At 41.4% G+C, this 288358-nt stretch overlaps 2 protein-coding genes, 1 long non-coding RNA gene and 1 other non-coding gene across 4 annotated transcripts in view; 1 reads left to right on the forward strand and 3 right to left on the reverse strand.

Annotated features, from left to right (window-relative positions):
• Positions 1 to 7788: 7788 nt before the first annotated feature.
• On the reverse strand, positions 7789 to 144098 carry Mkln1 (muskelin 1). The gene is given in 19 exon segments (XM_028866160.2): positions 7789 to 11350; positions 18982 to 19036; positions 24842 to 24944; positions 32331 to 32470; positions 34288 to 34402; positions 35400 to 35547; positions 47193 to 47322; positions 50684 to 50905; positions 57782 to 57994; positions 66434 to 66546; positions 75562 to 75627; positions 77615 to 77692; positions 95027 to 95219; positions 96498 to 96590; positions 96592 to 96608; positions 98785 to 98873; positions 100530 to 100672; positions 111180 to 111249; positions 143955 to 144098. Coding segments are annotated over 19 exon segments (2208 nt in total). The 5' UTR covers positions 144053 to 144098; the 3' UTR covers positions 7789 to 11228.
• Positions 75461 to 75546, forward strand: LOC114691122. Its single transcript, XR_003734175.1, has one exon. It is a non-coding gene; the product is annotated as a small nucleolar RNA SNORD45 (small nucleolar RNA).
• A 22048-nt stretch (positions 144099 to 166146) lies between the features above and the next one.
• Positions 166147 to 181174, reverse strand: LOC119087601. The gene is made up of 4 exons (XR_005091069.1): positions 177884 to 181174; positions 172546 to 172580; positions 170073 to 170173; positions 166147 to 168139 (listed from the first exon to the last, which is right to left on the reverse strand). It is a non-coding gene; the product is annotated as an uncharacterized LOC119087601 (long non-coding RNA).
• A 16390-nt stretch (positions 181175 to 197564) lies between these two features.
• Positions 197565 to 288358, reverse strand: part of LOC114691054 — a 121525-nt gene continuing 30731 nt past the window's right edge. Inside the window, exons 3-8 of the mRNA XM_028866162.2 lie at positions 253748 to 253858; positions 232608 to 232664; positions 210878 to 210948; positions 202276 to 202364; positions 201530 to 201693; positions 197565 to 199689 (exon numbers count right to left, since the gene is read on the reverse strand). Of these exons, the coding sequence (XP_028721995.2) occupies positions 199507 to 199689; positions 201530 to 201693; positions 202276 to 202364; positions 210878 to 210948; positions 232608 to 232664; positions 253748 to 253858 (675 nt within the window). The 3' untranslated portion in view covers positions 197565 to 199506. The remainder of the gene's footprint in view (positions 199690 to 201529; positions 201694 to 202275; positions 202365 to 210877; positions 210949 to 232607; positions 232665 to 253747; positions 253859 to 288358) is intronic.

The raw sequence follows: 288358 nt of genomic DNA on the forward strand, positions 1-288358 counted from the left end.
ACGTGGTAAACTGCAGACTTACCCTTTTTGGCCCAGGCCCCGATTCCATATTTTCTCTCTTCAGAGCGGTTTTCTTTTTCCATACCACCATCATGCTTGGGTTCTAACAACAGACTTCATTTCTACATTGTATCCACAGTTACTGTGGATTTTTCTTGTGAGCTGGTAGGCAAGGGACACCCAGAGGGGTGGGTCAGAGTTAGGTCCAGGGTATTTTGAGGTTAACCTCCTGAGTATGCCAGGGACACAGAAAAGATCCAAATGCCAGGAACTCCTGCAGGACCATGGCCCTGCTCAGGCACACAGTGCTAACGGTGACTCACAGTTATCAGAGCCCACAAACGAGCTCTGAGGCTCCACTCTTCCTGAGTAGGTCACTGCCCTGGCTCCCAGCCCTGCCCGTCTAGCGGTGCTCAGTTGTCCAACTCTCCCGTTCTATAAGCTCCCTCCCAAACCACCTCTCTTCTGTACCCAAAAGGAAAAAAGAAAGATGGGCCTGGCTGCTTTAATGAGCACTTGGGACAAATACTGACTGCGCGTTTTTCAAACACCCTGGCACATTCTCCTAAAACAGGAGCCTCAAAAATATGATCTGCTGCCAATACTTACTTGCAGAGTTGAGAATGGTCAACAATGTGTACCAGTGGATGTAGAGTTGAAAACAGCATTGCAAACTCCCATTCCGTTCCTGAGCTCAAGGGGCAGCTGTCCCATACATGCTGCATACACTGCCAAACAGCCTCATCTCTTGGGTTTTGTCAGCCATCAAAACTTTCCAGCATAGTGGACAGGTCACCTTTGCCTGGCTTTTCTCTCCCCCGCTGGGTGACTCTGGCAAAGGTGTACTTGACTGCTTTTGTTTTTCCTAGCTAAGTCACGATGTCCCTGTGGACGGCAAAGGCGTGCAGAGCAGAGGGATGTGTACGGTCAGCTGCCACATCACCTCCACTCCTCTATAACCGGAAAACGGCAGAGGAGGGCAGAGCATCACAAAGCCAGAGGAAGAGCAGATGCAGACTGGCACAGGCTCCAACAGAGCCGTCGCCCTTCCCAACTGACCCTGCAGAATGTTGCCCTTGCTCAGTGACAGTACCCCACCCGCTCCCCAGCCCGCCCCGCCCCATTTCCATGACCTCTGGTTGTCACTTGGGAGAAATGACTCTTGTAGACACACTTCCTCCTGTGGGCCTGCGCTCACTGGACACAGGCAGCTGGCGTCTTCAAGGGGCTTTGTTTACTGCTGTCTTCCTACAGGAGATAGTGACCCATGTGTCAGTGTTCCTCATTTTGATCCCTTGAATTCTCAGGATTAACTAAGGAAAGGGCAAGTTCTTACCTTATCACTGGCCCTCATGTCTTCCTGTTTTGAGAACACAAAGAAACATTACTTTGGAGCCATATTAAAGTACACCCTAGAAATGAAAGCTCCGCAGGAAGAGGTTGATTTTCAAGTTACATTTAAGCCCCACTTTGAATACATACCTGATAATGCAGGCTCATAAAGCCTGGAGCATTTGAACCCTAACAGAAGCTAGTTTATTTCTGAATCTATCTTTTAGGTCTGGTCCTTAAAAAATTCTCCTTGACAGCAGAGACAGGGACCTAGACTTTTCCAAACTCAGAACCTACCACTAGGTTCTCTCCCTTGGCTATTTTTCCTCCAATTAATTTTGTTTTGGTCTAGTTTCCCATGTACTTTTAAACTAGTACAACTAAAACCCAGGAAACAAGTTTAAACTTACAAAAAGACAAACTGCTGTTTGCCTACAGCAGATTCATTTCTTCCCATGAAACCATTTGCCAGTGTTTTTCAGCAACAGGAACTTTCCCAGGAACTGCGAGCATGACCACCTTAGCTGAACACTGCCTAGGATGAAAGCATCTGAGGCCTCACTGTCTGTATCTGAAAGCCGAATCAAACACTCCAGGCAAAAACAGGCTCTCATGGAGCTCAGGCTGGCCGCGAAATCGTATGGAGCGGGGATGACCTTGAATTCACTATCCTCCTATCTACTGGGATTACAGACACAGGCAACCCCACTTGTAGTTCACGAGTAGGGATCAAATCTAACCCCTCACGCATGCTAAGCAAACACTCCACTATCCCCAGGGCCCATTAATGTAAGTTCCTAATTTTCAAAGTAATTCTGGCAAACACAAAACATCAAATGGTGTTCATATATAACTTTTTATTAGGAAAATGAACAAAATACATTCTTTCTTCATATGTACATTACATACAACATAATTCTACAACTGTAGTTGTTCAGTAGAGACCACTCATTTATTTACTCACAAAGTAATGATAACATGTACCAAATCTGGAGTCAGAAAATTACTTTTACCAAAAAGAAGTCCTAGAAAGTCCACAAGGATTGGATAAAAGATGAACCAGAGAGGTTCACGTAGCCTGGGGACAGGGGCGATTGCAGAACTCAATAGAGCCAACACACCCTAAGTACTGACGCTGGAAGAGATGAGATCAGACCCAAGAGCACTGTTTACATGTTCCAGTTCACACATGCTGACCTTCCAGGTAGCCTGTAACATTGTTTCTGTTTCTACAATTCCTGCACTGCCAAAGGAGGGGGAAGAAGGCAGAGTCCAACAGGGTGCTTTTCTCCTCCACATCAGGCGTTAAGAGTCTAATCCAAAAACCGAGGTGCCAAACTTGTCAAACTTCTAGCTCCTGGCCGGTGTTTACACATTGTTTTCTAGGCATTTGTTTAGCAAGATAAGGAGCTCTTATTCCATGTAAATGAACTCCTCATCGTCTGCTTATATTGTATTTCTTTGGCTCTGCTTTCAGCTTTTTGAGTGTGGTTTAATTTTGGACATAAGAAGCATTCATCACCAACAGATCTACTCACGATGGGACTATGTTCCATGTGCCTGTGACGGTGCCTAAATGCCAGACAAATGCAGTCTTAGGGATAAAATTTCCAGTAACCACACAAGAAACACTCCATACCTGCTAAGGAGTTCTCTTTCCCCAAAGTTCATCACTAGAGATACACAGAAACTTTTTTTTTCTCCTTTTCAAACTTTATGGCTAGATAATGATTGAGGAACATAAGCACGGATAAGTCATATGTACACTGGCAAGCTGGTCCTACCTGTACACCTGCAGCAGAAAACAGAAAGGCTAGTAACATCTGCTTAAAGGCCTTTCTTGGCTTCGGCCATTTTGATAAAGAAAAGTAAGAAAAACAAGATTAAAAAAAAAAAGTTAGCCATGCCTAGTGGCCCACATTTTTAATCACAGCACTTAGGAAGCAGAGGCAGGTGGATCTCTGAGAGTTCCAGCACAGCCAGAACTATATAGCAAACAAAACCCTGTCTCAAAATAACAAAGGAAAAAAAGAAGTGGTCTTGGGTCTTGTCAGTCAGTAAATGAGAGCAGAGCCTTCCTTCCTAACTTTTACTTAGTTATTTCCCATTTGTCTGTAATAGGCATAGTTTTATGATTACAAATCAATATATGTTATTAAAACTCACAAAGGTCACTTAACACTTCCTAGCTTTCAGGTCAGCTGATTCCAGCGTGTCCAGGCCAGATGCTCTCCCCAGGAAGGGCTAGGTGCAGCCTCCCTCAGGTGGGCCTGGGGACATGAGGGTGTACCACCTGCTGGCAAGCTTCTCTCTCTCTCTCTCTCCTCCGGTTTTCAGAGACAGGGTTTCTCTGTGTAACAGCTCTGGCTGTCCTGGAACTTGCTCTGTAGCCAGGCTGGCTTCGAACTCACAGAGACCCACCTGCCTCTGCCTCCTAAGGACCTCAAAAAGCATGTGCCACCACTGCCCAGCTGCTGTGATCTTTCTTTATCTAATTTCCACCCAAACTTTGGCTCGGAAGCTCTTTATCAGATGGCATCTTAATTCTGGTCACTACATACTTCTGACTCACAAAAGCAAAACAGTTGGCTTTAAAAAACGTTAACGCGTGTCTTGTGTGGATTACAAGTATGTCTTCTTCGGAGATGGAATACTGCATGATCTCGGGACTAAGACGGGAAGATTCCTCCCTGAGCTCCCTCATCCTCTTCCAAGGCTGCAGACTCAGCTGTGCGTAACTTTAGAGCGGTAAGAAGAAGAAAATGTCTTCACTTCAAAAAGAAAAAGGAAACGTACACACTCCAGACAAAATCTGCTCACAGAAAAAAAAAAAAGCCACATTATTTTGCAACTTCTGCATTGAGCAGAAGGCTAGACACAAAGGATAGCCAATGCTGTACAACCTAACTGATTTCGAAAGACACTGCACACATTTTAGAAGGCAGATCGGCTTAAAGACCACAAACATCGCGTTTGTGCCCAGGCTAAAGGTTAGGAAAGGGAGCAACACTGTTCAGGAGGGATCTCTGGAAGCTTAGCAAACACATGGTCTTTTTCTTTCATGAGCAATGGAAACATTTCTCTATCTGGGGCATCAGCTTCCTGAGTGCCCTCTGCTTCTGAGTCGTCCTCTCTGTGTGCTTGTTGCCTGTGTTTCTTCTCCCCAATTAAAAAAAAAAAAAAAAAAAAAAAAAAAAAACAAAAACTCTCCCCATAGAAACTTATTCATACATAGTCTCGTATTTTGGATTTGGACATCTACCATTAAGTGGGCTGGGCTGATAATTACTTTTCTGTGTTCTCACAGGCATGACTGGCATTTATATGTGAAATCAGGCCAAGACCTGCAAAGGTACACGTGCTGTATAACTTCAGAAGTGGGCATGCTAAAAAATGAAAATGACACACACCTCTGTTCTCAGTAGCTACTGCATGCCAAGAACGTAAATACAGCAACTGCACTGTAATACTCTGCAAAATCACTTGCCAAATGCAGGCCGGCATGGCCTGAAGGGTTTCTGGTCTTGGGTTGCAACTGAATCTGAAGCTTTGCCAGCTGTTAAGGAAACCGGACCATATTCTAGGTTCTTTTTCCAATTTAATCCACCATTTTACAGATATGTAGAATACCTAAAAGCATAAAGTTATCAGAAACCCGCAACACTAAGGACAAATATATACAACCACCAGTATTGGATAAGAGTAATTCATTTTAAGACCAAAAAAAAAACCCTGTCAGTCCAATTCTGTATGGATCTGAAGTACACAATGACACTTTCTTCCTATTTTAGGGGCTTAGTAAACGAACACCAACCTACTAACACGAGCTGAGCTTAGGACTTTCTTGAGACTTGCTAACAACGGGGAGAAACACAGTTCCCAAGCCAGTCTGAGCAACCCTCACCCATACCCACGGGCTTGCTGCAGACGGAACACGCATGATTTCTTCGCTGCCAACTAACCTGGCATCCACTAAACAGTGGATGAAACTGAAGAATGAGGATGTCTTCAGGCTCGTTTTCTGTGTGGCAGCCAGCTCAAGTATGGAAACTCTTTGCTGGGCTTGAGGCTAGCATGCAAGATGGTCCAGGGCTGTGTTGCACCAAGAGCTCAGAAATGGTGACTCAAAAGGTCCTTTGGGAGCCTTCAACTGCACATTGAAACATTTCACTTCTATTTTTTTTCCCCCGTGGGCTTATCAAGGAACTAGCTATATGTAGAAAACTACTTACTTGGTTTTAAATTTTAAAGATTACTCTGGGCTGTTTTAAGGTCTGTATTTGCAAGAAGAGTAAAAAAGTTAGTTACCTAGGAAATGCTACTTTCCCAAGCCTATTCAGAAGAATGCAAGCTTTGACCCCCTTTGGTAACTTTTTTCCTAGCACTGAATCCACAGACTTATTCTAGCTTAATAATGAAGAGCTTTCTGCCTTGCTTAGCTTTGGGAACCTTCAAACTCCTGTTTTTTCTTTTTCTAGTACACTTTCATTCTCCTCTGGGGCTTTCTTCCAGAGGTCAACCCATCTTGGGACAATGCACATATACATGTAACAGTGCATGTGTACATATAACAGCCCACCGGGGCAGCAGAGAAAAGGGAGACACACGATTTCACAGTCCTCAGAACTGGTTCCCTTCCCTCCCGACTTGACGGAGACCCCGCACCGCATCCTTTCCCGTTGCTGATCCCACGGCTGTTGGACAGCATCCACACAGACCTGTTTCCAAGCAAGCCTGCCCGTGTTTGGGACAAGACGGCACAGCTGCAGATCTGACTTACAAACAGCTGGAATGCAGGAGAGAAATTAGAACCATCCTTTGTTTTCTGTGTGTGAACTGGACTCCAATTCAAGATCAGTGGCTTTAGAAAAAGAGAGAAACAGGAATTTTCCAGGAAGGTATTTCTCTCGGACTACTGGAAAGTCTAGCTCACCATACTGTCTAAGGACTCCCTAGCTTAGAGACTACAGATGTTACTGTCGGACAATTTTGTCACTAGCTTCATGACTGAGAAAGCAAGTGAGTCCCTTGGAATTGAATGTAAGTTCATACTTTTACAATTTTTAAAAATTTCATTTACTTATTCATTTATTTTGTATGCATGTGCATGTGTGGAGGTAAGAGTCAACTGTGGGAAACAGTTCTCTACGTCCATCATGTGTGTCCTGGAGAACACCTCTTTACGTTCTAAGCCATCTTACCTACCCTAAATTCATGGTCTTTATCGGAAAAGATATTTGCATCACTATATTATGTTTATTTAAGAAAATAAGGAATATCAATGATTTAGTGGTAATAAAAGCCATTTATAATATTCAAACTGTATCAGGAATTAGCCCCACCCCCAAACCTTGGAGCCGGGTCTCATTATGCAGCTCCAGCTGGCCTGGAACTCACTATGTAGATAGACTGGCCTGGAACTCACAAAGATATCTTTTTGCTTCTGTCTCCCAAATGCTGGGATTAAAGGTATGTACCACAACACTAAAAGCCAACGATTAGCACAAATTTCAACTTCAACAGAAAATCAATGCTACTGATGGAGACAGAAGCAGAAAAACGTTGGGTAAAAATACAACGTAAAGAAAGGGTGACAGCAGATGTCGAGTGTGGTGGCACACTGGTCTCCATGGACTAGCTCTCTCTCAGAACCTGTATTCTGCCAACAGTTCTATGACAACTGTCCCTAGTGCCAGGAGAAGCAGCCAGACCACGTTTCTCAGTGGAAGTTGCCATTGAAACGATCATTATCCCCAAATGAAAATGGCACACGCATTTTATAGCAATATCTAAATGTTATTACTTCTTTACCAATATACATTTTTAATCTCATTATTCTCTTATCATAAACAGAAGCATGTATGATTTACAATAATTTGACTTTTTTTTTTTAAAGCAATACAATAGTTCTAAACAGTGCCATAGAAAAAAATCCGAGAAGTAATGAATAAAGTTAAATTAGCCAAGGAAAATAAATGAAAACACAATTCACAGTAATTGGTGAGTAAAATGAATTTACGGTTAAAAAGTCATCTAAAAATAAAATCTGAGATAGTGTTTATTAAGAAAACAAGAGCATTGGTGATGAAATCAATAGACTGCAATAACTCCACCCCACAAATAAGCAAACTATTCATGTCAGTCATTTGTACTGGTCAGCTCCATGTAATTTCAACAAATGTGGAAACTCTGACCTTCAACTGACACACCTATATAGAGAAGATTTTATATAATATATACCTGACATATACTAGAAGCTTTGGATAGCCAAGCCATTTTAACATTAAGACAAATTACAGAGACTAAACCCACAGTCAAAAACCACATATAAAAATTAGTATTATTTGCCTAATACAGAAAACAAAAATTGCATTAAAGAGCCCAACGACTTAATTTGTAAATATTGTCATATACAGACCTCTATGACATATCTCCAGCAACTAGAGATTTTTTTTTCTTGTAGAGCCTGCACATCCTAAACCACAGACTAGCTAAAACTTGGTGAAAATTCAAGCAAGAATTTCTGCAAAGGGATGAGACTGTAGATGAGCAAGGTTTTTTAAAAAGCGAGTGTTAGGAAGGGCATTTTTAAAGAGCTTTGTGACTTTGTCTACAGTGCACACTATCAAACCAGAATTCCCAACGGTCATAAAAGAGTCAGCTAAGGATTTCACACTTGTTTCACTCAGGAAATAAATGACTCACAATTATCCAACAAGACAAAATAATTAATTACTTTATATATATAATTACCATGAAATTTAATTTAACTCTGAGATTAGTAATCAGGAACACTCTTTTAAGTGCTTTTTGACTTATTAAACAACAATCTCGATCTCTCACTAAATGGTGAAGTTCCTCAGCTAGCTTTTATCTGTATGGATTTCAAGCCTACTCTGTCCTGTGAAGCTGTTACTGTGGACTTCTGTGAAACACTTTTAAGGCAGATGTGGAGAGCCAGCGGAGTGACAAGCGGCCAGCACTCACACACAGAGCACACACTGCACTCAATACAGCTTTATAAACAAACACAGCACTGACTTGAAACCTACACACTTTTCTACAACAAGCCAATGACTTCATTCCCAATGCTTTCTCTTTTTACTCTCTGGACACAGAATGGGCAGTTTTAGTAGAAATGGAAACCGTTATCAAAAAAGGTGACTTTGATAAAGGTTAACACTGTATGTCAGCTTTAACGACACAGAGGTGGGAATCCAATTCTAAATGACTCTCTGTGTGTAAAAAACACGACATAACTGAATCCAACAAGCTGGTGGCCAAGTTAGCTCTCCTACTATTTCATAAATAAAACGCAAACGCACTGTCAAGTGACTTGCAGTTCAAATTCTTACGGAATACAAGGGTGGAAGTAGCATCAGGTATCTACAGCTAATTTCTGATTGAAAGCCACATATTCTGCTGGAAAAAAGGAGATGGAGGTGAGGCTGAAACTGGGGATTAAGTCAAGGGAACAGTTTCCCACTAACACATCTAAAGCTACGTGTTTTAATTTGGGACTAAGCTAGAACATGAAACTTTAAGTAGTAAAGCACATGTATTTGGTTACTTAAATACTAACTTTATTGTATAAATTATAATATTCTGCTGTTGCTCCTTAGTAAATAAATATCTGTACAATTTCTCAACCTGGATTCTGATATGCAATGTTGTGAGCAACATGTCAGTCTGGTCCCAGACCCAGAAAGGCCCACACTTCCTGAAGCTGTCACTGCCAGTGCCCCCTTAACCCAAGGCACAGATTCTAACCTCATCTAGCCAGCCCTGTAGTTATCTCCTCAGTCGGTGAGAGATCTCAGGCAACACTCAGTGCTTTCTTAGGACTCAACCACTTAAACAAGGTCATGAAAATTAAAAACTCAAACTAAATAAAAGTGAGGAGAGATGGAAATAAAGCAGGCATGATAGAAACAGAAAAAAGCAGTTATGAGGAAAAAAAGAATCACCGAGGTCAAGAAATGAATTTCATCCAAATAATAGAGTCTGAGGAACTGATGGGAAAAACTCGGGGGGGGGGTGGGGATTGGGGGAGAACATGCATACGAAAAGGTGGCAGGTATCAGAATTCCATTTGGTTGTATTGTCAAGATGCTCAGCTACAGCTCTTATATTTTGGCAACTTCCAGTTCAGGTTCCTTTGTCAACTACTGATTTGTATCTGTCTTTGAAAAATGAGATCCATCAGGCTACACTATTAGTGATACAGTTTATGCTCTTGGCTGTTACTCAGGAGAATCACTTGAAGAAATTATAAGTCTTTGACTATCACTCAAATGTACAGTTAACTGATTATTCTGTATTTATACAATTTGATACCTCATAAACTATACATCATATTTTTCACAAGATAAGGTATTGACTTACATGTTTAATAAATTACTACTGATTGCTTTGGGATGCTTGTAAAGCTAAAAAGCCATGATTCAATCCTACGACCGGCAAAAATACATTCCTGTTCATCTCAATTGGCAAAAATATACTCCCATTCATCCTCAAAAGTAAAACCATGAAGTAAAGACAGAGGAAAAAGACATATCAAAGTCTCATTCCTATACAGACACTTTTTGAAAGTACAGGTCAATTTCATAGTCACTCACTCTTAACAGCTGGCATGTGGATATTAGAGGTTCTGCTTTCAACACGGTGGGTTACCAGCTGCAGATGGCACACTTTCAGCGATGTGAACACTAACTAGCCAGATGCAGGTTTCTCATGCAACATTCCACAACACCTAATAGGAAGGTATGCTCCTCTGTTCCTGCATACACAAGAATGGAACAATTTGTTGTACTTTTCTGTCTAGTGAAAAACCTAGTATTTTTTTTTCCTTTTGTCTATTTAAAAAAGCCTGGTCCACATGCTTGCTGAAACGCCTGTCAGTTGTATACCAAAGGACAACCACAAACCATTACTCTTCAAAACAGCAGGGAAACATATCAGAAAAAAAAAAAAAAAAAAAATGAAAGCACAGCTCTGGAACCCACTTCCCCAGATAAAACTGCAACAAAAAGAGAACTCTGAGCAGAATGTGAGCACTGGTTCTGTATAACTCTACCAGTTATACAAATCCCTACAAAGCTACCAGTGAAAAAGCCATCAGGACAGGGCCTCTCCCGCTGCTCATCTGGGGAACTCTTAAATAAGTTTCGGGATGACAGCCTTGGTTTCAGGTTTTGGTGATTCGAAGCCAATGGCTACTGTCATAGCCACTACAAAAGATCAATTCAGAAATGCCAACTCTGATCGGGAGTCTGGGTCAATCTTGAGTTTTGCTTTTTGGTTTTATGGCAAAAAGTATAAACTGAAGCCCTCTAACCTCTCTATTGTTTAATATAATACAAGAAAAGTCAACAGTTCCACACAGCAGCTTCACATGCAGCAACTGTCCCACAGGAACACACGTGTTAAGAATGACGCAGGAAGCCAGTGCACACTTACAACAGTTGTGATGTGAGGAAAGTAAGAGGGAAAGAGAGGAGACCGGGGACAACGGCCAACAACCCACAGCAACCCCACCCCTGCGCACTGAGTCCACCAAGAGTGCTGCTCTCCTAACTAAAATCAACCTGGAAAACTGGAACACAGAAAAGTGTCATTTCATTAACACTTGTTAATTCTTAAAAGCTAAAGAAAGATATGCATAATTAAATGGGAAGTATATCAATTTCACTTTATTAGCCTACTGCAGGAATATGAGGCAAAGGGGACTGAGGTCAGGTACGAAGGAGAGGGTTAAAACTTGTGATAATAAGGATCCTTCAAAACTCTGATGCAGTCCTCAATTACTGCGACGTCACCTCTGCCCAGACAAACACGGAACTCCGACTCCAGTCTCCACTTCTGAGCCTAGCAATTCCTCAACTTGACTCCTCAGTTTACAGTGTGATGAGGTCTACCAGATTGCCTTTAGGAGGAGTCATGCTGTCGGGAAAGAAATTTACTAGGGTGTCAAAGAGCTGAGTTCTTTGAGCATAGGTGTGATCCACATCTGAAAAGCCTGGTGAAGAAAAGAAAACAAATTTATATATTATTTCAAAAATTCAAAACAAAACAGAAAAGTTAATGTGACCAGCATCATGCACAATGGGAAAAATTAAAATCAAGACAGGCTTCAAGACTAGCTAAACTATACCATCGTGATCCTGGTTCTACCAGCTCACAACATGCACAACAGTGGTTCTCAACCTTCCAAATGCTATGACCCTTTAATAGTTTCTCATGGTGTGGTGACCCCCAATCATAAAATTACCTTGTTGCTACTTCATAACTATAATTTTGCTACTGTTATGAAATGTGATGTAAACATCTGTGTTTTCTGATGGTTGTAGGCAAACTCTGTGAAAGGGTTATGACCCACAGGTTGAAAACCACTGCCCTGGGGGTAGATGCAGCAGTTCCGACTAGGCATTATCAGCCTCCTTGGTGTCCAGCACCCATTTCCTCACAGATGTACATCTGTGAAATCCTGTTGACTTCACAGACATCTGTACAGATTAAATGCAACTACAACACCTAGCAGAAAGATTGTTACTTCAGTAATTAATACTGATTTCTCATCTCTCCTTTGCTAAATTATTACTCTACTACTAATTAAGGAAATTCCACTCCTCTATCTCTTCAGTGCTCTGTCCCAGTAATGTTTTTGGTAATAAAATATAACAAAAATCACAATGAAGAGATCTTCAGGAAAGCAGGCTAAAAACAGCAAGGTGTTTAGAGGTGGAAGTACTGCCAGAGGACTGAGTGAAAATACAGACAACCAAGAGAAAGAAATCCAAGTACTACAGCACATAAGGTACCTTAAATGCCATTATTATGGTGCTGTGTAACAGGTTTCATATTTAATGAGAGTAACTAAGCACTTTTATGCAAATAAATACCACAGAGTAATAGATGTTTTTAAAAGAGAGTTTATTAATATAAAGGATTCTTCTCTCCATTTATATCTAGCAACATTTAATTTTTAAGGTCACACCAACCAATGCCCCATTTGGGTAAGTTTGTATACTGATCTCAGTTGCTCCAGACTTCTAACATACAAATTAAATGCTTATATGATAAATGATTTTCCTATTACTGAATGGCTAGCTGGGACCATCAGAAAAAGGACCATGGCTGTGATAGTTCAGAGAAAACACAAATTGGACTGATTCCACTCAACAGTTTTAGATCCAAATTGTTTTAATCTTGTAAAGAATAGAAATAGAACATAACATTGTCAAGGTTACCAGCATCCTGGAAGGAAATAAACAATGCCTTGAGAATAGTTCATTCCTTTTTATTTTAAAAAATTATTATTATTGGTATTTTTAAGTTTGCAGGGGGAAATGTTTCTTCCTTTGAGCTTAGCTTAACAAAGCTTACTATCATATCATAGACATGAATAGAAGGAAATACTGCAAAATACTAACAAAGCTTATTGTGAAGGTGAGATTATAACCCTTCTCTTTCTTATGCTTCTCTGAATTTTTCCAATTGCTTTACTTTCAAACCCTGCAAACACACAGAGGTTTCGAAAGTCCAATGACTAATCATCCAGGACCTTCACTTTGATGAGTCTGCCTGACATGTCCTTATTATGACATGATGATGTCTTGCCTGATGTGTCCTTATTGTGGACACAGACATGCCCAACTCATCATCTTTTTGTGGAAGCACCTGTGGGTTTTGTACACCCTCACTCTGGAATTACTGAACCCATTTCAACTAAGAACAGAACACCCACTCATATGACCCACCATCCCCTTCCTCTTCCATCCCTGCCCCACTCTACACATACCCATCTCCTGTGGGGTTAAGGAATGAGGCTAGGACCTTGCACATGGTAAGTGTTTTGCCACTGAGCTACATCTTAATGCTCACTCTATATTAAATTTGGGAAACTTAAATAAATGTTTTAATAATCTTTTTATTATTCATTTATCCCTAAGCAAAAATCTGACCTGAGATCACACTCTATTTGGCTTTGAAGTCTCTTTGATCTGAATCAAATCTGCACTTTTTCATCTTCTAATGGCACAGATTAGTTTTGAAGTACATAGGAAAGTTGTATAGTGTGTGTTAAATTTGGGTTTGTCTTGACGGCTCTATGACAGACACTGGTTTACGCAGTCCTTGGTAGAATACGAAAGAAGTGATACTGTGTCCTTCTCAGTGCATCATCTCAGAAAGCACATGCTTATCAGTTTGGACCGCTATCAATGGTATTAACTTTGGTCATAAGGTTAACTCAGCCTATGCCCAATTTCTCTGCTAAAGTTTTATTCCTATTTCTGAAATTAATAACTGCTAATGGGGAAATTGTTCGACATTGCATAAATACCTTGTTTCTCAAAACACCAAAAACCAGTGATCAGTAGTCACTGGTGGTTCTTACTGAAAGAGCAATTATAAACAATTGTGATTTTTCTAATTGTGATCCCTTCTATAGTTGCTAACTGGAATTCTGTTATAAAGATCTTTCTCTCCTTTTTGCTTTTTTTCAAGACAAGGTTTTACTATGTATCCCTGGATGTCTTGGAACTCACTTTGTAGACCAGGCTGGCCTTGAACTCACAGAGATCCACTTGCCTTCTGCTTCCCAAGTGCTGGGATTAAAAGTGTACGCCACTATGCCCAACTATAAAGATCTTCTTTTATCTTTCTTTTTAAATTTATTTGTTGGAATCAGTATGTACTCCTGAACTTTTCTCTTATTTTCAATGTTAAACTCATCTTTTGTCACCATTCACTTTGATATTCACATCATCTCAGATTTAACCAGTGAGAAATATACCCACCAATTTTTGAGCATTTCTTTACTTTCCCATACAATAAGATTTCAAACTCATTCTTATACAGCTCTGAAGTCAATCATTTTTTCCAAAAAGGCATAATTCTTTGTAGTAGCAAATTATTTAAGAAATCCAAAATCAGTTACACTAACTGTCAACATATCATTTCTAGGCCTGGACATATAAACTCCCCCCTTAGAATCAGTTAAGAGAGTTAGCAGTTTAATAAGGTCTCACAGACAGTGGGTGAGGAGACTCTAAAGGCTATCTACTTAGTCTTACTGCATTTAACTGAGTGTGTAGGACAATACGTTATGCTCATCTAGTCCTCAAAAGTATCTTCACTTTGATCACTAATAAGGAAATCAAAACTTACACTACCATCGGACTACAGAGGGTCCTTAGAATTCTTTCGTAAGGACCTAGCAGATATAGCACAGTTTCATAAAAACATTTCAAAGCCACACAATTAAATAAAATATGCTGGATAGTATGTTTTTACACTATGTAACAAAAGCAGCATATTCAAAACCATATGCTTATATATGCATATTAATATAAAATCTTGATTAAAGAGTCTATATTTACAAAGTCACCTCATCACTGAAATGTATTTGTAATCCCACAATCAAGACTTGGGGCACTATTGTGATTATTTATAGACAAGTGCAGAATGGCAGAATATTTGAGTTGCCAGAAGCACATCTCCAGTAAAGTCTGCCTTCTTGTTCTAGGTCTCCTATCATATAGCTGTTATTTCATGTTCTGTTTGGAGCCACATTTTTCAAATTCTGTGCTGTTTGATGGTGACCCCACCATTTAAAGTGGCCTGGAGCTGCAATCTAGTGTTTCTGAGAGTAAGAAGCTGTGACATGGCTTTCAGAGACAACAGGCTAAACAAGCTTCATTCAGGTAGGGACTTTGGTCCTCCTGACCATGAGTTCAATGTGAATGAATAAATAATGTATTAAATAAGGAGACATTAAATAGAAATACCCAAGAATCAATGTTATGCAATGATCTATTGGAGGGGCTCACAGAAACTTAATTCTCCAAGTTTCCCATAAGAGCAGTGATTCACCTTCACTAATTGTCCCTGTGATTATAAAACATAATTATCTGAATAATCAGAATCAATTATATCAACATGTCTCTTTTACAAGGCAGTGTTGGGTAAAGACACACCAGGTAGAGCAGACTGGGAAGTTGTGTGAGGAGAAACTTTGCTTCATCTGAGTAACGTTTGTTTGCCTGTTTGTTTTGATATATGTAAAAGGGGCAGGATCCAGGACACCCCCTGATCCAACACTAAGACTGGCATCACAGTGGCTGCAGAGAAAGGTGGTACTGAGAAAGGTGTCACCCCTCATGTTCCTCTCTCTTCTGCTGCGCTGTACTAACCAGGACTGAAGACAATGACTGCTCTAAAGACATGAGGATCTACCAGGAGTCAGCTTTTTTATACCCCAGGAAACAAGTTGTTCTTGACAAAATATGTCCTTTGGCAGAGAGCAGGAAAGAGACAGGAGAAAGGAATTAAGCTAAATGGTAAAATATTTGCTGACACAGTCTTAACCTATTTAATCACTGTCAAGAAATTCTTGTTTTAATGGCTAAACATTAGCCAAGACAGGTTAGTGTTGCCCACCAGTAAGTAAAACAATGGCTCTGGGCGGTGGTATCTGGACACATTAAGGCGCAAACTCTTTTACACTGATGGCAGGCTCACAATCTGTTTATCACTGTCTGCTTCAAAGGATAAAATTCTGAAAGGCATGAGCTTTCTAGCAGTGTTTGTACCTAGTTACTCCATTTATCAGGACAGGGCTGCAAGGTTTTGCACCCTAAAGACATGTCCGCTGGAATGCTAGTGCCTGCTAATCTACCCAGTGGAGTCCAGTGTACTTGGGAGTTAAGGACTGCTGGTTTTCTGTTCTTTCCTTTCTGTTTCCTATCTTACCACAACGATCTCAAGCTATTCTGGAGTTAGAAATGAAGACCAGAGTTGCCTAAATCCTTAAAGAAGCCTCAGTTACTTGTTATAGAAAAGGGAAGGCAAAAAATCCCAAGGAACATTGCCGTTACACAATTTATGTTTGTTTTTTCTCCCAAGAAGCACTCCTCTTTAGCAGACAAAAGGACAAACAATGAAGAAAGTAAACCAGTACCACCAAGGGCTCATTTGATTCCAAATAAGAGAGCAATATTTATATTATGCACACTGTTGTACAACTCTTGGGCAAATACTAACAGCACTGGCATCAAGAGGGTTAGTGTGTACTCATGTAAAATTACATTTCACAATGCCAACTTCAGAACTAGAGTTTCTCATGTTTCAAAGATTACTCTTTGAAGCCAAAGAATCATTGAGTCCAAGCCCAGTGTAGAACTTAAAAAGTATAATGCTGGCAAAAGACTGAAGCTACCTACATGAATTGTTCTAACAAAAATACCCTCGAAAATTCACCAGATAAAGCTCTGAGTCCTGGAACTTCTATTACAGACTTAGCAGACTTATTTTTATGATAGCCTAGTTTAGCTGCCCTGTGCATGCGTGCGTGTGTATGTTAACTTAATGTTTAAATCAGCATGGAAAGCACAGGTTTCTTCAGGGTGTTTTCACACATTCTTAGCTTTAGGTGATGGTCACTCCTCTCCCGCATCTTCTTGCCCATGTTCCCAGAATTTCCCCTCCAACTTTTACATCACGTGTGTTCTCTTACTCCCCACCCCTTTTCCTCCTCTCACAGCTCTTTTAGTGTTCTGGCCTCTCCCCACACCCACTCCCCCATAATAAACACACATGGAATTGGAAAGCCAGGATATGTAAAAGATAAACAGTGCTTGTCTCTCGGAGTCCGAGTCTTTTCTGTTCTTAAACTTAGCTCCTCTCTGTCCCTTCTCTTTTGCCTCGACCTCATCTTCATCTTCATTTCTCTCTAACTTGGTTCCTTCCCCTTCTGTTCCCACAACCAGTCGCAGACCTACCAGCAGCCTGACTCTTACAATACAATGCTAGGCTTCCAAGGTCCCCACAAGAGCAGTGATAGCCAGCTTCATTTGCAACACAAAAGGGGAGTGAATAAGAGAGGTGGGGTTAGATAAGGCCTGAAATAAGTCAGAAAGGGAATTTATGCACTCAAAATACCTTCTTATAAATGATTAGGTGAAACGTTATGAGTCTATCATAAACGTGCTCAAACTACAATCTTACAGGTGGTAGGTAAGAGTCTGTGAGTCACTAAAATGTAACTGCCTCTCTATTTCTATGTTGCCATATGCTGGCAGGGTGGGGTAACTCTGCTCGGAGCTAGGAAACCTGCTCATAGCTACATTGTACCTGGTATGCAAAAAAACCCTTCTGTTCTGAGTCAAATGCTCTGGAATGCCATTTGGGCTGTGAGAGAAAGGAGGGTCTGAGCTTCATTTGCACAAGAAACAAAGCTATGCACCTAAGTTCACCTGTCTCCTAGGCCTAGGATGCTTGAGAAGAATTTCGGGTAAAATAAACTGTTCTTGGGGAAGTTAAGAGCACACATGAAATTCATAGCAGGAAACAGTTCACACATTAAAAACCGAGTAACACCAAATACTCCTTGAGATTTGGGTTCCTCTGGAAGAATGCCTTGATTTTTTTCCAGGTATAGCTTTACCATATTCAGCTGCATTCTTACTACAATTCTGGAGCTGGTAACAATTACCTATTCATAGACATTTAAGGTGGTTCCATTTCCCTGCAAACAGATCAGCAATGAAAAAGGATGTGCACGTCTTTCTAGGTGGGATACAGAGTCCTCTGAGTACATGTCCAGAATGATACATCTGGGTAATATTATAGTTCTATATTTAGCTTTTGAGAAGCCTCCACACTGGTTTCCACAATTGCTGCGCCAGTTTACACCCCGCCAATACTGAATCAATACTGAAAAAGATCTCCTTTGCCAGAGTTTGTTTCCAACAATCCTGAGGACAGCCATTCTCAAGACTGCAGTGAAATGGAGTCTCCAAGTAACTCTAGTTTGCACTGTTCTGATGCTACCTATATTGAGATCTTTTAAAAACATTTATGGGCCATTTGTATCTTTTCTTTTGAGAACTGTGTGTTTAGTACATTGGCCCTATTACTGATTGGCATGATTAATTCATTCATTTAGGCTTTTGTGTATGTGTATGTCCTTTATATATTCTAGTTGCCTAAAGTACAGTTGGTAAAGATTTTCAGTTTACTATGTTGATAGTATTTTACTATGCAAAGGCTATTTCATGTAATCAATTTTCAGTTCTTGTGATCATTTCTTATGCTATTGGAGTTCTACAACTTTAGTTACTTTAATCATCCATTAATACCACTCAATTCCTAGCACCACATTTTTTCAAGTAATTTATTAATACTAAATAAGAATACTTCTTAATGAAGACTAATATCCATATCTGAGAAGTTTTAGGGGAAAAAATCTTAAAGGAACTCGAGGAGTTAATTTATCAACAATTAACAATTTTCATTTCTAAAGAAAGATAATTTATTTACTTTCAAAACATTTTATTCCCCTCCCCATTTACCAACTCCTGACACCACACCATTCCCCGAAGAACAACAACAAAGAGAAAACAGCCCACTCCTCAAGGGTTGATTCAGTTTATCTGACCGTGATTCTGCTGCTGTTGACCTGCATCAAGCGGCGTATGAACTGAACACTGCAGGCAGGAACGGGTAGATGATGCCTGAGAAGTAATCTTTTAACAACTATCAGAAACCGCATATACTTGTTTGAATGTACCTCACCTAATGTTCCACATAAGACACCAAAATCCAAACAAATGTTAGTACAACAAGATAAACTGCTGGCACACTTACCTAGAGCTGTGAAATCTGAGCCAGATTTGAACAGAGCTGAGGCTAAGAGTTGAAACTGTAAAGAAATACAAATGCAAATTAGGTTACCACACTTAAGAAAAATAGCTTTGTGACTTTTCATTTGCTATAACCTCTGTTTTTATGCATTCATTACACAGATCCAATCACCAAATGTTGGCAACAACCCCCAGCCCCCGCCAGCACCATTTAGATTAAAAGAAAACAATAACATGCTGATTTTTCCTTTTTATTTTTTGAAACAAAGTTTTCACTGTGTAGCCCAGACTAGCCTTGAACTCCTATCTCAACTTCCTTGGATGGCTTTAATTTTCAGATAATGTTTACATACTAATATTTTATAAGGCCCAATTGTCTTTTAGAAGTCTGAAGTGGGACAAATATTCTAGACTTAATCTATCTTTTTAAAAATTATTATTATTTTACTATTTTATGTGTATGGATGTTTTGGTTATATGCCAATATGTGTACTATGTGAGTGCCTGATGCCAATGGAGACCAGAAGAGAATGTTGGATGCCCTGGAACTGGAGTTACAGATGGTTGTGAGCCACCACGTGGGTGTTGGGAATTGAACCCAGGTACTCTGGAAGAGCAGTCAGTGCTCTTAACTGCTGGTAGTAATCTCCCCAGTAGTAGTCTATATATATTTGCTCATAATATCTTTGGTTACCTCTCACAGCAGAATTACAATGGATTCATACAAACATCCAGGAATTCGTATGATTTCTGAGAGTTTGTTTCTTAAATGATTAATAGAATTATGACACTGGAGTTAGAGTAATTGCTGAAACATTTTTAATTACAAACTCAACTATGTAGTAAATATGGGATTCTTTAAGATATCTTATTTTGGGTGCTGGACAGACGACTCAGGGGTTAAGAGCACTGGTTGCTCTTCCAGAGCTCCTGAGTTCAATTTCCAGCAACCACATGGTGGTTCATAACTATCTATAATAGGATCTGATACCCTCTTCTGGTATGCAGGTATACAAATAGAACACTCATAAAAAAAAATTTTTTTAAAGATCTCTCATTTCTTCTTAAGTCAATTTTGGTATATTACATCTTTTAAGGACTCTTCTGTCCATTACATTAAGCTCCTCAATGTGCTGGTAAGGCTTTTATTGTATCTTTCTGTTACTCTTTTCATATTGCTGGGGTTCTAGTGACTTTCCTTTTTCATGCTGTGCTGGTTGTAAAGAAAATGGCCCCAAAGGGAGTGGCACTATTGGGGGTGTGGCCTTGTTGGAGGAAGTGTGTCACGGTGGGGGTGGGCTTTGAGGTCTCTTTTTGTCAAGCTTCCCTCAGTGTGACAGTCAGTTGACTTCCTGTTGCCTGCAAGATGTAGGACTCTCAGCTCCAACAATGTGTCTGCCTGCATGCTGCCATGTTCCCCATCATGATGATAATGGACTGAACCTCTGAAACTGTAAACAAGCCACCCCAATTAAATGTTTTCTTTGTCAGAGTTGCTGTGGTCATGATGTCTCTTCACAACAATAAAAATCCTAAGTAAGACACATGTGATGTTGACAGTTTATGTTTTCATTTTTCTCTTCACGAATCTTGATAAGAGGTTATCCATTTTATTTACTTTTTCAAAGAACCATTATACTTTATTTATTTTTTATAGCATATTTCCTATTTCACTAATGTTCTATTTTATCTTGAGTTTTTCTTTTTCTAACTCCTAAAATAAAAAATAAACACTGATTCCTTATGGAGAAATTTAAGAGAAATCTGTTCTTTTAGCAAGTTGACAAAGTAAGTTGAACTGATATATACTATAACATAATTTTAATAGATACCAAATTGTATTACAGTCCTCTTCCCCAAGTTTCTCAAATGTTCAATTGCAACCTAAACACCACAAGCTGGTTGTCTCACAGGCATTTCAAATTGGACATATGTAAAATTAGACTCCTAATCTCAGTCAGGAGCCCCCACTGAATCCAAGAGAAAAGCAACTTTCAACTCACTTCTTTTAAACTACATTTAAGTTATCAATCATATGTCCATTCTACTTTAAGTATACTCAGTCTCTACTCTATTTTTACTTCTTACCACCTTACTGTGATCTGAACTACCACAGCTTATGGATTAGATTTCTACCACTTCTCTCATGGGTCTTCCTGGCTCTATCCTTGTTCCCTTTTGTTCTTTCCTCAGTACAGTAGTCAGAGTGGTCTAATTAAATACAGAGATCTTATCACTCCCATGCACCATATCTGGAACTGAATCCTTCATCATTCAAAGTAAAAGTTAAGGCTTATGAAGCCATTCATAGTCCGCTTTCCCAGTCTGCTTTTCCCAGTACACATATAGTCTGCTGTGTACACCTCTCCAGCCTCATTTCACACTCTCCCCATCCTTCTTTCTTCTCCACTTCAGTTAGCATGGGCCCCTTACCATCCTGCTAAACCATGCCAGAGTGCTCCCATATCCCCAAGCATCTCTGTTCCAGCTGTCAGAAAATTATCTCCACTATACTATCTCTTCAGAGAATTCCCTTATATTCTTCAAGTCTGTTTGCAAAATTGATTTCTTTTGAGGCCTATTATGATGAACCCATTTAAGACTTCAACTGCCCCAATTCTTACCCTTATAAATCATGATCTCCTTTAGGCCCAATCCCCTGCCACTGGCTTTTTGACCCAAGATGTTAGGTAGCTCAGGCTGTCCTTGGACTCACTGTGTTGCTGAGGACATCCTGGAATGCCATATCCTCCTGCCTTCACCTTCCAAGGCCTGAGGCTTCAGGTGTGGGCCCTATGCTGTTCCTTTATTTTTCTGACATTACATTAGCTTCCATACTATTAACCAAATCATAACGAATTAGGTAATTATGCTGACTTACTATGTCTATTATCTCCCTTAATAGGATGTTAGCACCTTCTAAACAGGGATCATTCCATTTACAAACTTATTTCCTATGTGAAGAATGCCTGGCTGCGTAAGGAATCAATACACAGCTATTAAATGAATGAGAGCAATATTTTGTAAACATAAAAGAATCGTATAATTAGTACAAAATGTGGTCTATCAGTTGAGAACTTGTTTTCCCCACTCCTCTATTATAATCTTTTCTGAAAATGGCAGGCTTGAGTTTGGTATTTTTTTTTTCTCAAGCTTTTCTAGAAAAAAAATACCATCACTTTTATTAGCATGTATTAATTACACATAACAGGTTTCATCATGACATTTTCATCTATGTGTAGTATTTAATGTATATATACCTAGCCTTTCTCAGTCCTCTCTCACTACCAGCCGATCCTGTCTTTCTTTTCATGATTTTCATTTTATTTTGTGGGCTTTTGTTTCTTGTTCTTTGGTGGTTGTTTCTGAACTACTATATTTTATTAGTTTGAACAAACAAACAAACAAAAAACAGGATCCTGAAGGATACTTTTTCTTTACAAAAATATAGGCTCAATTTCATTTTTTATAAATGTTATTAGAATTTCATCCCCCAATTCAGAACCAACATTTGAGAATGTGAAAAAAACAAAGAACCATGTTTTAATTTATAATGGTAGGTAACTATCACTGTCCTAATACTAGTTATAATACAATGATGAAGATTATGATAATTTCCACATCTATTCAAACATAAAATACTTTTGGTTACTGAGAAGTTAATTTAAATAATGAGAAAATGTGTAAAGCATACAAACAGAAAAAAAAAAGAAGCAACTCAGACTGTTGGATTATAAAGTAGTTTAAAAGTTAAACTACTGCCAGGCGGTGGTGGTGCACACCTTTAATCCTAGCACTCAGGAGGCAGAGGCAAGCGAAATCTCCTGAATTTGAGGCCAGCCTGGGCTACAGAGCGAGATTCAGGACAGGCACAAAGCTACAAAGAGAACCCCTGTCTCAAAAAAAAAAAAAAAAAAAAAAAAAAAAGAGTAAGAAGAAAAGGTGAGGGTACAGTTTGTGAAGTTTAGAGACAATTCTAATGGTCACAAGCACATACCATCTCACTAACTTCTAGGGCTAAGCATTTTAGCTTTTAGAAAATGCAAAGGAAACCCATATCATACAAAATGTATGATTCACAGAATATTAGAGCCAGCTACCTATACTTTAAAATGGCTACATCTGAACTTGTAATAGTTCCATGTCCTGATTTTTCCCATTAACTCTAAGAACAAACTGTTTATTTGACCTACTTACAGCTCCCACAGCTGACACTATTTACTCTGAAACATTTTGTTTTGATCTATTTTTTTTTTTTTTTTAAAAAAAAGAGGAAAATAAGTGTGTCCAGTTATGGCCATTTTATATAGAACATGGAGAAAATATAAGGAAATTGATTTAGCATTCTCAATGCATGGTACAACAAAATGTCATTAGAGTATTTTCATAACTACATGGTGTAATAAACCATGGCAGATTACTAGTTTCTCCGCAAAACTACAGTAATTTCCCACATTTCAAATGGTATTAGGAATCAGGTAAACATTCAAAGAAAAACAACTTCTTGTTCCCCAAACAGAGGGCTCTGAATTGTAGTCTGCTCATTCTATACCTAAAGAAGAACCACAACCAATACTGAATGAGAAGGACCAAACATAGTTTCATGGTAGGCCATGAGAGAGTACTCTGTTTCGGTGTGGAAAACATGCAGGTTTTATTGCCTTAAAAAGACAATGATCCAGCTGGGTGGTGGCAGTGGCGCACCAAAACTATACAGAGAAACCCTGTCTTGAAAAACCAAAAAAAAAAAAAAAAAAAAGACAATGATCCTGGTGCAGGAAAGAATCTGACAGGAAATCAAAAGCCATGAGGGGAGTCAACAAGAAGGGAGAAAAGTGCTCCATATTGAGTCCCCAAGGCAAAGCAAGGCAGCTCGGAACAAGGAACGGGTGTGGGGCAGAGCTGCGAGCCTTCAGCACCGGCTGGGAGGAGAAAGGCGTCTGACTGCAGCTCAGACACAAGTGAGGGCCAGGAGAGACTGCAGGGTCCAGTGCAGACACACTCACACACTGCACAGGCACATGTGCCGTGAGAACAGAGATCTGCAACATGTGCTTCTTCCGCATGAACAAAATCCTGAGACTCATTTCTCAAGCTTAGGAATTAGGTGAATGAGGTTAGTAGCCTATAGTCAAGTTATTCTGCTTACAAGTAACTACTAACACTGCAAGTATTCCAAACCACCACCCTCTCTCCACTTTCTCCATACAAAGAAGGGAACTTTTATTCCTCTCTTAAGAGATCCTAACATCAACAGAAGTGCATGCTGAACCACTGTATATAAACCTTGATGATCTATAAAAAACTAAAAAAAAAAAAAAAAAAAAAAAAAAAAAAAAAAAAAAAAAAAAAAAAAAAAAACTAAACTTAAATTTTCCTCCATAAATACAGTACTAATGTCTAATTTAAAGTTTTATACCTAAAAATTCTTTTTGAATGAATCAAATATGCCCGCTCAACTTCTATTTCTTGTTTCTCTTGGATGGAAGGTATTATGAGACACTATGTGACTTAGGTTAGCCTTTAGTTAGTGATCCTCTTGCCTCAACCTTCCTAATGTTGGAGTACAGGCATTCAGCACCACACCTGGCTCTGTTCACTTTTTGTTTGGTTTTGTTTTTTGAGTCAGGGTTTCTCTGTGTAGCCCTGAAACTCAATCTGTAGACCAAGCTGGCCTTGGACCCACAGAGGTCTGCCTGCCTCTGCCTCTTGGGATTAAAGGTATGTGCCACCACCAAGGGCTGCCTGTTGACTTTTTATTATCCAAGATTAGAGCATGACATTTTCTTCATTTCCTTTAAGCACTCAAACTAGAAAAACATTTAAAAGAATATTCCACTTCTGAATTTTACTCCCCTCTTTACCTCTTTTGTCTCTTCTGGGTCTGAATGATCCACAGTTATATAAAGATCATTCTGTAAATACTTCAGAGCACTAAGAGGGTCCATCTGGGCCTTTTCTTCAAACCTAGAAAATACAAAACAAGGGAAACAATTACTTTGAGTCATGAGAAATGCCTTTAAGACTTGAAGAAAGGTATATACTGCTTAGAGATGAACTATTCTGGGTATCTAGAAAACTTTGTGTGAGTATCCAGAAGAATAAGAATTCTCCCATGCACAGTACAGATGTCAGGTCCATAGAGATGCAATAGAAATGCCATGTGGCAGCCAGTTGGGCTGCTAGAAAGTCCGTGATAGCACTTCTTACCTTCCCTATGAACCGTGGTGTACAGGCTGGTGAGAAGACTCAGCATACAGGGTCCTTGCCACCTTGTTTAGTGAGCTGAGTTTAATCCTTGGAACTGACCTAAGTTGTCCTCTGTCCTCCACACACACACTGCAGTGTGTGCACACCCCTAACTATGCACATATACTCACATACCAACTTTAAAAGACCCCAATGTGTCACATCAAAACCAAGCAGATAGAGACTAAAGTTGCTTTCTGAGACTAACAGACTAGACTTAGATAGTTCTTAACAGTTTGGGAGTTGAAATGAATAAGACACTTAAAAAAATCAATTTTCTTATTAAAAAAATTATGTGAAGAAGTGTTTTGCCTGCATGTATATATGTGTACCCACATGTATGCCTGGTGCCCAGAGAAGCCAGAAGAAGGCACCAGATCCCTTGGAATTAGAATTACAGACAGCAGTACAAGTATGATACTTTTAGTAAGTACCATTAGCACAGGTTAGATTTTTTTTTAAGTGAATATTTACCTTAAATTTGTTTGTTTGTTTTGTTTTTTCCGGAGTTGAGGACTGAACCCAGGGTCTTGTGCTTGCTAGGCAAGCGCTCTACCACTGAGCTAAATCCCCAACCCCTAACCTTAAATTAAAAAAAAAATTTTTCCCTCTTTCCTTTCCTCCCTCCAACCTTTCCCATAATCCCCCACTCCATCTCAAATTGATGGCCCACTTTTTCTTTGACTATTGTTGTTACACATATATGCATAAATATATAAAATAGGGTTTGCTAATTTCATTTAGTGTTGCTTATAGATGATTTCAGGGCTGACCACTCGGTATTAGACAATCAATAGGGGTCATCCCTGAACAACACTGATTCTCCCACTCTCAGCATTCCTTAGTTACCTGGTTCTCTGCCTAGGGACAACACCCTATGAGATTCCCCTTCCCTGTGAGCAGCTCTATTGGCATTGCCACCATTCAGGTCTTGTTTAGGAAACTATGTATTGCTGAGGTATCATGGGTGTCACTCCTTGTCATTTCTAGGAGACACAATCTCACAGCAGACTTCTTGGTCCTCTGGCTCTTACAATCTTTCTACCCTCTTCCATGATATTCCCTGAGCCAACGGCAATTGTCTCAAGCTTGATCAGCAGCTTATCAAGTGACTTGGCAGAATCCTTCCCAATAGGGACACTCTTCAAAGAACTCTCTCAAGAGAACCAAAAGATGACTATATAAGGATGTGGTGGTTTGAAAGAAAATGGCCCCCAGAGGGAGTGGCACTATCAGGAGATGTGGCCTTGTTGGAGTAGGTGCTGTCTTGTTGGAGGAAATGTGTTACTGTGGAGGTGGGCTTTGAAGTCTTATAAATGCTCAAGCCAGGCCAGTGAGACAGTTCACTTCCTGTTGTCTGCGCAAGATGTAGAACTCTCAGCTACCTCTCTAGCACCATGTCTGTCTGCATGTCGCCATGTTCCACCATTATCATAATGGACTGAACCTCTGAACTGTAAGTCACCCAATTATATGTTTCCTTTATAAGAGTCGCCTTGGTCATGGTGTCTCTTCACAGCAATAGAACGGTCATTAAGACAAAGGACATATAAAAAGCAGACACAGGGGAGGGAGTAGGCTGAAGTCATAAAACAGTCAGTCTATCAGCCAGCCTGCCTACCGGCCTGCTCTGAGGCCCAGGAAAAGCAAAGTCAGAAGAAGCCAGCTGAACAGGAGGACACAATGAAGCAAACAGAACTGTTCTAGCTTCACACACAACTCTCCATTTGGCTTCATTACTAAAATGCAGAGAAGATACCTTAATGCCTGGGCTATCACTAAAATAACTGTTTCAACTGAATTATCCTAGGCATACCCCAATCCTCTGCAATGTGAAATAAACTCAAATTTAACTTTCCATTCTATTAAGTTCATTAAGAAATCAATTTCCTAGAAGTTATGTCTTCCCTCTTGTTTGTGAGTTTTGTTGTTTCCATCCTGGGCCACTGTTGTTGTTGTTGTTGCTGTTGCTGTTGCTGTTGCTGTTGCTGTTGTTGTTGTTGTTGTTGTTGTTCTTCTTCTTCTTCTTCTTCTTCTTCTTCTTCTTCTTCTTCTTCTTCTTCCTTCCTTCCTTCCTTCCTTCCTCCTCCTCTTCTTCAATATTTAAATTTCTTCTTCCTTCCTTCCCCCTCCTCCTCCTCCTCCTCTTCTTCTTCAATATTTAAATTTATTATGTATAGTGTTCTGTCTGCATGTCTGCCTGCATGCCAGAAGAGGGCACCAGATCTCATTACAGATGGTTGTGAGCCACCATGTGGCTGCTGGGAAATAAACTCAGGACCCTTGGAAGAGCAGCCAGTGCTCTTAACTGCTGAGCTATCTCTCCATTCCCTATCCTGGGCTTCTTAACATGTAAAAAGTGCTCCTGTAGTCTAGAATTGTGTTTAACCAACAGTTCTTCCCTGCTGTTAAACATGAATTTAATGCTTTAAGAAGTCTTGCTCCTTTCTACACACAAGTCGTCATCAAGTTTAGAAAATGATTATTATATGAAAAGTTAATTGTGACACTTTATTTATATCCTTGGCTCACAAGATACTTCTTTCCCTCAAAATCTATATGTTAACTAAATAGAACAAGTAACTTTCCACAAGAAAAACAAAAAGTCACGACCTAGTAGTACAGAACAGGCATCCATATAATCAAAGACTGTCCATTAGTATGCCAATTTCTATCAAAATGTATTAGCCACTTTACAGAAATAAGCTCTGTCCCATATGTAATATAGGAAACACTTAAGTTTGGCTACAGTTGGCAGAAGAAAAGCTCTCCGTGCTTTCGAACTTTTAAAGTGGGCCTCCTATTATCCGTCTGACAACTGTGGTAGACCACTGTTCCAGGGTCACCCTGGACACCTCTTTGTCTCAGAGCCACACCCAAACCACCAAAGCTTCTACCTGCAGACCTTCACTGTTCAGAAACTGTCTGTTCTCAATCTCTCCCGTGCTGCGCCTCCAGACAACACCAAACATCCTTGCTACTCTCTCAATCTGCACCTTCTCCCTCCTCTCTGCTGATGACTCAATGATGGAATGTCAGCTCAAGGCATTTCTTCAAATGTTCACAGATGCCTTCCGTGTTATATAGCAGCCTCCCAAACTGAACTTAGCCTTCCCAATGTACAAACTGACCATTCCTGAAGAATTCTATATGACCTTCTACCCGTTTTTGATCATGCTGAATGGGTACTCATCTTTGAGAATCTCACAGCTCCTATTTCCCCAGCCTTGCAGAACTTGTCCCTTTGTCTCTTCAGCCTCACCTGTCACTGTCACTTCCCTCCTTCCACGTCTACACAGTCCTCCTCAAACCATGCAAGCATGGCAACACCTTTAACCCCAGAGCCCTGCCTATTTTCTGGAACATTTCCACCTTAAATAGTGGCTATTTCTTCAAAGTCTTTGGGTGGAAACTTTATAACAAAATCACTTATTTTTACTGAAGAAAACACCCTCAGCTCCCTCACAAGTATGAACAATAGTTTTTTAGATGTTCTGTTTATCCTGTTCCTACTACCCAGCATATACTTACTGTTAGGTTCCACTTCTAAGAGTGGAACTTGAGAGCAGGAATTTTTGGATTCTTCACTGATACATTCTTGGAGGCTAGGCCTATGTCTGCCACACATAGGTGCTCAATAAGTATTTTTGCAATAAATGAACATTTTTATTAATGGTTTTAAAGACTCTATGTGGTTGGCTTTTAGCATTCCACAAGTGATTTCCAGAGAGGTCAAGATAGACAATTTAGTAAGAAGGAATAAATAAAAAATAACATATATTATTATATTGGGATGTAGCTCAGTCATAGCATGCTTGTCTGGCATGCATAGAGTCTGGTTCAATAACCAGTACTAAAAAAACGAACAAACAAATAAATGTAAAACTTTAAAAAGACAAAATCAATATGTACTCAAGGTCCCTTTTCCAATATTAGACATTAGCTATCAGAACAAATGCCAAAAGCAACCTTAAGAAGGGACTGAGTTCTCATGTTGCATATGTTTATGCCACTATTATTACTTTAAGAATCTGCATGGACAGTGGGCCTTTATACATTAAGTTCTGTCTCAAGGACTTTTGTGGCTTAAGTTCTGAGATGAATTAGCAGTTCTTTTCCCACAGGAACAAACTGCTGGTTACAAACTTTCAATTTCAGTTACTTTATTTTGTGAACTGACCTCATGCTCTTAAAAGTTTGGTAGAGGATCCTTTCATTTTTTCCTCTATCCATTCCATTTATGACACGACTACCATCTCTTCTTATAAACTGTGACCCCACCTGCCCATCAAAAGTGTTGTAGTTGTTATTTTGCAGTGTTGAGAACAAAAATTAGGGCTAGGAAGGAGGTCTACCACTGAGCTTTATCCCTGATCCAGAAATAATTTTAAAGAAGGAAGACAAATGGCTACAATTAAAAAAAAATTCTTGGGCTGGCATGATTGTTGGAAAATGAATGATCCTTGTATTTCTAGAAGAAATGAAAAGTAACTTCCTGGAGAACATTTTGACAAACTATCACTTATATCTCTTTTTGGGATAAAAATTGCAGAATTACCTAAAATATCTAGTAAGCTGATGTAATCCAAAGATTCTAATAAAAGGAGACTAGTCAATTACACATAAAACAGAATACCATGCAGTATTATATGACTGAAACTTATACTTCCTCTAGCCCCCAAGACAGGGTTTCTCTGCATAGCCATGGCTGTCCTGGAACTAGCTCTGCATACTAAGCTGGCCTTGAACTCACAGAGATCTGCCTGCCTCGGCCTCCCGAATGCTGGGATTAAAGGCGTGCGCCACCACCGCACAGCCACACTTGTACCTGTAAACATACTAACAATGTTTATGGTAATTCACATTGTTGTTATTTGTTGTAGTTTGAATGTAATTGGCTCCCATAAGCTCACAGCAAATGGTACTATTAGGAGGTATGGCCTTGTTGGAAGAAGTATGTCATGGTGAGGGCAGGTTTTGAGGTTTCCTATGTTCAGAATACTGCCTAGTGTCTCAGTTGACTTCCTGCTGCTTGCAAGATGTAGGACTCTCAGCTACCTCTTCAGTACCATGTGTGCCTGCACACCGTCATGCTCCCCACCATGAACCTCTGAAACTGTAAGTGAGCCACCCTAATTAAATGTTTTCTTTATAAGAGTTGTCGTGGTTATGGTGACTCTTCACAGCAATTGAAAACAAACAAACAAACAAACCTAACTAAGACACTCATTGACAAGATTCCTATTTTTTCAGTTAAATAAAGCCTTATGTAAACATATATGCAATATATGCAATAAAAACTTCTTCATTAAAATCTAAAGGGAAGGTGGGGAGCTAGTTCAGTGGGTCAAGTGCTTGTTAACAAGCAAGCATGGGGTCCTGAGTTTAGACCTCCAGACCCCATGCCCAAAGCCTGGAGTGGCAGTGCACACCTGCTGGGAGGTGGAGACAAGGGGGCTCTCGGGAGCCAGTTTAGATGAACGGCTAGCTCACCTCAGACAGTAAGCCACAAAAGTCCTTGAGACAGAATTTAGTATATAAAGCCCACCATCCACGCAGGTTCTTTACACAGAGTGACAGTAGCGGCATAAAAACACACAAAATGCTTTCTTATGGCTCCTTTTGGCGTCTGTTTTGATAGCTAATGTTCAATATTGCAAAAAGGACCTCAAGTACATATTTATTTTGTCTTTCAAAATCCTACTGATTTTTTTTTTGTCATGTAGACCAGGCTGGCCTTGAACTCACAGAGATCCACCTAACTTTGCTTCCTAAGTGCTGGGATTAAAAGCTTGAGTCATTTCTCTGGGCTGCATCAGAAGACTTAACTTAAAAAGTTAACTTAAAAGTTAACTTTTAAGAGTTAACTAAATTTAACTTTCCACCTACCAGGTGTTCTAGCTGAAGCAGAAAAAGAAGCACTATGGTTTCTGAATTTATATTGCCCTTTTGTAAACAAAGCAAACACTAAGTAAGATATTAAGAAGTGAATTTCAGCAACTAGCCCAAAGTGCCTCAAAGTTTAAACCTTATTATTGTCCATTCTTTGTCATCAGACCTCCTCTTCTGAGATTCTATAGGAAATAAACTTGTTATTTACAGGGATGCCTCAAAGGAGCTTCTGCATTAATTTTTCTAAAATACAACTTGTGAAAGCAGGGAAAGATAAGTAATTAAGCATATGGTTTAAAAAAAAACACAGACTTGCTTTGTACATATGCAGACATTTTAGGCAATTATATTCTACATAAAACCTAATACATAAATATATGTGATAAACATAAAAATGCATACATTAGGTATACATGTATACCTACAAACATGTAACATGCATAGCAGTTACATGGAGTTCTCTGTAGTCAGAAAGGTCAGGATCAAACCTCACTTTGCCACTTCAGCTGAGTGACCTTGTGAGTTATCGAAGCCATTTAAAAATTGCCTCAGTTTTCCACTTTGACAAAATAGTGAAAATGGCAGTTTCCACTCTACTATCTAATTATGAGACTAGGAATGAGAGACCAACATGCAGTAATTAATAAATGATGACCTTCTTTCAAAACACAAGTTAGCACCTAAGACTCCCAGTAACCCAAATGACAAGCACATTTCTACATTTTTAGTGGCTTGCTACTTGCTAAGACTAAATCATGTCTAATCAATCGCAATCTCAAAATTATTTGGCAATTGATATTTTTTTCTGCCAACACTTGCAAAATTTTACTTGCTTATTAAAAAATTAGCACCTGCCTATATGTATCCTTACTTTGTATCTTCCTTTGAAAGAAGAAAGAAAAAATGAAAAACAGACATTTACAAAATCCAGTATCTCAGAGCACTTGACTATCTTCTTTAACAGTTACAGTGAGAGACCTGCATCCAATAGCTAAGTCATACCAAGAATAGCTGACGATGCTAATTAAAGACTTACAGTTAAAAAAAAATCTTTTGGGACAGGGTCTCACTATATAGCTCTGGCTGTCTTGGAACTCACTATGTAGACCACACAGTATTTGAACTCATAAAGATCCGCCTGCCTCTGCCTCCTGAGAGGTAGTATTAAAGGTGTGAGCTACCGCACCCAGCTTAGTCAATTATATTTAATACCTGTGTTTTCTTATGAGGTACTTGCAATGCCTCAGTAAGTAATCTTTAGAAGGTCTACACAACTTCAGTGACCAGAAGTCATCTAGTCTCATCTTTGGAGAGCAAGATTTTCCTGGATTTCCACCAAATAAATAATGAACCTATAAGAAACACAACAAACCAGAATTTAAAGAACTCATACATACTCAAAAGACTACAGAGCTCATAAGGAAATGTCTTCTTTCAGGAGTACGTGATTGCTAACTCTCTTTGCCTTATTCATTTGACAATTTTTAAAATTGATTCACTCTTATCAAAGGTTTCCCATGATTTTTCTTCATTCCATTTCACTCTAAAGCTCTTTCCTAAACTACATGTGTATTAAAATCATACTATTAGAATTATAATGATAAATGGAAAATGAAACAAAAACCATGGTAGGAATAAGCTAATCCAACACATATTTTAGAGAACTACAAATAAAAGGGTTATCTAGTTAATTGTTGGTCAAAATAAATAAAAAATGCAATATTTAAAAGAATTCTGACATGAATTTTAAATAGAATCATTGAAGGCCAAGAGTATATTAAAACTTCAGTAAAAACTTTAACATCTTATTTTGATTTAACCTAAATGTCAAATAGTAAAAGACATATATAACTTTCAGAATATTATCCATTATTCAATTAATACTAAACAAGAAATGTAAAGGACTACACTAGTGATTTCACCATTAGAGCAGAATTTCAATGTTATTCTACACTTAGACTAAACATTAAGACATTTCCCTGAAGATTTGAAAACATTTATATTCATAGTATTACAAAAGATATTTCTAGCCCACCAAACAAAAATTATTCCTAGGCCATTGGATGAAAATTCTTTACTACCCCCTTAAGTTGGAAAATTCTGGGACTAAGGGCTTGTATTTATTTCTATGTTATCTTTCATCCGAAGGTTTCAAGATATCGAGCACACATTTTAAATGCTCACCTGTGGCTTAAACAGAAAAAGCTTGCTCTGCCAGTAAGTTTCAATACAATCTGAGTCCAGTTGCTAAATTATCCATGAAATTTAAGGGGAAAATACTTACAGAAACTACTCTGAACATTTAGTGATACAAAAATTATTTTCACAATGCTGGTAGACAGAGGTCATTTATATAAGAAATATATAGATGAAATGACTTCTTATACAAGTGGAAAATCTAATGCCTGGAAAGTTATATACCTGTTCCTTTTTCATTTGCAAAGTTTTCAGTTGCAAAAACTTCATGTTATACTTGGATATCCACAACATATATTCAATGACACATGTTATGTATCTGTTCTATGAAGCGACAGAGAAGTCACTAACAATTTTCAAAACAGGAAAATGTTATGGTGTATACTTGTGATCTCATCATATGGATGTAAGGCAGAAGAATCTGGAGTTTGAGACTAGCCTAGGCTACTTAGTGAGACCCTGTTCCAGAGGAGGGGGAAAAAAAAAAAAACCCAAACAACTCAAGAGACAAAAAGTGTCAAAAAATTATTATGGACCATACAAAATGATTATTCTCTTGAAGAATTTTAGGAAAAAACTGGGGCTAGTGGTACAGTCTTTTATTCTAGCTACTAGGAACGCTGAGGCAGGAGGATTACAAACTTTGCTTGGGCTACAGAGTGAGTTCAAGTACAGCCTGGGGAACTTACCCAGTGTCAAAATAAAAAGTAAAACAAGGGCTGGGGAAAGATATACAGTGCAGTGTTTGGATGCTTGCTTAGCATGTGTGAGGCTCTAAATTCTATCTTGTGTGTGTGGCGGGGGGGATTACAAAGAATAATATTGAATGCCTGCTACATTCTATTAAATGTCTGCCTCTGTATTAAAACTTTTCATTCAAATCCACTTAAAAACAATCAGAAATAAGATCTATTCAGGGATACTTTCAGACTGTAGTCCATAGAAAATGTACAGGCCAAAGTGGTTAGCATACCTTGTGTAATTCGTCATAAACGAGTTGATGGGCAAACCTTGGACATGGTTCTTCTTCCTGAAGACTTTTACTCAGATTCTCTTTTGCAGCTTGATCATTCTTATAGACACAAGACCTGGAAGACACTGCTCTTAAGACACTGTACTTCAGAGGATCAGCAGCAACCACACTGTTTATACAATCAGAGCCAATAAGCTGACTGTCAATGCCCAACTAGCAACAGAAAAAATGTACACTTGTCACATCCCAGTGCAAAATCAGTGTGTAAAGGGACACACACTTGTTAGAACTAGTTCTGACATTTCAAAATAGCTCACTTCACAACAGCCTATCTTGTGCTTGTAAATAGGAACTGTACACACAAAGTGCTAAAAGTGAAGAGGTGTTGTACTGTGTACTCACAGTAGAAGACTCAAGCACACGCTCTCTCTGAATGCAAACAAAACGTCTTCCTAAGAAAACAACAGATCCCACAGTTGCTGAGCATACTGCCATAGAAAATGGAGCTGGTTCTTGGAAGTGTTTCTGTTGTCACTGAACACCAGAGCAGGATCTTCTGCAACTGTTTCCCAAGCAGAACATGCAGCGTCTGCTCTGCCAGATGCTCTGGGACAAATCTTGGCTTGGAAATGCTGTCAAACCTACCCTTCACCAGCACTAGGATAGGGGATGTTTGTAGAACATTAGCTTCAATTTTGCCTATCTACTTGGGGATAACCTAAAGTGAAATACAACTAACTCTTTAAAGCCCCAGAATAGGAAGTATCCGAAAGTGAACAACAGAGTAAAATTCCACTCATTTAATGTCACTGTGTACACAAGTGCTGACCTTATCAACAACACTGATTTCTTTAAGTTACTGATATTTTAGGCCAAGTGGAGTGGCTTACACCTATAATCCCAAGCAGAAGCAAGGAAATCATGAGTCCAAGGCTAGCTGAGGCTATATAGTAAGTCTGTCTCAAAAGATGTAACAAAACTGAGTATTCTTTCACTATCACAAATTAATACACGCCTCCCACTATGCTCATTTTAAATAAACTATTATAAATAAATTTTAAATAAATTTCATGTAAATATCACTGGGATTGCAGCATGACAAGAGTCCTTACCAGCTATTCCTCACAATGTCATAAATCCAGAAGGAATTTCTGACATTCTCTTCCCTCTTTTCTTTGTCTTTGCTGAGTCCAGATAAGACATGTATTTCATTCAGTTCTGGATCAATAGTTGCTCTCTGTGTGAATCCTGTCATTGGTACTAAAAATGGAAGGAATATATAAAATGGCAATATTTACAATCAACAGCAGATTAGTACTAATTCATGACACATCTTCATTTTGCTCTATATGCCCACTGTATTTATTTTTTTAACACACCTCACAGCCTTTTCTATTAAACAATAGACATTGTTTACAGCCTTCCTCCTGCTCTAGAATGCGAGTGACATAAAGGCAGAGGTTGCTTTGTTCATTACTTGGTTCTAGGTGTCTAAAATAGAACATATACATAACACACACATACATACACAGAGAAAGGGAGGGGAAGGGAGGAGAAAGGAAATGGGGAGGGGGAGAGAGAAGGAGGGATGGAGAAACAGAGCATGCAAGTGAGTATGTGCACAAGAGTAAGCACTAGAATGAGCGTGGAAACACCTTTTAAAATGGAAAGGCAACTTACAGAATGAGAATGAAGATTTGCAAGTCATATCTAAAAGACTTGTGTCCAGAGTAAATAATTTAGAACTCATTCTTAACTAAAACAAGTAAAGCATTTCCAAGAATATACAGAAGCGGTCAATAGGCACAGTAAATGGTACTTAATATCTATCATTAGGCCTTAAGAAGTACAAATCAAAACCATGATACAATACTATTTTATGCAGGCAAAGTGACATACACCCCTATAATCCTAGCACTCAGAAGCTAGAGATCAAAACTAAGGTTGAGGGGAGGTAAGGGGCTGTCGTGCCCTGGACTGGCTTCTAGAGTACTTACACACTCACTACACACATTATTTCTCCTTGCAGAATCTCCTTGCTCTCATGTGATTACAAGGTCAAGAGAATGTTTGCACTCTCTTGGTTTTGCTGGGGTCATATTTGTGGTTATATTATTTATCAGCTCCCCTAATGTTCACACTATCACTTTTCTTGTAAAGTTACATGTTTAAGGGCAATGAAACAATTCCATGCATGTTTTCTTTAAGACCTAGAACATTTAACATATGCTTCTGATTGTGTTCTTCATTTGTTCTGGCTAACAGGCTACCGTGCTTAAATTCATGGTTCATATACTGTTTTTGATCACATATGTTATGAGTTTATTTATTTCTTTTGAGACAGCTACAGTCCTCTAGTGTCTATTCATGTTGGTCTGTGAGGAGGCAATGTTTTTCAGAGAATGAGAAATATATTCTTTTGGATGAGATAAAGGTGAGGAGTCGGAGGCCATACTGAACTGGGACCAGTATCAGTGAGTTTATGGGAAGCAGAGGGGAAGAGCCATAAGAGTGAAGCCTAAGCAACAAGGAAGAGCCAGCCACTTCCGTGTACTACCAGACCCTACACAAGGAGCCTGTATCTGTAAACCCTCTGGGGATGAGCAGGAGGCAGGCACTGAAAGAGAAGAGCAGAAGAAATGAACCGGCGAGTTCCAATGTCAGCACCCCTCTGCTTTCATCATCTCCAGTCCCTCCAGGAGTTCCGGCCGTGGGGGTCTCAATGAGAATGGCTCCCACAGACCCCTGTTTTTTTGGAATACTTCACTCTCAGTTGGTGGAACTGTTTGGGAAAGACCTTGATGGAAGAAGTGTGTTACTGGGGGTGAACTTTGAGGTTTCAAAAGTCCACACCATTCCCACCCAGTGTCTCTCTGTCTCTGCTTCCTGTTTGTGGATCAGGATGTAAGCTCTTAGCTACTACTCCAGTCCATGCTTAGCTGCCTGCTGCTAGGTTCCCTGCCTTAATGGTCATGGGGTCTAATCCTCTGGAAATGTGAACCCCAAATTAAGCTCTTTCTTTTATAAGTGGCCTTGGTCATGATGTGCTGCCAAAGCAACAACACAGTAACTAAGATGCCTGCACTACATAATGCTGTTCTTTGGATTCTGATGATGAGTGGGCTACTACTATGTGCTTCTATAAAGAGAGGCCAAGAATTAATAATTCAAAGTAGTTCAGAGAAAGAGACTTTGGGTCACTTATACTGAATTTTTAGACTCTACTGTCTCTCGTTTTTACTTCTCCTAGGTTGAATTTGGGTAAAGAAATTAGCAAACTGTGCTAGTTCACTACTTTGACAATAATACTTTGTACTAAAACATCCTACATTCTTTGAATCTTGCTTTATTAATTACATGCACCACTAGTAATAATAAAAGTAAAAACTGGATTGAATAAAAGCAACATTATCAAAACTTTAAAAGACCCAAAGGTAAAAAAAAGAAAAGGAGTATTTCACCGTAACAAGCCATAACTATTAATCTGGTCTTCTGTATTACTTCTTCCTAAGAAGAAAACAAGGCTATCTTTTCACTTTAATAGTTGTTAATAGGTGGCAGAGGCACACGTGGGGGATGGGGGTGGGGACCACACACAACACACGGATGGGGGAACAACAACACAGGAGATTTGTAACATGTGATTTTAAATGCTTTTCAATTCAACTGCTTTGCAAAAGCTTGACCGAATGCCAGAAACTTTCACTGGTCTTTACACACTGACTCAATGAGTCAATCAGATCAGTAATGAGATCACAAGTCAATCCTGCACACATTTTGAACACACACTTGTATGAGATCACAAGTTAATCACACACATTCTGAACACACACTTGTCTGACACAACAAGTTAATCCTGAACACATTCTGAAGACACACTTTTCTGAGACCACAAGTTAATCCTGAACACATTCTGGAAGACACACTTGTCTGAGAAAACATGCCAGTCTGCTATTTTTGGTCTATCTAAAAATTAGGATAATGCTTTAACTTCCCTACTTTTTTGTTAGCATCTTTAAAACTTAAAACAGGACCAATAAAAGAAGAAGTCAAAAATAGTGACAGTCTGAATGTTATTTATTTCTTCTTTCCTTTCTTGCTTTGACCAGAAGGGATGCCAGAATTTTTTACTTATAAGAAAACCTTAGAGAGGGGACAGAAAACTAATATTTTCACTTTATGAGGAAATTTATGTTATTAAATTAATTAATTAATTAGTTAATCTCATTTCTATTTTGCTTCATGGTCATCCAAAGTACATATTCATTACTAATTTCTTTAGCTAAGACATAGGCAAGAACAATTTCAGAACTACCAAAGAAACATGGAACAACAAAAACAGCTCTCTATGCATTCTTTTATTTGTTAGAACATTTTCAAATCGAAGACACAGAAAAACCCAGGTAAGTTTTACCAGCTCCAGGGCTGTCTTGCTGTCATCTGAATCACAGTGCTAAGTTCACACCCCTGCAGAGGTCTTGGCCTATGCCTCTTTCCTCAAAGTTGCCAGCTCTAGCTCTAAGTGTCACACACTTACAAAGGGCACTTCAGAGATGGAGAGGACTCCTTCAGCACCTCCCTACTGTCACCGGAAAGGACGTCTTTCTAAAGGCCACACAACAGTCTGCTGTGTGACTAGCTAGACCTGAGCTGCACAGTGTAAAGTGAAATGATCTGAGCAAGGGTAACGGTGACTGACTGTGACTATGACTCAGCCCTGGCCCCGGGGAACGTGCCATAAACAAGAGTATGGTCCGGATAAAAAGGAAAAGGGACGATGGTTCCTAGGGAGGCAACCACAGTGTTATTGGTTTTGAAATATTATTATTCTTTTTTATAAAGACTTAATTTTTATTTTATATGTATGAGTGTTTTGCATGATTCTATGTTTGTATGTGTGCCATGTCATATGTTCAATCCCAGTACTGCACCAACTAGGTATTGCCATGTCATATGTTCAATCCCAGTACTGCACCAACTAGGTACTGTGGTGCATACATGCAATCCCAGCACTTGGGAGGTTCAAGCAAAAAGATCAAAAGTTCACAGCCCATCTGTAGCCAGTTAGACTCCATGAGACCCTGTCTCAAAAATGAAACATGAAAAAATTATCATTCCAATTTAATAATCCATATTAGGAATAACAAGTCATTAGGTGGGAGTCTCTGTACTGAAGACTGGGTCTTGCTCATTGGCACAATGTAAGAAGGTCAAAGCCAGCACAACTTCCTTCATCTTTTTGCCTTCTTCAGTGTCGATAAGCACAATAAACACATTCCCACGGACACATTTAAAGGATGACTTTGCTTTTAAGGTTTTCATGAAAATAAACTAACAGAAGTCAGATGTTGCAGACATTACTCATACCACCCTGGTGTGATAGGAAAAAGAGTGAATTCTAATAGTTTCAGGGACAGATGAAACTTCAAGCTCAGCTAGCCCAACTCTCTTTTTCAAATGGATAATCAGGTCGAGAGAAGTTACACAATTTTGCTAATGGTGATGATCCAGATAAAGAGAGACCAAGTCTTTTGATTCAATTTACTGTATCAAATATATCAATCTGCTACAATAGCTAGAACACAACGGAATAAAGAATAGCAAGTACAGAAAGGCAGAGGAGCCAGAATTTAAAAACCAAAACAAGTAAACTGGAAGCTATTACATTAGCAGGATGAGATTCTAGGAGCTCTGTATCACCAATGCTTGATTTAGTATCTGCAGTATTGGGAAGGCTCCATGTACATTGCTGGCCTCAACTGGCCTCTAACACAGACAGTCTACAGCAATTTACAAAGCTTCTAAACATAATTCTCAATTGCTAGTAAACACAGAACTTACATGTGAGAAGTATGCTAAACTGCTTGTGTTCACAGCATTAGTGCCAAAGACAACTTAGAAATAAACCAACTTTTAGCATACTGAATTTTGATGTTAAACACAAATCTAAAAAAATCCCTTCATTCTAATCAACTGCCATGCACCAATTTAAATTATAATTTTCCTCTAAGGAAAGTACAAAATTGTTATATACAAGTTAGAAAATAAAAAAACTGAACCAAGGTAGAAAATAAAAAGATTTAAGTTTTTTTTAGATGTTGATGTTAAATCTAAGGTAATACATTTAAATAATTATAAAGAGCAATGGTTGAAGGTTTTGCAGTACTCGACACACAGAAAACATCAATAAAGAACAGCAATTTTGCTATAAGAGATATATCATCTCTAACTGGGGATCTCAATTGTTAAAAAATTTGCTCTATGATTTCAAACAATACAATGTAAAACTCACATTGTAAATGCAGTTTTAATCAAATAACACACTTGAGTGAAGCACAAACATGTAATTATAAATTAAGTCCATCTCAAATTACAGTAATTAACTGAAATACAAAAACTTAAAAAAACAGCTAATAAGCACTAGATTGGCTCAATACATTACAGAACATCTACATAATGGGTAAAATTGGTGTTTTCTAGGAACATTTGATAATGTGGGAATTTATATAGTGTTCCACTTCATTACTAAAAAAATTTTAGTGCCTTAAAAGCTAAGTAGTGCCCTAGTGAGATACAACAAAATTTAAGTGTACACTGGTTAAAGCAATACTTCTTGATATGAGGTTTTCTGAATAATCTAACTTTGTGCAGTATATTTTAAAAGGAGATTTAGGGTGTCAAAGATACCTTTAAAGATGGATGCTCTTTAAAGAAATTCTGAATAAAATATGTGTCCCTCCCCCAGAGTTTTTGCAAAGCCTCTGAAATGCAGAGTCAAGGATGCACCTGTAACAGTGTTAGCAATTCTAGCAAAGGCCAGAACCATACGTTTGAATTCCTAACCTGTCTTGAGGAGTTAGGAAAGAATTTCAAGAGACCAAAATTTATAAGGTAAGATCTGAGAGGTGATCAAAATTAGATTTGAGAGGTAAGATGGAAAAACTAGGAAACAGCATGGTAGAAAGTTTGAAGACAAGAAAACGCACGTTATCTCTAAAGGTCCTACTCGGTGCTGTGAGACATGCAGTTCAGGAGAAATGCAGGCAGAAGGAAGGCCGGGGTCGGGGAAGGAAGGGAGGGAGGGGAGAAGGGGGGAAGGAAGGAAGGGGGGAAGGGGGGAGCGAGGGGGAAGGAGGGAATGGGGGAAGGAAGGAAGGAAGAAAGGAAGGAATGAAGGCCGGGGCCGCGGAAGGAAGGAAGGGAGGGAGGGAGGGAGGGAGGGAGGGAGGAAGGAAGGCAGGCAGGCAGGAAGGCCGGGGCCGCAGAAGGAAGGAAGGAAGGAAGGAAGGAAGGAAGGAAGGAAGGAAGGAAGGAAGGAAGGAAGGAAGGAAGGAAGGAAGGAAGGAAGGAAGGCGCCGCGGAAGGAAGGAAGGAAGGAAGGCGCCGCGGAAGGAAGGAAGGAAGGAAGGCGCCGCGGAAGGAAGGAAGGGAAGGAAGGAAGGAAGGAAGGCGCGCGGAAGGAAGGAAGGAAGGAAGGAAGGAAGGAAGGAAGGAAGGAAGGAAGGAAGGAAGGAAGGAAGGCAGGCAGGCCGGGGCAGCAGAGCTAAGCTTCAGCCCATTAGCCAGGCTGTTTCCAAACAGATTCTTCTCATCAGAATTAGCTCTAATCAAAAAGTCAGATCAACTTACTTCTTTGTCTTCTCCATGCACAAAAAGAGCATATAAAGACAGAGCCCTGGTAAGTGACCAAAAACCAGCTACAAATTAAACGTTCAGCCTATGGTTTTGTCCTTCCTAAGTCCTGCAGTAGAGAATGGGTTGGAAAGAGCTGAGACACACGGGGAGAAGACGACAGAGGGCAAATGGGTGAGACAGCCCAAACTAGTACAGATGAAGTGGCAAGGGGCACAGAGACACGCTGTAAAAATGAGGTGACTTGACGGTTACTGGATGACTCAATGTTCCCTGAGGGTGGTGATGACATCTTCTGGAGAAAACTGAGATAGATACTCAACACTACCAGCCAAGCTAGAGGGTCAGATGCACAGTCTGAGGCACTAGGTCAGCTATGGGACGAAAGACTGAAACAGGACCTGAGAGCCAGCCCTGAGGCTCTCATCCCTCCAGGTATAGTCCTCTAAGAGTAGGAGGGGAAGCAGAAAGGGAATGCAGGAGAAAGGGAGAAGGAAGGAGCAGGTATAGATGGGGGCAGGCAAAAAAAAGGGAAAAGATTCATTTCAGTTTCACTCTGATAGGTCAATGGGCTCCCATGGTCTTCAGTTCCAAGCAGGACTCTATATACTGAGTTTCAGGTGGGGACATTTTCTGCCAGAAAAGTTCTCAGTAAAACACTGTATATGTATATAAAGTTCGGAGCTTTTCGAGCAATGAAACACTTAGGATTACTGTAAAGATCAGCCTCTAGGAAATATATCCTTAAACAAAACTGGTATCTTCAAAAGAAATCAAATCTAGACCCAGAAATTAAATCCTTCAATAACTTTTTATTTAAGGGGGAAAAAAATCTTTGTTTGCAAGGTTCTCCTAATTCTCTACTCTTCATCGTCTGTCTTGAAGATTCCCTCTGCAGAGATGGTTTCCCAAACTACATTATCTAAATGGCATGCTCATGCTACTCATTAGAACAGCTTCCAACTTCTTTTCTTTGTAGTGCTCAGATCCTAACTGCAGGTCATTCTTCACTAGAATATGAACTTTCTGACTTAGCTTCCTCACTGGTACCTAAAACAACCCTTGGTGAATAGAAGATAGTGGACTATTTGAATGACTGTTAAATGCTATTAAACAATCAACAAATACTATTACATTAATGAATGGATTTGTTGCTTTGTGTGGTTAATTCCCTATAAGCCAGTTAAAAAGCAAACAATGCACAGCAGACCTGTAACTCTGATTTTGGAAGAGTTAACTAGAGCAGTGACTACTGAATAAGGTAACTGGCCTTTTGTTTCTTTTAATTCAGCAATAAAACTATGATAAAGAAAAAAAATCAGCACAAAAACAGTGTAAACTTTAAAATATCAGAAACAAAATGTGATACAAACACCTGTTTAAAAGATTAGGAGAGCCGGGCGGTGGTGGTGCACGCCATTAATCCCAGCACTCGGGAGGCAGAGCCAGGCGAATCTCTGTGAGTTCGAGGCCAGCCTGGTATACAGAGCAAGCTCCAGGACAGGTAAAACTACACGGAGAAACCCTGTCTTGAAAAACCAAAAAAAAAAAAAGATTAGGAAATGCATCAAAATGTCAAAAGACTATCTCTGAATGGTTGGATTTTTTTTTTAATCATTCTGGTTTGGTTTTTGTTTTAGGTTTTCTACCAAGAGATCATTACTTTTCTAATCACAACAACAACAAAAAGAACTGCTACAACTTTGCTAGTCATGACTCTGATTAAGGATAACAAAGTTGTAAATAACTACAAAATTGTTACTAATTTCAATGCTTTAAATTACAGTCATTACATTTATTATAGTTTAAAAAAACCCTTTTTTAAAAAAGTAGCTTTCTTCCACTATTACTCTTTAACACCTTTTTCTTCTAGTTTTGAGAAGTGGTTCCATACAGAGAAAATAGATTATTTTCCCTCAAATTCTTAAATCTCAGATCTATCGCCACATAGCTGTATTATGCTCAATGTGTTATTTAACCATTCCAGAAAAATACCACCAATAAAAGATAATCTGGGAATATAGTAGGGTCTAAATGAGCAACAGCTCCTGGGACCAGGGATGAAGCTTAGTGTCTGAGCACAAAACTGAGAAATGACATCAAAAAAAAAAAAAAAAAAAAAAAAAAGTGAAGTTAGGATTGTCCATCAAACTACTATTTACTAGCCAGGCTACAACACTTGGAGAGAACATAACTGCCCCTGTTCCAGACACATATCCTCTCATACACTGAGGCAACATACTAGAGTTTTCAATGTATTGGTCCTATCAGTTACCACCCTTGGCTTTTATAGGGAGAGCTGAGTCTGTTCCAACCCACTCCAGGGGTGTCAGGGAAATCTAGAATAACTCTGTCAGAGGTAATACATGTATCTCCACACTACCCAATTCCAGTAACAGAAGTGAATGAGGAAGCAAGGTGGACGACTCATGCAGGTGAGCAATTATCAGCGCCTATGCACCTATCTGAATCATAAGCTGAGGCTGCTCTTTCAGATGTCGCCAAATGACTTTCTGTCTCAGTAAACTTTGACTACATGTACACTATCTCCCACTAAATCTTAATTTCAATTTTTTGTTAAGCTGATCGTAGTTTTGTATTCTATTGTTTTAAAAATCCCAGCACTTGGGAGGCAGAGGGCAGGCAGATCTCTGAGTTCAAGACCAGCATGGTCTACAGAGTGAGTTCCAAGACAGCTAGGGTTACACTGAGAAACCCTGTCTCAAAAAAACAAAAAATAAAAAAATTAAGAAAAAGTGTGGCTCACTTAGGACCAAAACATTCACTGTGATGATGTCTTTTTTTTTTTTTCCCTTAAATGATGTCCTTTTTCCTTTTGTGGGTTTTTTTCTTTTTCCTATTGTGTTCCTATCTAAAATCTTTTATATCACATGCTATCTGCCTGTTAGTATTTTTATTGAAAATGTTCAAATGTATCTTTAAGTCTACTTTCCATCTACTTTCACCTCTGGGCCCTGCTGCTCCTGCTCACTGGGCCACATCTTGGGAATCCCTTTTGTTTTCCTACATTGGATTTTTTCCCCTAGCTTCTGTGGTTTCTCTTTTGCTACTTCTATGGTTTTGTTAGCATATCCGGTAAAGTATCTTTCTGAAGAACAGTATATAAAAAGTCTAACGTCTTCACATGTTGAGACGACAGCCATTTCTAACCCTTCCCCTCACACCCACAACTCTTGCTCCCAGACTCTCTAGTGAAGCCTGACTTCACAGTTCTAGCCACTGAAATCCAAGCAGAATCCCACTGGCAGCTGTCAGGTTGACAAATTCTGTGATCTCTGCCCCCCGGCAAAGGAGGGATGTTTCAAGTGCTTCAAGTGACTGAGGGAGCTAACCCCATCTACAAAGACAGTGAGTGCCACAGGAGAGCCGGCCTGCAGCCCTGGAGACACCCAACAGTCTACTACGGACTTCTTGTTCTTAGATGACTCTGGAACTGTTTAAACTGCTGTCTGATGGGACAGTTCTAGAAGGCAAACATGGATTTACCTAGTAGATCCAGAAATATTGCTTCTCTCCTTTTTGCATTATTTTGGCTAAGAAAAAAATTCCAGTCTTTAGTAATTTTTCCAGGATTTTCCTGAAGCTCCTCTTCTTTATCTTGAAGCATCCAATGTCACTAAGAACTTCTAGTCGTTCTAGGTCCTGCTTCTTGAGTGCAACTCAGGTTGCTGTAGAAGCACTGAAGAAGTCCTCTTTTCTGCCAGCATTATAAAAATGCACTATAATACACAATGATCTGCCTTAGTAGCCAGAGAACTTTTTGGCTTTCTGAAGACTCAACCAATTATTTTTTATAGAGTGCCATTTATAACCTTAAGATCAATGTTCTGAGTTTGAGGAAATTTTCAAGTATTTATTTCCACTTCCTCCATTTACTTTGTTCTCTACTGTTGGGAAAACTCCAGGGATGCCAGGCTGCAGACCTGCACTGAATGGGAGGCGAGGCTCTAAGACCACCATGCTACTGGTGGTCACGAAGAAGAAAGCACAGAAAACAAGTCTCTAGCCTGCACTTCCGCAGGGGAGATGTGAGCACAGGTCCTGGAGTCAAATGGCTCCCCAGTTGCTGTTGTTTTTCTCTAGCGTTGTCTTTCTTTTGAAATCCTGATGTATTACAATTGTGTGTTTGTGAGCATGTCTGCAGGTCAGTTCTCCTTCCTCCATGAGACCCAGGGATGGAGCGCAGGCTATCTGGTTTGTACTGCAAGGACTTGACCCACTGCCCATCTCCCCAGTGCAGCTTCTCTTCTTACAGGTAAACAATTTAATTAAAAGAAGAGGCTTACTCAACACAGTGCCTATAAATGAGACCTATAATGTACGTATTTGAGGCTCTACGTGTGTTGGGGGGTGAGGGGTGTACATGTGTGTTAGTGCCTGGGTATTTTCTTCTATTGTTTTCTACCTTATTAGTGTTCTGATACAGTGTCCCACTGATTAAGCTGGACTGGCTGACCAGCAAGCTCCAATGATCTGCTTGTTTTAGTCCCCCAGCACCGGGGTTACTACAGACATACACAATCATGCCTGGCTTTTAAATGGGTGCTGGGGATCTAAACTTGGTTCTTCATGCCTGTGTAGCAGCAGCCCTAACACAAGTATTTAAAAATTTATTTTGTAAAAGTACCATTGATAAAAGGATCTTTTTTATAAATGGCAGTTAAAAATGAAAAGCAAGCTGATCTCATTTCTAACCCCAGTGCCAAACTGGGCCTTAATCAAATCTACTCTTCTGGATATAATATTCACAGGTAAAGCAATTAGTGTGTTGGTTCAATGAAAATTATCAAGATAAAACTTTTAAAATTATAAGTACAGTGTGTCAGGGCCATGTGCATGAACTTAGTAAACAGCCACCTCAGCACCAGCAGACCGACGAGCTACTTAGATAGATGATGAGCTTGAAAGCTTGCAGGTCTGACTGACTGCCTGAAGACTCCCTTAGAACAGCCTCCACCATGCTGATGTCTCCTCTATAGCTCACCACGGTGAAAACAAGTAGACAGCATCAGCAAATGCGGAATACTTTTTAAGATGCCACAGACACACGTTAACTTCAGACACTCATATTTTTGCTTAAAAGAAATAATAGTAAATCACATATTTTTAAACAGATGGAATTGGAGAGTTTTAGTCTTCTTATTCAGAATTATTTCAATTAAGTAGAAATAGTATGAAGGATGGTTATAAAGAGAAGAAAATGGGTATTAGTTTTCTATAAAAAGTAGTTACAGCATGAGAAATATTCTTACCCATTCCAGAGTCTTTCTTGGTGCCATCTGAAATTATGTCTACATGATCAGAGTCCACATCATAACTAAAGAAATCATTCAAATACGTCTTAGATCGCTGGCCACCAAATACATATAAGCAACGATTTTTCTAAAAAAAGGAGAAAAGGAAGGGAGTTGTCATTTCCAATGAAGAATTCAGAATGACTCTTCAAACTTGCCATCTCTGTAACAGTAGTTTCCTGAGATCCCACACAACAGTCCTTTGCTCGACTGAGGAGGAGAGGCAGCTCTCTCCTCACCACCAACAGGCACTGCGGAAACACTGAACGCTGCCTCCTGAGGCCACATAAAGGCCTCTGGTGGGACTATGAGAGAGCAAAAGTGAGCCTGAGTGAGCAAACAAGAATGTGTCTGGATAAGTCAAAACATAATACAGGACAGCCACCATGAGGAAGAAATTAACTCCTTCTTATGCCTGAAATAAAAACCAGAGCTATCTAAAGGTACCTTGCCTTAGCTTTATTTTATAACCATAATCCTGTTTTTATTAGAATATTAAAAAAACAGAAACAAAGATGAAAAACTCTATCTGTACATAAAGCTATGACTTTATGTATATACAGAATTCTAACCACACTCAGAAGTATTATACTGATTTTTTGTTTTTGTTTTTCGAGACAGGGTTTCTCTGTGTAGCTTTGCGCCTTTCCTGGGCCTCGAACTCACCGAGATCCACCTGGCTCTGCCTCCCAAGTGCTGGGATTAAAGGCGTGCGCCACCACCGCCCAGCATATACTGATTTTTAATTCAGTTTTTTTTTATAATACAATCTTTATAATACATTTTTATAATACATTTAGGACTTAGACCTAAGTCCTAAATTAAAAATTCACCAGAAAGCAATTTTAATTTTGGAAACACTAGTGTTTTGTTGTTAGCTTTGACAAGTGGAAAATTCTCACAGATGAAACAAGTAATGTAATACAAATGAAATGAGATTTTTAACTTTAAAAAATATACAAGTACAAAAACCAAAGTCACTAAGTAAAAGAAAATAATTTGAATTAGATTTATCAGTGAGAACGCACGATTTGCCCTTTGTTTTACCAAAAAGTAAATGTGTACATATGGGTAAAAAGGAGGCTCCTACCGGCCAAAGACAGATTAAAAACCGAACAAAAAACAATAATAAAAAAATACCAACTGAGAAAAATGACAGCAATGAACTTAAAGTCTCATGTATATAAAAAAAATTCATGAGCTCATAATTACAATGTTTTTAACTACCTCACTGGTTGGCTTTGGAAAATGATTTCATTAACATGCAAATCAACAAAAGAATCAGACATCCATTCATTCATTTAGCTTTATTTATTTGAGACATAGTCTTCCTTCATAGCTCTGGCTAACCTGGAATTCACTATGCAGGCCAGGGTGGCCTCAAACTCACAGAGATTCCCACTGCCTCTGTTCATATTAAAGGCATGTAATTAAAGGCACACCCAATGATTCACTTAGTTTTTAAGATAGGGTGTTTCGCCGGGCGTTGGTGGCGCACGCCTTTAATCCCAGCACTCGGGAGGCAGAGGCAGGCGGATCTCTGTGAGTTCGAGGCCAGCCTGGGCTACCAAGTGAGCTCCAGGAAAGGCGCAAAGCTACACAGAGAAACCCTGTCTCGAAAAAACAAAGAAAAAAAGATAGGGTGTTTCTATGTGTTCCAGGCTGGCCTTGAACTTGCTGTGCATAGCCCAGGTTGATCCCAAACTCATGGTCTGCCTGCCTTAGTTTTCAAGGTGCTAGGATCACAGGTGTGCATGATTAGGCCTGGCCCAAGAACCATATGGTTTCATTTTAGAGTAATCAAATAATTCATGACATAAAGATGATGTTTTATTGTTCTTTTTTAAAAAAAGAAATAGAATTATAGTTAATAAGTACAGAAGAAACAACATCAGAAAAATCACCATTTTGTGATCTCTAATGAAATCTAGATAATGAATACCCACTGAATATCAATAGGTAAAGGTTATAGGAAATTTCATAATTGATTGATCAAACTAATAATTCCTAAACTCACTAATATGTATGTAAAAGATGATAATATTAAGTGCCTCTTGATATCCTATGGTCAGAGTACTGGTGAAGTGCTGGAATGTTACCTCCTGGCTTCCCCTTGAAAGAACAGTGACTATAAATCAAGCCCCAGATAAAAATGACTGGATAATAGAAAATATGATAGAGAGTCACATTAAATAATGCAATGAAGATCCAATCAGTCAAGTGAGAAGGGGAAACATTGTAGATTACAAAGAATTCTGATTTTTAAAAAAGCAGAGGGAGTAGAATGTGTGTGGAGAAAAGAGGATGTACTGCTGTACACAGGAGTATCTGGGATCCTGAGCTGAACAAACCAGTTCTGAAAGGTATCATTTAGGCTATCAGAACAACATAATATAGACCAGACATTATATAATATTAATAAGTTGCTTGATTATGATGGGTATGATAATGGTAACACCATTTTAAAAGTTTGTGTCTATCACTGTACACTGTAGTAAAAGTATCAGTATAGGTCCTCATCCTGATACACAAATTGGGTGACCGAAAAGTCCCTTAGGATTTGCACATAACATATACATCTCCTCTTATGTACTTTAAATCATCTCTACATTACTTTGAATACCCAGTATACACTGTAGGACATGAGAGCAGTTGTTTAATAAAGGGTTTTTTTTTAAGTCTGTACATATTTTAGTGGAGACAAAAAACTTAAAAAACTATTTTCAACCCATGGTTGTTTGAATCTGTAGATACATAGCCCACAGATAGGAAGGGTCTGCTAAATACAGACATCCTGGCTGAAGTCCTTCTGCAAATATTCCCAATGTAATAAGATGTAGTAAGCTCTAAAAATGATGGGGAATCTAATTAAAGTAAGAGAGCTATATTAAAAACATAGATTGTTTACTGATCAAACTGACAGATATGTACACAGAAATTCACTACTATCTCCTTCTTTGTACTTTATATAAAGAATATTTTAAAAACATGCATGTTAAACAGAATACATTCTAATACTTTGTTCACAAAAGAAGGACTGCCTACTTCAAAAAGTTAAGGTAAAGTCTTTTGGTTGTTTTTGTCAGTAGACTCTTATTCTATTAAAATCAATCTGTAATTAATTGAGAGTAGCAAGAGGGAAAATAATTCAAAGTTATCCATCTAATTGCTAAGAAAAGTCTGCACATGGTTAAGTCCTAAAGAGAGCTAACTATATGACAGCTATGGAAGCAGTAAAGTCGGTCATAAAAGCACCTACCTTTACCTTCAGGTAATACTCAGGAGTTTCTAAGTTGATGAAATGACTACCTGACAGCTCACTGCTAACGTTCTATTTTCTGTCATTGCTGTATTAATCATTTATTTCTAGCGAAAAGTTTGCTTTCTTACTGATTCTTTCCTATAAAGATACACATGACAATATAACACAATCCACAGAATATTCTTACTGAGTGGAACAGCATGCAGTGTCCAATCCGAGACTGGATGTCCTCAGGGCCAGCATTACAGGAGTCCTCTCGAAGAAGTTTCCAGGTCTGACATTGGCAGTTGAAGGCAAACAAGCCACTGAACTGTGGTTCACTGGCTCTGCTGTCATCTACGCTGCCATTACATGTCAAAATTCTACCACCAAAGGTGTAGATCATGTGTTTTTCTGAGTCCATACACATCTATGAGAACAAGGCAACAGTTTTAGTTTGTTCCTGTCATATGTGCCAAAATGAAATCAGTAAGTACAGTTTCACATTCTCAAAGAAACCCCAAATTTTGCTCTTAATGATGCTAAATACATATCTTAATTATTGTACACACATACTGTAATACTGTTCAGAAATTCAGGATAGGTTTCTAAATACTTTTTCAATTTCCATTCATCCCAATTAAAATGAGTATACTGAGCTAAGGAACTTTGTTTTCTTGATGCTATGCTACATGATTTTTATCAGAGTCAATAACAAATCATGACATACTGGTTTTACTAACAGTGCATACTGATCATATAACTCTATGGATGAATTGTGATCATATGCTCCTCTCCATCCTCCTTAGAGGGAAGTATCTTACTTGTTACTTGTTTAATAAGAGAGAAGATACCCAACCCGCAAACTAGAGTGATTCAGCTAAATGAAACTCTACATTTATTTCACAAAACTCACCAAATTATATTGTAAAATAATGCAACAAGCCAGGCAGTGGTGCCACACACCTTTAAGCCCAGCACTTGGGAGGCAGAGGCAGGTGGATCTCAGAGTCCGAGGCCAGCCTCGTCTCCAGAGTGAGTTCCAGGATATCCATGGCTACACAGAGAAACCCTGTCTCAAAAAAAAAAAAAACCAAAACAAAACAAAACCCAAAAGGCATTTGCAAACATGTCTCCAGACAGACTTCCATACCATAGTATGAATAACTGTGTCTCTTTTTACATTATAAATTTAATTTTCATTGAATTAAGCTATGCAATTCAAGTCAACCTTGATTTTTACACTCCTTAAAATAAAAATAAAGCCCTCAATAAAATAACATATGAGGAAACAGCTGTCACAAGATAATAACACTCAAATTCTATCTCCAAGTCAAGTTGAAGTTCAGCTCTCAAAGCCAAGCGGCGTCTGCGATTGAAGAATGTATCATGTACAAGCAGCTCTGCTTTCAGTGAAGCACTGGACTAGTTGTTCCGAGTTTGAGTCTCTTCTCCCAAACTGCTTCCCTCATATAGTTACTTTTAAATTTACCACACAAAGATATTTTAGTAATTTTAAAGACCAATTAAAAAAATAAAGCACTGCAAAAAGGAAGGATTCTAGTAGAGAGAAAGGGAGAGGGGGGAGGGGGAGGGGGAGAAGGGGGAGAGAGAGAGAGAGAGAGAGAGAGAGAGAGAGAGAGAGAGAGAGAGAGAGAGAGAGAGAGAGAGAGAGAGAGAGAGTGTGTCCTCTTTCCTTTCAGGAGTTTTTGGTGTGGTATTCTTAACTGTCATCAGGGCTACATATACACATCTTTATTTTGCTAATTCATAAAAAACAGGAGGAGCACAGTATCAGCATGGAGATTCTTCTCCACACTTCCAGCATACAGGACATGAAACAGGAATAACTTTATTTATATACTATATACTCCTGAACTAAGATACATAGTGTTTTTTGTTTGTTTGTTTTAAGACAGGGTTTCTCTGAGTAACAATCCTGGCTGTCCTAGAATTCACTTTGTAGACCAGGCTGGCCTCGAACTCACAGAGATCCCCCACCTCTGCTTCCCAAGTGCTAGGATTAAAGGCATGCACCACCTCTGCCTGGCCTATTTATTTCTTTTATAATGAGGGTCAATTATCAACAAATTTTAATCATTCTAGGCGTCTTAACACTCTTTACCCAGTCTAAGGTTTGTTCTTCATTTTTATTTTTATTTAATTTTTTTATTCTATACTTTTAGCATTTATTTTATCTTAAATCATGTATGTGTGTGCCCATGTCCATGCATGGACATGTGCATATGTATGCAAGGTGCCCCTGCATCTCAAAAGAAGGTGTCAGATCTCCTGGAGCTGGAGTTACAGGTAGTTGTTGGACACTGGACATGGGGGCTGGGAACTGAACTTGGGTTCTCTGCAAGAGAAGCACATGCTCTTTACTGCCCAGCCAGCTCCAGGTCCTGTTTTATAGCTTTTAATCTCTTGAAAAAAACGGTTATACAAACTTACGATAAATTGTGGTATTTTCACAAAAATTTGTAAATCAAAATTTTGCAAGACCAGTGGGTGTGGTGGCACAAGCCTTTAATCTCAGCACTCAGGAGGCAGAGGCAAATTTCTGTGAGTCTGAGGCTAGCCTGGTCTACATAGTGAGTTTCAGGACATCTAGGTCTACAAAATGAGAACCTGTCTCAAAACAATAACAATCTATAGATAAACAAACAAACAAACAAAAAATCCTACCCGGATTTAATGGAAAACTCTTTTTCTACTCTGTCGGGTTACAGCATTTCTAAAACATAATAAGCAGTAGACAGCCCAATTTTCTTTGTCTACCTTTAACCCATTTTCTAATTTTTATAAATTATCACACCTAAAGATACTTCATCAGACTAGAGGATCCCCTGCTATTTAGTCCCTAACCCATAACTTAATATGTGCTCAGGGCATAAAGACTTCTGGACTTGTTACATCTCAGCCTTTTGCAGTATGAAGCTGAACAGTGATTTCTTCTGGCAGGAGGTGATCCACCTTCAGGAAAGCTCCCACCACCCGCTGTTGCTGTTCAGCACCATTTCTAATGTGCTCTCTTTCCTCCCTGCAGAAGGTGGGAAGGAGGTCAGTGAAAGGATCTGGTTGTCCTGTCAATTATTTGGTCCAGGAAAGGAGGCCAAGACACCAAGATCTTCAATTTTTTATTTTGTTTTGTTTTGTTTGAGACAAGGTTTCTCTTCATAGCCCTGGCTGTCCTGGAACTTGATTTGTAGACCAGGTTGGCTTCAAACTCACAGAGATACACCTGTCTCTGCCTCCCCAAAGCTGGGATTAAAGGCGTGGGACACCATGCCCTTCCATTCTTCAACAAGATTCTTTGCTGTTACTTCCCAGCTAACTCACATTCCATTTCTAGTAATTTCTTTTGAGGGGGGGCTTAGTTTTCAAGATAGGGTTTCTCTGTGTTGCCCTGGCTGTCCTGGAACTTGCTCTGTAGACCAGCCTGGCCTCAAACTCAGAGATCCACCTGAGTGGATGTGCTATCACCACCTGGCTCAAGCTATTCATTCATTCATTCATTCATTCATTCATTCATTTTAAGATTTATTTATTTATTTATTTATTTATTTATTTATTTATTATGTGCACAATGTTCCGCCTCCATGCATGCCTGCACAGCAGAAGAGGGCACCAGATCTCATTATAGGCGGTTGTGAGCTACCAGGTGGGTGCTGGGAACTGAACTCAGGACCTCTGGAAGAGTAGCCAATGCTCTTAACCTCTAAGCCATCGCTCCAGCCCGCTAGTAATTTCTTAAAGTGTTTATATCTAAAGGGCAATTTGGTCAGCTCTTTAACACTTGGTCCACACTATCTTTTCCTGAACACCTTTAGATACTGTTCCTTTGTCTCTTGGCATTTGCTACAATCTAAATAGGGGTAGTGTCTCCCAAAGGTCAACATGTTAATAGTTTGGCACCATGGTGGCACTAATACTGACAGATGCTATGGACTTCCAGAAGAGTGGCCTTTGGAAGGTCATTAGATCATTAAGATTGTGAATGCAAAGAAGACTGAGGCTCCAGCTTGCCCCTTCTCTTCTGTGGCCCTGTTCACGTAGGTAGTCTGGCTCTACCACATGATTCTGTCATAATGCATGCCCTTACCAAAATCCCAAAGCAATGATGCCATTTGATCTTAGACTGGAACCTCCACAACCAGGAGCCAAAACAATCTTTTTCTCTTTATAAGTTAAACGCCTCAGATATTTCATCACAGCTATAGAAAGCTAGAAAACAACACTGAAAGTGGATATACAACCAGTCTCATTTTAGTTCTAAGTGGCTTCATAATTCTGTCTAGTAACTAAAAATAGTGTGCTTTAAATTTAGGGTTACTAATATGCCTTTGAGGTAGCTGGCTGGCTCTCATTTGCCTGTCTTCTCTGTAATTCTCTGACAAATATTTCTGTTTTGTTTTATACTTACACGATCCCTATTCTTTATGCTTACAGACCAGTCTCCATTTCTGAACATGATAGTATGTTCTTCTTTGGTTTTCATGACTATGTTTACACTGTGAGGAGGAGAACTCTGTAGAGTGGGTTCTCTCATTCACCTTTACGAGGGGTCCAGGGACTGACAAGCTTGAGCCACAAGCCCTTGTACTCACTGAGCCGTTTCATCAGCCCTCATTTCTTCCCTGTATGCAGTTCCTTTCGGCTGCTCTTACCATTTGGTGCTCACACTGGCAGTTTTCAATTTATACTTTGTAGTTATCTTCAGTTTCAAGCTTCATTATGTTGTTAAACTGTTAGAATGCTGAAATATAATTCTTACCTACTTTTGTATGAAGAAAAGTATTTTTTCCCTCTATTATTTTCTTTTAAGTATTTCTCTAAAGATCTGGTGCTTGTTATTGTTTATAGTTTTTCACATTTAAGTGAGTTGGTCTTCCTTGGACCCAATATCTTTCAGAGAGTTCCTATGGAAGAGGGACAGTAGTGCTTAAGGACCCTGGTGCTACTGAACAGAGGTGTGTTTCTGTGAAGCTATGTCTTGTCTAATTCTGAGATCTCATCTGGTTTAAAGATGGTCTATCTCAAGGTGTCTTTTTAAAATTACGGTTGTCTATTTTGATTCTGTATGTACATGCTTATATGCCTGTGTGTGGGCATGCATGTGCCAGTGTGCATTTGGATGTTAGAGAATAACTTGGAAACAAGCACCTTTACCCAATAAGCCATCTCACTGACTGGTCCTCAAGATTTGAACTTCCCTAGCTCACTGGCTACTGCAAAAGAAGCCAGTGTGCCCAGCTGCCCAAGTGTTTCCTTTTTGAACACACTGCTTTCTTAAACGGGCTGGGCTTTCCGACCCTGCTACAGGTTAATGCCCTGCTTCGCCCTGCTGCTGCTCCGCCCTGGACACTCAGGAGTCTGCTGTACACTGCAGGGCTCCCTGCATCTCACGCTCTCTTCATTGCAATGTGTGGACTTCAGTACACGGACCAGGTTTTTCTGTTGTTTGTGAGTAAACTTACAAGCAACTGTGAGCTTTCTCTGGCTCCTAGTTTTTCTGTATATGTGATTTACATACTGTTTTTAAAGTCCTTTCTGTTGGAATTCTTGCTGTTATTGAAAACTAGGCAAAGCAACAACAAGTAAAGTTTGATAGCTAAGCCGAGCTAAGCTGCCATATGCTCACCAGAAATACAAGACTCTGAATTTCAATTTTTTAAATGTGAAAATTCAAAATGGAAAAATAATTTTTAAATGTGTTTTTATCTTCCCCATGTTCTTCTAAATTTTTGAACATGAAGTATTAAACCCTAAAACATCCTGGCACTACAAATATTGTTTGGAGTGTCATGAACACAAGTTAGTAAGTTCTAACTTACAGCTTTATTTGCATGAAATTCAATGTGCACTGGAGGCTTAGACAGGCGCTGCGTACTCAGCAGCACAGAGCATAACTGCTTAGCTGAATCAGGACCAAATTCTGGTTTCTTCTCCTCCACGGTTCTTTCATAGCATGAGATCAGTTGAAAACTTAGAATTATTTATTTAATAGTAGCCAACTTCCAAGGAGCGTCCTGTTTTACTAGTCAAGACAAACGAATAGCATACACAACTGTGTGCCACAGCCAGACTATCCTTCAGCTATCCTACTTTCAACCAATACAAGTCATTTTTGTAAAATTCAGTACTTTTTGGTAAAATATTAAGAATTTTTGATCAAAAGGATAAATTGTAACCTAACAATATGACCCACTGACGTTACGTTCTTAGCCAGATTCAGCCTAACTTCTTGGAATTCTTTTTGCCAGAAGAACAACACTGAGGATACCAGGAAGGAGCATGGCTGTGGAAACTCAGCCTTACAGAGCCGGTGTAAGTTCCGACCTTAACCAGAGGACCTTAACATTTTTATTTTTCACCTACAGTACGTGATGGACGTAGTTCCTATTCACCATTCTTCCACACCAGTCACACATTAACAAAAACATGAAACTAGGATAATTTCAAAGCAAAGCAAAACAATCTATAAAAAAAACAATGAATAAAGGCCTGGGACTCAGCTGCTATGTAAGACCTAAGGCCAAAGCTGGAGCAGGCCAACTCTATCACTACCTCCTATTTCCCCAGCAGCAGCCAATGCTAGCTGATACAGTAAAACAGGTCCTCTCTCCTACACTCTGAAAGCTGTGCAAACAGGTTAACTAAGTAAAACCGCCTATTGGAACAATTCAAAGCAGTTACCGTTGTCTTTGACTATGCTAGGGATAATGCAGAGAGGTACAGCCACAGTAATTAAAGTGGCTTCCACACCACTCACTGTTTACAACTGTTTTGTCCATAACACCATCACACGCTGAGTTTAAACTTAATCTAGAATGTGCCAAATTTCTACATAGCTTTGTAACAAGTTTCTGATTACAAACAAAAGAAAGCATATTTTAGTCTAACTGGAAGGAAAGCTCTAGTTTTTAAACTCATTAGCAAATGATTTTAAATTTCTTCCAGGAAAACAGAATAAAAAATATTAACAGGGTAAGTTGTAATTGTTATAGTTAATATATATTTATAAACCTCTAAATTTGTTTTTCCTTGCTTCATCCACTCTCTATACTAAAGTTTTAAATAAGTTAACAATTATGTAAATATTAAGATTAATGGCTTAATATTTCATCCTATACCAAACAATAAAAAAATGTAAGAATAACCTTACACTTCCTGAAATAATTATCTTTATTACCTACCAATAGCATCATCAGTTAGTTGACACCATATAAGCATCTAAAGTAGACCTCTAAGAGCAAAGAGTACTCAGCACTAGCTACTTTTACTCTCATGAAGTGCATCCAACCTGATGATCAAACACCAGCTTTGGTCCACCATCAGCAGCAGTGTCTTCACTCAGTAACATCCAGGTATTGGTGTCAATGTCGTAACGGTAGAAGTCACTTTTCAGAGATTTGCTGTTCCTCACAGAGGAATCCAAGTAGCGGCCCAACGTGTAGATTTGCCTCCGCTGGATGTCAATGCACATTTTATGGCACGACCTGGCACTAGGACCATTCTGGAGAGAGAAGGGTGGGAAGAAAAAAGGGTGTCAAAGAGCAAAGAGCAGAAATGCTCTCTTCTGTTCTAGTTCATCAAAACTCATGACAAGTCAACTACTATGGCTCTAATACTAGACTGATAACACATCTCTAAGCAAAAGAAAGCAGTGAGAGACATAAATTTTACCCTAGAAATGTCTGAAATCTGCCAGGAAAAAGCTATGAACTATTTTATACTCTCTGGCACTTGTTTTAACATCCACTGTGTCATATACCACATTGTGTTTTATATGCCTTGAACACAGTTCAATCCCTATCGAAAATCAAGTTTAAGGCATATTTTATCTTTAAAAGTATTGTGAACAAAAAAAAAAATTTAAAAAAAATGTGCATGTAGGATCATATGAATGTATAAGGTGTGTGTACGTCTGTGTAGGCCTGAGGTCAGCATCAGTTGCCTTGGGTTGACTGTTATTCACCAAATCACTCTAGCTTGTTTCAAGGTGACATAAAACTTGCCAGCACATTTTCTCAATTAAGATTCCCTCTTCCCAGATGTCTAGTTTTGTGTTAAGTTCACAAAACTTACTAAATTACTTGCTAAATTCTGTTTACATTATTACTGTGGATAGATGTGTTTCACTGAATCCTTACAAAAACACTATAAGGAAACCATTATCACTATTTCACAGTCTAAACTACTTGTCTAGAATCAGAAAACTAGGAAGTGATAATGATATCTAAGCCCCACTGTAACCAGATTTAAAAACATTATAAAACCCTGTTCTTTTCACTTTGATAGGCAATTGGTTTTTTCCTCAGAAGAGAGAAATGAGCAAAAATCTAACTGCTAATAAAATGATATGCTCATGACTGAGATGACGAGAAATGGGAAGCTAGGAGACTGGGTGCAATCTGAAGGAAATAAAAAACCACTATAAGTTCCTGGAGCAAGGCAAAACACCAAATAGCAGCATTATACGAGAAGTAACATAATGTAAATAGCTTGGTTAAATGTGGGAATATTACACAGGAAAACGGTTTGACATTAGTAACAGTAATTGAGAAAATAAACTGAGTGCAATTTGTGCTTTCATAGTCATACAAATAATTCTAAGATTTACATTTTAAGGGTTTCTTTGCTAAGATTTCATACATAAAGTAGAAATATTATTTAGGGGAAAGTTTCTTTCATGATTAGATAATCTCAAAAACAAATATGGAGTTATATTTCCATTAGTATGAAATTTTAATTTTTAAACGAGAAAGACCTCTTGCTTCAAAGTAGCACTAATACCATTAAAATGACAAGTAAACTATACCCCAGGAAGAACAAAAATTAAAAATGAAGATTAATAGAATTTGAAATAGAAAACAAAAGCTAGAAAATGTTAGGGTTTTTTTTTTTAATAAAAGAATTTTAAAACATCAGAAATAAACTCAGGGATATCACTAAAGAATAACAGGAATTATGAGGAAAATAGCGTTTACTAAGAGAAACAAGTACAATTTGACAATAGCTAAAAGCATAGGTAGAAATTTGACAAATGAAATATACACATAAAAAAGACAGTCCTTGAGAAAATATAACCTATCAAATGCCAGGAGACATGAGGTAAAAATGGGAAGTCTTTCCATCTAAAAAGTGAATTTATCATTCAAAATCTTCCTATAACAACAGACTCAGGTATCTGCCCTGGTAAATTTTACCAAGCATTCATACAGGAAATTACTATTAATTTTAGACAAAAAAAAAAAATTCAGAAAACATGAAGAAAAACTTCATTTTGAACTCTGTTCTATTCCACGTCTAACAGAAATACAGAAAGATTTTTTTGACATAATTCAATACATGTTTATGGTAAAAAAAAAAAAAAACCAACAGCAAATCAGGAATAGGAAGAAAATGCTTCAATCTGATAATGGATGAAGACAATATGAAGCCTAGCTTTCACTTACTAGTAACACATAAATGTTTTATAACTAAGATCTGAAGTCAAGGATGTTTATTCTCACCACCTCTACTTAACAGTGCTCTGCAAGGTCAACCTGGTGACATGGGAAAGACATTAGAAAACAGAGACAGAAGTTATGAGGAAAGAAGAGAAAGAGTAAAGGGGGTCTTTAGCCATACATAGCCACTTAACTATAGTAAGTGGGTTTAGGAAAATGGCGGCATAATACAAATGAATGAATGCCTCTCTCTGGGGTCCTTCAGGCAGTCTATGGGGTCAAAGTTCTTTTCATGAAAAGACTTAAACATTTGTCTCTTCATTCTCATTCTCTATGAACACAGGCAAAAGTTCCCCGAGACTACATTACTTTTTGTACATTAAAAGTCTGAGTGCAGAGTAGACGTGATTCAACTATCTCCACTATTGTATCTCCTATTACATCAAACATTAGAGACTTTAACAGTATAAAACAAGGTCATTTTGTGGGGAATGGCTGTCTCCAAAAGCATCTGTGCAGTTTCTGGAGTTCCAAGTCCATGCAGACTATAGTTCTCATGGACTATATTGGGAGAACAATTACAACTACTCAAAGTGTGTCTATTCAGCTGGGCACAGTGGCACATGCCTTTAATCCAAGCACTCAGGAAGCAGATGCAAGCAGACTTCTGTGAGTTCAAGGCCAGACTGGTCTATAGAGTGAGTTCCAGGACAGCCACAGCTACATTAGTGAGACCCTGTCTCAGAAAACAACAACCAAAAAAATATCCAAATAGTATATTTATTCAAAAATTATGATTAAGATAGACATTGTCTCAAAATTTAAAAAAGTATTAAAATTGAAGCAAAGTGGAAATAAATCTGTTGTAATAATACAATATATGTTAAGAAACAATCAGAACTGTGAGGCTGCCATTGATCTTGATACCTTCTCAATGTTCAGACTTTTCTGCTGAGACTGAGAGTGACATGAACAAATGTGTTTTGGGATATCATATATTAAAATATGCCAACATTTAGAAGTGAATCAGTATTTTTAAAATGACCAACACATAAGTGAAAAATCATGTACAGGTTTTATAAAATCCATTCAATGAGCAAACAGGCCAATGGATTTTAACACAGCAAATACAAAGAGCTATGTGATATGGTCTACATAACAAACTACCATTAGAAAACAAACATTTGTCTATTTGGGACATGAGATCAAAAAAGCAATATGCAGTTGTCTGGAAAGGCTGCTAAAGATTCATTCTCTTGCCTCAGGTACATCTATATATGGTCCAATTTTTTTCATTTTTTTCATGTAAAACATGTCCTAAGAGAGTAAATATATAAAGAAAATCTAGCTGTCCTTGACTAACCTAGTCATTATCAATAGCTCTAAAAATCTAAAACAATGCCAATTTTGAAAACAGTTATCTTAACAAAAATACATACAACTGTTTTTGTAAATTAATTAATTTTAAAGGTATTTCTGACATAGTGACTTTCAATAAGCATAACCCAAATAAATTAAGAAAACCAGTAAGTTGTTTGTTTGGTTGGTTTTTTTTACATACACAAAGGAATCCTACTACCTACCCTAAGATTTGAAAAATCACTAGTACAAGTAAAATCCAGTAAAAAGAGCCCTGTCTAATTTCTTATTGTTCAATAATCCTAGGAATGAAGTTAGAGCTGTTTAACAAAACAAGAGACACAAATTAAATGTGTGTGTGTGTGTGTGTGTGGTGTATGTATGTATAAAAGGCATTTCCTAGCACTCCCTTTTTGAAAAGCTACAACTTGGCTTTTCCTAAGAAGACATTTCTTGCTATAAAAATACTGAAGGTGAATCAGGTTTAGTAAAAATGCTTTTCTTTGTGCATACTTATAGTGCCAAGAAACCCAGGCTCTTGCACAAGGCAACATCCGTAGCCTTTCATAATTTCATTCTAGCTTTCTTTTATTATTAACTACTTTAAAGAACAACTCAAAACAATAAAAATGTACTTGCCTAGCTACATAAACACTTATTTTCTCCTTAAGAGCTCAGGCTATTAGCTTTTGATCTCTAAGTGTTTTACTAGACACATGTTTAAATAAATTCAAGTGATTAAATCAACTTTTGCTTCTTGATTATATATCATGCTTTTAAAATGCACACCCTGAGACATCATCAATAACAACCAATATCTATACTTACTGATACAAAAACTGTAACTGCAGAACATTAGGAACAATGGGCTATTTAAGCTAGGGCAATATTATCATTCAGTTCACAGACAGACCAACTGAAGATTTTTAGGCACTGTTTTAGTCGCTGTTCTACTGCTGTGAGGAGCCACCATGATCAAGACAACTTTTACAAAAAAAAAAAAAAACACCGCATTTAATCAGGGAGTTTGCTTACAGTTTCAGAGGTTTAGTCCATTATTATCATGGAGGGAAGCATGGCAGCATGCAAACAGGTGCTGGAAAAGTAGGTGAGAGCTATATCCTGAACCACAGGCAGAAAGAAAGAAGAGACAGAGAAAGACAAAGACTCTGGAGATGGCATGGGCTTTTAAAACCCCAAGTCCACCACCAGTGACATATTTCCTCCAACAAAGTCATGCTTCCCATCCTTCTAATCCTTCTCAAACAGCTACGCCCTGACGACTAAGCATTCAAATATATTAGCATATGGAGGCCATTTTTACTCAAATCACCACAGGCATCTATCTATATGATGGAACAAACTATAATAAACCTGAGCTCCAATACTGAAACATTTTATTATCTTCAAAGTAACAGAAAATGTTCTCATCAAAATAATCACTGTGATTTTCAACTTCATTTTTCATATTACAATGTATATATGCAGTATAAAAAAATAATCAAATGAGCTGGGCACAGTGACACATGCCTGTAATCTCGGCACAGAATATGTAAAGCCAGGAGAAGGGAAACAAGCACAGCCCTGAATTTGAGGCCAGTCTGCTTCCAACCTAGTGAGACAATGTCTCAAAAACACAAAACATCAGTGCTACTCATAAAGCCTCACATCTGGGCACCCAATCTCCTGAATTTTGTATTTATCATTCCTTTGCTTTACTCCAATACCAGCTTTTTATTTAATTTACCTTATCTGATCACTTACAAAAGAATAAACATATCTATTACTTCTTTAAAATACATAAATTCTAAATAATATACTTCATGCCTATCAGGAATTCAGACTCTAGGTGGGAAAACAAACCAGTTTCAGGTGAAGGTGGGTGCATCAAAGGAGTTTTAAACTATGCTCAGAGAGCTTCAGAAAGGCTATATTGAACAAGGGAAGTCTCAATTGAACGTTAAAGAACATAAAGACTGAAGCTAGAGATGGGAGATCTCACTGAGAACACGGGGAAAACACTGGCAAATGAGACAGGCAAAGACATTGTAAAATTGCAGAAATGGTCAATGCGGTCGGTCGTCACACACAGTCAGGGTATATGGCTGCATGAGAACTGGGACTGTCACTAAACTAAAGAAATTGGGGTAGATACATTGTTTTATTATTGTTTTGGTTTTCCCCGCCATGCTTTCTTGTATGGATACCTTTTAACATCCCACCATACATGGACTCTGAACTTAAGTTATCTGACTCCCTTTGACAAATGAGACAGAAGCAAACTTGGTGGAGTGTTCATGGCCATTTCATCCCCTGGCAGCCCTGCCTGTAATTGGACTTTCTTTTGGGCCACCAGCTCACTCACAAATAATGACACAGAGACTTATTATTAATTATGAAAGCTTAGCCTTAGTTTAGGCTTGTCCCTATAGCTCTTGTAACTTAAATTAGCCCATATTTTTGTTAGTCTACATTCTATCACATGGCATTACCTCTCTTCCATCTTGCACCTCCTGTTTCCTCTCTGTGTCTGGCTGGCAACTCCATCTTTCTTTTTCCTGGCATCTTCTCTGTTCCCAGAAGTCCCGCCTAACCTCTTCCTGCCTAGCTATTGACCATTCAGCTTTTTATTAAACCAATCACAGTGACACATCTTCACACAGTGTACAAATATCCCACAACATCTGCCCTTGCTCTAAGAACAAGTCCCAGGTAGCCTACAGATAGGCGAACAATTAAGTAAAGCACACCCATGTAGTCTCAGCTGAAGCAACCTTAAACTAGCCAACAGTTGTCTCCCAAATGAGTGCTCCTACTAACAGAAGACCCAGCCAACCTACTGCATCACAAGCAAAGAAATGCTTACTACTATACAGCATTAAAGTTCTATGAATGACTGATGTTAAAGAAAACTCAACAGGGATCAAAGCTAGATGTTTTTAAAAGATCATTCATGACGGGCAGTGGTGGTGCACGTCTTTAATCCCAGCACTCAGGAGGCAGAGCCAGGCAGATCTCTGTGAGTTCGAGGCCAGCCTGGTCTACAGAGCGAGATCCAGGAAAGGCACCAAAAAACTACACGGAGAACTCTGTCTCGAAAAAACCAAAAGATTATTCATTTACTAATTTTGTTTACTTTTTTACTTGTTTAGAGGCAGGGTCTGGGTGTGTGGCAGAGGTTAACTTGGAACTTCCTTCCCATGTACACCTAGCTGGACTCAAACTTAAGGCAACTCCTAAGATGGTCATGCATTTTTGTAATTCCAGGAAGATGAAGAAGTATCACAAAGCAAGGCCAGTCTAGGCAATTTCCTAAGTTGGGTAGAGTAGGGAGTGAAGAGGGGAAGAGAGGGAAGCAGAGACAGAGAAAAAAAAGCATGAAAAGAAATAGAGACAAAAGGACATTTGAAATGCAGTATTGACATCAATGGACCTATGGCATAAATTTGATACAATCAATGAATACGGAAGATTTTAAGATGAACCCCATGCTTACTGGAAGAATAGTTAAAGATGTAACTAACTCAATTTAAAATAGCTGAGAATAAATAAAGTGATTTTAGATATGTCTTTATTTTTGTTGAAGACAGAAATAACCATCTCAAAAAGTGATACTTCAATACTGGAAATAGAAGATCATTTTTATGTACCTGGGATTAGAAAAAGAAATCAGAATTTCAAGGTCTTATGGAAAAAAATAAGTGCTACCTAAATGATTAATCCTTGGAGCAGACTGAGTAAGAAAGAACTCAATTTTCAAAGACTGAAGGAGGGGCTGGGGATTTAGTTCAGTGGTAGAGAGCTTGCCTAGCAAGCACGAGGCCCTGGATTTGGTCCTCAGCTCTGGAAAAAAAACAAAAAAGGCAAAATAACAAAGACTGAAGGCACACCTCCAGATCATTTTAATCTGCCTCCCTAAACAAAAATCAGTGGGTTTGACTTAGGTCTTTTTCTCTTTTGCTTTCTTTTTCTTTTTCCCCAACCTACAATCTGATATAGCTTAGATGGAGAATACATCTACATGAATTTTGGGGAAAAGATGAATAATATCTGTTTTTCCCCTGCATATAACCATGTAATTATTTAATTCAAATCGATAAATCAAAGCTATTTTCATTATAGAAATGCTTCATTTATACATATATAGACACAAACACAAATATATGTATAGATACTATTTTAATTAAAATAAATATCACTTATGAAAACTGACAGGTATAGCTTAATGATGAGGATTCATTCTGAGAAATGCATTGTTAGGCAATTTTATCATGTGCCAACATTCTATACTGTCTCTATATAAACAAATATGTCTGTAATAGCCCTAAACAATATCTTATGAGCCCACCACCATGGGCATGGACTATCAATGGTTAAAAACTATTATGCAGCACATGACTGTATAGTGAAACAGTGAAGTCAAAATAGAGACAAAATGGACAAATGAGACAAAAAGCTGGAGAGATGGCTCAGCAGTTAAGAGCACTGGCTGCTCTTGCAGAGAACCTGGATTCAGTTCCCAGAACTCACATAGTGGCTCACAACCATCCATAACTCTAGTTCCTGGGGATCCAATGACCTCTTAAGACCTCTGCAGGCTCCAGACACGCATGTGATGCAAATACATGCATGCTGGCAAAACAATAACAAACAAACAAACATATATTTTAAAAAGCTAGACAGTGTAGAGCTAAAACATGCAAAGCATGCTTTTCCAGAGGAAATACAATACGACAGTTGGGGCTAGACTAGCTCAGTGATACTGCACTTTGAGGCCAGGTTCCATCCTCACCAGTGCAGGGGAGGGGAGGGGCTGGGAGATGAATGCTGAAAACGAGAGCAGAGTGCCAAGGCATGGAAAGATTTACACGGTTACATTTCTAGGTGAAGTAGCTTAAAATTCAAGACAAAACCAAAACCAAAAATATTGCTATTTAACTCTACAAAATAGCTACATAGACCACTACCTGATGGGCCAGGGGCAGAAATTCAAACGAGAGAGTTGTTGAATCCAGTTGATGTTCTTCCTTCAAAATTCTTCTGTACTACCACTGTTGTGAAACACCCGAGAAGAAAACAAGCATGCAGCAGTGTATACCACGCTCCTACTGTGATACCGATGAATGAAAAGACTAGGAACTTGCCTCTTTCTCAGTGTCTCTAGAGATACATGTCCACTGGTTCTCCTTCACACTGTATGCCCAGAAGTCAGCCAGATCTTGTGTTCCATCCCAGCCACCAAACAAATAAACAGTCTCTATGAAAATCAAAAAAGTATGGATTAAAAAAAGCCATAGGGACAAGGGTTAAGGCACCAGACTCACTCAATTGTTTCAAAGAACACTTCAGAAGGCACTTTTCACATTTCTTACAGTATTATCTTTAAACTTGTCGCTTTCAAAAATGTTAAACCTAAGTATATGCAAAGACTACTGCAGAACCATATTTTGAGAAATTTATTTAAAAATCAGATCAGTAGGCCATGCTCCCCAAGATTCCGATTCCAAAGTTCTTTAGTGGCTAAAGAGTTTGTATTTTTAAAGTCTCCCATATGAACCTGGTGCAGCCAGTTTAAGAATTGGTCTGCTGGACCACATTTTAGCCACTAAAGGCTGACAGAACTATTTAAAAAAGACAGAACTATTTAAAAAACTCAAAATTTAAAGGATTACATGAAGACATGTAGCTGTTATGGGGGGGATGCAATGAGAAAGGATAACATTAAAGGTGATGTCTTCCTATTGCCAAATAATGGTTAAAACTAGCTGAAAGTTAAGAATAAACTGATATAAAACAATGGCAGTCCCATGAATATTGGGATAATATTTTCCCAAATATGTTGTAATAATCTTCCTTTTCAAAGATTAACCTAATACTTTGAGAAGTGAATTTCTTTTCACTCTAAAATGTCTACTGCATTTATAAACTTTACCACTGTGACAAAATTATTTGCCTCAGTGAGCAGTGAATCTTTATACATATTATATCACAGATCCTTCTCTATACAATGCCTTCTTTCCTTTTGTTAAATATTTCCCTTTGTAAATATGTTATGCCTACAAGTGTGTGTTTTAAGACTATATACATGGCAGTTATTATCTAAAGTGTGACTGATCTTAAAGATAGACAATTCAAAACTACACGTGAAAATACTGTTACATTACTAAACCCCTTTCCATTCACAGCTGGGCTGTCATGTTTTCATATAACTTAAAATTTTAAGCAAATTTTCTGAGTAAAATGTTCACAAATGCTTCATTGCTGCCAGAAGAAGAACAACCCACTGGAGGAAGATTTAGTTCTTGTGCTAACTGGATACTATAGTCTGAAAAGGAAATGTCTCCCAAAGGTTATCCTGGAAGGTTTGCTCCTAGCTGGTGGTATCATTTTGGAGTTTCTACAACTCGTAGAAGGAGGCCTTAGCTGTAAGAGGTAGGTCACTAGGAGTGTGTCCTTTGAGACAATATGCTGTCCTGGCCTCTTGTCCTCTCTCCTGGTCACAATGGTGTGACTGGTTCTGCCAACCCCTTCCTACACTGGTGGATGAAAATCTTCTAAAAATGTAAGCCTAAATTGTTTTGCCACAGTGACAAGAAGCCTTGCTAATATAGAAATTTGATACTAGAGCTAAGCTGTTGCTGGTGACTAACCAAGGCCATATGGTTCTTTGGAACTGGTTTGCAGAAAGAGTTTAGAAAAGTTCAGAGAAACCAGCTAGAGGAAGCCGAGGAGGCTAGAGGTGGAGCTTAGATGGCAATTTCAGTGGCAGCTCAGATCAGAAGACCATGGTCTTCACCAGGGTTACAGAGAAAATTGGAAGCGAAAGGCAGATAGAAAGACTTGAAAAACTTGGTTTAGAAAAACTCTATACACATTTAAAACTAAGGAAGACATGGTTTCTGAACCACTTAAACCATTAAAAAGGAAGCCAGTTTCTTTTCAATGAAACAACAGGAAAAGTGACATGGGAGCATCTCAGGAATTGGCCTGATTAACACCCAATGCAAAGAGTAAACACATTAGAAGACTTTTCATTGAGAAATCAGTGCTTCTAGGGCACTCTGACCTCACACCGTATCAAGTTTATTTTCCCAAAGATTATTTAACTATGCTGAGCTACCCAGGCACTGAGTCCACTTAAGGTAGCAGTGGACTTCATGCTTTTGCAGACATATAGAATGCTAGAGTCAGAGTCCTGAGGGTTTCTATTCAGACTTCAAAGTTAGGCTGAGAAGTGAGACAATGTGTCCATCAGGGGCCTGAGAGGAAAAGGCACGAAGCTGTGGGAATGAATCCAAAGACACAAATACACACCCAGGAAGTTAAGAGATTTCAGGAACATAGACCGTATACTGAGGAATGCTGTAGGCCAACAAGAAAAGCTAGCCTTAAAGAGAGGCCTTGTGGGCTGGAACCATCAAATGGTGGGAAAGCAATCCCTTTCAGAGCTGGGCTCTCAACGTATTTCTGAAAAACATGTCTCTTTCTCGTATCATACCATCACATACCCCAGATATTGGGCAAGAGCTACAGATTTCATTTCTATGCCTCCATTCCTTCACTTTGGAATGGAGATGTCTATCGTGTTCATTTTATGTCTGAAGTATATCTAACTTATTTTAAAGAGGCTTACCTTTAAGAGCTTGCCTTGAGTCTTAGCAGAGATTTGGGATTTGAACTTCTGTCCCCTATAGGCTCATTCTTAGAGGCTCAAGGCACAGCTACTTTGGTAGGCTCTGTGAACTTTAAGAGGGGGCCATAGCTGGAAGAGGGTTCTTAAGGGCAGTATCTTCTCTTTTTCTCCAACTTCCCTCCCTCTTTCCCTCCCTCCAGCTGTGGATATATTCTGTATGCTGTGAATATGTGTTGCTCTGGTTGGCTGATAAATAAAACACTGATCGGCCAGTAGCCAGGCAGGAAGTATAGGCGGGGCGAGCAGCCAAGGAGAATTCTAGGAAGAGGAAGGCTGAGTCAGGAGTTGCCAGCCAGACACAGAGGAAGCAAGATGTCAAGGCAGAACTGAGAATAGGTACCAAGCTACTGGCTAAACACAGATTAAGAATTATGGGTTAACTTGAGTGTAAGAGCTAGTCAGTAATAAGCCTGAGCTAATGGCCAAGCACTTATAATTAACATAAGCCTCTCTGTGCTTACTTGGGATCACGAGTGGGAGAGATGTGTCCCGAACACTGGGACACAGGAAAACTTCCAGCTATACCCTCCCTTCCTTTCTCCCTTCCTTGCCACCATGATGCAACCCATTCTTTTATGCCATCCCTGCCATAATGGACTAAAAACCTCTAAAACCACAAACCAAAATACTTTCTTCCCCTAAGTTATTTTTCTGAGGTATCCAGTAACAGTGGTAAGAAATTAATAAAGAGTGGTAAGAAATTAATAAAGAGTAATCAAGCACAAGCCACTTATTCTTCCTTAGTCTTTGTTTTTTTATTTATAAAACTCTGTTTAGAGGTCCCTCAGATTTAAGTTATACAAGTTGTCAAAAATAAACATTTCTATTAAAAAGGAGGAAAAACAAACAAACAAAACTTGAGCTACCTTTCAGTTCCTAAGTACCTCAGACACAGTAACAACAGCATTACTGTACTAGACTCCAAACTAACCAAAACCTGGAATCCCTTTGGCACTGTAAAAATATGAAATAATGGCAATTATTTTAGAGTACTAAAACTCTGTCTTATTTCATAACTATAAAACAACCCATTATCACCAGTTAAATAACATTGTTTCCCAGATAGCATACAGTAATGTCCAGATACATAATTTTACAGGAAAAAGAACAAAGAATTTTCATCTGGCTTAAGATTATTTGCCAAGACCTCACTATAACAGCAGTTAACCCTGTTAATTTCTGAAGCTTGTAGAGGGAGGCCCATCTAACTAAAATAGCAATAGCAATTGACCTTTTGTTTTATAGTACTTCTGGGCACTCTCTGGATAAGGTTACCCTGGTTCATTAACTTTAATAACCCTTCCTCTTGGGCTCTGAGTTCTCAATGTTCTTTCTGAAAAGCAGGTCTCTTTGTACGCATAAACTCTCACAGCAAAGAAAACCCACATTTCCACAACAGCCTCATTGATAGCTGAGCAAAAGAAAATCTGGCATAGGGCAAGCATCCCAAAAGAATTAAACAAAGATGTCATTCCTGTCCATGGAAGCTTTGTGGAAAGCAAAAGTACAACTAAATGCATTTTGGAGAAACTTATTTTGATGTACCTGAATAAAAAAGGTGCAACAAAAAATTTTAATTCAAACCCTCATCATTTAAGTCTCACAGAGATAAACCATCTAGAAACAAATACCAAGAAGTGTCATTAAACCATAAAAGACAGAAAGACTTAAACTATGAAGTTATCTAGAGAGAACCAGGGTGAGAAGTACAGTGTAGAAAAGAAAGAGGAAAAGCTGAAATCTTAGCAGGAAAGCTGGCTTCCTGGAAACCCATGCCCCCCACAAGTCCTATTACAACATGCTGTATATCCTAGGCAACATCATCTTCCTCAAGCAGCAACCTTTTCTTTCCATTTTTCCCCCTTAAAGGAATATAGACTAACACAGCTCTGCATTTGTCCTAGCTCTTCAGCAATATCTATCTGATAAGTTTTAAGCACTGATTTGAACTCACAAACCACTGTAGGAAATGAAAAGAAAGATGAATAGTCCCTTGTCCTTGAAGAACTTACAATCTAGCCACAATTCTAAAAGGGGACATAAGTCACCACAATGCAGAACAGACCCAAGTGCCATACAAAGGCAAAAGCACACCAGGTGTTCTAAAGGGGAGAACACACGTGGCTGAGAACTTGGCAGATTTGTGGTAAGACTAGTCTCTGTCCTGGGTTAGAATGTGGCTTTGTGTTCTAGTAAGTAGAATGTGGGACAGAAAAGCAGCAAAGTAAAATAACAAAGGTACAGAGACAGAACACAACCAAAGTGTTTGAAAAGCCATAAACTCCAAAGTCAGGCATATTGTAGCCTCAATCTTGACTTTGTAACCCTAACCACTAGTTTCCTAAGCTCTAAAATGTAATATGCTTATCTTTCCTAAAGATACAGTGAAAACTAAAATTATACGTTGTATGCAAAGAAGTTAAATTGTGTGGTGAATAAGTAAATTACAGAAAATGTATATAAATAAAATCAGGACACAAAGGTTGTAGGCAGGCAGGAAGTTTAAAAAGACAGACAGTGACTAGATCACGGTCAAGGTTCAATTACTAGGGTTCAAACTTAATTCCACAGACACTGAAGGAACTATAAACAATGTTAAGCAGAGGCATTAGAATCTGAACTTGCTGTAGAACTAACTAAAAAGGAAGACATGGGGAATGAGAGAGACTGGTGGTAATAAAGTTAGTAGTAGCCTATTTTCAAAATGTCAAGCCAATTTCATTTAAGAGACCACATCAGATAATCAACAATCAATCTATCAATTATTACTCCATAAATATTACAATTCAATTATTACTCCTTGGTACAAAAGATACATTATTTGGTACCAGAACCTAATAAGCCATGGGTCTACTTATTCCCAGCAGCACAATTTACACATTGTACATGGATTAAAAAGAAGAGAGATAATTAACACAAGTAAAGAATTTGGCCTTTTATATCACTTGCACACCTTTTACATCATTTGCACACCTTTTACACGATTTGTACACACTGTGTAAACTAAAACGGGCTTTTTTACTTCAAGTGCTCAACTGTAGTTTCTACCACTCCATTCTGAGTAAATCAGACTGCCGACTGCATAAACCTCCACAAGATGGCACACTATTCATAATTAAACAAGTCTGTCATTTTGAAACTACAGACTGTATCAAATTATGTGCTAACAGAGAAAGCCAAAAAGTCAGACACAAAACAACAATCAAGAAGACAAAAGGCAGTGAGACGGCTCAGTGGGTAGGTAAATCCTGATGACCTGCGTTCACCTGACTATACAAAGTTGTCCCCGGACCTCTATAGGCATATCTTGACACTCAGGCCCAAACAGGAATCATACACACAATAAAAAAGAAGCAGAAGTATAACCACATGAAACCCAAATTCCTCTTTAGCCACTTCATTAAAAACGTTAAGGAAAACAGAAACACATTGTTGGTTTTTTGTGAACAGGTTCAGAAACTTAGAGATGAGCTTCCGAAAGACAAATCCCCCAAATCTTCTTCTGCAGCTATCAAATAACGGGTATGTGTTCCATGAGTCTTTCCCCAAAATTCAGTAATAATCACATAGGAAGAATAACTTAACACAAGACAATCGATGCTGAAACAAAATCTCCACACAACTGTTTTACCTAAACCACAGCTGAAACCCAAATTCACAATTAAAGTCTATTAAGAGGAGAGGTGTCAGGTTCAGGGATGACAATCAATAAAACTAACATACAGTACAGTAGGCCAAAGTACCACATTCGTCTGCTACCAACGTATGGTCCAGTGTGAGTCCTGTATGACGGGAGAAGTTTGGGCAACTGAACAGTAAAATTTAAGCCACTGTGCATGTTTATGGTTATTCTATCCTTGGATCTGACAGGGAAATGGCATTAAGCAAACAAACAACTATTGACTGAAAAGGGAAATGAAATTTAGGAGCCATTAGCCTTAATGTTTAAGAAAACAAGATATAGGAAACACTGGGGATCAACAAATGCTTTGACATACATTAAATAAGCCAAAATACAATTTACTTAGTTTTCCATAATTCACCATTATGCGTACTTGTGCTTGGCTTTTCATTTCTTTCTGTAGCCAACTGACTGCTCTTTGGGTTCTTTTGTTTTCTCCTTTTTATGCCATACTGGAAAGGCCCACGACAGCTGTTGTATCTGAGTAGACACTCTATTGCTGATGAAAATGCCTGGTACAGCTATGAGACGGCACCATGTTCCACTCCATCCAGCCCTGTTCAGACCTCAGTAAACACACAGAAACTCTGAGACTAGGAGAAACCTTAATGAGGAATAGACTCCAAACAGGCTGAAGAACTGCTCTGGACATTCACACACCCTACAACAACAGAGGAAAACTACACCGAGACTACTACACTACTAGCTAGGAAGGAGAGCTTACTCCCATCTCCTTTTAGAACATGCATCTCTGACCACACCAGAGGAATAATCATAGGACTAGACAGCTTCACTGTAGAATTTAACAAGACATTTACAGAACCAAGAGCAATGTTCTTCAAACCATCCCATAAAACAGGGGGGAAAAAAAGACTGTTTCTAAACTCACTCTATAAAGCCAGTATTATCTTGATAACATAAAGACATCACAAAAAGAACAGAGACGTATGTCCTAGATGAATATACATGTAAGAATCCTTAATAAAAGTCTTGCAAACATTACATTGAGAGACGATATACCATAATCATGTTGGTTTCATTCCGAGGATATAAGGATGTATCAACACATGCAAATTAATAAATATAATACAACATATAAATAACATCAAGGGACAAATATCACAGGATCATAACAGACACAGAAAAGGTATCTGAGAAAATTCAACACACCTCATAAAAAAGCCCTAAAGAAACCAGGAACAACAGCAGAATCATGCCTGAAAATAATAAAGTATGTGCATAACAAACTGAGAGCAGAAATCATGCTGGATGTGGGAAAACTGAAGGCATCTCTTCTAAAATCGCCATTCTTATTCAGTGCAGTATTTTACATTTTCACCAAGTAACGGGGGTAGGGGGTTATAAATAGAGACGCCATCATAAAGAAATTAACATCAGGAGCTAAGAGATGGCAGCTAAAGTGCTTGTCATATAAACACAGGACCTGAGTTGGATCCCAACACCCACATAAATCAGCCAGATGCAGCTATGCAGAAGCAATCCCAGCACTGGGGAGAGAGATTGACAACATTCAGTGTCAACCTCTGTCTCCACATACATATGCATAAATATGCAAAAACATATGCATGGAGCACACACATAAACACGAGGGCATACAGGCGTGTGTGTGTGTGTGTGTGTGTGTGTGTGTGTGTGTGTGTAAAATACACACATACAAGATTAAAGTCACATGACTGTAACAATCATTCCCACTACTCTTCTTAAAACTAGAATTTCTACAGTTAGACAAACAGGAATGGCAATATGGCCGTGGGCCACAGAGAACCTGCTGAAATTCTGTCCCTATTGCATAAAACAGTATGGTAGGAAAGATGTCTATACCTTTCTTTATCTTCTGAGCTTCTAAAGAAGGACCTCTGCTAACTTGAACCTCAGCCACATTGGTCTGTCATGACATTTGTCTATCACTTGAATCTTTGTTTTCCTCCTAAAAATCCCATACATTATCTTTATTTAAATCATCTTTTTTTTCCCATGTGTTCTTTCCCCATCATGCACTGTCTCTTTTTCACAGACAGCATAGTAATAAGGACCCTGAAACTTGGGCCTGTTGAACGTGGCCTTTAAGTGTCAGGACACCTCACCCTGGGGTGAAGTGCATTTTGCTGGAAATTAAAGGGGCTTTTCTAAACAATTTCCCTTAGTGTATTATTAGTAAGAAAATAATTTATGTATAAATTTGCCCCTTTAACAAACAAACATAGGCATGCTTGTTACTCTGAAACAGGAAAACTAATGCCTAAAAGGCTATGTCATATTCAAGCCTACTTATGTAGGACAGGCAAGTATTTGTGAGAAGGGGAACAGATTAGAAAACAAAATCCTATACCCTGAAAGAAAACTTTTCCGAAGATACTCTAATAGTATTCTCAAATTCTAAAAGTTGTTATAAATATATATCTAACACTTAGTTTCAAGTTAAATATTCAATTCTTATTAATACCAATTTTTGAAAATAGTCAAGATTTAGTATCATATCATATTTTTCTAATTACTTATAAAATAATATGAATCTACAAAAGAAATATTTTTATTCCTGATGTACTGAGTCAGCACAACAAAGTAACAAAATGGTGTAAATACTCTCAGAAAAGTAAAATGCTCCGTGAGCAAATCCTGGCATGGTCAGAGTAAAGTTTTATAAAGTGGAATTATGTGAAGGACATGTCTCTTAGGGTGTCGGTGGTCAGCTGTACAGCAGCCTGCTCTCTCAGTGTCGATGTTCAGATAGTATACAGTCAACGCTGTCCTCCCTTAGGAAGTAATATAAATGTAGGCCAATGATGAATTTTGGCATGAACTGCCTGAATTTACTGCTGAACTCCACGCACACTTTAGCTCTAGAATTCTGCTGGGACACTGCTAGCGTGACTCACCTGTCTGAACATCAATAACCATCTGATGGCCCCCTCTCATTCCTGGCCGGTTATCTTCTCCATCACCTGAAGAAGAAAAAGTATTTTTTATAAAGATACAATAAAACTTACATTTCTAGAGGAGTAACCTCACTTGTACGTCTATAAAAAATAGTAACAAATACTCCACATGTACTCCTTCAAAATATTATAAATAAGTGAAAGGAAGAATAAAGGAAGAAATACCTTTGTTTCAAATACTGAAAAAGTTACAGGATTCTAGAAAATGGTGTGTGTGCATGTGTGCTGAGGAACAAACCTAGGTCCCTACAAGTGATAAGCAAGTATTCAACCACTGAGTTATGCTCTCAGCCCTAAGATTACAGGGTTCCAATATCACATTTGATATAAACCAGGAAGCCTAAGGTTTTCATCATAAATCTCCCATTAGTAGAAATAAGTTAGTTTGGCAAATGAACTTCCCTGATTTTTGTATGTAAAACTTACCATCTAACTGTGCACAGGAGTTTTACAGGAGTACTATAAAGTAACTGAAATATCAGTTTTGATACAGCCACGAGTAACTTACTGATGAGGCATACTTTCTGAGAAATGCACTGTTAGGCGAGTCTGTCTTTGTGTACATGTCAGAGAGTGTATTTACAGAAATCAACATGGGACTGCCCATTGCACACCTAGCCATATGGCAAAACATGTTACTACTAAGTACTTCAGCCAGCTACAACGTCTCTATTTTTCAGAACAGCTAATCACAGAAAAAGGCTTAGTACTAACACTGGATAGGAATGTTGCGGCTCAATTAAAGCTCATGGGATCATCATTATGAAGCACATGATTATACACAGAAACGGCACAGAGCCAAACCACTGTACTCGACAAGTCTTTTTCCTTCCTCACAGCTGGATGCCCACCAGATCCTGCTGACCATCATCACTGAGGACTTGCCCTTCTCTTCTCTCCTGTCAAGTCTGTACTGCTTTTTTCAAGAATAAATTAGCAAAACACTAAAATATTAATTTCTACCGTGTGGTTTGTGTATTCAATCTATTTTCAAATACGTGTGTCTTTGAATAAGTCACCATACACAGAACTATGAAAGTGGGAGTATGTTCACACAACAGAGCTTATATAAGTTCAGGAGGAATTTTTGGCATATATTAATGAGTAATGCTATGAAAACTTTCTCACAAGTGAAGAGAAAGCCTTGAAGACATATGAAGACCACAAAAAGCAACTGAATACCTCGAGAGCCATCTTTCTTCAATGTAAACTTGTGCAGTAACAAAAATGTTTCTATCTGGCAAAAGTGAATGCACACAATAAAGTGACAAAAAAATCTGTTCATACAAAAATAATGTGTTAATGAAGAAGACTAAATTCTGAATCAGATTTTGAGTTTTAAAAACAAACAAACAAGTCCCTATTAGAAATAAATGCTCCCTAGGGTCTGTGTCTCCAAGAAAGAAGCATTAGATGTGGTCACTAAGGCACTCTGATTCAAATGAAGTGCCTTTTACTTTCAACTGTACTGTGTTTTAATAGAATTGCTATGTCAATGACAGTTGACATAGCAATTCTATTAAAGTTCATCGCCTGCCCCTCTTATTCTCAAAAGGTCCTGCTATGTTTAGTAGCGATTTTGCAGAACTTGGTTTTCCAGGAACACATACGATAGCACCACAGCGTGCCTACTATTTTACACACCTCCATGAAAGGAGTTTGTAACAGCATTCTGTGTAAAGAACAAACAACCTTGTGCAACATTCTGTCACAGTGATGAAACAAGAATTTAAAAGATAATCTAAATACAATAAACTAGGGCTGGGACTATAGCTCACGGGTAAGAGTGCTTACCTAGCATGTACAAAGCCGAGTTCAATCCCTAGCCTCAGGAAAAAAAATTATGATAATAATCCTCTCTGCTACCTAGATAAGGAACCTATGTTCTCTATCAAATACCTGCTCTTTATTGACAGAGTAGGAAGATGCTTGGGCCATCTAATGAAAACAGACTGTAAAGAAGAAACAGAACAAGCCAGACAGTGCAACTCACCTTTGGTGCTCTTAGGAATGATCTGACTCCACCGCGGCTTATACTCCTGCTGACTGATATACTGATTGAACAAGCCATCTGCAAGTATAAAAAAGAAAAGTTCTATCTCAGCTGGCTCTTCAACCTCCCAGTATGATACCCAAATACAAATAGTAAACTGCCAGGAGATGGTGGCACACGCCTTTAATCCCAGCACTCGGGAGGCAGAGCCAGGTGGATCTCTGTGGGTTGGAGGCCAGGCTAGTCTACAGAGCTAGATCCAGGAAAGGGGCAAAGCTACACTGAGAAACTCTGTCTCAACGGCCCCCAAAGTAAATTATTAGTTGACACAACAACAGAAACACTGCATTAGCAGCAGCCCATATTAAACTTAGGTTCCCACGATGACTACATGAGTCACTATAAAGTTACTACTGAGCTCATAAAGAAACATGTGACCTCAACAAAGACCCCGAAAGAAGGAAAACTCTGAGAGGAAAAAGTTAAGATGACAATTTAAGGCTGGAAACCAGAAGCAGCAGAAAATAGTTAATAAATAATGTGAATATATGTTTTATTTCACTGAAGCACGGCCATGTACACCTTAAAAATCATTTTTGGCATCAATATAAATACAAATGGGAAAAGAAAGAATAATTGAAACCAGAAAGAATAGTTGCTTTCTGGTGATTTCTCACCACTATTCTCTATTTTATTTACTACCTTTAAAATCTTTATCCCTTATAATCAATAGATTCTTGAATTCCAATGTCTTCCCCATGAAGAGCCCTTAAGAGTTCATAGATTTTGTTACCAGATTACAAAAAAACAAAACAAAAACACTCTAAATAAGGACATGACCACCAACAGCTTTGGTATAGGCACTTTATATTACAACCTCAGAGAAAGAGAAAACTCTTTAAAATGCAAATTCCTGTTTTCTTTGGGTACAAAGTGACAGATAAAAGTACTGCCAGCAGCAACAGAACTGTACTTATTGATGCTGCCAAATGTTAAAATCTGTTTTGTTTTAGTTCGTTTAAGTCTAAAAACAACCCTGAGAGGATTTGGAGCTCCTCTTCTAAGATGGGGAAGTCCATATTTAGAGAATTAAGGAACTTGATCAAACGCACACATATCTCAGGTAGTGGAGCTGGGACTCCATCCCACTTTGCTTTTCTTCTCAGTAAGCTTTTCATCTACTTCCAGAGGAGTTATTACATTAGTTACTATAATTATATGGAGACTGCACTTCCTCCACACATCTACTCTACTCCAAATGATTATCACACCCTACACCCAAGTCTGTCACTAGTTTACGAACGATGTATTGAATCAAATTCTAGATAACAAAATGGAAGAATCTTCTAGAGGACTTTAAGCAATGTTTCATTGCTTATAAACAGACATACAACCAAGAGAAGAAGAGGCTTTTATCTTCTGGACACATTTTCATATACATATGCAGTATATAACATGTACAACTACTAACTCCTATTTGTAGACCTAGGGAAAGAGTCAAGTCTACAACAATGACAGCAAAGGAAGCTAAAGAAACTAGATGACTGGGTCAAGCAGCCAGGAAAGCTAGCTTAGCCCTGAACTTCTTGTGAAGTCATGTAGTAGTGACATTCTCCTTACCAAGCTAGAGTTTTCTTTTACATGTATCCAAACAGATACCTGACAGTGTGTTCATTCTCTCATGAATTCTGTCCTTTGATCCTGATTTCTATCTGAATGAGGATTTTCCTGTCACTGGAAACAAAGACGTGTTCAAAATGTTGTAAAATGTCTCTTTTCTATAACTTGCATACTTGGAATCTAAACAACCTTCCTAATCTCTTTCTTTTCTGGGTTAATCAAGAAGCTGTTGTAAACAACCCTATATAATCATTGAATTTCTTCCTCTTTGCCTTTGTAACCTTATAAAATTAGTGGGAAAAGAAAGTTCCTTTATAAATCAGCACCCAAGCTGGATGTGGTCGTTATAAGTTAATCCTTGCACTCTGGAGGCTGAAGCAGGAGGACAGCCTTAAGAACGAGGCCAGCCGGGGCTATGTAGCAAGTTGCAGGCCTTCCTGGGCTACAGTTCAAGGTTCTGTCTCACCTCCGAGTCCTTACGCACCTAGCAGTCGGCACTTACATTTTCGGTGTTATAGAAAGGAGGAGAGTATATGCAGCACAATTTAATTTAATGAATGTGTCTAGTACATAATTCCATAATTTTGGAGTCTTTCTTTATTCAGCCCTCCTGACCAAAACCTCCAATATCATAGGATTTGGGAATTTTTTCTCCCCTTCCAGATAGTGTTGGGCTCCTGTTCACTGTAGTAATGATGATAGAAAAAGAAAACAACAACAACAAATTACCCATAAGTCTCTGAAAGGGAGACACAGAAGTTCTAAAACGCCTTTAAAAACTTAAAAGAATGTAAAATGATTCATTCAGCACTAGGTTAGCCTGTGGAGCTGGCTCAGTGGGTAGAGTACTTGCCCTAGAGCATGAGGCCGAAGCTTGAGTCACCAGAATCCATGTAAAGCCGGAGCGGTGAGGCACACCTGTAATCTCAGTGCTCCTACAGAGAGGGGGTGTGCGTGGGGACACAAGAGCCTTTGTGGCTTGTGGGCCAGTGGTCCTGGCGGGCTCACTGGTGAAGACTAAGAAGGTTCCGTTGCAAACAAGGAGGAAGGGGGAAACTGACACTGAAATATTAATTCTACTTAACAGGAGAGCCTAGGGAGGATGACGTAAATATATAGAGAAAATTGAAGGTGGAAAAAGACAAAGTAAAATGCCAAAAAAAAAAACAATAGGAACATAGTAAATTTTACTTTTCTGTTTGTTCTTTGAGACATGATCCCACTATGTAGACTTGGCTGTTCTAGAACTCACTATTTAGAGGAGGCTAGCCTAGAATTGACAGAGATCAACCTGCCTCTCTCTGCCTCCTGGGTGCTGAGATTAAAACTGTGTACCACCATGTCTTTTCCCATTTTCTGTAGTTTTTTTTTAAATTAGCATGTATTTCTTTCCCTGTCCCCCTCTCCTCCTTTCGTCCTTCCCCTCTTGGACTGAATGTCATGTGTCCCTGTCTGGTCCCAAACTCACTATTTAGCTGAGTATGACCCTGTGAAGGACTATGATATTACATGTGCCTTCCTCAGTCTATGGAGTGATGGGATAAAGCCCAGGGCTTGAGCACAGTGGGCAAGCACTTGCCAGCTGACCCACCTCTCCAGACTGGAGAAAAAATTTCAGTGAGGAATTTAAAGATGCTTATTTTAAAAAAAAAAAAATCACATCAGTTTTAGGAGGAAGTCAAACAGTTACTAATGTTTCAGTAAGTCTATTTCTGACAAAAACCTGAAACAGGAAACCAGAAGTCCAATAAAAGCAGAATATCTTAAAGAAATTAAAATATCACTCAGAAAAAAGCACACTAATAATAAATTGCTAATAAATTTCAAACTATTTAACTTATGTCCTCAGCTTCAACACATTTCCTTTGTTCTGTGACTATGACTATATTAAATAAACACACTTAATAAAGTCTTCACTGGGCACACAGTATTTTTTTTCAACAGCAGAAATGCTTTAAAAATACATAGTTAAAAATGAGACTCAGGAAGCTTTTTTATTAAAAGAAAAATGTTTAAACATCACCAATGATCAAAACAAACCCTAGAACATCATTATACCAATACTACCTATTCTCAAATTTGGTTCCTCATCCAAACAGATTACATTCAAAGAAATACTCAAGTATCTAGCTTTATAAAGCATATAGTCCTTTTGGGTCATTCAAAAACATTTTACAAAATTATTCATTTTGGCATTTTGGTGGCACTATTAAGGAATGTGCTGGCTAGTTTTATGTCAATATGAAACAAGAGTCATTTGGGAAGAGGGACTCTCAATTGAAAAAATGCCTCCCTAAGGTTGGCCTGTAGTCAAGTACGTAGTGCATTTTCTTAACCAATGACTGATGGGGGAGGCTCCAGCCCATTGTAGGTGGTGCCACCCCTGGATTGGTGGTCCTGGGTGCCATAATTTAGAAAACAGGCTGAGCAAGCCATGAATAAGTAAGCCAGTAAATAGCATTCCTCTATGTCCTTCTGCTCCAACTCCTGCCTCCAGACTCCTGCTTTGAGTCCCTGCCCAGATTTCCTCTGATGATGGACTGTTACCTGGAAGTGTAGGATGAAATAAACCCTTTCCTCCCTGTGATGGCTATTCTTGACTGTCAACTTAACTACATACAGAATTAACTGAAACCCAAATGACTAGGCACACTTGTAAGGGATTTTTTTTTTCCTTAATTAAATAATTTGAAGCGGGAAGGCTTACTTCTAACCTGGGTCTTTCAGGTGGGAAGATCAACCTTTAATCCAGATCTTTTTTGGTGTGAAGATCTACTTTAACCTGAACCACACCTTCAGCAGGCAGCCTATACAAAGGACATGGAAGAAGGAAATGCCTCTCTCTTTTCCTGCTTGCTCTCACTCTTGCTAACAAGTCCACCCTTCACTGGCATTAGAGCCAACTTCTTTGTATATACTGAATATATATATATATTTTGTTATATACTAAAGACCAGCTGAGACATCCAGCTTTGTGTACTAAACTACTACTGGATTCTTGGAACTTCTGTTCATAGGCAGCCATTATTGGATTAGCTAAACCACAGCCTGATTCATTCTATACGGTCTGTTCCTCTAGAGAACCCAGACTAACATACTGCCCAAACTGCTTTTGGTCGTGGTGTTTTATCACAGCAATTAAAACCCTAAGACAGCAGAGGATATAGAAACTGTAGGAAGTAAAGCATAGGCAGAGGAAGTAGACCACTAGAAATGTCCCTCTGAAAGTTATACCTAGTCCATTCCACTCTCTCCTTCCTGTCAAGCCATGAGGTAAGTAGCTTCTACCACATGTTTCCATTACCATGATATTCTACATCACTACATGTTTCCACTACCATGATATTCTACATCACTACAGGCCCAGAATCCACACAGTCAAGGACTGTAAACTAAAATGTCTTGAAACTGAGAGTCAAACTAAATAATTCCCTACTTTAGGTTATATTTTAGTAACAGAAATACATAAAGTAGCTAGCTTACAGAAAGCTAACTAGAACCCTGAACTAGTAAAACTTTACAGCAGTAAAGCATAGCTTATTAAAAGTATTGATACTGGTACCAGACTATGGACACCCAAATATTAGCTCTGTCACTGACTAGTTATGCAGTCATAGCAAATTAATCATTCTCCTCATTTAATAGAGAAAATGATAATACCACACATACATCAGAAAGCAGGTATGACAATTACAGAGTTCATATGAAGGAACATAAAAATACAAGGTCCATTGTAAAACTCCAAACACACGTTGTGGTGGTGGCGGCAGCAGCAATAACATCGACAGTGGTGATGATGATGTAGTGTTTGGAACTATATTTGGTAGAACACTATTAATCTTTTTTGTGCACCAAATGAGAAATATAGCATTCAATCAAATAAGAGTTAGGAGGAGAGAATACCAAGTAAAGAATAAAAGAAGCTATCTGGAAAGAACTAGTCTTGGAGAATGAGTTGGAAAAGGATAATGAAAAGAAAAGTAAACAGCACAGAGAATACAGGAAAAACAAAGGCATGAAGGCAAGAAGTGAGAGGGACTTCTGGGAAGAAGCCATGTTTTAAGAAGCAGATTGGTGGTCATATGGGAAGAGAATGTAGCTTTTGCATTATTGAGCACTGCTGAGAATAAACAGAATTCCAAGGGAAGAAGAGTAAGGAAACTTGCTACTCAGGACAATAACTTTAGCCTCTGAGTCTTAAAAAGCGCCTTAAAATTAGCCAGGAGAAACCTGCTCTATCCAGACTAGTTTGTTTTGTTTTGTTCTCTGCCTCTTGGGTGCCAAGATTAAAGGCAGGCACCACCCACCATAGCCAGCACATCTGAAGATTACTAAAACCATTCAGATGAGTAAGAACCAACACAGATGTCACCCTAAGATGCAGAAAAGGAACGAGGGATGCAGTGCAACAGGTGAATTGCTAAATAAAACCATGAATGTAAGAAAGTAAGCAAGTATTGGTGTAAGACCTTAGCACCAGATCAACATGAATGTTGAGAAGTAGACATGATAAACAGATGGAAACAGTACGACAGCCTAAAACAGAAACCATGAGTTGTCCAAGTTGAGAGAGAAAGAAGTTCCCGAAATACTGAAGAGATGAAGATCAAGCGTTCAGGAGACCCCAGTGATACTAACAACTGGAATGGGACAAAGAGTTCAAAGCAGCATGGAAATGAAACACAGATGTCAAGCTTAACAGGAAAAGTAAGAAAGTGAGACAAATGAAATGAAGAGTAAAACAAATCACACAATTTTTAACAGGCTGAAGAGTTCAGCACTGTAACTGAAGACATGCTACAAAACAAGCTAAAATGAAGGCGGACTATTTAAACAGCCCAAGAAAAACAACAGATTTCTTTCAAAGAAACAGACAGAAAAATAACAACACACTTTTCTCAACAATAACAATGGTGCCAGTTAACAGTGGAATAATAATCAAAATATGTTTGAAAGAATAATTGCTAGTTGGCTAGTTGGTAGTGGTGGTGGCACAAGCCTTTAATCCCAGTACTCAGGAGGCAGAGGCAGGGACAGGTGGATCTGATCAAGGCCAGCCTGGTCTACAGAGTGAGTTCCAGGATAGCTAGGGCTACACAGAAAAACCCTGTCTCAAAAAAAAGGAGGAGAAAAATTGCTAGCCAAAAGTTCTATATCCAACATAAAATGTCCATCTTTAGGAGACAAATGTTTCAGACGAACAAAAAAAAAAAAAAAAAGAAAAGAAAAAAACAGAAAACCACCCTCTTTATTATAAGAGTTTAAAGGCTGTGCTTTAAGGTAAAGGAAATAAAATCTTAGATGTAAGACCAAAAATGTACACAGTAATAGAGACAAGGAAATCAGTAAAGATGGGGGAAACTCATGAACTCTGTATAAAATGAAGCAATATTTACAGGGCCTCAACTATGCCATCATAATAACAATGAATATATGAGTTATGAGTAAATAAAATGGAAACTCCACTTATAATCCATGTATTAGAAGACAAAAAAGGTGATGAAAAATTTTTTAACTGTATATTTGTCATAATTTTTATCAGAAATATATTGTGGGCCGGGCAGTGGTGGCACATGCCTTTAATCCCAGCACTTGGAAGGCAGAGCCAGGAGCATCTCTGAGTTTGAGTCCAGCCTGGTCTACAGAACAAGATCCAGGACAGGAACCAAAACAACACAGAGAAACCCTGTCTCGGAAAAAAAAAAAAAAAAAAAAAAAAAAAAGAAAGAAAGGAAGGAAGAATATATTGTGGAATACATTAGAGCCAAGTACACAAAGAGAAAACTGAAAATATTGAAAAGCAAGAGATGACGAGCACAAAGAAGAAATAAAGAGCATAACAAAGCCTAGAAAGTAAAATGGTAAGCTGGGCCCGGCTGTGAGCGCCTATAACCCCATGGCGGCAAAGGACAGAGACACGAAGACCTCAGGACAGGGCTGGCCACTTGGGTAGCCTCACCGAAAAGTGAGCTTCAGGTTCAGTGAGAGACTCTATCTCAAGAGTAAGGTGAGAGGATGACAAAGGAGTACACTCATCATCATCAACCTCTGGCCTCTGTATGTGTGCACACAGACATATGCATCTGCACTCATGCATGTACACAAACCATACACACACAGATTAATACAAAAAGAAATAACATTTGCAAGAGTTACTTCTCTAACACAGGATATAGAAAAGTTCAAACTAGGGCTGGAGAGATGGCTCAGTGGTTAAAGAGCACTGGCTGCTCTTCTAAAGGTCTGAGTTCAACTCCCAGCAACCACATGGTGGTTCACAACTATGTATAATTAAATTTGGTGCCCTCTTCTGGTGTCCAAGCATACATGCAGGCAAAATACTGTACACATAGAAAATGAATCATTTTTTTAAGGTTGAAACTAAAGACTGAAAGGGGCTAAAGTGCTTGCCTAACATGTACCGAGTCCTGGCTTTAATCTCCAGAACCACATCACACTGGGCATTTTAGCAATCCTTCGTAACCTAAACACTGGGAAGATGGGGCAAAAAGACCAGAAGTTCCAAGTCATCCTCAACTACAAAGCAGCCTGGGCCACCTTTAATAACAAACGAGACCACCTTTAACAATAAATACTACTGTTTTTAAAATAACGAGAAAGATACGTCGTGCAAACACTATATCAAAGTGGGTAAACAACACATAGTAAAATTTAATTTAAAATTAAAAAATTAAGATGTGTAACTAAAAACATGGCAACAAAATATGGGAAGAAAATTAGAGCCATAAAGAGACATGCAATTCAAACTTACATGGAAGAGTGTTAAGATACATTATCCTCAGGAACTACTGATAAAGATTTGTGCAGTATGATAGCACACAGGTAGCAAGCCTGACCTGCTGGATATATATAAAATACTGCCCCCCAACAACTGCCAATATTTCTAAAAACTGAATAAAACTGGCTATATTACAAGTCTAAGTTTGAAAGGACTGGTAATCACATAGCACACAAATCTGACCACTATGCAATTCCATTAGAGGTCAGTAATAAAGACAATAATCAAAACAGGAATGTATTTGAAAGTTAAAAAATAATATTTCTATAAAATTATGACTCACCAAAGAGCCATTTCATTACATAATGAAAACAGTGAACCAGACAACAATTAAGTAGACGTAATTTTTATATCCTTACTGCATGTGAGAAAATTTTAATATCTGATGATTAGCTAGGCATGCATCTAAAGATGTTATAAAAAAGATACAAAGGCTAGGCGTGGTGGTGCACGCTTTCAATCCCAGCACTCAGGAGACCAAGCAGAAGGATCTCTGTGAGTTCAAAACCAGTCTTGTCTACATAGCAAGTTCTAGGCCAGTTAAGGCTACATATTAAGGCTACATATAATGAGACCCTGTCTCAAAATAACAAACAAAATAACAAACAAACAGAGAGAGAGAGAGAAAGAGAGAGAGAGAGAGAGAGAGAGAGAGAGAGAGAGAGAGAGAGAGAGAGCATCTCAAAGAAAGAGGTAACAGTTAACAAAGTGTAATGGCACAGGCCTTTAGCCCAGCACTCAGGAGGCAAAGGCCAATCTGGTCTACAGAGCGAGTTCCAGAACAGCCAAGGCTATTAACACAGAGAAACCCTGTCAGGGAAAAGAAAAAGAAAAGAAAGAAAAGAAGCCGGGCAGTGGTGGCGCACGCCTTTAATCCCAGCACTTGGAAGGCAGAGCCAGGTGGATCTCTGTGAGTTCAAGGCCAGCCTGGTCTACAGAGTGAGTTCCAGGAAAGGCGCAAAACTATAGAGAAACCCTGTCTCAAAAAGAAAAAACAAAAACAAAACAAAAAGAAAGTAACAAAAATTAGTTATTTCTAAATGACTGTTCTGGTGACAATGATGGATTTAGAAGAAGAACAATTTATAACTAACCAATATAAAGAACAAAGAGAAATATCCCAGGAAATCCTGCAAACATTAAGTAGTTTAAGATATTAGAGACCTTTATCTCCCTCAGTTTTAAATGTAACATGTTAATAGACAATTCCTAACAATAATGTAACTGATTACAGCTGAAGCAACAACCGTGATGAGTCCTCAACTGTTAAACAAAATGAACAGATAGACAGAGTGCTCCCACCAGGCCATGTCATGAACAGATAGACAGAGTGCTCCCAGCAGGCCATTTCATGAACAGATAGACAGAGTGCTCCCAGCAGGCCATTTCATGAACAGATAGGCAGAGTGCTCCCACCAGGCCATTTCATGAACAGATAGACAGAGTGCTCCCACCAGGCCATTTCATGAACAGATAGACAGAGTGCTCCCACCAGGCCATTTCAAGATAGATTACCTAACTCAAAGCTCTTCCACGTAAGAAAGCAAAAAACAATTCAAATCTTAACACAGAAAGAAGAGATTAACTTCTGAGTTCACTAGGTGAAATTAGAACCTAAACCTGAAAGAAATATAAAGGGAAAAAACGTTATTTGTTCTTCTTACTAATAAAAACAACTGGAAGAATTCAAGGTAAACATTAACCAGTCTAAATCTATGACAAACTCAAAGAAATACATGATGACCAAGTTTAGTATATCTGAGAAATAAAAAGTTAGCTTAAAATTAGAAAAATCAGTAACTGATTTCCTACATTTACAAGAAAAATTCATTATCAGAAATGTTAGAAAAAGCAATACAATTCAGTATTTGTTTGTTAATATAGTATTCTTAGCCATTTGGGAATCTGATGCAAGGCCCTCCAAAATACCACATGAAATAGAATATGTAAGAACGTTATGTATAATTTAATCATTAAGTTTCTGTAGACATTTTTCAGCCTGAAGGAATTTCTATATCTAGTTTGCCATCCTCTATCAAGAACAGATGTATTCAGCAAATGTTTCTCCCATGTTTTCTGAGGTGATGATAAACAGATTTGCTTCTGAGAATATGAACTACACCAGAATATACGCTACCATTATACCTTCAACCTTCTGTTAGATACCTCAGCTCCAAGACTTCACATGAAAGAGAGAGGAAAGGGGGCTGGAGAGAGAAGCCAGCCTCTTTACCCTAAGTGCAAACTGTGAAAACAAATACAGTGTAACAGATTTGTGAGCAGCAACTAGAGCAGCACTGAAAGGGAAAATTTCAACACCAAATGCTGGAAATATTTAAAAAAGAATAGTAAACCAGTGGCTTCAATACTCATGATAAGAATCTAGGAAAAAAGGGAATTCTAGCACTAGGAAGGCAGAGGCAGGTGGATTGCCAAGTTCAAAGCCAGCCTAGACAATAAAACAAGTTACAAGTCAGTCAAGGCTTCATAAAAAGACTTTGTCTCAGGGAATGAAGAAAAAAGGAAAAGAGGAAGAACAAATTAAGGAGAAGAAAAAGAAACCATAAAGAGTAAGTCATGACATAAAGACGCAAAAAGGAAAATTAAAAAAAAAACTATGAATAACTTTATACTGATAAATTTAGCAACTTAAATATTCCCCAAAATGCATAAACTGATACTCCCTCAAGAATACAGAATACAAACAGTCCTTTATCTATTAACAGTAATAGGTGTGAAATTTACAAGTCTCCACAAAATTAACGTCAGTGAGGCCCACTTTTCACCATTCATCCTTTTTAAAGTTCACCATGGTACTATTAATTCTATATAAACATTTTCAGAAAATGTTTATTAAAGAGACTCATTCTTACCTCATTCTTTCTATAAAGGCCAGAAGTACCCACACATCAGAACAAGGTATACACTTATAACAAAATTGCAGGCCAGTATCCAAATGTTCAACTATGTGTAAGAACACTCAATAAAATTTTGTAAATCAAATGTAACAAATAAGTATCAAACAGGGATTTTCACAGTATTGCAAAGTTGAATTGAAAACTGAAAATTACTATAATTTAAGATTATAGTTAATCTTAAATTAACTTAAATTTGAGCAGTTAACACAGCAAATCCTTTCACCATCTCAAAAGACACAGAAAACATATTTGATAAAAAAAGCAGTATCTACTCCTGATAAATACATAACAAACTAGATTTCCTCAATCTGGTAAGATGCCTATGAAAAAACTGTAACTAGCATTTTACTTAAGGACTACTTTACAAAGCAAAGATATCTACTGTCTCCACACTGCTTACTATTCTACGGAAAGTCTGAGCTAATACAGTAAGAAGAAAAAAAAATGAAAACTATCAGGACTGGATGAAACGTGAAAGGGGTCTTCCAAAAGTGACAGCATGACTAAACACTGTCCTGAATCTCTCAAGCAGTTACCAAGAGAAGGGAATTCAGCAAGGCTGAAGAATAGAAAACCAACATAAAAATACCGGATTTATTCATATACACTAGCAGTTAACAATTAGAAACAGAATTTTAAAAATACTATTTGTAATAGGAATATAAAACATGAAATACTATGGGACAACCAACATATATACCTAAGACTCAGCTACTAAAAACTAAAGACAGTGGAATAAATGTTAAAAGAACTGTAAGAATGGAGAGTATAAACCATGTTTAAATAAAACACTAAACATGAAGATTTCAATTCTTGCTAAGTTGACCTATGACTATACTATAAACTAAAAAAAACCATAGTAGACATTTAGACATTTTTTTAGACACTGACAAGCAGATTCTAAAATTCACAGGAGAATTCAGACCACCCAGAATAGTCAAAATAATCTTGAAACAGAACAGTGTCGGACTTAATACTACTGGATCTGAAGACTTACTATTAAGCTTGAGTAATCAAGCTGGTGTGATACTGGTGAAACATACTACATTGTCAAACAAGAAATTCCTACCTGGTACAACACACAAAAATTAACTCAAAGTCAATCGCAACCATAAATGTAAATCTTAACTAAAACTCTTGGAAGAAAACAAGAAGTTCTGATCTTGCTCAGATTTAACATCAAGAGCATGGTAATAATCAAGAGACAGAAGGATTCTTACCACAGGTAAAACTTCTGATGTTCAAATACACAGTAAGAAGATGGAAAGATAAGCCATAGACTATAGATTCTATTTTCTTTTTATTTGTCCAGGCTGTTTAATTTTATTTTTGTTTTTTAAGACACGGTCTTATGTTTCTTAGACTGACCTCCAACTGGCTCTCCATCTGTCCTGCCTCCATCCACTAAGTACAGAGATTATAGACCTGTATCACCAATCCTGTGAAAATATATTTTCTTATTTTTATTAGCATATATTAACTGCATAAAATAGTAGGTTTCATTATGACATTTTAAATCATATCAGAATTTTGTCTCCCCTATACTCAAAGAATGTTTTCAAATCCCTTATATATGTCTAATAGGGCTGGAGAGATGGCTCAGCCACTAAAGGCTAGGCTCACAACCAAAAATATCTAATAAACAACTTGTCTCCAGGTAGAAAAAGTCTTAAAATGCAGAAAAAAACACAGGAAAAAAATTCACTAAAAAATGGGCAAAAGATACAAATAAATGCTTCAGCAATGAAGACACAAAGATAAAAATAAGTCTGTGAAAATATGCTAAGCATCATTTACAGGAAGAAGCTCTCTTTGGAAGCTGCAGAGTTGGTGAGGTAAGGCTGGCTAGTAGCTTTCTCTATTTCCCTGATCTCTCTAAGGCTTTCACCCCTATATTTGGCTCTGTGTTTTTATTTATTAAGACCGTTTAGAAATTTGTCTACAATGAAAAAACAAAATGACAAGACAAAACTAAAAAAGGTACCAAGCCACATGGCTAAACATAGATAAAAATTATGTGTTAATTTAAATATAAAACCTAGTCAGTAATAAGCCTGAGCTAATGGCCAAGCAGTTATAATTAATATAAACTTCTAAAATATTATTTTATAAGCAGGCCATAGGACTGCAGGGGCCTAACAGGACCAGAAGAACCTTCCTATTATAATCATTAGTTACTACCAAAGTACAAATTAAAACCAGAAAATACATACATATGTAGTGGGTAGGTTTTCCAGCTTTGACCTGGAAGTACTACCCCTAGTGAGGCCTCTGGTAACTGCCATGCCTACCTATGACCTGCCCCTGGGGCAGGGCCAAGATGGGAGCCATTAAGATCCGAGATCCAGTTGTGCTGGGCTCTTGGTTCCTCATGATCCTGGATGATGGATGGTAGACCGAGCAGAGTTCTTCAGAGAACCCTGCTGGACTACACCTCACCTCTCCTGGATCCTGTAACCAATCCTTTACTGGCTATAAGTTACCCCAAAATAAGCCTCCTTTTTAACTACATGGAGGTGCCTTACTAATCCCCACAATAATACATATATCAGAATAGTCAATATTAAAACTATTGATAGATGTTACAACATATGGGCAAGGATCAAGGATGTGTAACAACTGACTTTTTTTTTACATTTGTTGTTTAATTTTAGAATTTCAAACATGAGTACTGTATTTACATCATTTCCACCAACCACTCTTCCCCTCCAACTCCTCCCATGCCCTCCTTACTCACTCTCAATTTCATGACCTCATCTTTATTGTCACACGACTGAAATTTTTATTCACTATTGTGTGAATATAAAACAGCAATGCTGAAGAACTGGCAGTTTAAAAAGTTGAACTATACATACAACATGACACATAGTAACTCTACTTCTAAGTATCTACCTTAAAAAGTAAAAGTGTGTTTCCACACAAAGACTTATATACAAACGTTCAGCAATGGTTACTTGCAATAGCCCACAAGTGTGAGTAATCCAGATGTCTATCAATAGATGAATGTAGAAGAAAACTAATATATCTATATCATGAACTACTTAGCAATTAGAAAATGAATATTGATAGGTGCAACAACCTAGATGAAATTCCAAACAGTTAAGCCAACTGAAAGAAGTCCAAGAATAGAATCTGGGGGGCTGGAGAGATGGCTCAGAGGTTAAGAGCACTGCTTGTTCTTCCAAACGTCCTGAGTTCAATTCCCAGCAACCACATGGTGACTCACAACCATCTGTAAAGAGATCTGATGCCCTCTTCTGGCCTGCAGGGATATGTGCAGACATACATAATAAATAAATAAATAAATCTTAAAAAAAGAATAGAATCTGTTTACATAAAGTTATAGAAATGCAAACTCATTTATAGCAACAGAAAGTAAGTAAATAGTTACCAAAGGATAGAATGAAAACAATGAACGAGGGCTAGATTATAAAACAATGTGAGAAAAATTTAGGGATTGTCAATGTTGGTTACTGTAAGTATAGTGGTGGTGGTGGTGTCAGGCATGTGGGCATACACACATATATGTCAACATATACCAAAGTATACATTCCAAGTATGTATAGCTTATAGTGTCATTGTGTTTGTGTGTGTGTGTGTGTGTGTGTGTGTGTGTGTGTGTGTGTACACCTCTAAAAAGACAAAATAACCTTGTCTGTTTTTTAAAAAGTTTAGTCTTATTCACACATGAAAGTTTTAGACAGGTGTTAGAAAAAAGGAAGAAGACATACTCCAATGAAGATCACAAGATTGTATTAATGAGAACATTAAAAACACTGGAAGAAGGCTTGGTTTGCTCCACTGTAAGGAGTTTGATAAAAGATGCTTCAGTGTCCTACTTTCCTATTCAGTGAGCAAGAACTTCTTGGCCTCATCTACATTTTCAGTGGAAGAGAAGCCAAAAAGTTCTGCACTGTTCTTTTCCTTATTTGTTCAACAAATCATCAACAGCAAAGTCAGCAGCAAAGTGAACAACCCTGAAAGGAATAGTTATTAACTAAGTGTTCCAAGGCAATAGACAGCCCTTAGCAGTAACAAGATGATGTGGTATTAAGTTTCAGTTATGATCACTTTTGCTAAACCAGGCTCCCTTTCTAGAGTCAGAAGTATAAAAAACTAGAGTCAAGAGACTTGCACGCGCTTTTAACAGCTTCTCCTAACCATGAGGCATACAACTGAAGAGAGACTTTAAAATGTAATGACCGTTAGCCTTACAGACAATGACATTACACATGGTGGGTGCTGTTGCTTTCTAACACTAACACAACAAAATTAGATGCCTTGGTGGAAAAGATGTGAAAGAAGCCAACTCAAAATCATAAAATCACCTATATACTTCCCTCATACTGAGATGAGAAAAAGATAGAATTAACTTTTAGAAATGGAGATATAGTTATGTACTTTCATTGGTAGCATTTTAATAGTTTCATATGGAATTATTATCAGTGTTCCTAAAGTATACTCAATTTCAAAACTTCACTTGTAAGTATGAATCATCAATTAAATAAATAACAACAATGTACAAGGCTTGGAGGTAATTTCACCAATGTATCTTACAATAGAGCTGGAAGCAATTGATTTTAGGATAAGTTTATAAAATAAAAAAGTATGAGTTCTGATTTCCTTAGTTAAAATACCCAATACAGTATCTGAATAATGTAAGCACCTCGCAACAATGGATAATAACAACAGGGAGAATAAAATATAAGGAAGAAAAGGAATAAAATACATTATTATTCCTTATTCTTTGTATGAAAAGATATACTGAATTCAACCCTACAAATTTGTTTGTTGAGACAGAGTCTCACATAGCTCAGGCTAGTCTGGAACTTGCTGTGTAGCTGAAGATGACTCTGAAATACTGATCCTCCTGCCTCAACTCTCCCCACTGCTGGGTTACCAGGCCTAGTTTATGCAATGCTTCTGAAGTTCCATGGCTCTGTGTATGCTAAGCAAGTATTCTACCAATGAGCCATACCTCAGCCCACCACAAGCTTCATATTCAGTATCTATAATGTTCTTTGTCACTATGAAAACCACTGTAGAAGAACAAAAAGGAGAAAAAGATAAAAGAAATTTCTCATTCACTAAGGGATAACAGAGCCCTCGTTTTTTACTTCAAATAGCTGTGAGACCTTAAATATTCAAAGTCAAAGTAACTCATTATGTTATATACACGTGTTGAAAGCCAAATTATAGGCCACTTAAGAAAGTCAGCAATTCTATAAGAAAATCAAGGATTATGTAGTAGTATTGTTCGCATTATAAAGAAAAACATTTTAATGCAAACTTCCTTGTCTGTTACATTTACTAATACTTTTAGAATATACATACAATCCCCTCCTATCCAAATCACACTATTAAAAAATGAATATTGGGCTGGGTGGTGGTGGCGCACACCTTTAATCCCAGCACTTGGGAAGCAGAGCCAAGCAGATCTCTGTGAGTTCGAGGCAAGCCTGGTCTACAGAGTGAGATCCAGGACAGGCACTAAAACTACACAGAGAAACCCTGTCTCGAAAACACTCCCTCTTAAATATATATATATATATATATATATTGGAGCTGGGTGGTAGTGACACACACTTTTAATTATAGCACTCGGGAGGCAGAGGCAGGTGGATCTTGAGTTTGAGGCCAGCCTGGTCTACAAAATGAGTTCCAGAACAGTCAGGGCTACTCAGAGAAACCCTGTCAAAAATAAGAGAGAGAGAAAATATTGGCCACTGAAAAAAATTACTTAAAGGAAAAAGTCATTGATAACAGACCATAACACCAAAAAAATTTTTTCTCACTCGAATTGTTGTTAGTTAAGTGCTTGGTTTCCCAGAATGACAATTTAATATAGGTAAATAAACTCAAATGTATTTCTACTCTTTTTTTTAAAATTCCTGTGATGTTATAAACCTATCTTACATAAAAGAATTCCCTACTCCAAGAAGCTAACAAACTTTATGTAGTGAAAACACAAGAAAAATAGAAAGGAGTCTGAGTAAGCAGCATATATTCTTTTTGAAAGTTCCCTGTAAATACTGAAATTAAATTCCTAATAATCCAAGGTTCTAAGCGTCTTACCATTCACAGCTTTTTCAATCAACTCTTCGCAAGCATCAAAGTCACCCTTCAACACCAATTTGTCGTGCATGTCTGTCAACATCGGGTGCTCCAGGGCGATCTTGGTTTTCTTCTGCAGGGACTCAAAAGCCTCTGTATAGTTGTGTTGTCTGAAGTGTTTCAGGCAAAGGCGAATGGCTTCCTGTTCGCGGTACTACTAGAACACAAGAAAAGTAGGGGGCAAAGAGAGCTGCTTAGCCGCCACTGTAGGAACAATAACAATAAAAACAATTAAATTGAGCATCTACTATTTACCAAGCACCATATTTAATCCTGTTCATTAGTTACCATTATTTTCACCTGTCAAGTAGTAAAACTGGAGCTTAATGCTACTGTACCAATTTGCCCAAGATTATAAGTATGTTACCCAAGGAGATCAAACCAGACACAATTCAAAAGCCTAAATGTCGGGGGCGGGAGGAGGGCAAAAGGCAGCATATTCTATATTAAAAACCCCTTAAGGCTATAAATTTTGCAATTCTCAGGACATTAACTAATAACATCACAATACAGGTGCTAAGAGAAAGAGAGCACGACTTTGAAAGTGAGCACTCAATTTACAAACCATTTTCTTTAACAGGGTGAATGGCAGAAATAAATACAAGCTCAGAAGAATAATTGAAAAGCAAACAAGTTAAAAATACGTGCTGGAATTATCTCAAATTTTCTAAGTATATTGCTTTACAATAAAAAGAAAATAAAATTATATAGAAACACTGAATGACAATTAAAAAAATGATTTCCCTATAAACATTACCCTGAAATAAGACAGGAAAATAAGACCCCAAAAGACTTGAAAAACAGCCAGTTTATAGTTACCTCACTTCTTAACTAATAAAGGGTTATCAAATCCCTATTGCTTATACAATATAATTATCAATATGTAACCTCATTAAATAACCAGAATGATCCGTATTCCCACTAACTTTATCCCCCGCCTTGGGCCTCAAAAATAGATTTATTATTAATTATCTATATAACATCAATTTTATTAAAGAGCGACATTTGGCTAGCCTGTTGACTTTAGGCATTTCAATCATGTTCAAATATTAACTTTCTATCAGATTGTAAAAGTAACCCAGTAAAAATTGTATTCAAAATATTCATATCACTTTATAATAAAAAGTAAAACTGTAGAGCCCTAATGCCTGAGTCCAACACCGGGCTCAAGCACTTTATCACTGTGGGAGCCTCTCTGCCCCATTTCCTTATCTATGAAATAGCAAAGATTGGCAATTCCATCTCCTAAAATGGTAATGATTCGAATGAGTTAGGAGTGCTGAGCAGCTGACCACTACACTGTTTTAAAATGTTAGCGGATTAATCCTAACCTTTACTATTATTCCCAACATTTCATATTGGTCACAATAAAGAAATTGACACATTTCTCCCTCACTAGGTATCAGAATCTAATTTTAAAGCACAGGCCTACCTTGCTGTACCAGTTCAGACAGGGCTGCACTATATCAGGATCATCAATGCCACTAAGTTCAACATACCAGATGCTAAAATTAAAGCTGGGCCCCCCAGGACAAAAGTGGAACTTTAAGGAGGAAAAGCAAAAAGAGGGAAAAAAATTAATATATTTCAAGTAAGTTTCAGCAAAGTAAAACTACTAATGTTTAAGTCGATATGGATTTACTCATCAAAATTTCTGCACACATGCCACACACCTGCACTTTCAGTCCCCAGGAGGCTATGGCAGGAGGAATAAGAGTTCCAACATAGTGAAACTCTGTCCCAAAACAGCAACAACAAAAACCATGCATCATAGAAACAAATGAGTGGTCAACTTTTAAAAGTGATATTTTTAAAAAGCAAATCTGACTGAAACCATCATGATATTTTTTAGTTAGTAAAAATTGGTATAACTTCAAAGTCATAAATAAAATCCAAAATAGATAATGTAACAGAGGTTACTGATCCTACACACAGCTGATAATAGTATTTTTAAAACTGTATCCAAGTATAGACTAAAACTTCAATTATTTATCAATATATAATCCTGAAAACAAAGCCGAAGAAAAAATACTCAATCTCAACTATGAAAGAAGTCAGTCTCAACTATGAGGACATACCCAAATAATAAGGGAAAGATGCAATAACAATAAAAAAAAAACTCTTAAGTTTTCTTTATTAAAAAAAAAATTCTTTCAAGGAGTACAAGATGATTCAATAAAAAGATATAGTGATGTAATTTTCCACCTAAACAAAGCTAAAAGGAAAAAAATGTGCTCAATTACTTTAAAGAAAATCATCTTAAGGCTTAATCATTAAACCTGAGGAAATATTAAGTACTCTTGTTCCAGTCAGAATGAGACAAAGAAGCCAATTTCTCTACTAATGGATATCACACTAGGCATTGTACTTAACCAGTACAATGGGGGATGGTTGGGGGCTGTTGAAACGGCTCGGCAGGCGGTTCAGAGCACTGGCTGCTCTTCCAGAGGACCCGAGTTTAGTTCCCAGCTCCCACACAGCAGCTCACAAACATCCTTAATTCCAGTTCCAGGGGATCCAATGCCCTCTTCTGCGCTCCTCATGCACTAGGCACATAATACATGGTGCACATACATATATGAAGGCAAAGCATATGCATAAAGTAAAAAAAAAATCTAATTAAAAAAAGAACACATTTGGTTACTTGAAGATGACATGGCTGCCTATCTGCAATTTTAAAAGACTTGACTGGCTATCCAATATTTCTTTTCAATCACTAGGTACACAGAAGAAATTGAACTACAACACAAGTGCTTAAACGGCTTTAATAAAGCAAGGCTTTGTTGTGACTTGAATAAATACAAAACTTCCTGAAACCACAGTCCTGAGGGTCTCAACTATTCCTTTTGTGTCTACTCTTGAACACTATTATTACAAAAAAAAAAAAAAAAAAAAATCTCAAAAATCAAAATGTGGGATTCTGGAATTAATTATTATTCTTCAATAATAAATATGACTTCTTTGGTTCCAATTTTAATATAATAGTGCTAAAGGTGCGAGGCAGAGATAGAAATCCAAAGGCTCAGACCTTAACATCCCTGCCCTCTAAATACTAAATCTAAAGGAACACAGAAGATTCTAAGAAGCCTAGCCTGAAGAATGTTTTGTAAGCACTTTCATAAGCTAAAACACTTGCTGATAAATACATGCCTTAAAGACAGTATTGTGAACTGTGGTTTGCATATCATTGCTGAACCATGAGATTGACAAGTTTAACCAGCATTTCATATAAAATGTGAAATATACAAGAACAAAAGCCAATGACCACATTACAGTGTCTTGAAAAACTCATCAGTGTTTGGTTTTAGCTGATAGTTCTAGAATAAATAAATGACAAACCTCCATGAATAATTAAGGCAATCAGATCACTACATCCCATAAAGTCTTGTAAGAACCCTTTCAAAAGAGAAAACACTTGGAAAAATATCCTTACTAAATAGCTGTCACTTACTAATGGATTCATAAAGCAACAGTCAGCAAACATTTCTATAAAGGGCCAACAGAAATCTTTTCAGCTTGATGGGCTATGTGATCTCTTTAAACCATCCCTCTGCCTCTGGGGCACAAAAGCAGTCAAAGCCAGTGTACAAACTAACCAGTGCAGCAACGCTCCTGTTAAAACCCTAAACACAGGGCCTAGAGACCTGGTCCATACACCAGAGTCTATGAACGAAAGACAGTAAAAAACTGTTTTTAATTCAAAACCACTAAAGCCTTACCAATTTTAATGAATCGACAAGGGAACATCTGTTCATCAATTTTATGTTTCAAGGTAAATGTCTCTTTGTTATAATCATTCTTCAAGCCACTGTTGGGGGTAGGGGAAGAAAAAAAACCTTCATATTATCAAACATGATTTCATAATTTAGTAAACACACTAAAACACTCTAATCTTATACTCAGATGTTAAGCTTTAAGCCAATGCTAATACTGTATATTCAAGACAATATAAACAAATAATTGAACATGAAAACGTAAGTCAAAATGTGCACATCCAAATCAACTGCAATACTGCTGTGTTTTTTAAAACTACACAAAAGCTAATGAAGAATGTGATATATTAACTAGAGAATATGGCTAGCTGTATGGAAATGTGTGACTATCTTTAATATATAATTTAATATGAAAAATATTCAAGTAGTAGGAAAGGAATTAAAAACAATTCAGTCTTATCTAACAAGTTCGACAAGGCCAAATATTAGAATTTGTCAAAGAATTACATTTCTTAATTATCTTTTTATCATTCATGCTGTGGGATGTCTTTCTGTATGCTGTGAATATGTGTGGCTCCCATTGGATAATAAATAAAGCTGTTTTGGCCTATGACAAGAAAGCTTACAGCCATGTGGGAAATCCAAGCAGAGATATAGAAGAAGGATGGAGTCAAGAGAGACACCAGGTGCTGCAGAAGGAGCGACAAGATGCCAGCAGACCAGCAATGTCATGGCCATGTGGCAATATATAGATTAATAGGAATGGGTTAATTTAAGATGAGAGAGTTAGTTAGCCAGAAGCTGAAGCCAAAGGCCATACAGTCTGTAATTAATATAAGACTCTGAGTGATTATTTTATATGCGGCTGTGGGGCAGCAGGACTGGACAGGACACAGGAAAACTTCTGGCTACACATTTACAAATTTCCAAAACCAATGTTGGTCTGCTGATTTAATAGCATCTCCTTTAACTAACTAAATAAACAGTAACCATATCACCTCTCATTTAACCAAGATTGATACAAGTGTTTATAGGAAAACTCCTTACCATCCAACTACCTTACTCCCTAAAATACTTCTAGGACTTAAATCAGAGCACATAACTAGTATTTACTCCAGTGTTTTCTTAACAGGATAACCATGTCACAAATACATTCTAAATCTTTTTTCTTTCCACTGGCTATATGACTTTTCATCATGCTGAGATTTAACTGTTTTAGAACTCCAATTTACTAAGCTCTTTCCAAATGGCAAACACTGTATGCTACATGCTGTCACATTTTGTTTTGTTTTCATTTACTGAACCTTCTCCTTTTCATCTCTAACAGTAAAATCTTAGAATACCATTTTGGATTAGACAATTCACATTTTCAGTTAAGGTTTATGTTTTCCAGTAGCATGGTTTTTGCCCTCCCACCACAAATGGGTGGTTTGCTCTGGAAGTGTTTGGGACTGAACCCAGATATTTTCATTAGAAAGTTATTGAGAGATCAAAATTATGAGTAGCGAAAAAAGAAACCAACATTTGATTTTTTTCATCATTTAACAATTTTAACTAGTACCTGGTAGTTTAAAAAAAAAAAAAAAAAAAAACTTAAGACACAGTGTTAACAAAGACACTAGAAATAAAACCAGAGAAGTGTTCTTTCTTTACTTTCTTGGAAAGGGCACACAGATTCACCTATGAAGAAAATAGACAAAGCCTGCAGGATGCTCCAAAGACAGCCCTTCCATCCCCACAAGCAAACCCACCTAGACAACAGCTCTGTCATATTTTCTTCATTCATTCCACCAAAGACCTTGAATTTCTTCAAATTGCAGACATGGGTTTTCTCATATTTTCCAAATGTAATATTCTGAACTATAGCAGGCCTTTCAAGCTTCAGAATCAAGTACTGAGGGAAAAAGAAAGAAGAAACAACAAAACTATACCCTCTGCTTAAAACATATGACAAACTTTAGATATTGTAAGTTTTGACAGTTAACAGACTCATAAGTTCCATCTTAGGCTGAAAGATGTTTTTATTTTGTTTTATTTTGTCTTAAAGCTAAGGAATAATTATACAACCCCCCTACAATGACTGTTACCATTTTTTACTCAACTGAGGTCACCAACTACATTCTTCTGAATGGTGAAACAGATTGAAAGAAGCCTAAGTGATGTAAATTCTAACCAGTGAATGACACTAAAGACATAACCGGACTAGAAATAACCAAAGAAGCAAGATTAAAATGCAAAAATAGCAACCGCCCACTTCCATGGAATGAAGTTGACAGATCGAAATCTTATTTTATTTATACGATATATATGTATCTTATTATACACTTAAAATTAATCAAAACTTACCAGAATTCATATCTTAGAATAAAATATTTAGATGTAATTTAGAGTAAAACTTGGATGCACTCCACAAAAGGCACACGAGTAAATCCTTAGGGTATTATCTTTGACTGGGGATTCTCAGGTGTAACATCAAGAGTGCATATCATCAAGTTTCACATCAGATACCCAGTTTCCCCAATATCAGTTGTTAAAGAGGCTGTCTTTTCTACAATGACTATTTTTAGCATTTATCAAAACCCAGGTGGCTGTAGCTGCAGGGACTTACATCCAGATGTTCTATTCTGTTCCACCGATCTGTATTTCTGACTGTGCCAGTACTGGGCTTAGTTTTGGATCTGTAACACACCTTGAAATCAGGTATGGTAATACCTCTGCTTGCTTGATTACTTTCTTTCCTTCTTTATTGGGGGTGGGGAGGACAGGATTGATTTGGGTATCTGAAGACTTTTGCGTTTCCAAATAAATTTTAAGATTGCTTTTTATATTTCCATGAAGTATGGTGTTGGCCTTTTGACTGGGATTCCATTCAATCTTGTAGACTACCTTTGTTAAGATAGCCATTTCCACAATTCTTCCAGTCCATGAGCATAGGGGTCTTTTCACCTTCTAGTGTCTTTTTCAATTTCTCTCTTGAATTCTTAAAGTTTTCCACATCTTTCCCATCCTTGATTAGATTTAGTTTAAGATCATGGTATAGACTGTGAACAGGACTGTTTCCTTCATTCTTTTTTCATCGTGTTACTGGTATAAAAGAAGACTACTCATTGTGTAAGCCTGCCACTTTGCTCAAAGTGTTTGTCAGCACTCAAGAGTTTTCTGGTCCAGTCTGTAGGATCTTATGTATAGAACCTGATCATCTTCAAAACTTTCCTATTCGTATGCCTTTTGTTTCTCCTGTCTTACCCTCTAGCTAAGAATTCCAGTACTATATTGACTAAGCAGTGAAAATGGATACCTTTATCTTGTTCTTTAATTTTAGTGGAAATGTTTTGAGTTCTGCCCCATTTAGTATAAAGTTGGCTATAGATCTGTTGTATACAGCCTTCAAACACGGAGATGTGTTCCTTCTATTCTCAGTTCCTCTGGGGTTTTTAATAAAACATTTATGCGTGTTTTGCCTGCATGCATATGTGTGCACTAAAGTGTGCCTGGTGCCAGTGAAAGCCAGAAGAGGGTGATGGACCCCCTAGAACTGGAATTACAGAAGGCTGTGAATTGTGACATGGGTGCTGGGAATTGAGCCCAGATCCTCTGTAAGTGCAGCTAATGCCCTTAACTGTTGAGCTATCTATCTATTCAGCTCTCACTTCAGGATTTTGATCATGAAAAGATGAGATGATCATGTGATTTTTGTCACTGAGTCTATTCATATAACGTATTACATACATTGATTTCTGTATGTTGAACCCTCCCAGCATCGCTGGACTAAAGTCAACCTGATCATCATGATGATCTTTGTTATGTGCACCTATACTCAGTTTGTGAGTACTTTGCTGAAAAATTTTGCAGTTATATGCATTAGGGAGACTGATCTAATTGCGTGTGTTTATATGATTTTGATATCAGAGTAATAATGCCTTTAATAAAGAGTTTGGCAGTGTTTCTTCATTTCCTACTTCATGAAAGAGTTTCATAAGAATTACTTTCAGTTCTTTGGTGGTCTGGTAAAAAGTCACCAGTGAATCCAACTGGGACTGTACTTTTTACTCAGATTTTTTTATTATTATTATTATTACTACTTTAATCTCACTGCTTGTTACAAAAGTGTTTAAATTATTTCATCATAGTTCAATTTTGGTAGGTTATATGAATCCAGAAATCCATCATTCTTTTTAGATTTTCCAATTTAGTAGAAAATACACACACATACACACACACACACACACACACACACACACACACACACACACACACACACGTTGGTTCTGAAATGGGATCTCACTATGTAGACCAGGCTGGTCTTGGACTTAGAGATCTGCCTGCCTCTGCCTCCCACTGAGTACTGGGTTAAAGGCTTATGTTATAACACCCAGTGAGCATATATTTTTAAAGTATTCCTGTCCATTCTCCAATTTTATTAATTTGGGATATCTTTTCTGGTCATTTTGTCTGAGTTTAGATCTTGTTTATCCTTTCAAAAACCAACTCACTGTTTCTGTAATTTTTTTTTTGTACCTTTTTTTGTTTTTTGTTTCTTATTAGTTTCTTCCCTGAACTTTGTTTGTTTGTTTTTTTATTTGTTTAGAGACAGGGTTTCTCTGTGTAGCTTTGGAGCCTGTCTTAGAACTCACTCTGTAGACCAGGCTGGCCTCGAACTCACAGAGATCCACCTGCCTCTGCCTCCCAAGTGCTGGGATTAAAGGTGTGTGCCATCTATGCCCGGCATTTGCCTTTTTTTAGAAGCTTAAAAAAAAGGTGTCAGGTGACCTCCTCTATCGTTTTCCACCTTATTGTTTTGAGGCAAGGTCACAATTAATGTGCACACAGGGCCATCAGTGAGTGCCGAAATCTGAACTCTGGGCTTCAAGCTTGCACAAGTGTTCTTACCTCCTGAGCCATGTGTCCATGTTCTTCCGTTGTTGTTGTTTTTCGAGACAGGGTTTCTCTGTGTAGCTTTGCACCTTTCCTGGAACTCACTCTGTAGCCCAGGCTGGCCTCAAACTCACAGAGATCCGCCTGGCTCTGCCTCCCCAGTGCTAGAATTAAAGGCGTGCACCACTACCACCTGGCTGTGTCCATGTTCTTAAGCATTTCTTTTTATCTACTGATTTTGGGGTGTACTGGCTGGTTTTGCATGTCAACTTGACACAAGCTAGATAGATTTGTTAGAGAGGAAAGAGCTTAGTTGAGGAAATGTCTTGATGAGATCCAGCTAAGACATTTTCTCAATTAGTGATCAATGGGGGAGGGCCCAGCCTATGGTAGGTGGCGTCATCCCTGGGCTGGTGGTCCTGGGTTCTATAGAAAGTGGCCTGAGCAAGCCAGGGGAAGCAAACCAGTAAGCAGCACCCCTCCATGGCCTCTGCTTCTGCCTCCAGGTTCCTGCCCTGCTTGAGTTCTTGTCCTGACTTCCTCCAATGATAAGACTATTACCTAGAAGTGTAAGCCAAATAAACCCTTCCCCCCCCCCCCCCCCCCCCCCCCCCCCCCCCCCCCCCCGCCAACTTGCTTTTTGGTCATGGTGTTTTGTAGCAGCAATAGAAACCCTGACTAAGACAGGGGAGTTAGTTTGTTTTTATTTTTCTACAACTCCAAGATGTAGCATTAAATTAGGAGGTCTTTCTGATTTCTTAATGTAGGCATTAAGAGTTTCAATCTTCTTTCTTAGGACGATTTTCATTCTATCCCATCGACTTTGGTACATTGTGTTTCATTTTCTTTTGATTTTGAAACTGTTTTTATTTCTTTTTGGTAATGTGTTGTTAGACCTCCATATGTTTGTATATGTTCTATAGTCGTTCTAACTGTTGTTTTGTAGTTTTATTCACTGTCATCAGATAGAATACAAGAACATATTTCTATTTTCCCATAATTGTTCAGATTTCTTCGATGTCCTAATAGAAACTTTTAGACAAAGTTCCATGGGCTGCTGAGAAGAATATATATTCTGCAGTTTTAGGAGAGAATGTTCTGTAGATATCTGTTAAGTCCTTTTGATCTATGATATCATAATACAGATGCTTTACTTTACTTTTTGACATGAACTCAAAATTGATAGAGTGGCTGGGCAGTGGTGGCGTACACCTTTAATCCCAGCAGTCAGGAGGCAGAGGGAGGCAGGCAGATCTCTGTGAGTTCAAGGCCAGCCTGGTCTACAAAGCCAGAGCTCACAGAGAAACTCTGTCTCGAAAAACCATAAAAAAAAGTTGATAGTGGCAAAAAAAAAAAAAAGTTGATACCTAGCAAAGTGTGATTTATGAAACTGGGTGCACCCATGTTCAGTGCATATGTCTAAATGTTTAAAACTGTAATGTTTCTTGTTGGATAGATCTCCAACAATAGAAAAGTTTGCAGGTTTTCTCATTTTTTATTAGTTCTTTGAGAATTTTGTACAATGTATTTTTTATCATAGTCACATACCTCTACTTTTCCTAGACCCATCCTCAGCTACCCAAATCGTATCTTCTTTTTAAAAACTTATGCAATAGAAAACGCTGCACATATACTCTAGGATGTGTGGCCTTTACTAGAGGATGGTCCACCTACCGGGGCCACAACCTTAAAGAAAAATGACTGCTCCTCTCCCAGCAGCTCTCAACTGCCAATAGCTCCTTAGTTACAAGTGGGACTCCATGCCCACCTCCATCTCCATGTGGTAACTGGTCTGGCCAGAGCCTAACAGGTCTTTTGAAATCTGTTATAACGGCTGTGAGCTCCTATGTGCAACTTCCCTGCTGTGCCCAGAAACTCTGTTTTCTTTTCGTTACCCACCGCCTCTGGCTCTTAAAATCTTTCTGTCCCCTCTTCCCAAATGATTCCTGAGCCTTGAGAGAAGGGGTGTTCTACAAATGTTCCATTCAGGGCTGAACATTTTTCAATCTCTTACTCTGCACCTTGACCACTGTGGGTCTCTGGGTTTATCACCATTGAGTATAAGAAGCATCTTCTCTGATGAGAGAAGTCATCAGGAGTCAATGTAACACTATGTCCATTTAGCAGAGTAATAGCAAGAGAGTCTCTCCTTGAGTCTATAACCTATCTAGCCAAAGGATAATGATGCCATACCTGTGGAGCAGGCCTTAAACCCAATCAGAAATCCTTCTTTCTAAGGATTACTCTCATGACATTTGGGCCACTACTGTACCAGCAGGCATGTCTTGCTAGGTAGATATCACTGTAGTACAGGAAGAAAGCTTTACCTCTTCAGATTAGGTTAGCTCTTTCTCACTGGTGGCCATTATGCTGGGGTTGTAACTTGGGGGTTGCAAATGGTACTGGTTTTTCATGTTACCTATTGGTTTTGCACTGGAACTTACCCATTAGGAACCTGTTGGTTGTTACTGATGATTTAAGATTACTTTTCATTTTTCAATGTACTATCTGAAGTTTGGGAAAGGACTAGGTGGCAGCATAGTTGAGGTGTCACTTTCCTCTGTTAAAATATTGTTCAAGGTATCCAATCTATGCTCAGTCCTCTTCTGAAGTAACAACCAACTACAACAGCGGACACTCCCCAGGGGTAGACTCCATTTGGCAGCTCTTACATTCCCTTCCTAGTTCTCAGAAAGCTGTCTTAAGCTGGCACTTTCTCTAGGAGTCTCCTTCCTACGTGCTCTGTATCTGAGGACTATTTTGGATCAGTACCAGGGTCTGAATCTTGTTTTGGCTCTGACTCTGACTCTGGATGCAGATCAGTGTCTAGTTCTGCTTTGGTGATATCCAGAAGTCTCTGTAAGTGGGGGCCTAACTTTTGGAATGAGTTTCTGCCATTCCTGCACTGAATGAGTATTTGGTTCAGTGTTCAGTGTTCCCTTGCCTTAGCTGGTCTTGGTTCAGCTAGGAGTATGCAAATTTAGTCATGGAGATAAGTGGTGTCAATTTATGGGTGAAGTACCTGAGGTAACCCCAGTTCCAGGAGATATCATCATACAGTCTCTGAACTCACAGGTGTGTTTCCAAGATTAATCTTAAAGTAATTACTTTGACTCAAATAAGCCAAACAAAGACACACATTATGCTGTTTATATAACATTGTGGCATGTTGGTTCATGTCTGTAATCCTAGCACTTGGGAGACTGAAGCAGTAGTATTAAGTTGAAGACCAACCTGAGCTACATAATGAGTTCCAAACCAACCTAATCTATACACCAGACCCTGTTTCAAAAAAAAGAAAGAAAAGAGGAAGGAAGGAAGGAAGGAAGGAAGGAAGGGGGGGGAGGGAGGAGGAAGGAAGGAAGGAAGGAAGAAGGAAGGAAGGAAGGAAGGAAGGAAGGAAGGAAGGAAGGAAGGAAGGGCAAGAACAGGATAAAATGAAAACTTTAAAAACTAAAAATGCAATGTACAGTGAAAGAACATAGATCAGTCTATGTCTAGAAACAGATGAGGTGGGTGGATTAAAAATGGTACAAGGGAAACTTCTGGAGGTAACAGATATGTTTATATCTTAAATATATCTTAAGTATACACTTATACTTAAGGGTGTACAATAAAGCTTACTAAAATGTACACTAAAAATACACCCAAAATACATAATAACAGTAACTATTAAAAGATGAAAAAAAAGACAATGCTAAGAAAATGAATTGGCAAGTGACAGATAAAAAGAAACCTGAAAAAGGATTCATGTACAAGATATATAAACAACCTCCAGAGCTCAATGCTCAAAGAGAAAACAATATTCTTTTTTTTTAAATGGGTAAAATAATTCATTAAAAAACTAAACAGGGCCGGGGAGGTGTGACTCAGTGTTAGAAGACTTGCCTAGCATATGTGAGGCCCTGGAGTCAATCCCTAGGACCCTCCCTGATCTCCCCCAAAAAATCCTAAATAAACAGCTAATAAGTGAATGGAGGGAAATTAACATCACCACGAATTATAAATTAAAAATACTTCATACCAACAACAATTACTAAGCTTAAATGTGTGTCAGCACACTGTATGAGTCTGTAAAGCAACAACTTTAATAATTTTACATAAAATATCCCTGACTTAGAACTACTTAGTTATATATTTAAATATTTGTTCAAAATAAATGAAAACATGAATTATCCTTTAATCTTAGGAATATTATGTAAGATTTATTCATAATTACTCAAAACTGAAAAAAACCCACATGTACATAAAAAGGAGAATAAACAAATTGTTGTACACACACATGATAAAACAGCATCATCTAATATAAAGGGACGCTAAAGCACACGACAACACAGATAACTAGTAAAAGTTTTCCAAGCAGAAAAACCACGTACTAAGGTCCATCTAAGAGCACACGCATTCGTGCTCACGCTTGCTCTGAGTCCACTCACAGACATTTCAGGACTGGTGAGACTAAGCAATGGCAAAGATCCTACTAGTGCTTCCCTCTGGGTGGATGGTGGGACAATTAGAGATTCTCTGATAAAAAGGCAGAATGGAGCTAACTAAAGTCATGGAAATATTTTATAGGTTGACAGGGTTATAAATTATATTGGCATATGCATTGCTCAAACTGGGTATGCTATACACTAAGGCCTACGCATTTTACTAGTTGCAAATTATAGCCATTAAAACTGTATTATAGTCAAGGCAGAGTGGCGCACACTCAGGACTCTGAACAACAGGTGAATTGCAAATTTCAGACCAGGCTGGGCTACTTAATTGTGAGGCCAGCCTGGACTACATGATGAAAACCTTGTCTCAAAAAACACAAAGGAAAGAAATATATACATAGAATGACATTACACAATATACACAATGGCCCTTTCACAAACTTACATCTCCTTCCTTCCTTGGCAAATGCTATTATAGTCATGTCATGGTTCATCAAACTGAAGAAGAATCTGAGTTTGTGGAAAAAGCTAAAACATTCCCCACTATACATCTCCATCCCAGCAGCAGTGTGTAATCACTATGGTTTTTTGATCAGAAGAGGTTATATAAGAGAGGGGGGAGAGGAAGGAGAGAAGGAGGGAGGACGAGAGGGAGGGTGGGGAGAGGGGGAGAGAGAGAGAAAAAGAAAGAAGAAGAAAAAAAGCTAGCTGTTTGTTAATCTACTTCAGTTACCTTCAGGCCTCCAAAGTAAATAGCAATATTCAATAATCATACATTTCCTTAAAACTACTTTGAAAGGAACATAAAACTGCAGTAGAAATGTTATGAAGTAATCTTAAAGCAATTAAGACACCTGTAACTGCATCTACATTTTAAACAGCCCCAGAGTATTCATAAGTCCTCTCAAAAAAACATATTTTCTATGGAAGCATTAACAAAAACTATAAAAATGTATTTGATTTGATTTGAAAAAAAAAAAAGTAAAATACTATCCTAAAGCATTGATAGGCTTTCATTCATGCTATACTTAATCTTTATAGATGATTCAGAATCAACTTGAAGTTTATCTTTAATGGAAAGACTGGTCAAATGGATTTGTTATTATGATTATCATTTATAGACGTTTCAGTTGCTTCTTTCACAAGTCAACTAGATTATGTCTTAAAATTTCCTGTTCCTTGCAAGTATCTTTTCATTATCTAAATATGATTGGCTGTAATTTCAGGGTCATTTAGTACTTTGAATTCCACATCTAAAGTTTTTGCAGGTTTCTACTACTTTTTACTTACAGGTACTGGATTTCTGGTTCTTGCCGAGTGCATACCACTCACTTTCCTTCAGTAGATTTGTGGAGACTACCTGAGGCCTAGGCATTAAGAGAACCAGCTCCAGAGACCCCATGTCTCCCTAAAGCACTGGCCATACATTGTCACTTGTAACCACACTCTCTAACTTCTGGAGGTTCTGGAAATTTAGTCATGCCAAATATGAACAAGACCACCACTCCACCATGAGCTCTCACAGATGGGATTTCTTCATCTTGTCCTGTGCAGTAGTTCTGCAGCTTCTCCTACTGTCCCCAGAGCCAAGGATTTCTTCTGTCTCATGCTTATCCTCAGTCTGAGTTGTGTTAGGGTCCTAGCTTTCATAAACCTTAAGCACACATGCAGTCAATAACAAGCTTTATAGCCAACAATCATGAAGAGCACAAAACTTCTCGCTATTTATCTATACACCAAAATTGTGCCTATTCTATCCAATAAATAAAACTACATTGTTCATGTCCTTTGAGATTGGCCATAAGGAATTTCAGATTTGGGACATAATTACAACTAAGACAAATTGATTACATGTTATTAATTTCAAAATTAAATTAATCTTAATAATTACAAAAGATATAGGTTACTTCTATCCTACAGACTCAATAGATGGAATGTTAACTGAATCAGGGTTTTTTTAATTCATCAAGAACAGAGAAAATATTTCACAGCTCTACTACCAATACCTAACTTGATAACTCTTGAGTACTTACTAAATAAATTTTTAATGAATGAGAAAGAAATATATTAAAAATATTAAATGCTACTACCTTTAAAATATAGTTGAATGGGAACTTCATGGTAAAATTTATTATCATAATTTCAGTAATAATGTCAAAGTAAAAAAAAATACAATCTTTGGTCTAAGAACATAATATAGTGGTACAGTGTTTCAAATGACCCAAATAGGTACAGCAACAAAACTAAGCTCCCATGAATTCTACTACATTAAGTTTACCCACCTACTTTATCACACCTTCAAGGATATAGGCACTATAAATGTACCTATTACACCCGAAGCATTATACACTGAAAGTGTATAATGAAATAATGATCCTTTTTAACGATAGCACTACTTAGCAAGGAAAAAAAGCATGGCTCATGGCCATAACACCTTCTAAGTATGCGATTTTAACACAGCAAACTCAGCCAGTGAGATGGCTGAGAAGGTCAAGGTGTTTGCAAAAGCCATGTGATAGAAGGAGAGAACGGACTCCCATTAATTCCTCCTCACATCTCCACATGCACATATGCACTCACATTCAACACACGCATACATAAATAAATAAATGAGAAATGGAAGTTTTAAAAGATTACAAGGATAATAATGTAATGAACTATGCTGACTTTTCTCAAAGGCCCCTCAGTCAAAGTTCAACTTACTAACATTTCCTTAAACATCTGCAGAATGATTTGAATGTAACATAACTTTGGCTCAGATTAAAACAAATACAAGCACTCTAGTCAGTTCTCTAACATTTTCCTCATAAGATTTTTTTTAAAAGAACAAAACAAAAACAGCTTAATTCTGTACCCTTAATAATATATAAAAATAAATCAGAATTTAAATTTTCAAAAGTGTCTCATCAAATCCCACATGGTTTAACCTATAAAATAAAAATTAACAGACCAAAAAGAAAATGTAGCTCATCATCACGAAGACAAAATCAACAAACTCTGAATGGGTTCTAGCAGATAACTGATACTAAGTGAGCAAGTGCCCTTCTAGTCTGACTTTTAAGCAGTCTCAGGTGCTGCATGTAATCTTACCTGGGGAGGATAGTTGCTCTCGGAAGACCATCTGGAAGATTGATCATTTGGTTTATCCACTAAAATGTTCCTGGAATAAAGAAAAAAAACAAAGAAGTGAGTGATGAAAATAGTAAGTGAAAATCAATGGGCAAAAACAGGAAGAATCCACCATTATAAAACTACTGAAACTAACACAGTTATACAATGTTTGCAGTTTGAAAGAGCACAGCATATAAACCATAAAAAGAAATACAGAGGGGCTAGAGAGATGGCTCGGCTTAGGTTAAGAGCACTGGCTGCTCTTCCAGAGGTCTTGAAGTCAATTCCCAGCAACTGCATGGTGGTTCACAACCATCTATAGTGGGGATCTGATGCCCTCTTCTGGCACAAAACTGATGGAGCACTCATATATGTTTTTAATTTAAAAAAAAAAAAAAAAAGGTAGTACAGAAAGAATACTGGGCCAAGAAAGAGTCAACCTAGAAGTATAAAAGAGGCTGGAAAAGAATAGAAACAAAATAAAGGCTGTAGCATGAGGCTATAACAAGAAGTATAAAATAATACCCAGAGTCCATACCACTAAAAATAACCCTAATACAACCACAAGAAAAACATCTCACAAACCCAAACTGAGAAACTGAATAAAATACATGACTAGCATTCTTCCAAACACTAAGTGAAAAATAAACAAGGATGGAGAGATGGTTCGGTGATTGAAAGAACTTGTTCTTGCAGAGGACCAGTGTTCAATTGTCAGCATCCACATGGAGGCTCACAACCATCCATGACCCCAGCTCAGGGGATCTCACATGCTCTTCTGACCTCCACAGGCACTAGACATACATGTAGTACACAGACATACATGTGAACAAAACACAACACACATAAAATAAATAAATCTTTAAAAGTTTAGAAAGCAACAAACAAATAAAAAACACCAACAAAAAAGGAAGACTGGAGACACTGTCACTTATCAGGAAGAGAAAGGAAACAAGGCAACTAAATGTAATGCTGCTTCTTGGATGAGACCCTGGATGAGTAAGAAACGCTTCTGGGGAAAGGAGTGAGATCTAAATACAATGTAAAGTTTAGTTAGTAGTAACATACCAATGTTTGTATCTTTGTTGGGACAAATTTATCATGGAAATAATAAATGTTAGCAGTAGGAGAAACTGCTTAAGGGAAATAATCTTTGCAGCTTTTCTGCAGTCTGTAATTATTCTAAAAATAAAAAGTATATTTTTAGAATATTAGCTGTATACCTAGCAGAGGAAAGCGCTTAATAAATGAGCAAATGAATTATATATTTGTACTACCACAAATAATAGATTTATTATAACAAGTGAATAACTTAAAAAAAAAAAAAAAAACCAGGGTTTTTTTTGAAACAGGGTTTCTCTGTGTAGCATTGGAGACTTTCCTGGAACTCACTCTGTAGCCGAAGCTGGCCTCGAACTCAGAGAGATTCGCCTGCCTCTGCCTCCCGAGTGCTGGGATTAAAGGCGTACGCCACCACCACCCGGCTTAAAAAAAGACTTATTTTTATCTGATATGTCTGGGTGTTTGCGTGCATGTATGTATGCACACCATGTGTGTATCTGGTGCTCACAGAGGGCAGAAAAGAACATCCAAGCCACAGAACTAGAGTTACAGATGGTTGTTAGCTACCATATGGGTGCTGAGAACTGAACCCAGGTCCACTACAAAAGAAACAAGTGTTCTTTAACCACGGATCCATTTCACCAGTCCCATGAGAACTACCTTCATATACATATTCTATGAATGTAAAAAAGAATTCAAACTAAATTAAGAGGCAATCAATTAGAACAGATACAGAAAACATAAAATACAAAAGGTAAATAAAAATCTAAATATTTAAATTACTTAAATATAAATAATCACATAAAAACAGGCAAAAACCCAAACACATAAAATCAGTATTAACCAAATACTGAGGATTCAAAGGCATGCATCTGTCCTTAAAATCTGAGGCCACATCATCAAAAACATATATTTCTGAATTAAAACATCAACTAAAGCTTTGCAAAATGATACTCTGTTTTGCAGTAGCTATGCAAATTAATAGAACTTTTCATGACACAATTCTAGCACACTCTATATCAAAAACAATTCAAACATGTTAGCTATAAAATGAAAACGACAAGAACTGCAGCCATGGTGCTATGGTATCTAAGTCTTCTGACTGCTTTCTAATGTAAACTATCTTCTTTAAAAGTATTGATTTAGAAACTGAACACAGAAAAATGGATTGGCCCAAATATATACATCTAAATAAGGATTTAAATCCACGGAGTCTGACTACACAGGGTATTTAATCACATACTACAAATTCAAAGAATTATTCCACTTCTCGGAACTTAACCTACAAAACAATCTAGAAGGTATTAATTAATCATCCACGTGCATCATAGCACAATTTAATAGCAATTTGTAAGAAGCCTAACAACCAAGATTAGGAAAATATGACATGTTTATGTTATGCAACACGGAGTAACCATTATATACACAAAAACCTAATTTTAATTAATCATTGGAGATTGTTCACTACATGGCAGTAAGTAAAGGGCAAACACTGTTTATACATCTAAGAAATCAAGAAATAACTGCAGTCACATATGGAGCTTTCACATCCTTCATTCAGGTTACCATGCATAATTTCATCCTATACAACAGCACACAGAAAACAAGTTCACCTCAAAGAAGAAGAAAACAGTAGATACCAGGGCTTATGAGAACTGTGGAGAAATGAAGGATTCAGAGAGCATGGTTAACAGGTACAGGGATGTACTTTGTTAGGAAGAATACCACCTAACGTTCAAAACAGCAGGGTAGGACAACTACTGATTACAACACTTACTATTAAAAATCACTAGAATTGCCGGGCGGTGGTGGCGCACGCCTTTAATCCCAGCACTCGGGAGGCGGAGCCAGGCGGATCTCTGTGAGTTCGAGGCCAGCCTGGGCTACCAAGTGAGTTCCAGGAAAGGCGCAAAGCTACACAGAGAAACCCTGTCTCGAAAAACCAAAAAAAAAAAAAAAAAAAAAATCACTAGAATTTTGGATGTTGCCACCAACAAGAAATGATAGACGTCTGAGGTGGCAGGCATGGCAAGTCCTATGATTTAAGCATTGCACGCTGTACACCTGTACTGAAATACATTACATCCCACAAATACGTACAGTAACGGTTGTCTGGTTCGTTTTGAAACAGAAAACTTCTCTATAGCCTAGGTTGAGCTTGAATTCCTAGGAATTCTTCAACATAAGCCTTCCAAGTCCTAGGATCACAAACCATGAGCCACTATCCCCCCAAAATACATTTTCCACACATGGAGTAAAATAAACCATACTCACAAAGACAGACATGCACGTACGTTTTCTCTCATATGTAGAACTTAGAATTGGAAAAGGGCTGAAAGTAGAAGAGGGTAATTTGGTGAGGAGGAAAGGGGGGTGACTGATCAAAGCACACTACACACATCTGAAAGCCAGTGAGCTGGAATTTGAAATAAAAAGTAGCATGGAAATCAAGGAATAAAGATGCTGAATTTCTTTTATAAACAGTTATACACCACCAATGGGTAGAGCTTCCATTACCAATGAACATTTTAAGGTAATTAATGCCATAACAAAAGAAAAACGGGGCCGGGCGTTGGTGGCGCACGCCTTTAATCCCAGCACTCGGGAGGCAGAGCCAGGCGGATCTCTGTGAGTTCGAGGCCAGTCTGGGCTACCAAGTGAGCTCCAGGAAAGGCGCAAAGCTACACAGAGAAACCCTGTCTCAAAAAACCAAAAAGAAAAAAAAAAAAAAAAAAAAGAAAAATGGGTATCTGTGGACAATGAGATCACAATCTATTGTTTTCTGAGATGGGGTTTCTCTGTGTAGCTTTGGAGCCTGTCCTGGGACTCACTCTGTAGTCCAGGCTGGCCTCGAACTCAGAGATCTGCCTGCCTTTGCCTCCTGAGTGCAGGGATTAAAGGTGTGCACCACCAATGCCCAGCTTTACAATCTGTTTTTAATAGCATAAGTTAATTGAAACAAAGGTATACAATAAAATACTTTAACTCATAATGCAAACTAAGGCCCAAACCTTGTCAATTTTTAATATTTCCAGCTATCAAAAGTAGAGCCCACAGCTTTAACCTAAATCAAATACTTGCTGCTGCAGAAGTTTAGACTCACTTCCAAATACTTGGCAATTAAGGTGGTAGCATATGCCAGAATTGTTTATTCCACAAATATACACCGAGTCCTGCCTTGGGCAAGACAGTGTACTAGGTTCCAAGTATACAGCAGTACATAAGATGGACAGCTCTTCACTTCTCATTCAGATGATAACACAATAAACAAGTAGAGATATAAAGAAGATAATCATACACTGTTACAAACTGTCGTGGAATAACACTGTGAAGATGTGTCCTCAAGCCAGGCACCTTCTAATTGGTTTACTAAAAAGCGAATGGCCAATAGCGAGGCAGGAGGTATAGGCAGGAGAGCCAGACAGAAAGAGCTCTGGGAGGACTGGCGAAGTTCCCAGCACCAGAGAGAGAACAGGCAAGAAAAGAGGTAAAACCATGCGTCACATGGCAACACACAGGTGACGGAGATGGGCTAATTTAAGTTCTAAGAGCTAGTCAGGAACAAGCCTAAGCTATTGGCTGGGCCTTCACAATTACTAATAAGTCTCTGTGTTTATTTGGGAGCAAGCTGGAGGGACAGAAACATCTGCCTACAGTAAGTGCTAAAAAAAATAAATAAATAAGAGTTCTCAAATGGGGTCTAAAACTTACACATACATATACACACACACCTATGGAAAAATACTAATTACATTAATTAAAAAGAAGCCACTTACATAAAAACAAAGAAAGGTCTATCCTTCACAAAGAAATGAAGAAGTTCAAATCCTGGCAACAGCAGACAATCTGAGAACTGGATAAAGTCAGATAATGTCCTTCACAGGCTCCAAGATATAGATAAACACAGGAAATTTCCAAGGGAACTGGACCACATTCACGTGCTGATCCTGGATTTCTAATAGTCTCTAACTCTGAGAAAGACAAAGACATACCCAGAAAAGGACCGTGCAGAGAACAGGAAAAACAAAACAACCTATGAAAGCAAAAATAACGAGAACTCAGTAGGCCGAGATCCAGGTGACACAGCCTTGAATCACCGTAACTGTAAATACTAACAGAGTCCTCTGCAGAACACAAAGACATAAGACAAAAGAAGGGAAGGGTTTGGAAGAAATGCTGTACTGTTCATGTCCAAACAGTAACAGTTGGTAAAAATACTTTGTAACTTAGAGGTAGGCCTTGAATCCCAAAGCTCAAAATGACACTTGCCCATCCCTTCCTCCGACAGTTTTTCCTTCTCTACCAGGGAAAAACGAGAATGAAATAAAAACCTACCAAAACACTGGAAGAAAAATAGTAATCTAACATATAATAAAATCTTCCAGAGCAATCAAGTAAAATGAAGATATAAAATGTTCCTGGGTATTTTGAAAAGACTTAAAGGAAACTAAGAAAACGGCAGCAAACCTGGGGCTGGCACCGTCCAGACAGGCTACTCTCAAGAGGGCCTGGGCCACAGAGCAGCTCACAACCATCGCTAAGGCCAGCCCTCTTCTGGTCTCCACAGGCACAACACAAAAGCGGTGCACCAACATACATGCAGTCAAAACACCCATATACACAAAATAAACATAGATTTAAAAAAGAAGTCAAAATTGGAACATCTCAGAAAAGTATGGCCAGATAATAGGAACAGCCAGTAAGAATCACAAATGGGGAAGAAAACTTGTCTTTTGGGTTTGTTTTTAGAAAGGAAAAAAAAAAAAAAAACAAACAAAAACCCCCAAAACTAAATTATAAAAATGTCTCCCCGAAAGTATCCCCCTCAAAAAAAGTCCAGAAATGCCAGGCGGTGGTAGTGCATGCCTTTTATTCCAGCAGTTGGAAGGCCTAGGCATGCAGATCTCTGCAAGTTCAAGGATAGCCTGGTTGACAAAGCAAGTTCCAGAACTCTTACATAGAGAAACCCTGTCTTGAAAAAAACAAACAAACAAAAGAGAAAAACAGGTCAGAAAGTAAATGGAAATAATCACATACATACAAAGCAGGCAAAGGAGTAAATAGTCCAAGTCACGCTTCAAGCGAATCTTCCTAAATTAAACTTGAATCCATAGTACAAGAACACACAGCATGCTAGGGAAACGTACCACGAAGGTGCCACACAGGCTACTGGTTGGTTGGTTTGTTTGAGAGGGCGTCTATGTAGCCCTGGCTGGCCTGGAATTCTCTATGTAGACCAGGCTAACAAGGAATCAGATACCCACCTGCCCCTAGGAATAGAGGAGTACTCGAACTGTGCCCTCCTTGGCTTTGTTGTTGTTTGTTTTAATGTCTTTAGCATGCAGGTAAAAATATCAAGACATTTATAAGAAAAATACATCACAAGGCTTTATGACAACTTTATTTTAGACCCAAATATAATAAATCAGAAAAATTTAAGACACACAAAAAATAAGCTTAGGGATTCATAGTCAAACTGTCTTTCTACTTTTAAAGATATATTTAAAACATATATTTATGTTGTTATATTTATATTTTAAATATAAAGATATATTTAACAATATATTTTTGTCCTGAAAACCCACTAAAGAACAAACTATGCATATCCCGAAACAACTTGAAAACTAAAACGAATTAGAGAACTAAACCAACTATGAGGATCTGACATAACAATACAAGTGTGCACTGCATAGATGTAGACAGGATTCCAGCCTGGTGACACAGGCCTTTATCCTAGCACTTGGGAGGCAGAGAGAGGCCAATCTCTGTGAATTCTAGGCCAGCCTGATCTACATGAGTTCCAGGACAGCCAGAACTACATTGAGAGAGACTCTGCCTCAAAACAAACAAATGTAGGCAGTATAGTTCTAACTAAAAAAAAATGGGGGGGGGGTTAGAGGTGGAAAGGAAAGGGTGGATGTTATTCTTGTTGAGTACCTCAAATATTAGCTGGAAGTTAAGTTGGTCACTTAAAATTAGATTTCAGGAGGAAAGATACTGTACAGAGGTTCTTAGTTAACTCCTTGGGATGACCTGTTACAGAAAAGCAAAAACCTGTAAGCCCAACACTTAAGAGGCCAACACAAGATTACAAACTTAGGGCTAGCCTGGGCTGCACAAGGAGATCATGACTGGGAGGAGAGGAGAGGGAAGAAGAGAGGAAAATAGGGCAGTGGAGAGGAGGAAGAGTCCTAAAAAATCTTTTTACAGTTTGAATAGACAACATATTAGAACCAGACTGAGGTAATACAGATTTTAGAATTATCAGATAAGAAACATTTTTAAATTAACTATTATTATAGTTATTTAAGAGTTCTAAAGGAATAAGTAAATACTAAACAGGTGGGTAACATTAAAGAATCTGAGCTTGAAATTCTTCTAACAGAAAAGCCCCAGACTGAAAAGGCGTGAAGGCGTCCAAAGGCGGTAAGAATGCAAAGGGCTACGGCATACACATAGCTGCAATCAAAGAGAGGAGCAGTAGAAATATTTAGGGCAATACAGTGACCGAGCAATTTCGGAAGTCAGTAACAGACATCAACCCACAAATCCATGAAGAGGAGACAAAACCAAAAGAGACGGGGGAAAAGGAAAAAAGAAAAAGACAAGAAAAAAACTGGAAAGAAAAAGAATCTACATCTGGGCTATAATTGGTTAGGTTTCTCTAATGCTGTGATACATATCATAACCAAAAACAAATGGGGGGTGAGGGGGGACACAGTGATGACAGAGTTCATCTTTAAGGAAAGTCAGATCAAGAACTCAAGCAGGAACAGAGGCAAGAACCACAGTGGAAATGCACAGACTGGCTTGTTCTCCACAGCTTGCAAAGCTACTTTGCTTTTTCATACAACCCAGGATCACTTGCCTGCAGTGAGAATCAATCATTAATCAAGAACATGTCCATAGGCCAACCTGATGGGAGCAAATTCTCAATTGGGGTTCCCTCTTCTCAGGGGAGTGAGACTAGGTTTGTGCCAAGTTGATAAAAAGTAGTACATATGCACATCATAATCAAATAGCAGAAAACCCAAAAAACAGAGAAGTCATGGGGGGGAAAGTCACAGAGTTGGGAGAACTCATCTACAGAGAAACAAAGATAAGAGCTACTACACTTCTCATCAAGAAATCTACAGGTAAGGAAAGGAACTATTTCAAGTGTTAAAGCGGGGAGGGAAAAAAGGACCAATCTTGATATGTGATTTCAAAGTAGAGTGAATGCTCAGAGTTAAAGGTTTAGTGGTGATGGTCATTGTGGACAGATGGAAGGAAGAAACGGGGTTAACCAAACTAAGGATGTATTAAATATCCTCCACTACTGTAAGCCCTTAAAAAACTGTAAAGGGATTTGGACACAGGTTCCCTGCATGGGTGGGTAATCTTTCCCCAGAAGACAGGTTATTAGATGAAAATCTTAGTGCCAGGAGTGGACTACTTCCTTATGAGTTATTCATCAAGAAGGCACCCCCTCCACCAAAACAATTCAGGCTATTGCCACTGCTCTTGATTACCCACAAGAACTAGATTTTAAATATCCTACTGCTGAAGACACAATACATTTTCATTATAGGACAAACAGAAATCAAACTGGAATTGACCTGAACACTTCCTCCCAGATGGCTAATTTTCATAATGTTGGAAGGTGCCATGCAGGCAGGTGGGAGAGTCAAATCATCAATGGTATTACCCAACAGTGAATATACCGGATGTTACAGTAAGAAGTGCCCACCAATGCAATAGTGGCATGAAGATTATGGGGGTAACCAATCATGTTTTGGTTGGAACTAAGGCCTGCTCCGTAGAAGGGAATCCATGCCTGGCACTATAAACCTGGTCAAAAGTCCATGATTCTGGAGGTCACAGGCCCTGGGAGCAGCCCATTACTGTTGTTCTACTAACTGGATATGTAGTCAAACTGCCTTCTAGATATTTGTTTATGCCCACAGATGAGTGCTACTCTCAACCCTGACGAGAGAAGCTGCTTCTACAGTTGAGGAGCAATTAATGCAAAGACTCATAACTAGGTCAAAGTGCTCAGAAAAGGTGACTGTTAAGTACTCAACCCTAACTAGGACATCTATATCAACACTGTTCTCCCAAGGTCCAGCAAGACAGTTAAGAAAAGGTAGAAAGAATGTACAAATTGAAGGATGGAGTAAAGAGCTGTGAAATGCAGTCTTCTGGGCATGACATGCCAACAGCACTCATCAACTCCCTGCAGTTATGACCAAATGCACAAGATCAAGCCAACAAGATCCGTCTGTATTCTAACAGGTAGCAATAACCAGACTCAGTGGGTACTTTAAAAAAAGGAGAGAGCATGAAGATAGGAAGGAACATATTGGGAGCATGTTGGCATGCTGAATGGTTGTGGTGGGTAAAGTCACTGTATACATGTATGAAATTGTCAAAGAAAAAATAAAAGATTTTTTTTTAATTTTGAAAAACTTACAGAGATGAGTGGTCATAAAAACAGACTCCTGACTGTATTGATCTCATTATACATTCTGAATATCAAGACTGAGTTCATTTAGAAAGGATAGAGTGTCCTTTTGTTACCAGCCTTCTATCTCTACCCTTCTGCCATGAGATGTTTCAGAGAGTCGAAGACTTTTGTACCAGGTGTTGGCTCCTGAATCTTGGATGGCTCAGCTTCTAGAACTGTAATCCAATAAATTTCTGTTTATTACAAACCACCCAACCTGTGGCACTCTGATACAGTCATATAAGAGAGGAACAAAATGTATTCTGAAAATCAGTATCTATACCACTGATAAGCAGTATAATATTATTTAAAGTTGGAGTCAGAGTAGTCATAAACATATTTTACAAACTCTAGGATAAGCACTGTGATGGTCTGAAGGAGAAATGCCCCCAGTCTCAGGCATGTCAACACCTAGTTCAGCTGCTGGCACTGTTGGGAAGGTTGAGGTGGTGCCGCCTTGCTGGAGGAAGCATGTCACTGGAGGAGGGTTTGGAGAGTACAAAGGCGTGCCTGCCTCCAGTTGTTCTCTCTGCTTCGTGATTACAGTTCAAGTGTGAGCTTTCAGCTTCCTGTTCCTGCCACCTGCTTCTGAGCTGTCCCAGCCATTGTAGGGACTAACCCTCTAGAACTGTAAGTCAAAATATGCTCTTCTATCAACACAAGCACTAAAAATATGCAAAAGGAATGTAATTAATACATAAAAGAAAGGAAAAGTCACATTGGAAGCTAATTTCAAATCAGAGACAGAAGAAAAGATGCAAGAAACACGTGTATGAATAGAAACCAGTTGCAAATATGGCAGATATGAACCTAATTGTATCAATAATCACTTTATATGTGAAAAGTTTAAATAAACCAATTAAAAGAGAATGCTGGAATGGCTGAGAAAAAAAAAAACAACTGCTCAAATACAGTATCTACGAAAAACCCACATAAATATCAAGAACATGGGTGAATATAAAGACACAGATGAAGGTGCATCATGTTTTAAACAGAAGGTGAAACAGTCATATCCATATCAGGTTTACTAAGTAGAGGGAAATCATCAGGGGTAGAGGGGCATTAATGAAAATGTGTCAATTCTTTAAGAAGACAGAACAATCCTTAATGTGACTGCACCAAACCAAAAAACAAAGTGTCAAAATACTTAAGGGGAAAAATGTCAGCATTGCAGAAAGCACTATTAAAATTGGAGAAATCGACCTCCCTCTTTCTGAGGTTGACAGATTCAGCAGGCAGAACTTCAGAACAGCACTGAACTGATAAGCACCATCCATCACCTGGATCTAACTGACACCGATAGAACACCTACCTCACCACCACCTAGCGTATTCCCCTGTGCTCACACAAGAACACTCACTAAGACAGAAAAATACACTTTAGTAACAAAAGAACAGAAACTTGTACACAGCATGCTCATAGACCCCCGTGGAATTAATTATAATCATTCATAGAAGATAGCTGGAAAATCTTAAATATTTAAGATTAAACAACACAGTTCCAAATAATACACAAATCAAAGAAGCCTCACAATAAACACAGAAATATTTTGAAATAGATAAAAAAAATTTTAAAAAATCTTGTAAGTGTTAAATACACATTAGAAAATCAGAAAAAATTTAAAATGAATCACCTAAGCTTCCACCCTAAGAAGCTAGGAGAGAAAAGAAATGTAAGCATGAATATGACAAAAAATAAAAAGTAAAACAAAAATTACAGTAAAAAATCAAACCAAAAATGAGAACTACAAAAAAGAATGAAGTCAGCCTGGCTACCTTAAAAAAAATAAAAAAGACAAACCTCTAGAAGCTTGGGGTTTTTTTGTGTTTCTGTTTTGTTTTGTTTTGTTTTGTTTGCAGGGGAGGGGGAGATTAGATTCATGTGCGCGCGCGCGCGCACAGCTGGAGTTCCAGGTAGTTGTGCATCATCAAACATGAGTGCTGGAAATGGAACACGGGTCCTCTTAGAGTAGCAAGTGCTCTCCTTGACCACTGAGCCATCTTTCCAGCTCCAGAGTTTCTATTATTTCAATTAACATATAGTATTTATACTCACTTATGAGACCACAACTTTATAAATCAAGTCTACATACACATACAATGTATAATGATCAAAGCAGAGTATTCAGCCCTTCTATCCCCTCAAATGCTATCATGCCTATGATCTTGGGAAGCCAACTCTTTCTTTCAGTCATTTTGAAATGTACAGTGAATTGCTTTGGATTAGTTCCCCATTTTTGTAACATATGAGAACTACAGCAACTGATCTAGCCTCTATTAACTGTTACACTACCATCTACTACTGTTTGATTAATGTCTTTAGCTTCTGCAGTATTTGTCTCTCTGCACCTAATTGATTTTACTTAGCATAATGCCCTCCAGCTTCAGTCATGTTGCTGCAATGGCAGGATTTCATCCTTTTTATAGTTAAACAGTATCTCTCCACCCCCAACCCCCACACATCTTTTAAAAAATCTGTGTGTACAGGTGTATATCTGTGTGTGAATGCCATTTGTGTGTGGGTGCCTTGGAGGTCAGAAGAGGGCATTAGAACCCTTGAGACTGAAGTTATAGATGACTGTGAGCCATGTGGGTGCTAGGAATAAAACTCCAGTCCTCTGCAAGAGCATCAAGTGTTCTTAACCACTGAGCCATCTCAGCCCCCATATACCTCTTTTTAAAAATCCATTCATCTACTGATGACATCTTGGCTGACTATAATTCTGGTTCCTGTGACTAGTGCTGCAATAAACAGGTATGTGGGTATCTCTTTGATGTAATGACTTTTATACACCCAGGGGTGAGGCTGCTGGACTGCAAAATTTTTTGAGAGACCTCCCTCTGTATTGTTTTCCATAACAGCTATACACTAATTATATTACTATCCACAATATACAATTCTTCTGTCTCTAAATCCCAGCCAAGTTCTTACACAAAAAACAAAAATCTATAAAAGCAAAAATCAGGCCATAGAAAAATTAAATTTTTGCTCTGAGAAAGATTGTGTTGAAAGGATAAAATGACAAGATACAGTCTGAGAGAACCTATATTTTTAAAAGGACTTACATATAGGGCATTCAAGTATTCATAATGATTAGGTTTAAAAAAAAAGAAAAGCAAACAATTCAATCAGAAAACAGGCAAGACATGAGTAACATTTCATTGGGTACATACAGGGGGCAGATAAACACATGAATAAAAACATGTGCATCACCATTAGCCATTACAAACTTCCACAATCAGTTATCATTACATATCTATCAGGACAGCTAAAATTATAAACCAATGACAGCAGCAAAGGCTATTATGAATTCAGAGAAACTGTGGATGCTGACATGGCTCAATGCATGATGACCTGAATTCAATCCCCAAGACCCATATGGTTGGAGAGAACTGACTCTCGATTGTTTCCACATACATGTGTATAGACAGACAGATACTCTCTCTCTCTCTCTCTCTCTCTCTCTCTCTCTCTCTCTCTCTCTCACACACACACACACACACACACACACACACACACACACAAAATAACAATAAATATACAAATAAAATATACAATAAAAATACAAATGCAACAAGAATAAAAAGAACTCAAAGAAACTGGAATATTTGTACACTAATGTAAGTGTGAAATCGTACAGTCATTCTAGGTGTCTATTACAGTTTCTTACAAAAGTATTTTTCGGGCTGGAGTGATGGCTCAGTGGTTAAGAGCACTGCCTGCTCTTCCAGAGGTCCTGAGTTCAATTCCCAGCAACCACATGGTGGCTCACAATCATCCATAATAAGATCTGGATCTGGTGCCCTCTTCTGGCCTGCAGGCAGACATACAGGCAGAACACGGTATACATGATAAATAAATAAATCTTTAAAAAAAAAAAGTATTTTTCATATGATTCAATAACTAGACTCTTAAACACCGATTCAAAGGAAATAAAAACTGTTGTCCAAATAAAACCAACATCCAAGTGTTTAAGGCAGCTTCACTTCTATTAATCCAAACAGGAAACAATCCAGACGTCCTTCAATGGATGAAGACCAAGCTACAGTACATTTAAATGAACAGATACACATGTAGTTGCTTGTATTTGCATGAACCAAAAACTAATAAAAGTGGCTACTCAAATTCGAAGGAATAAAAAGTGCTGAAGGGACAGAAATGAAGATGTAGTTTAAAATTTGAAACCCAAGGAGCTAGACAGATGGCTACTAGAATAAAAGTACATATTGTTCTTGGAGAGGACCCAGATTGGGTTCCCAAGCCTCCATGTGGTGTCTCAAAACTGTCCATAACTTCAGTTCCAAGGGATCCAACTCCCTCATCCCACCTCCACATGTAAGCACATGGCACACAGACATACATGCAGGCAAAATGCTCATATATGTAAAAATAAAATAGATCTAAAATGGTTACTTAATTGGAAACCATGGAAATATTTTTACATACTATAAACAAAGCAAAAAGAAACAAAATAATCCCTAAAAACTGAAAATAAACTAAAACAATTGTCTCCAAATGAAAAAAAAAGACCTCAAATAAAAGAAAATTAATATACCTGGGTGTCAAGTTAGTGATATAATCATAAGAAATTATTTTTAAAAGCATTTATTTAACTGACAATAGAAACAATGTTTTTTAATCACCTTCAGTTGAATACTCTGGAGGAGGGCTTGCAAAGAAATGTTGAACTTCACCTAACAATACTGATACCCTTCTCTGGAAATTATATTTGAAGACACACTGTGTGCATCCAATAGTGAAATGATAAAGTTGTAATTCTACTAATGCTATTAGGAAATACTACCAACATTAAAAAGTAAAAGATGGAGGCCAGAGAGCTAAGAGTGCTTTTGATTCTTTCAGAGACCCAGGTTCAGTTCTCACAAGGGCTCACAACCAGCTCTTAACACCAGTTCCAAGGGATCAATGCCTCTTCTAACCTCTGAACCAGCATGCACTTGGCACATAAAACCATACAGGCACACATACATACACAAAAAAGTATTAAATTATTTTTAAAAAAAATTTTAAGTAACAAATGTAAAATGAAAGAAATCATAATCTGGCAAATCAAATCTAAAATTAGTTTAAACTGCACATTATTTTCTCTTTAAAAATTACTTCCTGTCTATATATCCTAGAAAGGTTTAAGAAAAGACAATCTGGTAGCAACAAATTTTTCTAGTTTCCAGTAATACATTCTAAATACCATTCTCTTACTAATGTATCTAAAAGAAACACTTCCTATGTAAAAATAATAATAATAATAATAATAATAATAATGGGGTCAAGCCAAGGAACAGGAATAAGACTTGAAGAGGTTCCTATTGTTCAAAAACGTTAACAATATGGCATCAAACATAATAACTACTAAAGCTGTTTAAAATATATTAGAGGGGCTGGAGAGATGCTCAGTAGTTAAGAGCACTGGTTGCTCTTCCAGAGGACCTGGTTTTGGTTCCCCATACCCACATGGCAGCTCATAACTGTCTGTAATTCCAGTACTAGGAGATCTGGCCTCCTCAAGCATCAGGTATGCACTTGGAGCATAGACATACATGAGGCTAAATTTCCTTACACATAGAAATAAATAAAATACAGTAAATATATAAACAGCCTAGTGACCAAAGGTTTTCTTTAAAAACAAAATCAACTACATGCCCCGTGAAATACCCAACTTAATTCATTATTCTGCAATTAGTCATTAAAAAGAAAGAATTAAGCATTTATCTCACTTTCCAGTTGACTGTATTTCAGTAACTAAAAACTTTACCATTGAGGGTAATTTCTATGCATAAAAGCCAACTAGCATCTGTAGTGAGGGCCTACATTTGATGACCAGTACAAAGGAAGGAGAGGGGGGAAATTGCAAATAACAAATGTGAAAATAATATAAGAATTATATATATCCAATTTTCATGCCTTGTTAAACATTTTTATTCTGACAATGATTATCACTGAATATTAATACTATTAATGAAAGGCCAATGGGAAATCTTATTGGAAATTACCATTAGACTATGCGGCCTGAAGTACTAACAATACAAAGTACATTACATCACGTAGAGAGTAGCCTTTAAAAAAAAATAATTCAGAATATAATTTTCAGTATTGTTTAAAACTAGAGAAAGTAGTTAAATGCTACTATGAAAAGCAACTAGATATACATGAATATGGAAGTCTACTCAGGCAAATGACACAGTTTCCTCAAAAAATATCAGTTGGTAAATCTTGGGATAGCTCAAGTTGGTAGAGTACTTGCCTAGCTATCATGTACAAAGCCCTGAGTCCAATTCTTTTTTTTTTTTTAAAGATTTATTTATTTACTTTGTATACATCATTAAGATTTATTTATTTCATATACATTGTTCTGTCTGCATATATTCCTGCATGCCAGAAGAGGGCACCAGATCTCATTATAGATGGTTGTGAGCCACCACGTGGTTGCTGTGAATTGAACTCAGAACCTCTGGAAGAGCTGCCTGCTGGTGCTCTTAAGCTCTGAGCCATCTCTCCAGCCCCTGAGTCCAATTCTTAACACCAATAAACCAGACACAGTAGCAAACACCTGTGTTCCTAGCGATTCAAAGGTGAGAGCAAAAGGATCAGAGTTCCAGGTCATATAAGGAAGTTCGGGGACAGCCTTGGATACATGAAAACTCTGTCTTAAAAATAAAACATGAATTTAAAAAAATCAGTGGATTAAAGAAAAATGGCAGGAGGAAGGGAAAACTCTTCTTGATAAAAGAATTTTAAAGGTACATAGCAATACAAGTGTTTAGATTCTAATTCAAACAATGAAAAGAGAAAGCTGGACATGGAAGCAACATCAGCTGTTATTAAAGCATCACTGCTCAATCTATTAAGTCACATCAATGATATCATAAGGAGAAAACATCTCTAGAAGAGCAATTTGGAGAAGGCTGCAAATGAATTCTACATCTTGGTATTCACACTTTCTTATCATCTGTCCCTAGTGTAGGATGGCCTAGCGACTTATTTCCAACCAACAGAACAAAGCAATGGTGATGTGGTGTCATTTCTAAACCTCGGATACATAACTGTGACTTGGACCTTACTAACAGGCTCCCTCACTGGTTTTGGTGAAGAAGAACATGTCAGAGGCCTATTTGGTAGTCTCTGACCAACAGCACACAACTACAACTCAACTCAACTACAGAAACCCAGAGTAAATATTTCCCTACTCAAGCTTCAGAAAAACTGTAGCCATGGCCAGCACCTTGACTGGAGCCTTCTAAGAGACTTGGAGCAGAAGATCCTTCTAAACCATGCCCAAACTTGATAGTTAACTATTATGTAATAAATGCGTTGTTTTAAGCTGTAGTTTGTGGCAGGCTGTTACTGAGGCAAAAGAAAATTAATGCAGTGCACCCTTCTTCATGCATAGTGAAGTATTTAGGAATGAAACAACTTAATTTAAGTAACACCAAAAGAGAAATAGATAAGTGCAAATAGAGACTGAGCATTTTGGAATGTTATGACCTTGCAAATAGGAGATCACTATAGTGTCTATTTACGATCACACAAAGGAAAACTTGGTTTGGCTTATTATCACCATGGAGTTGAGCATATTTGAGCCCGTAATAATTATCTGTAAAGATTCAAAGCACCCTAGGGACACAAAAGAACATACATTCTCCACACGAGCAAACAGAGCAACCATTGGGAAAAACATGCCACTGAGAGAAAAGAAACATTCCGATGCAGAGGACAGAGGAGAAAACTCTCACTAGTCAAAAACCAAACTGAAAAATCACCTCATATGGTTTGGCATCTCAACAGCAACAACAATGCAAACAAATAAATACCAAGAAAACCCAATAAATATTCATATAAAAAGTTTTCATTTAGTAGATATCCCCAAAAGCTTAAATTACAAGGCTAAAGACATGGCTCATGAGTTAAGAGTGAATACTGCTCTTGCAGAAGACCTGAACTTGGTTCCAGCACCCATGCCAGGCAGCATATAAAGCCATACCATGCCTATAAAGCAGCTCCATAAGGATCTGACGCCTCTGGATTCTGAGAGCACTTGCATACAGATGTACACACCCACACACAGATACACAAACAAGGGCATGTGCATACACATGCACACGCCCAGACACAATTAAATCTTTTTTTAAAGATCTATTCATTTACTATGTATACAAGTGTTCCGCCTGCATGTCAGAAGAGGGAACCAGATCTCATTATAGATGGCTGTGAGCCACCATGTAGTTGCTGAGAATTGAACTCAGGACCTCTGGAAGAGCAGCTGGTGCTTTTAACCTCTAAGCCATCTCTCCTCAATTATCAGTCTTTATAGAAAGTAGCTGGCTCTCCAGAATACATTTCAACACTAAGAACTACCCCTACTTCAACCTAAAGCAAAAATGATTAAATAAGGACATGACCTAAGAAAGGCTTACTGTTTTTAGTATATACATTCTCCCGTATTAGACAAAATAACAGTATATACAGAGGTATATAAAGCCACCCTAAAGTAATCACAATCAAATTCTGACTTTATCAAATCCTCAAACTATATTTTCTGGGCAATAATTCAACTTATTGAGTTACTGGGGTGCAGGTGCCTACCTTTTAAAAATTACTCTAAAACGTTTTAAAGGAGATGTGATGGAGAGAGCAATGAACTATAATGGGAAAGCAGAAGTAAGGTGCACTGGAAAAAAGGTAGCAACTGGAGGTAGGAGAGAGTCCAGGAAAGGGTAGTGAGGAGTAATAAATGTAATCAAAGTGTAATGACACACATGTATACGGAAGCCAAAATGAAACCCATAACAGTGCATGCTAACCTAAAAAACAGTTAACTTTTTCTATCAACTCTATGCCACCTTTGCAAAAGCTCATAAACTCCTAAACCCTTCACACTGTACAAGGATAGAGAAAATCCTTGAGAAACCGACTGACTGATCTGGAATTACCAATACCAGGCCGGGCGCCCAAAGGCCTCCTCCTTCAGTGTCCTGTCCACACTCACTTCTCACTTCATGTCCCTTTAGTCTAGCACTGGCTGCCCTCCCTCTGCGAAGCACGGTAACTTAAACTGTACTAATGAGAGGCCAACCCTACTTAAACTAATCCTGTGCTCCCCCACTGAAAACACATTCCCCTGACAGTCTCTGTGACCAAGAGCAGTCTCTCACTGAAATCTCACTAGTAGAGAAGACTAAACTCTTATCACAGGGACAAGACTGAACTCTGTCCACACACCTAGGCACACTTTTCAAACACCACTTGTCCTTTATTTTAGTCCTTATTTATTAAAGATTTACAAACCACCGTCTGTTCTGTAGGCCCAGCAGACTTTCCACAGGCCACAGTATGTTCTCCAAACCCACTGAATTCCACTAAAATTCATTACTATTTTCCTAAAATGATTGACATTCCCCATTTCCTCCTTCTTTATAGAAAAAGAAGTACATATATCATGCTGGGGTAGTAAGTACTCACAATGGTTTTCCCCAAGAGATGACTTTTCCCTTTTGCATATTAATAAAATAGTAGGCTTTTTCTCCTATTAGTTTATTGCAACAAACCTTCAAAAGACAGGAGTAATTTCCTGAGGCACCTACAATGTTCATGCTTTCCTCATCAACCACGAAGAGGGTCATATGGCACATCATGTTATAGATAGAGTACATGCATTCAGAGTGCGTTACTTACCTTCAAATTATATAGAAGTGAGCGATTCAGTGAGACGACTTTGAAGTCAAGTTTATTAAAAGTGAATAACCAACATCCTTGTTCAACTTTCAGACAACTGAGCCGTCAATCTCTCCACAGTAAATAATAGTTTAAGGGTTAGAGATGAGTCTGTGGCTAAAAAGTGCTTGCTGCTCTTCCAGAGTACCCGAGTCTGGTTTCCTGCACCCATGTCTGATGACATACAACTGCCCTGTAACTCCAGCTCCAGAAGATCTGAGACCCTCTTCTGTGTTCTAACAGTGCCAGTACCAGCACACATGTTTCACACATTCACACAGAGACATAAAAAAAAAAAAAAAATCTTTAAAATAAGAATAGTTCAAGGCATATGTACTAGGATGGTCCTAACAAGCCAGAGATTTTGAGACAAACAAATCTGAGGACAGCCCAGTGATCTAAAGCATCTCCCCATAAAAAATATTTTTGTGTGCTCCTTCTCAGTAAGGCAGTACCTGGCACCTCCTCCCCAGAGGGTAACTTATGGTCAGGCACATTGTGGTAGAAAGAAACAAAAAAGGCCAGCTTAGACTGGCACTGGAGCAAGTGCAGCCAATGCCATCTTGTCCTTGTGATGTCCTGTCAGGAAAAATTCTTGTTTACCATCCCATATAGTAGTCAAGATTAAAACTATGAGCCATACAGTACATGCAGATCACCCAAACTTATACAGCAGCCCACTCATCAGTCAGGGTAAGAACTCCCTCAGCCTCCCCCTACCCTCACCAGGGGTTCCCACCTCCCTCCACCTAGATTTATAAAAAGGACTCCCAAAAAGAACTCCTGGCGTGTGGTGGTTTGAAATGGCCCCCAAAGGGAATGGCACTATTAGAGGTGTGGCCTTGTTGGAGTGGGTGTGGCCTTGTCAGAGGAAGTGTGCCACTGTGAGGGAGGGCTTTGAGGATTCCTATGCTCAGGACACCACCCAATGTCTCCGTTGACTTCCTGTTGCCTGCAAGATGTAGCACTCTCGGCTCCAGCCCCACACCTGCCTGTACACCGCCATGCTCCCTGTCATGATGATAATGGACTGAACCTCTGAAACTATAAGCAAGCCACTGCAATTAAATGTTTTCTTCAAAATAGTTACTGTGGTCATGGTGTCTCATCACAGCAATAAAAACCCTAAACTAAGACATGGCACTTGAGTCACATACTTGCTTAAGCCTGCTTCCATTCTGTGATGTGCACTCTATGCTTTTACTCTCACTTTTAATAAATTTATACTTTCATCTCTCCCTTTTTGTGTCCTGTTCAATTCTCTGTCCAAGATGCAAAGACCCTAAAATCCCCTGGTAACAATTTTATTTTCCACAGACTGCCATATTTATAGTTCAGTATTCATTTTTGCAATTTTATTATACTTGTGTCACTCCCTGTGCTATATAAGAAAGTATGGAAAATAAAAATATGAAAGCCTACCAATATCAATCCAACTGAAACTCCAAACTTAGCCTTTACTCCCTTCAACTCAGCCATCCTATTGAACAATGGTGGCTACAGCATACTCAGGTGTACTCACCTCTTTCCTTCAAACAGGCTCAAGTATTACCCAGAAATCAGTGAAGTACCCTATACTTTGTGGTAAAGATAGCCAGAAATCTGAAAATGCAACTCAAATGCTGTAATATAGCAATAAAAAATGTTTTAAATGTTTTTAATCCATCACCCAGAGTATCACAGCCTGTTGAAAATCAAGACTTCAACAAATGCTAAAGACCTAGATGTATGAATTTTCAACTATCCAAAATTCTAAGCTCTGGGAAAAATTAGAAGTTATTTTCAGCTCTTTAAAAATCTATCCCTCAGTTTATATGCAGAGAGTTCATAAACATGTTTCATCCCTTCAAAAAATGCTTATTAATATTCCTATATAAACAATATAATTTTTGTTTGTTCGTTTTGAGACAGGGTTTCTCTGTCACCTGACTGATCACTATATAGACCTGAAAGTAACTATATAGACCAGGCTGGCCTCGAACCCACATTTACTCTCTGCTTCATGAGTGCTGGGGTTGAAGGTGGGTGCCATCATGCCCAGCCTTAAATAATATAATTCTTAAAGTCAATTTTCAACCAATTTTCTAAGCACAAATCCTGTGTGTGTGTGTATGTGTGTGTGTGTGTGTGTGTGTGTGTGTGTGTGTGTGTGCGCGCGCGCGCGCATGTGTGTGTGTGTGTGTGTGTGTGTGTGTGTGTGTACATGGAAAGTATGCACAATAATAGATACAGGCAAATATATTTAAGGATGAAAGTATGGAGTAAATGTAAACATATATATTCTCAACAAAAAAAAAAAAAAGGAAGATATGATACTATCCTGCCATAAAATTAGTACAACTGAGTTAACAGCAAGATAATTCCATATGGTCATTTTCAATATAGGGCTTTCCTTTATTAAGTTATTTTAATAGTTTTAGATAAACTATTTAGATAAAATAGCTATCTAATAGCTTTCTAGGCACTTCTTCAATAGGAAAGGGGGAGGAGAACTGATAAAAAATCTGACAGTTCCTCAAATAGTTAACCCCAGAAATCCTACTCCTCGGTACACGTGCAAAAGAAATGAAAACATTAAAGTTCACACAAAAGATTCTTCACATAAACAATGTTCACGGAAGCATTCTTCCTAAGTACAAAACATATATATAGTCCAAATGCCCATCAAGTAATGAATACACAACATGTAACACATCTTTATACATTCATTCCATTTTATTTTATGTGCTTTGGTGTGAAGGTGCCAGATCCCCTGGAACTGTAGTTATAGACAGTTGTGAGCTGCCACATGGGTACTGGGAATTGAACTCAGGTCCTCTGAAAGAGCAGCCAGTGCTCTTAACCACTGAACCATCTCTCCAGCCCATCTTTACATATTCATATTACAGTCAGAAAATGGATATGGCACTGACACATGACACAGTATGTATGAACTTTAAAAACAGTACCCCGAGTAGAAGCCAATCACAGTGGAATGTGTTTCATCATCCCATCTCCATGGAGGGCCTGCAACAGACAAATCTACAGTGACAGAGAGCGCTTCAGTAACTGCTTACAGACCAAAGGGCAGCTAAGGGCTCTTGAAAGACTCCAGAGAAGTTGTAAAACGACCCCGATAATAGTCACATTTATCTCTGAATATATTAGAATTTACTGATTTGATTACGTTAAGTAGCTAAAATGTATTGTACATAAATTATATGTTAATAACAATATTATATAAAAAAGCTAAAAATACTTATAATCAAGGAACCAGAAGAAACCATATCCTAAAATTAATCAAAATGTTAGTAGTATCCTCTAAACTATTATTAGGCAAATCAAATTCTGCATTAAACTGAACTAGAAATTCAAGGTCTTATTAGAAATACTGCCTATAAAAATTTTAAATAATTTCATAATAAAGATACAGATAAGAAACATGCTATTCCAACTCCTTCCAAACATTATATCCTTGCTCATTTCATTTAAGATACTCTCAGACTTTGCTTAAAACATTTAAAATAAATTATTTTCTATTTTGAACATGTCAACATTAGATACTCAACCCCCAAACCAAAATAAAACTTAGAGATGAAAATGACTAGTTAATTCACTCATCTATTCATTAATAAACATTATGCTCAGATACAATGATGGGGGAGCATTACTTACTCCCTATGAAGCTCATGGTCCAGTTGAAGGGAACAGCTATTAAAAGTAACCATACAAGCCAGGCGGTGGTGGCGCACGCCTTTAATCCCAGCACTCGGGAGGCAGAGCCAGGTGGATCTCTGTGAGTTCGAGGCCAGCCTGAGCTACCAAGTGAGTTCCAGGAAAGGCGCAAAGATACACAGAGAAACCCTGTCTCAAAAAAAAAAAAAAAAAAAAGTAACCATACAAATAGGTAAATGGCTGAAAACTGTAATACATGATCTACCTGACAGGTACATAATGTTATCAAGTATTCAACCACAGAGGTGGGAGATTGGTGACAGAGTTATGGAGGAAGAGTAGGACAGACAGGATGTCCTAGTAAAACAGTATTTTAAGTGACATTTGAAGACTATGAATTAAGTCTTATGATTCTTCTAATGGAAACCACCTAAATCAAAATGGGAAAGGGGGAAGTGGACAATGAAAGGAAAAGGAAGGTTATCACACCTAAAGGTGCTAAAAGTAACTGCAGTTTTCTTTATGAAGTCCATTTCTTTTACAACAAACACAAGGTGTGTTAATATTAAGTAACCATCTTTGTTACTTTTCTACTGCTGTGGAGAGACACCATAACCAAGGCAACTTATAAAGTATTTAACTGAGGGCTTGCTTACAGTGTCAGAGGGTGAGTCGATGACCATCAATGGTAGGGAGCGTGGCAGCAGGCAGGCAAGCATGGCACTGGAGCAGTAGCTCAGAGTTTACATCTTATCTACAAGTTGGAGGCAGACAGAGAAAAACTGGGCCTGCCGTGGGAAGCCCACCCCCAGTGACATACCTCCTCCAACAAAGCCACACCTCCTAATCCTTCCTAAACAGCTCACCAACTGGGAGCCAAACATTCAACTATAAAAGCCTATGAGGGCCATCCCCAGTCAGACCACCACAGTTACAATCTTAATAAGATATAGTAGTCATAGTAAAGGAATGTAAGGATATTCTTAAAGTATTACATACTAACAAGTCATAAGCCAAAAGATTGACACTAAACCCAATTATCTCTCCTCTAAACATGCTTTAACATAGATTTCCACAAATGTTTAGTTAAAAACGAATATAAAATCATATATTTATTAAAAAGATTAAATTTTCAATTCTAGACTTCACAAAAAACAAGTCTCAAAAGAGATTTATAGATCAATAAAACCAAAAGTAAAACACAACTAAATAACTGTTAGTAAGAAGATGCTCAAAACAATGCTAAGATATACACAAGTCTGCAATCACAGAAAGAGGCATGCAATATAATCTTTTTTTGTTTTGTTTTGTTTGTTTGTTTGTTTGTATCAAGACAGGGTTTCTCTGTGTAGCTTTGATGCCTTTCCTGGAACTCACTCTGTAGCCCAGGCTGGCCTCGAACTCACAGAGATCCGCCTATCTCTGTCTCCCAAGTGCTAGGATTAAAGACATGCACCACCACCACCAGCACAATATAATTTGTGATAATAAATGATACTAAATCTTTTTAGTATGCAGGAGGAACGAAAAATCTGGACTAGCTCTAATTAAAATAAATATAAATCTTGGGACAGCAAGATGGCTCAGTGGATAAAGATACTTGCCACCAAGGCTAATGACCTGGTTTTAATCCCTGGAATCTACACGGTGGATGAAAAGAACCAACTCCGGATATTTGTCCTCTGACCTCCACACATGTGCTATGTTATGTGTACACAAATACACACACACACACACACACACACACACACACACACACTTACTCTCTCTCTCTCTCTCTCTCTCTCATTCTCTCTATGAATGAATGAATAAACTTAATTTTGAAAAACCTGTGTGTTGTTAAAAAGAAAGACCTCAAATATGAAACATAAAACATGCACAGTAAGAGTAAGAGGAGGGCTGGACAAGTAGCTGCCTAGCACACATTAAGTCTTGGGTTCCAATTACCAGCATCACTGAGGAAAACCTAAGTAAAGCTTATACCCAACAAACAGCAGCTCAAATCATGCAGACGGAACCACACCAAATAGATTTTAAGGGCAGGAAGCACAAAGTATTATTAGAGATAAAGGGGCACGTTATATTCAAAGGCCCAATTTGCTAGAGAGATAAAGCTATAAGTTTGTTATTTTGTCTTTTCCCCTCCAGGAGCTAAGGACTGAAGCTGTAAGTTTCTGTGCATCTAGTAACATGACTTTAAAACATACGGTTCTTGAAGAAATAAAGGAAAAATGCAGATTTATAATCATAGAATTACCCTGAGGTACACACCTCTCTGTAATGAAAAGGGAGAAGATATTTGAAAATCAGTAAAGCTGGGAATATAGCTCAATGAAAGAGTACTTGCCTACCACACACAAGGCCTGGTTCAATCACCTATGCTCTAAGAAAAAAAAGAAGAGGCAAGGCAGCAAGACAGCCAGCATTTAAAGTCGTCTGCAGCACTAGTCTAGTGACCTGAGGTCGATCTCAAGAATCCACATAAAGCTCAAGGAGGGAATGGACTCCACAGTTGTCCTGACCTCCATGCAGGTCATGGCACACACATCATGCAAACACAAAAAATAATAAAACTTAGTTCAAAAAAAACTCAATAGATTATAGAACATTTCAACAGCATAATTCACATACTTGACTTTCTAAACATACAAAGAAGATAGTCTGCAACAGAATAAAATCTTCAAGTGTATGGTGATACATTTTTAATCCCAGCACTCAGGAGCCAGAGGCAGGTAGATCTTTGAGTTCAACGCTAGCCAGCCAAAGATACTTAGTGAGACCTTGTCTCTTAAAAAAAAAAAGAAAAAGAAAAAGAAAGATAGATAAGACAGACAGAAAACAAAACAGAAGAAAACAAACAGAAGATCCCCAATGTTCAACGTTAAGCAATAAAGCCAGGCATGTGGCACACACAGGACACTGAGGCAGAAGACTTGCTGGAGACCAGCCTAGTCAATAGATACATAACCCACTAAGGGGAACAAAAAACGAAAAGACAACATTCTAGCCAAAGAAGAAATGAAGTGAAATATGGATAATGTGGATAAATGGTAAAGAACTTATACCTAAACCTAAGGGGTTGCTAATCTGTACAAAGAGAAAATCCTATAGTCTTCAACATACACATTAAAACTAAACAGCCTCATTTTCCAGTCTTCATTACCTGCCAATCCAAAATATATTATGCCAGGGTATCTCACTTAGTTGCTACTCAGCAACTTCATAGGGGCAGATTTCAGATCATTCAAATCAATTCCATATGAAGATTAAACTGACTTGCCTTTCTGTGTATTTTAAAGATGGATAAATCTTAATGGGTAACATTTATTTCATCATAACCAAAACCCTATTTAAATAAACAGCATGCTTTTTATCTGTAGTATGTGTGTGTGTGTGTGTGTGTGTGTGTGTGTGTGTGTGTGTGTAAAACAATCTATATAGACCATTATTTTTACTTGAAGGATTTTTACATTTGTAAACATAAGTTGTGGAGTTTATAAACAAATGATATTTGTAAGAGAAATATTATCCCAAAGTCCACTGATGAGAAAAACTATTTTCCCAAAGTACACCAATATTAAAAACAAAAACAAAAAACTATTACACAAAACAATACAAAAAAAGACATAAATGTGGGAAAGGGATTTGTTGGAGAGGGTAATAAGAATAAACACAATCATCATATGCATATATGAAACTGTCAAAGAACAAACTTTATAAATTTGTATTTAGCTAGTTTTAATTTTTTTTCATTATGTGTATGTATGTTTGTATATGTCTATGTGTATGTCATCTGAGAATAAGTGGCCACAGGAGCCAGAAGGTGTTATATACAGGTGGTTGTGAGCTACTATGTGGGTGTTGGGACATTGAACTTGGGTCCTCTGGAAGAGCAATGAGTGCTTTTAACCACTGAGCCATCTCTTCAGCCCCTAATCAAATTTTTAAAAGAAAATAATTCAATTTATAATACCATTAAAAAGAAAATAGCAATAAAACTGATGAAAAACTTACAAAAACTCTAATAAAACATTGAAATAAAGAAAGCACAAATAAATGGCAAAACAAAACAAAAACAAACAAAAAAACACCTATCACATTTTTTTTTAAAAAAAAGTAGAGGCTGGGGAGACAGCTCAGCTGGCAAACGGCTCCTACACAGCATGAGGGACTGCGTCCGTCCAGATCCCCTGCACATGCACGCACATGCAGAGCAGACGCAGCAGCACTGAGGGCAGGCACAGAGCTCGACCTATCCCAGCAGCTCCCAGCCAGCCCTGCCTGATAAGAAGGTGAAGACGTGGGGTGAGACGGCTCAGGAGGCAAAGGTGCTTGCCACCAAGCCTGACCATCTCCAGATCCAGAGAAAATTCAGATAACGTATCAACAGCCTATACTCAGCCTATTAGAGACCAATCATTTTATGAATTTTCTTCTCTAAAGTCCTTTATCACAGATCAGTAGTATTATAAATAAGCAATAATCAGAGATATTAACTGTTCATTCTTTGAAACATTCTATCCACATTCAAGTCTATAAAACCTCGCATTTCTAAACCATCAAGATGGCTCAGCAGCAAAAGCGCCTGCCAACAAACCTATGACCTAGATTTAACCCCAAGACCCACAAAGTAAATGGAGAGAACTAACGCCCCCAAGTTATCCTGATTGCCACAAGCGCATTGTGACACATATATGCACACACACAAAATAAATAAAAATGTGACTTAAAAAAAATGAAACCAGAAAATCTCTCACTTCCAAAGGTAATTCCTGCATGACCGAAATATAGCAGAGTCAGATGGTTATAAAGCATTGAAATACATATTATCTTCATAAGAAACATCAAGAACTCCCTGTATCAGGCCCAAAAATTTAGTGCATATATTAGAGCCATTTGCTCCTCTACCAATTTTTTATTTTTTTCATAGACAGGATCTCAGTATGTATACTAACTAGCCTGCGACTCACAGAGATCCTCCTGCATCTGCCTCCCGAGTGTTCAAGCTAAAGGCTAAGGCAAGAACGCTGGCTCAAGTTCAAGGTCAGCCTGGATGGCACAGAAAATTCTAGGCCACCCGGGGCAACAGAGTGAGATCTTGTTTCAGAAAATAAATGAAGCTGGGCGTGATGATGCCCATCTTTAGTACCAACACTTGGAAGGCAGAAGCAGGAGGACCTCTGTGGGCTGGAGGCTAACCTGGTCTACATCGTGAGTTCCAGAACAGCCAGAGCTACACAGTGAGACCCCGCCTCAACACAAAATAAAAACAAGTAAAAAAAGGTGATTCTAAATTACCAAGAATGTTAATAAATTAGCCCAGGTACCCAGAACTCAACAGTCTTCAGAGGTGAGCAAACAGTCTTGCTTAAAGTACCTTGAATCCAGCCATTCAACACCTAGGGACTCAGAACTAAGGAGTTTCCTTTTTGCCTCATCAGTGCCACGTGTGGTGGTGCATCTTGTGACCCTAGCAACAAGGAGGAGGAGGCAGGAGAATCAGGAGGTTCAAAGACAAACAGCTACACAGCAATCTCAAGGTTGGCTGGGCTAGGAGACAAACTCAGCTAGAAAGCAGGTGGAAGACTGACTGGGCTACATACGGACCTGTCTTTAAAAAATTATCAGGCAAACAATCTCACTATTCAAAGTGACCAAAGAACACAAAGCAAAAAATGGAACAAAACTAAAAAGTTTAAATGCCCAATAATAGAAAACCAATTAAATAAAAATCATTGCCTAGAATATAAATGTATTCATGCAAGTGGAAAAAATATTCAATCTCATAAGAAAGTATCTATTATATATATTATATAGACTGAGCATCCCTTACCCAAAATGACGGCGGCAAAGTATCTCTGATTTTGGAGATTTTTAGATTTTTGGACTTTAATGACTAAGAATCTCTAATACAGAAATCAAAAATCCAAATGTCCCCAAATCCATATGCTCTAAAATCCAAAATGTAAGTGCTCCAAAGTTTCAGATTTCAGAGCTAACGGGTTTTCAAATTAGAAATACTCAACCATACTTAAGTATACTAAAAAGCAAAAAGTGGACATTAAATACTAGGCTGAAAAGATAAGCAGAAATGAAAGATCTGAAGTCTCATATCTAAAGGATGGGTAGTAATCTTTACATGGAGGGATTAAGATAATTTACTTTTGTTTCTGTGGATATTTAGAAAATATTCCAACTACAAACTTTGGGCATTTTTGCAACAAGAACAAAACACCTACTTATTTTCAAATGTGAAATTTTTTAATTAGTTGAGCTGAAATAAATTCACCTATGCTAATCAAATGTTACTATTAAAATTATTTCATTTATTCAATAATAAAATAAATTTGAGAATCATTCCCCATCAATGGAATTATCAAAAATGTAAAGCCAGTTTTAAAGACTCAGGTTTCACAGCAAAATCATAACTACCAACATAAAATACCCCCTCACTGTTCTAACTTTAGAGTCAATCTATCTGCAGGCACAGAACAGTCGCATTACATACTGAAGCAGCTAAAGGAGCTTGTTAGGAAAGTCAGAGAGCCCAGGATCAGAGTCCTCCTCTGACCTGAGCAAGGTAACCTCTAAATCTCATGCTCCCTAGCTGTCAAATATGTATCACATTGATCTTGGTGTAGGACTACATCTAACTGCTTGATAGAGGATGGAAAACACTCAGTAGCTGCTTGTTATTGGCAGTCAGTGTATAGTGGGCTTAAGTAGGAGCTTCCCAAGCCTCTGGAAAGCTGCGTGGTATGGACAAGTATCTTATATACTGATCTCAGCTTCCTCTTCTGCAGAACATAGGAAACTCATTGCAGGTTTGAGCTTGAAATTAAACAAAACTATATGAAAAAAGCATCTCGGGGACAGTGAATAACTATAGCCAACATCATCACAACCTACAACAATAAACACCTAAGAGTAGGGATCATTATAAAATGTTTTTACATGTTAGCATGTTCAATTCTATCAATGATCACTTACGCATACCTCCCTTAATTCCCAAATTAGGTATAAATTTCAGGAAAAAAAAGTAAAATACAGATAAATTAATTTAAGCACACTGAAAAATAAAAGGCCAATGTTAGTTTAAAGGTGTTATCTTTAACTAGACTTACTTTAACATGTAGAAATGGTTTCTAGAAACAACTCTGCAACTGGAATTCTTCTCATGACTTCGTGGGGTGGGGGTGGGGTGGGGCAGGGCAGTTCTAGGCATATGTGGTATATGAGCACCTATGTGTACAGATAAGTGCGTGTGCCACAGAGACCGGGAGTGCATATGGTACCCTACTCTATCACTCTCCACCTGTTCCTTGAAGTCAGGGTCTCTCACCAAACCTAGAAGAAGGTTGGTACCCAGTCAGCCCCAGAGATCTTCCAGTCTCTAGCCCACCAAAAGCAATGGGGTTATAGGTTCGCCATACAACCCTGTCTATGCTAGGATTTGAACTCAGGTCCTCAAGTTTGCACAGAAAACACTCTGACCGAGTGGTCTCTCTAGACTTTTACATGTCTTTAAACAACTAAAACACAAATGCCCTTAATAGAAGAACTCTTTCCAATCTATGATGGCTCATACAAACACCTGTATGGAAGCAGTAACGAAAACGCACTGGTTAGGATAACAGACTGGAGTCAGATTCTCTGGATTCAAATTCTGGCCTCACCTAGGTGGATGACCTCTCTGGGCCTGTTTCCAAATCTGGAAAATGGAGATTTGGGGGAGCAGAGAGGGGGCAACACAGGTCTCATATAGCCCAAGCTAACCTTAACTTTACTCTGTAGCTGAGGATGACTGTAAACTTCTGATTCTCCTGCTTCTGCTTCCTAAGAGCTTGCATTGCAGGCATCTCCCACCAGGCCCAGCTTTTTGAGATTATTTAAAAGACTGTTAAGGATTAAATGAGCTAAAACACTTGAAGTATTCATAATAAAGATTGGCAAATGAAAGGTATAAGTACTCACCATTTTTTGTAATTACTACCTCCACCCCAAAATGCCTAGATTTCTGTCAATAAATATTTGCTGTTTTGTAAACAATTTCAACAAATGGCTGGCTAAACCTAAAAAAAAAAAATCACACCTGCTTGAGGCATTGCATAACGCCTTTACTACCTTACCCCATTAGAGGTGATTTCAGATAAAAAAAAAAAAGTCAATCCCTTTCTTAAACTTCCTGTCATACAAAGTTATAACAGCCATACTTGCTAGCATAAATTCAGAACCAAGAATTTTACAATTCAGGCAGACACACACCAACTTGCCTGACAAAAGTCTCAAACTCAAGCCCCTAACACTCAACTCTCTCCTTCAAAGGAAAACTTTCAGATTACTGAATTCTACAGTGCTTTAAAATAAAAACTATTCTGTATTTCTAAAATGCCATTGGGATTAAACAAGATACACTAAATGAGAGTACAAGTTATATATGTATATTACATACAATTTCCTCAATAGCCTTAAGAAACCTATAGATTTTCTACAGATTTTCTTCCAGTTCCATTTTAACTGCAACAGCAGGTTCTGTCCACTCCAAATCCGAGTCTGATTAAAGCCACTCTCCCACCAGATCAACTCTGTTTAGAAATGCTTTCTTCCTTAACGTGCCCATTCAACAGGTAATGGGATTTGGAGTATCCAAATCTCATGCCTTACACAAGTTTAAAGGAATGGCAGACAACCTAATCAGTAAGTCAAGACCAGAGAAAGAAAAAAGTCATTGGAGGTAGGAAAACACCACCAACTCTAACCTAGACACAGAAAATGTTAAACAGCTTCGGAGTCAAAGAAGAGTTGGCCAAAACAAAAAGCAAACAAAAGCTGGGATTCAGGCACCCGCTGCCCCATGTCAACTTCAACTCAAGGTTAGTGTTTATCTAGCTCACCCTCAAATTAAAAGTTGGGCTCCAACATCAGTCGGGGATGTGGCCATGTACCAGCCATCACCAGGCCACAACCGGCCAGCTGAGGCCACAGGTCAGCCTTCACTGGGCCACAGCTACAATGTCTCAGTGCCAACCCTTGACCTGGTGAATAGGAGGGCAGGCTGGCAGTCACGGGAGCCTTTTACAGGCAGCTTCACTTGCAGAGTCCCTGCCTGACTTGAGAAATTAAATCTGGACCAAGGTGAGGAATTTCAAAAATATAAATGGGAAAGAAGAACCATTGTTCAGGACACTCCCGAGACGTAGTCATTTTATTTGTATGGCCACACAGAAATCCATCAGTTCCTTGTTTTGCTCCTAAAGCCATTTCTGCTGAGATGGATGGTGGTTCCCTAGTACGAGCAAGCACTCCTCCAGACCTGCCCCCTCCTTCCCTATCTTTTTCAGAACTTCCAGCCCCCAAAGCCAGGACACCCCTTCGCCAGTCCTCCGAGTTCTTGCCAGGATGCAGATGGACTCCGTAACTTCTCACGCCGCCGGTGCCGCGCTAAGCACTTTTGCTGCGGGCTCCCGAACTCCGGGGCTGCACGGCCGAGCCGCACTGGAAGGACCCGGCCCCCGACGCCCTGGCCACCTCCGACGGCGGGGGCGGCTCGCCCGCGGCCGGACCCCGGGGCCCCACGCTCCACCTCAACTCCGGCCCGCCTCGCCGCCGCCCCGAGCTCGCTCCCGGGCCCCTCAACCCTGGCCTCGGCCCGCCAGGCCGGAGCTCTGGGCCGCCGCACCGGGCCGCTGGGCTCCGGAGGCCGCGCGTTCCCCTCGCAGGCCCCGCCTGGGCCTCTCGGCTCCGCTCCCCTCCACGGCGCGCTCGGCCCGACCGCGCTCCCGCCGGGCAGCGCCGACAGCTCGAGCGCGGGGCCCCGCACTTACTCCGGAAGGTAGGTGGAGGAGAAGGAGCTCCACTTGTGCAGCGCGTAGGGCAGAAGCCGGCACTCGGGCGCCGCAGCAACAGCCCCGCCAGCCGCCATCTTGTCAGCACCGTAGCGGCCGCCGCCGACCGCCGGCCCCGCCAGGAGGAGGGCGGGGACGGGGCCTGCTCTTAAAGGGGCCGCACCACGAACCCAGCCGCGCTGGGCGGGGACTTGGCAGGTTGGCGGCCGCTTCCTCCGGTTTCCCACGCTGTCCTTTCCTAGCTGACCCTCCGGAGAAGGCTTTCCTGCGAGGCTGGAAGAGGAGTGGCACGGAGGACTTTCCTTACAAGCGCAGGTAAAGACAAAGCCAAGAACATATTGGAAAATTGAAAAAAAAAAAATCCTAGTTATAGAACAGGAAGGGAAAATGGCATCCGCTTTGGAAAGGTAAAACCTTTTCCGACTTTGGAAACTACTGCCCTAGCCTGTGTATGCATCTTTTTAGGAAGGAGCGGTGAGGAGAATTGAAGTGCAATAATAATGTATGGCCTTTGTCTCTGGACCTGTCCTGAGGTTAAAAATGTCCTTGTCACCGAGTTCCAGGGTCAGGTGGAGGCAAGAAAAGGAAAAGCTAGTGTGTTCAGCCTCTAATGTCCTTCACTGTAAACATGTCTTGTGAGCCCTCTCCTTCTAATAATATTCTTGTGGCATCGGTTTTTTTTTTCCAGAAATGACAGTAACCCACATACCAGGGAAAATGTCCTTAGAGTTGGGAAGCTGTGCATTTCAGTTGGTAAATCTGCTTGCTTTTGATTTTAACATAGATCTAGCCCAAACGTTTGGAAAGAGAAAAATGCTAGAGAAAAGACCGTGTCCTCTTCAGAAGGAATAGTGAGTACCCTGCCGCCCTGACCTCCCCGCAACACATGCACTGTTCAGAAAACCAGAAGGGCGGCTTCTTATCATAAAAGGAACACCTGGTCTACATATGTGGCAAAGTTAGATAATGCTCCCATCTAGTACCTATTTCTCAGCGTTATAAATATTTATTTATTTATTTGCTTAACCATTGACATTATCAAAAATTGTGTCACTCCTTGCCTAAGAGGTTGGCCTCCTGAAAGCTTGGATAGTATCATTGTGTCAAGCAGAGGATGAAAAGCCTCAAGCAAAGAGCATCTCAATAAATGATCGGGTGACCAGTAGTTATACTCTCTTTGGTTATGATCATTAACCTGCCCATCAGCTCTCTCCACTTCTTTGTTAGATTCATTTCCACTGGGGAAATTTTTGCAGTGGCCTCTAATAGGAAACCATCAGAAATGTCAGCTAGGCCTCAAATAGAATGGGTCTTTAAGATTCCATGTGCTTTAAGTGTGTGAATCTGCTGGGAAAGAGTGGGATCTGGCACAAACACTCTAAACCAGAAACTTGAGTTAGAAAACCACCTGAGATTGAGGAAGTTAGCTACAGAGGGATTAGCATGGGGGAAAAGGTTGTCTCTGAAAGGGAGATGAGATGGGGATTCACTCCAGTTAGTTTGAGGACCCACAATTTGCTAATGCTTCTTCTCACCTCAATCTTAATAAGTCCTTTTTTATTTTTCCAGGCATAGAATTGTATAGTTCCTGACCAAACTTTGTGAAAAACAGGTATCAACCAAGTCTTCTTTTTGAGATTGTAATTTAATTACAACATTTTCCCTTCCCTTTCTGCCTTCAAGCCTCCCATATACCCTTCCCTGCTCTCCTTCAAATTCATGGCCTCTTTTTTTATTAATTGTTATTACATATATATATGTACTCGTATATAAATATTTATTCCCAAGAATAACCTGTTGAGTCCATATAATATTACCTGTATGTATGTTTGCAGGGCTGACTATTTCACACTGGACAACCAATTGGGTGTGCTCTTCCCTAGGGAGGGCCACCTCTCCAGCTTCCAGCTTTCCTCAGCTGCCTGTAGCTCTTCATGTAGCTTTGTGGCCCAGTGGGCTCCTCCCACCCCCACCCCAGGTTTAAAGCCAATCTTTTTGCTGGGTGGTGGATCTCTGTGAATTTGAGGCCAGCCTGTCTACAAAGCAAGATCCAGAACAAGCACCAAAAACTACACAGAGAAACCTTGTCTGAAAAACAAACAAACAAAAAACCGAACCCCCCCCAAAAAAAAAAACAAAAACAATTCTTCTTAGCTGTTAAACTTTCTTTCTTTTCTTTTTTTTTTTTTAGTGATAAATTTGCCTGTAACTGTTTTTTTGGTAGGGAGGGGAAGTTGTTGTGATTGTTGTTGTTTTCACAACACAACCTACCTACCAAGACCTGACTGGCTTCCAATCTGCAGAGGACCTCTTGCCTCTCCTTCTCTTGAGTACTGGGATTACCATGCCTCGCTCTTCTGTGACTTTCTATACCCATTTACTAGAAATGGCTTAACAAGTCTACAGACTAAAATGATGACTTATATGTGTTGGCCAAACAGAGACTGTTAACTTCATGAAGTGGGGCATGGTCTGGCTCCTCTGTTCACCATTGTCTCCCTAGCATCTGGGACAACCTGGGGCATCATAGCTTCCCTCAGTAAGTCTTTCTTGCAGAGAGAGAGACAGAGACAGAGACACTAGCAAGTGAGACTTATTTGAGAAACATACCACAGGGCCCTCTGGGGGATAAGAAGAATGGGTAACTAATGCTGTGTGTTACCATAGCACTGCTGATCTCTGAAAACCAATGATCCTCATACTCCACGATGGCACAATAGGTCCTATCTGTGAAGGACAATGGTACAGGATGACTGCTGGCTGCTGTCAAATCCCAGGCCTTCCATGTGCATCTCTACAAACAACCCCACCACCTAAAGTCATGGCCCAAAGGCAGAAGAAAGTAAAGATGAACCCCTAGAAGTTTAGCTGTTAGTAATCTTCTGCAGAGTCTGCAATTTCTTGAGTTTCCAATTTTATTTTAACATTTCTATGATAGAGTATCAATATATCTGTTTGTATTTCTATTAACATAAGGATACTTTACATTTTTCGTCATTTGTGAAATCAGTGTTGTAGGAAAGCCATGCTCTCTTAGTTCTTTATACTGTGCTTGGCCATCATACCTAAAGGACATGTATTTACAGTGTTTTGACACTCTTTTTCCCTCTACAGTAATTTGCCTCTAATTGAAACTCTCTTTTAGCACTATTTATTCATTCTTCAATAAGCACTTACTGGGCATCTCCTATGTATACACGGAGACCTCGATACACAGCTGCCACTGTGAATTGGATATGCATGGCTCCTCCCATAATGGGAGTTATCTTTTACAGGACAGAGACATACAAAAGAAACAGAAACATATTGTGATGATTTTTAAGCTAAGGAGGAGGAACCCAGGGAAATGTAGAAAATGTCAAGTAATTTTTTTTTTTCCTGAGACAGGGTTTCTCTGTGTAGCTTTGGAGCCTGTCCTGGAACTCACTCTGTAGACTAGGCTGGCCTTGAACTCCCAGAGATCTACCTGCCTCTGCCTCCTGAGTTCTGGGATTAAAGGCACACGCCACCATCATTCAGCTAAGTAATCTTAAAATAGATGATGAGGAAAGATCTTTCCAAGATATAATAATCTGAAGAACAGAGTTAGCCAGGTAAAATATGGGGTGCAGAGATATTTTGTGCCAGGAACAGACTACACCTTGGAGATAGAGAGGATGCACACCACATAAGTAGGGATTTGGAATGCTTGTCTAGTGAGGCCAGAATAGAGTGCTGAGGAGGACTTGGGGGATAAAAGAAAGCAGAAAAAGGAGAGAGCCCAAGCACATGCTGGAGGGATGACGAAAACTAAAATGATGAAAATTAGGGAGAGACTAATCCAGAATTGTTCTTAGATCATCCAGGTTCCCTAAGAAGATAATATTTGAGCTAATGTCTGTATAATGAGGAGGAGCCAACCACTATAAAAGGCAGGCATAAGCCAGGTACTGGTAGCACACTCCTTTCATCCCGGCATTTGGGAGGCAGAGGCAGGTTGATCTCTGTGTGTTCCAGGCCAGCCTGGTCCAGGACAGCAGAACTGTTATATAGAGAAACCCTGACTCAGAAAAACAAAAAACAAACAAACAAACAAAAAGTCCAGGCAAAGCATGGATCATTCATTGACTGATGCAATGCTTTATTCAAGGAGGTTCCACTGTTCAGTGATACATGAAGACCCTCTTTTTTTCAAAAGCCCATCCATCCTGTTTGATCATATCACAATTCTTCCCAAATGAGTTGATAATTGGGAATGATTTTAATAAACTATGAAGTATTTTCAAATATCAAATGTTGCCAAGTAATAGTAATAACTACCACAAGAGAGGCAAAGTAAAACAACACAGCCGAGTCTGTTTTCCTGCAAAGGAACATACAGTTAGCTGAGGCAAAGGCATTTCCTTGTTGTTAAGGAAGGGGTTTTGTAGTTATTCTTGGTAAGTGTGTTATACACTGCTGTGACAAAATACTTGAGACAGGGTAATTTATAAAGAAATTTATTTCTCACAATTTCAGAGGCTGACAGTTCAAGATCAAGAGGCCTACAGGTTCAGTGTCTACTAAAGGCCTAACTTTCTGCTTCTAAGATGGCTTATGTCTTCTGGAGGGGAGAAGTGTTTTATCAGAACATAGTGGAAGAAAACAAGGAGCCTAGCTAGTTCCCTACAACCTTTTTATGAGAGCACTGATCCCATTTTTGAAAGTGAAGCCCTCTACGCTTATTGATCTCCTAAAAGCCCCATCTCTTAATTGGGAGTTAAATTTCAACATGAATGTTGGAAGGGATATACATTCAAACCATAGCAAAGAATTAAAATATACTTGAAGTAGACTAGAATATACTCAGTGCGCTACATAGTTGATTAAAATAAGTCCAAGAATGTAGCAAGTCTTTCTCTGTACTGCCAGCTCCCAAATAATGACACAGAGACTTCTTATTAATTATGTAAGCTTGGCCTTTAGTTTAGGCTTGTCTCAACTAGCTCTCATAACTTAAATTATCCCATTTATATTAATGTTCTATCTATATTATATTAATGTTCTATGTATCTATGTTCTATCACATGGCATTACCTCTCTTCCATCTTGCACCTCCTATCTCCTCTCTGTCTGGCTGGCACTCCATCTTTCTTTTTCCTGGCATCTTCTCTGTTCCCAGAAGTCCCACCTGACCTCTTCCTGCCTAGCTATTGGCCATTCAGCTCTTTATTAAACCAATCACAGTGACACATCTTCACACAGTGTACAAATATCCCACAACACAATAATTCATCAGTTAAGGAAAACAATCTTGACATAAAGGCCCATCTTGCTTTAGCTCACCAGGGCCACTCAGAGTTCATGACCTCTAACAGATTTTGAAGATTAGAGCAGGTAAAACATGACAAGTTATTCAATTTGTTGTCTTCTAAGCAAGCTCTGATATATATGAAAAATGTTATTTTACAGTAGTATTCAACAGATGGGAACACTAATGCCCAAGTATCTTAGCTGCTATGGCACCTAAAACATTTATACAACTATTTGCAGATGTGCATCTAGAACCCCACCTTGATTTTTCCTATGCATTTCATGAGAAATGTATGTGTGTGTGTGTGTGTGTGTGTGTGTGTGTGTGTGTGTGCTATTATTCTTCAAATTCTCCATGATAGGCTTATGCTAGGTACTCAGTAAACATGTCTCTTGGTTCCTTCTGAATTTCTTCTTGACAATATTTAATTAAACTGGACAGAATTAAAAGGAATAGGGTTGTCAGCTCAGATTTGGGTCAGTATAATGGTTTAGTGCTGTCAACTTGGCAGGATCCAGAGTCACCTAGGAGACAAGCCTCCAGGTGCACTTGTGAGCTATAACCTAGGTTAAGGTGAGCTTCTGAGAATGTCTGTGAGAAATTATTTTGATTGGGTTGATTGATGTGGGCAGACTGTTCCCTGGGTGGGGGATTCTAAACTGTATACAATGAATAAAGCAGGCCGGGTGCTGGCATTCCTAGTTCTCTGCTTTCTGATTGTAGATGTAATGTGACCAGCTACCTCAAGATCATGCTGTGTTATGTACCTATGATCTGTGAGCTAAAATAAGCCCTTTCTCCCCTGAGTTGCTTTTTGTCGGGATATTTTATCATAGCAACAGGAAAAGAAACTAAGATAGAAAATTGGTACCAACCTGACCACACAGCTCTTAGGCCTTTGGAATTGGTTTATGGGAGGAATGTGGAAGAGTTTGGCACTTGGGACCAGAAAAGCCCTGGAAGGCTGGAAACCGAGCTTAAAATAGGGCCTTAAAAATACAAGAGTACTGAAAAAAATGCAGACAGTGGAGGCCAGCTCATGAACTATCAGAGGGAAACAAAGATTCTACCAGGAACTGGGCTAAGGACCATTCGTGTGATAATTTGACTAAGAACCTGGCTTCATACTGCCCATATCCTGAGAACCTGAATGAAGTTGACTTTAGAACTAACGGACTAATTTGTTTAGCAGAGGAAACTTTAAGTGAGGAAAGAATTCAGGCTAGTGATGAAGGAACAACTAATTATTAAGCAGGGCAGCACCACTGAAGAGAAGCCACCTGTACTGTGCTGGGAGAATGGGAAACATACCCCGAGAGCAAGACCCCACCCACCAGAGGCTCCATACCATGAGGGTTACACCAACATCAGCCTAGAAAGCATATGGACGTTGCTATGGCTGTGGTACAAGGGGGGCCTGGCAACAGAATTTGGCAACATCATCCATGCTACCACAGCACTGGTTTTGAAGTCATTAAAAATGAAAACTTAGACACAGTCATGGAGTCCCGATCTGTGGTATCAAAGAACCAATGAGGCCAGGAAATGTGTGGCAGAGACAGAGTCCCTACAAGGAGGCCCTGAGAGGCCGTTGCATGAAGCTGTAAAGGTGACATCCATGGGGCTGTGGTGACCGTGGGGCATCAGGGATGCTAGGACCATGGGATGTCTGCCAAGGAGAACTGACAGCGTGAGTGAAGAGAGGCTATACGTGTTACAGGCAGCAGAGCTGGAGCTGGGCCATCCAAGCCATTTGGAGCCCAGCTTATTATATTACAAGCCTCTGGTGCTATACAAAGCTGTGGGATTTGGGGTTTGCCCTTCTGGATTTTGGTCTCTCTTTGATCCAATCATTCCTATGCCCCTATTCTTCTTTTTTGGAATGGAAATGTTTACTATATGCTATTTTATGTTGAAAACATGTAACTTGTTTTTTTTATTTTATAGCAACTCACAGTTAAGAGACTTTGTAACTGTTATTGGCTATGGCAGTGGTTCTCAACCTGGGAGTCACGACCCCTTTAGGGTCACAGGGTCACATACCAGATATCCTGCATATAAGTTATTTTCATTATGATTCATAACCGTTGCAAAATTACAGTTATGAAGTAGCAATGAAGATAAGTTTGTGGTTGGGGGTCACCACAACATGAGGAGCTGCATTAAAGGGTCTCAGCATTAGGGAGGGTGAGAACCACTGAGCTATGAGGACTTTTGATGTTGAAATGCATGCACTTTGCTTTATAAGATGGTCATAAGCCTATGGGGACAAGAGTTTGGGTCCTCAGGAACAGGAATTACAGATGATTATGAGCCACTGTATAGATTCTGGGAACTGAACCTGGATTCTCTGCAACAGTAACAAGTGTTCTTAGCCAATGAGCTAGCTCTCCAGCTGCAGACCTTTTTCAACTGTAAGGGAGACCATTACCTGGGTAGGTTCTGAATTGGATGAAGTGAGCTGGGCACTAATGTTCATCTTCCTTTGCTTTCTGACTCTGGGTCTAGTGTGTCCAGCTGCCTTAATTTCTCTGCCAGGATGGACTGCACCCTTGCACTGTGAGCTGAAATAAGCCCTTTCCCCCTTGAGTTGCTTTTGTTAGGGTTTTGGGTTTTGTTGTTGTTGTTTGGTTGGTTTTTTTGTTTGTTTGTTTTATCACAACAGCAGGAAAAGAAACTAAGATATTAAGAAAGTCCCCAGAGAGCCTGGAAGCATGAACTCACCCCATTGAACATTTCTTGAATACTAGGAGCCTCCATTACTATCTCAACTCTCAGAACAGCCCAGCAGGTACACTGAGCTGCTCGGACATCAAGAATCACCAGACTTGTACGTAAAACTCCCATGTGTGTGCATTCTCACCATCACTCCAGGACTCAGGATTCAGAGAGCTAAGCAGGAGAATCTTTAATAGATTCCTAAAACCAACAACTATGATTCCAGGCTATGGTGGCACCTGCCTTTAATCCCAGCACTCCTGAGGCAGAGGCAGGTGTTCAAGGCCAGCCTGGTCCAGGACAGCCATAGCTGTTACACAGAGAATCCCTGTCTTGAACACACACACACACCCCAATAAACAAACAAACAAAAAAACCTAACAGTTATGAAATCTTTATTTTTTTTCCAGAGCGGAGGGTAGAATTCTAGACCTCAGGCATAGTATACAAGCTCTTTCTACCACAGCTGCTTTCCCTAGCCCTGAAATCATTTCTTTAAGCAAAATGCTGTCAAAAAAGAACAAAAGAAATGCAAAAAAGACGGATGTGATTTTCTTGTTGTTGAGTAAGTGGGTAATTAGTTTTGGGTTATTTGTTTGTTTCTTGAGTCAAAAATATTTCAGCCCTTTGCCCACCCAGCAGGACCTTTGGCCAAGTCACTGGTGAACCTAGACTTGGGCTTCAGGTGTGACATTCAGGTCTGTCTTCTCCCAGGAGGTGGCAGCAGCAGCAGCCGCCTCAGTGTCAGCTGCTGGGGAACTAGGGCAGAATGCCTCTGCTCTCCCATTGGCATTCCAACGTAGACATTCCTGGTTCCAGAGACCACTTTATCCCTTCCTTGGTTTGCTGAGTTTGTTTGGAGCCAGGCACTGGGAGTGTAGGAGCTGGCACAGAGTCCCCTTTATAAGTGCCTAGCTTTTTCTGTAAACATTTTGGTCTAGGCTGTGACCTTGAAGCATGTGTGAAGGAGGCTGAGAAAGTCTCCAGCCGAAAGGAAAGAGCTTCAGAAAGAAACAACCAGTAACTGAACCTCACAGCCCCACAAGCATAGATCTAGAGGGCACCACGCAAAGAATATAGATTCTTGACCTGGGCTCTCAGCCACCAGCCTACTTACTGACCTTGTCCTTGAACCTGTCAGAGCTGCAATTCTTATCAACCTTTTGTGGACTAAGATGATCTTTGAGCATCTACTGATTTTTAATTTGTAGGGGGTGGGTGTGTACAAATGTGCACGTGTCTTTGAAAGCCAGAGGTCAACCTCACAAGTCGCTCACTTTGTCTTTTTGAGACAGGTTCTCTCACTGACCTGGAGCTCACCAAGGAGGTTAGGCTAGCTGGCCAGCAATCCATAGGGTCCTACCTGTTCCCACCACTCCAGTGCTGGGATTAAAAGAGCACACAACCCCTCCAGACTATTGTACATAGCCACTGGAGATCGAATTCAGCTCCTCATGCTTGAGCAACAAGCACTTTACCCAACTAAGCTATATCCTCAGTCCTAATTTTTAAATTTCACTTTTATTATTTGGATTAAGTAGGACTGCCCTTCACCCTTGCAGAATTTAAACAAATCTTAGACACAACAAAGCACTACTTGGTTCCAAGTTAATCCCAGCTGAGCACATATCCTGGTCTGGCAGACACTGCCAGCTGCAGAGGAGGTGGGCAGAAGTCCCAGGAAATGTCTGGATGCCACACAGCTATGGATGAACTGTCAACTGCTGGAGATTGCTTTGCAAATTACCACATCCAAATGAAGCCAACAAAACGATATTTCAAAAAAGCAATTAACACTGATTCCTAGCGTATTTGGAACCAAAAGGCCTTGGGGGCTGGGGACAGGGTGAATTGGCTCAGAAACATTGTATCCCAACCTTCCTGGTTGAAATGTCCAAGGTTAAGGAGCTTTGAAGTCAGACTCGTTCTGTGCTTCCCTCCCCACTCCCCCATAGCACGGGCTTTGTGAAAACCAGGCACAACTAGTTCCTCTCATTTCCCGTTTGATCTAGTCGGCTCTAATTCCCTTGTTTTGTTACTTAAACTTCCATCTAGTCATTGAAGTAGGCATTTACCCATCCTCTCCCATGGGTACAGAGAGTACACCCGATTTATGTAAGAGTCTGTTCAGAAATGGTTGATATTAGAAAAAAAATCAGTATTAGTGGTAGTGTTGGTGATGGCAATAGTCTTGTTTGTGTAAGGCCACAGACCAAATGTCGTATTTCCTAATGATGGGTACCGATAGAGGAGAATCATCTAGAAGTAAGCCCATAGTTCCATAGAAATTGGTCTCTACGAGTCTGTCAAGACAACTCTTCCTCTTTCATACAAAAGGCACCATATTAAAATCTCTTTTAGATTAAGAGCATTGCCTCCAGAAAGCCAGTGTCAGTGTCTGTACACACACACACACACACACACACACACACACACACACACACACACGAACAGTAAACTGCAGAGTGACCATGATAGGAAACCTGGCAGTAAAAAATAATTCTAGACAGCTGCACATTAGAGAGGAGAACCCAGAGGGCAACTCAGAGAACAAGGGACACAGGGATGTCCAGAATGACACAGAATGTCCCGGACAGTGGCACACGGTGAACAAAGGGGAAGTAGTCCATGTCTCCTGGTTCAAAGTTAAAAAGTGTCCTGGGAATCCAGTTAAATCATCTCATGCCCTAGGGTGACTTGTGAGAGTTTGTTCTTTCCTTCCATCTTGTGGGTCCTGAGGATTGAACTCAAGTCATCAAGCTTGGCAGCAAGCACCTTTACCCATTAGTCCTCTTGCCTACCCTCAAATGCAAATTTTTGTAAAAGACCTTATTGTGTTGTTAATTTTTTAAAATTACTTATTTTGTGGGTCCATGTGGCATATGTGAGTGCTGGGGGCGGGGGTGCTTGGCAGTAAGTTCCTTTACCTGCTGAGCCATCTTGCTGGTCCCTGAAAATGGTGATTTATGTTCTTGTATATTTATAAATAATGCTCTAATAACCTCTTCTCCCCAGTGCCACAGCCAACTTAAAGTGACACCATATACCAAATATACAGGATAAAGATTCAGAACCTCTGACCTCCAGCTTCATTTTATCCAACTTGACTTGGGATGTACTGACTCCGAAGACATATGCTTTCTCTGTGTATCCTTTTATTATGACTATTTATATAGAGTCTTCCTGTGTAGTTTTGGGTGGCCTGGAACCTACTGTACTAACCAGGCAGGCCGGCCTTGCATTCACAGACCTGCCTGCCTCTGCCTTCAGAGTGCTGAGATTGAAGTTTGTGCCCCCAAGCCTCGCCCAACTGTTTCTTTTACCATTGCTGTGGTAAAATATTCTGAAACAAAGCAACTTGAGGAAGAAAGGGTTTATTTTCGCTCACATTCAAGGGGGCAGCAGCTGAAAGCAGCTGATCACGTGACATCTGCAGTCAGGAGAAATCAGTGAGGGCCTGCCTGCCCGTGTTCCTCTCCCTAAGTCCAGGATTCAGTTAGGGATGGTACTACTTATAGTGGAGGGTCATGCTCAGAGGCCCATCTCCCAGGCAACTCTAGACTTTTCTCAAGTTAATGACACTAACCATCACATGCTTTAAAAAGAAAAAATATATATATCAATCTAAGTCTTTGTGGGGTGGGGGGAGTTTGAGACAGGGTTTCTCTGTATAGTCCTGGCTGTCCTGGAACTCACACTGTAGACCAGGCCTAGTCTTCAGCTCAAAGAGATCCTCCTACCTCTGCCTCCCGAGTGCTGGGATTAAAGGCGTGCGCCACCACTTAATAAAAAATCTAATCGAGATCTTGGGCTTCTCCTTTCTGGCTTGTTTAATTTTTCCCTATTTGCTGATTTATGTATTTCCTTATGTTCTTTTTGATTGTGTCTCACTACGTTGCCCAGAAAGGCCTGGAACTCAAGTCCCTCCTGCCTTAGCTTTCCAAGCACTAGGACAGGCGTGTCCCACCAGGCCTGGCCTCATTTATTTATCTGTGTGTGTGTGCAAGCTGGAAAGGAGAGAGAGAGACCGAGACCGAGAGAGACAAAGGGAGCGCCTGTGTAGGCCAGGCTAGCTTCCGGCTGTCGGTCTTCAGTCTCCCTGTACCTTTCGATCTTTGCCCATTATTCTCCTCCCTGTCTCCTCTCTTCCTGTCTGCTTCTGTCTTTACCTGCCACCCATCACCGCCATTCTGTCTTAACTCTTAGCCGGTGTCTGTCCCTCATACGGTCTGGTACTTTCTGCAGCTCCTCCTCCTCTGTTCTTTTCTCTCCCCCACAGTACAGAAATCTTTGTTCTCTTTCATCATCTTTTCCCCTTGAAGCTCCTTCATTAGAAAGTATGGGGTGGGGGAGCACTGTCAGACATTTATAATTTTATTATTCAACAAGATACTTTATTTTTAAGAGCAGATAAGTACTAAAAATAGATTTTTTTTCTCCCCAAAGACTCCCAAAGGGACGGGGGAAAACCTTGCTTATAGTTAGCTTGTTCCTTAGGTAGTAACTGTACTAATTATTATTTTAGTGATTTCCTGATGGCCACAGATGACTTGGTTCACGTAGCTCATTGCCCCTTGCTTGGAGAGTCCTTCTCAGTCCTTCATAATCCCAGACAGCAGCTGACATCAATGTAAAAAGAGAAGCTAAAAACAGTTGAGTGTGTACGCCCTGAATTGCATATTCAGTTGCAAAATCATCATTATTATTGTAATTACAGAGGGGAGGCATTTCAATAATTGTTCAAAGTGTCTTCTTGAGGAAATAAGTAAATCAGGGCCAGCTGTCACAAGCCAATCTACAATAATGATCCCCGTATGTGCGTCTTCGGGATTCATAACAATCTACAATAACAAATTTGTGCATTCGTCTACTGTCCCTGAACAGCCTGAAAAATAACAAACCTGTGATCCGCTCTGATGTCTTGCTTGATAGTTCACTTGTATTTTTAAACAGCATCCTTGAATAACCTTAGAGTCATAAACTGCCAAACAAAAATTGCATCACCAATTTAATAACAAACAACGGTGGGTAGCCTGGCATCCATCCACCTGTGACATGATGGCCACAAACCGAGGTTTTGGAGCCAAGGGGAAGCCAGGTAGACAAATCTTCAGACAACTGAAACTGTTCAGAAAGAAACATCCACCAAGACAGACGTGCTTTATTGGCTTAAAAATTACAAACAGGAACTGTGAAGGCATGTTTTCAGCTTCCTTGTGAAATCAGCCCGAAGTAGTTCAGATTTTGCTCCTCCCAAGATACAGCTGTGAAATGACTAATAGAAATTAAGTGACATTGCACCGGGAACTAAATGTGCCACTTCACTGAGAACAGAAACCGTCCCCTGATAGAGGCCATCCTCACGGATTAATAATACCTATAAGAGATGGCACAGAGAAAGTGCTGAACTGGGCCACTCCATAGGCAGAAAGAAAGATTTATCGAGGGATCAAACTGCCAAGGCAGAGAGAAAAGCAAAATGGTGGGAAAACAAGCAGATTGTATATGATAGTCAGCAGAATGGGGATCTGAGCTGACACAGGCTGTCAGGAGTGACCCAGAACTAGAAACCTTTGCCTGGAATAGCTGACCTTTGGGAGAACGTTAAGGGGCAAGGTCCCTGGCACACAGAAACCTCCCTAAGAGATCTGCTCTTCTAGTGAACACATACCTTTAGGCTTGCTCACAATCCTTCAGTTTACCCAGGCAAAGTCCTCCTTTTTAGGACAATGTCACCAGCACTACCATTTTAGAGGAAGGGGACTTTGAACCTGACAATACCCCAGGTGCTTTGAAGAGGACCAGCCAAGCACAAGCATGGTACATTTACAAAGAGTGAGAGTCATCCAATTGCCTCCTCAAAATGTCCCCATATCTCGATAGCTTTGAATTGTGGTTATAGCTCTAATTTCATATTCTTGAAGAACCTCCAGAAACAGAGAAAGAAAGAGGAGAAAGAAAATTTCTTCTCACATTGCTTTTCTCTCGCTGGGCCACTTAGGCTTTCCGAATCCAAGTCTTGCTGGAGGCTGGGCCTGAGCCAGGCGAGGAGGGTGAGTGACCTCAAGCTGCTTCAGGACCTTGCCAGCTGCTCTGCTGCGGCCTTCTTAGGTGCTAAGAATCATCTTCCTCATCACAGTTGCTCAGTATATTTCCATATTTGCACTCCCAGCTAAAAGCAATTGAGCCAGCATGCAGCCTTATCTCGCTTCGGTAGCCCAAACATTTCCCACGAAAGCATCAGAAGGGGCAGTGACGGGCATTTTGAAAGTTGTTTTGAGGTATAATTTGCATATTGTTAATTGTAAAAGTAAGACAATGATGAAAATAAATGGAAATTCCAAAATGGTTTTGTATAGAAAGAAAAAAAAAAAGGCCCTTCTTGCCTTCATCACAAGTTTTAAAACACTGAGCGCTATTTCTTGGCCTATATTTTCTATATAAGGACATCAAATGCATACAGTGTTTTTATGCAGAGTAGATTATGTAAATATACAGTATCTTGTGTGCTGTATCTAATAATAAATCAGCAGAATTTCATGTCAGCACATAGAGATCTTTTAGCCACTACATGTGCCATAAAGCCAACCATTGCCTAATTAATGGACATGTAAGTTCTTTCCACTTTATACTATTATTATTAGAAATAATGCGTCCATGAATAACCTTACAGTCATGTCCTTAGGAACCTCTGTTGTGACTTTATCCATAGAATAAATTACTTCAGAGAAGTTGCTGGATCATAATATATGTACATTTAAGATGAGGAAGCAGAACTGTCTGTCAATCAGGGACAACACTTCCTTGCCCAGCATGTGCAAGGTCCTAGATTCAAACCCAGCAACACGCACGCAATTAAACACTTCCAAACTGTAACCTCCCCACATGGTCCTGATTCAGTTTCCATCAGCAGTCTACATTTACTACAACTTTGCTAAACACCAAATTTTACTGAACTTTAAACTTCTGTCACTCATAGAAACATAGGCATGTTGTCATGGTTTGCATTTTTCTAAACACTCATGAAGCTGAACATTTTTACCAAGTAATTTTGACCATTCCTACTTTTTGTTTGTTTGGTGGTGGTGGTTGTTTTGTGAGACAGGTTCTCATTATGTAGCCCTGGCTAGCCTGGAACTCAGAGAGATCTGCAGCCTGCCTCTACCTCCCCAGAGTACTGGGATTAAAGGTAAGATCCACCACATCCAACACCATTCCTATTTTTAGTATGTGAAGTATTTGTTCACATTCTTTGCCCATTTTTCTGTTCCTTTTGTTTTTTGATAACATTATAAAATTAAGATCTCCTTGCATAATGCATAAGCACTTTTTCTGTCGGATTGCCAGTAATCTCTCCTTCTGTCCAGTTGTCTTTGGCTCTGTTTACAGTGTTTCTCTGCTGCCGCTCTTGCTGTCATTATATTCATTTTCACCATATAAAAGTTTTAAACGCGTTACATAAATTCATTTATCAGCGTTTTTCCTTTCTGGCTTCTTAATTTGCATGTGTTTTTTTTTTGTTTTGTTTTGTTTGTTTTGTTTTGTTTTTTTGGTTTTTCAAGACAGGGTTTCTCTGTGTAGCTTTGCGCCTTTCCTGGGACTCACTTGGTAGCCCAGGCTGGCCTCAAACTCAGAGAGATCTGCCTGCCTCTGCCTCCCGAGTGCTGGGATTAAAGGCGTGCACCACCAAAGCCCGGCTTGCGTGTGTTTTAAATGTTAGTTGTCCTGTAGTCAGGTCTCTGTACACTTTGATTCGAATTCTACTGTGTCACATGGTACAAAGTAAATTATTCTGGGTATGCGGCATATGTCAGTAATTTCAGAATCTAGGAGGCTGAGGCAGGAGAGCTGCTGTGACTTCAAGGCTAATGTGGACCACATATCAGGACCCCGTCTCAATAAATACGGGGCTGGGGCGATGGCTCGGTGCCTACCGTAGACGCATGAGGACTTCACTTTGGGTCCCCAGGAGTGACATGAGAAAGCTGGGAATATCTGAGCACTAGGGGGATGGAGACGAGCGCCATAGATCCCTGTAGCTCACAGCCCGTCCATCTAGTCAGTGAGCACCAGGTTCAGTGAGAGACCCTGCCTCCAAAAGGTAAGTGGGAGTCATCAAAGAAGACATTAGCCTCTGGCCTCCCTGCTCACACATGCAACACACACACACACACACACACACACACACACACACACCACCAAGCAATTGGGTTTTATTAAGAAAAAACTTACAAAGCCAGTATCATTAAAAGAGACCCCATCCTCCATAGTTCCTTGGATAACTATCTGGCTAGAGAATGGTTTATGTCCCATTTAAAGGACCTCTCCATGCTCCCCCCTGTGGTGCTATTGTGTTACCCAAAATATTGTGTACCCTAATAAACTTATCTGGGGTCAGAGAACAGAACAGCCACTAGATATAGAGGCCAGAAAACGGTGGCACACAGGCCTTTAATCCTATCACTCGGGAGGCAGAGATCCATCCGGATCTCTGTGAGTTTAAAGCCACATTGGAAATAGCCAGGCATGGTGATTCTTGCCTTTAATCCCAAGAAGTGAGCCTTTAATCCCAAGAAGTGAGCCTTTAATCCCAGGAAGTGAGGGCAGAAAGCAGAAAGGTATTTAAGGCATGAAAACCAGGAAGTAGGCTGGTTAAGCTTTCAGACTTGTGAGAAGCAGTTCAGCTAAGATCCATTTGGATAAGGACTCAGAGGTTTCCAGTCTGAGGAAACAGGATCAGCTAAGGAATTGGCAAGGTGAGGTAGCTGTGGCTTGTTCTGCTTCTCTGATCTTCTAGCATTCAGCCCAATACCCAGCTCCAGGTTTGTTTTTATTAATAAGACCTGTTAAGATTCATGCTACACCCCCCTTTCTCTCTCTTTTATATGCACAGGAATGAGAGCCACCTCCTTAGGGAAGGGGATAATCAGACTATGTTGGCCCTGGGCATCCTGGATTTTGGTGCTTGTTTACCAGAGGTGCCTGGAAAACCAACATCCCCTGCCCAGTGTTAGATTTCAGAGGCAGCGTAGAGGCAGAAAGCAAGAAGGACCAGGGTCTGACCTGAGCAGAAGAGACAAGGTTATGTTTATTATCATACACAATGAGGGGCAGCCTCTCTCCCTTAGGAAATGGAGGGGTCTGCAAAGAGAACCAGCTGACTGGGACTCTTTGGAGAGGCTTGGGAATGAGGAAGTACTTGATGCAGCTGTGGGGGCTCCATGGCACTCTATCACCCAGCACCTAGACTTTGGGTGGGATATCACACAAGGAACAGGAAGCCAGTGATCTCATGGGAAGCTGAGTTTGTGCACAGTTCTCCAGGCCCCTACACTTGGCCCCAGGCCACCCCCTGCCTCAGTCTAGTTCCATACACATGGTTTGAGCTAGCTCATTGTTCAGGCAACTCCAAAGGGGAACTCAGATTCATTTAAGGCAGCCTGCTCCTTCTATTGTTATTAGGTTAGGAAGGAATCATGAAGCAGAGATGACTCCCCCAACCCCAGCTTTTTATTTGGAAGATTCTAAACTCCACAAAGTTTGAAAAAAATATAATGAATGACCCATATCTTTCATCTCTGTTCAGCTATTATTTATATTCTTTTCATCCTTGTTTTATCTCTTCCTATGAGTCAACATTGAAGCATTTGAAAATAAGTTGAATATTGAAATTTTAATATAAAATTAAATTAATAATTAAATTTAATAAAAATTAAATTATAAATATATTGATTATATATTAATATCTAATATAAAATATATAAATTTAATATATAAATAATATAAAAATAAAACTTAAAGTAATCCAGCATACATCTTCAAAGAATAAGGACATTCAAGATAACTATAATACCATTTCAGACTTGGGAAAATTAACAGTGATTTAATAATATCTTTAAGTTTATATAAAAATTTGTGCATTTTTCCCTTTTCTCAAAGATCAATCTTTGTTCCTTCTTTCTCTCTTTTCTTTCTTTCTTCTTTCCTTGTCTTGCTTGCTTTCTCTCTTTGATGAGGTCCTCTGTAGCCCAGGCTGACCGTAAACCCCCTGTGTAGCCAAGGATGACCTGATCCTCCTACTTCCACCCCTTGAGTGCATTGCAGATGTGCACTACCATCCCCAGTCTGTGTCCTGCTGGGGACGGAAGCCAGGGCTTTGAGCATGTTAGGCAAGCACTCCACCAAATGAGCTAGATCCCCCAGCCCCTGCTAAGATCTTACATTGCCTTTGATTCTTTTTCTCTAGTCCAGTGTCCCAAGATGGACAGTTAGCAATATCCACAAATATTTTTGATTATGGGGGTGCTTCTGGTCTTGCATTAATTCGTTTTCTGTTGCAATGACAAGATACAGGAGGTTGGATACTTTATAATGAAGTTTATTTGATTCATAGTTTTGGAGGCTGAAAGTCCATAGTTAATTAAGCAATCGTATCTGTTTGGTCAACTCCTAAGTAAGGGTTTCAATTTGTTTCAAAGTTGGATGTTTAGACATGATTATTCCAAAACACCCACCTCTATAGACTCTATTTCTGTCATCCACTAAGTCAGGGCTCTTGTTTTTCTCCCCGGAGAGGTCTCATGATTGTTCCCCAAGGGAAAAGACTCATTATCATTCCTAAAGTACAGCCACAGTGAATGCTGTCATCTGCTGAGAATTCTGCTTTACATATATTTAATTGTCACAGCATCTCTGCACATAAATAGCGTTGCTACATGTTATGAAGGAAAAATCGGAGGCTTAAAAGGAGATACTAGAAAAACCATAGCCTTTGGGAATGGAGGGCTTGAAATCTGTTCCTTCTATTTGATTCCGGATTTGGGGCCTCTGTTAACTTCATTTACTTATCTGTACCATGCTGAAGATGAGCAACTGGCCTCATAGGTTGAACATAGCTGCCCACCTGATCTAGAGTAGATGTTATTAGTTCTGTATATATCCTGATGATAGTTAGGACTCCTGGGTCATGATGGATAATTCATGTTGCCACAGAGTTCACGAGCAGTTAATCAGGAGTTGATCAAAGTCATTAATTCAGATAATTTGACCTACATTTCAGTTGAAGATTAACTTTAGAGATATTAGGGAACAAAGAGTTTGCTGATCAATCCCTTAAGCAATATTGTAGGAGGGTGGTTATGACCATTCAACTTCTGGGAACACATAGCACCTCACATGCCTATCAGGAAGCTCTTTGGGAATTAATCTCCAAGCAGACTCCAACTTTGTTCACCCCCAAACAGTGTGATCATTCCTTCCAAAAATAACAAAGGGATATGTTCTAAGACAGGGTAGAGAAGCAATCTCATCCTTATGAGACTATTGCAGAGTCTTCTTACACAAGCTCGGATGGCTGCCATGTCACTAAACCATATACTCTTATGGGTCATTGTTATACATGCATTCCATAGATAGATAGATAGATAGATAGATAGATAGATAGATAGATGAGGATGGATGGATGGATGATGGATGGTCTAGAGAGACAGACAGAGAGAGAAAAAAAGGGAGAGAGAGAGAGAGAGAGAGAGAGAGAGAGAGAGAGAGAGAGAAATGTATTTATGTCCACCATGTGAGGGCATCAGATCTTCTGGAGTCGGAGTTACAGGCAAGTGTGAATCGCTTATCATTTGTGCTAGGAACTGAACATAGGTCCTATGCAAGAGCATGCTCCTAACCACTAAGCTATCTTGTCAGCTCCTAATTCATTTAATTTTTAACCCAAATCTTAATAGGAGGTTCATGATTATGGTATTAAGGACCACTGTTTTATGACATGTTCTAGGCACCTGGGGTACATCAGAGATTAAAATGAATATTTTTTCACTCTATTTGGGATAGATGGATGAAAAAGCAACAAATTTGTAAATTATATGCAAAAAAGTAAGTGCTAATGACAAAACAATTTAAAGTAGGGATAGGTCACTGTAATTTTAAATTAGGACTGGCAGTCACTTAAAAGGTGATATTGGGCATGGTGTGGTGGTTCATGTCTTTAATCTCAGCATTTGGAAGCAGAAGCAGGTGGATCTCTATGAGTTCAATGTCAGCCTGATCTACATAGTGAATTCCATATTAGCCAGGGCTATACAGTGAGATCCTGTCTATAAAATTGAAGTGGGGAGTGATATTGGAATAAAATTTGGATGATGTTTTTTTTTTTTGTTTTTAATTTTTTGTTTGCTTTTAGTCATTGTAGAGCTGTCGAACTCACAGAGATCCCTGCCTCCGATGCTATAAACTGCCAAGTTGGATGATGTTTAATAATTAGCATCCATCCTCCCATCATCTTTTAAAGTTTTAGAGCTGGACAGGTATCTCAGTGCCTAAGAACACATACTGCCCTTGCAGAAGATCCATGTTGGGTCCCCACCACCCATATCAAGGTTTCACAACTGCCTGTCACTCCAGAGAACCAGACCCCCTCTTCTAGCCTCTGTGGACACTTGCATGCCCATGGTGTACAGACCTACACAGGCACACACTGATAGCCATTAAAAAAGAACCTTTAAAGTCTTACAAGGACGTTTTTCCTTATGTGGCCCCTGTATTTTCTGTGTCTTTTGAAAGCACCCAGGTGCCTTCTCACTTTGAAGGCATAAAGAGCAGATGGCTATTTCAGATATGTCCTGTCTGTAAACCAATGGGGATGGGTTAACATGCTGCTTTCTTAGGGCCCAATGTGTCCCTTGAAGGGAGCTACTAGCCTTCGTGGGACTCCATGACCACATGACCCCATGTGGCGCTTGCCCTTGAAAATAATTGAAGGACTCAAGCTAGAAACCTCATCATATGCAGAAGACACTTAGGAACTGCACAGGAGAGTTTGTCTGGGTAGGAGAATATTGGTGAAGTCACACAACCATTTAAGAGTGAGGTTAAGAGACAGCAAAGCTGTGGTTTATTTAGCATCTACTGTAGACTGAGCATAGACAAATGCTCTCCAGCATGAACTGACTGTTATGACCATCTACATGTAAAGGGGAGGAAACCAAGGCTTAGAGGGAGTGAGTAAACTGCCCACTGCACACACAGAGGGACTTAAGCACATCTCTGCCTGGCTCCAGAGCCCACGTTCCTACCTCATTAGTCAATGCTGTCTAGGATTAATCAGATATGGACTATAAAGTGCCATTGTTTCTGGAGCCCTCAAAAGACTGTCTCTCTGGAGCGGATCCAGTTCTGAGTTTCCGAAGTGCCTGTTGACATAACTGCACTTTCTACCTCGTCCTCCTCTCCCAGGGTATCAGGCATGACTCAGGGGCTTGCCAGAGTCCCTTTTTATCATCCCCCCAACTTTCCGTTGCTTATTCTGTCTCGCCATGACTGCCCGTGACTTGCTCCATTTGTAGCCCATACAGTCCTGTGACCCAGAGCTGCTTCCCCTCCCGGCCTGCCCTGCTTGCCCTGAGGTACCAGGCTCAGCGGGTACTGGTGCAGGTGTCTAGCATCTCTGTGCTCCTCAACCAAGGTTAAAGGCTGCCCTGCACAGTATCGGTTGTGGCTCCCTAAGAAGCTAACAGTGACAGAGAGGCGAGGTGGATGAACATCGAGACACTGGCACACAGGAGAGGGGAAGGCCCCAGGAAGACGGCTTCCTGTCTCCCCCTCCCGGGAGCTTACCTGACGTACGGGCTCATCCTCTACCTAGCACAGTAATATTCTGCAAAGCCAGGTTTTGTGTGGATTGCTCAAGCGCCTCTGGCAGAACACCCGTCATCTTGCTCCCTCTTTCCTCTCACACTCACTGCCCCGGGATTGCATCTCCTAAATAAAACATTGGCATTGTGTTTAGTTTGAGTTGTTTGTCTAGGAAGCTGGAACTAAATAAAATACTCAAGTTCACGTCCTTTCTCTTCGTAGGACCACTGCTTCTTGTATTCTCTTGAGTGTGTTCCCAAATGTAATAGGTGATAATAATGTCCTTCACACACACACACACACACACACACACACACACACACACACACACACACAGATAAAAACAAATCTTTAAAAATCATACTGCCATTATCAGTACAGTACACCTAGTGATATTTGCGTATTTCCCATAAAGATGCGCAGTTTGTTTGAAAAGAAAGGAAAACTATTGAAAGAGTCCTCGGTGCTAAAATAAATAAATAAATAATAAACAAACAAACAAATAATAAATAAATAAATAAATAAACAAACAAATAAATAATGAGAAGAAAAAAGAAAAAGAAATGAAAAATTCAAAGCCAGGAACTCAAACTGGCCTCGCTCTTGCATCCCTCCTTTCCTGGGTGTCTTACAGGAGCCTTCCCCTTGCCCAGGCTTGGGTCCCCATTATTCTCATTTAGACTATTAGAGTTGCTTTTTAATTTATCTTTGTTTTCACAATAACTGTGAGTAGTCCTAAGACTAATTCTATCTTGCTCCACCATGTTCAAAAACCTTTCGTAACTCTCCTTGTTGGGAAAACGATGCCCAGAGATCCTCCCAAAACCACTCTCTGGTGGCTCCGTAACAACAGCAGAAGCCTGGCACTGCAGGTCTTCTGTAAACTGTTGTCGATCAAGCCAGTTGGCCCCCTTTAAGGAACAGGGTATGAGATGCACCCGAGGGAGTCAGCTGTTGTTGTGGCAGAACCTAAACAGTACACACACGGAAGAGGATGGCCACGGTCGGGGGCAGCAGACACCATTGGGTAACAGAGGCGGAGAGGCAGAAAAAAGATAATAGAAAGTACCACGAAGCAAGGCCACCAGAGGTATGAGGCACGACAGCAAGACATTAGTAGGGTAGAGGAACAGCACTTCACTACCGGAGGGCCCACAGGGACAGCTGAGCTGTATGCCAGATCCAGTGCCCACTGGCCATTGCCTCAACTTAGCTCGTGGTACCCTGAGTTTAGCTCTGTTCTAGAAATGAAAATGTCACCTCTTGAGATTTCTATCAACCCAGATCATGGCAGGAACCTGAAGACACTGTCAACTGAGACTTTGAAAATAAGGTGGCTGGGACATTTTCACATGACAGGAGGCAGAGCGATGGGTGGTTAGGGTGTTAGGTAGGCACTCACAGGTTAGCAGTGGAAGAAGCCAGGGCTGCAGAGGAGGGGGAATGGAAGCCTGGAAGAACAGGAACTGTGGAGAACATGATTTTCCCGGAGCGTCACAAGCATCCTGCTAAAGAAAGAAGAGAGAAACCTCAGGGTCTTCCTCCTACTCTCGGATCCTTCCTAATATCTCCCGCTGGAGGGCAAGGGTTAGCCAGAGGGCAATGGAAGCCAGGTGGTATAGCATGGGAATAACAGGTTATCTAATACAGCCCAGGGCAGAGAACAGTATGGTGGCTTCCTTCCCCCTCTCCCCCATAAATGTCCGCTGCCTATCTCCAGAACCCAAGGGTACTTACTACATCCTGTGACAAAAGATAAGACTGCAATTGAGGGTCATGAGAGAAGAGGCTCATCCCACATTTCTGGGTGGGTCCTCAGTGCAGCCACACACATTCTTACAAGGGAGTAGTAGCAGGGGACTTGTACCACAGTAGACAAGGAGGCCATGTGACCACAGAAACAGCTTGGACTGGAGTGGCCAGGAGCCAAAGGAAGCCTGAGGCTATCAGTAACTGGGAGAAGCCAGGGACAGATTATCTCCCCTCCGCTCAAGCCTCAAGAGGTGCTGACCCTGCCCGAATCTTCATGTCAGACCTGGGGCCTCCAGAACTGTGAGCAAATCCAGTTCTGTTGCTGTAAGTCAACCAGTTTGTTCTAATCTGTTACAGCAGTCGCAAGAAACTGACAGAGGCCAGACGAACAACAAACAGCACAGACTCTCTTCATCTCAAATGGCACGCCGACACCCGCAATCCTGGGGGCCGGACAACGCTCTTTCACCTTTCATAGTCCATTTGGAATATCTGCTAGGACCCTTCCCGCGCGCACTTCACATCCTAGGCCCCCGAATCACGGTTGCGTGCACGTGCAAACGTCTCTTCATTCATAGGAGGAGTACGACCTTCTTCAGAGTGAGAACCCGTCTTTCATACCTTGGGAGCCCATAAAACTCCTCAGACATTTCTTTGAGCGGAGTAATTGGTAAATGAGAAAGAAGGCTTCCATTTGCCCATCCGTAAATGGAAAATAACAACCGCTAACTTGCCTCTCGGAGGTGATGATGGCTGTGTTTCCTGAAAACAATTCCTGTACCTGTAACAGAAATGATAGATCTGAAACACTATTCCTACTAGAACAATTCCTCAGGAAAAAAAAAATTACATTTCATTTGAGTGAGCCCTCTATTCCACACTGAACCAAAACTGCCAGTGGTTCACCCCAAGGAAGAAGAGGCCAGGGATTAAAAACAGAAGCAGGCTGGGGGTACAGCATGACGGTAGAGTGTGCGCCCCGTGTGTTTGAGGCCCTGGGCATTCTACCTGCCCCTGGGCACTGAAAAAAAAATCAGCAAATAAGCAAGCAAACAAAAAGAAAAACCTGAGACTGAAAGACAAGCACCAAGGAACTATGACTCATATAATAAACATTTATTAAAGAACTGTGATGCCAAAATACAGTCTATAGATGCTGAGGAAATGCAATAAGGCACAATGGCAAGGAAGCAATTATCACAAAATATGATGAATGCTTGTGTGTGTGTGTGTGTGTGTGTGTGTGTGTGTGAGAGAGAGAGAGAGAGAGAGAGAGAGAGAGAGAGAGAGAGAGAGAGAGAGAGAGAGAGTCTCACTGGTCCCAGAGCTAGACTGGCAAGTCCCAGGGATCTTTCTGTCTCTGCTTCTACAGTGCTGGGATTATAAGTGCACACCATCAGGGCAACTTTATATGTGGGTCGCTGGAGATTCAAACTCAGGTCCTCACACTCGTGCAGCAAGCCCTTCACACACACACACACACACACACACACACACACACACACACACACACACACACACACCAGCCTAATGAATGCTTTTCATAAGAGCGAAATGCAAGGGGATCAGAAAGAAGGGAATGATTAACTCTAGAGACGGGAGTCTCACTCCCGAGGAGCCCCTTTGAAGCTGGTTATTTAGGATCTCATCAGGCAGAGGCCAAGTCTGTAGCATTCCAAGACCAAAAGAAACAACTGCCTGTGCCGTTGCCAAGCAAACCACACCCTGTTCAGTCCTATTGTATCCGCAAAGGCCTATTTTTATTCATTGTCCTCATAACCACTTTTTAAAACAAAAAGAGAATGTGGGCTAAGTCCCTTCTTTGAAACCAGGTATTTTATAGGACAAAGAAAGGAGACTCTGAGGAGGGGTTGTGGAGGTTGACTTCTGGTGAGTCCAGAATTCACCCAAGGAGTAGAAATGGACACTCTTCCCTTCCCTTTTTCTGAAAACTGAACCGAGGCGGCTGCCCTAGAATGTTGCCACAGGTCCTCTGAGCTCAGAAGAAAGCAGGAGGGAATGACACCCCAACCACAGATAGCGCTTTGTGACAAGCATGCCCGGACCAGGAATGAGGGCCCTACTTCCTCCCTTTGCTGACCTTCAGATCCCTCTAGGAGAGCAGGCACCACCCAGCCTCCCTCCCAGACAAGCCCTGCTAGGCCTCTGAGACCAGAGCTTGCTGCTTCTGAGTGGGAGGAAAAAAACCTCTCGGGAAAGCAGCCAGGACAGAGGAAAGGCCGGCAGACACCTACCGAAGGGCACAGGGGTCCCCGTTCTCCCCGTGGTACACCCACGGGCAAGCAGGGAGGTGGGAAACAGCATCCAAGCCTCCCACTCTGCATCCCTCTTCCTTGTTTTTCCCAGGAAGCCTCTACCTTGCAGACCCTGCCAGAAGGCCGGCGGCATTTTCATGAAGCAGTAATAACAAGGACAGAGCGTTCTAGCCTGCCGGAGCCTGCTGGCTGGTCACTCTTTCCACTGCCTTTTGTTTTCATGCATCATTCCTCTCACTTGCCTCTCAGATTCCTCAGGGCTTTGAAAAAGCCACACAGTGACATCACCCAGCGGGCTGGCAGGCATCTCTGACATGCACCCTGCCCTAGGCATTGACGCGTATCTAGAGCTTCCAGAAAGGGACCACCTCCTATCAGCGTAGCTGGCAGAGGTAGGGCTGTAAGTGCCGCCCAGTGGACTGGTAAATCACATCCTACCGTCTTGTTCAAATGCATCTGCAGTGCCGGGCCTGGTGCTGCACAACCATCATTCTAGCTCTTGAACCGCCGAGGCAGGAGGATTGCAATCTCCACACCACCTGTCTCAAATTGAAAAAATACAACTGAAAAGGGAGAAACAAAGACAAATAGATCTGCAAGGTTTGTTGGGCACACTTTCTTTCTTAGATGATCCAAGCACAGCCAACATGGACGCGTCTAACCAAACACAGAGAAGTCTCACTATGACAGTTTCCATGTGAACCGGCTCTCGTGGTTCATGTGTTAACACTGAGTGCCAGCTGGTGGCGCTGTTCTGTGGGATTGTCGAACTGTGACTGCAGAGGTGAGTCATTCAGGGTGGGGTTTTGAAGGTTACAGCCTAGCTCCCTTTTCTATTGAGTTCACTGCTTCCTGGTCAGCCACAAGGTGAATAATCTTCAAAAAGACCAGCCAACCGCAAGGCCATGGTCTCCATAGTAGACCATGTTGCTGAAACCAGGAACCAACATAAAACTCTCCTCCCCTAAGCTGATGCCATCAGGTATGTTACTGTCACAGTGGCGTAAAAGTCACTGACACTCATGTGTCAATGTGTCAGATGGCTGTACAGATGCCTGTTCAGAGCAGACAGGACTTCAGGCCTTCAAAATCATCCGAAGCCTATTCCCAGCCATCTTCTTAAACTACCCTACTGGAACCCGAGAGTAAGGCCCAGGTAGATGCTTACTTCCTAATACTTTAAAAACATTTTGCATGTATTAATTTATTTAGTGTGTGGGGGCCACAGCACAAGTGTAGAGGTCAGAGGACAACTGGAAGAAGTCGGTCCTCTCTTCTCGCTATGTGTGTCTGGGGCATCAAACTCAGGCTGTTAGGCTTGGCAGCAAGCACCTATGCCCACTGAGCCATCTCTCCAGCATGATATTGACTTTAAAAACTTACTGGTATTGGTTCTCAATGTGGAGCAAGAGACATTCTCGTAAATCATTGATGAGAAAAAAAAAAATTGGTTCAGCTATTGTGCAGAGTAACCTCGAAAGCAATCTGGTAAAGTCAAAAGTGCATATCCATTTCCTAGCAATGTCCACCCCAATTTATACTCCAAATTCCTACATGTGTCTCAGGCGACATGAAAACCCAAAAATCAAAAAAAAAAAAAAAAAAAAAAAAAAAACAACCAAGACAAACCAACAACAAAACTATTGACCTGATGAATTTCTACTTACAGGAGACTAGAGTCTAAAGTAATTATGCAACAGGGTAATAGTCTTTCAATGCTCCATAGTATAAAATTACCGTGTTATAAAGAACAGATTAGTTCTATTAGTGTCATATACATAAATCTCAAAGTAATGATGGTGAGAAAAAGGCTGTAGGAAAATATGTATGCTACTTACATACATGCTTGACACTCCAAACTAGTATTCTGTGTAGTTTAAAGCATCTTTAAGAAACTGGTTGCTTCTAGGGAAAGTTGAAATGCAAAGGACTTTGAAAACCAGATACTTTCTTCATTTAAAAATATGAAAAGGGCACTAGGGAGGCAAAGGCAGGTAGATCTCTGAATTCAAGGCCAAACCTGGTCTACAGGACAGCCAGGGATGCAAAAAGAAACCCTGGGCCAGGCGGTGGTGGCGCACGCCTTTAATCCCAGCACTCGGGAGGCAGAGCCAGGAGCATCTCTGAGTTTGAGGCCAGCCTGGTCTACAGAGCAAGATCCAGGACAGGAACCAAAACTACACAGAGAAACCCTGTCTCGGAAAAAAAAAAAAACAAAAAACAAAAAACAAACAAACCAAAAAAAGAAACCCTGTCTAGAAAAACAAAAACAAAACAATATATATACAGATATGGATATATAGACGTGTGTGTGTGTGTGTGTGTGTGTGTGTGTGTGTGTGTGTGTGTGTAGTTATGGAGTTGTGGCACACACCTTTCATCCTAGCACTTAGAAGGCAGAGTTAAATGGATCTCTGTGAGTTAAAGGCCAGTCTGGTCTACATAGTGAGCTCCAGACCAGCCAGAGTTACATGATAATCCCTGTCTAATAAATAAAGAAATAAAATTTCAAAAAGATTCCTGGATAGTGGATATATACTCTACAAGTGATTCTGAGGATCATAGCCAGTACAACAAAAGGTTCTGATGAGGTCCTTAGAATTCTTACTTATAAGAGATGAATGTTTGGTTTTGTTTGTTTTTTGTTTGTTTTTGAGACATGGTTTCTCTGCGTAGCTTTGGAGCCTGTCCTGGAACTCCCTCTGTAGCCCAGGCTGGCCTCGAACTCACAAAGACCTGCCAGTCTCTGCCTCCCAGTGCTGGGATTAAAGGCGTGTGCCACCACCGCCTGGCTGAATGTTTGTTTTAGATATCGAATCATCTCCATCAACACAGACACTAAGGAACCCTCTTAGAAACGTGTGTGTCTATGTGACTTTCGTTAGTGGGGAAGCCATACAGGCTCACTTACCCAGGTGCCCTTGTGACCTTCTGGACTTGAGTGTCCTAAAAAGAATCAGAGGTACAGTGGGATGAGGAAAGATGCTGGACCGCATGTGGATATAATTATAACCATACCCAGAAATTCCCAACGTTGGCAGAAAATCAGATAAAAATATTAATGCAGTTGTCCGTGCCCCATTATCTGAGAGCATGACACAGCAGCTCTGTGTCGGGGAGACTGGAATCTATATTTTAAAAGGCTTTCCAAGAAATTCTGATGATCAGCCAGGTTTAAGGAATGGCAGCCATCTCTGGTTTGGTTCTATCAGTGTTTTCAAAGAAACTGGGCAGGAGAAAATAAAGCAAAAAAAAAAAAAAAGAAAGGAGAAAGGGAGGCAGAGAGAAAAGAAGGAGGGCACAGCAAGTCTTGAACCCTCCCTCAAATCCTTCCTACTCAGTCTCTTCCAGGATTCTCCTGCCTTGAACTGTCTTTTCCTAGTTCTAACTTTCTGTAATCCTCATTTGGCAATTATGCACTTCCTGTTTGTTCCTAACATGGCTACTGTTGAACCCAGTAAGTTTAACCTGTGCTATAAGCACCTTAGACCATCTTTGTATTTTCTATAGTGTCTAACACAGTGCCTCAGTGAGTAAGCAGCAATGAATCATCATGAAGAGTACATCAAGTTCAGAAATATGGTAAAGATACGAAATAAATGTGCAAAATCAATTGTATTGTTATAAGCTAGCAATGACATCCGCTGCAACTCCTATCAAAAATTTCAACATCTTTTCTTTCACAGAAACTGACAAGCTGGTTATAAAAGTCATATGGAAGTATAGCTCAGAATAGGCACAATAACCTTGAAAAAGAACAGAGATGGAAGATGAGTATTTCCCAGTTTCAAAACACGTCTACATAAGATACTATAGAAACAAAATGATGATCGAATAAACAACATAATAATAATAATAATAATAATAATAATAATAATAAACCAACGGTCAATTTTAGACAAGGTGCCAAAACAACTTACTAGGGGAAATTTGTTGGGCTTTGCTTGTTTGTTTGGCTTTGGCACTGGGGCCTGAACCTCATTATGCCAGGTAACCACTGTAGCACTGAGCTGTTCCCTTGTTCCTCAGCTCTGTCTATTTAGACACAAGGTCTTAATAAATTATCCATGCTGGCTGTGAGCTCTGTATCCCGGGCTGGTCTTGACCTTGCAATTCTCCTGCCACAGCCTCACAACTAGCCAGGATTATAGGATTTGTGGTGTGGGCTCAGCTAAAACTATTTTTCCAAAAAATGGTGCTGGGACAGCTAATTATCTACATGCAAAAGAGTAAAGCGGGGCTCTCGAACTATACTCCCCCCCCACATACTATGCAGAGTACAGTATGCATGTGTGAAAATGTCACAGTGAAACTCATTATTTTGTACTCTAATTAAAAATTAATAAATTACTAATTCACACTGAATCATTGACCTAAATGTAAGAATTTAAACTATACATTTTTTCTTTCTATTTTTTTCTTTTCTTTCTTTCTCCTTTTTGTGTTTTTCTGTTTGTTTGTTTGTTTGTTTGTTTTGTTTTGTTTTGTTTTTTCGAGACAGGGTTTCTCTGCGTAGCTTTGAGCCTGTCCTGGAACTCACTTGGTAGACCAGGCTGGCCTCAAACTCACAGAGATCCGCCTGGCTCTGCCTCCCAAGTGCTGGGATTAAAGGCGTGCGCCACCACCGCCCGGCTAAAATAGACTAATGGATTTTAAAAGTAAAAAATGTTCTATTTCATGGGCCAGTGAGATAGCTCAGGGGAGCAAAAACACACAGACTTGGTGTGTAAGCCTAACAACCTCACTTCGTTATCCGCAGAACCAATGCACAGTGGACAAAGAGAACTAACCAAAGTCTCGACTAGTGTCCGAATTCCCAATATAATACGTTTTATTTTGTCCTCTGTCGCACCTTTCCATGTGGTGCGACCATGGATCTCTGATTCCCAGCTACCATAGTCATAAGGAGCAAAGCTACACAGAGATAATTTTAAAAAACTTTTGTGTCTCAAAGGACACCATCAAGAAAATAAAAGGGCGGGGCCAGGCATGGTGGCACATGCTTTAATCCCAGCACTCGGGAGGCAGAGGCAGGAGGATCTCTGTGAGTTAAAGGCCAGCCTAGTCTACAGAGTGAGTTCCAGGACAGGCTCCAAAGCTACACAGAGAAACCCTGTCTCGAAAAACCAAAAAAGAAAAGAAAAGGGCAAATTACAGAAGGAAAGATAAGCCTTGCAGGCATCTGACAAGGACCTTATATCCAGAGTACATAAAACCTATCAAAACTCTATTATAAAAAAAATAACCCAATGAGCCAGGCAGTGGTGGCAAATGCCTTTAATCCCAGCACTTGGGAGGCAGAGGCAGGCAGATCTCTGTGAGTTCAAGGCCAGCCTGGTCTGGTATATAGAGAAACCTTGCCGGGGGTGGGGTGGGGGGGAATGAAAATATCAGCAAGAAATCTGAATAAACATTTATCAGAAAAAAATAGATACAAATGACCCCCATGCATGCAGACAGATGGTTAGCACCATTAGTCATTAGTAAAACACAAGTCAAAACCCCAGACACAATCTTCACACCCACAAGAATGCCCACGGTTAGTGAGAATGTAAAGAAACTGAAACCTTCATATAATGCTACTGAGTACGTAGAATGACATGGTCACTTTGAAAACCTATGACAGTTCCCCAAAATGCTGAACTACACAGCTACTGGGCAATTCTTTCCTAGACATAACTATACCAAGAGAAATGAAAGTGTGTATGTTTGTAATATGTACAAATACTTGTGCATAAGTGTTCATAACAGCATTATGTATAATGAACAAAAAGTAAAGGCGACTCATGTTTATAAACTGAAGAACAGATAAACAAAATCTGTTATAACATGTGAAAACAGACATACATACTGGTAAGTGCTACAATATGGGGGAAACCATGAAAATACTATGCTAAATGAAAGAAACTGGTCACAAAAGAGCATACATTAGGATCCATTCATGTAATAGATTCACGATGTGCAAATCCTGAGAGGCAGACGGTGGGTTAATGGTTCCCCGAGAGTAGGATTAGGAATGAGGTCTGACATCTGTGGCTACAGGCTTCTTAAGGGGTACCAGAAATGTTCTTGAACTGGATAGTTGAGATGGACGTACCAGCTGACATACTTCTAAAACAATGAGCTATATATTTAAATAGGTAGCTTTTACAGTATGTAAAATAGTACCTCAATAGTTATAAAAGAAGTAAGAACCAGATAACCCAGATATGCATTCTAGCTCAGTTACTGTTGCTGACTATATCAAGTTCCTTTGCCTTGGGACCTTGGCATTTGCTTTTTCACTAAGTATTTGTCCTGTATTAGCTACTTTTCTAATGCTATGATAAAACACTATGACCAAGGTAACTTATAGAAGACAGTTTCCTGGGGTTTGCAGTTCCAAAGTGATACGAATCCAATGAGGGAATCATGGATGCAGGAACAGTTGAGAGCTCCTGTCTTCAACTATAAGCAGGAAGCAAGGGGCACAACCTGGGAATGGCGTGTGGCTTTGAAATCTCACACACACACCCCATACACACCCAGGGACATACTTCCTCCAGCAAGACCACACCCCCTAAACCTACCCTAGCAGTGCCGCCAGCTTAGGGGACCAAGTATTCAAATAGCTGAGCCTCTAGGGACATTCTCATTCAAACCATTACAGTCAGCTTCTCACTATTTAGGTCTCCTTCCTCCTTCTTCACCCATTGGGTGATTGTCCGCATTCCTGTTTACCATTATTGTGGTGGCTTAAATGAGATGTCCCCCATAAATCTTGGGTACTTGAATATTTGCTTCTGAGTTGGTGGCTGTTTGGGGAGGAGTAGGAAGTACGTCGCTGGGGGTAGGCTTTGAGGTTTCAAAAACTAGTGCCATTCCCAGTGTGCTCTCTGCCTCCTGCTTGCAGGCCAAGATGTGAGCTCTGAGCTAGCTCTACCTGCTGCCAAGCCTTTGTTGCACCATTATGGACTCCAATCCTTGGAAACCATAAAGACCAATTAAATGCTTTCTTTTCTAAGATGCCCTGGTCATGGTGGGTTTCTGCAGCAACAGAAAAGTGACTCTGTGGTGGTCAGTAACCCCGTCTTCTTTTCCTTGGAGCTTTAGTTGCTACCTGAAAGCATCTTGTCTTTTCGTTTACTGGTGCCTTGTTTGCCTCTCTCCCCGGAGAATAAGCTCCCTGAGCACGGGGACCTTCCCTGAGTCAGTTATCGCCGCCACTTGCACGCCGTAAGCACTCAGTAATGTTTGCTGTGTGGAGCATGCACGGAGGGTGGCTAATCACCAAGCTTCCTTAATCTCTAAATCTTCATTTTCTAGTGACAAAACAGCATAAGAATACTCGCACTCAGCCCTGGTAACAGTGCGTGCAAAGACTCAGCTTATTACGGACATTCAATAAACGTGAATAGTCACTATTGTCACGATCTCCAGCACCACCATTCACCTATGATTAAGACGGTCCACATGATAATAACAGTCACCTGAAATGAGCGATTTTCACTGGAAAATGAATGATTGGGTCCCATTCTTAGAGGGTGGACAAGCTTTGCAGTCTAGGCCCCTAAGATTTGGGTTTTCTTTAAATGAAGTCAATAAATAATAGCTATAGTTATTACATTTTCCTTTCTTTTAGGGAGCTTGGGGGTCTGGAAATTGAGTGTATGGTACAATGTACCTAAAAATATTCTCTACCATTGAGTTATATCCCAGACCAATAGCTGTAATTATTATTGGGAGTACCTCGGTTATAAAGAAAGCAATTAAGGTAAAAGAGAGAGAAGAATACTAAATAACAATGCTCCTCAAGTGAAAGAAAGAACAGGCAGATCTATTATTGATAATAATGTAATAACCCCCCCCCCACATGTTCAGTAGTTCACAAGAACTTAGTGAATGCCCATTCAGTACCAATACAATGGCCGCTTGATGTTTGACCTTCCTAGTTGGCTTCAAAGAGCCGGGGTATGAAGGCAGTGAAGCAGGACTGTGAATCAGGTGAGGGGTGCGGTGGTGTGTGGAAGCAGGTCACGCAGATGGCAAGTGACTTTACCTACCGGTCAGCACCCACACTGAGGCTTGTACCTTCGCAGTCGCTCTCATTAAAAGTCAGGCAGAGTCTCAGAAAGCCATCTTTTACTGACTTTTGTGGGAGAATGATAGGTTGGAGTGGCAAACCCATCAGGAAAATTATGGTTATGCTCCAGAAGCAAGTGACCCTGAAAACCTCCGCAGCTTACAATAACAGCTGACGAGTCACTCACGCCTCTTGTCCATCAGAAGTCTGCTGCGGTGGCGCTGCCCCCGTTGTCTTCAGTCTGAGGCCAGCACTGAGGAAGCAGATGTGATCTAAAGCATGGAGAGGGAAAAGAAAGAGGGTGAACGAAACTGCCCCACATGGATGCAGCTCGCTTCCATCTACCACCTGCATTCCTTCCATAGGCTGGGACTGCGGGGTATGTGGGTAAGAAGCTTGGACTATTTCGAAAAAGGGAATACAACCTACTAGAGTTGTCTTCAAAAATCTTAGAATTTGGTGGAGTGGGGGTGAATGCCTGAAAGGGCCTCACTTTTAAATTTCAGAATGTCCTTTTGGATAGGGAGCAAAAAAAAAAAAGTACCTTTGAGATGCAACTGAAAATTCTCCATAATAAATGACCACATATAAAAAGATGCTGAGCACTAGAGTCTAGATACAGAAAAATACACACAAAAATGCAATAAAGGCACCCTTTGAGCAGCCTGGCTTTCAAGACAACGTCTTTAGAGGACTCTTCCCTCAGACCTCGGCAGATCCTTCCTTGCCCTCTTGGGCCACAGTCCCAGAGCAATTTGATTTCATGAATTTCCCCGAGGACTGAGGCCTCCTGTCTTTCAGGCAATCGGTGCCTGCGCAGCTGGTGACTTGTTGGATGCCAGGAAAGTGCAGATTCCTGACAGCGCTGACTGTCAGTGCTGATGGCATTGTTTGCTGGGAGGTGAGTGTTTGTTTACCAGCAGCTATCATGGCTGGGGTTCCTCAAACCTAGAGCCCCTAAGTACTCCTATTTCACTGAAAAACTGTAGTTAAGGGTTGACTTATGTACCCCCAAGCTAATGCATGTGGAAGTCCTAACCCCCAGTGTCTCAGAAAACAACAGTATTTACAGAGAAGGGCTTTCAAGAGATAGTGTAGTTAAAATGAAGGCCTTAGGGTGGGGTCTCACCCAACACGAGGATATTCAGGACCAGGGCTGAGCTTGATGGTAAAGCACTTGACTTACCTGTTCAGGGACCCGGGTCAGACTCCCAGCACCCCTAAATAAACAAATCAGGAGAGACCAAGTGGAGATTCAGCAAGAAGGTAGCTGTGCACAGCCTAAGGAAAAAACTCAATCAGAAACCAAACTTGCTGACACATTGGTCTTGTACTGGCAGCTTCTAGAACCATGAAGAATTGCTGTTATTTAAACTACCCAGTCTGTGGAGTTTTGCTTTGGCAGCCCTCTGGACTACCACAGTGGTTCTTTCAAGTATCAAACAGTGATGTGTAGACAGGAAAGGCATATCATTCTTCCCCCAGTGCTGGAGGTAAACCCAGGCTTCACACATGCACAGGCTTAGGCTATTTTTGCTTTTCACAGTAAAGGTGCTGGTTGTCATCCTCTGATCCTCCCTGGTATCAGTGGTTGGTAATATGGGAAATCTTTGTGAGAGGAAGTCCTTCACAGTGGTTATCATTCACAGGCCCCTGAGAAACCCTCACCTTTGGGAATACCCTATTCACCAGCCCCAAAAAAGGTCTCTCTAGGGATTTTCATTAATTGGTAGAAATTGGTCCAGATGTGCTTAAAACCAGGGGAAAATGTCATTTTAAATGATGCTTAATTACAGAGAACTCTTAATAACATGGGGAAATGATTATATTATCATTTAAGTAAAAAAAATCAGCATGCAAAATTAAACCGTATAGACAGAATCACCTTATGTATGTAATCATATACATAGGAGGAAGGCTGACTAGAATCGCAGTCAATGCTAACATTAGCTTTCCTGTGCGGTGAGATTACAGGTCATTTCATCTTTATATTCCTCTGCCTTTCTGAATTTTTCATGTTGAGCATGTGTGAGCTTTATGATCACAAAATAGGCTTATGTTTTAAAGATTGGAAGCTGGAGCAGGTGTAATAGAACCCAGTGCCACAATGAGAGCCATCTCCAAGAGATACAGGCTCCAGATCTCCTAAGTCAGCTCCAAAGCCATCTGAAACCTGTGGGCCCCGTCCCCCTGCTTCCACGACTGGGAATTCCAACTCCTATTTGGAATAGGTCTCTGACGACAGTTCCTCCTCCCTTCAGACCTCTGAGCTCTGCTTCTGAACTTCTGGCTTTCCAGATTCAAGTTGTCTATGCTTTTCTTAACCAATGACCAACAAAACCTTGCTCCCAACCCTTTTGTACCCCAAAGCTGCCCTGGCACCTCTGGTTTTCATGAGCAGAGTGACTGCAAAGTCATAAGCAGGAAACAAAGGGCACAGGGGAGGAAAATCCTGGGAGAAATGCTTCGGGAGTTTTCTTCTCTGTGGTGTGACTCTCCTGGCTCATCAGACTGATGCCATGATGAAGAACACACAGTAAGACTATCGCAGGAAGACTATCACCTAGCTCTTCGCCAAAGCACAATCCTCTTCCTAACCCAGCTTCCAACCTCAGCTTGCACAAGCCTTTCTTGATCAAATGTTACTTGTGATGGAGCTTGTCTACCTGGCGGTGAAACACGGCATTCCTATTAGATCTCACGGTTCACCTCTATCCATCATCAAGGTTGGTGTGAGCTGGATAGCGCCTCCCTCCTGAACCTATGGGTGGATATGCTACTCTCACACCACCCGTATTTCCCCCAGCCAAGGGATAGACTGCCAGTTACTTTTTGTTGCTGTGATAAAATATCAAGACCAAAAGCAACTTAAGGAAGAGTTCCTTTGGGCTTTTGGTTCCAGAGGGAGAAAGAGCGCACTATGGTTGGGAAGGCATGGCATGGAGCAGGAAGCTGGCTCATCACGTCTTATCCACACACAGGAAAGAAGGGGAGAGAACAGGAAAAGGGGTAAGGCTCTAAACCCCAACGTCTACCCACAATGATATACTTCTTCCACCTCCTAAAAGCTCTGTAACCTCTCCGAACAGCAGCACCAACTTGGTGCCAAGTGTTCAAATATGTGAGCCTGTAGGAAACATTCTCATTCACACCACCGCAGACAGTATTAGGAGACTGGTTACGTTGTGAGAGTAGAGCCCTCATGAGTGGGGTTTGTGCCCTGAAGGAAAAAAAAAGGCTCTGTAGGAAACTTTCTTACTCTTTCATTCCATGAAAAGGTATCATGGGAAGCCAGCACTTAGTGTTCTGGAAGGTTCTGGATGGACCCTCACCAGACCCCAATGTGCTCGTACCCTGATTTGAACTTCTAGTGGTTGCAATTTTGAGAAACAAGAATGTAATTATTACACACCTGGCCTTTTATTTATTTATTTGTTTTTGTTTTTCAAGACAGGGTTTTTCCGTGTAGTTTTGGAGCCTTTCCTGGATCTCACTCTGTAAGACCAGACTGGCCTCAAACTCACAGAGATCCGCCTGGCTCTGCCTCCCAAGTACTGGGTTTAAAGACATTCGCCACTGCCACCCAGCTACACACCTGGTCTTTGACATGTCCTTATCACAACTGGAACTGACTAAGAAAGAAGTTTTGGTCTTCATCTGTTCACTCTTTGGAGTTCAGGGACAGAAATGGTATAAATGAGATCTTCTCAGTATCTCAAGAAGGAAACGACTTAGGGGCCTACTCTGTTCCCACCGAGAAGGGACTTTACATGTGCTGGTGCATTTAATGTTCTCGTGTGAGCATTCTCATCGCTGTGACACACCACCCAAGAAACCACTTGAGCAAAGAATGGCGCGTTCGCTTGCAGTTTCAAAGGGCTCAGCTCATGCTCCACTGATTCCCTTGTTTCTGGGCCTGGTGAGGCAGAACATCACAGAGGAAGCAGGTGGAGAAGAAAACCTGATCACCTCGTAACAGCCAGGAAGCAGACAGACAACAGAAGGCGGCTAGGACCTTCAAAGGCATACCCGCAGCAACTTACTTTTCCCAACAAGGCTCCACCTCCCATAGTTCCACCACTTAATAATCCATTCAGAATGGAAGCCTCAGTGGGTGAAACCATTAGATTTGGTGGGCACCCTCCTCATCTAAACCGCCTCTGGAAACTCCCTCACCGACATCCCCAGAGGCTTGCTTTTCTCATCTTTTGCGCATCTCTCAATCCAGTCAAGAGTTGCCAGTCAAGATTACCATCTCACCTCACAACCACAGGGGTTATTTTCCCCATCACAAATAAGGAAACAAATGCTCAGATAAATTAAGAAATGTGCCTAAGGTCTCATAGTGAGTAGCAAGCATCTGTCTAATTTGAAAAACTTCTCAGTGCTAAAGAGCCACTGATGCACTTCTCAGGGATCGAGACAACAACCCTATCTATGTTCCTTAATACCTCATCATGCCACACCTTCATTACCAACCAACCATGCTTTCAACTGAGCAACAAGCCAGGAAGACAAAGACAATGCCAGGGAAAGACAAGAAGACAATGGTTATAAAAGTATAGATTAGAGCCGGGCGGTGGTGGCGCACGCCTTTAATCCCAGCACTCGGGAGGCAGAGCCAGGCGGATCTCTGTGAGTTCAAGGCCAGCCTGGTCTCCAAAGCGAGTTCCAGGAAAGACGCAAAGCTACACAGAGAAACCCTGTCTCGAAAAAAAAAAAAAAAAAAAAGTATAGATTAGAAAACACTAAACATTTAAGAACTATATTTCCCCCTAACATCTCAGAGACATTTTCACCCCTTTGAGACAGAATCTTACTCTGTAGCCTAGGATGGCCTGGAACTCACAATGTAGCTCAGGCTAGACTCCAACTCATGGTGATCCTCCACCTCCTGAGTACTGGGATTCTGTGTGAGACACCACACTTGTCTGTCTGAGGCTTTGACCAATGCCGTTCCTCTGTTTCCTCAATTTGCTCCTCAGCCTGAGCTCTGGCTGTAAAACACTTCAGTGCCAGCCCGTCCTACTTACATCAGACCACGTGTCATTTTTCTCTGAGGCTGGCGTCCCTTAACTCCGGCTTGCCATTGAAAACAAGTATGTGTCCTACTGCATATGATTGAAAATAATTTAAACAAATAATGGATTAATCTAACCATACGTAAAAGCCAGGCAGTGAGCTGATGGAGAGACAATGACAGTACCATTTAGCTGGCTGACCTTTTAAACAGACGAGCGAAGACGTTTGACTCTGACCCCTAAAGGTGGTCAGCGGGCCAGCTGAACCACAGCCCTTTTCGGTGAGCCAGCAGATACCCAGCTGCCAAGGGACCAGGCAGTGTTTACAGGATCTCAAACCACTGCTACTCTCCTCTCATCTTCCCGACAAAAACTCAGAAAGTACAAGGGCACCCCGCAGGCCACTAAGCACACCCCCGATTGTCCCCCAGGGAAATCTGATGTTGAAAAATGGCACTTTTCCAAAACAGTGGTTCAGGCCAGATGAGGAATTTAGAGAAAAGATGGCCTTCCATGGAAAATACCCTGCCTCCAAATCCCTAACGTCTTCATTAGGGGACCGAACACGCAGGCGCAGCAGCTGGTCTCCACTGCTTCGGAGCAAGCGCTGTGGCACCGTGGGAGGAGCGACCGACGTGTAGGGCTGGTGACAAGGCAGTTCTCCTTCCAGCCCAGCTCTGCAAGCGGTTAGCTGGGTGATCTTGGCAAAGGTACTTCCGGGCCTGATTTATTAAAGAGGCTTGACCAGACTACGATGCTTCCTGGTTCTAAAATCTTGTTGTTGTTCGTCTTCAGATCAGGACCTTTTGTTGGATGAAAACGCAGGCAGGTTCTAGAGTGTTTCACAGAGATTCTACCATTCCAAAAGCCATGCCACTCTCCTTTTTACACTCCTCAGAGGTTTCCCTCGCACTTGATTGAAGATACATTCTCCAGGAGGGTGTTCAGAGTTCCTGGTGATCAGGACATAGCTATCTATCCTGCCATACCACCCTCGCTCCTTCCAATCACCCACCAACTTTAGGCTCTGGCACGACTGCACTGTTTCTGCTTCCTCAGAACGCCCGTGGTGTAATACTGAGCATGCGCCATGTGTCATGTCAGACACTTCCAACTGCTTGCTTACACGACTCTCTCTGCTTGGATGTCCTGTACTAATAATAGCAGAGCTCGCTGCTATAACAAGCAAGCTGTAATGTACCAGGATTAACAAAACAGAAGGCGGTTTCTGCATTCTGTAACGGTCCCTACAGGTTCCTTCCGTTTAAGGATAGCGCTATCCTTAAAGCTTCCGAGTTCTTCATTCCCAGTTCACGACAACCCTGGTGAGAACATGATGCAACACACCATTTCTGCTCACACTCTTTTAGTGAGACCTGACCTCCCGGCCTCGTCGAGTGTGGGAAATTGACCGTTTGGTTAGGCTCCTTTCCATCCTCCCTTTCCATGTCATACTTCGGAAGTGGGGAGGAGAACACATCTCAAGCCGTTCCTGCCTCGTGTCCTGAGGAAAGGCTCATTCCCCTCAAACACGGGTCCACGTGCATGCTGCTTCCTTCAGACATTTCCTTGTTTGCACAGGTGGAGGCCCTCATTTTCCTAGTCCCACCATGCTGCGGACCTTTCTCCATTATGACATTGGTCACACCATTCTGTGTGACATGCAGGACAGTCAGTTAACCAGATAGGCTGTGACTCCCTTTCATCCTTCCTTCCTCTTCCCCTCCCTCCATCCTTTCTTAAATCAGGTTCTCTAGGTAGCCCAAGCTAGTCTGGAACTCACTATGTAGCTTCAAACTTGCAATCCTCTTGCCTCTGCCACCCAAGTGCTAGCATTATGGACATGTGTGGTAATCAATCCTCACTCTCAACTTGACTAAATTTAGAATTATCCAGGAGACAAATTTCTGGACATGTCTCTGATGATGTTTCCAGAAAGGTTTAACTAAAGTGGGAGATCTGTCCTAAATGTGGGCAGCAGCACCAGCCGGTGCCAAGGAGCAGCAGAATTGGACAGGAGAACACAAACACACCATTGCCATCCTGACTGCAGATGCGATCAACCTGCTGCCTCAGCCTCTGCTACCATTCCTCCTCCGCCATGACGGACGAACCCTTGAACTGTCAGTCAGACAGACCCTTCCTTCCTAAGTCTCTTCAGTCAGGAAACCCTGGTACAGCAACCAGAAAACAGTACGGGAGGGAAATCCATACTGTGACTCTCGAAGATGGAAATCGTGTCATTTCATGTTTGTATTCTGAAAACTTAGCAAAGACCTTGATAAGTAGTTTTATATTGATTGATTGATTGAATGAATGAATGAATGGTTTAAATGACTAGAAGAAGCAATGAATAATTACTCTAAGGGAAAAAGCTAGTTTTATGGAACAGACTCACTTGAAAGAAAAAAATAATTCAATATTATTCAAGTTTAGGAAGAAAATAAGTTTTCCATATAAGCATAACAATTATAGTTAATATTTAGCATTATTATTTATTTAGAATATGTTTTTCTAATAAGCTCCATGAGACAAAGACCTTATACCTACTATTCTTTGTCCTGTCTCCAGTGCCTAACACACTGTCTACAAAAGGTAATCAATAAATATTTTGGAATGGCTAAATGCATAAAGCAATGAACGTAAGCATTCAGGAAGACTGTACTCTTAACCCCATGAGTCACACAAAGGTATAACCTGATTAGAAAAGAAAAGTCTAGTCTAACCAGCATAAAGTCACCAACACTGGAAAAGCAGCTCCTGGTGGGTGGGCACCACGCCCTGTCCGTGCCGGCTCACAGTCCACGTCATTGTACAAGAAATGAACAACATTACTTGAGAGAGCTAAAGCCACAATGTGAGCGAATGGGGAGAAATGATGTCTCTACCACGGCTGGACTATGAAATAGCCTCTGTAAACTGGTTAATGAGGGACACAGAAGAAAGGTTGCAGACGATAATGGAACCATGACAACTACAAAAAGTATGTTGATAGATTAAAAAACAAAAGCTTTTCTTTTTTGAGTCGAGGTATGGCTTCTGGAGTCCAGACCAGCCTCAAACTCACAAACTTCCTATCAGAGCCTTCCAAACACTGTTAAAATATTTTTTTGAAGAGGCGTCACAATGGCCTGAAGGTTTATGCCTCCCTTAAATTCATACATCAAAATCTAATCCTTAAAATGATTTAGAAATGGGACTCAAGGAAGTGATTAGCTCACAGGCCCAGAGCCCATAAGAATGTCCCCAAAGGGACCCTAGGATGACTGTGGAGTATAATAAATTTTGGGTTTACTCAAGCTTTGGGCAAGCTTCAGTGAAACATTTCACTATTAGGATAAGAATTTGTACTGTATCAAGCTGATAATAGAAAAAAAATGTCCCCAAAGGGACTCTCTCACCTCTTGGGCCACATGTGGGCCAAGTGAGAAGGTTTCATCATGAACCAGAAAGCAGTCTTCAGCAGATACCAAAGCTTCTGGTTTTCTTGCTTCCAAAATGGTGAGACACAAATGTCTGCTGTGTACAAACCACTCAACTTACAGTGTTTTGTGTTGGCAGCCCCAATGGACTAACACAGGTATGAAAGTAATTTTTTAAATGCTTATAACACAATTATAATTTCATAGGTCTTATGTGATAGTTTTGCTAGATAATCTACGTGGCTTCATGCAGAGCCCAAGTCAGTGTTAGCACGGGGAACCATCAGGTAAGGCAGGCAAGGAGCAAGCTCAAGAGCAGTTTACAGTCCACACCTCTACATCGTCTTCATCCAGGTATCCAGAGAATCTAGAGAGGCCTATGTAAAAACAAGCAAGTTCCTATGTGAACTGATTCATGGGGATCATGAGATAGATACCGATGCTGAAGGACAGATTTTTTTTCCCCCCTGAAATAACTAAGAGCCAAGTGGAAAAGATCTAGGCATGACTGAATCAAAAACGGTAGCACACTTACTTTGTACACTTTTGGTGACATAGGACAAGACTATATGCTTGCCTTGAAGGATCCTCTGTGGCAGAAACTGGTATGAGTTGGGCATGTAGCTCTAGCCCATCCTTCTGAACCTCTCTAGAAGTTGAGCACCACTGGCCACATTTTTGTGACTAAATGCTAACGGCTACCAGTCTCCTCACTCCTCTGTCATTATAAAGCTTTCTATGCAGTATTTTCTGAAGGATTTCTGTCCTACTGGCTGAATGGAGGGAACCTTGGGGATGACAGGTCCCAGTTTGGAAGAAGCCTGTGTACCAGAATTACTAGATGGCTTTGTGATCCCGTGTCACACACCTCCTCTTCTAAGTGCGCTCTGGACTGTGAGAAGAACGGTACAGTTGTACCAGGTCAACTCACTGAGATTTGAGGATCACTTGCTATAATTTGCCTGTCCTGACACTTGACCCTATTTCCCAACTTTCCTCTTGGTCACAGTAGGGAGAGAGAGAAGTACATTTCTGGAGTCTCAGATGATCAAGATAAATGAGGACCTCCAGGGGTTAGACAGTTGCCTCGAGCTAAGAGCACTTGCTGCTCTTGCAGAAGACTTGGGGACACCCACGTGGTAGTTTACAATCGTCTATAACTCCCATTTCAGGGGATCTTCTGGCACCCTCTGGCCTCCATGGGCAGCAGGCATGCACACGGTGCATTTACATACATGGAGTCAAAACACTCATACACATAAAAATAAATCTTTTTTTTTTTTCTAAAGGAAGGTATTCAGTACCAACCTCAGCATGAAACATCTCAGTTTCTAGCAGATTCTGGCATAAAACTGGAAGCCGTGGACATTCCAGTGGGACCATACAGACTACCTGTGATTCTCTACCTAACCCACTCACTGCCCCTCTGAACATACTTATCCCCTTAGGACCAGTGAGGAACGATCTCTAAACAGCTATCATGTGAATCCTCAACACAGCCTCTTTGATTTCGGATGTTTAGGGTTCAAATAACGCCGGATTTTAACCTGCTTGCCTCCGCCTTTGTTTTTCATTTTGTCTGAACATGGTGATTAAGAAGAACAAATAAATTGTGAAGCAACTTCGTGTCTAAGAGTCTATTTTTTAAGTGATTATAAATGTGGTTAGGCACAATCCTAAAGGACAATTAGGGGGGACCCAAACATCATGTTGAAAATGAGACCTTTGGGTGCTTGCCTGAAGATGTTATTAGGAAACATTTGTTTACTTACCAGCTTTGAAATTTAAGACTGTCTTCAAGTAGCCTCAAGGTATTAAGAACAATAAATAATAATGTGCTGATGGAAAAGATTAAAAAACAAACTTGTTAGAGTCTTTCAAATAATAAAGGATAAGTTCGGCTTCAATCAGAATACATGCTCCAAATCCATCTGGCCTGCACCACTGAACACTATGCTGAAAGCTGGCGTCCAGGAGTCATCTCTGTAATGATGCTCTACCAAACATCTAGTAGGGGCCGTGACTCGAGTTCCAGAGGATGCTAGAGAGCTCCTGGCTCCTCACTGTTAACCTGGGCCACTGTGGGGAAGGTGGTAACTCTCTCTCAAGTGAGTCTAGAGAAAGGGACGAACATTGAGACGGCTGTGACTGGGGGGTGAAAGGGGCTGGGAAGATACTTAGGAGAGTCCCTTGGGCCTGAGATGCCTGGGGACAATGCATGGTTCCTCTGGGAAAATAGGTCTGTGGCTTGGTGTTCCGAGGCTGAAAACTTAAGTGCCAATGTTCCTCTCTTGTGGCATCTTTTCCATGGACTTCATCTCCATCTTATTTTCTTCCCACTCCAAATCCCAAGTCTCTGTACATAGCCAGGTAGCTCACCGCCTGGGCTGTATCAACATCATGGAGAGAGCTGGAGGCTCATGTATATAATTCCAGCACCTGACAGGCTGATGCAGGAGGAGTGAATGCAGTGAGTTCAACGCCAGACTGGGCTGTAAACTAAAAGCTTGTCTTAACTTAGGGCTGGTGGGTGGTGGGTGGTAACAAGATGCTTAAGTGGATAAAAGCATTGTCTGCACAAGCCTCCCAACCTGAGTTGGGTCCTCAGAACCAAGGAAAAAATCAGAAGGAAAAAAATCAATCCACTTAGTTGTCCTGATTTCCTCATCGACACCACAGCATATACCCATGTCATGCACACGCACACACACTCACACACAATAATAAATAAATGTTACAATACCAAAAAACTCACAAAGGGATCAAGTTGTGGGTTAGGTGAGCTTCAGCAAATGCAGTGTGGTCAGGAGAACGGTCTTCCCCAGCATAAGGTGCAGATGAAGTTTTCCTGTGTCCCACCTGGCCCAAGGTCAGGACAAATCTCTCTCACCCGCCAGTCCTGCAGCCGCTTAGACCAAGTAAACACACAGGGGCTTATATTAATTAAAACTGCTCGGCCATTAGCTCAGGCCTACCACTGACTAGCTCTTACATTTAAACCAACCCATAATTTTTATTTATGTTTAGCCACATGGCTTGGTACCTTTTCTTAGTTCTGTCTTCACATCTTGCTTCCTCTGTGTCTGGCTGGCGACTCCTGACTCTTTCCAGAATTCTCTTCTCTTCTTGTCTCGACTATACTTCCTGCCTGGCTACTGGCCAATCAGCATTTTATTTATTAACCAATCGGAGCAACACATGCACAGCATACAGAACAATAAGGTCTTGTGTCAGCACACAGAGTATGGGCTTCCTTGTATATTTCCTAGTTAGAACCCTGCGCCTAGACATGAAATTTAAAAAGTTTTGTTTGTTTTGATATGGGGTTTTGTTATGTGCCTCACAGTGGCCTTGGACTGAGGTGTCTCGCCTCATCCTCTTCAGTGTTAGGATCACTGTTAAGTACCACTACACCTGGCTTGACAGACTCTTAAAGGAGATCAATGTGGCCATGTACACTTTATGTCGTTTCCAACTTCTGTTTTCAATGATCAAATTCACACACCCCCCACCACACATGCAAGAGGTTTAAGTATAGATTTTTATCTATAAATAAACTACATTTATGAAAAAACAAGGTTTTATTATTGTAGGCATTGAATTGATGAATAATATACATTAGTTGAAATCATCACAAAACAGAAAGTATCAGCCTCATTTTATAGATGAATAAACTGAGGTTCAGAGATGGAAGGAAAACTGTGCACATCTTCTTACTGACAACTAAATTCTAGTTGGCCTCATTTTTACATTTATAGTCTTTCTTTTATACTTACTTTGTTATTATTATTAATTATTATTTGGTGATGGTGGTTTTCTTTTGGTTTGATTGTTTGAGGCAGTCTCATGCCACCCGGGGTAGCCTTGAACTTGTAGCTAAGGATAAACTTGAGCTGCTAATCCTCCTGCTGCCACCTCTCAAGTGCTGGGACTTCCAGCGTGTGCCATTATGCCCAGTATGCAATGCTGGCGATGGGACCCAGGGCTTCTCCAGGCTTCGTGCATGCCAGGCAAGTGCTCTACCAACTGAGCTACAACCTCCACCCTATTTTGTTTTTTCCAGACAGGGTCTCACTAAATAGCTTCAATCTGGCCTTGAACTCAAGGTCGTCCCAATTGAGCTTTCCTAGTGCTGGGATCGTCGGCCTGTGGTACCAATCCCAGCCCTGTATACTCTGTCTACACTGGATGGCACAGCATTCGGAGTTTCTTTGTATGGGCTATGGTCTTTGCAGTGATCTACCTGACCTGTTCTCCCCATGACTTCCTACCTCTCCCCACTGAAGGATGACATTTTTTCATTATTCTAGTCAATCTCTTCAGGCTTTGTTGGGGGTGATATGTAACATTTCCCAGGCATTTTAAAGTACTGGATGTAGTTCAAGTGCTTCTGATATAATCCCCACAGAACTCTGAGAGTCTGGAGAACCTGGCCTAGAAACTGCAGCTGGCAGTTCCAAACGGATGGAAGTTGGCCAGCGGGGAGTTCAGCACCTAGACCCAGGCACAGCCTGTCCTCCCCTGGGAGTCCGCCACTCCTTTGATTCCACAGAGTGTCATAACCACAGGCTGATGTGAAGCAGAAGGGTCCTTCGAGAAAACAAGTTTGCTAGTGGATATGGGGAGAATCGGAGAAGCATGCCAGCCTGTGCCACCCATGGAAAGGGAGAAGGACAGTGGAGGAAGAAAAAGAAAAGGAGTGAGCAAAGGCAGTGAGCTGACTATAGACTACTGGGCCTTGGTGACGAACCCTGTGGGCTCTTTGTCTCCAAACAATTAGCAATCCTAAAAAGACATAGGATGTGTGGACATGTAGGTCTCTCAGGGGTGCTATTGTCAAGGAATTAGTCTCTCAAAGAGATTTTTTTAAAAATCACCTTTCCTATCTGGTTGGTAACTGGTTGACTCTAGAGTTGTTAAAAGTTAAACAAGAAATGGAAAGAAGGTCTATGACTTAATTCTAGCTGCAAAATCAAAAACACAAATCTAACAGCATCCTGAGGTTAAACTCTGGTTCTCTGAGCAGAGAATTCACAACAACCACCTCGATGAAAAACAACATAACCAAAACAAAAATGAGCATAAATAGACAACAGAGACCAAAAAGCCCTCTGGGGACCCAGAAATCCAGGGCAACCTTGGGCAGAGGCTAGCCGACTCAGGATTTAACTGCTCTAAAACAAAGTATTTACTTGGAGATTAAAATTAACTTATTTTTTTCAGAGAGGTTCAAATTCTTAGTTTAAAAATAACAATGAAATTCTTTAACTTAATTTTGTGAGTCTTCAGTGACTTGGCTCTTCAGTCCATAGCAGCTAAAAGTCAAGAGATAAGCACAGAAGAAGGGATCAGCTTCCCCTGTTCTAAAATCTGTGCTGCACAGCAAACACCCAAAGATCTATTTATTGCTATCCAAATATATGTTCTTCCTTAATTTTTAAACTTTGGAACATAAAGTGATTTGTCAAGACACACACACACACACACTCACTCACTGTAAAAACAATTCTCCAATATCTGAATTTTCAAAGTGTTCTGTCATTAGTTAAGAGTCAGGAAAAAAAATTGCCTATGGTGAAATTCTGGTTAATGACCAGGCTGGGAGAACCTTCTGGGACCCAAAGAACACATAGTCTCTTCCAGAGCTCATGTTTCATTCTGTGCTGATTAGCCAACTACCCATTGGGATAAACTAGAGCTTCGGCATGGCATCCACTCCATAAAGAGGCTAGTCTCTCTCTCTCCGTATATATATTTCTGTCTCTGTCTTTGTCTCCATCCTTTGAGCTCCTCCTCCTCTGCCTTCTGTGGTTGTTTGTTTATTTGTTTTTTAGACAAGTTCTCTCATAGCTGGTGCTGTTTTCTTAGACTCCTGATCCTCCTACTTCTACATCTCAAATGCTGAGAGTCCGGGTCCGTATCTCCACATCCAATTTCTCCACCTCCACTCTCTAAGATGAAGACTACACTCTACGTGCTGGGCAACATGACATGAGTATTTAAGGCAGGGGTAATTCTTTCTAAAAGTCCAATAATCAATTCTCATCTTTTAAAATTTATCTAAGAGGAGACTGTCTACTTAACCCCCGACTCCATATTAGCCTCACCAACTGTGGGACAATCAGACATTATGTCTGGCTTCAAATGATTCAATAGGAAGCATGCAGAATTATCCATAAGAACTTTACCCAAGGGTGTACCTGACTCTTACCAAGTCTTTGGATCTAACTTCCAGTTTACAAGAAACACAGAGAAGAACAAGTTCAATACTAGCATAAAGAAGCAATTGGATAATATAGAACACAGGATATTCCATGGAATAATCAGACAACAAAAAGCTGATGTCATGAGAACGCAAAGCATGTGACCATAGATCGAGGAGACAATGCTAGAGAGAAACAGTCTTAATAAACAGAATGCCTTAATGAAGTATGAGATCTTGTTTGAATTAAACAGAATCACAAGACATTGGTGGGGAGGGGAAGCGGGAATGACTCTTCACGGTCGAGTTATTATCTGGAAATCGTGGCGATGGTTGCACAATGTTGTCAATGTGCTTAATGCCACTGAATTGTATGATTAAAATAGAATGCTTTACATTATGTACAACTTACCACAGTTTTAAAACAACATTTTAGGGGACAAATTAGGAAATTCAAAATGTGGATACATAGTTAATAATGTTAAAAATTATGTGGCTCTTGTTAGGCATGATAGTGGAACTGTGTTTGCCTCACCAAAAAATGTGCTTATTTTTCAGAAGTAAATGTTTAAATATTCAGACTACCTATAAATTTTATTTAAACAATGAATAATCTTATCTTCCTTCAGTAAAGAAGAAAATGAAGACTATGTTGCAAAAGTTTGCAATCATTCAATTTCCATGATAGACATTGTGTGTTTGTGTCATGATTCTGCCTCTTTCTAACTGCACTATGATTGTGCAGGGGGGGGGGAGCAAAGGACAGAGCCCGCTCTTGACAATCCAGTTGTAGATAGTGGTAGACATCATAATGTAAGTCTGCACAAGATTAAAATTTAAAAATCAAAGAGGGAAGTTAAGGAGTAGAGAGAAAGTTCAGCCCAACGGTAGCCTGTGTAGGGAGTCGGTAAGTAGAGTTGTTCCCTTAGCTGGAATAGCTCCTTACGTATCCCCAACTTCCTTCAAGGGTTGAGCAAGCTCATCATGAAACATCAGACAGCTGCATTTCTGGGAACTAACAGAGAGGATCAGGACTGTTTCACCCAAGGCACACTGCAGATCATTTTCCTTTTAAGAATCAATATACTGCAAGCAAGTCACTAGGTCATGTCTCTTCCAGGTGGCCACGCAGCTCACTTCCATCCTTATCTTCTTTCATGGCTATCTGTGATCTCAGAACAGAAGAGAAGGAAAGGAAAAACTCACCACACATATTGCCATTAGAAGAAGTGTCTGGGAATTGTAACTGATGGCTTTCTCTATCCCACACTGATAAAATCTGCAAAGCATTTCATTTACACGAACAGCTATAACTTTGATATAAAGCACAACTCGCTTTAATAATTACACAATTTCTCTCTGGGTTAAACATCCTATTTGAAATCTTGAAATGTGCAGATTCCTCTAACACTAGCATGTCCTCATGTGTCCCTGGGTAGCTATGAAAGCAGTCCGGCATGTTTATAGATGACAACGTCATGTCACAGTGTCAAAAGGTTGGACACCGCAACAGATCAGCGATTGGCAAAGATCCTGCAGCCTTCTTACTCAAGGCATCTGGGAGGTCGTTTGACCTTTCCCTCTGCCTCCATCTTCACAGATCTGCCTGAGACCTTCCTCCTCTGCTTCTGTTTTGAGTGGTGGTTCTACTGGACACAAGTGCCCTCTTTGTCTCTTCCGGCATTTTGAATATATCTCCCACTGTCTCCTGGCATCCACTGTTTAGGTGGAGAAGTCTGTTGTTTATCTCATTTGGGTCCTTTTGTACACGATGTTTTCGCCTGTGTTTTTCTTGTTGTTGCTTGTGTCTGTTGTGGTTTGTTTGTGGTGTGGGGGATTGAACCCAGGGCCTCATGCGTGCTAGGTAAACGCTCTTTCACTGCGACACAACCTCAGCCTGTTTGTTTTGTTTTGCTTTTGTTATTGCTTTATCTTGTTGCTATCCCCATTTTTCTCATTCTCTGTCAACATTTTTACTTTTGTGTATCTAGAAGTTGTTCTTAGATAAGTAGACCGATGTATTTCAAACCATTTCAGGTGTTTGGCGCCCATTCTCTCACTGAACCCTTGCTCCTGGTGTGCATATGTTGATATATTCACTACAAGTATTTAAAAATTGTACATAACGCAGTTTCTCATTTTAACCATACAATTCAGTGGCATGAAGCACACTGACAACATTGTGCAACCATCGCCACGATTTCCAGACAATAACTTGACCACGAAGAGTCATTCCTGTTTTTCCCTTCCTGTTCAACATTCCTGGGATTCTATTAGTTAGAACAAGTTCACATACTCCGTTCAGGCATTCTGTTTCTTAAGTAATTCCCCATTTGTCTGAAGCTTTTTTTTTTTTCATATTTCTTCATTATGTCTGATCTTGAGATCAAATAATCTCTATCTTCAAATCCTCAGAATTGCTGGCTACTGTGGCACACACCTTTAATCCTAGCATGCACGAGGCAGAGACAGACGGATCTCTGTGAGTTCAAGGCCAGCCTGGTCTACACAGGGAGTTGCAGCCACAGCTGCATAGTGAGACCCAGTTTGAAAAATAATAAATAAATAAATAAAAATCTGCTGATTCTTCTAGTACGAATCTACCGCTGAGCACTTCTAGTGAACTTTTTTACTTCAGCTACTCTACTTCCAACTCTAGAATTCCCATTGTTTGAAGTCATTTCTGTCTCTCCATTTACACTGACAATTCCTAGCTAGTGAGACATGTCTTCATGCACCCCCTTTCTTCTGTAAGCATGCTTTCCTCTGTTCTTTGAACATCTGCTTTGAAGTCTGGCATCCAGGCCACCTCCTAAGCAGTTGCCACTGACTCCCGTTTACCTCCCTGTATATGAGACATATATTCTACTTTGTTTTTCTCATTGCCAATAGGGTGTTTCCAATAGTGTTTTCTAACAACGCTGACTGCTGATTCTCCCATTTGCTGTTGCTCATATGTACATGTCAAGTGGAGCAGCTAGGGTTACTCTTAGAAGGTTCAGTACAAACACATCCGGTCACCTGCACAGTCACTCCGGGATGGCGGTGCTTCCAGGAAACCTGACTGTGTGTGTCGGTCCGTCCCTTCCTCTTTCTCTGCTCCTTTCCTTCAAGTTTTCTGCCTCTGGTGACATGACCCCTTCCTGTTAGGCTCACTCCTTGCCATCTAATTGCACTATTCTTCTCCACGGTGCTCTGGGGCATAAATTGCTCCACACCGAGCCAGTCCCACGGAAGCATCTTTGCAGTGGTATTTGAGGTCAGTCCTCAAGATCTGTCCTGAGCCCAGAAGGCTCTTTTTGGTTCTTTCTTTCCCTGGTATTCTCTAGTAAACCAACCAACCTAAAGCTTATCTATTTCTCTCATGGAGCCACCGGCTTCCTCTTCACTGCTTATTACTCAAGTCTCCATTGTTCACAAGGACTGACTTCAGTGTGAATACCACACCCTCTTCCACACAGTATCTTTTCATCAGTGCTCTCTGTTCTTAGAGCTGGCCCCTTTCCTTACACAGAGTCTCTAGGGCTCCCCTCTTGGACATGGGGCACTGTCAGCTTCCCGCTTCTCTTGGACCCATGTGTCTGCTTCACAAAAAGAGCACTGAGAGGGAGCGGTGACCTCTGTGTGGAGACCCTGTCACATTCGAAACAGTGTGGGTGCGATTTATGAGTCCACCCTATCTAAGTGGAGGCTTGGACAGAAATGGAGTCGTCCCACCTTTTGGCTGCCCCTTTTTAGGGGGTGCAGTGGAATTTAGCACCTACAGCATTGACGTGGCAAGATGGGGATAGTGTAGGCCTTGACAGTCAAGAGCCCCTCCTTCCTGGGCAGGTTGGAGCTCCAGCCACAACCACCTAGGTTGGACAGGGGTGGGAGGCAGGGAGCAGCTTGGGGTTTAGATGCCATAAGTTCCCTCTCTTACTGAAATTTAGTAGATTTTCTTAAATAAATGAGCATTTGCTGCATACCCTTAGGAAGCTTTCCAGAGACTTTGAATGATTGTTTTTACAATATGAATGTTTTGTTGACAGGGGACTGTAGGGCTCCTCACAGCATCATTCCGGAAATCGCCTTCTAATAGGATCCTAATAGCTATAAACATTGTCTTGACTGCTAATAATGTTTTTCTGAGCTTCCCTCCAGGGTTCAGGCTCTGATAAATGGAGGCGAATTTGGAGATAAAGTACTGCTTGATCATTCCAGACCAAATGAAAACTTCGTGGACATGTTGGGAGAACTGCACAGAATACCACAGATAGAGACCAAAACAGACCAGAAGACCTACTCATCCCTGACTTCTCCCTGGCTTTTGGAGTGATGGTACATAAAGCAGTCGGTCTCCTCTGAGTTGAGTTCCCAGGAGTGGTTTATTAAAGTATTTCTTACTAAGTTCCCCAAAACATGGTATGAGAGTTAGATTGGATTTACAGTAGAAAAAATTTTCACCAAATCAACCCTGTTCCTTCTCTCGCCTTCGCCTTTGTTATGAGCAGGTATCCTTGAGGTGTCTGCTCCAACTTTAGGGATTACTATGCAAAGGAGCTACAGACTGAGCCTTGGCCTAGATGACTGTGGGGGTTCGTACTAACTGTCAGCTGCAGAGCTCTAGAATCACCTGGAACGTGGGCTTCTGGGCATGCTGGTGGGAGACGCTGTTGATTAGATTAATTGAGGTGGGAAGACCTGCCCACTGTGGATGGTACTGTTCCCTGGGCTGGGTCCTGGAATAAATGGAATGAGGGAATGGAACTGAGCACAAGCATTCCTCAACATCTGCTTCTAGTTATTGACAGGATACAAGCAGCTGCGTCAAGCTCCCGCCGTTTGACTTCCCCACCAGGACGGACTGTTCCCTTGAAGAGAGAGCCGGAAGAAGCCCTTCTCCCTAAGGTTGCTTTTGACAGGGCGTTTCATCACAGCAACAAGAATAGAAAATAAGACAATATTCTAAACACACTGACCTTGTGGTTGGACAAATAAGCAAAGTCACAAAGCTGGGAGGTGTTAATTAGGAAAGGAGATTAGGAAATTTCAGATTCTAAGTTCTGATTGTCTAGTAGTATCTACTGTTCTACATCGAAATAATGTCTCATCCCCTGATAAATCATCCAATCCCAAGTGGTCGGTCTTAAACACATGTATATATGAGCAACACCAAATGGACTCAGTAAGTTTTATATATGCATGTTTGTGTATTGTGCATAGCAATATATATATAGTTATATATATATGTAACAATAATAAAGAAGAATAGGCCATGAATTTGAGAGGGGTAGGGGGCATGGGAGGCATTGGAGGTGAGAGAGGTGGGGTGGAAATGATGTAGATTCAGCACTCATCTATGAAATTATCAAAAAATTTAAGGTAAAAAAACAGTTAGTACCTAAATGAACAATTACAAATATTTATTATGTAGAACATAATTAATATATACATATCGCAAAGTAGCCAAATTGAGCTGGCAAACATGAATTACTTAGTACAACTGTCAATTTTTCCATGGTGAAAAGATATACAATCTGCTCTTTTTGATCCTCAGAAATGTATGTATAGGGACAACAGTAATTGGACTCAGTGGGTTATTAAGAAAAAAAGTAAAGAATATGTAGTCAGCAAGGGCCTGCTGGGAAGTCCTAAGGGGATTTGGAGGGGGGTACTGGGATGGATATGCTCAAAACACATCGTATACCTGTATGAAATTCTCAAAGAATAAATTAAAAATATTATAAAAATAATGTCTCATCTCTCTCAAACTCGGATGTTTTTTTCTCACTTAAGTTGAAGCTGGCTCCTGAATAGTTCTTCCCATGATTATGTCCCACTAATTTGGGAAGAAGGCTTCCCTCTAACAAGATCTCTGTAAGGATCTCCTGGCCCTGACGTAACTCACGCTGGCTTCTTAGCACTGCTCTCAGCCGCTGGAACACTTACAGGCCAGGAGGAGTCAGTTCTACCAGCCCAAGAAGTTGACATCGACCTCCTTCCAGACAGAAGGTCCAAGAAGCTCATGAGGACCTTCATGCCACCATCCCCCATGTGTACAACGACAGCAACCGACCAAAACAAGCTCCACCCAGCATTCTCACCGGCAGCGGGCTAACTGCGTTAGTTGTCTCAGCACCATGACCAAACACCCGCCAAGAGCAACTGAAGGAAGGAGGGGCTTATTTTTGCTCATAGTTCCAAAGAGTACGGTCCTTGATGACGGCAAGGCACGGCAGCAGGCGCTTGAGGTGGCTGCTCACATTGCAGGCACAGTCAGGATGCAGAGGGACATGAATGTTCCTGTCCAGTTTGCTTACTCTGTAGTGTTCAGTCTGAGAGTATCCCAGCCCACGGAATAGTGTCACCCACCTTTGGGGTGGATCTTCCCCTCTCAGTAGAGCTGGTCTACATAATCTCTCACAGAGGTACCATGGTGATTTTAAATTCCACCAAGCTGACAATTAAGATTAACCATCACTCTGCCGGCAGAAACTCTGGGGCACAATCTCATTGTTCAGTATCTTGAAGTCCCCCAGAGGGTCGTTCATGTACTGGAGCCTAGGTCCCCAGTGTGGTGGTAATGAGATAGTAGAGCCTGGTGAAAAATAATCAGGATGTGGAGGCTCTGCCCATATGCAGATTGATGCTGGGTTAATGAATCCCACCTTGCCATGTGACCTCCTCGACATGCACATCCACCATTGTGAAGCCATCTACCACGAGGTCCTCAACAGACTAGGCAGATGGCAGGATCATGCTCTTGAATCCCTAGACTCCTGATAAATAAACCTTTCTCCTTTAGAGTACCTGCCTCTGGTATTTCGTTATAACAACACAAAATTAATGAAAGCAAAATCTAATGGGGAGTTGTTGCTTAACCAAAATAAAATTTTGGAAGTAGATAGTGATAATGGGTGCATAAGATTGTAAGCACACTTAAAAAAAAAAGTACTACTTGGAACCCACGGCAGGTGTATTCTAAGCACATGCTGTACCAATGACCTACATCTCCAGTCCAAGATCAGGCATGTACTTTATGTCATCAAATTGTACACTTGAAAGTGTCCAGTGGTAAACTCCATGCTATGTCTATTTTAAGACATACACATATACACACCACACATTCAGGGCCTCACTGCTGCTGGCTTTCTTTTGTTAGTTTTCATTTCGAGAGAAGGTTTCATGTAGCTGCCGCAGTCTTTGACTCACTAATCACCTGGCCTCCGTCTCCCAAGTGCTGGAAGCTGCTGGCTCTCTGTGAACAGTAGTTCTCAAAATGCTTCCCAACATCCAGCTTGGGGCTTTGCCAGCATTCGAGTTTTTCAAGAGCCAGGCTTAGGCTTCCGGCATATTTTTGCCATTCCTATGACAAATGAAAAGGAGATTAACTTCCCCCAATCGCTGCCTGTGTCTCAGACAGTTGGAAGAGCGATGTAGCTGCTTAAGAGCTCAAGGATGCAGAATGGCCTGCGATGGGTGTCTGCACACTTGGAGTTAGCCTGAATTGGTGTCTGCTTCCTTGTGCTCCCGATAAGTGGTAGCTAGCAGGATCCTGATTTGTTAGACTTAATCTAGAATTTGACAACACAACCTCAATTAGCTGCCAATAGTTTTGAACATCCTTTCCTGATCAATCATGCCTTTTTCCTGTTAGCCCGCTCCAGCCTTGTGACCCAAGGCTCTGGAATGGATCAACCCGCCTACGTCTGCACACAGCTCTGTGTCTCCATGGAAACAGCTTGTCAGGCCCTGCTTGGCTGCAGGTACCGAAGACCTCTCATTTGCAGCCTGGGTTCCACACAGACTCAGTCTTAGCAACCAGGCAGGTGTGAGGAGCCTCGTCTTTTCTAGCCGCCGGGGTCTGGGACCTCATCAGACCTCTTTTGCATTGCATCAGGAAAGCCCCCAGTTCCACTGGCATCCAGGTGGTCCTCAAGGGAATGGAAGGGTTTCTGCCCCAGCCTCCTCCCAACAGGTCTTCCTTTCTTGTTGTTGCCCCCACCTACCAAACCTAGAGTCATCAGAATGCTTGCCACCCCCACCTGGAGCAACAGCTTTGTGCCTCTCAGACCCTCCTGTCTGTATCCCTATTGCCTCTGGTGTTTCCTGGGCTGGCATTGTTTCCTGGTCTCAGGACTGCAAAATTCTCCACACTGGTCCTAATGTTACTGTGCATACAGTCTCCATCTTACAATCACTTTCCAAAAAACAAACATAGTGACATGTCATAGAAAGAGGCTTTGGAGAGTAGGAGAGGCAGGATAGAGGGAGACTGAATAATGCATGCCAGTTAGAAAGGGATGATAGCACAACAGGCCGGATACAGTTTACAGCAAGTTACTCCATACTTTATAAAGAGCGAGAAGAGAGGCGTTCGCAGGCTCTGAGCACAGGACGTGACAGATGTCCAATGAGATGGAAAGGCCGATCCTGCTGATTTGATCAATGCACATTGCATATATGGAGTGAATCATCGCACTCTACCCCATAAATATAAGCAATTATTACATGCCAATTAAAATTAGTTAAAAATAAGATATTAGAATTAAAATGTCAGAATTTGATTATACCTATCATGGATCTTTTTTTCTCCTGTGTATGTTAATTCCTATATAATTCTATGCAAAAGGGAAACTGCTTGAGTACTCCACAGACTATGGGCTGGACACTGTATTTTAGGTATTATAGAAATAAGATTGACTATGAACAGAGTCCTAACTTTATTATTAATTATAATTTAATTATAATTTATTATTAATTATAATTAACTTGTGACTTCCTTTAGGATTCTGATTATGTCTGCTGGGAAAGTCAGAGTCAGGATGAAGCCTATTTTTTTAAGTGTTCATTTCTTTTTAAAATTTATTTAAAAAAACCAAAATATTATTAATGGGAAATAAAAAGAGTAACTCATACTTTTCCTATAGACATTTGTATAAAGTTTCTTTGATTAAAAGCCAGATATAGAGCTGGGAATGAAGCTGTGTGGTACATGTGACCCTAGAGTATGGGGAAATGCACACACACACACACACACACACACACACACACACACACACACACCATCCCTCTCATGGGCTAAGAGAAAAAAAACATCTGTTAATGGCCTTCCCTCATCCTAGGACAGTTGGTGGCTCCCACTTCCCTCAGATAGACTTCAGACCCTGCCAAAGACAAGCAAGAGCACACCATTATCAACTGACCCGGCTCACCTCCCAGACACGTCCTCTCTCATCCTGACGGCAGCTGCTCATCTTCTGTGCTTCTCCCTGGCCTTTGCCCCTTGGCACTGCTTCCTGCTCCTGGCTCCGTGGTGTGTCCTCTTCTTTCATGTCCTGATTCCATTTCTGCTGCTGGGATGAACTACCTTGACCAAAAAGCAATGTGAAGGGAGAAGAGGTTCATTTTGGCTCACAGGTCCAGGTGATAGTCTATCATTGCGGGGGATTCGAGGCAGGAACTTGAAGCAGTCACCTCATTACATCCACAGTCAAGAGCAGAGAAAGAATTGAGCCATGCTTGCTTACTTGTGCTCATCCCCCTCCCTGTTTATTCTGTCTGGGACCCAAACCCAAGGAACAGCACTGTCCACCTTCAGGGTGGGTCTCCCCCTCGTGAATGCACTTAGGAAAAGCCTGTCACAGACATACCCACTGGCCAACCTGATCATGTTAGTTACTTTTCTGTTGCTGTGATTAAAACACCACGATGGGGGCTGGAGGGATGGCTCAGTGATTACAAGCGCTGGCTGCTCTTCTACACGACCTGGGTTCAAATCCCAGCACCAACATGGCATCTCACAATTGTCTGTAACTCTAATTCCAGAGGATCTGACAACCTCACCCAGACATACATGCAGGCAAAACATCAATGCACATAAAATAGAGACAAATTATTTTTTTAAAGTTAAAAACCCGCCATGATCAAGGCAAGTTAGAGAAGAATTTACTTGATCGTATGACTCCAGAGGCGTAAGAGTTCCTCATGGCAGGTGTCTTGGCGGCAGGTGGCAGACATGGCGGCAGGAATAGCTCCCATCTTAAACAGCAAGTAAGCAAGCAGAGAGAATGAACCGTAAATGACATGAGTATATTATGCTCTCAACGCCGACCTCCAGGACATAAGATCCACACCTCCTAAGCCTCCCAAACAACACCACCAACTGGGGACCAAGTATTCAAACATCTGAGCCTGTGGGGGAATATCCTCATTCAAACCACTGCATGGATCTGGGCAATCCCTCATCGAGACTCCCTCCCAGATGGTTGTGCATTGTGTCAAGTTGTTAACAGAAACCATCGCAGCACCCTTTTGTACAATCTCTCACACATTTTGGAGGACTATGCTCTCAACTTTACAGTTTTGAGTTTCTTTAAGTTTTTTTTTTTTTCTTTTGAGACAGGGTTTCTCTGTACAGCTTTGTGCCTTTCCTAGAACTCTGTAGCCCAGGCTGGCCTGGAAGTCACAGAGATCCACCTGCCTCTGCCTCCCGAGTGCTGGGATTAAAGGCGTGTGCCGCCACCACCGCCTGGAGTGAGTTTCTTTAAGTTTTAAGTGTCTCTCCCACAGTTTCCTACTTGCCTTTCTGCTGTGGAGGGCAAGATGTGTGCCCACCTCCAGCGCAGTGCCCACCAGTTACTCAGACGCCCACTGCACATGGGAGAGAATGGCAGGAGCCTCTGGAATAACAACGTCACCCCACGCTGATGGCACACGGGCCCTGTTTCAGGGTCTCCCTTGGCTCCACCAGCCTAGGCTGGCTGCACCTTAGCCACATGCCAAGGCACTGCAGCCCAGGCTGCCGGCCACCATGCTTGGGGATACTTCTGTAAATGGGTCACTGCCTCCGCTCAGCTCTGGCTGCACCACTGGTTGCCTCCTTCTTTCTAAGACACCTGGGAGGCCTGCAGCAGCCTTGGGGCTGGGCCCCTATGGCCATGTCAGCCGCTGGAGAGCCGTTCCTAAGAGCTGAGATAAGGAGGAAGCTTTCTCCTGGAGTCCCAGAAGATTCCTTTCTTGCTGGTGGTACAACTTCACCCAGGCAACGCTTTCCTAGGGGGAATCCAAGATCTGAATCACAGTGAGAGGAGAAAACAGCCAGCCAGCCGCCCAGGGATGGATAAGACCTGTCCAGTGTCTCCAGGAGACGGGACTGTTTTGTCTTGTTTGATTTTGTTCTGTAGGGGGCTTGGGGTCAGTGGGAGTGGTAAGAAACATATGTGCAGAGAGCAGTCAAAGGGAGGGGTGAAGGGATGACGACCCTTGTCCCACAGAGGACGATAGCTGGATCCAGGAAAGAAGCCAGAGGCAGGAGCCCACCCACAGGGGCACACGACGTGGCGTGAGGCGGCAGGTAGCCTTCGGCCCCCATCTACTCACTTTCTCCTAAATCATCGCAGCTTTCGTCTTCTAGAAACGAGAGGCCAACTTTCGGCCGTAGACCTGGATGAGATGCAGAAAGAACGGATTTTGTTTCAGTGTGAGCGGAAGGCTAGCTCAGACAGAGAGGGGGAGGAGCAAGCAAAGGTCCAGTTCCACTTTGTCCACTGCAGTAAGTAAGCAAAGGAGCCATTAAACGAGAAAATGTATGTGAAGGCACTTAGCACGGTGTTTGGCAAATGCACGGGATTCAATAATATCGACTTGTTCATTTTACGTTCACTCAGTGGCAGGAGCTGTAAGGCAGATTTGTGTGCAGAGAGGATAACGGGGTAGCAGTAAGGGGTGGGGACATTCTCTACCTGGGGAGTTGATCAATTTTGCCATTAGATGTTTCTTCCTTTGACTCTATCGAAACCCCCAAATCCATCAGAGGCAAAAAAAAAAATATTATCTTCCGATATTCCCTGACAGTGGTAGAGATAACATAAATGCATTAAAAACCATAGATGGGGGAGTGGTACAAAATTTCTAGGTAAGTTGAAGCAAAAACTTGTCAGTCTAAATGATGATACAAGTAGGTATAGAGAGCTTGTGCTATAAGACAGAGCCAGGCCTGACGACAAGCCTAGAGTCCCAGCTACTCAGGAGGCTGAAGCAGGATGATGGCGAGTTCAAAGTCAGCCTCGGCTATAAAGTGGGCTGAAATCCAACTCTGGCAACTTAATGAGATTGTTTCAAAGTAAAGAGTAAAATGAGTTAAGACGGCTCCATAGATAGTGCTCATTAACATAAGACTCTGAGTTTGGATCCCCAACACCCACATAAAACGCCAGGTTCAGCGATGTGTGCCTATAACTCCAACACTGGGGGGTGCTGATACAGGGGGGTCCCTGAGTTTTGCTGGCCAGCCAGTCTAACCAAAATTGGTGAGCTCCAGATTCAGTGAAGGAATTAGGTGAGGAGTGACAGAAGATACCCATCATGACCTCTGCCCTTCTCATGCACGCACACGCACCCACACCTTCATATACATGTGCGCATATGTAGACACACACAGAAAGAAAACAAAAAGTAAAAAAGAGGGCTGGATGTGGTCAGTGGTAGAGAGTTTACCTAACAGGCATGAGGTCCCAGGTTCAATCTCCGATGCTGAAAAGGGAGGTTTCGTATGTGTGAACTCTAGCAAGCCTAGCTTCCCAAGAGAGATGCGAGCACACGGAGAGGATAAGGAGACACCCAGCCATCTTGCCTCCGTGCTACGGGGGTTTCATGCTTAGAGAGTTAGGAGTGGGAGAATGGGAGATGTGTACATCTGCTGAAGGCTGAGCGAGAGACGGTGGAGGAGGCCGAAGGCTGGCACACATCATGGGCTCGTCTACACAGAGAAAGCTCTTCATGCACCGCCTCAAACTTTCCCCTGTGATTCTCAGAACAGCCAGGCCCGAGGACACCACAGAGTCCTTGCCATTGCCTGACAAACATTTGCTTAACCAGAAACAAACTAAGCGCAGAACAAAACAAAACTGGAATTTGTCAACATCAGTCACCTGAGCCTGGCACGAGGCTCGATAAAGCTATTGGATTAATACAAGCTCTGAGGGCAAACTGAGCATGGAGTGTGTTTGTTCAGGGCTTGCGCTTTCTCTTCCTGCTTAGCAGTTCCCCGCGACATGTAGTCCTCTTTAATACTTCCGTTCACTGAGACGGAACTGCATTGCAATAGAGGCTTGCTCAGTTTACCAAGAAGAAGACATTGTTTCCGAGACAGGGGCTCACTCTGTGGTCCAGGCAGGCCTAGAATTGTATAGCCAAGGATTGTATAGAAATGTATAGCCAAGGCTAGACTCAAATTACACATCATTCTCCTGCCTCAGCTTCATGAATATTGCAGCTATGAGTGTGTGTCACAATGCCTGACTAAATTAACAAGAAAATTAATGTTTGCCTACAGGCTAAGTTTCCAAACTCTAAATTTAATAAAGATATATGTATATATATATATATATATATGACTTTATTCTCTTTATTATTATAAGTCAGTAATTAAAAGGCAAAAGACCCAGTAGAAAAATCAGCAAAAGATTGACCTATCAAATAGTAAGTGGGGATCTCTGTAACAATCAAACAAACAGTTTATTTGTTTCAGGTTCTGCCTAAATGTGAATTCTAAGCTTCCTGGTAATTTGTGCTAGATGAGACCTCACAGTCAAGGCTGACAATCTATGAGGCCTGTTTCTTGTACTAATACCAAACCTAAATCTTGCGTTGTTAACACCCTCCACTGGGAGTGACGCTAGGAAAGAGATCTGGAAGAACGTCCAGTACTGTCTGGGCCTTGCGGACAAATGTCATCAGCTGAGAAGGAGGAATGTGGAGGGCTGTGTCCCTAAGCTGCAGGTTGATTCCTGGGGACAGTAAGTCTTGCCCCATTTCTTCAGAGCCCCTGGAGTCTTGTCATGCCCCATGTGATCCCTGGGCTAGTGGGACCTCCAGGGAACTTACAGATGTGCAGAAGACAGCCTTCCACCTGGCCTCTTGAACTGGAATCTGCATCGTAGCCAGCCTCTGAAGTGACTGCGCACACAGACCTCACAGCGGAGTCACAGGGCAGCCACACAGGCTTGGTTCCTCACAGGTGCTTCATAACGCCAGAGGATGGGAAGTGCAGGTGGTCTCTGAGGAGCCTTTCAAAACTAAATCATGGAATTTAATGAAAAGTGTCACACTCAGCCAAGTCGAATGTTCTCCACTTTACAAAGGGCTTTATGATTAATGAATTAATAACAGTGCCACGGTGCTGCTGTTCCTACAAGTGAATTTAGAGTTCTTATTAACATCCTTTCACTGGGCGTCTTGATAGACCCAGGAGGCATCACCAGGGATGACTCCATCTCTCATCCAGCCTTGCCTGTCTACCTCCCACAAGAGGGAAAGCATTGGGGGCTGTAAAATCGAGAGAATTGAGATGGACCGACAGACCTGAAAGAACAGGATAAAAAGAGTACACATGGCCTAAGGACACTGATTGCTCCCTTCCTGTCTGTCTCCGGAACAGTCCATTAGCTTCCTCCTGGTACCATCCGAGGGCTTGTGTCTGGAAGGAAGGGTGGAGAGAAGAAGCAAAGACTAGAGAGAAAGGAAGGGCAGCTGGGTGTGGCTGGCTCTCCCTCTGACCCAGCACTTGGGAGGCAGAGACAGGCAAATCTCTGTGAGTTTGAGACCAGCCTGGTCTCTACAGCAAGTTCCGGAGCCAGGGCTACATAATGACACCCTGTCTAAAAAAGAAAGAAGGCGAGGGAGGGGTTCCACCAAGATCCAGTGACCTTTGTGCCATCCTATAAACGGACAGAGGCGCAGATGCTAAATCTGGCCACTGACGTCCCTCTGAAGCCACGGTGTGCACACCGCCGTCTCCATCTTAATTCTCCTCCATGTCTGCCGGCGGTCTCTCTTCACTGAGCAGACCGTCTTGGTAGAAACCCACCCTCCAGCTTCAAGGCTGCCTCTGGATTTTGGGGGCTGCCAGGAAAGCTGTTAGATGCAAGGAAACAAAGGAGATCCGGGGATGGAGAGGCGTTCTGAGTTGGGCTAATGAGTGAGGTGACTCACAGGCTGACTCAGAGGCCTGGGAGAGGGAAGCAGTGGAGGGCAGACCTCACGGGAGCCCTGCAAACCAGAGCGAGGAGGCCAGGGACATGGTGGGGTTTTGTGGTTGTTATTGTTGTTTTGTTTGTTTGTTTTACAGAACTACTTGGGGCTCTAGAAGGGGGATCAGATCCTCAAACAGAGGGACCTAGGGAGCTGCTTTTCTGCTTTTCTTCCCCGGAAGCTAGGTTGTGAATCTATAGCATTCGGTGCCTGGAGAGCTGCGGAGCATCCTCCAGCTATGCTGACCTGAGCTCCGGCAAATCTCAGGGCACAAACTCGATAGGAATTAATTGTCATCAGGTCCCCAGGCAGTGAGCTGAATCAGATACCACCCTCTAGTTTTCTAATACTCTCCATTGGGGGGAGGAAAAGGCCTCTTTTGATTTTTTTAAAGTATTTTACATTTGAGAACATTGTGATCCAACCTGTGCTTATAAATACATTTAAAAAAATGTTCTAAACATATGACTAAGGCATCTTCTCTTTCGTGAATGGCTAATTGAGGTTCTGAGATGGAAGAGCCCAAGGTCGTTGTTATGAAGGTTGGTACTTGCATTGCCCTAGGGAGGTTGTACCTAAAATGATGTGGCTGCCTTCTACCCAATATATAGCTAGGTCTCCTGAAGAGCACACATTCGTGACATGCTCGGTTGTAGGGACAGACTACCTAGGTGATGAATTTTCTTCATGTGTTAAATAAGCCACGGAGGTTCAAACCCGCAGCCTCAGCCCGTTCAGTCAATGCAAACCCACTGAGCTGACTAAAAATAACTTTAGTTGATTACATATTTATATGTAATTTGATGGTTGATGTCTCAAATGTACTTCAGCGGAGCATTATGAGCAAAGGCAGGAGAAATTCTTGGCAGCTTGGCAACCTGTCACCTTTCACAAAAATGGAAAAAAAAAAAAAAAAGCTGTAGAATTCCAGCTTCCCTGGCCTCCGGCAGACAGTAGCATCGTCCGGGGTTGTTAATTTCAGCCCTGGCTAACTACTTTTTCGTCACCGACATGTTGCCTGTATTTAGTGCTGGGTGTTTTGTAACATTCTAACCCCATCTGTCTGATAATTGGGAAAGCGCTGGAGAGCATTGGATGTGCTGATAAGAAGAGGCTTATTCTGGTGAAAATAAAAGAGATCGAAATAGTGAGAAAAGTCATCAAAGCTGCATGTGGGTAAAGAGAAACGGTTTACTTATCTCCACTGGTGATAGAACCCAGGGCTCTACCACGGAGTATGGGGCTCATCCTGAAAGACAGGGAGACTGAAGACATGTGGGAAATGCTGGTGGGCCTATGTGATGACCAATAGTCTGCAAAAATGAGGAAGAGCCATCTAAGAAATGGAAAAGCATTTGAATGTCTCACCGAGAAACGAGTAACCACACTGAATACCTGAAATCTAAATATGAATTCAGGTGAGGGCTGAAATTCCATGCAAGCATTTGGAAGCCAGATGTGTTTAAAGATCCTTCTGAAACATTTGCTGAACACGAGGGTGGCTCTGTAGGGCCAAGGCCACTTAGATCCACAGCCTTGAAGTTCTCCTGTAGCCCAGACGTAAAGCTCTCAAGGAACCAACATGGCTTCCGGAACTTAAATCACTCCTGGCAGCTGACTTACTAACAATCTTTCAGAGCTCGCTGATTCATAAAGCACATACACATCCCTGCATATTTTACTAAGTCATGCTTTTCTTTTCTTTCTCTTCGCACAGTTCTTTAACATGATTTTGTGGGCATGTGCATGTGGCACCCAGAGGTCAGCCTCAGGTGCAGTTCTTCAGGAGCTGTCCACCCTGATTTTTGAGACAAGGTCTCTCACTGGGACCTGGGGCTTGACAATTAGGCTAAGATGGCTGGCCAGCAGGCCCCAGGGACCTCCAGTCTCTGCCTCCCCATCACAGGGTTTGACAAACACATGCCTCCATGGCTGCCTTTCCACACAGGAGTTAAACAGGAGAGGATCCTCAAGTCTAGATAGGAAGAGCTGTATAGACTAAGCTATCACCCCAGCTCCTCGTCTTTTTTGTTTTGTTTTATTTGGTTTTTCAAGACAGGGTTTCTCCATGTATCCCTGGATGTTCTGGACTCACTCTGTAGATCCGGTTGGCCTCGAACTTAGAGATCTGCCTGCTTCCCAAGTGCTGGAATTAAAGGCAGGCACCATTACACCACTACCACCTGGCTTCTTTGTTTTTTTTTTTTTTTTTTTTTAAGCAATAGTTTGGCATTCTATTTCCTTACTATATCATCTGACCCATCTTTTGCTGGACTCAGAAAAATAATGTCACTTGTGATAAATCACTATATACTTTTATCAGAATAATTAGCAGAAATACAGATTATGTTTAACATTTTAATGTTTCTTATTAACCTTGAGATTATGCTGAGTAATATCTCTCCCAGAAACATATCAATGCTCCATTCAAATGGCCAGTGTACTTACATCAATTAACTAAGGATGTTTTTTGCCTTTATCTCCATTTTGAGGAGAAAAAAATGCTTCTAAAAGTTTATTGGATTGTCACTACAGTCTCTTTGTATGATCCCGCCCCCACTTATACTCTTGGCCATTTTTCTGTTGAAGTATCTGTCTTTCAACTAGGGATGGGTAACAGTGCATTCTATATCAAAAGTCCTACTTTCCTAGCTTTCATGGATCTTGTTTCTTTATTTATAGTGGTCACCATTGTGTTTCATCTCTAAAGCTGAGATAATACCAGTCCAGATTAATGTACATGGCTGATGGAAAGATTTACTGAGAAAATATTTGGGGAAATACTATGACACACCAAGCATTTTTATCTCATTCTTCCAATGATGAGACTACCCCGAAATAAAAAGGATTGGCTGATACTCCAAGCATGATTTGTAGACAAGCTCATATCCTGGTCTTAAAAAATACCTTACCAAACAAGAAATTCATTTCAGTTTTAATGGTTACTAGGGATTGCTATAGTTCCCACATTGCCTGACTCCCAAGTGTCTAAATGATAAGATTGGTCCCAACACAGTGCTAGCTCAAGGTGGTAAAATCCTTGTCAGACAGGGTCTCGGGGGAGATCCTCGGATCCCTGAGGGCATGCCCTCAGAAGGGACTGTGGGAACTCCACCCCTCTTTCTATTTGCTTCCGAGACATGAGGTAGACAATTTTGCTCTGTCACTCACTCCAACCACAGGGTCTGTCTCACCCCAGGCCCAAAGACAGGGGGCCAGCTAGAACCTCTACAATGACGAGCCAAAATCAACCTTCTCTCTTTATAAGTTAATTATCTTAGGTATTTTGTTACAGTGGAGGAAAGCTAAGACGGGAATGTTATGAAAATCAACAAAGAGGTTCAATATAAAAGCACTCAGAAACTTGTAGATGACCCCACATAAAGCCAGGTCGTTGCTTCTAATGTTCTTTTGCTTTTTGTCGAAAGCTCTAATTAGCCAAGGACAGACTTGTTGTAGCAAGAAAGCCTCCACAGCCAACACGATTTTTATCTCAGCCTTATGCGTTATATGCAGCTCACCTTCCCAAGCGTCCTATTCTTGGCTCCTCTTCATTTGAAAACAAAAAGAGGTCAGTCCGTGGAACTCTCCTCTGCAACAGGATGAGATATTTTTAATTATGCATTTTTATAAATAGATAAGAAGAAAATATTTAAATGAATACACGAGCCTTCCTTCCCAGTGATGCCGCCATCCTCCCTCAGCCCTCAGCCCGGTCGCCATGGTTTCTTGCATATCTTTCCTGTGTTTTGTATATGCAAACAAATCCAAACAGACAGCACTTCCCTGTTCATACATGAAGTTGGCTTCATTTCTACCTCACTTTTTTCAACCTAATAATATATCTTGAAGGCTGAGGTTGACACTCCACGATAGAGCACGTTTGTAGCATAGGCCAGACCCTCTATTCAATCCACACCACCACAAAGCAAAGTAAAATGCATGTCCCTGAATACACCTTGAGTAGAAGATCTCCCATGGGAAGACACACTGTAAACATGAGACATGATGACCTTGCTCTTAAATATGAACATTTTAAAAATGTTGTCTCACCGCTGAAAAAATATAATTATATGAGGGAATATATGTTAACTAGCCTGATTTAGCCTTTCTACAATGTATACATATACCAAAATATGGTATATACCATAAACTCATGATTTGAAATAGTCAACCAAGGAATTAACTGAATATAATATAAAGAAAATAAACAAACAAATAGATAAAATGGAGAGCCCAGCCCCCTCCCCTGGTCTTATCTTGGCTCTGCCACCATAGTCAGAGACTCTCAGAATTGGCTACTGTAAAGGGTCTGTCACTCAGGCATCAAAGCCTGCTTCCCTTTTTGCTGGGGATATATTGTGTGCCCAGCCCCGCCCTGTGGGTGTGTTGTTGCCGCGGCTGCTGTTGCTACTGGGGACAGATCACAGATCCTTGAGCATGCAGAGCACACACTCGACTACTGAGCTACACACACCCCCAAGGTTGTATTTTAATTTTCCTCTTGGCTAGGTGCGGATACAGGACCAAATTCCGGCCGATAACTATGAGCAGAGTACAGGAGCATCACTTCTAGGTCTAGCCCAAACCCAGAACCCCAATAAGCCGTGTTCTCCCTGCTTGCCAGCAGGATGGTAACGCCTAGAGTGACTCTGCAAGCTGTACATTAGGATGGCAGGAGCACAAGACAGAAGGCCCGGTCTTTGAACTATTCCCAGAAACAGTGCTGTGGATGTTCCATAGCAAGAGAACCTTCCCATGGGTTTGAACCATGAGATCGTTTGTTTTTGTTTTTATTTTTTAGGTATACTGCTGCAGCGAGTACTGTCTTCATCACACAGAAAAGACAAAGCACCTTCTGTCTGTGTGAGTCTCTTCCAAGCATTCTAGATTCCCGGGATCCCCAGAAAGCTTCCACTGGACTACAGATTCTATTGGAGAAATTATTTTGGCCAATCCACGTAGTTAAAAGGATATTTATTTAATGGCATAACTCACAAATTAAGTAATGGGTAGGTCGCAGGGTCTGGGGAAGGTGTAATGCAGTCCAGCGGTGTTCTCCGGAGCTCTACACAGTCAATCTGCACTGGTCAGCGTCCCAGCACCGAGCGAGCGCCCAGAGCGAGCGCTGGCCCATCCAGCTCTCGGGTCCCCAGGCGCCTCCCCTCGCCCCGCCTCGTAGGCGTGACAGTTGCCAGAGTCTCAATGGGGGTTGGAACTTCCAGAACCAAGCTGGAATGGCTACCCACTACATCTCCCTTTTTGTCTAAATAAGAAGGTTCTAAACTAATACAAGACTATATACAAAGGAATGGTTATCAAATATTGTCCAGAAATAATGAGAGATAATGACCTAGATAAGATGTAACTACAACCAATGCAAATAATATCAAGCAAGAAACACATACTAAAATCCAGAGAAGTATAGAGCATAGGTAAACAGCATGTTATAAAGATCATTCAAAGGTGTCCTATCCTAAAGAACCTGAGAGATGGCGGAAATCGGAGCTAGCACTCTCCTGCCTCTTTCGATGGTCTGGGGCTAAGCTAGGGAATTGAGATAGGACTAGCTGCTCCTTTTTCGGGAATGGAACGTGTAGGTGTTCCTGGTTATATGGAACTTTGCAGGCGGGTTTAGGTACCCGCCAGCTAGGGAGGAGACGGCGGGAGCCGCCCAGGCCTTTGGAGTTTGCCCCACGTGAGCGCCAGATATTGGAGAAATTATTTTGGCCACTCCACGTAGTTAAAAGGATATTTATTTAATGGCATAACTCACAAATTAAGTAATGGGTAGGTCGCAGGGTCTGGGGAAGGTGTAATGCAGTCCAGCGGTGTTCTCCGGAGCTCTACACAGTCAATCTGCACTGGTCAGCGTCCCGGCACCGAGCGAGCGCCCAGAGCGAGCGCTGGCCCATCCAGCTCTCGGGTCCCCAGGCGCCTCCCCTCACCCCGCCTCGTAGGCGTGACAGTTGCCAGAGTCTCAATGGGGGTTGGAACTTCCAGAACCAAGCTGGAATGGCTACCCACTACAAGATTCCTTGCAAGAAGTGGCTGTTACTCATGTTCGTATCCTTGGTGCTCAGAACCCCTGACATACAGAGGGTGTTCAGCAAGCCTCCAAATCCTTACCCCATAGCTTTTTCCTTTGATCAAGCATACTTTGTCAGCTTGAAATATTAGAGAATTATTTTTTTAAATATTTTTATTTTATAATTAACTTAATCTCACATATCAGCCACAGATTCCTCTGTCCTCCCTCCTTCCACCCCCAGCCCTCCTCCCCAGTCCACCCCCCATTCCAACCTCCTCCAAGGCAAGGTCTACCTTGGGGAGTCAGCCCAGCCTGGTAGACTCAGCCAAGGCAGGTCCAGTCCCTCCTCTCTACACCAAGGCTGAGCAAAGTGTCCCAGCATAGGCCCCAGGCTCCAAAAAGCCAGCCCACGCACCAAGGACAGGTCCCAGTTCCACTGCCTGGGGGCCTCCCAAACAGTTCAAGCTAATCAACTGTCTCACTTATCCAGAGGGCCTGCTCCAGTTCCATGGGGGCTCCTCAGCCATTGGTTCACAGTTCATGCATGAGAATTATTAATATGGAACTAGATTCCTAAACTCTATCACCCTCAAACTTCTTGTTTGTTTGTTTTCGAGACAGGGTTTCTCTGTATAACAATCCTAGCTGCCTTAGAACTTGCTCTGTAGACCAGGCTGGCCTCGAACTTCAGAGATCTGCTTGCCCTCTGCCTTCTAAGTGCTGGGATTAAAGACGTGCACCACTGCTGCCCAGCCACCACCTTCTAACTCATACCACTTTCTTACCATCTTTCTCAGGTGCACAGAATTAATCCAAGCTGTCTTCAAGACAGGCCTTCAACTGCTTGACAATGCCTCCTCCTCCCACCTCTCCCACAACAAATCCTCCAGGCTCCAGGCTAAATAGTCTTACGTCCGTCAACTCTTCCAAGACTGCAGCGACTGAAACTCCACTAGACACACTGGGGGCTGTCACCGTTCCCTGTTCAGCTAGTACTCAGGATATAGCATCATACTCTTGGCATGCACCACGCAGCCCATGGCAGACCACCTGTCCCTCCTAATTAGGACTTTATACATTAATCAAAGTAGCTCGCTAATTTTAACAGTCTCAGAGACAGCTAAGTCGCCTGGAGATCCATCTGAGCCTTCCATCTACCTTGCTATCTCTTCTCTCTACCTCAGGAAGAAGTCCCTGCCACCAGCCTACACACCACGTCACTATGCGTCCCAGACAAGTCACTTCCCCTCTCTCGTATGAAAAATGAGGTGGCTGGGCCACATGATTATTGAGGTTTGCCTCCCACTCAGAAATCCTTTGTGTGTAGAACAGGAAATTACGGGAGAAGGCATGAACCTGACGCAGGATCTCTCACCTACAGAGCAATGGGAGTGTAAATCTGCCTAGAAACAAGCTTATCGAAGAACATGAAGCTGTACAGGTCGGTTTTCTCAGCCACGTTAAACTGATCACCACTGGTGTCTGGATACTGTGATCGACCCAAAGGATATACTAGAGACAATGGATCACTGGTATAAAGTCAAGGCAAACACAGCACCAGCTAACAGTGACAAAGCATAGGGGACATTAGTGGGTGGCTCCTGGAAAGGTAGAACAGGGGAATATATTGCCCACAGTTTTTAAACTCAAGGAATAATGATCACGTTGTGGGATTTTTAACTACAGAGCACCTAATCGGGTGCATCGCCAATTTCTCCTTCTCGTTTCACATACAGTATAAGCATACCCACCTCCAAAGACCCTCAGCTACTGGGCCAAAAGTGCTGTTTGCTGGGGGCATGAGATCATGTCTGTGTATCTCTTGCCCTTGGTCAAGTTCTTATAAAGCAGACATCTTTCTTGCTTTTAGCTGATTAATTTCTCTTGCTGTTTCCGCTGGACAGCCCCCCAATCCACACTTCTGAGGCTGATCCACTTCCCACCTCAGACCAACATTCTGCACATTATTATTTGACCTCTTTTGAAAACCTCCTTGCCAGTTTTCTAACCTGATCTGGGCACACTCCCCATCGGGGCCTGCATTTCCTGTGGATGATGAGTTGGTTTCCTAGGTGACAGAGGGAAGGAATAGACCTGTTAGCTTGTGGCTTCTGACTCACTCTCTGCAATGGACGTCACAGCATCCTGGCTGGATAAGTGGATGCTGATAATAAGCTTGCGCTGAAGGAAGCAGCAGGCCACTAATGGCTAAGACAACCGAGTTGTACCAGCTCGCCCTCCCACGAGGCAAGCCAACAGACCCCATAAATCTGGATGTGAAGAAACAAGCGGCAGATCCGAAGCCTCTGAGCCCAGTCCTTCATAAATGCACAGTGGATCCTGTTCTGCAGCCATCTCCGCACCATTTGCTTTTCTGGGACATGAAGGATACAGGGTTCGCTAATGATATGGCCCATGAAGTCTGAAAGGAGAGATAGCAACAGACCAAATACTCAATTCAGTTTCCTGAGATGGCAGCTGTCTTCAAAGTTTCACAGTTGTTCCCAGAGGGGATAAACAAACCCACAGTGACCCAATCAGTCATCAGAGGCCACAAGGAAAAATGACAGATTAATCTTCAGAAAAGTTAGATTTCGTGAAACTTGGAGACAAGGGCACACACACACACACACACACACACACACACACACACACACACACACACACAATTACTCTTCAACTCCCTCTTTTTTCTGTCCACTCATCCCAGCCCTGTATAAGTCAATGAAAGCTGCTGGGAACCAAAAACTCGAAGAGTTTCTTTGTTCTTCCTGTCCAAATCAGAGAAGGCTGAATGGATTCTTAAGATTCTTGAATTCCTTAAATGACCAGCCAAACTTAAGTTCCTTACAGGAGATAAAGCATCTTGTTTTTCTCAGGGGCCTTGAGGGGTACTTTAAATAGCAGCAGCAAGCCTCCGAATGAATTAGACAGCAAATGTAGGTTAGCTTTATTTAGACAGATAAAGAAGTAGAGAAAGCTGTCTGGTTCAAGGGCAGTGCATCCTGACACACGACAGCATTTCTCAGAGGAGGGGAAATCGCTCTGGGAAAGAGAGGTATTTTGGGCAAAGAGCAAAGTTCCTTTGTATCTCCAGGGACAGGGATGCTACGCTCTTCGGCCCAGAAGAGCACGATTTAAGAATGGCCAGCTAGTCATTGAAGGAAAGAGTTATAGATTTACAATGTAAAATGGAGCTGAGAATCTCTGAGCTCACCTTTTCTCTTCCCGTTCCTTGGGAACATCATCAGAAAAAGATTAGCTTCCTGGAGCATTAGCTGGGTCACGGAGCTCCTATAGCTTCTCAGAGCAAGGCTCCAGATCTATAGCAATGGTCCCCAGTATCCACAAGGGGGTTGTTACAGGATCTCTTTGGGAGAGCAAAACATGACAGTGTTCAAGTCCCTTCATTTTGTGGTGTGGTGACATTTATGCCTTCCCAAAATATAAGTTCTTAAGGAGAAAAAAAGTCAATAAATGTTTGGGGTTTTCTTCCTCCTTTTCCTCTGCACCTTTCTCCCTGGGATTATTTTCTGGAAGTGGTTGCTCCTTTGTACATGTTTTCTGAATGGAAATGGTGTATGGAGGGTCATAGATCTAGGAAAAAAAGATAACGTTCTAGTTACGCTGTTTGTGCCATGTTTCCAGTACCTTCCCTAAGTCTTCGCTGGTTTCTTCTCAGTACACGAAAGTCAAATTTGATCTTGTGTCTTAAAGTTCAGCAGCTACTCATCAGTTGTGATTTTAAAATGAAAAAGATATTAGATTTATTCATTTGAATAAATTATAATTCTGAATAATTAATAATTTTGAGCAAACCAATTTCTTCCTAATGCATAATTTTGTGATCCTAAAGTAAGACCAAATTTACACTTATGAAAAAAAAAAAAAAGCTTGAAAAAAAATTTAAGAACAAACAAAATCCAAACCAAATCTTTAGCAACTTGGGTTTTTTTTATTTATTATTTTACTTTAAGTTACATATACATGTGGGGCAAGAGCTCTGTGCTCTTGAGTATCAGTGCCCAAGGAGGCCAGAAGTGCTATGTCTCCTGGCAATGGAGCTGCAGGCAGCTGAGAGGCATCATGTGAGCGCTGGGGAGCGTCCCCTTGCAAGAGCAGAGTTTGCTAGTAACTGCTAATAAAGCAATGCATTCCTCCAGCCCAGTTGTTGTCCTTGTTTCCTGCTCTTTAGCGGACACAGGTTCTGTTCCCAGAACCTACCTATTGGCTTACAACAGTCTGTAACTCCAATTCCAGAGATCCAACACCCTCTTCTGGTTTCTGAGGGCACCAAGTACACACAGACACACACACACACACACACACACACACACACACACACACACACACACACACACACTGGCAAAGCGCTTATACATACATAAAATAAAAATAAATACATTTCACAGTTAACACTTCTGAAAACGTTACATCTCTTTATAGATTGCCAATGCAATGTCATAGTGAAAATGACATAACCCCCTTGTGAAGCCAGACCTAAGCTCTGAGTTGGGTATTCATTCATACTTTCTCCTTTATCCAGTCCATTCATTTCTTCCTTCAGTAATTATCAATGGAATACCCACCACATGCAGAGAAAGCAAGAGTCCCCTAGTGTTCCCCTCCTGTCCCACTGCCTGCTCTTCCATGCCTGACTGATTCCTCTCCACTGTCCATCCAAGCTCTTCCCCAGTTACTCTTGCTGAAAATGTGTCCAACTGTAGCCAAAGTACACACAACCTGCCTCATTCACTGCCAAAATCTCAACACACATTTAACTCTTTGTGATACTGGTAAATGGGCTAATCATCTGAAGCCATTCCAAGTCTAGGAAGGTGACAAAATGCCAACAGGTTTGACTACATTTGTAAAGCAACATTTTTCAAGACTTTTCTGATGTCCAGCTGCCAAGTATATCCAAATGCTACATCAACCTTTTATAAAATTGTCTCACCTAAAAGACAATCCTATAATCTTTTCGTGTGTGTAGTTACAAGAATCTAATCCATCTCAAACTGTGAGTTCCAACCCCTTTGTAGGGGTGAACGACAATTTCACAGGGGTCAAATATCAGATATCCTACATATCAGATAATTACATTATAATTTCTAAAGGTAGCAAAATTACAGTTATGAAGTAGCAACAAAAATAATTTCATGGTTGGGGGTCACCACCGCATGAGGAACTGTATTAAAGGGTCGCAGCATCAGGAAAGTTGAGAGCCACTGATCTAATCAAAGGGAAAATGAACTATTTACTTCTTTTTAGTAAAGAGACTAACATTTCTACTTGAATCAAAATGAAAAAATGTAGTAACACCCATGGGATCTCTCTTCTTGCTCTGTCTTCAGTCACACCACTATCATTAAAATATATTTGTTAGAATTGCTCAGTGTATGCTAAGAATTCGTCCTTTTAAATGTTTTTCAGTGACATAATTTCATAACCTGTTTTTAAAATTCTAAGTTCTGGAGAATAAAACATTACAAATTAACAAAATACGGTGTGTGTAACTCTTAAATTAATGGCAATCTCCCATCTCTGTTTTTCTGTGTTCTTCATATTTGCTTTGCCAAATATGATTTCAATAGCCTCACATCGCTGTAAAGAAGAAACTATTGTAACAGTGTGTGTCTGGGCAAAGTAAGACTCACACATTTTATTTTGTGACATTTGTGTCCCTTCAACATGACACTGGCAGTCTTCCTCCCATGATGCAACTTCCTGCTCTGGTTTTGTTTTGGCCTGGGATTGTTTCAGGCTCCCCTTGTCTGCAGTTCGCCTGTGAGGCACTCAGCTGCTGCTTCCTTCTCTGGAGCTCCACTCCTGCCTCCTGTGGTAATCCCTACACACAAACGTCTACTGCCCCATCCAAACGGACGCTCACCCAGAGGCTCTCAATCAGAACCTGTCTGTCTGTCACACACACACACACACACACACACACACACACACACACACACACGTTGACTCTTCCACCCTCCCACTGGGAGCTCACACTACTCCAGCTGTCTATGGCCCTGTGGATGAAAGCCGTGGCCCCTAAGGTCGGTTCTGTGATCAGAATGGATGTGAAGGAAGCTGGGAACCCTTAGGGATCTTGGCCCGAGGAGAAGCTGGCTGAGGCAAAGGCTTCAAGCTGTCTGTCATGGTAAGCACAGAAGAAGGGGCAGTTGGGCTCCTTTACCTGGAGAGTTCTGACTACTGACGGCCATGCACTGGTTCCTGGAGGCTCAGCGCAGGTCACCACTCTCTGGAGCTTTACCCAAGACACCACTGTCTCTGCCTTTGCCTCCTGCAATCCTGGTTTAGATATTTCCTCTTCCTTCTGACAACAAGCCATTAGACTGGAACTTTCAGAAGCATAGACATTGGCTGCTTCAGCGTTATCTTAGTAACTGCTCCATGTGAGTGTTAACCTGTACTCAAAGAGTAAGTGGAACCCATGTTCCCCTCTCATGGGAAACAGTGACTGACTTTGGTGGAAGGAGAAGGACAAGGGAATCCTCATTGGCATCCCTTCTGAGACTGGCAGAGAAGACCTGACCTCATACCAGGAGCTGAAGGCAACCAAGAGTGCTGCCTGGTGCCTCGGCATTCTCCCCCACGTGTCTTCTAGTGACCAATACATAGGGCCAACGCTGCCCACCGGAGGAGTCGGGAATGATGGCACACACCTTTAATCCCAGCACTCCGGAATCAGAGGCAGACTGTGAGTTCAAGGTCAACCTGGACTACATGGCAGGCTCCAGACCAGCCAAGGCTACACAGTGAGGTTCCGTCTCAAAAATAAGCAAACACACAAATAAATAATAAAGATAAACAAAAGAGTCTCTGAGAACCTTGCAAGAGCATTTATACAGAGGACGATCGGGCTGGCGAGTGGGAAAATGTGCCATGCATCCTTTAAATTGATGGGCAAGCTCCATATCTCAGAGGAAAATGTTTCAATATTTAAGAGGGCTGAGGATAAAGAGAAGGTAAAGATGGGAGGGAACTGTGTCCTCCTCCTCCTCCTCCCTCTCCTCCTCCTCCTCCTCTTCTTATCACATTAAAACCCCAGCATGCTTATTACAAAGGTGCACCCTGATCCTCATGGTGGGTTTATGAGTAGGATTTCTGGTAGTGAGCACAGGCACCAGGGCCTGAAAACTGGTTCCACACTGACCAAGGTCAGCTCCAGCAAGGTCCTGTCATGCTGGATGAGGATGCCTTTGATCTTCTGCTTCCAAACCTTGCCCACCTATTTCTGGTACTAGGCCACCAGGGCTCTGGAGATGGACTGTGTGACAGCATAAATCTGGGTCAGATGACCTCCACCCTTCACACAGGCCGGGATGGCCAGGCAGTCAGACTGCTCACAGCGTTTGCAGATCTGCGGGACCGGGGCCTGCTCACTTCGGCCAGGCCACTTCCCTGGGGGCGGCGCCTTATAGCTGGAGCTGTCTTTCGCAGAGGCCCCTCCCCTCGGGCAACAGGAGCGCAGGCCTGCCACTAAAAAGGGCTCAATACTTTGCTTGAAAAATCTCGGTTTAATTTGCCCCCAAACCGTAAATGGTTTTATTGCCTTCTTTTCCCACACGGAGAAAGGAGCAAGGAGCGGTTGCAAGGATCAGAATTAGGAGGCAGTCCGACCCTCGGGGAACGAAGACTTGAACCCTGACCCTTGTGTTCCTCCCAAGAGCTAGTTTCTGTTGGCCTGCTTGTTTGTCTGGGGGTTTGGATTTTTGTTTGCTTGTTACAAGCATGTGTCACCAAGCCCAACCCCAAGAGCCATTTTTAGGACACAGACAGCTCTTCAGAGGGGCTGGAAAACAAAGACGAACGTTGGGCTGGGGTGCAGCTCAGTGGCACTGTGCTTATTCAGCAGGTGTAAGGGCCTGAGTTGGGACTGCAGTCCCCCAAAGACTGAATATTCACTGGACACTTTGGGCCCACATCTGACACTGGACAGGGTGGGAGGGATGGAAAAGCGATCCTCCACTCAGAGGACCAAGTAGCATAAAGGCTGAGGAGTTGACACCCAGACGCTGCCTGCCTGATACCATCAAACAGGATTTGGGGAAGCAGATAGGCCAGGCTGCATCGCAGGGAGGGGAAGGGTCCACTCCCCTCGTGGGGAGCACCGGAAGCTCTACAGAGCACGGGGAGGCAGCCGCGCCGTGCCGGGTGCCGGTGCCGACTCGGGTACTGCCACACTGCAGAGAAGGGAATGGGTGATGCTGTAGTGTGGAAGGGTTCAAGCCAGTCCAGCGGAGTTCAGCTTGGGGCTGGGATAGCTGAAGGTGAAGGGGGGGGGGGGGAGTGGAGCCAGACCACAGCCGCTTCCGCAGAAGCGCTGGAACTAGAAATGGGACTTACTGAAGGTTTTTGAGTAGAGAAGGCAATGATCCAATTAATGCCTTGATTAAAGTACCCCGAAGTATTGCTGAATCCATCCTGACTCCAGTACACAGACTCACAAAGCAGAGAAATATAAGATGTCGGTATACTTAAGACAAAAACCATCAGGACCAACAAAACCTTGACAAAAACACAAGGACTGCTTACTTCCGAGGAAAGACAGCCAAATCCAGACATCTTCCTCAGCCAAGAATGGCCCCATTTTCCTGACTGGAGGTCATTCCCATCCACCAAAAACCCCAAGGCAGCAAAATCAACCCCTCCTCCCCTCAGAGAAAAAAAAATCCCAGCTGGGAAATGACAGTCCCTTCCCTTCCTTCCTGTTGGGCGGGCAGCCCAGGGCAGATTGCTGCCCTGTTCTCACCTCAGCGTACCAGACCCACTCGCTAGAGTGGGAACAGGATCCTGATGGCTTAATTGAGTTAAAAGGGAAAAGTGTGGGTCCTCTAAAAGCCTCTCCTGGCTTCATTGGCTTCGGAGAGGCACTCAGGGCTCAGTCCCCGGGCTAGGGAAAAGCAAAGTGAATTTCCCATAGTGCAGGATTCAGGAGCCCTGAAAGCCAGCTGCCCGAGCCGGCACAAACGGCTTGTTTACATTTTTCTCTTGGGCTGAAACCCATCTATTTAAACTTTAACCAGAGGCAATTATAAACCCAGGAAAGCCAGACATGGCAGCCTGCACAGGACGCGAGTCAGATGCCAGCAGTCTGGGCCTGAGGGAGGGAAGAGAGGAGTATTTTGAGCAAGGGGTCGAGGAAGAACCGCAGAGGTCTGAGAGTAAACGGTGTCCCTGGGTGGCTGGTCTCCAGAAGCCGCACAGAGAAGACTGGGGTAGCACAAGGGCCGGGCTGGTGACGGTGCTTTCTGAAACCTTGTCACCATCCAGGGGTCCCAAAGCCTGCTCACAGCCACAGCTCTGAGCCTGCCATCTTCCCTTTGCCCAGGCTAGGAACAGCGCCTTTCTCCTGATGCTGGAGACCGGTTCCACCTACCCAAGTCCCAAGGTGCTCTGGGTTTTTCTCTGGCTCACGGGCAGCCATTTTCTTACTGAGCTCTGGTTTGGAGAGAGGGGGTGCGGCCACTCAGGGCCTTTTTGAGTAAAGGCTCTAACCTCGTTCCTGAGGGCTCTGACCTCAGGACCTAACACACACCTTTGTTTCCTTCCTGGGTCAAGAGTGCATTAACCTAAAGAGTCAGCAGCTATTGGAGAGACCCTCCTCCCCAGAGGGCAAGCAGCTTTTCCCGGTGAAGGCCCTCTGAGAGCCCCAGGGAGCAGCCTAGTGGTCTAGGGTATATTCAACTTGGCTAGTGTCTAAAGAGAACTCATCTGCATGTTTGATCTGGGTGAATCATACCAGCCAGGGCAGAGATGCAAAGCTACAGCCTGAAAGTTGAAGTTTTACTTTGAATTCCAGGTCTCTGGTGGGCCTGGTCAATCAGGCCCCATTTTAGAAGCAAGCACTTGAGGAGCAAGGCACAGTGCCCCAACCTCTAATCCCAGCACTTGGGAGGCAGAGGCAGGCAGATCTCTAGAGTCTGAGGCCAAACTGGTTTCACATCTTGAGTTCTAGGCCAGCCAAGGGTACATAGCAAGATCCTGTCCCCAAAAAACCATAAAACCAAAACAAAATAAAAAGAATGTGAAGAGGGTTACGGGATGCCAGTTGCTATGGAGAAAATGCAACCCTTCCTCCCCCATTCGTGTGTTGGGAAATCTTACTACCAAAGTAGAGGCGTTTGCAGAAGGGCCTTTAGATGGTAATATTACCACGTTATGAGGCCAGAGCTCTCATGAAAGGGGTTAGTGCCTTTATTTTTATTTATTTATTTATTTATTTATTTATTTATTTATTTATTTATTTATTTATTTATTTTCTGAGACAGGGTTTCTCTGTGTAGCTTTGTGCCTTTCCTGGGACTCACTTGGTAGACCAGGCTGGCCTCTATCTCACAGAGATCCGCCTGGCTCTGCCTCCCGAGTGCTGGGATTAAAGGCGTGCGTCACCACCGCCAGGCTGGGTTAGTGCCTTTAATAAAATAGGCCCAGAGTGCCGCCTTCTCTCCCCATTGTCTGTCCCCAGCTGCCTGTGAACAAGAGAACTGGCCCTCACCAGATATGGAAACTGCCAGTGCCTTGATATTGAACACCAGCCTCCAGAACCATGAGAAATATGTTTTGTAGATCATAAGTCGCCCAGACTACAGTGTTTTGTTAGAGCAGCCCCAAATCACGGAGGCATCAGTCAAATTCCTCCACATCAAGGAGCCCGACTCTACTCCTAGATGCCATTCCTTTGGTTTTTAAGCTTCTTGGTTTTGCTGTCTCCGTGAAGATGCTCATGCATCATGCAGAAGACAAGTCTTAACTCAGATGTTATCAACTGCTTTCTTAGCAGGATTCACTTTCTGCTCATGCTAGCCAGTCTGACACCAGAGCCCTGTGGGAAGAAGGTCTAGGTGGGCGGAGGCCCTGGGAATTGCTAGTAGGAAGCAGACGGAGGTGAGGAGTTAAATCTTTGTGTGACAATGAGATACCAGAATGAGTACAGGGAGCAGCAGCCCAAGGTCTTCCTGACTTTCTGGAAGTCCCTTCTCGCCTCCATCTTCTTGCCAGGGAAAGCCATCTGGGGCCCAGCCAGAGGAACACAGGTAGAGTCAGAGGATTAGCTAGCACCTCATAATGTCCAAGGCCCTGGTTATGGTCTTCCAGGGTAAACAGGCCAAGGTCATGGGCTTCTTTCCAGACCCGTGTGCTACCATCACCGGAAGGTCTGTCCTGCAGCTCTGAACCATGCTCTTGACTCCAGCCAATCATCTAAAAAATTCATGACCCTGTTCCCAAGAGCCTGGGTGGCTCCTTGCAAACTCATCCTGGCTGGTGATGGACCTCAGGGGAATGTCTCTGTTTACGCGGGGGCAGGGCACCTCATACAAGGATGGTAACACCATGGCCAAAATTTTGGTTCTTCAAGTTTGTGTGTTAAAAACTGTTTTCTCGTCCTCTGACTCCTGGAAAGAAAGGTCAGATTCTATGTCTCCTGCAGGGTGGAGCCTTGTGGATATGACTGTTAATGGATGTGCCAAGAGCTGCCTGAAAGGCTGAGGGATATACTTGTTGCCCACATGAGATATTATACATTGGTGGAGACATCTCATAAAACCAGGCATGAGGGGGCCTAGAGAGATGGTTGAGCAGTTAAAAGCACTGACTGCCCTTCCAGAGGTCCTGAGTTCAATTCCCAGCAATCACATGGCAGTTCACAACCATCTGTAATGAGATCTGGGGCCCTCTTCTGGCATGCAGGCATACATGCAGACAGAGCACTGATACATTAAAATATATATTTATTTACATATACATTAAATATATATTAAATTAATATATAATAGATATTAATATATAATATAATTAATATAAATTAAATATATATTAAATAATAAGTAATATATTTAATGTGTATATATAAATAAATATATATATTTTAATGTATTGGTGCTCTGTCTGCATGAAATCGCCAAAGGAAATCTAGAGAACTATATCCAAAGCAGAAGCACCAAGAATGGTGGTTAAAAGTGTGAACTCAGGAACCAGGCTGTGTGATGTTAACTATGGAACTGACCCCCTTCCCCAGGCCTGAGTTACTAAAGAATCAAACATGTTAATAATATATAAAAATGCTTAGAGCGGTGCCCGCTACATAGGTCTGGATGGTGGGATGGCTAACCTTGTCACCATGATGCAGACTAGAATCATCTGAAGGGGGTCTCAGTGAAGGGCTGCTATGTTGGGTTGTCCGACAGGCACATCCATGGGGATGGTCTTTGAAGTTAATCGGTGTGGGAGGTACCAGCCCACTGTGGGCAGCACCAATCCCTAGGCAGGAGGTCTTGAGCTGTGTGAGAGTGCAGAAGTTGAGCTGATCACAAGCAAGCAATCGTGCGTTCATGTCTCTCTGCTTTCGACTGTGGCTGTGATATGACCAGCTGTTGTAAGTTCCCGCCAGCCTGACGTCCTTGCTGTGATGGATGATAACCTGGCACTGTGAGCAGAAACAAACCCTTTCTCCCCTGAATTGCTTTTCGTCAGGTTATTTATCACAGCAACCGAAACAAAACTAGAAAGGGATGGGGAGTGGTGAGATCTAAAAAGTAACATGACTGCGTTGCCAGGCCTTGCGGAGTGTGGTTGGTTCTATGGTGGTCAGGGTCTTCAGTTGGTTCCCACACCAGTATGAAGAGACAAAGACCTCTGATACTTTTTGCCCCCAGAGAGGTTCCATTCTGAATTCTAATGGCATTGACATGCAGGACCCAGAACAAGCAGAGGCTGACAAGAAGACCCACCCTATGCCTGCACTGGAAACAGTAATCCTTCCACTGGAATCCCAACGAGACTCAATCCCTCAATGCTGCTCCTCCTGGCCACCCTGCACCAAGCCAGGGTTCCAAAATGGAGCACAGCCATATTGAGAGAGGGGGTGGGGCTGGGGGAGCCACGATGCCAGCAGGTGATAAAAAAAAAAAAAAAAAAAAAAAAAAAAAAAAAAGGAAGGAAGGAAGGACAAACACATCAGGAGGAAAAAATAGAAAAGCCAAAGAAAGTACAAGAAAACTTTTTTGTGTCTCTCTATTTTTGGCCAAGTGGGGGGAAAAAAAAACACAAGAGAAGGAGACATTGCCTGTGAAGGGACAAAGACAAGCACGGAACCGCAGATACACGCTAATTACCTCACCCTCCTCCTGTGTGGGGCTGCAGGCAGCGCCCAGCAGCCTAATCATGATTTCATCTCGCAGCCTTCCTTCCACTTGTTTTTTTTTTTTTGTTACAAAGTCCATTGCAGTTCTATTTTGCTTTAGGAAGTAGAGACGGGATCTATCTTTAGGACGCTGAAATGCCAACTGAGCTCCGAGGAGCATAACTGAGGAGTAAAGAAGAGTTGCCCTGACCAGGACAAATATCAAATCACAAATATTTGAAATTCTTCCCCTCTGTGCCCTGAGAGAGGAGCCTTTGTTTGCTGAACTGGCTCCCAGAACCATTTGGCCCTTGTCCTGCTGCAAGGGATATTGAGTGGGGGAGGAGAAGCCAAAGGCAGGCAAAATATTAGTCAAGTACCTACTATGTATCAAGCCGTCTCTCTGTTAGATGCTAGAAAACCGACTGTGAACACCACAGACCCCTGCCTGCAGGAAGCCTACACTCTATATTTTTTAAACTGAAATCTTGTAGTCAAATATTATTCATCACTATTACATAGACGATCTCTATGAATTTTCCTTCTTGCAAAACTGAAACTCTATACACCCATTAAATCACTCCCATTTCGCTCATCCGCAAGGTTTTGGCAACTGAGGTTCACTTTCCAGCTCTATGAATTTATTTTAGGCACTCATATAAGTGAAAGTGTAGAGTAACTTCTCTTTCCTGTGATTAGCTTGTTTCACCCAGCACAGTGTTCTCAAGGTCCATCCACATCCTAATGGTCAGAGTTCCCCTTCTGTGTTAAAGCTGAATGATATCACATCCCATGTACACCTCGTTTACTTCTCCGTTCTTCTACTGGTGGACACAGGCAGCTTCCACCTCTTGGCTACGGTACATAATGCTGCTAAGAACACGGGCATACAACATCGCTTGACATTGACCTTCCTTCTCTTCTTATCTCTGTTTCCTCTTCCTCCTGATCAGCTCTTACAATGTAGCCTAGGCTGGCCTTGGACCCATAATCCTACAGCTTCAACATGAATTCATATTTCTGATTGAGGTATTGTCCTACGTCCTAGAAACACTTGTTCTCACCTCAAAGTAATGGCTGTTGTACGAGCCTGGTTTGCATTGCTTTAAGGAAATACACAGTGCGGGTACCTTTATGACGAAAGGAGACTCATTTGGCTTACAGTTCTGGGAGTCAAAGAGCCTGCATCCGGTGATAACCTTCTTGCTGCCACAGTTGCAAAGTAGCACAGAACATCACATAACAAGAGACAAGGTATGTGTGTGTTTTCTGGTCTCTCTCCTCTTAGAAAGCCAGCCCACCCTGTTCAGTCACCAGGGCTCCATGGCAGTAAGCCTGTTCTCGACCACCTACCAACAGGCTCCATCTCAAAGCACTGTGGCCATGGTCATGTCAACCCACCATGCCCAGCTAAGGGAACAGCAATTCTGAAAAAAGATTTTATTTGATTTTTTGATTGTGTGAGTGTGTGTGAGTACACACATGGGGGATATGTGCATGTGAGTGCAGTACCTAAGTCAGTCAGAAGAGAAGTGGATTTTGTTTGTTTGTTTGTTTTGTGTGAAAATGTTTCTCTGTTTAATATTACTGGCTGTCCTGGAACTCACTTTTGTAGACTAGGCTGGCCTCAAACTCACAGAGATCTGCCTGCCTCAGCTTTTGAGTTCTGGGATTAAAAGCTTGTGCCACTCCCGCTCAGCCGCGAGAGCTGGAATTTTCAGCAGTTGTGAGAAGCCTGATCTGGGTGCTGGGAAGTGAATTCAGGCCGGCTGCAAGAGCAGAGCCTGCTCTTAGCGACTGTACAGCTTTTCTAGGCCCTAAATGAATACTCTTTCAAATATTATACTACCCATAGGCCCAATTCAATCATTATTATTATTATTATTATTATTATTTCATGTGCGTGGGTGTTTAGCCTGTATGTATGTTTGTGTATCACATATGTGTCTAGTGTAGACATCAGATCCCCTGGAACTGGAGTTACAGGAGGTTGTGAGCAGCCATGTGGGTGCTGGGAATCGAATCCGGGTCCTTTGAAAGAGCAGCCAGTGCTCTAACTGCTGAGCCATCTCCCCAGTCCACCAATTTTTAATTGTCCAGAGATCTGTGTTGTTTACCCTTTTAGGTCTACTTCCTGTACAGTGTGAGCACATAGTAGGAGTTCAAAAAAATCTGTTAAACAAAATATTTTTGTACTTGTTAGTCACCACTGTTGCAGCTGTCTGCTTTACATATTTTAATAAATAAGTTTTGCAATGTTAATGACTGCTATTTTGATTATATTTACATACTAAGTTTATATAAAGAGAGTAGTACAAAAAATATCTAGACCTCAATCAAAATTCACTTTCTAGATGAACTACCACTGACAATTCCTTCCACCCACTTCATCAAAAATTAGCACCTGTCACTCTTATCCCTTTCTGTTCCTTAGGTCATGATACTGCACAGACCTGGAGGACACTCACCAGGAGTCTCCTTGGTCCATGGGACCTTGTCTGAAGGAAGCCAGGTATGGACTTGAAACGTGCTTGGCTCAGCTTAAAAGCTTTCACAGAGCATCACTTTCTTCAAGGCACAGGATGAACAAGGCCAAGCCTCAGGTCTGGGAGAACTCACAGAACCAGAGCTCTGTGGTCATTCTCCATTACAATTAGGCAAGAGGCCTCCATTGTCTCGGGTGCAGAAAATAGCATTTCCCACTGTTCTCCATTAGCCAGATGACAAACACAATAAAATTAGTGTTCAGAAAGCACCAGGACCTGAAGGACACTGGGAAAATTCTGAGAAGCTACATAGTTACTGCTCTGTTGCTGTGATAAAGTACCATGGCTATCCGCAACTTAAGGAAGAGTTTGTTTGGCTTACAGTTCCAGAGCGGTAAGAATCCATCCATCTTGGCCAGCAGGCATGGCAGCAGGAGCTGGAAGCTGCAGGACCACTCTTCAACCACAAACATGAAGGAAAGAGACAGACAGACAGACAGACAGACAGAGACAAAGACAGGGAGAGAGGGAAGGGGAAGGGAGAGAGAAAGAGAAAGGGACAGACAGGGAAGGAAGGAGAGGGAGGGCGCGCGCGCACACCGCAAACCAGAAATAGAATGAGACTGAATTCTCAAAGCCCATCCACAGTGATGTACGTCCTCCAGCAAAGCCACACCATCTCCCCAAACAGTGCCACCCACCGGAGACCCAATGTTCGAGTACACGTGCCCATGGAGGATCTTCTCATTCAAACCACCACAGCAGCACTGTCTTTGGTGATAATTACTGTGGCAAGTGCCAGCAGTGGCTGAGGCCACTTCTCTACTCCTTTTCAAAAGGCATGGTAGAAATCAGATTTGTGTACCTAAGCCTGCTCGGCTCCTAACACAAAGCAGTGGTTCTTGTGTTTGCCTTACTATAGAAAAAAATGTGTGAGGCTCAATCACTTTATAAAGAATCAAAGTTAACTTAGCTTAGGGTTGAGGTAGTTCTGAGGTTCAAGAGCCTGCATCTGATCATCACCTTGCTTGCTGTCAGACTCCCAGAGTAGCATAAGATGTCATATAGCAAGAGACAAGGTGTGTGTGTGTGTGTGTGTGTGTGTGTGTCTGTCTGTCTGTCTGTCTGTCTGCCTGCCTGCCTGTGTCCTGGTTGGTTTTTCTCCCCCTTAAAAAGCCACCAGTGTTAGTCCCAGGGTTCCACATGGATGACCTTATATAATCCCAGTCAAAGGCTCCACTTCTAAACATTGCAGTTAAATTAAATTTCTACTCTGTTAATATCTCAAAAATGAGGGTTAAATTTCAGCACATAAGCCCCCGGAGGATACATACCAACTATATCCACATCATAACCATTATTAAAATACAAAAGAAAAAATTGTTCCAATATAAAACATTTTTCTATGGGCCAGAAATGCAATGTGAAGACTGAGGCTAAAGACAGGGCCCTGAGGGGCCTGAGGGTCTGAAAGCTGGTGGAGGATATCAGAGGAGAATGGGTGGAAAGCCAGGTCCGGTGATTAACAATACGAGCTAGAGTGAGAGCCCCACCCACACAGGCTTGTTAAAGAGCCCGGAAGGTTGCCTGACGTCTGCTGGTGAGCCTCCCACTAGGGATACACAAGACAGAAAATTACAATCAACACATCCCTGTGACTGCATCTATCTGCTATCCCAGAACGGCAACGGAAATATTAATTCTCCTCATTTGGGTATTCTAACTGTCTATGAAGAAGGCCAAGCAGGGCTCAGAACACCTGCAATCCTAGCACTCAGGATGCTGGGAGGGAAGAGGCGACCTAACAAGATCCAATCTTAGTGTCACCCTCTCTCCCCAAATGCAAAAGGTTCTACAGAAACATTAAATATTAAAGATGCTCATGAATCAGAACATTCATTACCATGAGGAGTTAGGTCTCCTCAAGCCAACATTTACTTTCAATGTACACTGAAAAAAAATCCAATCTGATTGGAAACATGTCAATGATCACAAAATCCACATCAAGAATAAAAGTTCAGGGTGGGCAAGATGGCTCAGTATGGTAAGGCACTCATCACAAAACCTGACAAATTGAGTGCAATCTCTGGGAGCCACATGGGAGAGGAAGAAAAACATCCCCTGAAAATAGTCCCCTGACCTACACACACACGCACACACACACACACGATAAATATAATTTAAAAATAAAAGTTCAAACAGTAGTTGCAAATAACAGAATACACAAAATAAAGTGACTTCAGCAGTAAGAAATTCATTATTTCAGCTCACAAGAGACCCAACATTGGTTACTGCACTCCCATGATGATGTCATAAGGGCCTGGGACCTTTTTATTCAGGCAGTCTCAGTGAGCCAGCTTCCAGTGCATCTCCTGCAGTGGGAAGACGGCTGCCACAGTGTCAGCTTGGTATTTCTCTCCAATTTCATACAAAAATAGGAAGGGTAAGTCTCTTTCTTATGTACTTTTTAAAATAAGAGGACCCTTCCCAACCTCCTCCACTTTTACTTTAACATAATTCCATCTAGTTCTCATTGGAAAGATATTGAACCCATCCTATGGGATGGATTTAGACTACACAGTATGGGTTCAGGGTCCACAGATGCCTGAGAACAATGGGGATTCCCAGTTAGAAAGTCGAAAGAGATGCCATCTGTTGGACAGATAGTCTACCATGATAGCCAAGAAACTGAAGAAAAATAATAAGTCTGGACATTGTTCTACCAAATACCAAAATTTAAAATCAGAGATGGCACAAGAAGTCAGATTTGAAAAAAATGAATAGGTATGTGTTGGAATAATTGTATACGTATACACTGTTTTACCCCATAACAGCTTAACTTGATTGAAAGACTTAAATGTGAACACTAAAGTTATGTAGTCCTTGGAGAAACTATAGATTATCTTTACATACTTGGGATGGGAAAGGAATCAAATAAAGCACAAAAGTATAAAACCTGAAAGACAGTACTACTGTATCTCAGCAATTCAAAATAAAGGATGTCAATTACTCAATTACTGGGCAAGCCTCAATGAAACATTTCGCTATTAGGATAAAAATTTGTACTGTATCAAGCTGATAGCACAAAAATAAATAAATAAATAAATAAATAAATAAATAAATAAATAAATAAATATTAAAAAATAAAAGGACGTCATTACCAAAGTAAATAAGATAAACTTAGGTATTTTCCTAGATGTAAAATCATCAACATGCTAGTATTGAAAATTATAATGGTCTTAGAGAGCAATAAAAAAAACTAGAAAGAAAATTGCTGAAAGATTTGGATAGACAAATCCCAGAAGAAGGAGAAGCCTACAGACCAAACACACAAGGAAATGTTCACTCTCAATAGAAACTCCGGTAAAACAAAACTTTAAATGTCACCATTCATATCTATAAATTGGCAACAGGATCTTTAGTTCTGAATATATCTGATGTTTAAAAGACATAGATAAACAGAACTCTCGGGAAGCCAAAATCAAAACTTCCATACCAGTTAATGCTGAGACCCAGTAGCCCCAACGCTTGGGTCCACCGCCTGTCTTAGTGAATCTCAGCCGAAGTGGTTCTGCTCCTGAGGAAACACCTACCGGTGTTTGAAGACGACTCTTGTTGTCCCACACTGAAAGCAGCGGTGCTCCAGGGACCTAGGGGAAGGAAGGGAGGGATACTGATTGGTGGATTGCTCCTCAACAAATGTTAGCTGCAGCACTACTTGCTAGAGCAAACAGTAAACTAAAAAATAACCCACGAGTTCTTGAAGTAAGAGAATAGAGTGACTTGAAGAAAGTCCAATGGGGCACGGATTTACAGCAGCTGTAAGAAAGGAGTTTATTCTTTGTGTAGCATTATGGAATCTAAAAACTGATGATGAATAAAAATACATGGTGATGATATATTTTATATTTTATACTCTATAAACAAAGCAGTACTGTATATATACTGTCTGTTAATACATCCATATAATGAGAGTATAAACGCATACATGGGAATGACTTACGATTTATAACAACTTCAAGATAACAGTTACTTTTGGGGAGAGAGGAGGAAAGAGATTGAGATAGGAAGGAACTTCAACAATACTTAAAGACTTCTTACAACAGAGCCACAAATAATTCAAACACTAAGATCTATGCAGGTGGGTGTTGTGAGTGCAGATGTCTGATAAAGCGTTTAATGCTTGTCTGAGATGTTTCATAATAAAGATATATTTAAACATTTTAGGAGTTACATTTGCAAAAATGAGGTGTGTGTGTGTGTGTCTGTCTGTCTGTCTGTCTGTCTGTCTGTGTCTGTGTGTCTGTCTGTGTGTGTCTCCGAAGTTTAGTGTAGGGAGTCCAGGCTTCTGGGAGAATCTTATCCCAAAGGAAGAGAGTAAGAGAAGTGGCCTCTCTGGAAACAGAACATGCCTGTGCAAAGACCCTTCTCCAGAGTTTCTTGGCTTAGGGAAAACTGGCTTTCCTGCAGACTTTCCCAGCAGCTGGACCACTGTCCATGGTCCTATTCTGCCCCGGCCGAATTCCGAGGCAAGCTCAACTCTGCTTTGCAGGAAGACGTGCAAGTGTTGTAGATAAAGCTGGGGAGCAGAGTGAAGGGAAATGTGGACACAGCTGGCTGGGTATTCTGACAGAAGCTCCTCCTACCTGCAGCAGATGCGGCTAGCGGAAAGGGATCTGTCTGGAAGGCCATTCTCTGGTTAAAGAACAGCTTCCCACAGTGAGGCACTGAGGCCTGCTTGGTGAGACAGGGCTGTCATAGCCTCAGCAACTCACATTTACAGCCACGAGCTTTCCTGTTCCAATGCCTTTCACTGTTTCTTTCCCAGAAGACTAGTCAATATTCATTCTTGCTTATGCAGAAATGCATAGAGACTAGCAAGTCCTCTCACAGGCTCAGGGTCTATTAGCCAATATTTTGTCCTAAGTCAGTGAAGCTAAGAGGAAGGCATGAGAAACTCAACCAGGAAAGATGTTTTATGGGCATCTGAGAGTAATTGCCCATATTTTTAAAAAAGAAACAACATTTCCTGGGATCCCAGGAGGTGTCTGGCGTCACACAAAGTGATCTGAGCATGAGAGTGCAGAATACAATGTTTGGGAACACAGTGCTCCTCGGGGACTTAAAATTAATGCAGATCCAAAACAGTGCTTAACAAATACAAGAGCTGGTTGGAATAAATAGGGAAAGACAAAGTGAAAGGCGCAGGGCCCCACCCCACACCCCACTGATAAGCTGGGAGAATGAGAAAGCAGAAAACGCCAAGCCAGTGGACCCGAGGAGAACATAGACTCACAGGATGGACAGAGTACAAGAATATTTACCCTGAAAAGCCAATGTTTTAGACACACACACACACACACACACACACACACACACACACACACACCAATAGCTATTTCTAAGAAGCCACGGGCAAAAAAAAAAAAAAAAATCACTCCCCACCAAACAAAACCCCCCAACAGCCCCCCACTTGTTATTTTCTGCAGATGGAGTCAGAACCATCTGGTACACAGAGAAACTGTTTGGGGAAAAAGCTCTAGTGTCAGCAGACGTAATGACCAAAACTGAGAACGCAACCTGGGTAAGAGCTCTAATGGAGACCGGTGCAATCGGGTTGTGGATGGTGATTTTTATCAGCAAGAAGAAACTGTGCTAAAAGCTCCATTTGGCGTACTTTAGGTTCCTTGGTAAGCTAGTGAGGAATTTTCACAAGGCTGTTTGTTATGTAATGGAAGAGAGGCAGCAGTCCATGAATGCTGTGCTACATAGGTAAGGAAGTATCCAAACAGAAATGAGTTCTCTGGGACAGCGTTGTTGTACCAGCAAGGTGAAGGTCACTGGAAATGCGGGGACCTTCCTGGTCCTCAGACTGAGCTTTCTCTACCATTGCAGCCTGACTGTGTTTCCTGCATAACTTCAACCTTGCTAATCTAAGCATACTAGAGGGGTTGGTTTTTAGAGGATTCAGTTGTTTAAAAGTACTTTTATTTTTTAATTATGCGTGTGTGCGTGTCTGCATGTGTGTGGGGGTGGGGTGGGGTATGTACAGGTGAATACAGGCACCCAGGGAAAACAGAGGTATTGGATTCCTTTGAGCTGGAGTTACAAGTGGTTGTGAGCTGACTCATTCAGTTTGGAACTGAACGTGGGTCTTTCTGCAAGAGCAGTTTGTGTGCTTAACCACTGAGCCATCTTTCCATCTCCCAAGAGTCAGTTGTACACACTAATGTCCAGCTTCTAATTTGGGGACTTTATGACCACTGCAATCTGCTCACCTTGACATTTGCAAGTTCATTCTAGTATTATAATCATATGCTACATGTCTCTATGTGTAGATTTAAAGGATCTAGAACTTTTATTCCAGTGTGCAAGGTAAATCATGGGACAGTTACTTCCACATAAATATCTAAAGGGCATCTCAAAACTGGCATGGTCAAAGGATAATTCTTGTTTGTTTTCTTAAACTTCTTGTATCAGATAAAATAATGGGCTGAAAGGGAGGTTAACTTTTTAATTATTTTTAATAAATGAGATGTTTGGCTGGAATGTAGCTTAGTGGACAGAGTGCTTGTCTAGAATGCACAAAGCCCTGGATTCGATCCCCAGCATTGCATATGACCAGGACAGTGACAGTGCATAACCCTAACAACTAGAGAGGGAAAGGCAGGAGGAGCCAAAGCTCTCACTCATCCTCAATCTTCAAGTACATAGCAAGTTCAAGGCTTGCCTGGAGTTATGTAAGACTGCAGATCAATAAATGATTAATGGTATTGCTTCAACTACTCAACCATACCATTTAGGACACAGGGATTCTTTTCTATCTTGCCATCCTTAACGTGTTGATCTTTAATTTTCATGCCTTTTGTCTTAAAATCAGGACGTCTACCACAGTTCCAACAGTGGTAATGGATCTCCAGGCAGCTCCATGTATCCCCAAAGGCTTTCTCCCAGATCTCATTAGCTAGGAATAAGACTCCCTTAGCTGCAAATAAGACGGGGAATTGAGTATCTATCAAAAGGGGATGGGATTTTTATGACTGAATCACACCACTGTGATTCATCACTTGGTGGTAGGTGTATGTACTGTCATCCAAAGCAAGCCAGGGCTCGGCCAGTAAGGAGGGAGAGAGGGATGGCTACTGGGAAGGAAATAACAGGCTCTGCTCCTTACTTCCGGGAGAAGGTTTCCGAGTCCCTGGAGCTAGAGTTACAGGCCATTGTGTGCGGCCAGGTTTGGGAGTGGGAACACAACTGAGGTCCTCTGGAAGCTCAGCAAGTGCCGAGCCATCTCTCAATGTCCAAGGATGTGTTTGTTCTCACTTAGCTCTTGACTGTCAACGTGACTAACCAGTTGAGTTCCGGTCTTGACTGCCCCAGAGTGACTGACTTGGAACTGTCAAATAAACCCCTTCCTTCTTGTGTGCTGCTTTCTACCAGGTCATTTGCCACAGCGGCAGAAATGAATGTAGAATATGCCTCCCCATGGAGCCTGTACTGAAAAGTAAGGATGCCTTTGTTTTCTAACCCCTCATCTTAGTACATGAGCTTCCGGTGAGCAGGGACTTTATCTGTTGTTTTCACTGCTGTGTTCCTGGTACTTAAATGATGATGTGAATGAATGAATGAATGAATAAATGAATGCACAAAGGGTGAGATTTTAAAGTGCAAACTTTGGGAGTAAACATAACATCTGTAACATATTATCAGCATCCTTGGAATGATCCATTATGGAGAAAAATGACTTAATTAAAAGACACAGAATGTGTGTTGCTTTAGGATATCTCGATAAATATCACTGACTGTAACACTGATATCTCCGACCCTGCCTCTTTCCCCATGCCCTCTCTTCCAAAGCTGCACACATCACTTGCGCTCTAAGTTCTGTTACTCAATGCCGTTATTAAATGTCTTCTACAGCAGCTGAACTTTCTCCCTGTGACAACCTGACTGCTTCTCTCGCCATTTTCTGAATGTCTGGGAGAATTCGAAAGAAACATCTGGGAAATGTCCTCCCTCCCTGCATTTTTGGCCATAATTTCAGAAAGAAGAAAACCTAAATGTTCTTAAGAGAAGATAGGAATCGCTAGCCTCTGAAATGCTTTCCCTTTTTCTTACATTTTTCATATTTTTACATTTGTTCTTTCCAAAGGCCAAAGCTATCTCCTCTTCCTTAACCAAAATAGAAAAGGTTCATTGAATAGTTCTCCCAGCAAAAATAATGAAAAGACCAACTAAACGAATATGGCATCTTTTTCCTTCTCCCTTTCAATGATCTTCTTAGCCTTTTCCTGGCCTTCTCATTTCTTAGATGGCCTACTGTGGGCTCAAACTTTTAGATCAGTAGTTAGTGGGACCCACACACCTACCCTGCACTGTAGACCTCTAGTATACCTACAGGTAATAGCATGTGGAAATTAAAATGGGGGACAATCATACCCACTGTAGGGGCATAACATCCCAGTAAAGCTTATTCAACACATCCAAAACGCACCCATATTTAGAAAAGAAAAGTCAAGTATTACTCTAAAAGCACACACATGTGCACACATGCTCGCCCACACAAAATCACTTTATGTTTGAACTTCTAGGATTGTTCATAGGATGTAGCAAATGGGCTGGAGCTGGAGTCCAGTGATAGGACACTTGCCAAGCATGTTCAAGGCTCTGGGTTCAATTCCTAGTACTGCAAAAGACAAACAAAAACATGAAAATAGCAAAAGAGTTACCATCTTCTAAGACCTTCAGTGAATATATTAAAAAACAGGAATGAACTTCTGCTCTGGGTTCATCAAAATCGTAGCCTCTGTCCCTTCTTTACACACAACTGTACTTCTTCAGCACAATGTTCCCCTCTCCATACGAGACACCCTGCTTCAACCCTAACCCTTGTTTCTAACTCTTAGAAATCCATAAGTTCTTGAAGCACAGTGTGCTTATCAAAAGGTTTTTTTTACGGTATATTGTAGAAAAGTATCAGGGTGCAGACCCCCAAATACATATGCATTTAAAAATAAGACCTATATGTATGTTTAAAATCTAAATAACGAAGGGAATAAAATAAAATAAACTCTTTGATTCAGCCCTACCAAGTGCCTGTTTCCAGACTGTATCTCAGGTTTACTGGATGACCATTTTACTACAGTAGGCAAAACGGTGAAGATGGCTGCCCCAGATGGATTAGCCAGTGGAAGAAACTCAAATCTAGGGACTTGCTGTTGAGGGATTTTCGTCTCAAAGGAGTTTACTTGAACCAATGGAGATTATCCAAGCAGACCCAGGCTAATAGGTAAGTCCTTTAAAGGAACCATTTTCCTCAGTTGGTAGAAAAGGAAGCTGAGAGTCCACATGGGGGAAAGATGTAAGGGTGCTTGCTGGCTGTGAAGATGGAAACATCAAGGATAAGGAATACCAGGGTCTCTAGGAGCAGCTGACAGTACAAGCAGTTTTTCTTCCCCAGGGCATCCAGATGAAAGCCAAACCTAAAGGATATCTTGCTTTCTGCCTTTGGAACCTTAAGCAGAGAATCCAGCCAAGGCCACCTTGATTCCTAGGACCTATGGGATAGTGAAACCCACTGAATACCTGGAGTGTTGTTCCAATCTCTCAAATCTGTGGTACTTTGTCCCCAGCAGTAGAAAACAAATACACCCCCTCAGCTTCCCCCAGCTTGAAATGAAGTCATCACCACCTGGCCATTCCTAAGAACCATCCCAAAGCCGATGTTAAGCTTTAATGGGCACGATGCAAATTTGACTGAAAAGAAACATAGTAAGTTATTGTAATGTTCCTATTAATTACAATGCCCACTGAGGCTCAATCAAGAACAATTAGGCGCCTTAACCCTAGTTATGTTTGCTTTGGCACACTTCTAACAGTCACAGGACAGAGCTAACTTCAGAAACGGCGTCATACGGGTCAAAAGCATGGAACTATTACTTCAGGGAGGATGTAATTTAACCTGCAGCTTTTCCAATTCACAAAATGATCTGTGGAATTTATTGGTGTTATACCAGATCTTGCATCTACATTTCACATTCAGAGATTTTTTTTTTTCTTTTTAAGCTTTATTTCCCTTCCTGAAAAATGACCTTCTCCTTGGAAAATTCTGTTGAAATCTGGCAAGCTATTTCTGATTTTGAAAAAAAAAAATCATGAGAGAAGAGGCAAGGGGGATTGTACACATTTTAATAAGACTGATGACTGAGATGAAGGAAAGACTCAAAACAGGTCACAAACATTCTGAGCACATCTACTCCTCTCTGAGTAGACGGAGAAGGGTGCGGCACTGAACCTGCTAGCTGATTTCTCCTCCAGGAAATGAGAGGTAACCATGGACACTCCGCTGAGCACAATTCAAGAGCAGATGTAGTTTAAACAAAGCTATGTGGGGAAGAGAACAGGATGGTGGTTCAAGAGCAAGAGGTTGTACCCAGGGCAAGAGCACTCCAATGCAGGGGTTGGCTGTCCATAAAGGAAGAGCTGGCTGCAAGCGTGGAGATGGAAACAGCATGGTCCTAGGCAAGTGACACTAATTCCCCAAGTTATGGTTTACTCAAGCCAAATCCAGGTAACTTTCCAAGGCCTGAGACATGGACCACTCAGTTAACAATGGCTGCTCTGTGAGCAGGCAATCTCATTCCCTACACTTGCCCCAGAGTTCCTACAATCATCTCTGTTTGAACATATACAATCCTACTGGCTAGATCCAAACTTCACGTTCAAAACTAAAGATAAGAAGCCATTAGCCACCCTAGAAGCCCACAGGAAGGACAGGAGTACTTACTAGACCCACAAGGGGAAGGACTTATAGACAACCATCCACAAATAAAGATTTCATTCTAAAACAATCGTATTTTCTGGCCCTATATCAGTTGACAATGACTTGGCCATTGAAGATGATATTTTGCCAGCAAGGTCCACTTTCTTGGCTCCCCTAAGTCATTAATTACCACCATGTTTTCCCAAATGTGGAAATTCCCCTTGCTCAGATGCAGCCACTTGCTGGCCAACCCTCCTTTCCTGAGAAACCTCCACAGCACAAAAATATTTTTGTTTTCCCCAACTGCCCACAGGGAAAATTTCCTCACTCTTTTTTCTCCTTCTTCCTTTAAAGCCTTCTGGCAATTTCCAGGAATACAAAGTGAGGCATCATTACTAACTTAGATCACCGAAGAGCTGTTGAGACATCCTACATCTCACATGACAAGAAGGAATATGAACTTCAGATTTCACATTAATAAACTACGTCTATGAGTTTCTTTTCATCAAGGAAGGCAATCTGACTGAAATTAAAATGCCTCCCACTCCTACCCAAGAATATGTTTCTAGGACTTGAGTGCTTCCCTTATAAATAGTGGTGGCCAGAGCGATTGGTGTCACCTCTAGATAAAGTAGCATTACACAAAACATGACTCAAACGTAGGTGAGCCTCTTACGAAGCCAGGCATAAAACAATATAGACGGATCAGTCAAATAGTAAAAATCTTAGAAAGGAGGTGGGGAGATAGCTCATGTGATAAAGATGCCGGCCTTGGAAGCACTATGAGCCACAGAACTCAAGTTTTAAAAGGCTAGGAAGCTGGGTGTGATGGCCTGTGACTCCCAGGAGCTCACTGGCCAGCCCACCTGCTGTACTTGGTGAGTTTCAGGCCAGTAAGACATTCCATCTCGAAACAAACAGTTTTTAAGAGAGATAAATAGTGAAGGAAATAAATAAGGTGGGCAGAGCTTGAGGAATAACACCTGAGGTTGTTCTCTGCACGCATGTGCACGTATTACTTGTGCACACACAAACACTCCAAATGTTACATGAGTCATCCAGGTTGCCTTATTCCTGTTCTGCACTGCTGGTGCCGGGCTGACGACAGCAGAGGAACCCTGGAGATATTTTGTTCTTTTCAGAACATTCAAGAAGCATTTCTGTGCCAGAGACTAAAATTAGTTGGTGGAGAAGGGGTGATAGAGTGATGAATCAGACTGGGTCTGTGCCCCTCCAGTCTTCCCAGCCTAGTAAAAAGGCAAGATGTACACCCCAGTTCTCGGGCTGGGGGAGGTGCCAATCCGCTCCTTCCCTTGGAGAACTCTGGTAACAGCTGGAGACATTTTTGATTATCACAACTGGAGGGGGAAGTGCCATTGGTACCTAAAGGATGCAGCTAGCCACCCGATAATGCAAAAACACAGACTTCCAACAGCAGAGAATTATCCAGTCCCAAAGTCAATAGTGCAGGGCCAAGAAGCTTTGTGCTAGCTGTATTAGCTGGGATAGAGGACTTATTGACCACCTGATCAATGAATTGATTAATTGGTGGTGGTCCACATGGTAAATGACTTTCACCCTAAGACCCTAGTCACTTCGAATTTATTCAAATTAGCCTGTTCCTTAAAGCATCAAATTAGTGATTTTGAACAAAGTTTGAAATTTCAACCATTAAAAAACTGAGATTATCATTTGACAAATTTAGGAGAATGAGGGAGCAGGATTTTAAAGCAGAGCCTTAACATTTTATACATGATGTGACTCCTGCTCCTTATATATAGTAACAGGTTAAGCCAAGCATCAGTTGCTTAGTATGTACCATGTACATTCGTTATGCTTGCACAGCTTCACCAGACTCTGACAGAGACAACCTAGAGAGCACGGATTCCTTCCCTTCATTTCTTCCTTCCAGCCTCCCGTCTCTCCCTTTCCCTCTCCTTCCTTTCCTTTTCAAAATATTTTTTCCTAATTTTGTGTATTCATTTGTTTGTTTATTTTACATGTATGGGTATTTGCCTGAATGTATGTCAATACATCACATGCATGCCTTGTCTCCCTCAGAAACCATAAGGGGTCAGATGGCCTGGGAATAGAGAACAGGTTGCTGGGAGCCACCACATTCGTTCTGAGAATCAAACCTAGGTCCTTTGGAAAAGCAGCCGGGGGGTTTCTTCACTGCTGAGTCATCTTCCCAGCCTCTCCTTCAGAAATTAAGCTAAGTCATTTTGTGGTTTGAGAGAGAGAGGAGACTCATATGGTAACCCAGTTTTGTCTGGAACTACATAGCCCAGGCTGGCAGGAAACATGGCAACCCTCCTGCCTCAGCCTCCCAAGCCGGATTACATACAGACATGTGTCCAGCATGTCTGGCATAGGGGACTTTATTTTGGCTCATGGCTTTGGAGGGCTCCAGCCTATTGTGGAGGTAGTGGAGGAGTTGGGACTGTGGCAGCAGGAGCATGGAGAGGAGAGAGATCCTTCACATCCATAGACCAGGAAGCAAAGAACATGCTACAACCAGGGGTCAGGCTATCACTCTCAAAGACCCCCGCCCCAGGCCTACTCAGGTAGCTCAGTCTCACTTCCTGCAAGTTCTCCAACTTACCTTAATGGTACCACCAGCTGAGAGACAAGCAATCAAAACATGAGCCTGTGTGGGGTCCTGGGGGGTGGGTTTCAGATTCAAACTATGGCCCAAGTACCACTAATAAGAGATTAGTTATATAATCACTTTTAGTTTGGGATTAATTAAAAATGAAACTATATTGTTAATACTAAACATGTTAGTGGAAAAAAACATGATTTACTTTACTAAAATTATTTAACACATCCATCTTTTTTCAGAAAAAAATGGTGAGGTAGTCTAATATTCTAACGTCAGTGAAATAAACAGTCATTGTTCCTGGGATATCTGTAATTTTATGAAGCAATTGCCTTCACTGTGCGCCGTGGGTTACCCAGGAGACAGTGGCTGCCTTCTTCGGCCTATTTGACCTGTGTGTAAGTTGATGAGTAAGTCAGGAAATGGCCTGTAATTGTGTGTTAGTACTCATCAAACACAAATGGGACGGGAGAACTGCCACACAAATCTCAAACACAAATACCTGGACTAATCAACCATTTGGATTAGCACTGATGGTCTCTGAATATAACACGCAGCACCGGGACCACAGGGTTCTTGGTGTTTGCAACACGAAGAAGCAAAGCTTGGGAATTTTCCAGTCAAATTTTTGCCTAATGCGAATTTAGTAAAGCTTGCTTAGGAGCAGAGATGAGTGTTCTCTTTGCTTCTCATAAAGGAATAAGTAGAGAAAGTCATTTCAGCGCTACATAACAAAAGCAGTCTTACAGAGGACGGGGGCCCTTAGTAAATAAGCAGGATTTAAAAATGATGCACATTTTAAATACCAAAAATTCAAAATTTAAAAGAATAACATTTGGCCTCAGGCAGCTCACCGGGAGAGCTTGTCTATCATTGATGAGATGCTGGGTTCGGAGCAGCAAAATTGTGACTCAGTAGAACCCGACTTGGGAAAACATCTCGTATTTTCAGAAAAAGTGTGCGACTGGGGGCAGGGGAAGCAGTTCAGCTAGTGGAGTTCAGATTCCCAGCCGCCACAAAAAGCTGGGTGTGGCAGTGAGTGCCTGTAAGCCCAGGAGTGGGGAGATGGAGGCAGGAGACTCCCTGAAGCTTACTGGCCAGCCAGTGTAACTGGATCAATGAGCTCCAGGTTCAGTGAGAGAGCAAGTTCCAAAAGCTAAAGCGGAGAGGAACCGAGGAAGACACCCACCGGAAGCCTCCAACTTAACCACATGCACATGCACTCATACACGTGCACACACATGCGTGCAAACCCTTCACACACAGAAAAGTGTTGTAGCTTGTAAAATGGGCCATCATCGTGGCCTCCTTTTATTTACAATAAAAAAGACAAAAATCTGGATTTCATTCTATTTTCAATTCCAAGGATAAGCCTGGGGTGTTTAATAACTGATAGAGCCAGGCACTGACCAATCAAAAGAGATGTCCAAGTCACCAGAGTGACCCGACTATGTGCACAAGCTAGGCAGCAGCTTGCATTATTTAACACGGTCAAAAGCCCCAGGTTACAGCTGCGTTCTGAACTGCAGACAGTAGGAAACACTCCTCTCTTACTCCGATATGATTCAGAACAGAGGAGCTGAACTAACGACCAGAAAATGTGTGTATAGAAGAAAATTCAAAAATTCCCAAGGTTTATTGAATTCAGTTTTATAATTGCTTATCAACTGAGAATTCTAATTAATTGCCTTCCTATCATAGCTTTCAGGTGAGTCTTTTAAAAGTCAGGCTTTGGGTTTCCTTATTGGACTATCAGTAAAGCCAAACATAACAGCCCAAATGTATGCCACTTTTAAAAATTCTAAACTACCCTAGCACTCGGGAGACTGAGATAGGAGAAATTCACATTCAAGGCCAATCTGGTTACTTAGTGAATTCTAGGCTAGCTTCGGCTACATGGCAAGACCCTGTGTCAACAAACAAACAAACTAACTAACTAATAAATAAATGAGCTGACAAAATGGTGTAGCAAGTTAAAGTGCTTGCTGCACCAGCCTGATGACCTCAGTTCAATTCCTCGAACCGGCAAGGTAGGAGAGAACTGTGAACTCTGACCTCCACCCTAGCACTGCCGCATTGTCTCCTGCACACACTCGCGCGCGCTCGTGTGCGTGCGCGTGTGCACACACACACACACACACACACACACACACGCACGCACACTAAGAAAGACAAATAAATAAGCTTTCATTCCTACATGTGACATGATGTTCCCCTAGCATCCGCCATCTTTGGGTGATGGAAGGTAGCAGTTTCCTGTTTTCTCTGTGCTCTTCAGTGTATGGATGTCTTTACAAGACATTAAATAATAATCATCGAAAATTCTCTCAATCTACCCACTTAGCCAACACCTCAGTTCAGTCTTTGCTCCTCTCCTAACTCATCACCCAAATTTGCTTCTCAAAACCTCACGGCCACTTTCATCGCCATGACTCATTTTACAAGAATCTCCTATGTAGCCAAAGGGAAAGGATGGGCTGTCTGGCTGATCGCTCTGGGCACTTGACCTCTGCAGTTTTTCCTCTGCTATCTGCATTCTTGGTGTTGTCGTAACCAGTTGTTTCAAAATAGGGCTTAACTTTCCACATTCTTCTAAAAAGAGGAGCACAGTATACAGTATTTAGGAAACTTGGGGACACAGTGCTCAACTGAAATAGTTCTTGAAAGCCTTGGACTGTCATTTAAGGCAGGGTCCCTGCATGAACTAATCTCAGAATTTCTTTTGTTGCACAGGTGAATTAGAGGGGCAAAAGGATGAACCTGGAAGACATCTGGACGATGCTCAGATACTCAGGCTTGGAGGTAGGCAAATTGGACCAAAGGAATCTAAGTCTCCTTTAGCCAAAAAAAATGACTCAGCTTTCTCGCTTTCCTCAGGGACCCTAAGGGGGTATACTTCCTCGAGACCGGGTAGTATCATCAGGGTCCTCCTCCTCCCTTTCCTCCTCCTCTTCTTCCTCCTTCTTTTCTCACTGTACTTATAATGGTATGTATGCTTTAATGGCCCACCTAAATAAAGCAAGGTTAAAAGAATAGGATGAGTTTTTGTCATGGGCAAAGTTTCAAAGTCAGGCTGCATGACTAGCAGGCATGGCTCCAGAGGACACCCGTCCATGAAAAGGGACTTGAGTTGACCTCTCCTCTTCATCTTCAGATTCTGTGCTCTGAACTCTGATCACCCTTCTTAGGCTGCCTCATACTGGAAGGGTACGAGTCTCTACTGGCCACCATCCTCGTTTTGTGTGGAACCAGAGGCTTCTGTGAGAGTGCCAGCTCTGAGAATTAACCCGAGGAGGAGAGGTGGGCGGGAAAGCGCTCCTAGGCGATGCGGAGCTGTCCAGCAGTGAAGGAGCTGCATCAGCAAAGTCCCTGCGAATCACACTGAGCGTGGCAGCTGGGAGTGGGGATTCATCTGGAGCATGCCTAACCAGAAAGACTGTGTGCATGCCTGCCTGTACACAACTGCTTTCTTTTCTTTAGGTTTCAGCTACTCACAGAATCCTTGGTCTTAAAATATGAAATGGGCAGTTCCAGAGAGGAAAAAAATTATGAAATTTAAATTGCATGCCATTCTGAGAAGATGAGAATCCACACCATGCCCTCCTGAGATGTGCATTGTCCCTTTGCCCCGTGCATCCACACTGTAAGTGGCACGTGAGACACTTAGCAGCCACCTTGGCTGCCACGGCAACTGTCACTAGATCAAAGTGAGTCTTTGAAGTAACCCTTGGTTGGCTTACTAATGGCTCCAAGGCATAATGGTGCTGATGACAAAGGAACCATAAAGGATTTCCTCTAAGTGAAGAGGTGGACTTTCTTAACTTGATAAGGAAAGAAAAAGTAGATGCTGAGGTTTTGGAGACCTCCAGGAAAAACAAATCTATCTATAAAATGGTAGAAAACAAAAAGGAAATCTGTGTGTGCTAGCTTTGTTATCAATCCCAAACTGTGGCAGTTATGGCTGTCCCATACAGGAAGTGCTTAGTCATGACAGAAAAGGAATTAAATTATGGGCCTTGGTCCTACGGTTTCAGGCATCTACTGACCATTAGAGCCCATCCTGTGTGTGAGAAGGGACTACTGTATGCGACATACTGTATATATTCACCCACTCACCCACGCGGGCGGTGAAGAAAGAGAGGAGCAGAAATGTTCAGGGGAAGAAAAAGAAGACAGGAAGAGGAACAAAGGGAAAGACAGGATTACCATGCACACAAGCAGTCTCTCAGCTTGTACTGTTGATCATGTGCGGGCATGCACACACACACACACACACACACACACACACCACACACACACAATCTGTAAACATGCCCTGTAAGTGTGTTGCGGCTTCAGCATCTATGTTCTACAATCAGAAGTAATCATTTTAAGCAATGTGTGCGTGTTGGGGGGGCGGGGAGGTAGCTAGTCAAAGGCTTCCTTCCCAGAGTGAATGTATAACTTAAAAATTTTAAAATATAGTCCATGTGTCCTATAAAAGTCTCTTAACTTTTTCCCCTTTCCAAGTGACAGGTGCATCCCTATGAGAGTATGCCCACTTACCTGATAAAATCCAGTAATCTACTGCACAATTATTTTTTTTATTAAGTAACTTGATATCCAGTCATATTTGTTTCTCCTTCCTTTCTAAATGGAAAACCAACATGACCACAAATATCATAGAGTTGGGAAGAGGGAAGGAACTGGGAGCATTTCTTCTCCAGCTTTCATATCTCAGCCATTTAAATATTATTCCAATTTTCTAGGGACATTCAATTGATGAAAAAAAGGCAAAGTATTCCTTTGTAATTTTTAAATACTTAGAAACTATAAGTTAATAAGTAATTTTTTATTTCAAAATTGAAAATTCATTATAGAAAATTTGGGAAATACAGCCGGGCAGTGGTGGCACACGCCTTTAATCCCAGCACTCAGGAGGCAGAGCCAGGCGGTTCTCTGTGAGTTCAAGGCCAGCCTGGTCTACAGAGAGAGATCCAGGACAAGGCATCAAAACTACACAGAGAAACCCTGTCTCAAGAAAAGAAAAGAAAATTTGGCAAATACAAAAATATGCACACCTCAAAATAAAAACATTAGACAGTCTTATTTCATGCTCACTGTTTTTTTGAATGGAAAAAAAAAAAAAAGAGCAAAGTAAAAATCGTTTTTGGTCCCCAATGAAAACCATTGCCTACAACGATTTCCTCTTTGAGTCCAGGGAACCGGGATCCTGTGTATGGAAACATGGTGCTGTGCTACCTCCCAGCCTGGCGACGTAGCTGAATCACCTCTTCAGCCGCCTCTCTTCCTTGGGCCCAGTGGACAGGGAGTTATCAACGGAGGGCTGGGCCCAGCAATAGGTTTGTAGGCAATTCCTCATCTTGCTTCTCATAACTAGAGACCCGAGAGATCATAAAAAGAAACATGATATCACAGAACAGCTTTATTTTTGTGAACTAACACTGAAGGTTCCCCACTTTGGACAGCTGTAGTCAGTCACATGCTTCCCCGAGCAAAGAGCCCCACAAAGAAAGAAGGTAACCCGAGCCTCGAAAAAAGCCTTTTATCCTCCATGATTTTGATGCCTTTAAATTTGTCACCTGAATGTGATATTAACATAATCGTCTGCATTTTCTGCTAATGAATGCACCTGCTTCTAAGACTTTATTTTAGCAGTTTTAATGAGCTCTTCAGAAGAGTTGGCCTGGACTCGCTGCACTGCTGGGAGAAAAAGCAGCTGTAAGCAACTAACGCTGCATTCAGAATGCGAGTGAAGGAAGGCCCTGCGACGTTGTTAAACTGGAGAAGCAATGTCTACCCATCTGTCTGCAGGAAGAGAAAGGACGCTGAGCTGTGGCTGCAGCGACCGGGAAGAGCAGTAGTGAAAGCGCGCCTGGCCAGCCAAGCCTCTCCGCTGCTTGGCCAAAGGAATGGGCCTCAGGCAACCCTCCGAATCCCAGTTTTCTCCTTTGTGTCATATGGTGTCTACTTGTTGTAACGGTTCCATGCCTCATGGTATGAGCACTCGATAGTGGTAGATTTCCTTATAACCATAATGTTTATTCTTAAGGAGACTCGAGTTAACGAAGGGCCACGTATGGCTGGAATTCACTTATGTGAACTCTCCAGCCTGGGAACCACAGAGACAAAGTAAACCGGTGGTGGCCACGTTGCGGAAGGAGGGGGGGAGTGAGCACCAGGCAGTATCAGCCTAAGGGATACGAGGCTTCCCTTCGAGGATGACAAAAATGTTTGGGAACTGGATACAAGGGGAAGTTGTACAATGTCACAAAGACACTAAAGGCCTGTGTATTGCTGCCTTTAAAATGGTGAATGTTGTTCTGTGACTCTCACCTAAGCATAAAACCAAAGCCCTCCCTTAAATAAAAAGTGTGACTTTAAAGGGATCAAGCACATTGATTGACTGCAGGTCCTAAGAGAGTTCTTAGGTGGATAGTGACTCATCCAGCCTCGCGCTAAGGAAACCAATGTGGCCTCCTCTACCGAAGCCATCAGGATGTCCTTTCTAGCTGAGTCATGCCTTGCTTCAGGGTAAAAGCATCCTTAGAAGAAGTCATCCACCAATCTGCAGATGTTCAAATCTCTAAGCCATCCCCAAAGTCATGGTGTGAGCACAGTAGGAGAGACATGTCATCAAATCTGTCTCACAATTACTACACTCTGACTTCAGTCACACTTGCATGCCTGTCACCTCACACCTCCACCTTTCCTTCCACACAGTCCTCCCTATAACTTTCACTGGAAAAGTCTGGAAAGTAAGGACTAATAAACTACCCTAAACGCAACTGAACAGAAAGTAAAAAATAGGGCAATTGTTGCTTTAAAAAAAAAAATGCACAGAGCAGACACATCACAGATCATGAGGCAGGAACATCCTAGATTAATGGTGCTACTCCCTCCCCTCCCCCTCCCTCCCTCCCTCCCTTCTAATGGTGAGATAGATGCTAAGAAAATCTCCAATTCCCTTTTAACTTTTATTTCAGTAATAGCAAACAACAATGGCAGTAACTGCCCCTCTGGACGTCTCTCTTCCCCAGATGGTGGTTAACAGTCTTCCCTTGGTGGTAGGGACTGGCTCACTCCTAGGCCAGGCTTAGGAATCATCACCAGCTTAACACAAGTTTCTCTGGAAAGGTCCTGATTTCTAGAATTCTCCAAGCCAAGGCTTCTGGCCACTCTGTGCACCCCTACATTCTAACTGAGCCCCTTTATCCAGGCTGATGGGGAACATCTCTCCAGAGGACTTTGAGTTCCGTTCTGAGACCTCCGCTGTGTAACTTGAGCTCACCTCCAGCCACCCTCTGGCAGGGTTCAGCCTCCAGGGCACTGGCTGCATGCTGACGAAGGTCTTGCTACGCCTCACCCTGTGGTCCCCAGAAGGGCAGCCTCAGCATCACCTGGAGATCAGCATCAGTCGGCAATGCAGGCTAGATCCTCCCTCAACCTACGGCATCAGAGCCTACAGCTCCCATTGAGGTTCAGGAAGCGGTGGTCCAAAGGATCTGCTTGAGTTTGCTTTTGCTGGCAACATGACTCACCATGTCAGGTTCCCAAGTTGTATCCGTGCACCTTCCACTTCAAAGTTCTAACACAGATCTCCCTGCAGTGCTCCTGGGCAAGGCTAGCTCTACTTTGGATGAGGTCCCACCCAGTGGGCCTCACGGTGATCTGTGCTTCTGTGCAGTGAGTGGTCACACGTTTATATGGCACAGCCTCCTGCTAAGCAAGCTATGCCCACCCCCTAGGTCATCTTGCCCTCCTGTTCCCACAGCTCTAGTGGTACCATGTTCATAAATTGTTGTTAAAGAAGGAAATCACCAGAAGGGAAAAAAAAAATGTCTATAAACCTGCATAGTTTAGAGCTAAAGAATATGTTAAAATTTTCCATTGTGGAAATTTCCCAGCTACTGGGCTCTTTAGATTTTTTTTTTTTTTTTTTTTTTTTTTTTTTTTTTTTTCAGAGCTGCAAGCAAAGAATGGAAATTTCCAAAGGCAGCATCGAGAGCTGCTGTTCTGCTGACTGTCTCGCTCAGCCAGGGTCATCTGCTGCTCTAAGACATCAAGGAATGCCAAGGTAGCTCTGAGAGAACACACAGGCTTCCTCCGAAGGCAGGAAGGGATATCTTAGTAAAGCCTGGGAGCTGGGAGGAGGGAGGGGCGGCAGAAGTGACAGCCCCTGTGCCTTCACCCCCAACAGGAAGTTTATCCTACTAGACTTCTTTCCAGAGGCAGCTGGCTGGCAGGACTTTTTTTTTTTTTTCTTTTCTTTTTTTTTTTTTTTTTTGACATTCCTAAGATAGGTGGGAGATACAGAAACATGAAAGAAATAAACATTTGTTGGGGTCTAATTTTGAAAACACTACCTGGTAGATTTACCATTCCATCTTTATATGACCTGCCCCAAATAAATATCTTTTTTTTCTTCTTTTTTTCTTGAGACAGTGTCTCACATTGCTCAGGCTGGCCTTGAACTCCTGATCCTTCTCCTCCTCCACCTCCCAAGTGCTGGGATTACAGGCATGTGCCATTATGCCCAGAGTTAACTTCTGAGCTTAGCGTCTTCAGCTGTACCTCCCAAGACAGCCCTATCTTCCCATCCTCCATAAACCAAATCATCCACAAATAACTCAGCAGGTTCCGTCCCCACCTTGGCACTAATATCAACAGCCCTGTTCCTTTCCACTGAAGCTACGTAAAAATACATTACCATTCACAGCTGGTCCTGCCGCCTGAGTCAACAGGCATCTAATAGTTCCCTGAGATCTGGCATGTTCCTTCCACCCACGGATGCTGCTCCTACAGATCTCTTAACAGCAGCAACTCCATGGAAGTTGGTGTCAAGACGTCAGCATCCTGCAGATGCCCAAGGACCCTGAGTGGCGTCGGAACAGAAAGAATATTTTCAAACCTAAGCCGTGTGGTTTTTTGTCTGAACTGTTTGGAAGTTGTGGTTTTGTTTTTCACTTTTCAAGATAGTCTTAGGGAACAGGTTCCAACTATGAGTTCTGTCTTCTGACATCCCCCGGTATCAGGGAGAGGACTGCTATGGGAGTTTTTTGATATCCTTGTTGTAGTTTATACTATGCATTATTTATTGAGACAAGTTTGGTAACAGTGAAAAATTTCTGGCAATAAACTTGAAAAAAAATATCTTGTGGCGGCTGCTGCCACAGGTTTGAAGCTAACGGGTACGTGATGCTACCCTGTCTTGAAAAGCTGAAGAGGAAAACGGGCTAGGAAGGTGGCTCAGATGCTTGCTGTGGCAAGTATCAGGACCTGGGACCTGGGATTGGATGCCCGGGACCCTTTTAAAGTCTGGCATGATGGCATGCATCTGCAGTCCCAGTGGGGGGGGGGAGACAGAGACAGAAGGGGGCCTGGAGCTCGCTGGCCGGCCCATCGTGCCAAACTGGCAAGTTTCAAGTTCTGAGACACTTTGTCTCCAAAAATAAGGTGGGGAGTGATGTCTACCTCTGACCTCTCCACACATGTATGTGTGCCCCACAGACATGTAGAGAGAGGGAGAGAGAGAGAGAGAGAGAGAGAGAGAGAGAGAGAGAGAGAGAGAGAGCTTAATGGGGGGAGCCATCAAATAGCTGATGGGTAAGGCAGCTGTCCTGTGTCTGTCAGTTCAGTCACATTTTTATATAGATGCACCAGTGGCCAATTTTAATAGCACCTGTAACAGTAGTGGGGCATGGAATGATGAAGCAAGAATATTGAGTGTAGGTCTGTTCAGACATTAGTCCCAAAGGCTGTCCAGTTCAGTCACTGGGTGCATCTGTGATAATGGTTTGCTTTATACCTTTAATGGGTTAAAATTGAGCCCGGTTCCCTGGTGAAATCCATCAGGTGGTATCTGAATGTGGGTCTGGGTCTCGTACGACACGTCTCATTTTACTCCTCCTCTGTACCTGTCATGTGTTAGAGGACAATGGTCGACTCAGTGGAAGACACTGATGATTCATAGCTGTGGGTGGGACTGAACAGACATGTATGATGAATACATCTTTCCACTGGAGACCACAGAGATGACTTTTTAAAAAAAAAAAATCCGTGGTTGGAATGCATGCTGCTTTAGATTATGATTGCGTATGATGTCAAACACGGCCCTGACTCTGTCCCTCCAGTCTCCCTGCTGTCTGCAGTGCCACTTGCCGCAGCTCTAATCAAGAACTGGGGGTGATTTCCAGACCCTTCCAACCCAGGCTGGCCTTTTGCCTCTCGCCGGCTACCGGAATGTAACAGACGCAACTGTGCCGAATCCAAGCTGAGCCTCAAGTGTGTACTTCCACTTTCTCTCCTGAACCTGCCACTGCCGGCTGAGTGTAGGCCAACCCGTGGGAGGATGAGTGATTGTGTACAGCAGGGATGAAATGTCCCAACTGACAGTATCCTGGGTCACCCAGCCCCAGGCAGGGCACTGGGTCTGGTCCTTAGACCAGGTTTTGCTGACCTTTTATCTAAAGAAATGTGTTACCCACAAAAGCATTAGTACCCATTCTGGGATCCTGGCAGCTTCATCGTAATCCATCTCCATCACTCTGGGGGGGGGGGGGCGGGCGGAGACAACTAGTTTACTCATAGCAGAAGACAAGAAGGGGCTGGGGTGTGGCTCAGTGGATAGAATGCTTGCCTAGCACACACAAAGCCCAAGCTTGGAGCCTCATCACGACATAAAACGGGGCATGGCTGGCACATGCCTGTGATCTCAGCACTTGGGAGGCAGAGGCAGGAAGACAAGAAGTCAAGGTTATCTTTGGTTACATAGGGGATCTGAGACCAGTCTGGGATACATGAAACCCCTGTCTCAATTATATATATATATATATATATTTAAAATAAGGAAAGAAAGAAAGAAAGGGAGAGAGTTGACACAGTAAAGAGATTGTGCTGGGTGAGTACTACATGGGACAATTAAAAGATTAAAAGCCCCTTAGCCACTTCAGCCTCGATGGGTGTTTGGTCAACGCTTCAGGCCAGAACGATCAAGCAGCGTTTCACTTCCCAGCCTCTAACCTCTCATACTCATTTAACAAATGCACGCTGTATGTCTCAGTAAGGACGGGGCGCCACTTGTTCCGTGCCTGCTCGGAGTTCCCCGAGTGTATTGTGCTGTTTCACGCCTCCCTAACTCTGCACACAATGTTCCTTCTGCCTGGAACACTCTTAGCCGTCTTCTCTTACTGGCAAACGCCTACTCACTGATCAGACTAGAGCTCAAGGATACTGCCTCTTGGAAGACTTCCCCAGGAGCACCTCCACCTCCTCGCCCTCAACCTCCGGCCACACGCTCGGTCTCAGCATTCACTCTGCCAGCCCTAACAATTAAAGCCGAAAATGCTTCTATGGCACTAGGCACTTACTGTGTGCTGCCGGCAATGTTCTACAGCATCATTTGATTGAAATTTTCCACATCCTCGAGGCTCTCCTCGAGGCAGGCACACGTTCCAAAGTACGTGCCGAGTCCTTCCCGCCTGTTGAACAAACAAGTTACGCAGTGATTTATCCTATGCACTGTACACCCACTGAGGGCACCTAGTGCATCTATCTTCTCACTCGGGCAGTATCCAGAGCAAGACTTCCAAAGGGCAGCAGATGAACGCCCGGAAAGAACAAACACCACAGAACACATCTAGGCCTTCTCCTCAGCTCCCCATCTGGACAAACATGGTCAGAAACTTTTTGAGGTAGCTGTTATAATGTATATAGCTGGTATATATTACAATGGTGCCGCATCTCAGGAATGGAAGGCATCAAGAATTCTCTGGTAACTTTTCCAAGGGTGCACAGCTAGTGTGTGAGAGAGCTGGTTCCAGAGGCTGCGTTTACAACCACAAGAGGAAAGGAAAGCTGAAGTGACTCAGCATGAATCCATGTCGGTCCTCAAGGAGGAAGACAAGGGATGAAACTGAGGACCTGAGTGATCCAGTGGGCGTGGCTGGGCGCTTGGGCTTGTGATCCAGTGGGCGTGGCTGGGCGCTTGGGCCTGATCATCAATAGGCTTGCACTCGCATGGGCAATCAGTGCTCAGTGTGGAGAGGTGGTGGTACGGATGGCACCTCCAAAAGTTTTTCTGTTGCCATGTTTACTCAGCATGGTGCCTCCCAGCCCACATAGGCTGTTTAAGACCTCCCTGACTGCAGGCAGAACCTTGCGGTATAACCCCTATGCCGGCCAGAGGACACTTTATCAGTCAGCATCTGGAAGACGATTACTTGGCATTGTCTATGAGGCTGCTGAACCTGGCTAGGCATGGGCACTTTTAGTGAAAACACAATGGCCAGCTGCTCACTGAAGCTTTGGCCGTCCCCGTGGGGCCTCCCAGGCAGTGTACCTCTCTCAGTGAGCCACACAAAGGCAGGGACACACAGTGACTGGACTACAGCCGTCTCAGCCCAGGCCTGCTCTGCTGAAAAGACAAAGAACAGACACTTGGAATGGAATCCTGCTTCTGAGACAAATACGAGCTTGGAAAATGTCAGGTCTGAGCACTGGGACATGAGAAATGAAAATGGCCAGTTTCTGCAGGCCCTTCACGTCCACAGTCCCTTTCAACACAAACAAGTCCATGCTCTGCTTCTCAGACGGGTCCAACCTGTGTCCTATAGGCTGTATGCATCCGAGAGAGCTAAGGATGTGGCCTACGACATTTGTAGATGACACCATTGTGTTGCAATGTCAAGAGGTTGGACATCCCTGCAGGGCGTCCTCTCCCTAAAACTAGACTCTCTTTAATGGTTTAAAGGGCTGAACAGCGGCCAGGATGGCCTCCCACAGGCTCCTCGTACTGAGTACAAAGCACAGCAGAGGGTAGTAAGAACTCCAGGACTCCAAATATCCATGTGCCCCATGTACCTGGACCAGACTGTGCCCACTGGCTTTCCTCCCGGGGAGGAACTTCTCCCAAAGACACTGATGGTCTGGCTAGAAAATTTTAGAAATATCCATTTGATTGGTTTTCATTTTCAGGGCCCAGGGTAGAATTGATTGTACTTTATGTTCCAACTAAAATAACTTAATTGTTGTGTTTACAACCTGTGTTATTGTGATTAACAAGTCTTTTGCTTGTTTCATTGGCAAACTTTTATTTTCCCAACTGACCATAAACTCCTTGAGGGTCCAGATCGTAATCTTACTCCTTTGGACTCCTTCGTACAGACAATATGTCACAGTACTTAGTGGAGGTCAGAGAGACAGAGGACAGAGTGTTTGGAGATACCCACCACCTGGCCCATGCTCACATACCCTGCTCCAGCTCTGTGGAGGTCTTCAGGAGCACTTAAGTCTGAGATGCAATTTCCTCGTCTTTAGATCCCTCTCTGGCCTCCCTGCCAGTTGGGAAGATCAAATAAGATAATGCATGTGAAAGTATTGTGTAATCCAAGAACCGCCAATGACTGAAACGTAAGGAATCCTCAGAGAGGCACTTAGTAAATATCTGATTGATTTTTAATGATAAGGTATTGTCTTCCCTCTTCTCTACAATCAGCCCCTTTAAGGATTTTATTTCCTAGAATTTAATTTTATTTGAGTAGTAAAACCACTTCACATCTTCCTGATAGTGCATGTCCCCCCTCCTGCCCCCCCATAGTCACCTTAAAATTTGATTGTAATCTAAGCAAACCAACCCAAAAAAAGTCACAAAGCACACCACTGTCATGTCAATCACCCAGGATTCATGAGAACAAATACATTCAGACCCCACTTCAATTTCAGAACCTTTCTTGTTCTGCTTTCAGACCACGAAGATTGTACCCTAAGGAAGGCTGTGCATATCTTTGTGCCGTAGCGCATTCAGTGGACACAGGAGTTCCAAGCCTGTATCATCACGAGTCCAGGCCAGCGGAGGACATGAGAAATGGCATGGCTTATGTGAGGAATTTCACAGAGGTGACAACGACAGCACAGCCTTTTTAGAACAAGTCATTTATTTATAGTCTTTGTTCTGTATTTGTTCTTAGCAAAGACAGCACTCTGGTTATAACGGAGTTCTAGATGATACATTAGAAATCTTTCAAACATGGATCTTTCTCAAAGTGTTTTTAGAAAATATTAAGTGTAGTTTCTGGATTTCTGCTCCCTTAGCTAAAAACAAAAACAAAAACAAACAAACAAACAAAAAGCAAGAGACACAGGAAATAAATAAGTAGCTCATTCCAGGGATGAGTTCACACCTGATTTCCCATCTAGTTCTCTGGGACCAAATAACACCAAAGTAAAAATATCTAGGTTTTATAAAATGGACAAAAACCTAACAGCTAAAGAACCACGGACTCGGTTTAAGTACTAGCATCTCAAACTGAAATAATTTGATGTTTATTTTCAAATGGTACTTATGAAACTTTATGAGCCTATGTCTCTTCCAAGCTCAATCAAAGTGTGAGCCATTGGATTTGTGTACAGGTTTGAAATGTGTTGTTAACGCTATCAAACTTGGGCCAGTTTTGAATAATACTGATGAATTTATTTAAGAAGCCCCTTTTAGGGGGCTGCCTTGAAGAGGAAGTAATCACTTTAAAGCAGTTGTCTGTGTTAAATACACCAAAGATAGAAAGAACAGTAAACAAACAAACAAACAAACAAACAAAAACCCCAAACTCATCATCAAACATTCAACAACTGTAGACATAAAGCCAATCATGAAAGCCTTACTTTGTATTTGAGACCGTCTTACTATGTAGCTCTGGCTGGCCTGGAACTCCCCTTGCACACCAGGCTGGTCTAAACTTGCACTGATTCACCCTTCTATGCCTCTAGAATGATGGGATTCCAGGCATATACCACCACATCTGGCCTTTGTGTTTAGGACCCAAGAGAGAGGCTAGGACCTTGCATGTGCTGAGCATACATTCTCGGCTCCTGAAGCTTTAGTTTTAGCAGGTATTAGTAGCAGCCATATATAATATCAAAATACATCTTAATGTTCAAACTTGATAGCAAGCTCATACATCTTTTTTTTTTTTTCTCTAATTATCCTATTTTCAGGAGACACTTTTCTTTCTTAGTCTTGAAGCGTTCCCTTTTCCTGAGACTGGTAGGAAGCCAAGTTTCCTTCACAATCAGACCAGAAGGAAAATACCTAAAAGGCGATGTTGTGGCTTTAAAATTTACTAATTTATTAATTATTCTCTTCTTATGACACATGGTCTCTGTGCCTGAATTGTTGAGGAAGATGGTGGTGTTGGGAACCAGATGTTTCCAGCAGCAGAACCGGTTCTCAGTCCCTCCGCCCCAATGTCACAGGGGATCTGGGGAGAGGTGGATACTGTGGGGGTGGGGCGGGGCTGTGCCTCTGCAATCCAACAGAGGGTGAGCACACTAGGGGCAGATATCAGAACCCAAGCACTTCGAGGTGGAGCGTTTCTTGTATGTACAGGTTATTTCCTTATTTCCTTTGTATTACTAAATGTTTTCTGAGTGCAGTTTGCCTTGTAGAATTAGCATTGCAAGATGTATCAAAGTCTACATCAGCTTACAGCCAAATCATACTTATATGTGATCTAAAATAATTTAAGGAAAACAAATGAGAAGAGAGAAGTTGGGTAGAAGCTGTATGGCTTTAATACAACTTGGGTTTCTCCCTTTATACTGTTCCCGCAGTTTAAAAAAAAAAAAATCAGCAGCTTTCCTATCTAACTGGTAACACTCGAAGCATTTGGTTAATTTTAGGATCCTTGACTGCTGTTGGGAACAAGTGTACTGCTGTGGCAGGAAGTGGAAGGTGTAATTGGGAACCAGACAAGAGACAAAAGGCTTCCTTCACAAGCACCACACTCACAAAATGTAGAAAGTAAAGAAAAAAGATAAGTGATTTTCCTGAGTAACATAAAGCTACAGTTCATATGCAAGCTCCTGAAAGAGCCCAAACCAACTGTTCCACAAACCTTTCACTGACGTTTTCAACCCTAAAGAACAAGGATAAGGCCCACGGTGACTCATCAGGTAAAGGTGCTTGCTGCCAAACCTGATGCCCATCCCTGGGAATCGGATGGCAAAAGGAAAGAGCAGACCTGATTCCCACAAATTGTCTTCTGATCTCCACACACCCATACATATTCGGGCAAGTGTGTGTGCACACACATACACACACACAAAATGTAATATTGGAAAAAAAAAAAAAAAGCTGGGCAGCAGTGACACATGCCTTTAACCCCAGCACTGAGGAGGCAGAGCCAGGTGGATCTCTATGAGTTCAAGGCCAGCCTGGTCTACAGAGTGAGTTCCAGGACAGGCACCAAAACAACACAGATAAACCCTGTCTCAAAAAAACAAACAAACAAACAAAAAAAAAAGCAGCCAGGTAGTGGTGGTGCATGCCTTTAATCCCAGCACTTAGGAGGCAGAGGCAAGTGGATTTCTGTTATTTTGAGGCTAGCCTGGTCTACATAGTGTGTTCCAGACCAGTCAAGGATACATAGTAAGTCCTTCTCTCTCTCTGTCTCTGTCTCTCTGTCTCTGTCTCTGTCTCTCTCACACACACACACACACCAAAACAAACAAACAAACAAACAAAAAACCCAGAACAACAAACAACAACAAAAAAAGCAAAGGCAGAATGGTTTGAATGTGAGATATCCCCCACGAGGTCATGTGTTTAAACACTCGTACCTAGCTGGTCATGGTGTTTAGGGAGGCTGTGGACGTTTTAGGAGGTGGAGCCTAGTGAGAGGATATAGACAACTAGGGATGGGCCTCTGAGGGCTCCAGCCCATCTACAGCTCCTTGCTGGTCCCCCCTCTGTCTCTCTGCTGTCATTATGTGGCCAGCTTGCATCCATTCCTGACCCATGAACCCTTCTATGCTTCCCTGCGGTGATGGACTGGAATGTTCAGCCACATTAAAGCTCTCCTCAATCAGGAAAGCCAATACAGACAGCAAGCCACGAGATGTCCCACCCAGAGTCCCACTGTTCCTGATCATTGGTCTGTATTCAGCAGAGAAAGCCAAATACAAGTAAAAATACTTCTTACCATTCACGCCCAGCTGGGTGCTTTGTTTCGGTTTGTTTTGAGACAAGGTCTCACACAAACTGGCCTTCAACTCCTATCAATCCTCTTACCTCAGCACCCAGAGTTCTGGGATGGTTCCCTGTGGACTTTGGAATTCTGGGATAAAAACTTAACTTCTTCCTCCATTAGGAAGCCCTGAACAGGAATCTAAGAACTGAGGGCAGTACTTCTTAGCTGGGTCAGACAGAGATGTCTAGCTCCTTATGAGTGTGGGTGAGGTGGGGTATCTGTAGCTGTCAGTGAATGACGTCAAAAGAAATGAGGACAATAAACTTCCTTCATTATCAAGTGCCTCCAGTGACCTTTGGTGTCATTGCTAAAAAACTACATTATGTTTGCTCCATAGCATATTGATGCCGAATCTGGCTAGATTTACTGATTCAAGAAACCCTCTAATAGGTAACACAGAAAACACCTGGGAAAATCATGTTAGTAAACATGAAGAAGGAAAAGAGAAACAATGAGATTTTAAAAACTAATAAACGTAAGAAGGAAGAAACATGAATAAATATGTATTGGAATGAGTTTCCCTCTCAAAAGATCTGCGAGACAGAGCTAAAACATTAAGATATGTACAAGGAAATAATCTCAAAAAAAGTGACAAGAAAAGTTAGAAAATAAATGTCTGGGAGATATATGCCAAGCCAATTCCAAAGTGGAGGCGGTGGTAATGATGGAATTCAAGGCCACACACACTTAATAGGAACAGATGATGGAAGTTCAAGGCAGAGCCTGATGGACATCACACCACACACATTTGCCTTGGTTTCATTGGAGGCGCCGATGTGTTTGGAATAACAGTCCCTCACCTGCCCCCTCCCTGCTTTCCTTTGCAGTGCTGAGGACTGAGCTGAGGGCCTTGTGGACTCTGCGCAAGCACTCCACTCCTGAGATACAGCCCAGCCCTCCAGTCTTCTGCTATAATTTGAGGTTAGGGATGCAGTGGGTGGGGCCTGCTGAGGTAGAATGAACTGGAAACTTCTCCAATTAACAGTTCTCTTCCTGTCTGGAATTCATACGGGACAGCTGGAGTGCTATCTTACGACAGTGATGTGGTAAATAAGAGGCACCTATTAAAGGTGGCAGAACAGGAAGACAGAAAGCTGCCCCTCAGATGATCAAGGAGCCACTAAAGCATCCCTGGACTTGCTATCTCCAGATATCTTTCATGTTTGAGAAAAATGCATTGCTATTTCCTGAGCCCCCATTCTTTGATTATTTGTAGAGGTATGGGAGCCTAATCCCAGTGGGACAAATATAGACATGAAAAGGTGTTAAAAAAAATTGTAAGCTCTTTGCACTAAAAACAAAGCACAAAAATTAAAAAGGAAATCAAAAGACGAGGAGTGTGTGATGGTACAGACAACCACAATGGTGGGCTTTGATGTACTCCTCCTTTCAGAACTCTCTAGAATACAGCACAGAGAACATGCAAGGATGGCCGGGACTATAGACTCCAGAGCTCACCATCTGCACAGAGACATGAGTAGATGTTTCTGATTAGCAAACAATATATAAGCCATATTTTAATATGCAAAATGGGAATATGCAACCTTTTATGGAATGTTTACAAAATCAAGATCCTTGGCCAGAAGAGATGAATGAAGACTGTGCTCCAGGCACCAGAAAAAAAGGGGAAAACTGTCCAGTCTTTCTGTGCCTCGTTCCATAAGTTATTGAGGACAAATTATTAATATCATAGCCATTAACTTTATCTCTTATGACTACGACTCCCCCCAGCCTAGCATTTTCCAGCCTGATGCTGGTGTGGCAGGCCACTAGCTCTGGGTAGAAGAGCCAGGTCCATCAGATGGCCGTCACTGCTCCACACGGATAGGGCCAGCAGCAGGCAGGAAGGCCGGCGTTTCTCGGATTGGCCCCAACGGAGCAGGGAACACAGGCTCTACCACAGAGTTCAAGAGCACCGAAAGAATGTTAAATGGACGGATTGTTACTCACAGGAAAAGAAACAGGCACCATGCTTCCAATTATTCTTCATCGCAGACAACAACTAGCTGTCTCTGCTGGCTGGCACAGCCGCTGGATGGGGACACTACTGAAGAAACCCTGATGAGGAGGGATGAATGTGGCCAGTGAATTTTTTGACACAGGCTCAGCTATATTTTTGCTTATTGCTGGCAAGCTAACGTGAGGGAAACAATCGACAAAAAAAAAAGTTGAGAAGAAGGCCAGAAGGACAAGAAGGCTTCACAGTCCTTCACAAATAGAAACATTTTATCCCAACGGCGATCATCCAGGACACAGCACAGGGCTTCTTAGTGAAGCTGTTGGTTCGAAGGAGAAAAACTTACAACATTCTTCCAGGAGAGGAACATACGACATTTATTACAAAAATGTAAATACTGAAGTGTGTAAAACACGTAAAGATTGATCAATACAGCTGGGGTGCTGGTGTGTATCTACAGTCCCAGCTAGCTGGGAGGCTAAGACAAGAGTCCAGGAACTCCAGGTTAGACTGGGCAATACAGTGAGAGCCTGCCTCGGAAACCACCACCAATAATAGGTAAAGACAAGATACATACAAGACATAAATAAATCTGCTATCTTATAACAATGGGAATTTATTAAGAATCCTATATAGTCACTCTATCTCTCAACCATTTGTTTCACATAATTAAATTATAAACATATATCTGTTATAATAAGTATTTAGTTCCTTGAACAAATGAAGTATAATAAAAATACCAATTATATTAAAAACTCAGTTTTGCTCCAGAACTCGGAGGGCGAGCACCAATGAACTGAAGACAGTAAGTTTCCCAACTCATTTTAGGTCACTGACCAGGCAGAAACTGGCTGATGTCATCTAGGGATGAATAGGGTTTTTGTTCCCTTGCTTCTGGGGACCTGGAGTTGGAGCGGCCTCCTCACAGGAAGCCTGTGCTTTGCGTATAGTTGTGTGTGCTGTCTCAGACATGCAGATATACGAATAGATGCGCTAAAGGCACAGGGTTGTTTGTTTGTTTGTTTGTTTTGTGGGGTGAAGGCCCAAAATATTTTCTATCTAGCCATTCTTATTTTTTTTCCTGATCTTAAGGCATCTTGTTTAATTTTTTAAAAAATGGGATGGCAAACTCATCTCTCACACTAATTTCTGCACTTATAAAGATTTTTTTCCCCCCAAGTCATGCCTGTAATCCTAGAAGTTGGGTGGCTGAGGCAGGAAGATTGCTGTGAGTTCAAGGTCAGTCAGGGCTTCATAGCAAGATTCTGTCTCAAAAAGAAAAAAGAAAGAGAGAGGGAGGGAGGGAGGAGGGAGGGAAGGAGAGAGGGGGAGGGAGGGGGAGAGGGAGGAAGGGAGGGGAGGAGGAGAATCTGCATAGCAAGATTCTGTCTCAAAAAGAAAAAAGAAGAGAGAGAGGAGGGAGGGAGGGGAGGGAGGGAGGGAAGGGGAGGTGGGGACAGAGGAAGAGGAGAGAAGGAGGGTAAAGAAGAAAGAAAAAGTTTTTTCCCCTAGTGTTTGGTGAGGCTGGTGTCATTTATGGAAAAGCTCACATAATAGGGGAGTGTCAGAATAAAGCTTTTTCTCCTCTCCCCCCCCTTTACACACAGGCAGGACACACACACATACCCATGCACGCACGCACACACCCCCTACACACTAGCAAGCCCAGCAGCAGAGGTTAGTGTACTCCACTTAGAATTTTCACAGTGTCTACTTACCAGGGAGGGAACAGGATGGAGAAGAGAGACAAAGAACTAAAGAGTGAGAAGAGAGATGGAGAAGAGGCCTGCCTGGGATGAATTATTCTGGAAGCCTAGACTGTTCTTCTACAGCCCCACTGATGAAGACTATCTGTTTTAGTCAGCTTGGCTGGTAGTAGTGTTTGCTGGATTGAGTTCTCAATTCTTATCAAGATCTTTCCAAGAAGGATGTGATAATGGAGACAGGGTCATGCTATGGAACCCAGATTGGCCTTAAACTCAAAAACCTCCTGGCACTACCTCTCAAATGCCAGGATTCCAGATGTGCACCACCCTACCTGTCTTACTGTTGTTTTTCTTTTTTTAGTATAAGTGTGTGATTATACATGTGATTATACCTACATGTGAAAGTCCGAGGCTGGCACTGACCCTGGGAGCCTTGACTGTGTTCCACTTATTCATTGAGGTAGGATCTCTCCACTGAACTCAGAGCTCATCAATATGTCTTGTCTAGCTAAACAGCTTATTCTGGGAATCCCCTTTCTCTGCCCTCCTGGGAGCTGGGATTCGAGGTGGGCTATTATGCCCACCTGGCACTCCCATGGATGCCAGGGGATCTGACTTCTAGTCGCTCTGCTTGCTTGCCACATGCTTTACCTGCTGAGCCGTCTCTCAAGCTCCATACCTAGTTGTTGGCTTGTTTGTTTGGGGGATATTGGGAATCTAGACCAGGGCTTCTTGATAGACAAAATTTCTACCTCTCAATTAACCTCCAGCTCCCAAACTACATGAAAATCCTTACTGAGGATCACTGTCTGTTGTGAAGAGTGTCTTCATAAGGCAGGCCTGCACGTGTCAAAGCAGGTAGTACAGAGTCATCTCGCATCCTTGCCTTCTCCCATTACACAGGGGCCACATACCTCCTCCTGTCCTTGTCCTATGATGGGAAGAGATGCCACAAAGGCCTTTGAACTGGTGGGAAAGAACAGGAAAAAAGGGAATATGTAACCTATGGAACCAGGAATCTCTTCCCATGTGCTTTTGAAGGATTACTCCATTTTTTCTCATCCCCGCTTGTCTTCCTGTCACCAAGCAAGGAAACTCTGCCCATTGAGAGTTTCACCCACTAGCCTAGCATGATAGCACATGCCTTTAATCCCAGCACTCCAGGGGCAGAGGCAGGCAGATTTCTGTGAATTCAATTCCAGCTTGGTCTACATAGAAAGTTCCAGACCAATCAGGAATATAGTAAGACCGCCATCTCAAAACTTTTTTTCATCTGTCTCTCTGTAAGAGTACAGACAGCTAGGGATAGTGTGGCAGGAAGTGTGGGCTGATGGGGAAAGTGAGGGCTAAAAGTCCTTAAGACAACCAAAGAAGGGAGGAAGTGAAAGCCAATTAAATAATTCCCACTGTTGGTTTCTACTTCAAGTAGCGTTTCTGGTTACAAGATCATTTCAGGAGTATGTGTTTTTCTAAACCTCACTCAGCCCCAGAACTCTCTGATGTGTCCTTCTTTATTCATTAGTCAAGAAGGAAGCTACCTCACCCAGAATCCAGCTACTGAGCATGAGTCACGATGCCTGATTCAAGGGTCAACCAGATATTGCCCCATCACATAGGATACTCTTGTCTGTCAGGTACTTCGCACCTCCAGGGAGCTACAGATTTTTGTTCCATTGTGATGTTGTACAAATATCTCTGTGTTTATAAAAACAAAACAAAACAAAAAAAACAAAAAAAAAACAAAAAGCAAACAAAAAAAAAGACATGCAATGTTGCAGGGCGTGGTGGCGCATGCCTTTAATCCCAGAACTCCAGAGGCAGAGGCAGGTGGATCTCCATGAGTTCAAGGACAGCCTGGTCTACAAAAGTAGATGCCAGGACAGCCAGGACTGTTACACAGAGAAACCCTGTCTTGAAAAACCACCAAAAAAAAAAAAAAAAAAAAAAAAAAAAAAAAACCTGCAATGTATATATGCACATGGTGTTTGTAGCATGCTATAATTATAAGTACAAGTTTAAGAAAGTGTCAATTTGCCATTCCATGCAAAACAAGGACAAGCGACACATTATGGATCCTCCATTTTTGAAATCAAGTCATCATTATTCAACTTTACAAACTTGACTCAGTCTTTTCTCATATACTGGGGATTGAATGCTCTCTCTTACACTTCGATCATTCATCAGGGATGTCAAATAACACAAAGATTTATGGTGAAATTAATAATAAGGATCAAGTACAAGTGGCTGTTCGCCACTGTATCTGACAGCATTTCTGTTGATTTAGTTTGCTGACGAGTCTAGTAATGGGCTTCAGTCTGCAGTTCTCTGTAGGGGACACTGGGACCTTCCACAGGGCACAAGACGAGTACACTTACTTCTGAGTAGCTCATTTGCTGGGACTTCGGTATTCCTGCTGATAAAGTAATACTTGTTGCAGCCAGATGATCACTCCCGACAAACCTTCCGAGACCCATCATCACTCCAGGTCAGAAGGACTCAGGCTCCCGTGTTTTCTACTCAGTTCCTGTCCAGCGCCAAGCTACCAAACTGCCATGTCCTTCCCTGCTGGCCCCTCGTTTCTGCTGCTCACTACCCCCAAATACCCTGGGCACTGCCACCTGGAGGCGTTTCTTCCCAGCTCTTTTACCCTCTTCTACCTCTTCCTCTTCCTTCACAACTACAAACCCAAGTCTTAACTAGTTTTTAAATAAACCTTTTAAAAAATTAAACTAAATTAGGAGTTAATGCATCCTCTTTAGAAAAGGATTCAAACAACACAGAAATATATGTGCAGTAACAATAGAAATTCAAAACAAAACAAAAAAACCCTGAAAGTCACTATGAATTCTAGTCTTTCCTTCCCCTCCACTATCAAATACCAACTGCACAAGTGCCCCCCCATACATGCGTGTGCACACCTGCTGTGGTTTCAATGTTTTCACCAAAAGTCCACAGATTTGAATCTTAAGACCAGAGCAGCAGTGTTGGGAGGGAGACTTAGAGGAAGGGATTTAGGTCCTAACCTTCTGAATGGGTCATCGTTCTTCTCTTGGGAATCAGCAAGTTCTCGGGGCACTGGGTTCACTCCCACCACAGTGAGCTGTCTGGAAATCAAATCTGGCTTTCTTGGCTCTCTTGATCCCATCCTAGTATCCTTTCAACCACAGTACGAGGCACCATAAGGCCCTGTGCTCTTGGGCTTCCGAACCCCAAGAACTGTGAGTCAAACTTTCCATTGTTGCTATACATAGATTTCTGTATCGTTTGAATCTTTTCTTTTTAAACTACCTAGCTTGTGGTGTTCTGTTATAGTAACAGATAAGCAATGAAGACATCCCTCCTCACAAATAACTAAGCAGTCCTCAAGATCTTTTTCTCTAATATATAATACATTCTATAAAGGCATATACGTGTGTTATATAAAGTCATATACATGGTAGTGTTTCTTTATTTTTAGGCGACAGGACTGTGTATATGTGGTACTCTGGACAGGCTCCTTTTCTTCAGGGCCTATCTCAAATTTCCTCTCTGTGCCGAAGCCTCCCTCACTCCTCATCACCTTCCATCTCAAACACTCAGCATCCATGGCTCTCTGCTGGTTTCTGATTTGTCTCTGTATGGTGCTTGGGCTGATTAATTTCTATCTGATGTGGGGGTGTCTTCTCAGCAGCATGCAAAATCTCTGAGGACCGAGATGTTATCTTGATCCTTTGTGGTATTTAGAATTGTGGTATGCACAAAATAGGTATTTGATATGATTTTACTAACTAAGGGAAGGTCAGGTTCCTGTTTCCTGATCTGAGGCAGGAAAACTCTCCTCAAATATGGGGAGAAGCTCAAATAAACAGAGGTAAAATGCTTGAGGGTTTTCAGGGGCTCACCCTCAAACGCCAATGTGTTCTCCATGGTGGGCGGGGAGTCTGACAGACCAGACAAGCACAACAGTCCCCCGAGAAAGTCAGAGACCCTGGATGCCATGGCTCCTCTCACCCCTCAGACCAAGGACAGCTCCACCAGCTGCGCTCCCAAAGCCACCCTGGAAGGTTTACAGGCTGGGTGAGAAGGAAGGACCGTGAAGGAAGTCCAAACTATCCAGGAAAACACACTGCCTCAGACCTTTTAGGTTTCCAACATTTTCGCCTCTCACAGAACCAGTTCTCCAGTGGAATTAATCACGGGCAGCTATTCAAACTGTCTTTCATCTTTCCTTTCGCACAAAGAGGAGAGCTGAACTCACAGCTTCTGTACAAAATGTCACTCTCCCAGCATGACAGGAAAATAGAAACTGCCAATGAAACAGACTTGGTGTTTTCTTTAGCAGCGTTTCTCGGCCAGTTCCTTCATCGGTTTGCCTTTCGTCGGCATATGTGTGTGCATGCTCCTGTGTGTGCATGTGGATGGGGTCAGAGGTCAACCTCAGCTGCCATTCCGCAGTCACCATCCACTTTCTTACTTGTGGCAGGGTCTCTCACTGGGCCGGACCTCACCAAGTACACCAAGCGGGCTAGTCCAGCTTGTTCCTCTTGTCTCCACCCTCCCAGTGCTGGGATTTCAACCACACACCACCACAACTGGCTTTTTCCTGTGAGTTCTTGGGATTGAACTCAGAGCAAGGCAAGCACTTTATCAATGGGTCCATCTCCTTAACCCTATGTCTCAGGCTTTTAGTCTAGCTATGGCTTTTTTCGAGTGTAATTTACTTGTGTCTGAGCATGCACAGTGGAAAACAACGTCTGGATCACAGGAAGCTGCCAAAAATGTTTCTTCATGAGGGAGGTCCAGTTCTGGCGACTCACACCTGGGTCAGGCACTAAATGGCCTAAATGCCTAGCCCTTTAGCCACAAGAGGCACACAAGAACACTGGTGAACTGTTGGAATGGTGGGCATTATGAGCGATGTTTTCCGAGAAATTCTATTCAATTCCTGTTACAACAAATTTATTTCAGATTTTTATTAAACTTTGTTGCTTGAAATAAATGGCTTGTTATATGGAAAATCTCTTTTTGTTAGAGATTTCCTCTGAAGGAGTATTAGTCATAACTTGTGGGAACATTCCTTTTGATAACGTACATGTCTCCTATTAATAGACTCAATTCTTAAAGTCCAAATAACCATTTTTAAAGACCTGACTTAATATTTAACAACTAAGAATTTTACTTCATAAAAAAAGTTGCTTTCTGTTCCAGAGGAGAACTTCTAAATCCCTCAATGGAGACTATTAATCAAAGCAGAGGAAATTAATTTTAGTTGGTCAGTGAGTGCTTGGGATAGTACAGATAACCAAAACGGTTAAACTACTTAGAGTTGTTCATCGAGCCAGCCAGATGGCTAGGCCCTCAAAAGTGCTTGGTGTACATGCTTGAGAACCATGTCCTATCCCTGAAACCCACATTTTAAAAAAAAAAAAAAAAAAAAGCTGGGTGTGGCCGTGCACATCTGCAGTCCCAGCACTCCTGCTGAGGGGGAAGGCAGATAGGAAAATCACCAAAAGCTCTCAGAGGCCAGACAGCTTGGAGTGCACAGCCAGCAGACAGGTTGACAGCTCAACAAGGTGGAAGACAAATGTCAGGGTGCACCGCATAGAGGTCTATGTGGCAGCAGGAAGGTCCAGTCTCTTCTGAGGCACTGAACTCCGAACAGCCATATAAAGACGTATTTATAGAAAGTTACACAAAGTATTTCCTCATACCAAGGTTCCTAATCTTAATTTACATGTCTTACTGAAGGAGAGCGTCACATGCCTCCATGACTCTAGTCCTTTATTATGTATCATACACAATACACAATAACACAAGAGCCTCAGGTGTGCCTGAGGTGTCTTGTGACCAAAGTCATGGGATGGCTGCAAAGCCCCTTCAGCCAAACAATCATTGTTTTCCACAAGGATTCTTCAAGGTCAAAGTACTTGTAAAAACAGCTCATCATTCTAATAGCTACCCCATACAGTGATTCTGCTATATTCCTACAATAGGCAAGAATCAATTTGCCCCCTTGACTCCATTCATGGACCATGGGATGTGTATGCCCATACTCTGACACACACAAATGAAGAGGTTTCAGAATGCTTTGAAGAGAAAACCCTGTTTGTTCTACAGTCTCCTAGTTGTTGAGACAGGGTTATCCATCAGGAAAATCTGAAGCAAGGAGAAGTGAGTTGGGCTACATAGACACTTGCCCTTGGCATCAACTGATTATGAGCTTTAGGTTGACTTACATCTTTGTTCACCTGGGCAATGTCCATAAAATAAGTTAATACAGCCTATTTTAATAGTTGATGAAGCATCTAAGGGCACATGCCTGGAGGTCAGCAACATGAGGGTTGAAATTTCACCATGATAACTTTCTGTGTAAGTGAATTTAGGCAAATTATTTAACCTCTCTACTCCTCCCAATGTGTAACACTTACTTTTCTGGTTAGTAAGAATAAAAAGACATAATATATATATTAGACATAAGACACCAAGAATTTGCCTAGTGTTCAGTGGGTAACCACTAGATTTTTTTTTTTTTCTTTTTAAAATCACCTTAGGCTGGAAGCAGCAACCTTGTTACTGGCCAGCTCGAAGGCTCTTGCAGGGTACTCAATAAACCTGTTTTGTAATAAAATGAAAACAGGCCTGGGGATGTGCTCATTTGGTACAGTGCTTGTTTCACATGCACAAAGCCCTGGGCATCCCCAGCACTGTGTAAATCTCATATGATGGTGCATGCTGTGGTCCAACATTTGGAAGGAAGAAGCAGGAAGTTCAAGGTCATCCTCAGCTATGAAAAAAGTACAAGGATAGCCTGGGGTATGTGGAAGGCCCCATCCTCAAAAATCAAATCAAATCAAATCACCGCAGTTCTTTAGTCATGCTAAAACATGTTATCCAATAACCTGCACTGTGGAAAACAGTGTCAGGTGGGAACCTCTAAACGGGGGTAGGAGTCGCTAAACTGAGAACAAATTAAAGAGTCGTTAAAGAGGAGGCTTAGTTTGTAAGTGTCAAGGTGCAAAGTATAAGTTGTTTGCTTTTTGCCTTCCTTGACCCATGGTGTTGACCTTCAGGGTAAGAAGGGCACAGCCAACAGCATGGGGAAGAGCCGAAGAAGCAGTTAGGAATGAAGGGATACTGAGCCTTGGGGGTGCTAACGGGCTATAGGGCCAGCTGCACCGCTGACCCTTGATGCTATAGACAGGTTCCAGGAAAGACCTGGGAACTCACCTGCTGTGGAGACTCAGTCATGCAACGCCAGGGAGTTGTGTAGCACCTCAGATTATAATACTTTTTAAATGGCTGGCTTAAAAAAAATCTAATAACTTTCTGTATTTCTGAATATAACTGAAATACAGAAAATTCAAAAGATTTAAGAAAAAAATCCATAATTCAATTAACCATGCATTTACTATCAGTATTTAGGTTAAATTTCTCCATCGTGTGTCTTAGTTACATTTCTACTATTAGGACAAAACACCATAAAAGAAAGTGTTTGGGGACTTAGAGTTTCAGAGGTTAGTCTTGTCCATGACCATCACGGTGGAGAGCATAGCAGCAGGGAGGCAGGTATGGCATTGGAGCAGGAGCTGAGAACTCACATCCTGGGACAACCATTAGAGAGAGCTAACTGGTAAACCTCACAGCCCACCTCCAGTGCCACACTTCCTCCAAAAAGGCCACACCTCCTAATCCTTCCTAAACAGTTCACCCACTGGGTATCAAGCATTCTATATATGAGCCTATGAGGACCATTCTCATTCAAACCACCACAGTGTGTGTGTGTGTGCACACACACACACACACACACACACACATGGAGGCCAGAGGACAATCTCTGGTTCAGTTCTTCTGGCATCAACAACCTTTTGCTTTTGAGACAGAGCCTCTCACTGGCTTGGAGGTCACCAAGTATGCTTGATGGGCTGACCAACAAGCTCGAGTGATCTTCTCTGTGTCCCCACCATAGACCACCACATGGCACTTGACATGAATTCTGGGGATCAAACCTTGATTCCCCATGCTTGAAAGGCAGACATTTTACAGACTAAGCAATCTCTCCAGCTTTCTTCTGTGGTGATGTTTTTGTGTGTACTCTAACAAATAAAGCTTGCCTGAAGATCAGGGAGCAAGGCCAGCCACTAGTTAGCCATAGAGGCAAGGCAGTGGTGGCACACACCTTTAATCCCAGCAATTGGGAGGCAGAGGCAGACCGATCTCTGTGAGTTCAAGACCACCCTGGGCTACACAAGATTGATCCAGTCTAAAAGAGAAACAGAGCCAGGCAGGGGTGGCACACACCTTTGATCCCAGCTCTTGGGACCTCACACCTTTAATCCCAGCACTAGGGAGGTGCAGACAGGAAGTGATATGGGTAGGCAGAGAGAAGAATAGAAGGCGGGAGGAGACATGAGCTCACCTTCTTTCAGGCTGAGTATTCAGTAGAGGTAAGAAGCCTCTCTAGTGGCTGGCTCCTGTACTGATCTTTCAAGCATTTACCCCGATACCTAGCTTTGGGTTTTTATCATTAAGACCAATTAGGATTCATGCTACATCCTTCATCTTTTTTGTATGCATATTTAAGGACAACTGATCCATAGCTATGCAACTATGGATCCCATTTCTTAAATATAGAATTGTTAGGGAAGACTTTTCCTAGCTGCTAACCAGACTTCATAACCATCCTTTCAACAAGGGAATAACAGATCAGAGAGTAAAGGAGGAGTAATTCATTTTGTTTAACCATCTTCTGTTCTTTGCCGACTTGAACCTCTCCAACTCATGACATTATAAACTTCATGCTTTCTTTCCCGGATCTGAGACTATCTTCTTAGAACTGACTTTTTCCAAAACATAAAAAGTTGTAGGACATGAACATTTTACAGTTCTTCATCCTTGCTGCCAAATTGCTTTTCAAATTGTTTATCATGCCCAGTCCCAAGACCGGTGTGTGAGAGGAGCAAGCCCCCGCTGCACTCCTGAAAACACTGGATTATTTAATTAGATGTAGTTTTTACAGCTCCAGTTTCCAAACTACGATAATAAACACTGTGTCAGATGGTAGGCAAGTGAGGGAGGCAACAGCAGCAGGGGAGAGCTGGGGCCACTGTTCTACAGAAGGTGACTGGGGAGGGCTTTCTAAAAGGGGAGCATTTAGCTGTGCTTTGTGGCACACACCTGTAACCTCAGCTGTAAATAGAAACCGAGGCAGGAGGATCACAAGCTGAATGATAGCCTGGGCAATTTAGTGAGACCTTGTCTCAAAATTAAAAAAAAAATAATAAATAGAAATAATAAAAAAATAAAATATTGGGTATATAGCTTAGTGGCAAAATTCTTGATTATCATAGTCAAGACCCTGGGTTCAATCCCCCAAATTGCATCATCATCATCATCATCATCATCATCAACTGTCTTAGTTAGGGTCTCTATTGCTGTGAAGAGACACCATGACCACGGCAACTCTCTTAAAGGCAAACATTTAATTGGGTGGCTTCCAGTTTCAGAGATTCAGTCCATTATCATCATGGCAGGACATGGTGGCATGCAGGCAGACATGGTGCTGCAGAAGGAAAGGAAAGTAGGGAAGGCTATATAGCTCGATCCCACAGACAACAGGAAGTGTTCGGAGACGCTTGGGAGTGGCTTGAACATATATATACACACATATATAAATGAACTCAAAGCCCACCCCCACAGTGACACACTTCCTCCAACAAAGCTACACCTAGTCTAACAAAGCCACATCTCCTAAGGGTGCCACTCCTGGTGAGCTTATGGAGGACAATTACATTCAACTCCCACAATAACAATAATAAATGGCATTTGAACGAGAGCCAAGGGAAGGAAAGAGTAAGGTACTGAGAACTGAAGAGAGATGGTTTCAGGTAAGCTACAGCACTGGGGCCCTAAGCAGATGCGTGATGTAGGACCAGTGTCACCGAGGCCCGTGTGAGAACGGAGGGGGAAGAGCAGCTAGGACAAGGAAGCCTTGATGAAACGTTGCAAAGATTGCTCTGAGCTGAGCAAGACAAGAAGGCACTGTCAGCTCCTGTAGGAGCCTTGAGTAGGGCGAAGTCAGAACTGGCTCGTGTTTCATATGGTTCTGTTACCCAGCATATTCAGAACAGACTAACTACACTCAAACCAAACTCAGCATCTTCCCTGGCAAGCCGCCTACATTCTCAGCATCTCCATCCTCTGACTCACTGGTGCTCAGAACCTTCTACAGTCTCAAACCAGTGGCAGTCAACACCCTGCCAGTGCTTCCTCCATCCTTTCTTTCGGACTTTCCTCTGTATTCCTACAACTCCAACTCTATTTCAACACTATCCTGAGCCATCTCCAATAGTCTTTCTCCTCCCAACCAGAGCACCTGGAACTGTTGTGGGAATTACTTTAACCGTGTAAAGATGTGTTACATTTATTTATGCTATGGAATATTACTTTAGCGGTGTAAAGGTGTGTTAAATTGTTTATGCTGCATTTGTTTAACTATGTAAAGATGTGTTGTATTTGTTTCACCTTGCCTGCCTAAAGCACCTAATTGGTCTAATAAAGAGCTGAATGGCCAATAGCTTGGTGGGGCTTTCTGGCAGAGAGAATAAGTAGGAGGAGAAAAGAGAATGAGAGAAAAGAATGAAGAGAACGAGAAAGAGAGGGAGATGTCCGGGGCTAGCCAGCCAGGCAGCCACCAGCCAGGCAGCCACAAGAAGCAGTGAAAGTAGGACTTACAGAAAGAAAGAAAGGAAAAAAAACCCTCAGGCAAAAACACAGATAAAGAGAAACAGATTAAAATGAGAGCTAAGCTAAGGCCGAGCATTCAAAACTAATATAAGTCTCCGTGTCATGATTTGGGAGCTGGTTGGTGGCCCCCCCAAAAAAAGCCTGTTCTAGGCTGGTCCCTCTTGGGACATGTCTTAGTTTATTTTTTTTTTTTATTGCAGTGATAAAAAGCTGACCAAAATCAACTAGGAGTAGAAAAGATTTATTTTAGCTCAAAGCTCACAGCTCATCATCAAGAGAAGACAGAGGGGGAGCTCAAGGCAGGAATCTGAAGCAGGAACTGAAGCAGAGAGAGACCATGGAGGAATGATGCGTACTGGTTTGCTCTCTATGGCTTGTTCATCTGGTTCCTTATACACCCCAGAACTACCTGCCCAGTGGTGGCACCACCCACAGTGGGCTGGGCCCTCCCAAATCAATCACTGATCACGAAAATGCCTCTATGGACTTGCCTAGAGGACAATCTGATTGGCGGCATTTTCTCAATTCAGGTCCCTCTTTCCAGAGGACTCTAGCTTGTGCCACGTTGACAAAAACCAGAGCTGTTCTCTGCCATTTCCCTGTTCTCCAACACCAGGAAGGTCCAGAGTCTTCCGAATGAAATCTGAGCCTTACCACAATTCTAATCTACTGGTCAAAACTCACCAGCCATTATCATCCAGAAGCGCGCTGCCTTCCGGTCTAACAAGTTTCCCAAACCAGCTCTGCACTTTGCTATGTACACCTTTGCTGACATTGTCTCCTCTTCTTGTACCTTCTGTCTCAAGCTTACCCACAAAGCCTACCCGTGCTTCTGGGACCATTCCAAGTAGCTCCTTCTCAATGCTCCCCGGCTAGAATTATGCTGGCTTACTTCTGTCTTCCCCAGCTCCTTTATCACCACCATGTCTGGTGCCACATTAAGCCAGGGCTCAGTGAATATGCTGTCTTTCCATCTCGATGACACTAAAACAGGAAGATTCCCCAAGAAAATTTCTACGCTTCAAGTGAAGATGCTGGGAGAAAGCTGCTCCCCACAAGCAGACATCCTGGCCTTTGTTTCCTATTTTGTAAAAATTGTGGCATGGCTATGAGCAAGGCCGGAAGCAGGCTGAGAATGCCTGTCTTTCCAGCTATACCCAAACCTGTGCATAAGTTCATTTTTCCCCATTTATCTGTATTGCTTTTTCTTAATGCAAGTGGGCATCCAGACTCATGGCCAACGGGGTGGTTGTAGGGCAGGGGGAGGCTCCAGTAAAGTCCTTAGGAGAGCTCTGTGGTTTCTGTTGTTGTTGGGAGGGCATGTCTTGGCAGCTTTGACAGTACCCATTTCCAGTCCCTTGAACCCAGTAGGTGTCCAGTCAATGTTCCTGGAACTCAGATTCCCCAGGGCTTTGTTGCTAAGTCTTATCAGAGCTTGACCTCCCATCATCTGATTCCGGGCTCTCCGCACCCTTCCCAACAGCCTTCCCTCTCTCTGACTTCTTGCTATGGTTCACTGTCAGCTCAGCTGAGCTGCTGCACTGGAAACAGCTGTGGGATTGTAAGTCAGAATGACTAGGCAAAAAGGAAAAATGCAATGGGCCAAAGGCTGGAATTTATTTTCCATGTAGCTATTAAGCCAGTGCGAACATCTGACTTAGAATCTGAATTAAAAAGTAAACAGTGAACAACAGCAACAAAGGCCAGTAGCCCTCGAGACACATTTTAGCTTTGAGTGTTTGGTCTCTGAGTTGCACTTTATAGCCATTAAGTCGCCATGTTTCTTGGAATAAACTTGTAGTCCAAGGAAATAAAGAAAAGAGAAAAAATAAGTGTGTTTTGAGTTTTCCTTCCTTTTTTAATAGCTCCCAGTAAGACTTCTAGTCCCTAAGACTATGACTGGGGGATGAGACTCTGTGGCCAAGTCTCATTCCCAATTATCCTAGTCATTCCCTCACTTCCAAACTAGGAAAACAGAGCTAAAGGGCCAGTGTGCTTCTGGACTTGTGTGCTAGGTTGGGCTTCCTCTTTGAAATCTGAAAGTAAACAAGTAAATTACACTCACAAAACATGTCATATGCAGGTACATGTTAAATGAGAATAAAATTAAGGTGTAGATTTAAAAACTAGTAACAGATTAAAATAAGAGCTAAGCTAAGGCCGAGCATTCAAAACTAATAATAAGTCTCCGTGTCATGATTTGGGAGCTGGTTGGTGGCCCAAAAGAAAGCCTGTTCTAGGCTGGTCCCTCTTGGGACATGTCTTAGTTTATTTTTTTTATTGCAGTGATAAAAAGCTGACCAAAATCAACTAGGAGCAGAAAGGATTTATTTTAGCTCAAAGCTCACAGCTCATCATCAAGAGAAGACAGAGGGCGAGCTCAAGGCAGGAACCTGAAGCAGGAACTGAAGCAGAGCGAGACCATGGAGGAATGATCGTACTGGTTTGCTCTCCATGGCTTGTTCATCTGGTTCCTTATACACCCCTACTCATTAATGAAGCAGGCCTGAGACTTCACAAGTGACACTTGAGATGCCCTCAGGAAGAGTGACCTTGTACTCTAAAGACTGGCTAAAGATGGCGGGGTGGGGTGGGGGTGGGGGTCACGACGGGAACGGCCGTTCCTTCCTTCACAGTCTCTATGTGTGTGTACAGCAACTGAGAGGAGAGCAGGATTACTGTGAAGAATGTCCCACCGAGGTGTTCATAAATTTAAATGAAAGCCTCAGACGTTCCTGCAAGAGGTGGGGTAAGGGGGAGGATGAAGTAGGATCATGGATTCTCCTCACTTGCATACATCTCCCTGAGAGCACCTCCACAGGATGCCTGTCAGGCAGAGGCACCTGACAGGAACAGGACATTAAAGGAGGCTCGGAAGTTATTTTGTAACCCCAAACTTTATAGTTTGTATTTAAGAAACATTCCTCTATAATTCCTCAATTCTCCTCTGCAGAACCTGACCTTCCCCGTCGCTCCCCCCCCCCCCCCCCCCCCTGCTTTCCAAGAGACTTGGAAACAGCTGTTTGCCATAACTAAGCATCAGAGCTGCTTCTGTAGGACAGGCTTGTGTTTCTGGACTTGGGGGTAAAGGGTATAGAATAATGGGTAAGAATTGAGGCTTGGAGACAGATTTGCACTTAAGCCACAGCTGTGTGATCACAGGCAATTTACTTAAGCTCTCTAAGCCTCCATTTCCTCACCGATAATGTAGAAATGATAATACCGTCCAGCTGATCAAATTACTGGGAGGAATAATCTAGAACAAGGGCTGTCCAGTACAAATAGACCATAAGCCACACATATGATTTCAGGTTTTTGAGTAGCTGGTGAAGAGAAGTAGAAAGCAAACAGGTGTACTGAATTTTCATCCTATAGTTTACTGAACACGGACAAAATATGACAGTATTTTATACTGAGTCTTTGAAGATGACCTCCAACTCCTAATCCTCCTTCCTCCACTCTCCAAATCCTAGGATCACAGGCAGTGCCACTACCACCTATTTAATGTGGTGCTGAGGATTGAAACCAAGGCTTTGTGCATGCTAGACGAGCACTCTACCAACAGCCTCATCCCATCCCTGAACAGCATCTCTCATTCTCATAGCACATTTCAAGCCCTTGAGGACCACATATAACTAATGCAGAGTAGGTCTAGGGAAAAGCTGTGAGACATTTGACTGTGTTCTAGGCATACAATGAACACACAAACAAGCATTAATATTAGTCTCAGGAGGCTCCATAATCTCAGAGATTCTGCAGACTGTCCATGATGCTCTGGGAAATCCCTGGAAAAGCTGGCTGTTCAATTTAGAGCCCTCACTTACCTTAGAGGCAACTTCCTCATAGTTACAGCCATCTGTTATATGGAAAAGAAACATAAAAGGTGGCCTTGGAAAGATCTATCTGGAGAGTATATCCCACAAACAGCAATGACTTTCAGGGTATTGACTCATGAAGCCCTAAGAATGAGGCACCACTACTAATCCAGCACCTCATACAACAGGATGCTCCTGGACATTTGGTCTTGCATTTTCCATTTTCCAAATAATGAGGAGCTAAAGAAATACACTGTGATCAAAGTTGACTTGTTAAGCTAATGTCTGCAATCCCAGTACTCAGGAGGCAGAGGAAGGAGGACTAGATGTTCAAAGCCAGCCTTGGCTATATATCAAGTTCAAGGCCAACCTGGGCTACATAAGACATTGAAAAAAAAAAAAAAAAGCAAAACACAAGTTAAACATAGAATTACAACCCCAGGCAATTTCATTAGGTATATACTCAGGAGAATTGTAAAATTGAACAACCATATCAGCTGACTGACGTATAAGTCAACTGTGGTAGGCTCACACATGGAACAATACTCAGCCATAAAAAGGAATGACGGGTGGATGTGTGCAGCAGCATGCCTGGGTCTTGAGAAGTATGCTAAGTGAGAGAGGCCAGTCACAGCGGTCAGACTGTGGACCCCACTTACATGAGATGAACATACCCATACCCATAGAGATAGAAGATAGAAGGGGTTCCTTCTGGGGGCAGAAATGTTCTGGAATTAGCAGTGGTAGCTCCACGTTGTGAATAAACTAAAAACCAATGACTCGTTCAACCCAAAGGTTGACTTGTTGCTCACAGGAAGCAGAATCACACATTCAAGTACTGCCAGAGCCCTAGAATGGACAAGTATTTGTGAGACTTTAAAAACAGAAGCGGTTACTCATGACCAAAACATTATTTGATAAGATATCATCTTGAACTACAGCATACTTTATATTGAACCTGCCCTTCTTTCCCACAAACGAGAACTGTTTCAAAGTTTAGAATCAAGCATAACTACCACCAAGCAGGCACAAACCTAAGGGCACGGACACACAGAGATGCATGGATACCCATGTATGGAACGGGACAGATATCTCTGAGCAAAGGTGCCTGCCGCTCCTCTGCTCCAGACTCCTATGTGATTCCATCACACCCTGGGAATCAGCCCCACTTGTCTTCATGTCCCACTGTCCTCCTACCGAGCCGTGGGGATACAGACTCTAGAGCCAGGTAGACAGGTTAGAGTCCAGATTTTACTACTCTCTAGTTTTGTGACTTCTAGCAACTTCTCTCCTTCTTCTGTGCCTCAGTTTCCCTTTACAAAAAGGGCTTAACCCCAGTACTCGGGAGGCAGAGGCAGGCAGATCTCTTGAGTTCGAGGCCAGCCTGGTCTACAAAGTGAGTTCCAGGATAACTAGAGCTACACAGAGAAACCCTGTCTCGAAAAACAAACAACAACAACAAAAAAAAGAGGGTCTGGGCTTGCGAAGATTGTGTTGGGGAGGAGGTTAAAATCCTCTCAGACGAGTGCCTGGCTAGGACAAGCACTTTCTCGGTGTTCTATGAATAAGGATTAATGGGCATGTAAACCGGGCCCCATTCCACGGAGAACTTGCTCTCTTGTTCTCTAGAACACGCTTTTCTCACAACAGCCCTTCCCTGTTCTTCCCTCAGTTCTTAGTTCAAATGCGATCTGGTGAGCCTGGCTTTTCCTTCTTCCTGTTTGCAGTGCTTATCACTTTCCAGAATTCCCTGCAGCCATCTGCTCGGCTCCTTTATCTGTGGCCATCAGCTCCCACCAGAAGACACACATCTGACTGTCCTGTTTGCCTCTGCATCAAAAGACCTAGCGTGGTGGCTGAGAGGGAAGAGATGGACAGAAAGGAGAGGCTGTGGGAGGCCCTGTGGGAGAGAGAGGCTGCTTTCTCCCAGCGACCCCCTTTGTCCCATTCCATACGGGACCTCATGCTTACCACCTCTCCCTGATGATGAAAAGGGAGAGATGAAAGGAGATGAAGAGCACCCAGGGTGAGGGAAAGCGGCCTTCACATCAGTGTCTGGAGGACTCTGGGGGAGAGTGGAGGCTGCCACTGCCGGCCGCTGGGCACAGCGAAAGGACTACTCGGGAACGGCTCTCAGACACAGGCTCAAGACAGAGTGTGTACAGGCCAACCGGAACTCGTTTTTAGTTTTTTGTTTTCTTTCTGGCGCCAGAGGATGAACCCATGGCCGGAGACCTGCTAGGTTAATGCTCTACTACCGAGCTACATCCCAGCCGGAACAAGACATTTTAATAAGATCTTTCGTGTTGCGCAATACGTGTCCGGAGCTTACGGGTACAGCGAGGTACTTTTCCATGGCATGAGGCCTGTTTCCAGGCACAGTAAACAGAACTGTCTATGGAAGGTTGTCGCTTGCTTGTAAGACTGCAGTCCGGATAAGCAGGTGGCCACGGGGCCTGGGAGTCCTTGGGCAGGACACAAAGCCTGCAGATAATGGCTGCTCTCATTCTCGCGTTTTCTGCTCAGCCCTCTAGAATCCTAATAAAGTCCCATGCACCGGCACAGCACACCGACTCCAAAGAGCTGTTCTGTAAACTCACCCTGCCTACTCTGGAAGCGGGGGGCCCTAATCATCTCGGGGGCTGCTCACCCCTCATCTGCATCCCCCCCTTCTCCCCTGTAATAGGCTTCTGTTTAATATTGTCCGGAGAAAAACAACCGGTGACTCACCAGCCCCCTGGGAAATGTGTCACCCCTTCCAGGAGTTTCCCATTAAGAAAAGAGGTCAATATGGAGGGAAAGAGAGACTAATGGCAACAGGACGAGGAGGACATTAATAACCCGACCGATGACAATGGCCCCGCTGGTGACAGTTACTGAATATTTACTATGTGTCAGATACTCTGCTAACAACCCACACCATCATCTTACGTACTTGTAACTCCAACCACCCTTGGAGGTAGATAGTATCTCATCCATGTTACAGATGAGGGACGGAAAAAAAAAATCACACGCCCCAAGTGGCAGACTAAAGACTGAAAACTATCCCTAAAATTTTTGCCCCAAGTTCCATCATGGCTAAGGAATATGTTTTTAAAATCTTTGCACCTAGATGCGTGCGTGCGTGTGAATATGTGGATGGTGGGGGGATGCCATGGCATGCTTGTGGAGGGCAGAGGACAACCTCACCTTCCGCCATGTTTGTGGAGAGGTTTCTTACTGTTTGCCTCTGTATTTGTCAATCTAACTGGCCAACGAGCTTCTGGGAATTCTCCTGTCGCTACCCCACCCCCACCCCCATGCCATCGAAAGACTGCTAGGAGGACAGACACAGATGACCATATCCAGCTCTGACAGGGGCTCTGGGGTTCAAATTCAGGTCCTCATATTTGGGTGGTGAGGGCTTTACCCACTGGGCCATCCTCCCCAGCTCAAATGAAGAGATTTCTTTAAGGAGCTTTGGATCTGAAGGGAAAGGGAAGTGGAGAGCATACAATCACAGCAGCCCCACATTTCTGTGACAGCCTAGGTTCAAATCCTCAGTTGAAGGCTTCTTGGGCAAGGCACAGAACCTCCTTGTGCTGGAGATCTGGGTTCAAGCTCAATGAGACAACGTGATTGCAACAGCCACAGGTACAAACCCAAGGCCCTGGAGGTTGCATATTTAGATTGCTCTAAACCCCAGTGCTAGAAGCCCCGTGCTTAATGGCTAGCTTTCCAAAGAACAGAAGTGTTCTTTTACCTGGGTTTCTACTGTGGCTATTGGTCCATTTTCTTTAAATTTTTAATGAAAAAAAAAAAAGATACCCTAGAATTTTGAAAGGAAACAACACTGAATTCCAGTTCCCTAACCCTGATTTTCTTTGGAGTTTTGCTCATTCTGAGAAGCTGCGTGGAAAGGACACCGCGCTGAATCAGGCTTGGGCTTTTGTCTCCAAGAGGCTGTCCGACTTTAATAAAGTTACATAACTGCCCTTTGCCTTAGTTTTCCCAAGTATAAAATGGAGGGGTGAGGCCAGATGAACTTTAAAATCTCTCAACTCCAGCAGGAGGTGATTCTGCCTCCTAGCTACTTCTCTGGGCTTTTATAGCCCTCATAGGGAGATGTAGGTATACAGTAATGTCGACAGGGTTTGTTAACTTCTCAAACTACATCTGGGGAAAACATTGCACATACACTGAGTCTGTAAGGGAAAGGTGATAATTAAAAATGTGAGAAACCTCAAAGGTAGCTACCAAAAGCTACGCAAATTAGTACCTCAATGCCTGCAGGATGGCTATGTATACAAGTGAAGCATTAATCATTTGAAACATTAACTATAAGTAATATATTAAATTTGATATGGTCCTTCTAATCTCTGTTGAAACATAATTCGCAATGTAAACATGAGAATGTTCCATCAATGGAAATTTTCCAGAAGGTATTTGTAATTCTGCTAATGTTTCTCTGTAAGAAAATGAAAAGGGACAAGCAGAGAAAGTCAATGGTTAGTGCTAGCTAATGCATCAGATGAGCAGAGGCAGGTTAGTGTACAAGTCTAGAACACAGTGAGTCCTGCCTCTCTCCCACTCTGCCACGTGCCTCGTAACATGACCTTTCTGAAGGGCTATTTGACTATGCTAATCAGGTGCTTAAAAATGTTCCTTCCATTGAGTTAGTTCATTACGCTTAAAGAAATATGTACTGAGCCCACAGACAAGGCTGGAGATGTAGCTCAGTTGGTAGAGTGCTTGCCAAACATGCACAAGGCCCTGGGTTCAATCCCCAGCACTGCAGAAAACAGATGTGGTGGCACATACATATAACCCTGGCGCTCTAGAAGTGGAGGCAGGAGGCACAGAAGTTCAAGCATCATTGGCTATACAGTGAGTTCAAGGCCGGTCTGGAATACATAAGATGCCATCTATAATGATGATGATGCTTTGAGCAGCATTATACATGACTGTAAAGAACCGAAGCTGGGTGTGGTGGCACATGCCTTTAATCCCAGGACTTGGGAGGCAAAGGCGAGGAGGATCTAATGCCAGTGCAGGAATGGACTAGCCAGCGAGAGTGAGAGCACACAGGCAGAGAGTCCAAATTTCCTTCTTCCGTGTCCTTTGTACAGGCTGACAGCAGAAGGCGTGGCCCACATTAAAGATGGATCTTCCCACCTCAAAAGAGCTGGTTTAAAAATGAGTCTTCTCGTTTCAAATGATTTAATTAAGGAAAAAAAAAATCCCTCACAGGTGCACCTAGTCCCTTGGTTAATTCCAAGTTAACAAAGAAGAGTGGTCATCACATTCCTCATAGTGAGTCCTGTCTCAAGGAGAACCAAGTAGAACAGAATCTGAATATTTATCTCTAACCACTGAGCAACAGAGCCCACGCACTTAGCCTATCTCACGTGACTCACAATAGCAACATTAACAATTGCCACCAGCATCAGGATTACCAAGCACGGTTAAAAACTGTTTTTTCAGTTAGTTGGTCCTTAGCATAAAGTCAGTTGGGATAGACCATCCAATTGTTTTTGTTGTTGTTCTGAGACATGATCTCATTGTGTTGTTGAAGCTGATCTCCAACTCCGGATGGTATATGTGTGTGTGTGTGTGTGTGTGTGTGTGTGTGTGTGTGTGTGTGTATCCATCCCCAATTCCATTTACAGCTTCAGTGAACTCCATTATGTGGATACCACAGCCTGTTCAGCTATTCTTCTGCAATAGACATGGGTGCCTTTCTAGTCCTTTACTCAGCATGTGTGTGTCCTGCTTTAAGTTCAAACATTACTGAAACAACTAAAAATTAGAATGCTGAATATTTAATACTTTTAAAGAATTGTTCATGTAAGTTTAATAATGATTATATTTCATAAAGTCTCTGGGTTTTTTTTTTTTTTTTGTTTTTTTTTTTTTTTTTTTGAGACAGCGTTTCTCTGTGTAGCTTTGCACCTTTCCTGGGACTCACTTGGTAGCCCAGGCTGGCCTCGAACTCACAGAGATCCACCTGGCTCTGCCTCCCAAGTGCTGGGATTAAAGGCGTGTGCCACTACCGCCCGGCTAAAGTCTCTGTTTTTTAAATATCCATATTGAAATATTTATGGATAAAATGATACAACATCTGAAATTTGCTTCAAAATAACATGAGTAGGGTCTTGTGAGGGACAGGATGCTTGCCAGGCATGACTGAAGTCTTAGTTTTGATCCCCAGCTCCACAAATATAAAAAATAAACAGGGGAGCCAGGTGGTGGCGGCGGCAGTGCATACCTTTAATCCCAGCACTCGGGAGGCAGAGGCAGGCAGATCTCTGTGAGTTCAAAGCCAGCTTGGTCTACAGAGCAAGTTACAGGACAGGCTCTAGAGCTACACAGAGAAACCCTGTCTTGAAAAACCAAAGATAGATAGATAGGTAGATAGATAGACAGACAGACAGACAGACAGACAGACAGATAGATAGATAATGAAAAATAAACAGGGGAATACAGGGATTCTGACAGGCTGGCCACAGGCTATTTAATTGGCACAGTGGTTCATTATGCTCTCTACCAACTTGGGTTTATGTTTTAAATTTTCTATGATAAAATGTGAGCTCACATTTATAGGTGGTGAAAAATTTGGAATATGTATGTGATATGTGTAGATGAGTCTATTTGTGTATATGTATAAATACCCATTAAAAGGGAAAAAAAAAGCCTGATCATGGTGGCTCACACCTGTAACTAATATTACTCAGGAGGCTGAGGTAGGAGGATTCCAGTGAGGTCTGGGTCATTCTAGATTACAGAGTATTAACTTTTTTTTTTCAAGACAGGGTTTCTCTGTGTAGCCCTGGATATCCTAGAACTCACTTGGTAGACCAGGCTGGCCTCGAACTCACAGAGATCTGCCTGCCTCTGCCTCCCAAGTGCTGGGGTTAAAGGCGTGTGCCACCACCGCCCAGCATGAAAATGTATTTTAAAAGATAGATTTTTTTTTTTATTTAACAATATTGCTTTTACAGTTTGCCTAGAATTCACTTTCGATGCAGTGATTACAGTGACCCTGTACTTTTTAAATATAATGGGGCACAGTGAATCCTGCAGTATTTAATCATATTTCATTTCAGTGAGTACAGAAGACAGTTTATGCAAATACAGTTCTAAAGTAAAGTTTGGGGTTTAGAGACTTTGCCATTTGCTGTAATGGGATCATCTCAGATTTGCAATCTGAGAGTAAACAGTTAACATTTCTTCTTCTTACATCACACACACACACACACACACACACACACACACACACACACACACACACAAAACCCAACAGATCCAGTTGGCGCCAAGTTTCTCCTCCAAAGTCACCTCTGCACTGAAATCCACACCTCAGATTTCAATCAGATAGCCTGCAGATGTCGGAAGGTTTCTTAGCAAAAGCTTCCTGCATCTTACTACCTTGTTGGCTTCTGACGGCTTGGGAGACTCCTTCCTTCAGACCTCAGGGGATGCCTCTCTTTCCTCTTATCCATCCGATACCCAGTGAGGGCAAGGAGTTAGCAAACTGAATCATATTCAGAAATATAGGCAAGGACAGGAGAGGTAATGGAAGAGGTAGCTAAAGGATATTTTTAGTGTATTGGTCGTCAATACAATGTTCCACTGTTAGTAATTTGATGAGACCATTACAGTCAGTCTTCTAAGACCAATAAAAAATGTAAACCCAAATAGCCTTGTAAAATAAGCATATTTAATAATTATATATACAATTATATCTTCTAAATGTTTTATACTTTGATAACTGGACAATTATTTTGAAATAAAGACATCTTATTATCTAATTTTCCCTCTGCTTTTTGCTCATCCTTTTCTCCTACATAATCATTATGAATTATGTTATGAACTCTATTGACAGATGGTCACAAGAATATTGTTTGAATGTAGGCTTGAGAAAAAAAAGGCAGAGGCAGATGTAGCCACGCACCTGAGAGTGAAACTTTCTGGTTAACAAGTATCTAGAGGCAGATAATGCTAGTGTGGACTCACCTGCCTGTCTGAGTTTCCATGGCTTATTCTATTCCTCACAAAACTCCCATTTACACTTGGACCAATATAACCCCAACCATTTAATAATAAACACAATAACCTTGTGAAATCATTGCTTTAAAAAAAAGTTATGCTCAGCCATTAAGAGCATCATGTCCTGCTCTTGCAGATGACCAGAGTTCAGTTCCCAGCACCCACATCAGGCGCCTCACAACCACTTGTAATTCCAGCTCCAGGAGATCCACCTCCCTCTTCTGGCCAACTTGAGCAAATGCACTAACTGGCACAGACCCATGCATATACATGTAACTAAAAATCAAATCAAATCTTTTTTTTTTTTTTTTTTTTTTTTTACAATTAGAAAATAGGCTAAAGGGCTGGAGATCCAGTTCAGAGATGAGATGCATGCTTACCAGGCCCTGGGTTCGACGTCCAGCATCACAAACAATCAAAACAGATTAAATTGCTCATTCAAGGTCACATAATAATCTAGTTATTCCAAGTCTGACACGATCAGTTTCAAGTTATGAACAATGGCAACTGACAATGTCTGCCATTGTCCTCAGTGCCTAGGACCCAGCCTTGAGCTGGACAATATATCAAGTCTGTTGTATGGCTGATCCCTACCTGGGGCTCCTCCACCCCTTGGAAGATGTACACAGTGTTGACTGGTGTGGAGTTGGAGTCAGCTGAGGCGGAGCCTCCTTCTGCAGACAGACCCTAGTATCAGCATCACTGAGGAGACAACTGCTCCCCTTCTGCCTGGATCTTAATCAAATGAAAGGAGCCCATGCAGCTTTAAGTCTGGGAATAGACAACATTTTTGATTTCGTGACAAGCTAGAAGTCAATCCAAGACAGTTGAATTTTGATGTCTTTCCAGCAAGGGTCACTTGTTCCGACCCAGTGGGCTCAACATTTGGAATTAAAAACCTCAACTTTAGCAAATTATAGGTTTGAAATACTGGGAGCTCTAATTAGACATGCATCCCAAAATGTCAGGAGAGCCCACTCTATTCATTTGCTCTTGACTTTATGAAAAGCCATTTGCTTGGAATGCAGTCTCTTTAAAGCAATTTACCTTCAGGTTTAAAGAATGGAATATGCAAGAAAATAATTTTCCAAATTTTACTGACTGAGTGATAAAATGAAAAAAAATATGTTTATAAGAACACCGCTCCTTTGTAATTAAAAATAAATTTATTTAAATACTAAATGCAATGAAACATTTAAGCCTAATTTCCCAAACAGACCCTGTTCTTGGCTACTAACATTGCAATGGCATCCAAAGCACACCTACTGTGCATCACATAGCTAAGTGCTTCTATAAGGTTACATGAGAGTTCTAACAGGAGGGTTTGTGCAGACATAAAAACAGATTAGTTGACACCTCGAAAGCAGACTTAAATGGAAGGGTATTACAAAGAAATAGGAGCCACCGAAATAAATAAAGCATGAAAAAACTCTCGCCGCCAGCCGAATAAACGTTTCCAGGGACTGGAAGCCAAGAAGACCGACATCCACCAAAGGCCAAGAAACGATCTGAAGCCACTAGGTCTCCACACTTGACAACAGGAACCGAAGCACTGGAGACAAGCAGGCCCAAGTCCCACCCACCGGAAGGAAAGAATGCACTGACCTTTAGCAGCTCCGCCGCCCACCGCAGAAACCCCAGCCTGCAGCCCATTTCAAAATTACCAAATCTCCAAAAATTACAGGAGCTGGGTAGCTTACAATCACAATTGCTTTGATCACACAGGTCAAGCCTGCATTAGCATAAGTGGTAATTACCGAGGAAGGGGTCATCTACTTCATTCATTTAATAGCCATTCTCTCTCGGTCAGATCTGCCACAGATCCAGCCCAACTCAATTAGGAGGCACAAGAATATTGGACTGAACTCTTTTTCAGTGTAAGAAGGCTTAGACAATTTAAGCAATTAGGTTCTCTATTCCTCCTCTGCTAATTTACAAGGTATTCAATGTAACTGGTTTTATTCAAACCTTCACATTTTATCCTCTTCTTTCTAGAAAAGCATTTAAATCGTATCTCAAAAGGCTTCAGGGGAAAAAGGTTGCTGTCTAGTTTCTAGCAGTTACAGGCCTTATCTCCTGCTGCCCAGACTGCAGCCCCTCACACAAGGCTCTTGAAAGTCCGGAACACTTTAAAACAGAAGGTCTACACCACGTTGGTGGCTGTGTTAAAGCATGTTCTAGATTTCACCATGGTGGTCCCCAGTCACCATAGATACAAGATCTACAGAATCCCGTTTGCACCTCTGTGACCATTTCTTCCCATTTGGATGCAACATCAGCCAAGGAACAAGGCCATGTGAATAAAAACTGAACTTGGACTCAGAGCCCAGTCACATGGGCTCCAGTTCGTGTGTGTGTGTGTGTGTGTGTGTGTGTGTGTGTGTGTGTGTGTGTGTGTGTTGGTGAAGTCAACTCAGGGCAGCAGGCAAATGTGTCTGCTAATGTCCATTGCACAGGCATGAACCCCAGTTTTCCACCTTGAAAGTTTGTTACTCTAGGAAAGTTATTTCAAGTTCACGCCTCAGTCTTCTCCTGTGTTAAATGTCACAGCACTGTCATGAAGATCTACTTACCTGTCCATCTCTACACCACACCACCCCCTGTACTACTAACAGCTTATCCTCCAAGCCACCTCTGTCTCCTCAACACATTGGATGCACCTGGCCCAGGACAGATGCTCAACAAACATTTATTTAAATGACAATAAAATAACTGAGCAAGAATTCCC

Source organism: Peromyscus leucopus, chromosome 3, assembly GCF_004664715.2.
Source record: "Peromyscus leucopus breed LL Stock chromosome 3, UCI_PerLeu_2.1, whole genome shotgun sequence".
Lineage (NCBI taxonomy): Eukaryota > Metazoa > Chordata > Mammalia > Rodentia > Cricetidae > Peromyscus > Peromyscus leucopus.